This window comes from Falco cherrug, chromosome 6 (assembly GCF_023634085.1).
Source record: "Falco cherrug isolate bFalChe1 chromosome 6, bFalChe1.pri, whole genome shotgun sequence".
Lineage (NCBI taxonomy): Eukaryota > Metazoa > Chordata > Aves > Falconiformes > Falconidae > Falco > Falco cherrug.
This window is the reverse complement of record NC_073702.1, coordinates 80,571,273-80,859,630: the sequence shown is the minus strand read 5'-3', so window position 1 is coordinate 80,859,630 and position 288,358 is coordinate 80,571,273. Positions and strand designations below refer to the sequence as shown.

The following is a 288,358-nucleotide window of genomic DNA, read 5'->3' as shown; positions in this document are numbered from 1 at the left end:
GCAGATCTTGCTGATACAGAACAGCTCCCACTCAGTCCAGCCTTCTTTAATATTGTGAGACAATCATTCGGACACAGCAGAGGTGTCTGAGCCTGATACCCATAGCTAAACACAAGTATTGATCCGGAACAGCCTTACTGTGCCATCTGGGTTGCAACGAATTCTGGGGACTTGGCTGGGTCTCTTAGTCAGACCAACCGTAGTTGTCCTTCCCCCACCTGGGCTACTGTTCAGGCATCCCATGCAGACTTCTGGCATAGACACAGGCATGCTGAGCTGTCAACTTTCAACATAATCATGAATCATTACTGTAACTGAAGGCACCATTCCTACTGTGAGCTGCAGTAAAGGCCTTTGCTACCAGAAAGGAGATAGCTCATATTTACCCAGTTCACAGACAGCTACATCATTTGAATGATGCTCAGTATCTCCACTGAAGAAGGTTATGTGCAACTCAAAAGAGCCGTTCACATTTGCAAAACAGTTCCAAGAGATTGCTATAAATCTTATGTCTTTTGCCTAGACAGAACTGTGTTTGAGATGCTTCAGCCTGGTTTGATAGAAATGGCTGTCAAGATCACAGCCAAACTGGCTGTTAAAAACTGCTTTTGGCAAACTCCGTTCCCTGCCACTGAACTCCAGCCTCCCAGAGGCAGTGTTGCTACCCTTTGCTAGGAAAACTGCTTCTCCCTGGTCCATCACTAAATCTCTGGCCTGGGAGTCTCTAGGCTGACCACACCAAGAGAGTGGGAAATCATTTTCCCAGATCACTGCACTATGGCCCCTCTCCAGCTTCCACCCCAGCCCCTCCCCAGAAAGAGCTGTTCTTCTGGCGGTGCCCTTTGCGTCCAGGTGAGCAGTGGAAAAGTGGCTATGCCTGCACATTCTAAAAAAAATAAGGTATTTTCCAGTGTTAACAACGCTGACATCAAATGATGTATTGCCTTATAAAATGATCTTTTTGGTCTTTTTTTCACCTTTGTTCGATGGTGTATTTTATCCCTCAAACCCCATCTTACCTCAATAAATTGTTCCTCAGTAATTCTTCTAAGAGTCATCAATGTCCTTCGTAGATGACCTTCTAGAGGTCAGGAACAAGCCTCAAATTCAGTCAATGACTGTTTCTTCATAAGTCCAGTAATTCATGGCCTCGGTTCAGCCTTGGTTCCCTTCATTCCCTCCTCACCACTCCAGTGCAAGGTTGAGACCCAACTGCTTTGCACGTGCTCTGCACAGAGGTGCTGCTGATGGCTGTGAGTTGGACCTTGGGGAAGATGGAGATCACAGACCCGGAGGATGCACTGTCACCAGGGAGGCTCACATGTGGGCCAGGGAGCTCTGACAATGTAATAAAGGGCTGAGACAGCCGAACAATGCAATTGTCTGTGCTAGGGAACTGTGTAGATATTGATGATAAAAAAACCTTCAAAGTCTGTGTTCTGGATATCTCTAGGAGCACTCCTGTCTCTCTGCAGCATTGGATGCCAGCCCTCCATGTTCAGACAGAAGGGGAAGTAAGGGTAGGATGTTTCTGACAGTGCAGTCTCAGACCCAAGTCACCCACATTTGATATGTGTTGTGGCTGCTCTTAAAACGCATTTGTTTTTCAAGTACATTCCATTCAAACAGCTTTCTGAAATTAAAATATCTACCCAGAGGTTGCAGCTCAGCCTAGTGCACACCCCTTGCACAGAAAGGCTGCAGTTCTGTGTCTGTGCACGTCCATCCATGCCTCTCCCGTGTAAATGTGTCCTTCTTGCTCTGACCCCAGGGTTTAGCTGCAACAGCACCAGGCAATCTTTTCTGCTCAGGTTCACAAAGAAGCAGTGCTTAAGTATTCCTGTGAGCAGCTGATGAATTTGGGGGTGTCGCACGGTAAAACTGTTTGTGTTTTATAAAGAGCACAAAGAAGCCTTAAGGAATATCCTCGCAGGAATTTTTGCTGATGCAGTTTGTTTTGTTGCTTCCTAATTGGAAGGAGGCCTTGTTACCAGGATTTGTGCTCAATTGCACAGATTGTTTACCTGCTGTGAGGGAGCCGCAGCTCTCTTATTTTAAGTCAGAGCTGCTAATACCATTATTTTCTGAGGACACAGCCAACAAAAATATCAAAGTTGCCTGAGGTTAACATGATGGTACCTCGCCTCAGCTTTGGCCTCCAGCTATAAGAAGCTTTGTGGTTACTCAGGGAAAATCTCCCAGTTCTTGAGAGTTTAAATTTCAGCTTAAGTGGATATAAAGGAAAATATATTTATGCTACTTAAGGGTTGTTTCAAGAACTATGATGGTTTCAAGAGTAGAGTCCCATTCTTGCTTCCCAAGCCCTTCTGAGAACTTCTGCCTAAACCCCAGGTGACTTCATCTGAGAAGCAGTTGCAAAGAGCCTGGGAGACACCAGCCAGTACACAGCAGTATCGATAACTGGGACTGGCAAAAACGGGATTCTGTTTCTGGACGTTCCCCAATATCTTCAGCGGGGTACAGTGAGGCCAGGAGCCCTTCGACCCCAGGTTGGGTGGAACATGGTCAAAAAAAAGAAGTCCCTGACATGGAGGACGGGTGGATCTTGGACCACAAGGCAATGAGGAATGAGGATCAGTGATTCACTGCATTTCCTTGGAATCCCTCAGCTTTATTAGGAACGGTCCATTACAAGGAATGAAAGAAGAAGCTATGTTCCGATACATTAAAAAAAGGAAGAAGGCAGGCAATACTCTCAGCAAGTCAAACTAAGGGAAACTGGCAACTCTTTTGTTTAAAGGGTGTCTTCTCAGAAACCTTGGTTTAATTTAACATGAATGCAATCATCAGTCTCTTATTTTAATGGATTGTTCTCAATAAATTTATAATCTTTTCCCCAAAGCATGCCTGTATTTACATATTCAGTGCTTATACATAAAACAGGAAATATGTGTTTACTAACCCATTACATTACTCTTGCAGAGTGAGGGGTTGGTGGTTGGTAGGTTGGTTTGGTTTTTTTTTTCATTTATCAGGCTGATTGCAGTCTTTCTTTTTTAATTGAGTACATGTGCGTTGTCTACATCTGTGATGGCAGAGCCCCAAAATGGTGTGTGAAATCAGGAAGCGGCTGTTATTCACCAAAGACCACCACTTATTCACATGCTTCTGTCTGAAACAGGTGGATCTGGAGGGAGTTATTTTGAGCTTAAGTTAATGCTGACCTCAGCTGAAATAATTTGCCCTCTCACTCTTCCTCCGATACAGAGTCAAGAGGGAGTTGTCTGACTGCTGCGTGTGATTGTACACATCTGTCAACAGAATCAGAGATCCAAATGCAAAATGTAGCACTCAGGAACGCCGTGTGGGTTTCCGACACTCCCTGAAGGACGTGAGGACCATAACCCAGTGAATGGATTACAATAAGGCATAAATAGAGCATTTTTATCTGTGACAGATGTAATCCTGCTCCAGCGTTGCTTATGTTATTTAAAGGGAAATGGTCTCTGTTTCAGCTTTCTGAATTTCCAATGAGAAAGTAAGTCATAAGTGTTTTTCCATGCGAATAATTCTAAGCCTCCTTTGGAAGTGGTTTGGCAGCGTTGTTTTGAAGGGGGCTGGCCATTACCCCTCGCAGAGCACCCCTTCCCTATGAGCACAAGATGGGGAAGGGATGGCTGGCTTTCACATAGCTTGCCACCCCAAGCAGGGAAAGGCTTGCTTTGTTGCCCCGGCTTGCCATTCAAAGCCTGCAGCATCGCAAGCCAGCCAGGCTGTAAGAGAGTTATGAGGAATAATGTCCCAAAGCCAAGAAGCAGGTGTGAGACATGCTTCTCGCTTGCGCAGACATATGCTACAAAATGTTGCAACCTTTCCTGCATAATATCTTAATGTATAGTCATTAAGCAGGACAGAGTGGAGAGTACACATATGGAAAATGTCTCTTATTTGGAGACAGGGGCACGTACTTTCCTTTTGATGCTGGCACGTGCAAGGAAATACTGATACACTGACTCCAAACTGCCGATCACAACCTGATAAGGAGCCAATCTTGAAGAAGGCAGGAATTTTATCAGGTTTTAGGCCAGAAACACTTTTTTATGAATTATTCTCAGAAGTGACACAACTGGATTCTGGATGACTGCATCTGGATTTCAGTGCGCCGGTAAGTCCTACCAGGGAAATAAATTGAAAGGTGAAGACTGGGAGTTAAGGCTGTGCTAAGTTCTGGTAACGTGGGCATTGAGTTAGCTTACTCCTTTGGACAACCTCCAACGTACTCACAGCTTTTGAGTCAGGAAGGGAGATGTGCGTGTCAAATAGCTGGGTGTAACCGAGTAGAGCATTCACATCAATAAACGGCTGGATTCTAACACCTTTGAAATGCTGGATTATTTTAGTTTTCCCAAAAAGTAGATCCTGATGAACTCCAACAAAATCTAAGATATTCTAGACCCTTTAGCCAGCCAAGAGGCAATCACAGACACTGACTTGCCATAGGAAACAAACCCACAGAAGAGCTGATGGCTGGGATTTAAGGAACTGTTGTGTTGTATTACCAGGCAAAATCTGGTAGAATTCAGGCAGGACAAAGCAATTCTGTCACTGAAAAGACTAATTAAAAGAAGTAAAGTAAAAGGATGGTTATCTGCAGATTTTTGAAAGATTCAGGCATTACGTGAGATTAAGAATGATGTTTCTATTAGCACTGAGATGAAATCAGGAAGTTTAAAATTTTGACTGAACTTCCAAAAAAAAAACAACCAAAAACCAAAAAACCACAAGTCCGGACAATATGATCTGTGAAATAACTTTTCATGGGAAGGGATTAATTAGATGGACTGCATGGCACAACAGGCATTTTTTCAACTCTGTCTCTATTTGTCTTTAGCTACAGAGACACATCATACCGATATAACAATCCAGTGATTTTGTAGACTTGGTCTTTTGATGCAGACACATAAATATACCTCAACAAATTCCTCTCTCTCTCTCTCTCTCTCCCTCTCGGCCATTGTAGCTTAGATTCTTATACAGATCGCACCATGCACTGCTGGTCTGTTCCCAGCTGGGAAGATGATTGGTGACTTCCAGGTCAAATAAATTCAGCAGGGTCCCACAGCAAAAATAACACATTGACGCAAATCCATGCTCATTTATTCAGTTGCTATTGAGTCCGCGCTCAGGCTCAGTCCCGTTGCTTGTATTGCCCCTTCCAGATGTGTGCACACAGGGACAGAGACATGGGCACTGGAGCCACACAGCCTCCAGCTGTCACGTTTTTCCTCCTGTTTTGTTAGCCTTTCACTTCCACTGCTTCAATCCCAGACAGGTGAAATCTTGGGCTTTCCGTCAATGGTGCCCGGAGAAGCAGAGAAGATATTACCAAGGAAGCACATAGCTCTTCTACTCCCCAGGGGAGTCAGTGGAAACAGAGATTTATGGTTCCTTCCCTTTGCATGTTCCGGAGAACTAACAGGTTGCAAGAGGGGGGAGTTTGCCTCATGCCTGTGCATTAAAGATTAGGTTTGTGCAGCACGAGCTATAACATGCACTTTCATGGTGGTGTTACTTAGATGTTACTGACTGTGAAGTTTTGATACCTAGCACAATTACGAAATTTCCACGATGAAAGAGATAAACCTTGCATACCTGTCAGCTGTGCAAGCTACTTCCCAGAGCGTACCTTTAGCAAGTGACACCCCAGTGGCTTGTAGGACAAGGAATTTGCTTGAGAAGTTTGTGGGTGATTTTGAAAACTGAAGAAATATGAGGGCACCGTTGTTGCTTCAAGGGCAGCTCCCAAGCAGTCAGTAAAAAAAATGTGTGACACACAGTGGTCATGGAGAACAATCTCTCCCTGTCCCCTGCCACCCATCCAGAGTAAAGTACCCTGGAGCATCTGCCCTCAGAAAGCCAGCCCATACCTTGTTTTCTCCCGTATAAGTGTCAATGCACTGAACTCACCCTGTGACTCCCTGTTGTTTATAGCAGCAGCGCATCTTTCCACTCCCTGCCAGGGAGGAAAGACTCTCTGGCCTTGCCACAGTTTGTTAATGGCACGAAGCGTTTGATTTCTTCCAAGCATGAGGGCATATTTGGTACAGCCAAGACAAGCTGCAAAATTCTTCTGCTTCTTCCATGACCTGTCATCACTTGCCTTCTAGCCAAGACATGGTTTGGAAGATTCAGTGGGTAAACAGCATGTGGAACAAATTATATCTGGAAAGAGAAGAAATCTAAAAATCTAAGTAGTGCTGAACGTCTTGCTGGCTTTTGTGCGGGGATCTTCTTGCCGGTCTCTGCAGGCAGTTGGTGGACAAGGACTTTTCTTTTATTGATATTACACTGTGCTCTTCATTTTTATCTCCCAACTGTACCTGCTAGTAAGCACGTGATGATCTTAGCATGCATGGCATGAAATCAGGTTTTGCAGAAACCCACCTTTCAGAAGGAACACTCCAAGCCTGTGCCAGGTATCCTCTAGTTTGTCTTCTGTCTGTTACCATGTGTTTATATGTAACTTGAGGATGTTAACAGGGTTACATGTAACACAGTAGGGAACAAACTGTTTTCAGTTGCAGGTGTGGAAATAATATGACTGACACTCATATATTTAAGTCAATTATCTACCTGTATTACAAATGACATAGACAGGGTTTTAAAATCAAGTCTCTTTGCCTCTGACTGATGATGTTTCTTTCTTTTATGTTATGACTGTTGGGTGGGGTTTTCCTAGTTTGGATTGTTAATACAGAGTTGTTTTCTTTCCTGCTTTTCTAGTTCCTGTATGCCAGAGAGAAGACCTGGATTTGATGTCAAACAACGTAGAAGAACATTTCAGTATGGAATTATAGCAACGGAATTTTAACTGACATAGTTCTGTTAAATGTTGTGCATTAAGTTCATAGCCTGGCCTGTAAAATCCACTTTAAAAACCACTTAAACTATTTAAACTGCTCAGCGGTGGCAGTATAACACGAAAGAGGAAAAGAACAAAGCCAACGGTGCTGATTTCCCTTGCACCTCTGTGCAGGGAATCAGAGTCATGAAGTTTCCCATCACTGCCCCGCTATGGGCAGTGCTTCATTGCTCCCTGCGGGCACAGCACACCCAGGAAGGGGTCCCTGCCTCCCCCCGGCCCGCTCTGCTGCAGGGAGCTCTGCTGAGACGGGCATTTGTCAGGGACCGAGTGGATGCTGGAGTTGGTGGGAAGGCTGGTGGGATGGAGGACCTACGTTGGCCAGGATGGGGACGCTCAGAGGGAAGTGCTAAGCTCCATGCAGCATGTGTCACTCAGGGGGACAAGGCTGGTGGGCAGCCGGTGTAGCCGTAGCCCTGCAGCTAAAGGGCTGTGTGTGGGGCTCGAGGGAAGCACGCCTGGTGCAGAAAGAAGGGAGATGAGAGAGGGCTCCTCTCTCCACCACTGTGCAGGTGCTGTGCCTGCCACTTCTCATTTTCTGCGTGGCTATTTGGGACCAAATCCTGAATGGCAGTAGTGTTTTTCCACAGAGCTGGGATGGAGCTCAGTGTTCTGTGCTTAGCTGTCACGTCGCCCCTCCATGCATTTGCGCTGTCCTCACCACGCTCTCATTTACAGGAAAGACAATTAAGTTGCTCAGGAAAGGTGAAGATGCTCAGCTAAGATGAAGTGCTGGTTTTTCTCGAGATTCAGCTTCTTTCTTGCCCAGTTAGGATCGCAGCGGGGGAGTGACTTGCTCAGCCATGCTCAGTGGTATGTCTGCAATTGTTCCTTAACCTCCCTCTATCTCCAGGACCACACGACCAACTAATATTGGATCCCTGGGGAGAACTTGCTCTGTGCAGCTTTGTCCTTTTAACCTTTTAATGCTCTTCCATTTTAAGCTGTTTGTGGCAAGACCCAGACTTAAATTGCTGAACGCAGATGTCACAAATTGCTTTTCAATATGCTCTGGTGATGCCTGGAGCTGCTGACAAGACCTGAAAGGGTGAGTTTTAAAAGAAGGTTTTAGTTTGAACAAGCTATAAACTGCTCTCTCCTAGTTCAGCATCTGGTCCCACATGAGTGATGAACCGACTAGTACAAAGGCAAAACAAAAGTATTTTCCCAAAGAATGGGCTCATGACCTGTGAAATTCTTTGCCAAAAGATGAAAGCAAATGTTATAAAGAAACAGGGAATTTTGAAGAGGTGGGAAGCCTCCTTCCACAGCAATTTTCAAGGAAAGATGAAGAGGAAATGCAGAGCAGGGCAGTTTGTAATTGCCTTCCACAGGATTACTGCTGTGTCCCCCCCGAGCAGTCCACGGCGGGGACTGCCAGATACGGGGACCTGGGCAAGATGGATGCTCCCTCCAGTCGGTTATGACAATTGCTGTCTCCTGAGGGACCTTTGATGGTTCAGTCAGGAGAAACACAGCCTTCAGAACACCACCTGGAAAAGGTACTGTTCCTGCAGCGCTACCATCACCAAAACCAACAAAGCAAAAATATGTTTAGGAAAAGATGTGCCTCTTTGGTGCTTCCCAAGAGAGTGGCAGGGAACTGAATGGAAAAATCCTCCCCCTGGCACTGCGACACATTCCTCACAAGCACTACCACAAAAATTCTCCATCTACTCCTCTGGGCTTTAACGCAAAGAAGACATGCCAAAAATGGTTGGGGACAATTACATCTTTATTTGTTTATTATCTTCTTTATAAGTGTGTTCATCTGGGTGTTAATGTCCATGATTGGCTGTTCAGGTTGTGTTCCTCTTTCAATTATGGGAATGTCTGAATCTTATTTTACAAAGAATGTTTTTCTTTCTTCCTCCCCCCTATCCTCATCCTCTCACCCTAATTTCTGGAGATGCCTGGGGTCACTGGCCTGCAGTTAGTGACTGGAAGATTCTACTGTGTTAACTATATTTTATACTTAATATTTATATTAATATTGATATTTGATATAAAACTGCTAGGCATGATTCTAGTGCAGATGTCTAGTTATTTGCCTTTTTTTCAAAAAAAATACAACATTCTCATTAATTCCCTCACCACCAATGCAGACCAGACCAGACTGTGAACACCTTGGTGGCAGGGCTGGGTGGGAAGACATAAGATTTTCTTAAAAACTTTTTTAAAAAAACACCTTTCTTAAAATAAGCTGCTGCTGGTTCACTGAGGCTGTGTCTGTGCCACCAGACGTCAGCTTGTCCTAAACACGAGGGAGAAGCGGGGGTGGTGGACACATCCACCAGCCTGCCACCTCCCAGTGCTGGCATGGCCTCTGCCAACCTGGGAGAAACAGCATCACAACGCGTGTGACTCAAGAATTTGGGGCCAGCTTGGGGGGATCATGCTTCACAAATTTGGGTCACGCAGATCTGGGGCTGGGAGAGGGACATAAAGTTACATTTCTGCCCATGCCCAGCAGAAAGAGGTAAATCCCCTTCCCAGTCACAAATGCCCCTGGTCACTGGAGGGAAGATTTGGCTGCTCACCTGCTCAGTTTGGAAAGGACACCCAGCTCACCCTGTACCCTCCTCTGAGGCAGCAAGGCAGGAGCCCCCAGGGCAGGGAGAGGGAGAGCGCCCGCCACCCCAAAGCACTGCAAACTTCAAAGCAGATATCTCAGCTGTTGAGTTCAGAGGAGAGGGAAAGCTGGGGATAAAAGGAGCTGAACTGAGAATACCTCAACATTGGGGTAAGCTACCAAGCAGGGGAAGGGTGCTGCAGGCTAGCGAAAGGACCATGGCACCCAAGTGAGTAAATTCATGGACACAAGCAAGGTGGGTCTCCTTGTCCTTGATGGAACCAGACCTCCGTCCTGATCAGTCGCAGCTCTGTACCTGCTTCCTGACTGCTGCTAACACACTGCATGTTTATTTATCTTTTAAATTCAGAATGTCTATGATAAACACCGGGTAGCACACAACACCGTGTTTACCATCGCTTCTCCTGTGAGCAGATTTCTTAATTGTCTCGAGTGATGACTGTATATTGCACTAACGGTCCCAGTCCCCATGAGACCTCACGCTTGCCTGGCTTTCCTGCAGGGGTTTTCTCAGAGCAGATGGTTTTGCTCTCAGAAGCTGCGTTTTTTCTAGCAGGAGGAACTGTTACGGCCCAGCAGCTGAGTGGTCCCCAAGGCAGGTGTGGGACTGTCTCTAGAAAGAGCCTTCTGGCAGGAGCAGGGATGGATCATAGCTGGGGCTGCTGCCTACTGAGAGAGCAGAGGCTCACAGGACAGAAACAAAGCACAGCAGGCTGGCACAACCCATTCCTGCAGTAGCACATCTGAACCCTCAGCTTATTTTAAACAGTATTTTGCAATAAGAAAAAAGCTTGATGAGCTCTCTCTCCGTCTGAGCACTTTGCCATTTCACAACAGTGCTAGCTAATCAGGCAATTTTTAAGTATGACAATGAACAACCCTTTCCCGTAATGATTTTCTTGCCCTCCTGGTGCATTTCCCTTTGCTATATTGGACAGCAGTTAGAAAGATGACTATCCCCACTCTGAAAATGAAGAGGATGAGATACAGGAAAGTTACACAACTAGGTCAAGACCCAATTGCATTCACAGAAATAGGTAAGAAAGGCCAGAAAATCTTGACAGCTGTATAAGATTGCTTTTTTCTTTTTTCATGGCGCCAGCAGTAGTTCATTCTTTGACACACTGCACTGGATAGGGGCATTTATTACCGGTAAGGTTCATATTGTGTCTTTAATTGTTCCTCATAAACTAAGCACCAACAGAGATCCACTAGTCTTGAGAAGGCACTATGCAAATAATTATTTAACATATTACCAATGGTTACGGTCATTTGGGCACATACACGTTTGTAGATCTGACATGAACTCTGCATATGGAAACCACTTTGTGAACACACAATGCAGCTGCTTTTGAAGTGTCATATTTTAAGGCAATTTTTTTAAAAGCAAATGTCAAAGGAATGCCCCCTCAAGCCCCTAAAAAATCCAAGTGCACATATTTTGACTAATCTCTTGCCAAAGTTTGTTTTTAATTGGCATTTTTTTACATTTAATTACCATATATAAGTGCAGAAAAGCAAGTCAAACCACAAAAATCCCCCTATTCTATTTCACACTCATAATACGTTACAGTAGAATTGTCAAATGCATATATTTTTTAACAAACTTGGAAACCCTCTCTCTTGAGCAGGACGGTTACATTTTTGCATCAAGGCCACTCTGCAATAAAGCCATTTCCCTGAAAACCTCCTATTCTTAGACTAGGGGAAGAGCTTAGTGAGACGCTGTTTCTCAAATATAGTAACAATATGTGCTCAGTAAAGCAGCAAGGGTAACCACAAGGGCTTCCAACAAAGGGATCTGACTTGTATGTGGCAAAGCACTTCCACCAACATTTTGGAGACAAAGCTTTGGGAACGAGTTCAACCCCTGACTTTCATAAACTCCAAACTTGCAATGCCTTTGGGTGCTGACCATTATGATGCTCCTGAGACTTGTTTCAGGAGTGCCAAATGCACCTTGTCCTTGCTGACACACTGGGAATTAGGGATGCTATCTGAAGACTGGGCTGGCAGCATCTCAAAAATCAGTTGCCTGCTAATGAGTTGCCACCTCTGACGAATTGATTGTGAATATTTCAAGTCCTTTCAATTATGAAGCTGTTGCCCACCTGATCCTGTCACTTCCTACAACATGCCTTTCCACTAACTTTAATGGCCTTTGGAGTGGCCCGAGGGAGTGGCTTCTGGACCTCAATACAAACTGGCCCTAAGGGATGGAAAGGCACAGCCAGTCTGTGAGCGCATTAGAAGTTTAACACTTTGGTGGCCTGAAGGCAAAGCTTGCTATGGAAGACTCCATCCCATGGGTCTGTGGTAAAGTGTGTATGGAGTGGAGAGCAGTGGGATGCCAACGAGGGTTAAACCGATGCCCTGAGAAACAGAGAAATCGTGAGCTGGGGGCCTTAGAGGCAATGATAGATGGTAACCTAAACACATCCAAGTCAACAACCACCAAAGATGCTGTGAAGTGGCTTTTCTCTGACGCCTCCATAGCCCCCAACCCTTTCTGTTCAGTGGGCAGAGTGAAAGCCTCGCACAACTGTGGGCTTTATGTCTTCGGTTCTGATAGGCGATGCTGGGGAGCCACAGACAGTTACCCCACCACAAGGAGGAGAAACCCCATGTCAGAGACAGCAGCAGGCAGCACCTTGGCTGCACGTGGGGTGGGGTACGCTACTTGCAGATGGGAAGGTAGTGGTCTTGGTGCCGTGCTTGCCTCCGAGTGGTGGCTTGGCCTCCCGCCTGAGGCACAAATATAAAAATAGGCATGATTTTCTTAGGGCCTCACTAGCAGTGGACTAAAATGTGCTCCAAGCACTAGTGCATTTATTTTTTTCCTCAGACCTTTAAATGTTCGTTTATTGTCATGTTATGCTGCATAAGAAGAAGTGTAGTCCTCTGCCAACAGGACAAAAACATCGTGGGTGACAGATAAGTAAGCTTGCCTGCTCCATCCTCCCTATCCTTTCTGGACAGATGAGCATGTCTCTAAACTTGTTTCACTCTTACCATGCAGGCAGGAGACAAGGCCAGGGCAGCTTTGCTGAAAGGCACCGCACTGCACATAGTCTGCAAGAAGAGAGGATTTCTCCTTTTGCCCTGCAGTGTCCTTGCTGAGCTTGGTGAGAAATGGGTTTGGGTCACAGGGTCTGACAGGGGCTGCAGCACCTCCATCCCCTCACTTCTGAGGCAGGGGTCCCCAGCGTGTAACACGGCACCCTGAAGGACGAGCAGAGCCTCCCCACGGTGGGCACCCTTGAAGGACTCGCTCGCAGCCGCCCTGTCCAGCCTTCCCCTGCCGGCTGTGATTTAATGTGACATCTCGATGTTGCCAGCCCTTACCTTTCATCCGTAGTCTTGTGATAGCTGATAATTTAATGAGAGCATAGCTGTAGAAACAAATGGTTACCTGAAGAGTTTAGGACTATTTTTTCATTTCTTTTTTTTTTTTTTTTTTTTTCCCCGACAAACACATTTCTGATTGTCTCAGGGGAAGAAAGGAAAAAAACCAAAACAAACACCAAAACCAACCCAAAAACAACAACAACAAACTGAGTCTTAAAAGTATGCAACCTTTTGTTTCGTTTTGTGGGGTTTTTAAGCCAGTCTGATTGTTTGGGGGAGAGAAAAGGCTGGGTGCCAAGGCAGTTGTAGGGTCAGGAGGAATGCAGCTAGAGAGACAGACCCCTCAGGCTTCTGGGGAGAACTTAGGGATTTTGAGAAACGAGCCCGTTTCTCATTAACTGCCTTTGCACACTGGTTTTATTTATGCTACAGCTATGTCTGCTGAGTTATTGGCTATCTTGTCTGGCCATCTGCTTAATCTCAACCTATGAAATGTGGGTTCGTGGAGATATAGGAGCAGATGGATACCATTGTTCCAGTAAATCTTTTTACAGTGTTCGTCTTTGTTTATAGCGTGAAGGAAGGGACTCTGAAGAAGTCCAGAAAGCCAGAGATTTCAAAGATTTTTCAGATGACTCTTGGAATAGACTCACCACAAATCTGACTGAAGCTGGTGGATTACCCACCATAGCTCCCATGGTGGTTTATCTAGAGAGGTGCACTACAGGTGGGGATTTTTGCTGCTGAGCTACTGGACATCTGTTGCATCAGGAGGGATGAAGAACAAGAACAGTGCAGATGGGTTGTCCAGACAATCTGCTCTGTTTGATTGAGACCTTTGTCATTGGATCAAAACCAGTTTGCTTAGACATGATTTTTTTTAACTCTAAACCTTCGTAGTGTCTGGCTGGAGGTATTCACTCATTGCCCTGCATCCACCATCCATTTCTTTGAGATCTATGCAAAAAAGGCATCAGTGAATAGATAAAGATATATAGATAGACAAATGGGAGCTGATTGCAATTGCTTTAGAAGATTTTTTTCACTCTTCAGGCTTTTTTTTTAAAAAAGGGATTTTTAAAAAACAAGGAAAGTAAATCAAGCTCTGCAGGGGAACTGAAATCTCTCAGTGGAAGCTAGCGGCATTAGTCTTAGCTCAAACAAATTGTGCTGTAATAACTCCCAGAGCAGCCAAAGAAGACAAGAGCTGGAATATTCCCCTCTGTATCCAGGTTCATTCTAGACCCATAACTCCAACTTTTCAGTCACTGGTGTAGCATGTCCCCGAGACCATCAGTACGGGAGATGGCATCATTCCGTATCTGGTCCTGGTCATAACAGCCAAGAACCTGAAGTACAAGAATAAGAAATCTTGTGGCTTGCAAATCCCACTTCTAGAAAGATAAACACAATTTTTGGATGGGGTGCATATGATCCTAATTCCAGTTAGGATACGTACAGGGAGTGAACTTGTCTTTTTCAGTACAAAACCTGAAGCTGGTATGGCCAAAGCTAAAATCACTGGTCTTCTCACTTAGCAGCAGTAGCAGTCTACAGACACACTGGGATATCTCCAGCTACACCCTTGCAGACTGGCACATCCATGGTGCAGACAGATACAAGGCTGGGTCCCAAAAGCAGGGTAAAGCTGTTAGGAGCTCCCCTGACCAATAGAAACATAAGCACCTTTGCAGCATGCGGGTCCCCACGCCGCAGAGCATGCCCCGTGTCAGCACGACGCAGCCGCTCGTGGGAACCAACAAGCTCCCTGCGACCGCGCGGGCTGTGCCTGCCATGGGCAAGGGGCTGGGGGAAGGTGATTTCAACCTGGCAGAAGTTGTTCAGAAGCCAGACACTGCTTCTAAGTTGGTTTTCTGCTTATAAGCAGGTCACACAAATTCCACCTCCACATGCCCTCCCTTCCAAGAACCTGGGAGGCTCATTTTAGAGAGATTAATGAGTGCTTTTACAAGTGGCTAAATTTGTCTTAGTGTGTCCTCGAGCTGGCCATGTTCTTTTATTTTGTGGGAACCGAGGCAGGTTACTTCCTCCACCTGTGCTTACTGAGAGCAACCTCGAGGTGTCCAACAGCAGAGAGCAACCTCGAGGTGTCCGACAGCAGCTCCGTTGGGGCTGTGTTTGTCATTCCCTAATGCAGCTGACACCGTGATACATTTTCTGTCAGGTGAAATTTAGAGGCACATTAACCTGCTTGAAAGGAACAGTGAGTCACGAAGAACTCCTAAGGAGAAATGTCCACACTGTGGAAAATGTTTCATGGGTTTTTAGCTGCAGTTTGATACATCTACTAATTGTATTTGCAGTCTCACAGATGCCCCCCCAAAAAACCCCAAAGCATAAAAATACACAGCCTTCCTAGAAATACAGCTGGCTTTGCTGCCTGAATTTTCTAGGCATTTCTGTCTAAAAATGTATGGAAATAAATAACCAAAAGCAAAATCAGCTATGAAACTCTCTCTTCACGCCCACTATTCTATTAATTTCAGAGTTGTTTGGTCTGCACCATGAGGCCTGGTGGTGGCCAGCGCATCTGCTCCAGACTCAAATCAAGAGTTAAGAAGAAATGACCCTTCCCCTGGCTGTACTTGCACATGCCTGTTTGTCCCACAGTTTCCAGCGCTGCTGGCACTGGCAGTGGAGCTGTATGTGTTGCTGTCTGGGGCTGTGCAGGGGCATGGCTTGGCAGCTTTGCCCTTAGCAGCTCTGCAGAGCAGGAGGGGAAAGGATGCAGCACCCTGGGATCCTGGCTCTGGCACAGTGCAGAGACTCCTGTGTGATTTTTCTTGGGGGACCAGCTCCTTCCCACTTGGTGTGTGAGTGAGGCATCACCACTCGGCTGATTTCTGGCAGGCTGCAGACAGACCACTTCCAGCAAGACCTGAGAGGAGCCTGGGAACGATTTCAGTAAACCAGGCAGCTTGGGAAGAGCAATTGGTATTGGTTATATGTAGTCATTCTGCTTTAGGAAGAGTTGTCATTCCTAGCTGGTGGTGATGGCTATTTTCAGAGTTGTTTGAAACCAGGGTTAATAGCTCCTCTGGTATCTTTAACTTGAAAGTGACCATACTTGGAAAGAAATTTTTCTGTCAAAATGTCAGTTTTGCTGGTTCAGGTTCATCTTCTAGCTAGTAGTGTAGCTGAGCTGCATTAATCACTTCTTTCCTTCTCTTGCTCTCTCTCACTCTATGTACTTGTATGGCTCTTGTCACACTTGTATTGAGTGCCTTTCTCCCCCGAAGGAATTTAAGAGTAAAAATAACTCTCTATCTCCTTTCCCAAGCTGGAGAACTGCCTCCAGTTTACAGTTTCCTAAAAGAGCATTGTACATACTTTATCCCAGAAAAGCTCTTTTCCTCGTCAGGATGGGAAAGTTAAATCAAGCAACAGCTGAAGGCAAACAGAATAGGGAAAAATCCTAGAGCCTGAGTTTGGTCCTAGACATATAACAGGAATGTGATTTCCTTTATGTTTGTGTAATCTTAAATTATACCACAGAAGGCGCAACGGAAATAGATATTTACCTTCAGTAGCGTACCTATTTAGTTCAAGTACAGGATGTTTTGGGATGCATTAATTAATGCTGTAGGCCACTATGAAGATATAAAATGATATGTATGTGCTAAGTATTTTTATTATTACAGCTGAACTGGATAATGTAGTACAGATGCTGCAGAGTAATTAAAAAGAAACAATTTCTTCCAGTTGTTTGGGGGAAGAAGCACAAAAAGATTAATGCCTCTTATAAAGAATTAGCAAACTGTTAACTGCACTTGGTATAGGGAGATAAGTGTTTGTTTCCTGGCAAAAGACTTTTTTCTAGATAGTCCCATCCATTAGATACTTCTAATTAAATCAAACATGTTTCTTTTTACAGATGCTTTATTGCTGGGTACTGATACTAACAATTTGTATGAAAAATTTGTCAGTCCTGAGTACTTGAAAGTAGTGCAGCTGTAAAGGAAGGTGTTTGTCTATAAAATGACCTGGTGAGATCTTAAACAGGAGCAGCAGGAGGCGCTCCCAACTACATTCCCAATGTAAGGAAGTGCACTGATGAATTTATACCACTGCTTTTCTATGCTTACAGTCATTTCTGCCTTGTCACCCTGGCTTCCCAGGTAGTAATGCTGGCCTTAATGCTGATCCCATGTATCCCAAAATGACAAGCTTCCACTGGCACCAGCAGTATATACAGCAGGGTGGAAAATATGACAAAAACTTAATCTAAGTAGCCAGCATTCTGTACTAGCAATGACACATGCTTCAGAGGAAGCTGCAAAGAGCTGTACGTAGGGTGTTTGGAACAGTATCCTCAGAGAGGCTGAAGAGGCAGGTCTCTAGCCTGGGATTTCAGATGCTCCTCGGTGCCTGACTCCACTGACTGCAGCAAGCAGAGAAGCTAATGGAACAATTAACAAATGCTTTTGATCACCCATGGACAAAAAGAGCCAAAGAGCCTTAGAGTACCTGTTTAGGGCAAAACATAGCTGGGTTATTACATGCTATCTTATCTATAATAGAAATCCTATTTAGAAAAAATGTGTGCCCTTGTGTATACTCCTACCTGCTAAGAGAAAGCTTACAGCACATGGAAGAATTTTCCTTAGACTTCTCTGATATGTAAATGTCTGGTAAGTGGCAACATGCATTGTTTATAAGGCGGCCAAATCCCCAGGTGATTTGAATGTAAAGGATGCAGCTGAGCTGACTGATGTCTGTAAGAGTGCATCTGAAATTAAAAAGCTGATCCCAGAGAGCTCTGCCATGTATCCCTTTCAGGAAAGGCAGGGAGGCGCCCGTGTTGCTCCCTGGGAGTTCCCAGCAAGCTTGCTGAAATTGAATTAAGCCTTTGAAAGCAATCTTTAGCCTGTTATATCTGAGTGGCTGAACTCTGGGTGAGGAAGTTACTTTGCATTAGCAGAGCAGATTAGATTTTCATATTTTACTCTTTGTTCTGACCTTGGCTATGCATAAAACAACAGCCAGGTGAGACCTCATCGGGGCTTGCTCCTTAGAGAGAAATGGAAAGAACTGTGTGATAAAACTCTTGATAACCATCATTATCTGTGAGAAGACCCTCACAACCAGCACTCCCCCATTCCTGCATGTTGTGGCTGCAGGACAGAGCCTCTTAACCCCTTTCTTCACTTAGACCACTTATAAAATCAGCATAACACAACACATTTTCAGGGTGGGCTTGCTTAATTAATGTTGGTTCAGGGTCCTTGATAAAATGAGGTTTTGCTATTTGCTATTGAACTGGCTTGATGGAATAAATAACAGATATACACTCAAGAGTAAGGTATCATCTGGAAACTCACCTCAGGACTTGTCTACAATAAAGCATTAGCATTTTATTGCACCAGCAGACAAAGCAGAGCAGCCCCAGAGTACAAGGGTAGCTGGATGGGCATGGAATCCTTACTATACCTGTTCCACAACAGCAGCCGTTGCTGAGGCTTTTAGCACCATGCATCTCTCTTGGAGAATTTTGCCCCTCTGCCAGCTCCAGCCATGCTGTGGATAACCCAGGCCAGCGAAGGGGGCCCTGGCAGCTGGCTCAGGCACTAGCTGTCTCACAGCAGGACTTCAGTCTGTACCGAACCACAGGTAATTGCTTTTTTTTTTCCATATATTTTCATGTCGCAAGCATTCCATGCATCTGATCCTGTACCGATTAAGCCAAAATTCTCACTGAGATCAGAAAATGATTTTGCTTTAGGAAGAATGGATGTTTTTCTAGTGTTTCTGTGTATGAGCATTCCTTAAATGCACTACTACTTGGCTCTATACAATTAAGCATGCTTGCTACTTAATAAAAACTGACTCCCCCCAAACCATATACTTCCTTAGTGTAGGAATGCTCCAGTGTCATTAAGTGGTGGAGGACTTGGCTGACATCCAGCGTCTCTCATTTTGGGTGAACTCTAAAAAACCCCACAGTATTTAAAGTGACGTTTACCAAACTGCTTCAGCATAGTTCATTGAACAGTCAGGGTGGGGTTCATCTCACCCAGCATTAAATAATGAAGACACACAGGATCCACCAAGCTAAGTGCCTAAGGCAGGTCAGGAGCCTGTGAGGCTTGTGTCTCTCCATTGACAACAGAAAAAAAAAAAACCCAAACCTATAAGACTAAGTTAGACCAGGGTGTCTGGCTTTTAGACAGCTCAAGTTACCATACTCGGGATGTAAGAAAAATATTGTGTGGTTTTGCAGTCAAGTGACATCAGTCTAAACCCCTGCTAGGTGGAGGCAACCTGCCATATCTTGCTCCCTACCCTGACTGATCCTCCCCGAAAATGGAGAAGAGAAATCCTTCCTCTTTTGTCCCCCATTTCTTTTTTTTTTTTTTTTTTTTTGGGGGGGGGGGGTGTGTGTCTTGGGTTTTTTGTTTGGTTGGTTGGGTTTTTTTCATTGTTTACTTGTAACACTATTTTAAAAGTACCTGATCTGTCTGGATATACAGCCCCCGCAATGCTGCTGCCATCACGGAGGGCAGTGGCAGGATGAATCTAGGGCTGTTCGAGTCTATCATGGATCTGCACCATCTGTTTGAAGCAAAGTTTCATTTTGCCTAAAGCTTGCTTATGCAGGAAGATTTTATGAGTTACATCGCTAAAAATTGTAGAGTTAAATAATATAGCTTACACCAGACTGATTTTTTTTTGTGTGTGTGAATGTTCTTGTTCAGGAATAATAGTGGTAATTTTTGATTCATCATATATTAATTCTAAAACATTACTGACTAAACTGCAGGAGAAAAAAGAAGGGGGGGGGACCCCAAGCAACACAAACAAAACACCTTTTTCTCTCCAAAGAAATACATTCACACTAGGAATTATTCCAGTAAAACTAAATCTGTTTGAATTCATACCTTTGTTTATGCCACTATAAATTTTTGTGTAGACAATCTCATATAGGGAAGTTACATTTTACATTATAATGAGGTTACAATGTGCTAATCCCCTTGGACTGAAGCAATTATCACCTGCCTGCTAGGTGTTAAATGCTGCATTACAAGGGGATTATTTTCTCTTTTGTTCTGACTGAGGTCTGGTCTACCCCCAAATTCACACTGGTTAAAATAATTCAGGAGGGAGTTTGCATTTTGCCTCCTCTGGATCAGTTAAGCGTTGCATTAATAAAACTGGACTCAATGACAATTCCCTTGATATGTTGTAATTCAAAGTAGTAAAATCATTATTTCGGTGCTACCTGATCATTTACCGTTATTCTCTAGCCTCGGTTATGTAATCTTATTTGTAGCACATTGTATTTCACCGTTCTGCCTTTTCCACAGCCTACCTTTGAACCTTGTGTCAAAGCCCAGCTAAATGCCACAAATGAGATGAGTTTGGGAATTTTTCAGTCCCTGGGATGACACAGGGCAAATGTAGGTGCCAGGAGAAGTAGGTCAGCAGTTGGCCTTTTTATCTCCTTTTCACTCAGTGCAATAGCAGCACCAGGGGACAGGGGACTGTCAGAGGTGCAGTCTTTCGAACAAGCTATAAGCACCTAGCCATTTGTAGAGCTCTTCCAGCTCCCACATCAATCTTGCCAGCCGTAATGAAAGGTTGCTGCCTTGGGTATCCTGGGTGAGTTCCAGTTACATTATTACAGTTTACACGTCTCTGTTTCCTTATAACTTATTTGTGTGAAGTACTGATCACCAACCTTTTGTGTAGACATGCCTCCAGTTTAGAGGCATCTGTCTACCACTTCAGAGCCGATTGTGGTTTAGTGATGGCTGAGTGAGCTGTACCTGTGCACACATCGCACACAAACACACGTCGCTCCTCATCTACAGTCTAACTGAACACAGACAAGGAAAGAAATACCTACTTCAGTGTTTGCCTCAGATCTCATATCCTGAGCTGGCCCTTTGCTGCTTTACTTCAAAGCTGGAAGAAGTTTTTTGGCATGAGCCATTGCTTCCCGTTCTGCTGGGTGTTCATAACGCTGCCAGGCACAGCCCGGATCCACTGCTCTGGGACACATCTCCTCCTCCCTTTCTCTCCACACTTCCTCATGGGTTGCAGGACAGACATTTCTGTAGTCAGGCAATTCATGACTCTGTACAGTTGTATTGGATTTGCCCAGTGTTTAGGGAACATTGTCTTATTTGGATGAAAGACACCATATAGCACCAACGCCCCCATCACTTGTTAGCTGTAATGTATCCAGAGACTCCTTGAAGGCCAATTACATTGTGCCTATTGTTTCAGGAACTTGGAAAAAATTATGCAAATTATGTCAAATAAAAATAGAATTTATTGTGGCTGTGTAAATGCTTGTCAGGCATCTGAGTCCTGCAGATACTGTCAAGAAGAAAGTTGATGCCAGAAATTTTCGTAAAACCATCTTGAAACTTGCTTCATTTTCTTACTGGCAAGCTCAATCCCACACTTAGTCCAATTAGTGTAAGACCAGCACATTTAAAAACAATGTCTGACTTCAAATAAGTCAGTACTCGGCGTTTACCTCACAGATTCCTACTGACTTCATGGTGTATACAACCCAGGGATGCTACAGGTGCTGGTTTTCCCCGTTGGATAAACGATATGGCAAGGCTCACCGAGAGCTGCTGAATCTGCTGCTCTACATGGTGACACAAAGCAAAGGCCAACCCAATTTAGCAGATTAAGATGTGTTTGCAGTTTGTTTGTACCATAGGAGTGCCACAAGCTTCCCACACTGGCTTGTCTACCATCCTGAGCTGTGACACAATGAAATCTGGTACATATAAAACCCCAAACAAGCTCCAGTGTCTGTGAAGCCCTGAAAAGTGCAGGCCCATTCAGAGGGAACACAGACAATGTTTTGAATAGGTGATGCCACTTTTAGCAAAGGTCTAAAAGAAGAGGGAGAAGGGACTTTAGCTAAAGTCATCTCCTTCCAGCATAGCTGCACCATGAAATAAGGCAAAGAGAATGGCCAGGACTGGGTGTCATCACAGTGAGTGTTTATGCCAGGTGTCTATGAGCATGCAGCAAAAAGACTGGCCCCATGGCAGTGGCAGGGTCCTGAAGAATCACTGCTGCTGCTGCTTCTGTGGAGGAGAAGGTGGGAAATGGGGAGAGGAATTGCCACCGCTGAAAAGAGAAGGGTTACTCAGTTACCTTTGCAAGCCCCCAAAATTCTTGTGATGAAAGTCATTCAGCCTCTCCTTCCTAGAAGGGCACAAGGAGTCCATATTCTGCCTCTGGGAAGAAGTCTGAACCACCTCTGGCCCAGGGTGAAGACCAAATGGAAACCCTCCATCTAAACTAGCTGTTGACCGAGCTGAAGTCAGTGAAGGCATGTGGCAACATTCAACCTGCACACTTCACTATCACCATTATTTAATTAGGAGCTGAGCATCTGCAGGTTTCTCACTTATAAAGTAAGAAGGAATAGTTATTTTTTCCACAACTGTCTTGTTACTTGAGTCACATCTGGTCTAAATCTAGTAGGAAGGCAAAACTGGAACTGTCAGCACTGCTAAAGGATTTTTTCTTCTGATTAATGATGGCAAATGTAACCCTGATGAGATCCCTGCCTTTTGTCTCACAATAAAACCCAGAGTCCTATATATCGTGTGTGGCTTCCCTGAAGTGCTGCCCACTTGTGCCACTTTAATGAGGAATGCATTAGAGAAGTTCTTCTTCTTGCCAAAATCCTTAACTCAAATGGATGGGAGAGAAGGGACAAAGTGGAGTAGGAAAGTCATAGAGCCAGCTGTGATGGAGGTGGGAGGGAACAGCATCTCTAGGTGATTTGAACCCCTCTAGTTCAGGCTATTGTTGGTTTCCCTTCTGCCTGCTCTACCTGTGCCACCACTCCGGGAAGCCAAGCTGGCTTCTGGTGCTGCTGCCAAAAAGAGAAGTTATGAGTGTACTAGCCCGTGGCTATTGCTGGAGCAGCCCTATTAAGAGGGACAGTCATTGTCCTCATCCTGCCTATTTGCCCAGTGGCAGGAGGAGTAATAAAACTGTTTTGTAGATCCCTGTGTGCCTGGGGAGCCTTTGGCCAGTGCTGACTCTGCTCCCTCCCTGTGTTCCCTGTTTCTCCCATGCCTTGGAGCTGCTTCTAGACTCACTGGAGAACATTGCTGGAGCAAGTTCCGCTGACCATGGGCTATAGTTAAGCACTCTTCCCTCTGGCTAAAAGAGAGGCAGGTCATTAGCATACTCCTTCAGATGGCTGGAATTCCTGGCCTGCTTTCCAAAAGGTCCTTCTTCACTGGTGAACCCTGAGAAAGCAGATCCTGGATGGGCTACCACAGCTTCTGTGATCCTGAGCTGCCTTCCCTTCCTGAAAGGGCTGTGTTGGGAAGCAGGGCACCCGTACCACGATCCTTGCTCTATAGGTCACCAAACTTTGGCTGAGGAACATGCCATCATGTGCCACTTACCTCTGGGTAAGTTTAACTGTTAGACAAAACTTACGGGAAAAGTATTTGCAATAATGCAACAGAATACAAGCAGATAAAGTAATAAACCCCCCACTGTTAAGACTATACTCACTGGTAAAGATCCTTTGTGGATCTCAGCCATTTTATGTTTTAATTTCATCTTATCTGAGGCACCAGAACCTCCCTTTATTGACATAAAAGGGAGTTTATTTGCCAGAGAGGGCTGTCAGGGCTACTGTCTCCCTGACTCCCCATTCACCCAGGGGAGGGAAGGGTAGAGGACAAAAGCTAAGACTGTATTTCTATGCCATCCACTCAAACACCCCAGTTTTCACATAGCTTACTTGAGAAAACTTTGTTCTTGACACCTGTGATTAGTTTCTGGACTCCACATGGCATCACAGAAAGAGTTGCCTTATTTCTGTTTTCCCTCCTCCTCAAGACCCCTTGATCAACACTTTTAATCTACACCCTAGCTCTGGAATACTTGTCTTTGTCACTGTCTTCTGCAGACAAACAAAACACCACACCTGTATAATAATGCCCAGTCTTCCCGATAGATTTGTAACCCCTTGGTGACTACCTTGTAAAACTGAAATGCGATACTACAGGTGATGATGAGCAATACCAAACACTGCTCTTTACATTTTACAGAGACACTTGACAGACACTGTCACAGACACTATGTGAAAAGCCATCTCAACTTACGCCACATGTAGGAAGGTAGCAGCCATCTCATTGTCTGCAAACAAATTTTTAAACAAGATGTTACATCTGACATTGTATTTAGGCAAGAACTGATTTTTATGTAAATAAAAGCTACTAACAAGATGGCAGAAATTAAGATCTATTCATATTTTCTCAAAAGCAAGATGTGCAGTCACTGCAGTCCTCCATTCCATGGTCTGACACCTTCTCTCCTTCTCTTGAATAATCTAATAATAACTGAAGTTTTCACTCCAAAAAGCCCTCTGCATTAATCATTTGGTCTGTCGAGATCTCAGCTCAATTAAAGTCAGCCTGCATCTCTGCAACTAGGAAATTACATTAAAAGTTACTCCAAAGTGATGTCAGAAGGCAAGAGTTGAACGGAAAAGGGGTAGCTGGGCTTCGCCGTTCCTCTCCAGGACACTGCTGAGCTGGTATGCAGTACTGTTTCCAAGGGGGAAAAAAAATTTTAATGCAATCAATTTACTTCACGTTTTGCCTTGTCTCAAAAATTATTGAGTCATTAATCTTAGCAATGTCATGGTGTTGTCATTCACTGAATTCAATTAAATAGCAGCTCACCATTAGAAATCTGTGTATTCTTCACATGCAGTAATACCCTTCTTGACCATAATGAGTGGAGCCCCCCTTGTAGAATTAGGGGCAATTTAAAGGAAAGGAGCTAATGAAGATGAATAGGGTAAACTGCTTCCGTATGCTGCATCTTGTACACCCCTAACCCTGACAGTACTGGGACAAATTCTTCTTATATAGGCGTAGGCATTAAATGGAAATGCAAGTTCACAAGCTTCATTTCAGTGCTCCTGGCTCTTGTGCCCTTCCATTCTCTAATTTCTGTTTTCACTGAGCTAAGGAAGAGTTTCTGGACCAAGAGGCCAGGGGCTGTCATGCACCAGGGCACCCAGCTGCCTTCCTCAGAAAACTGCTGTAAAGTGGCTTTGCGTCCTTGTGCTGCAGCAGCCACTGCTGAAACAGCACAGTGTTGCAATGCAGAAAAGTGTTCACCAAAGGAGCCAAGTGCTGATGGTCTAAAGGAAAACTAGCAAATCTGAAGAGAAATTGGAAAAAACAACTTATGTCAAGAGGTTAATTGAGCTGAAGCTAATTTACACTGCATGAGCAAGCAAAAGTTTCTGTGACGCCAGATGAGAGTGGAATTAACATGAGAATTTCAATAAAACAGCAGTACATTAGATCAATAGATCATCGGGGGGGGGGGGGGGGGGGGGGAAGTCTGATCATGTCTAAGGGAATGCCAGAACAAAAAGGTCACATAGGAGACTTGGTTTTGTCCAGCAGGTTGAAATTATGTCACTGGGAATGCTACAAAAGATGGCACCCGGACTGATGAAGAAGGGAAACCATTGCTGCTGACCACTAGGGAATGCTCGGGGGCAATCTTGGGGTTGCCATGCTTTGCTTTGCACATGAGCACGGTGCCAGGAATCCCAGGTTACCATTGACTGGTCTTAGGTGACCTTGTGACACGGACTGCAGGTTATTGGCAATAACAAATGTTAGTTTGATTCCCTAAGGAGGTATAGCTGGAAGAAAACAGGGCTGCACCTAAGGTAATTAGTCTTGCCTGTCAGCAGAACTAATCAGCTATAGCAATAGTGATAGCATAATGATTTGATGATAGGGCTTCTGGTTTTGGAGCTAGCGTGGGCAGGTGTCTGTGCTCTACCTGCCATTATGTAGACTCGTGCCATCCCAGGCACCAAACTTGGCCTTAACTCCAGTCCGTATGCTTGGAAGTGCTACATACAAAATGTGTGCTGGATGCCATATGGTACCCACTTTCTGACTTGCTTCCCAAAATCACTGATATGAAATAGGGTCACCACATGTATTGGCTGTACCTCTGCAGTGTCGTGGGGCTATACGGAATCAGTGGTAGGCAGCGTAGAGGCACATGGATAAAGAGGGTTCTGGCATTGACTCTGAGGATCTTCCCTCAACAGACAGAAGTGGAGGAAGGGACAGAGCACACAGGTACGCACATGGAGCACACCATGACCGTATAAACATGGGACACAGTCAATTACTACAAGGTGATTCAACTCAATGTATGACGTTAATGCACTTAAATTACAGAGTGTAGAGTATATTAAATTCTCAGGTGAGTAGACTCATTCAGATGTGTATTATATTTTCACTGCAACATAATCCTCTTTAGAGGATGACTTTATTCCTAGAAGAAGGCATCTGCACAGGAGTTTCATACACATTAACTTGTGCTTATTGACTTTGTACCATTAAATGACTTGCTTTCACTGTCCTGAATGCACCTGTGACAGACGAAAGTTTGCAGCACTGCAGCTCTAATCTTCACAAATATTTAAAAAGCCACCTGCCTTTGGTGTTACCTACCAAAAAGATGAGGGCAAGTTAGTGCTCACCCTGTGCTCCTGTAAACAAAAGGCAAGACTTCAGAGTTGCAAAGGCAGTGATGGTGTTGCCACTGATACTGCCACAGTCCTGTGTTGGGAAAGGAGCACCAAGACCTGAGGAGCTTTGCTCTATCCTTATCAGGTGTAACCATCGGCGGGGTACCTGAGAAGCAATGTATGCATCTTCATCTCTAGTCATTTCCTGACCTCCTAGGCCAGACAGTTTCATTCAGAAGGCACATTAGGTTCTGGTCTAGTCCTGTATCGGTTAGTGCATTCTTTGCATATTCAAATTGTTTTAAAAGGCTTTGCAATGACTCAGTGCGCTGATTGTTGTTCATACATTAAACAGTTGTAGTGGCTTAACTCCTCACAGATCCCCATCATTTGATTAATGACCCTTTTCTTGGGCATAACTCCTTTATCAGAAGAGAATAGTTGCCTGCCTTTACAGTATTTCAGTTCACAGCATCTTTCTTAGCACAAGCCAGCCTTCAGTAGGAGCATCACCAAATTTTGAATTTCAGAAGGAAGGCAGGTGTCTTGGCAACAGTTTGCAGCGGAGCCCACTGAAGTCTCGACTCGCTCAGGACTATCCACCTGGACACCTTGGTCAGAGTCCTGAAGCCCTGGTGCAGCAAATGATCAGTGGCTGATCCTCACCAGGAAACCAGTCTTGCAAGAAGCTCTGTACTCTGAAGTCTTTGCTTTATTAAGAGGAGGAGTGCTTGCCTGGTGAGGCACAAATAAGTTTTAAGACCATGTGAAGCTAATGTTGCTTAACTTCTGCCTCACAAAATTGTTAAGGTGAAATTAGGAAAGTCGGTGAAAACGCTCACAGGCTGCTCCCTCAATATACAATGCTCTTGTATCACCTTCCTTCCTTTTTTCCACACAGTTGTGGTGATTTCATTACCTTGCTCCGTTCTTCTTGGTGGCTCTTTATGGGCAGTCTTTCAAAACTGGCAACTCTTGCAAAGCCTTCTGCTTATGGCTTGGGCTTTTTTTGCTATGGGGTGATTCGTGGTTTGACGGGGGGTTTTTTCTATTTTAATAAGAGGAAAAAGTATTTACAGAGAGAATAGCAGGGGGAAAATCATGCAAGCATCGGGAAACAATTCTGAGGCAAGAGCAGAATGAGAGAAAAAAGAAACACAACATAGGTAAGGGAAAGTGCCGTCAACTCGCAGTACAAACTGAGGGGAGATGAAAGGGGCAAGAGATCACAGTTTTCTGAGGGACAAATGTGGTCTTTATTCACATAGACAAGTTTATTTGTAGCTCATAATTTTAAGCAGATTTTTCAAGTAATTTGAAATACTAAGTCCTGTATATTATTGGTTTTATCACCTTACACACTTTTTCTGCTTTCTGCTTTATTTTTATCATTGATAAAATATCTCTGACTAGGAGAATAACTAGAAGGAAAAACGCAACAAATGGCCACATCTTAAAAAGAACATGTGTTTTACTCTAGGTACTTCCACCTTCCCTTGCACTTCTGATAGGTTCTCAGTTTGCAAAACTCTTTTACTGTTTTCTGAAAATTGGGACAACTTCTACTGTTCTTGCAGTAGCCTTTGAGTTCTCACAGTGCACAGCAGGAAACAGCTTGTACTTCTGTACATGTAACCACCTTAGCTTGCTACTTTTGTAAGGTGCTAACAGCAGCTGGGAGCTGCCTCTGTCCTGCCCTGGGCCCACTGCAATACCTCGGATGCTGAAGCCAGCGGTCTGTGCTAAGCCAAGGGTGTCATCCCACCCCCGTATGCCATGGACCAGCTCATCCCACATTGCCTTTATCATAAGAAGTGGCTGGTGTGATGGCTGCTGTCCCCGTTCCCGTTCCGGACCCCATCTGAGGCAAGGAGCTGGGGGATGGAGTGGGCAAGCTGGGCTGGAGGGGAGGAAGAAGGGAGAGCTGGCACCAAGCAAAGACGGGGCTGGCAAAGGGAACTGGAGCAGAGCTAGGGAGGGGAGCGATGGCCCTGCAGATGATGCAGGGACACTGGGGAAGGGCTGAGGCTTGCCAGGACCTGGGGAAAGGGGATGCTGGGACTGAAGAAAGAAGGCAGCTTGGGCAAAGGCACCGACACAAAGAGAAACCTGGGGAGCAGAAATTGAGATGAGATGGGATGGCATGGCATGGCATCGCATGGCATGGAACGGGATGGGATGGGATGGGATGGGATGGGATGGGATGGGATGGGATGGGATGGGATGGGATGGGATGGGATGGGATGGGATGGGATGGGATGGGATGGGGTGGAATGGGGTGGGATGGGGTGGAATGGGATGGGATGGAGTGGGATGGGATGGGATGGGATGGGATGGGATGGGATGGGATGGGATGGGATGGGATGGGATGGGATGGGATGGGATGGATGGGGTGGAATGGGATGGGATGGGATGGGGTGGGATGGGATGGGATGGGATGGGATGGGATGGGATGGGATGGGATGGGATGGGATGGGATGGGATGGGGTGGAATGGGATGGGATGGGATGGGATGGGGTGGGATGGGGTGGAATGGGATGGGATGGAGTGGGATGGGATGGGATGGGATGGGATGGGGTGGAATGGGATGGGATGGGATGGGATGGGATGGGATGGGGTGGAATGGGATGGGATGGTGTGGGATGGGATGGGATGGGATGGGATGGGATGGGATGGGATGGGATGGGATGGGGTGGAATGGGATGGGATGGGATGGGATGGGGTGGGATGGGGTGGAATGGGATGGGATGGAGTGGGATGGGATGGGATGGGATGGGATGGGATGGGATGGGATGGGATGGAGGGAAAGTGAATTTGATGAGGAGGAGAACACTGGGGACGAGAAAAAACTCACCTGTTGCAGAAATCAGCAGGTACAGGGTGAATTAGGCATTGAAGAACAGGAAATCAAGCTTAGCTCAATGTTGCAGCAACTGATCACTGCTCTGAAAAATCCAATTATGTCCTTAAAATCATCAGAGATCCTGTGTCATGCTTGACAGATGACTTAAACCAAATTTGACACCAGTGATCACTGATACTGTGTCTTTCTATTTTTCTGGTGCCTGACTTGAGATGCTGGAGCTCTCCCAGCTGCAAAGGCTGACAAGGGACAATGTTAGTGAGTGCGTTTCATGCTCTAAATTGCCAAATATGCCCAAATCATCACACCCTCATCACTTCGAATGAAGTGATGAAATCAATGTTACCTTTTGCCCTCATCCTTTCTATGCCTCAGCTGTGAAATGGGGATCAGGCAGCCTCCACCCCTCACAGTGCTGCTGTGGTGCAGTCACCCACAAATACAGCAGGTCCCGAGGTGTGAATCAGCCCACAGGAAGGTGGGTGGCCCGTGGGATGTACCACAAGGCCAGGAGCCCAGCTGCAGATCTGGAAGCGGTACAGCAGAGGATGCCTCACTGTCTCAGGCACAGCGCAAAGGAAGAGGGGTGGTACGGGGCTCGCCAGGAAGGCTGTACCGGGAAAAACAGCTTGGGAGTTTTGGACCAATATTTGAGATAGGTTCAAAGACTGTAGGGCTCAACTGGCAGACAGCCAGCTGAGGAAAAACCCAGCTTTCTCAGAAGGGACTGTATAGTGTGCAGAAATGTAGGTTTCATTTGCAGAAGGCTGCATTTGAAACAGAAAATATTGAATATCTGCCCATCAAGGGAACACAATCCACCGGGTGCAGGGACTGCAATAGGCTCCACAATAAGAAAAGAGATGTGGGCAAGGTGATTTCAGACATGATGCATTCCTAATTGCAGTATTTTTGAGCATGTAATTTGGCAACCTTAATAATGCTTTTCAGCAATGCTTTTCAGCACCTGACTAGGACAAAAGCAGAATATATTCAGCCTTACTCAGCAGAACTCTTGAAAACAGTGAGACTTTAAACAATGCCTGTGTTGAGCGCAATTAGGCTTCTATCACCTTTGGGATGGGATGAGGTTAAAAGCACCAGTATTGCTGAATTCTATGTTAAATGTTCTAGTTGCCTAAAGAAATTCTTCTTAATGATACTGTAACAGGCTTTAAGCTGTAAAGAGTCCTGATGGAAAATGGAGTCCAAAGCTGGCATCTTTGGGAACAAAGCAAAATACAGTCTGAAGCATCATCTTATGGGATAGCAAAAGTTTCTCTCCAGAACCTTTTCCCCTGTGACCTTTGGCATTTGGCATTAAACATGAATTTTCTTCAGATAGTTACTTCTGTCTCACAGTAGGCAGAAAGAAAGGGACTGTTAGGTAGGAAACCTCTGCTATGCAAGATAACAAATTCTAATTGGAACACTGTAAATCAGGATACTTTCAGAAAAAAAGTAATTGGATGAGAGAATTTGCAATCTTCTCCAGCCATTTTTTCTCTGTACAGCACAGGATGGCCAGCCAACTAATCTTTGAGGCGTCTGTATACACGGTTCCTATTAAGTGCAAAAAAAGGAAAAGCGAGGACCCAGCCAATGTGGCAGCAGTATGAATGTCTTTCAAAACACTCCTTATAGGCAAAGTCAACAAAACCTGAAAACCCATAATAAAAAATGTCAAGTCAGGGGGGAAAATTGCCCTGTGTGCTCACGCTGCACACTAAAGTGACAATCCTACAATTAGAAAGAAAACAAAATGAAGCCCAACAGTGAGGTGCAGAAGCTGGGCATCATGACCATGGTACGGTGCAGGCAGGGAGAGAAAACCAGCCTGTCACTGTACATCCCACAGCAGGAATCACGGTGCCACCTCTTTATTGAGTAGCTTCCCAAGAACCATGGGGCAGCACAGTGAGGCACATATGAGAAGCTTGCAGATTTGCAGGTGAGTAGGGTTATTTCTGAGCACCTCACTGGAGCACATAGCTGCTGCAGTTGGGCATTTGCCACTGTGTTCCTTCCCAAGCTCCCATTCCAAGAGCAAGGGTTTCCATTTCAGCCAGCCATCAAATGAGAACGATCCAGTGTAACTCTTTTTTTTTATTTTGAACCATTTATATTTATAGATTGTGAATAACAGGGAAAACCAGGGATGCTACCATGCCAAACAAAGCAGTCTAAACACTCTGCTCATCCTTTCAGCCTAGAGGAAAATAAATATCATGGCATTTAGCAAAGAAGCAATAATGAAGTACTTCTTTTTTAAGGCAGTGATTGAAAATAACAGGTTCACAAGCAAAATAGGTGGGACCAAACACATTAGACACACAAACCCAGCAGCAGCAATTAAGGTTATGTTCCTGGGAGGAAGAGTGTGACTAATACAGATGGCATGCAATTTTTTTCAAACAATAGCAAATTGTTAAAGGTCTTTAAGTGGAGTAATACAGCACACAAGCGATCCCATCTCCTACTTGTTGCCTAGCAAACTGGATTAAGTTTAATAGATATGAAAGGTTGCAAGCAACTACATGATCTTCCTCTACAGTTCTGTAAGCAGATTTTGACTTTGCAGTAACCTGTGTGCTTCAGCAGAGAATAAGCAAAACTCAGCTCCGATTCCAGTTAGACAGAAAGGGAAAAAACCCTGCAAAACCGATGAGGAATGTTTTCCATATTAGCCCCCTTTGTAATGCAGGAACCTAACTGTTACCAAGGGAGATGGCTCCGCTGGCTCCAGGTGACCTCTCACTTTTCCAAAGGTCGCAGACCTGGTGGGAGTTGCACAGCCCATGCCTTTCTTTTCAAACCACCTTCAAAGCTCTAAATACAAGCAAAAGCAGTAGCCATATAGCCCTTCTCCCTGCCTTTTTAGCTGGTCCATTTTTAGTAAGAGCAATGCAATGCACGAATAGTGAAGGTCAAAGAAATTAATGTCTTTTTTCAAAAGTCCATAGAAAGCTGCTGGTGGCCCATGTGAGGTCTCATGTCAGGAAGCTCCACTGTCTCAGGAGCTGGGGCACAGGGGAATATTTTATTTTTGAAAGGCATATTTTTAGTGAGGCTAAGTCAGAGTGTGACTTGCTCTTGAAAAAAACCTGAGATGGCGAAATGGAAAGATGTCCCTGTATTAGTTGCTGACACATTTGGTTCCCCTCCTACAGGTGTATGACCACCTAGACTGGCACCTGCATTGGAACAGTGCCCGCAAGTTGCATCCAGGAGCAGAAGCTGGCCTGCTGGAGACCAGGCCATCATCAGCGTCCCAGCATCCCACCGCCCCTCAATAAACTGCCAGGGAAGCTCTGTTTTTCCTGAGGTAAATTTTCCTCCTGCAGATTCTTCAGAAAAACTTTAAAGGCACCATGCTACGAAGACCTAGGCTTCCTCCATAAATTACCAGGACAATTTAAATGTCTTTCTTAGAGAAACAAAACCAAGAGTCTGTTTCAGTCTTAAATGCTTCTGACTTACATCATCTGTATTCAGTACACTGGCTCTCAATATATAAGCAGCTATTCCATGGAGTCGTATCAGAGCGAGATTTGACTGTTCCCATTTTTTTCTTACCTAATTTCTAATAAAATGTCCTAAAGTCATGGGCCATAGAACTTCTGATTAATGTATACAAAACAGCTTGCCTCAGTGTCATAAAGAAACCAAAATAAATTACTGAACAACTAAATGAACACTTTAGCTCTTAGCTAAATAAGTAAATGAAATTCTTGATTAATACGGGAACTTCAACATCTCATCCCAATGGCCATAACAACGACCAACACCTGCAATGTCATCGTGCCTGGTTTCTATAGTGGGCCCCCACTCCGTGACCTGGCTAGGGAAAGTCTCCTGGTAGGAAAAAAAATAAAATCACAACTGACAAATAAACAAAGGCTTTCTGCCTCCTTAACAGCCCTGGAAAGAGGAAGGGAAGCTGGCGACAGGCTCTCTGCTGTCATGAGTGAGCATAATGTAAATATCTCGACAGGCAGAATCTGAGATTTTGACAGATGAACATAGCTGCAAAGCAAGTAATAACCGAGTGTTAAACCCCCGTAGTGAGGGCGCAGCCCATCTCTGCTGGCATTCTCCTTATCCTCTCTCCCCCACCCCTCCTTTGTAAGATCTTCTTTGTATTTTTTAGCTCTTTCTTCCACCTCATTTCCCCTTTCTTCCTTCTGCATTCCCCCCGCCTCCTCCCGCCGCCTTCTCCCCTCTTGGGATGTGGCAGTTTGGGCCCTGCGATTCTTCATAGTTCATTGGGTTTGCTTCGCAGGGCTTCATTCCTCCACGTCAAACAAAGATTGCGAGGAGGGGAGCAGAGGCTATAGAAAGGAGGTTACATCAGGCATGTTGTAGACAGCGCTGAAATGTGTTTGTAACCTTGCCAGATGGATGGACAGCCTCCGCGCAGCAGGGGCTCTCCAAGGCAGATTCAAAGTCACACAGACCAGAGGGTGGGGAGGGGAGGGCAACGGAGAGGCGGGATGTCAAATTTCCATATATTTCCATGAGCTTACTGTCACTTCTGCCTAGCGTGTCACTAGCAGCATATTACAAGGCTTTCCCGCACTAGTCCTGCCTATTAAAAGCGTACCCTGACCTAGATGCTTCTTTTCTCCTCGCCGCTCCCCCCCCCCCCCAAAGAAAAAAAAAAAAAAAACCCAACCCAAAAAACGCATGCCATGGAAAGATGGTAGATGCTGCCTGGAGCTGGTAGGAAGCATCCCTTGTGATGGTTTGCTTGTTTGTGCTTGTTGCAGTTGCTGTTCTAAGCCATGCAAAGCAATTAAGCAACTATGACCAGGGATATCCCAGTCACCCTTTGAGTGCACCGAGGATTTGATTCAACGTCATCTAGGTACAAAGGCACGTTGTGTAAACGGGGAGGCACTCGTCACGCTGGCAAGTCTTACAGGTGTTACAGTCTGCGTCGCTCCAGTGCCTGCGGGTGCAGCCCTGCACGGAAAACCGCAGTGTCAAGCCCCATCCAGAAGGCAACAATCCCTGGACTGGGGAGCTCACATTGTAAACACATCGGAACAAGTGGCATCATTAAAAATAGCAAATAAGAGCATTCAACACTGTTTATAAAAAGGGCTAACAGCAATGGCCAGTCCTTGATACTCCCCTCCTGTGAAAGCCTCATGGAAGAAGAAGCCTCACAGGTAGATCATCCCAAACGTGGTCTATCTTGGGTACTGTGGGCAGTGCAAGCCCAGACCTCCAACCCGCTACAACCTTCAGCTCGGCTCCACTGAAAATCAAAGGGATACATCTCTCCAGGGAGCCTTGAGCATGGTTTTTCAAAGCAGGGCTTACTCTAAACATGCATTTTTCCATGTTTCAAAATGCGCTGCAGTGACCAAATCTGCAGCCTGCACTGAAGGCTGAGTGATGCCCTGCCTGCCGCAGCAGCAGAAATATCTGTTTCCTCCTGCAGAGTCCATGACACCGGTCCTCATGGAGAGGACAGGTCTCTGTCCCTAGAAGCCAATGGCAGCAACACTTCCTATCGCTGCACTGAGTCACAGCTCCCTCACTGGCCTTTCAGGCTGGAGATTAGGGAACCGGTTTTTCTAATTCTCATTCTCCAGAACAATATAAGGTGTGTCCTAAATCATGCTCCCCAACCTCGGAGCCTGCAGGCTTTAATGTTGACTGAGCCTTACGGAGTTGATGCCCAGAGGGAGATGCTTTAGCCGGTTAGCTGAAGTGTTCCCTGCACTTGGAAAGGCTCAGCCCTCAAATGGTGCTTTTAACTGGAGAGATGCATGGGGAGAAACCAGCTTCACAATGTTTCTTCCCAAGTAAGGCAAGACTTTTTTTTTGGGAATTCATGGCTTGGAAAGATTTTAGCAGTTTTTAGGTATTAAAAATACTATCATATCATGCCCACCCAGTATCCACTTTAAAATCAAGTCCTAATCCAGCTTCCTTAATTTAGCTGCTTACAAAAGCTAAACTACCTTTGAGATAATTTCTCCTATATTTTATCTTATGCAAATGACAAATATACGTGAGTGTATGTGTGTGTGTGTGTGTTTAGTTTATCTAGTCAGCCAATTCTTTATTTTATCATAGAATCATAGAATGCTTTGGGTTGGGAGGGATCTTAAAGATCACCCAGTTCCAACCCCCCTGACATGGGCAGGGACACCTTCCACTACACCAGGTTGCTCAAAGCCCCGTCCAGCCTGGCCTTGAGCACTTCCAGGGATGGAGCATCCACAGCTTCTCTGGGCAACCTGTTCCAGTGCCTCACCACCCTCACAGTGAAGAGTTTATCCCTAGTATCTAACATAAATCTACCCTCTTTCAGCTGAAAGCCGTTCTCCCTTGCCCTATCACTACAGGCCCTTGTGACAAGTCCCTCTCCAGCCTTCTGGCCGGGCCCGTTAGGTACCGACAGGCTGCTATAAGGTCTCCCCAGAGCCTTCTCTTCTCCAGGCTGAACAACCCCAAGTCTCTCAGCCTGTCTTCATCGGAGAGGCATTCCAGCCCTCTGATCATCTTCGTGGCCCTCCTCTGGACCTGCTCCAGGAGGTCCATGTCCTTCTCATGCTGGGGTCCCCAGAGCTGGATGCAGTGCTCCAGGTGGGGTCCCATGAGAGCGGAGCAGAGGGGGAGAATCACCTCCCTCGACCTGCCGGCCACGCATCTTTGGATGCAGCCCAGCACACGGTCAGCTTTCTGGGCTGCAGGCACACCTTGCTGGGCCGTGTTGAGCTTCGAATCAACCAGCACCCCCAAGCCTTTCTCCCCAGGGCTGCTCTCAATCCATTCTCTGCCCAGCCTGTATTTGTGCTCGGGATTGCCCCGACCCACATGCAGGACTTTGTACCTGGCCTTGTTGAAGTTCATTAGGTTCACATGGACCCACCTCTGAAGCCTGTCAAGGTCCCTCCATGTGGGATCCCTTCCCTCCAGCGTGCCAACCACCCCAACGGCTTGGTGTCATCGGCAAACTTGCTGAGTGGGGGTGCCCTCGATCCCAGTGCCCATGTTGCCGACAAAGATATTAAACAGCACTAGTGCCAGTACCAACCCCTGAGGAACACTGTCTCTACTTGGAAATCAAGCCGTTGACTGTAACTCTTTGAGTGTGACCATCCAGCCAACTCCTTATCCACCAAATAGTTCATGTTTCAAATCTGCGTCTTCAGTTTAGAGAAGAAGGTTATGTGGGACAGTGACAAATGCTTTGCACAAGTCCAGGTAGATGACATCAGTTGCTCCTCCCTCATCCACCAATGCTGTAACCACATCACAGAAGGCAACCAGATTTGTGAGGCACGATTTTCCCTTAGTGAAGCCACGTTGTCACCAGTCACCTCCTTATTTTCCCTGTGCCTTAGCATAGTTTCTAGGAGGATCTGCTCCATGATCTTGCTGGGCACAGAGATGAGACTCACCAGCCTGTAGTTTCCCAGGTCTTCCTTATTCCCTTTTTAAAAATGGGGGTTACATTTCCCCCCTTCCAGTCAGTGGGAACTTCATCGGACTGTCACAGCTTCTCAAGTATGATGGATAGTGGCTTAGCCACTTCATGCACCAGTTCCTTCAGGACCCACAGATGCATCTGATCACATCCCATGGACTTGTGCACCTTCAGGTTCCTCAGATGGTCAGACCTGATCTTCTCCTGCAGTGGGTGGTTCTTCATTCTCCCAGTCCCTGCCTTTGCCTTCTGCAACTTGGGCAATGTGGCTGGAGCACTTGCCGGTGAAGACCAAAGAAAATAAGTCATTGAGTACCTCAGCCTTCTCTGTGTCCCAGGTAACCAGGTCTGTTTCCTTCCAGAGAGGGCCCACATTTTCCCTAGTCTTCCTTTTGTCACCAATGTACCTATAGAATCTTTTCTTGTTTTCCTTGATGTCTCTGGCCAGATTTAATTCTGTCAGGGGTTTAGCTTTCCTGACCTGGTCCCTGGCTGCTCAGACAATTTCTCTGTATTCCACCCAGGCTATCTGTCCTTGTTTCCACTCTCTGTAGGCTTCCTTTTTGTGTTCGATTTTGTCCAGGAGCTCCCTGTTCAACCATGCAGGCCTCCTGACATTTTTGCCAGACTTCCTCTTTGTTTCGATGCATTGCTCTTGAGCTTAGAGGAGGTGATCCTTGAATATTAATGAGCTTTCATGGGCCCCTCTTCCCTCCAGGGCATGATACTACACTAAGCAGATCCATGAAGAGGCCAAAGTCAGCTCTCCTGAAGTGCAGGGTAGTGATCTTGCTGCATGCCCTCCTTGCTGCCCTAAGGATCTTGAACTCCACCATTTCATGGTCACTGCAGCCAAGGTTGTCCTTGAGCTCCGCATTCCTCACTAGCCCCTCCTTGTCGGTGAGAACAAGGTCCAGCATAGCACCTCTCCTTGTTGGCTCCTCTATCACTTGGAGAAGGAAGATATTGTCAATGCATTCCAGAAAACTCCTGGATTCCCTATGCCCTGCTGTGTTGTCTTTCCAACAGATAGCAGGGTGGTTGAAGTCCCCCATGTGGACCAGGGCTTGTGAACATGAGGCTGCTCCTATCTGTCCTTATCCACTCAGTCTTCCTGATTGGGCAGGGAAATAAAAGCTCTCTTTCCTCCTCATTCCATTATCTACCTTCCTGCTCCTACCATTGCTCCTTGCTCCAGCAGCTGAGGGCCAGAAAACTTTCACAGAACTCAGAGAATCCTCAAAAATTAACAAGACAAGCCTGAAGACAACAGGTGTGGTGGTTTGAGAGGGGTCAGCTGGGCCTCCAACCCACTTTACCTCCGTGTGTGGCACGACAGACTCCAGCATGCTCTGGCACGCAGCAAGCTGCTTAGCTGTTAGACCACTTCAAGGAGCTGAAAGTAGGACCTTGGAAGCTGAGAGTGGACAAGAACGAAAGGATTTGCCCTGAAGTGCCAGAACGAGCCCAGTTTTGCTCGTGCACACAGTGGATTTCCATTGCTGTCTAAAGGCATTCTCCTTGGCGCTCTGTAAAACAAGGAGTATCATGCCCCCCAAATGCCTTCAGATGCTGCTGAGACTTTTGTGACCAAACCTTGGAGCTGTTGTTTAATCACTTTGCTCACAGCCAGTTTCCTCCCTTTGCTTATAGAAATTTCTGTGGTCTGGTATGTGTTTTCAGGCAAGATCAAGCTGTTTTCCAGCAAAAAGTCTTTTCAAATCTTCAGTCATGTCTTATTTGAACTCCAGCTGGGCTTCTTTCAGAGTGCAACTTGTCATGGTTTACAACACAGCATCTCTTTCTGTAGCTGTTGTTTTACTATTCACATTTGAAGCTGACTCTGAGTTTCTGCCATCCTGTGCCCACATCGTCCCCTAGTAAGAAGCACTGGGAAATGAGGGCCACCACCACGCCATGCTCGATCTGGTGTAGTCCAGGAAATAAAGATGTTACGTTACTTTATGTTACATTATGTTATATCATAAGCAGAATGCTACAGACATCTGTGCAGAGCTACATCCAGCAATTGTATGATGCCATGCCTGACAGTTTCCCCAAATATCTGGTGAACACTTGACATTCTACTAAGGTAAGTTACTGTCTAACTACTTTTTCCTACCCCCATTCATTGGTTTCATGCCAGTAATGACTAAAGGTAACATTTCAGGCAATTACCAATTTTGAGATTTTTTTTAATTCACAGCTCAACGTTGTTTGATTTTGCAACTTAAATGATCAGCCCAAGATCTCTTTTAACCCACTGTCACAAATGTGCCATGCCTAATCTTTTTTTCTGGGTTGTTGTTTTCTTTTTTTTCCTCTTGGCCTTTAAGAAAATTCAACGAAAATAACTGCCTAGGAAAGGTTATGTTAATCCTTCAGGGGTGGTTTAAATGATCTTTTCTTCCTCTTCCTAATTTCTAAATAATAAAAAAACCTGTCATATTAATGCTTATAATAAATGCTGTCTAGGAAATGACAGCTCTTTCTAGGATGGTTCACGTGTGAACATTACAGTGTTCAGCATAAGCACGATAACCTAGGTACATCCCAAATACGAATATAGCCGTGTCAGCAATCTATCCAGTGTTCTGGGGCTGTGCACAGCCCATGTTCACAGGACACAGAAGTGGCTTACAGAAAACGATTTGGTCAATTATCTTTTATTGCTCTGTTTAGCTGCATGCACAAGAGTGAATAAGATAGAAAAAAAAAAATTCAGAATACAAACCTGTTAGATATCAATGCAGGAACAGGGTGTGTAGAATGATCGCTAACAGTAAGTAATTTCAGAGCACACAGAGAGCATAATCTGTTAATTTACTTATGACTGCTATCCAGCAATAGTGGAGTGTGGCTGGATGGAAAAGGATATGATAGAAAAAAAAAATCTACAAATTTACGCTGCATTTGGCAGTGTCAGCCGACAAAAGGGACCCAGTAGAGCAGGTCATAGCCTGGTTAGCTGCAGGGTGCCAGAGGAGGACTGCCCAGCACCCAGCCACTGCTGTCTCCCACCGCCTGGACCAGTCCTCTCAACCACGGGTGGCAATGCCAGGAGCAGCATCTCCTTCCATTCACTGGTGGATCCACACCTCGTAAGAGAGGATATTTTTATTCCCCCCAAATTTAAGGGCATCCTGCTTGAAAAAAATCATGGAGTCCACCAGTTTGTTCCTTAGGTAAAAATTTAAATCTCATGCTTAGTTACGTGTGCAGACAAATCAGTCACTAGAAATGGAAACTAAATGGATTACAAAGCCCCACAGTTGGAAAATCTCAGCTCCTGCTGAAATCACTGGGATTTAAGCACCTATTTTCCTTCGAGGTGATGAACCAAAGTACATCCCACATCTCCTGCGGTTAAAAGAATTCCAAAAGGAGAACAGGGCTGGAAAGCTCAATTTCTAAAACCAGCAGTGTACCCATTAAAAAACTCGTGTTACATTTCATTTGGTGGCTGCTCCACAAATACTCCCAGCAGCTGTTGCAGCGTCTTGGTTGAGATTCTTCCCACCTAACTTTAGCTTTCCCAAGTGAGGCGTCCAGTCTGAATTTGATCCCTTGGCCTCCCCCGCAGCCAGGCGGCTCCTCCAGATGGCAATTCAGAACTCCAAAAATGTGGTAAGGGAAATTTCTGTGGCTCCCTAGTTGAATTTACTTTCAACAATCAACAGGTTTATAGAGTCCTGCTCTGAGAAAACACCCTTTAACCCATTAAAAACCACTGAATTCTGTCACATGGAGCACGAGACACACAGAAACCTAGATGTAAAATAAAAAAATTGTGTTAACCCTTTGAGATTTCAACTGCTCCTGTAAATTAGATGTTGTAATCCAGCAGGGAGCTGGCTGGGGATGGCCCCTGAGAGAGGATGCTGAGCTCCCAAGAACTCCTGGGGACCCCAGAACAGAAACTAATTAGCAGCATTGGCCTTATTTCTGTCTCCAAGAGGCAGCAGGGCAGGATGCTTTAATTTCAACAGTGTTAGTTTTGAACTGAAGGTAACAAAACCTGAGGTATCACCCTAACTAGAGCTGCAGTCTTCAGTGTTACAGTAAAATGGCCTTTCCCAGGCACAGGGGAGAAAAGGAGGAGCAAGGGGATTGCTCTCTGTAGCCCACAGCAGCCTCCCAGCACTGCAGAAGCAGCTTTGGGGCAGCCATCAGAGCTAATGCAGTTTTCCAGAGAGGCTATAAAGAAGTACAGCCACTTCCTCAAGTAGCACTGGTGAATTCCATGGTGCTACAGATTTCTCACATTAGCAGGCTTTAAGTAAAAGCATCTCATCCTTCCAGATAAAATGCAGACCTTCCCAAAACAGTGAGCTCCTTCAACGCTGCATAAAAAGCAGTATCTAGAACAGGCAGAATTAAATCCTTGGTCACTCAGAGGCATTGAAAAAAAATGGGATTAAGACAAGTACCAAAACCTTTGGTAGAGTGGTAAACTGAGCTACTAATTAACCTGGGCTGCTACTGTTACCCTCTTTCTAGTTTTTGGAAGGTTTGGATTTGGGGGGTTTTAAGGGTTGTTTTTTTTAATTCCATGTGCTCCCTGTGCATAAGGGTTAGGGTATTTCTGCTCATTCAGCACACCTGAAGGAGGTAATTTAATTTTCCAGTGTGGTAGTCAAAGCTGTAATTAATCTCATGACATGCAAGCACTGGAGCTGCCATCAGTGGTGAGTGCTCATCAGCTGTGCCTAATGACGAGGTGCCTCTGCAAGGGTCCTTTGGCCACACAGCCCAGAGCAAGGAGGTCAGTCTGCTGAGCAGCGAGCTGGGTCCTGATCACCTTTGGGTGCCTGCTGTAGGTGCTGAGAGTAGCAGAAGCTGTTTTCTGGACTGAGCTTCAGAGTCCTCTGCTAAAAATTACTGGTAAGTGATGATTTCTACCTGTTAAGCCCTCATGTGATAGCATGGTTACAACTAGCAGAAAAGAACGCGGTAAAAGCTGACTGCTGAAAGTATCTGTGTCTTTTTTATTCATATCTGCACATCCCTTTGGCTGTCTGATTGGCAGGTCCTTTGAAAAGTGTTGCTTTTAGAGGAGGTAATTGTATCTTTGGTTGTTGAAGCTCTGATACTGTGATATTTGAATTTTGCAGTATAGTTAAATCTGAGAGTCATCTTTCCTGGTTAGGCTTTTCTTGACCCTTTGCTCGGAGGGGCTGGTCCCAGCCATGCTGAAATGGGTCTGTGGGAAGAGCTTTGGCCTGAGGTGACTCCTTTCTCCTCTGAAAAAAGAACTGCTGCTTTTGATCTGTTCTTTAATCTCTGCTTTTAAACCTGTTTCATGGGAAGAGCCTGCGTCCTCCTGGGACATGGTATTTCCCTTTCCTCAAACCTGGGCTCCTACAGCCCCTCCAGCTGGTGCTGCTGCCAGAAACCAGTCTTGTCCCTGTGGGTGAGGAGGGGGTCTTGATCTGTTTCTCAGAAAGTGAAACTGCCCTTTCATACCCGGGGGTCCACCTGCACAAATCATTTGAGCCCCCAAGGACTGGCCAAGGGGCATTTTCAGAAAGGCTTTAATTTGGGAAAACAGATGCATTGAGCTGCTGGTGCGTGGCTGCTGCCGCAGCTGTGCTGTGCATATCTCGGCTTTGTGCTGTGGCTCCTACTCTGCTGGTAACTGAATTGAAATCAAAACATAACCATATTGCTCTGATGCTCTGGCTGCTAAATAGCAGTATTGTGAATAAATCAGCGTTACTTCAGAGAATCGTTTTAATGTGGCAGAATTGCAGCAATCAGGGGATAAAGTTGGATTTAAGAGTATCTGGTAAAGGAGATGATTGGCATGCAAAGGAAAACGGCTTTTGTTCAGTTTTTCTGCAAGTGGGGGTAAGCATCATCCAGAGGGATTAGCAATACTTGAGGGCCAGGGTAACTCCTGGTTTCTGCTCTGCCCATGATTTCTACCCTGTGGCTTTATGTAGACAATTTTCCTGCCATTTTTTTCATAGTTTTAAGAGCACTTACTTCTTCTGTTCTTAGTGCTGTGTGAGACAGCTCTTTATACAGTGAAACAAGCAACACAGGCAATAAAGTGCCTCCCCCTCAACAAACCAGCTGGGTTGAAGGACAGGGAATAAAATGGCTCGATAGCCAAAACTGCAGGGTGATGGTTGTAAGGACCTAGTGGGATTTTAAAAAGTTAATCCCTTGAGATAACCTTATGTCTTGCCTTCTACAATGATAAATGATGCCACAATTTGGTATTGCTGCTATTCAGCGCTCTTTGGTGTTGATCTCATGTGTATCCCGCTGTCTTTGCTGTCATTCCCATAGTGCATCTTCACCATCTGCCACAGCCTTTAGCGGGACCATGCTCTACAAGCCTTGAACAAAAGAATTAGCCTACCCCCAAAAGGGGGGAGGAAAGATAGACCAATCTTAAAAATAAAAAAAAACACTCAAGGGACTATTGTTATTGGTTGGCTTGTGAAGGAAACGTGCTGCAGGTGTGGTAGGTCAAGGTGGGCAGGGAGGGGTGTTGGCTCTCCTGGCTTCCAGTGATGATGATGGGCAACAGCTGAGCATTTGATGATGAAGCCTGAGTCCCAAGGGACACACCTGCCAAACTTTCTGGCTTCAGACTGCCACAGCCATGTACATGGTGACCAGGAAGGCTGATTGGAGAGGTACCTGACCTGGGGTTTTAAAACCGGATTATCTTCTAGGTATTCTGTTTAAGGTGCTAGTTTTGCAAGAAGGTTGGGTGCCTGTGACTTTAACATAATTGAATCTGTCAGGTTTTTAGAATCTCTGGAAACTTGCACCCTAAGTCCATGAGTCAATGGTATTTTTTCTTTATTAAACCCAAGGATTCTTTTTTTACTCCCCAGTTTTAAATGGGCAGAAGGGCTTTCCACATAGCATGAATTGGCAAAGGGAAAGAAGTCGAGGCTCAGTCATGCTACTGTGGGTGCTCACATTTTAATGAGCTCTAGTAAATGGTCCTGTGAACAGATAATAAAAATACAATCTGTTTTTCTAACCTCTTTCATGATGGCTGAATAAACAACCTTCAACTTGCCCATTTGAAAATGTTTTTTTTTTTCTCAGCTGAGCATATGTAAATCAGGATTTTGCAGATTTTAATCAAGAATGATTCTAGTTTTACCCAGACACTGCCTTTAACTACTCTACGTTCCCATTAGTGCTGCAAGTCAAAAATAAGGTCTGTAGCTAGATACCCCCGATCAAAAATCATACGATGTGACTTTTTTCTTTTTATTTTTTTTTTAAGTAGAGATAATAGATATGAGACAACTTGATTTATACGTTCATTAACAAAGATATGGATGAACAAATATTTGGTTTACTTTCTGATTCAGTCTTAGCTGGATCTACACGAGTTGTATAAAAGAAACTTTTTGTGTGTGCATGTGCGAGTTTATTTCAGTTTTGTGATGGAAAGGATAGCCTGCAGTTTGAGTTCTTGCTGTGGTATGTTGTCCCTAATCTGATTCAGTGTAGATCAGGACAAATGAATCTATTGTTTCTGATCCGTAGGTCAAATCTATTGCCTCTTATAATTGCCTGTATGACAGTTTCTGTGTAAAAGGGCTTTATGCTTCACAGGCTGGTTAAAGACACTGACAATAGATTCCTCCCCCCTTAAACAAAGAATTTCAATCTGTTCTTGGGATCGGGCTATCCACAACACTAAGGTATTTCTTCCTCCGCCTGGAGATGTTAACTTGTCTGTACTGGAGCATCATATGCTTTGAAGTATCCGCTGCTGTCCTCAGTGCTATTCTTCAAAAGATAAGGCAAAAAATATAAGGCAGAGGTCTAAGGCAAAAGTGACAATTACTCGAGCACTATATGGGACCACCTACAGAAGTCCTTGCTCCAGGATATTCCTGGCTTTCCACTTGTGTGAGTAAATGAGGGGAAAAAAGCATACAGGGAAGTCCTGCCTTATCAGATTTCCTGTACACTACAAAGCAACATGACAAATGATTTCCAGCACTCCTCTTCTAGGTCAGCAGTTTCAGAAGCGTTTCCAAAACACCTTGGTTATAATGGTAGCTGTACACCTTGGGTGTCTGTCTCTGCTCTTTCAAAAGCTCCTGCCTATCAATGCAACTGTTTCTCTATGCAAAGCTGCCAAACTGGTTTCGTCCTGTCTGCCAAGTTCACTTATTTCAGCTTACGAAGCCAGGCGTGAGCTGGAAGAATATCTGAATTTGTGTGGTGTGAAACTCCCTCTCAAGTTTCATAAGCAAAATGAATACATTTGGACTGAAATACACTGGGAATAACAGGCTGGGGCACTTTTTTACCTGTCTCTGATAAGTTATTTCCTCATGAGATGCAAGGTATTTTGCATAAGTCTGACGATTTCTCACACTTCATTACCCAGGACATGGTTTACAAGCAATGTGGAATTGTCTTGTCAGCACTGCGGAAGGCTCTTTTGGTTTTTGTTTTGGCAGTTTCCATGGCTCTGAGTTACTCGCAAGAGGTGCTCTGTGAACTTCCACATCCCAACCCAACAGCGCGTGCCAGGCTCCAGACGGGTTGCTATCCTGGGGGTGTTTCAGGTTGTCCAACCCCCCTGAAAATATTGTCAGTGAAGTATCAACAGCCTAGAGACCCATGCAATTTATCAAGGATATAGAAAGAGCAGGACTAAAGTCTTTCTGATCTGGGGGCGTCAAGAATTTGAACCTGATTCCCCCGTACTCCAAGGAATTCCACAATTGCTTGCCTACCAGCTATGGGAGGAAGCACAGGTGGTGTCTTAATTGCTGGGGTTTTGTGTTGTTCTGTTTCACTTTCCTTTCCTTGAGTAAAAAGACTAACAGAGTATGATTTCTTTAGGAGAGATACAAAAGGAAGGCTCCTTTTCATAGTATAGGAAAAATATTTCCTGCCCAGCTTTCAATAGCCGTATTCCGATCGCTCAGACAGTGTTTCAGGTAGGCAGTGTCACTGGGTGGTTGGGAAACTTCTAGGAAAAAATATTTGCCATTAAGAGCATCTGCTTCCAGCGTTTTCTGGCTCCTCCTCAAGTCTAGAACTAGTCAAAGATGGTCTCTCATCTACGTTCACTCCCAGCTCTCACAGGACCTGGGGGGAGGCAGAAGGTGCACAGGAAGGCAAGGCTTTGTCGTTCATATTTGCGGTTAACCAGGCTTGAAAGGCAGCTCAGCCCCAGTCTGAGCTGAACTTTGTTTTGGCCAGTGGCTCTTATTCTGTCAGCACCAATTCCTTCATCCCGGTCCATCAAAGCAGTTTATAGGAGCCTGTACCTAGGTGCTCTTGTCAGTGGAGAAGAGAAAGCCATCAACTCCCTCAAAGATGATAGGTACTTGGCTCTTGCCTCTGGGTGAGAGCAGCAAGTACCAGCAAAGCAGAAAGCTCTCCTGAAGGGCAATGAGTAACCGGGAGGAGCAGGGATGATTTGGCACTTCGAGCATGTCACTACCTCTATCCCAGCCTCCTCTGTAGCTTCTCGACATGCTGGTTTGCTGCTTGATGCTCCTGCGCCACTGTGGGACAGCGTGCTGCAGCACAGGCAGGGCAGGGCATGCTCTGGCCCCTGCTGAACTGCTCTGGCCAGGTAGGGAGCAGTCTTTGGAGATGTTCACCTGTGCAGGTTGGTTTGAGCAAGTGTTGGCATCCTGTAAACCTGCAAACAAATCCTGCGCCTCAGTGCTTAGCTGCTGGGGATCCTCCTTAACAGAAAGCCCTGTTGCTCAGAGCATTACCCCAAGGAGATGTGTTTTTATTGCTGGATTTATCTTTTTATTTCTCCCCCCACTTGGAGCTTGGCCCTACTAGCTTTCCCCCAGATATCAATTCCTAGTGTGCAGCAAAAATGAATATGGAACACAATAAATGTCATTAAAAAGAGAAGTTGGAGCCTTCACTGATTTAAGCTGAAGCATTAGGTGACAGATGAAAGCCATTAAAGCTATGCCAATTTACATCTGTATTACCAGTGAAATTTAAAATACTATCTGCTGCCTCTCTCATTCTGCGTGAATTGTCACGTGTACGTACCTTGTAAATGGCAATACTGCTGGTAGTGTACCTTTAGGGTTTGGGTTTTGGTTGTCATTTTTTTGGTCTCAATTGTTCACCATGAGCTTCTCTGCAGTCGTAAGAGCACGAACATCAGCACAGGGTTACCTCTTGACCTGCTGGTCCTGGCAAAGGAGGATGAAGCACCTCTTCTCCTTATCTAGCAAAGTTTTCTATCAGTACTGCCTCATTTATGCCAGGTTGTGCTGGAGAAACAGTTGCGAAGGAACAGAAAGTGCATGGAGGAAGAATTTAGACAGTAGAGAGGTTTTTAACTGTGGGAGCTACAGTTCTGCGTGTGCTAAAGGAGCGCTGTGATTCTTGGGCTCGTTAGAGGAAAATCCATGATTGATATCCCAGACCCTTAGTTTAATGTTTGGGCTTTCCTGTCCAGGTTTCTTCATTTATTTTGGGCTAAAGTAAATGAAAAAGGTATAAGTCCTACTGGTGTTCTGTAACCACAGCCTGGAGCAAACTGTGAGCAGCAATTACCAATGGTGAAAGCTGAGCCTGTGGGCAGGACAGAAGCAGAGGGAAGGGCATGTCCCTTGGCCTGCCCCAGCAGCCTGGGGGTAGCATGCCAAGCCCTGGGCCCACACCCACCAGGGGACAGGGCCACAACAAGGGGGTCCTGACAGGTAGGTTATGGAGGCCAGCTGGTGTAATGCCCAAGAACATCAGTTGGCTTGGTGAGAGGCCGGGTATTAGAGGCAATTCTTCCTGCCCATGGGTTTGGGCTCACAGCCCTGGTCTCCAGAGGGCTGCTGCACACCACCATGCCCTTTCAGCAAGTGAGCACTCTGGTTTTAGTCTTTGGTCCTCTTCCCCTGTCCTTCACTAGCTGCTTTCCTGCCTTCAGGACTCTGCAGCCACCTCCCAGTGATGATGGCACGATGATGTGCAGAACAGTGTCCCTTCTCCTGGAAAAGGAAAACTCATCCATCTGGCACGTAGTGCTGGATGAGTTAATTCCCAGCTGGAGCATGTTTACAGGGTGTACTTGGGTGATCCTTTGAGCTGAGAACAGAGGAAACCAAACAGGAGGTGCTAACGAAGGAGGAAGGCGCTGTCTGCATCAGGAAAATTTGAGAAGTATAAATTTAAGGGGTGAAAAGCTATTTCTGGTTGTTCTTGCTGTAACTCACATCAGTCTCTGGTGGTTCTGTGTTTTATAGCTCTTGTGTCCCTTTCCTGTTTACACCTGGTTCACCTGAGCTTTGTACCTTGCATGCGAAAGGGTCTTCAAAGGTTGTCACTCCCTCTGAAATTCATGCTTTAAGCTACTCTTTGGTTTTTTTGGTTTTTGGTTGGGTTTTTTTTTCCTAAAGAGGAAAAAGAAAACTTTATGTAACAGTGCTTTTAGTGAGTTTCTAGTGCGCACTTTCAAAACTATTGCTCCTTTGTTACTCATAGCTGCTGTCTATGGTAGCAAAAATATGTACTATGTTGAAATCGGTTACATCCTACCTCAGGTTTGAGATGATAGAGAAGCATGTTCAGTAAAACAGTGTTCTACAGTAGGGATTTAACCATCCAGCCTCCTTAGGAAGACACCATGCTATGGGTTTTGAAGGGATGGGGGTCCTTTAAAGTTTTGTACCCATCTCCTCTTGTAAGAAGAGCCAGGTCCAATTCTTCATTTGGATGATGTACGAAAATTAACATATTGGTCTTGTCTTGACTTTGGGTTTGAAGATCCATCTTTTATCCAGTTGTAAAAGGCTTGGAAAGTCCGCAGCTGTAGGCGCTGTGATGACTGGCTGAAAGCATGCCATGAACTTGTGAGGAAAGGCAGCAGATGCTGAGTGCGCGGTCTGTGTGCAGCCAAGGGGGCTGCAGCGCACCAAGGGAAATTAATTTGTTGCAGATGCTCTATCTGTGATGGAGCCAGAAGAGGAAGGGGGAGAAGGCCATATTGCCTTGGCCCTACATGCCATAAATGCACTTTTTCCCCACCCCACCCCACCCCCCGCTCACCAGCTGCATTTTTTGTGTATGGCTGGGATGGGTGGGAGCTCTTGAAAGCTACTGCTATTCTGTAGGGTAGAGAATTGCTCATCCCCTGTATCCTTTCTGCTTTCCTCTATCTATCTGCCCTGATATCTATAGATGAGTAAGACTACTCTGTGTTTGAGAGCTGAATGTAACAGCTAAATAAGGGAGAAGCTTGCCAGAGTCCTTAAAGCTATATAGAAAGCACGTACTTTGCTAATCTTAGATGGGCTTTGATGTCAGTGTTTCAGAAAAACTCCAAAGGATCCCTTTTCACTGTAACTACAATAAAAGAGAAAATATAGGAGATTACTTTTGAGATGGAACAAAAGCCTATAATGGAAGTTCTTTTCCAGGTGCCACATGCGAGTGCAACAATACCTGGGAATTCAATCTGATGGGATTCAAAGTCAGATTAAAAGGTTGCAGGCACTTGCAGGATGTCACCATCGCTAATTCATTGAGTATTTTCTGTAAAATAGTTCTTAAAAATGCCAATGTTTTCAGTGTGGCACTGAATGGTCAAAAAATGGGAGCCTGAGCTCCACTCGCCTGTTCTTCCCAGCATTTCTGGGGGATGGCTCCTCCAGGGACTGCCAAGACTTTTTCTGCCCTGCAGTTGTTTTGTTCCTCCCTTCCTTGTTGACCACCTGAGCCCTGATCCAGGTTGTCACTGAACTGAACAAACTTGACTCAAAGCATGTATGTAAGCACCTGACCTGAAAGATCCTAGTCTTCACATGTCATAGCATCTGCAGCTTCCACAAAAACTGGTGGGAAGCCTGAGCACTCCTCTCCTTGAAAAGCTAGCACAGCTTTTTGGGCTCCTTGACGCCAAACAGGAGGAGACAGTATAGAAGAAACATAGCTATTGTCCATTTAAGCAACGGGATCTCAGATGCTAGTAAGATGTAGCTGAGAAAATCTAATCACAGATTTTTACTGCTGTTTGAAGGGGTGGGGGGAGCATTTTTCCTATTATCTTTTATTTTGCCTATGCAGCCCCAATTCCACAAATAAAATAGAAGCAGAGTCTTTACTCCAGCGCAGCGGTCATGCTGTTACTTTTGGCAGCCAGGGGTGTGGAGGGTGAGGAGCTGCCATGCAGGAAAAAGGAGGTCCTGCATTCTCACTTGAAATGCTACTGTCTGAGTGAGTTTCTGTCTGTGGGTTTCTGTTGTCCATGCAGAATTCGGAAGGTGGTAGCAGCCCAGAGCATCAGTGCACTCTCTGGTGCTCCCGGGTCTATAAATGCTACCTGCTTCACTGTGCTGTTGGGCAGAAGTGTTAAGCTCATCATCGTTGGACAAACTGCACTACTGTGCCTTAAACTGAGCTATGTGGTTGTCCTAGCCTAGCTACCTGGAAAATTGGCACCCAACACCTACTTTTCAAAACAGCAAAGCCCTGCTTCAAAGGGGAAAGCAAACATTCTTCAGGTGTTGGAAGAGTGAATGGAGGTAAGTCTTGAGCTGGAAAAGGAGCTGCTCTTCAGAGGCCAGGAGCGTTTTCAGTTCGGTTTGCCCTGAATGGCTCGGAGACCAGTAGCTGATGAGCCAGTACTCGAACGCTGTCCTTGCTGATAATGCAGCATCAGCTGTTTGGGACCTGGCTGCTCAGTGTAGTAAGGCAGGCTGGTTGGTTTCTGTCCTAAATGCATGTGTTCACATCAGGAAGCAAAATCAGAACTTGTGTGCGCTGGCACAGCAGCTGGCCATCTGTGTGCCAAGGGAGGGTAAGCACGTGGGCTGGGGGGACAAGCCCTGAGCTGGGGATGCTGCCTGTGGGGCTGAGCAGGCTGAAAGCAGTGCAGTCAGGCTGGCACTGAATTTGTTTTAATGACCATTGAGGTTGCTGGAGTAAGAAGCGAAGCCCTGACTCCAAACTGGGAAGGCCAGCAGAGACTGGGAAGGGGCAAACCCTCCTCAAACCAGAGAGTGTGCCATAGCTTGTTGAAACTAAAACCCCTCTCCTGGCAGAAAATGCTAGTGCTTCAGAAGCAGTTTTGTTCCTGTGCAGCATGCCTTGAAAGCCCTGTTCTGAGCTGCGGTTTTAGAGCTATTGGTATCCGTGTGACTGGGCCGCAGCTCTGGTTCTGCTAGGGCAGCTCTGCTGTCCCCATGTCCCAGCTGTGAGTCTGTGCTAAAGAAACACTCTGCATCGCACAAGCTGGTAGGGAATAAGACTAGATTTTGCTGGCTCCCTAGCTTTTATTTCAAGTGAAGCTCACTGCGAGTGAGGTGTTTATTAGCTGGAGGGGAAGGTGGGAATGCTATCTGCAATTACATCCCTTGGAGTATGGAGAAGAGATTTAGAGCAGAGCAAGTAACATTTGTGGCTTACTTATTCCCAGTGAATGCATGGCATTTCTTCTGTACGCGCAACTCTGCCTCTTCTCCTAAAATCCATCTGGGAAAATAAGTGAATCATTTCTCATCAGGCTACAGGAACTTCAAAACTCCTCTCCAGGGTTCCTTTGACACTCTTCTGCGTACGTCTTAATTTCCTGTAACAGTCCTAATCCCCTTCCCATAGGTACCCATGGGAGCCTTGTTATCGACCTCAACTGGAAAAGGAATTCTTTCTCTACCTCATTATAATTGCTATTAACTGGCATAGTTCTTGTCTGTCTCCATCACAGGGGCCATTAACATAATAGGTCAGAGAAAGCCAGCTCTGCCCGTGTCCCTCCAAGGTGTCCCCACAGCATGGGGATGGGGCTTGCTGGCGGCGCGAGGGGGAGCCACACCAGCTCCCCATCTGCTCTGGGAGCACCGAGACCTGGGGCTGTCAGCAAGGGCATCCTTCAGCAGCGTTCAAACCCCCACGTGCGCGTCTGGGAGAGTGATATGGGTGACAGGCTGGAAACTTCCCCCGACTGCTGTTCTTTAATTGCCTGTTCCTCAAGCAGCCTCTGGGGTGAACTGGTGCTCAGTAGCTTGTCATGGCCTCCACAGGCGTCCTGCAGAGCCGGTGGGTAAAAAAGATGCCGAATTGCCCCTGGAGCTTGCTTTTCTCCTCTGCTTTCCCAAAGTAACTAAGTACCAGAGTGACGGAGAGCTGCCAATTTAAACGGCGTTCTCCCTCCTGCAGCGGTGTGATGGAGCACACAAGTCTCAGCTTCCTCTTCAGCACTGGGAGCACCCAAACATCAGGCCAGGGCTTAAGTGGAGGGAGTGAAACGGATTTGGTGGAGGAAATACAAGGATAGTGGAGTCTGGTGTGCTTGTTCCAGGAGCAAGTGGCAGGTCCTACAAGGAAGACCCTGGGTTAGCTGTGGCACCTGAAAACCCCACAGGAGTTTTAGGTACAGAAACTAGGGCCAGAGGCAGGTGTAGTACAGGCTTGTCTGGGTCTTGCACTGGCCACTGGAAGGTTTCAGATGATAGTGTCCTCCAGAGAGACCCATTCCTTCTGGAAAAGCCGGCCCTTTCCTCCCTGATGGTAGAAGAGGAGTGGGGTGCTCGTTCTGCTGCGCCCGTGCTCTCGTGTTTGCAGTGCCATCAGCAAGCCATTGCACATGGCATTTGAGACAGGAGGGCAGAGCAAGGAGACAGTCCTGCCCGGTACAGCCGTGGCATGGGCCAGCTACACCCACCTCTGTTACAGCAGGAGTCCCAGTGTCCAGGTCTTGCCAGGTATATCCACACGTGGCCCTTAGCCTGAGAGGAGCACGGTGTCTGTGCTGAGTCTGGGACAGGCTTGTAGTTAAAACCTGACTGGGGCTACAGACCTCGGTGCCTGACGTCTGCCCTGAATGTTTTCTTGTGGCCGCACAGACTAAAAGCGATGTGGAGGAAAAGATAAGAAAAATAAGCTTCGGTGCTTATTCTTATTTATACAGTCTTCAATCCTGACAGATCAAAAGCACCAAACTTCAGGCTGGATAAAGGAGAGCTTGGTGATGTGCTTTTAGGAGGGGGAATCAGAAAATGAGATTAGAGAAGTACTTGTTGTTCTGCACATAGCCAGTATGCAGAGCTTGCTAAGAGCCGTAAAGATCTGTAATTACATTTGTATGGATTATACTAATTCATGAATTTGTAACCCATGGGACCTGGCCATGTTGGGCTAGAGGAACAGAGAAATATCAGGCACTACTTTGTGATGTGCTAGTACATGTCTGGTGGCTTTTCTTCCTTTAACTCCGGTAGGACCTTTCTAGTAAGGTGGTGCTGCCCTCCCACAGTTTGGTTCTGGTTGATAGTGACATTGTCTTTTGGGGACTGTAGCCTCAGTTGTGCATTTAGGAGGCAGGAAAACCTTACTACCCTTTAAACTTGCCTTAAGGTACAGCATAATCAGGGGTTTATTTAAATAAAAGCCAAGAATTTACTTACGTGTTCTTATTATCTTACTGTGATGTTGGTTATGCAAATGCCAGCAATCTTAAAATCACAGATCACGGTTTAAATTGCTCACCTTTGAGAATAAACTCACCCCAGCTTCATCTATTTGACTTCTAATGTTTCTCATTCTCTGGCTTAAGGCTGCAATTCCAGGGCCCCAGTGCCCACAGGAGACAGCTCGGCTCGGGCTGCTTGCTGGCATTTCACGATTTGAATCCTAGCTCTCCCTCTTAGCTTTGGTAATTGCTCAGATACTCCTGACAGTACCCTTTTAAAAATGTTTTATCTGACATAACTTGCTAATGCCTCTGCTGGGACAGAGCGAACGCTATTTCATATGCTCATCCAAGCCTTTAAAAACTACAGATGCTATTGAGGAATGTGACTACTTAAATATTCACCTGCAACCTGTCCTCAAAGGAGGTTGTGGCCAAGTTGGAACACCTTACACATTATTAAATGGGATGGAAAGATAAATTTAAAATAATCAGCCTCAAAGGATCAGGGCACAGCTGAAGTAACTGACACTTCCACTAAGCTGTTGAGCATGCTCCATGCCTCCTGAAACAGAGGATGCTGGAGGGGCTTGTGACGTCAACATTTAACACCTGTAGTATTGAACACTTCTTGCTTAACTGGGGAACAGCAGTGAGATGACATCAGCTGGTAACAGCAGCTCGGTATTAATCTGGACTGGTTTGTGTTACAGAGTTTACATTACGAATGTGGACTGAAGCCGACCTGTGGAGGTCAAATTACTGTGGCTTCTGCGACTATAACTTGTTGGACCCTGGATCTATTCAATATGTTTTCTTTTTTTTTAAAAAAAAAAAAACAAAACCAAAACAAAAAAAACCCAAAAAAAACCCCAAACAAACAACAAGAAGGCAAGGCAGATGAGTTGTGCTGTGGAGTAACCCAGCCTGCAGAATCTTTCTGATTGTTACATGTTTGTAGGAATCCATGGTGGAGGAGAAAACACATAAAATGAATCTTCCAGCCACTGGGGGCAGGGAAATAGCAATATAGTCATGGAGGGGCAGCAGGGCTCAAAAGTGCCATTTGGGAAGTGTTGGAACAGCAGTAAATGAATTTCTGAACTCCAGTGTGCTTGTGAACTGCTAACCTGATGTGACTGCTTCCTGGCACATAAAGCACTTTTAAAAATGCTTCAGCATGTGATGCTGCCATCTGCTATGAGATGGAGGCATCTTCATAGTGGCTAATAACAGGATTTCTCTCAGCAAGCTTTGTGTGTTCCTCTGCAAATGTGGATGGGTCCTTAGGACATTCCCCAGGCTTCCCAAAGGTCCTTTGTCAGGCTACAAGTCAGGAGCTGATCTGCAGCATGGCCAGCCTATCCCAGACACTAGCTGTTGTAAACTGCTATTAATTTCAGTGGCACTGGGATGCAGTACCTCTAGCAAGGGGTATGGCAGGAGGGCAGAGAGAGATGTACCCGCGCTGGCTCACACAGCAGATGCTGGTCCAGATTAACGGCTTCCCAATAGCCACACTCCCTAATTCAGGGTATGTGGACTGATGGGTGTTAAAGTGGATACTGGTCTTTTGGTCCTGGCTTGCCCCAAGACAGTCAATATTCTCCATCATGACAAAGTTTAGAAGAATCTTCCCAAAATAAAACATTCTCTGAGCTTTAGCCACGCAGTGCATTTGCACGGGGCAGAGGATGGATAATATTGAGGAACAGACACTATCCACTGCTCACCAGAGAATTAAGTACTGAAACTTCATTAAGAAGTCTTCAAGCTGGAGAGGAGGGCAATATGGCACTGAGGGTGGGGAATCGGGGGGTAGGCGAGGAGAATTATCATGTTCATGAAGAGCACTTGATATTTAAATACTCGGTAGCATTTGCAGAGTAAACTGCTATCTGTGGTTCAAAATGGCATGTGAAATGCTGCTTCGCCAGCACTCCTGGGGATGTGCATCCTGTTCCCTGGTTCAGTGGGGCTTGATAGAGCTGTTACACCTTGTCTGCAGACTATTTGGCACCACCACCCGTGACGTGGCTACTGAGTCAAAACAGGCTTATAGGCTCTGTGACTGTCAGAAAGCTACTCTGAAACTTGTTAATCATCATATGACACAGATAGGGATGGGCCAGAGCTCTCATACAAAACATGTCCCATGTGTTAAAATGTGATCTGGCTCAATGGGATGTCTGGGATACACCGGTGGAGTGATTTGAAGCAGATACAGACTTTTCCTTGGTCCTGCCATGTCCCTTTGCATCTGACACAGAACACTCTGTCACTGCATGTACAGCAGCTCTCCAGCATCGCGGAGCTGCGCAAACAGGGCACGCTGAGGTGCAGCACGGCCATCCAGCGTGTGCCTGGTCACTGCCTGAAGCTTCCCTGGCACAAAACCCACAGCATTTGTGTGTTAAAAAAGAAAGCGTGGACCTAATTTTACTGGGTGATTACTGTGTCAGAATCAGTTAATTAACCCATGTCATGACGAAAACAGGGTCTTGCATGTGCAGATAGGAATAAGCAGTACCAAAGGGCTGAGAGGTGGCAAAGGAGGAACGACCCTGAGGATTAACCGGGGATATTGTGCCTTCCAAAGACAGACTTGCAGGGGTCTGCCAGCCAGTCCTGATTATCTTGCCCTCCTCTAGATAATCTCTGCCCCGATTACTGCACGAAGCATGGTACATCTCTCCGTGAGCTGATGTTTGCCGAGATCCACGTTCAATGCTTCTTGGTTTGGTTTTGGTAGATCAGCAGTGGTGGATCCATCCCTTCCCCTCAGTGTGAAGCTGATTAAAGCCAGTGGTGGGAACAGTGAGCTCCTTACTCCTGTCCCCAAGTGGGTGGGCATGGGGGGTTTCTTTGCTGCCTTGGAGTGGGCTGCTGCTTGGCAAGTGCATGTTATTCAATTTATCAGCTGGGCTAGAGGATATGCAAGGAGTAAGAAAGGTGTCTTCCATGTGGGGTGCAGGATGGAAACGAGTGGTATGTGGAGGAAACACTTTCAGCATGAGCTCACTGTGCCAGGCAAACGGTGGGGGACTCTTGTCTGTCTGGATTAGCTTCACACTTGGGCACAGGTTTTTATGTCTTGGTCAGTGAACTTGGGTAAATGAAGCTGCTTGGCTATTTTATACTAGGTTTGCAATGCTGCAGATCCTGTGAATTTAAAGAAAGAAGTTACTGCCCTTGGTTTGGCGTAAAGCGTGACATTTGTTCCACACAGAATAGTCTGGAATGAATAATATTGCTGTTAATTCCAAGTGTGTGAGGAGATGGTGGTTGAACTCCTTACCTCACCTCCTCTTTTCACCAAGAAGGATGGGTTTTTTTTCTTCTTTTTAAAAAAATATTATTGTTGCTATTAATCTACATGGTGCATGTCCTATTCCTTGCATCATCTTCTGCACTGTCTTGCTGTTGATATAGTGATGCTAGTAACTCGTGTTGTGGACCAGTGTGGGCAGGCATTACATATTCATATGTAACCATCTCTGTCATGGTAAGGCTGCTGAGAGGATGAGTCTGTACCATTTTGTGGCTGTCAATGTTTTATGACAGATGGCTAAAGACAGAGCTTGTTTTGGAAAAGTAAATACCTTTTTTTCTTCCCAAATGATCTTTAGCGTTGCCGATTTACATTTTATTCCCTTATTGTGGCTAAAACCTAGGACTACATCTTTCCTTTTCTCTTTTAAAACAGTTGTGCAGCATCATTACATTAGAATGGCTCCCACGCCCTTTTGTAGACTTACAGCTGAAGGGAAAATGTTCACAACAGGTTTTGGATGAGAGGTGAAAAAAAAATAAAATCTAAGCAAGGTAGTATTTTCCTTCGCAAATCCAGTGATGGCAATGCTGCCACCTTGAAATGCATGATGGGCTCCAGGGTCTTAGAAGCCCTTATATAGAGGGACCCATGAAACAAACTATGCTAAACCGTGGCCTTTGAAAGGACCTACCTTGCATCTCCTGCCTCATGGGATGAAAAGTGTTAGACTTGTGGGTAACTGTAGCAATTCTGTAGTGTCTGGCCTGAGTCTGTTTCCTCTTTATTGCAAGAAGAGCAAGTTGCTATCACCCTCTGAAAGCTTCGCATCTGTCCCTGAGCTGGAGAAGCCAGGTTCGTACTGTACTTCTGCAATACCCACCTTCTGGTGCAGTTCCAGTGACACATGTCATCATTCCTGCTGTTTTATGAGCACAAAACAGACGAACTAAGAGAAGACTGCCTTATACCAGTTTCAAAGGGGGGAGAGAGACACAAAGAGGCCAAGCAGAGTTCGGATGCTGTAGGAATGCGGCTGCAGACGTCAGAGCTCTTTATCTTGTTGTTACCTTAGGTCAAGATTTCCTTAAGCAGCTCAGCTGTTACTCCAAAAGTGGACAGCAAATTGTTTGTTGTGCTTAAATCTTATGTTTGGGTTGGTTCTGGTTGTAAAGGTGCAATTCAGAAATGAAATGCACTTACTGGCTGCCATTACGAGAATTCTGTGTGAATATCTGTCTAATCTCAGGTTTCCTTAACACTTTGAGAGCAGAATTTGGGAATCATGTCGGTGATGTGCCTCTTGCCTCAGTTTTTTTTCCTGGTATTGCTTTGTGAGTCTCCTTGGAGAACTCTGCACGATCCTGCACACTTTAATGCTCCCTCCAGCAAAACCTCTTAGAGGATTACTTTGACTTGTGATTAAAAGTGGCAGGGAACACTTGGCAGATCTGAAACTCTCAACAAAGCCGTGCAGTTTGCTTTCTGGGCTTTTTTTGCCTCTTATGTTTGAAAGCTGTCAGATTGCCTACCATGCCTGGAAGGGCAGGTAGGGTTTGGTTCAAAACTCGATGTTTAGCCTAGGAGAGGGCAGGGTGGGGATGTGTGTATTGAGGTGAAGAAGAAGCCTTCCCTTTGACAGCTATAAACTCTTATACTCTTAGAGAGGCTGTATATCTGCAAGGGGAAACTGAAGGAGGAGGCAAGGTCTCCAGAGGGCATCAGCAGGTGGGAAGAGCAGCTGAAAATCAGCATCAGGCTCTTGGGGGAGCAGCTGATGCTGCAGGAAGTGGAGCTGCTCCCTGGACTCACCCATATGAACGCTGTCTGCTGAAAATCCATCCAGGTCTCTCCCAGATGCAGAGAAACATCATTCCACCATCTGAATGGTAGTAGTAAAGTCCTCCTTTTACCCAAAAATAGCATGTGGGAAGGTGTTCCACCTGGTGAGACTTCATGCTAGCACTGTAACCCCTTGGCCAGTGGCTGGGGGTTGCAGTACTGGTGTTTGTTGTACTTGGGGCTCCTGCTGGAGCAACTTGTTCACTCTGGGTGAGAATTAAGTTGCATTCAGTGACACACTGAGAGAGGTTAACAAAAGCATATGGTTGAAGTCTTGTCACCAAGACATAAGGAAAGACTAGACTTCTAATGGGTGCTGAATTTTGCAGTTTGTGTAATCACAGTCTTTCTTTTCCTATGCCACATGCTTTATAGAAGATGTGTTATGCATTTAATTTCCTCTTCATCGACCCAGGGTTATGCAAATCCCTGCCTAACGGCAGATGACCATGATGCTTTTTCAATTACCTCAAACCTCATTGAAGCACTTGTAGGCATTTTCAAAATCAAACTGGTGTCCAAAGTCAGAAGAGACATAGACCAAAAAAAGGGTCTGATGGGCATCCTGTGCCAGATGCACAGTGCATCCTTGCGTAGGGGGTTCCCAGGAGACCTGGCTGCCAACCAGTGAGTGTTGAGCTTGGCAAGAATAGAGAGGCATGTGGATTTTATCCTAGCATTAGTAAAGCAAGACTGACTAGAAAGCTCAGCTTGGACAGCCTTGACAGCATGCCATGTTTTTTATAGTAAAGGCACTGGTATAATTTCCTACGGACTCAGGTTTATAGCCTCAAAATCATTGATGTGCCTAAAAGCCCTGAGGGACAAGGACCTCTGCCCTTTCATCTCCCTTCAGTGAGGGCAGCGCTACTAGTTATTTGGGGATAGCTTGGAGCTGCCTATCAGGTATGAGAGGTTCACCTCTCCCATTTCTCAAAAGCCCTTTAAGACTAGTAACTGAGCTGCACAGTCACCGTGCAGGGCTGATATATTCATAGAGCTGAGCCTGGTACAGCGAGGTGCAGAAAGCCTGTGATCACACAGCTGAGCTTTGGTAGGGCCAGATGGAGAATCAGCCTGTTCTTGACTCTTGAATGTGTTTTTGTTGTATCTCCAGGCAGATGAGTTTGCTTGGCCCTTGCCAAGATGGGTAAGAAGGTGTGTGGATGTGTTACTGCAGCTGATAAGCCCCCATGAGAGCCTGAGCTGGGTACTCAGGCATGTGCGGTGCCGGCAGGGTCACGCAGCTCTTCCTCCCTCACGGGAAGGGCTGGGGCGAGCCCCTGTCTGCCCCAAATGCACCTTCCGTATCCCGCTTCGGTTGGTGGAACTAAACTTTCTTGCCTATCTGGTGGTGGTTTGTCAGTGCTTTGCAGTGATAGGGAGAAGACTTGCAGACACTTTGGGTGTGTGGTTAGAGAGAAGCATCTCTGCTCTGTGCCGGGCTGGTCTCAACCTCTGAGAGGGCAGACGTGTGCCAGACTCCGCTGCACACAGCTTTCTCTGAGCTGACCTCTGGGCATCCTTAATCCCTGGTGGGCATGTCTGCCTCCCCTGAGCATCAGGTTTTCGGCAGGCTTCAATGCAAAGGAGTCAGGGTGGAGCACCTGGGCTCTGTTTGTTCCCTCAGACTGAGCGTGCGTGCCCGTGCACACTTAGGGGAGCGCAGGGTTGAGGGCTGCCACAACCACCCTGTCTCACAGCTGAGGTGCCAGCCCCTGGCAGGGGCAGGATGCTGTGCAGGGAAATCTAAGAGGAGAGATGAAATGAAAAGATGACCAACAGTGTGGGGGAAAAAAATAATCCTTGAATTCCAGTATAATGTTTGCTCCTTTCTTTCAAATCTGTGCACTGTTTAGGACACACTTAAGCCACGTGTTAAAGGGCTGAATGTGGGGAACATGTGTCTGCCCCCCTATCCAGGGGCAGACTGACTGGAGGGGACAATAAGCACCCAGGGAGCTCCTGTCCATGAGACATCAGCCACGTCGCTGTAGAGGACTGTGTACACAGGAGTTTGGATTATTTTATCCTATTGATTCAACTCCTAGAGCTAAATACCACCTCCCATAATAAATGGTCCAGTAACTATTAGCAGTTTTAAAGGCAAAACTTGAAGCTTACCAACGTATGTTGTGAAAAATAAGCAGGCTCTGTTACCAATTTATAGGGAAAACGAATAAAGAAATTGCTGAATGATTGTCCCCCTGGCCCCAATGTATATTCTGGGAAGAACTTTCTAAAGCCTGAGAACTAAGGCTGTGGAAGAGGTGACGTTAACCAGGCCTGGTGATTTATTTATCTTTCAGGAGACAACATTGCTCTTCTTTTTTTTTTTTTTTTTTTTCCCCACTACAGAAGACCTTCTGTATTTTAATAGGATTGTTAAGCACTGACATTTAAGCAGACCCAATCAATACTACATTTCCAATTCAGGATAATAAAAAACATAAACAGTAGAAAGAAGGAAATAAAGCTGGTGATGCCTTACTGTTCCCATGTCATAACCAAGGAGTATTACTGGGCTGGAAGAGCTGCTCTGTGTTGCTGCCTTCTGTTCATGATGCTAGAGAGAAGTTTCAAGGACAGTTGGGGGTTTGGTACAGCTGTAGCACATATTCACTCAAAGAATTTGGGGTACTTGATGGGATGGCAAAGAAGAAATGTTTTCCATCAGGATTAATGGAGAGAGACTGGCCTCATTTGCTACAACTCATTATAGAAAATTAGCAGTGACTAATCACGTATGGCTGTGAGAGGCAGGGTGCTCTTCACCTTTTTCTTCTCATTTAATGACAAGTGGCAATAGGTAGATCAAATGCCAGAACCATCAGCCAAGACAAGCAGTGTCCGATGGCTGCGGTGCCGGTTGGGGTTTCCTTGGGTTTCCCCCTTTTGCAGAGGATGCTGTGCAGCGCTGCCTCTCGGGCTGGGCACAGTGAGTGCTGCAGCACTGCCTGGGTTCCCCAGCCACCGAGTCTGGTATCAGCATCTCCCCATCCTGCCTGGTGCTGCACTGTGAAACGTGTCCCCAGCCCTGTTTAACCTGCGTGCCTCTAGGAGGGAGGAAATTTGGCTCAAAACCTTAGGCTTCTGCCTAGTCGAGCTCCAAACCATTTTGTAATTGTTTCAGTCATGAAATCCAGGGACGATTTACAATAAGCCCTTCCTTAATGCTTGGTTCTCACTTGCCCTTTTGAGCTAAGGTCAAGATCATAGAGTAGGTAAATAGCCATTTCCAATTAACAGACACCCAGTTGCCCTGTCCTCCACCTCTGTGGCTAAACAAGTTTATCAAAGCATTTCTTCTTTCTGTGTTTCGTTTGTTGTTTTGGTTTTTTTTTTTTCTTTAAAGCCATTAATGAAAATGCCTGTATTTAAGGTAAAGCAATGTGACTATTCCTCAGTACCATATGGTATCATGCAGGCCATATGGACCTGCCTTGTGGCTTTTTCTGAATAGAGTCTACTACATCTGGGATGCAGGAGCGCTTTCTTTACAACTTCGGGGGGGGGGGAGGAGAAAAAAAGCACAAAAAATCCCAACCATGTTTTAACTTTGAGAGACTACGTTTCTTGCTCCAATAGTCAATTCCTGTCCCTGCTAGAAATGTCTTATTTTCTTGTTGTGGCTGATTCTGCTAGGTGAAGCAGCCAGCAGGCATCAGAAATCTTTCCCCATTTAAATACTAAAGGATGTGAGTGGGTCACCTTTCGGTCTTTAGTTGGCTAAGTTATTTGTACTGAACTTTGCTGGTCTTCTATGTAATGAAGTTAGTTTTTCTTAATCTCCATCTGTTCTTCTACCTCTTTTCCTGAAATCTTGTCTGCTTTTTCTTTGTGGGGACAGCGGAGTTGGCAGTGCTCGTGAAGCCTTGTCAGGTCCGTGTGTGGATGGCAGTGCCATCTTCAGCATTGCCCATCTAAGTGGGGGAAAGAGCATGGTCAACCAGCCAGCTGCTGCTCCAGGAGCTCACATTCTTGAAAGTAAAGGAGTGAACTGTGATCCAAACCCATCAGACGATAGCTAAGAACAAATATGTCTCATTGCTTGACCTCACGGTATTTGAGCCAGGTAAAATTAAACAGTCCTGGTCCTTTCAAATTCCAGGTCATGGAGGGATGCATAAGGAACTTTCTGAAAAGAAACTTTAAAGCAAAAAAAGGGTAAGAAAATGTTTAAGTTTCTAGAAGAGCACAGAAATAGTGAGATGAATGCAACCCTGTCACCTCTCCCACCTGCCAAGGAGTGAAACGGGTTGGCCCTGGCATGTCTAACCCAATCTGTGTGTCCACTGACTCCCAGTGCCCTGGAGGAGCTCCTGTGTGGAGCTGTGCCTGGCTCCAGGCTGCTGCTGCCGAGTCTTGCACTGGGGCTGCTTCTACGGGGAAGCCGGAGAGCAGGCACAAAGCTTTAGGTCTTGGGATTGAGCTGATAGACTTAAAATCTTGAGCCTACTTGGCAAGAAAATCTAGAGGTGCTTCATTTATTTCACAGTCTCATTGTCAGAAAAGTAATAGATTTGAAGGTTTTCTTGTAAATTGGATTGTCACTGTAGAAAGGTCTTTTAATTTTCCATTTATCCAGTGAGATCTATCATGTGTCTCCTAGCTGTGACTCTGATTATTTTAGTATTCTCTCTCTTTCTCCACACAGTATTCCTGTACAGCTGCTTATTATTATAAACTATTTGTTCAACTTTGCAGGCGATTATAAGAACAAATAGCCTGGTGATGTATTGACTTTGTGTGTGTCTTTGACAAAGCCTCAACACCCCCTTCCCTAGGACACTGCTCCTCCAGACAAGAAAACAAGGGGAGTGACTGAATGCCGTGCATGTGAAGAAGTCAGACGTTTCCTTACTCACTCAGCCCCAGATGTTCTTTTCCCAGGCCTCATACTCCAGCCTACATTAGAAATTTGAGAGAAATGCTTTACTGTGGCTTCTGGCTTGGCTGCTTTTCCAGTTCAGAATCTCCTATATTCACAGATCCCTTTTTCTTTTTTTTTTCTTTTTTTTTTTTCTTTAATATCTCTCCAGAAACTTGCATTATCTTCCTTAACCGTGCAGAGAAATATCCACATGTGCATAATATTTCAGAGCTTCTTCATAGCATGTTAATCTCAGAGACTAAAAAAAAAAAAATCTCTTGGTCCCAGTCTCATTTCTAATAGGATAGCAAACTAAGAGGATACACGAGGCTTATTCTAATCTCACCCTGGAGCTCTCTCCAGCGCTACTGCCTATCTGGGACCCATTACTGAACTGCCTTCTCCAGTGCTCTAGAAAAGATGTGCTTATCTTGATTTAACATGTAATGATAGCAAAAGCCTGAGCTGTCACACTTTAGAAAGAATGGATTAGCTAATTGGTTGTGAAAAGAAATATTAGGCTGGAGCTAAACACGCCGCCATTGGGGTGCTGTCCCCTCCTTGCTTTCTTCTTTAGTCCCTTGAGAATATGTTTGTACACAGGGTGCATGTGTGTATACTGAACACAAACAACTCCTCCTCCTCCAAAGCACATGTAATGGACTGACTGAGGTGAAATGCTTCCTCATGGTGCAGCTCTCCTCGAGCAGCCCGTTGCATGTGCTTTGGAAAAGCAATGGGGCTGGGGCAGGGGCTGGGGCACCAGCCTTGTGAGGGGCGGCTGAGGGACCTGGGGGGGTTGGCCTGGAGAGGAGGGGGCTCAGGGGGGACCTGATCGCTCTCCGCAGCCACCTGACAGGGGCCGTAGGCAGCGGGGGTCGGTCTCTTCTCCCGGATAACGAGCGACAGGACGAGAGGAAACGGCCTCACGTTGCACCAGGGGAGGTTTAGGTTGGGTATTGGAAAAATTTCTTCACGGGAAGGGTGGTGAAGCGTTGGGACAGGCTGCCCAGGGAGGTGGTGAAGTCCTCATCCTTGCAGGTATTTAACAGGATGTGTAGATGTGGTGCTGGGGAACATGGTTTAGTGGTGGACTTGGCAGTGCTGGGATTGTCGTTGTACACGATGACCTCAAACGTCTTTTCCAACCTGAACGGTTCTATGATCCCATTTCAGTGGCAAAGGTTTCTGCACACAAAGCCTCTATGCCTCTGTGTGTACTCTTCAAACCTTGGAGGGCTGGGGTTTTGGACAAGGACAGCACACATCCAAGGTGGGAAAGGGGCTTATTTCTGGTAAGATTAATTGTCTGTAGGTGGTGGGAAGCACCACCTCCACCTGGTGGCAAGCACCAGTCACCTGGAGGTGACAGTCCTAGCAAGTATGTGTGAAACTGGTCCTTGTGACACCACAGGTGCTCTCCTACCTCTCTTTATGGCAGTGAGGGTGTGCACGAGCATGACTCACCTCAGCTATGGCTGTAGCCAGCGCACAGTCACACCTCCCTTCCCTCAACCCTTCTCCATGGGTGAGGAACAGAGGGGGGGCAGGCAGGAAGGACTCGGTTGCGCAGCCAGACTGGTTCAGCCAAGTCAGGACTGAAGCGCGGGTTTTAGCTATCTGTATAGCTCACTGCGTGATCTTTCTCTCCCTTTCACACTGAAAATAGCTACGTTTTGCTGTGAGACTGTAGTCTTGAATGCATCTTTACACTGTTTCCGGAAGGCATTACAGAATTTCCCAAGCAGACGAACCAGTGCTGTCAACAGCACAATGTTAGTCACACACATGGTTTCTCCTTTCCTCTCCCCCCATCCTCATGTGCGCTGCCTCCCCAGGATGAAATTTCTAAAATCTTGTATGCTGCACGGAATGCAAACAGATATTGGATTAGTTAAAAACATACTTTATTTGAAAGTTTTCTATCTACAGATAAAAGGCAGCTGATATATTGCATAGTATACTTTTTTTTTTTTTTTTAGTATGCTTATTATTCAGCATGTCTGAGAAAAGGAATGACTACTGGCTCTAACTTCCCACAACAAACAGTGAAGTTAATGGAATAATAAATTAAAGTAGTAGTAGTCCCCATTATGTATAAAATAAATGTTAACAGATACAAATATGACAAGAATGATGACTGATTCAGTTTTCCTTCTCCTCAGGAGTTCAGTGTCTTATTAGAGTGCTTGCGTAAGCTGAGTTTTTATTAAAATGCAGTGGTGCTCTGAAGCTGTAGAACACAAAAGCCGTACAGTTTTTTTAAATTGAATAGGAATGTCAAGAAAGCTTGCTCATGAGAATGGGGGTTCTCCTGCCCCTGCGATGGTTGGTCACTACCCCTGTTGTGAGCCCTCGCAAGGAGGCAGAACTCGCACCTCAGCTGTGGCTGACCCTGGCTCTAAGGCACTTAGCCCACCAGCTATTCTCAGTGCAGCACTACTTACTCAAAGGACAAAACTCCACACGCCCCTCTGTGTGGGGAGAGGTGGGTCATACAGCCTTAGTGGACTGGCCTTCATCTCTGGGAGCGTCCTCATCGTCCTATACAACTGCTCTTCACTGCTGGAAAGTCAGTACCCGGGCCCTCTGTGGTGTTAACCAAGGAGCTTCTACAGGTCTTAAGGAAATGGCTGTAAGAGCTCTGTCTTGTCAATGTGCTTTCTCTTCTGTTTACCTGAACTCATGTGGGTTTCCATGAGCACTTTGTAGCAGCCACGCTACGTGTGTCCAGCCAGGCTTTCCCAGGGGGAAGCCGGTCCTGTGCAGGGGCTGAATGTCAGGGTGCCACAGGCTGCCGCCCAAGCTGCCTTCAGCTGGAGACAAACGCCTTGCCCATCAGCTTGGAAGAGTTTCAAAAAGTGCCAAAACTACTATGGGGAGGTAGGTATTGAACAGGGACTGTCCAGAAAAGCTTGGAGAATGGAACTTGCCAAACAGAGCAGCAAGAGATCTCCATCTGAGACTGGGGATGGGGAACAGAGTAGTGGAGTCCACACAAGGTGAAGATTCAAGAGCCTTTACCACAGCACAGGTACTGGCCCATCTATTACACAACGAGAAGAGTCAACCATGTTTTGAATTACAGGGCTGTAATTCCACCCTGAGGATCTGATGACTACAGAAACCACCTCTGCTCTGCTCCCCTGGATTGACAAGCGTACATTCCTGGATGCAGTTATAATCCTGTGGTATGTCTCAGCTGCCTGGTGCTTTCCCCCCCCTCCCTCCTGATGTACTTAACATTGAGGTAGAAGTTTCAACTAGAATCAAAACATACACAGAAAACGAACACGATCTTGGGGGGCTAGTAGTCCGATGACTTTCAACATTTGTAAAAACCTTCATAATGTGGTTACAAAGCGAATAATTGAAGCAGCAGAAAAATATCATTCTAAAAATGTCAGAAAAATAATATAAAAAAGTACAGTACTGAGTTGTAAGACATTGTAAGGCTACTGGCTCAAAAATATGTTTTTTTTAATTCTCTCTCTTTGCAACAAATGGCAGAAGCAGATTTTTTTGTGACAGAGACATACTAGTATCCAAGTAAAAGTACATGATGAATTCCTGAAGGCATTAACTGTTTTGAACAATGATCTAAATATAAGTCATTCATATTAGCTGGCTTCAGTTGAATATTGCTTTTGTTTCCTATAAAAATATGTTTTTAAGTATGTATATATACACATGTCTACTGCAAAAAAAAAAATCTGCGTTCTTTCTGAAGTTTATAAGGAAGATCAAAGCAATATAATAGTAGTAATAAACTTTACAAGGAGACTTAAATGACTTATTGTTCATACAATATTTAAATATAAGGAACACAAATCACCAACATAGTAATTTTTTTGTGCTTTACAACCCCTGTAATACTAAAGCAAGTTTATATTAATACCTAAATGAAGCGAGTTAACTACTGCTATAGGGGCTGCTGTTAGTTACCTCCACTGTACTCATATGCCACAGAGTAAATGAGGCCCAAATTTCAGTTGAAAGAACTTGGTTAGCTTGAATTTCATCCTTTCAGTGTAAGAAAGCTGTTAAAGCCAAAGGGAAAAAAACCCCAACAGTTCTTACTATTCTTACAGCTATTTTTCGAGAAATACTAGATGTTCCAGCTTTAATGCTACATTTTTAAATCAAGGAAAAAACTAAATCTGTAAGGAAGACAGATATTGCTTATGAGTCTTCAAGGAGAACATTTCACTGACATTAAAGGCAACTTTGCAGACTCACTTGAAATGAAATGTATCAATTTGTAATCTACACATTTACAGGGGCTGCTCTGCTCTGAAAGCTGTCGCCCGATCTGTGCCAAAACGTGTGAGGCTGTGTAGAATACTTCTGATGATAGACCTCCAGGCTCTGTTTCTCCATAATTGATTTAGTTATTAGTTATGCAGGGAGAGAAGAGATCCCTGAGGCTTGGTAAAACAGTATTCAGTTACTAAAAGCAGCCCTTTGTGAATTAATGTCATCCTACCAGCTCTTCCTGCTCATTATTCCTTCAAGTCTTGTTTTCCTGGACACCAGCTGTCACAGAGGAAGTCTCCAGCCTTTTCTTCTCCTGTCTCCCTGGCTGGCTGAAGTTGCACCAGCACGGTCTGGAGTGTCTCCTTCACCACCTGGATCTCCCTCTGCAAAGACTGTGCAAGCTTTATTAAGGAATAAATCTATAGGTGATTGGCAGTCCCTTTTTTCTTTCCAAGTTATTAAATAAACTCTTGTTCTGCTGCTCACAACAGATGGCCATGGCTATCTAACTGTAGCTTCAAGTTCTTGCAAATTGTTTGGATTAAATATTAATACATTTCTCACACTTGCTTTTTTTTTTTTTAAATCCAGGCAAACTGAAGTTCTCAAGTGGCATTATTTAGCACTTTAAAGAAGGGAGGGGATGGTGGTTACTGTTCTCGTGGGAAGGAAGGAGATGAAGGAATGGTACCATGGAAGCAGCAGCACTAGCTGTGAGTTCCCTGCTGGGCAGAAGGTGGATTTTTAAGCCATAGACACAGACCTGGGTGGATCAGAGCCCAGGTGAAGGCAACAGGAGCAGCCTGAGACAGAAACCAAGCGACCACAGCTTGCGTGGCGTTAGCAGGCTCAGCAACGTGCGCTATTCAAGGCGGGGTGGGAATCTAGGTAAGTAGTAAAATTACCTTCTAGCAGAGAAAGTGTTTCTGCTCTACTTACCTCCAGGAGGCTTTAATCTTAGCTGAATTATCAGTATAATTATAGTGCAGAAAACAAATATAAAGCTATACGAGGCTCCATAGTGAATGCTTTGAACAAGTTGAAAAGCAAAAAGATTAGCAGTAGCAAGGCTGCGCTGTCATGCATTAAAAGGAACAAGGCCACCCGAAAAGCATCTGATAATTCAGCAAGAATGCTTCATTTGGTTAAGAAAGGAGAGGTTTTTCACGTTTTATTTGCCATTTTCTAGTTCAGGTTTCCCGCAGGGCACTTGGGAAGAACTGAGATGGCTAACGGCTTGGCCTCTTATGAGTCCTTCCACTTCGTTCTTTGCCCAGGCTCCAGGATGACAGAGGGAAGGTGTCAGGTGCTGGCAACAACAGGAGGGGCACAGCAGTGAACGGACCGGCAGATGAAGGTAGGACATGCATGGAGACGGTGGCAACTGCTGAGACATGCACAAGTTTTTAAGTAGCCAGGCTTCCTAGGCAGTACAGCTTTTTGTTCCGATGGCCAGTCTCTCCTGGGAATAAGCATGGTTTGTACCATCAGTACACTGGCCTTTCTGCTGATAATCTTACATCAGTGAGACTATCTGTTGTTGAATCAAGCGTGAGGGACTGGGTGGAGCTCAGTGAGACAAACCACCTTATCTTCTCTTCCACAACTTACACTATATGGAGAGCAAAGCAAGGACGAGACAAGTCAGAGCCTGCTGAAGGTCCAACCCAATGACCAGATCTACATGAACAAGCCCTGGTGTCCCCCCCATCCACACTGAGGCCTCCTGTACAGGTATGGCTGAAGGGCAAGGACACCAAAAGACTAACCCAAGCAGGTCAAGGGAGGGAGAAGTTCATTTCTAGCAGTAAGTCATCAAATGATCTCTGAGAGAGCCAGAAACTCACTTCAAGGGATATGAAACAGGCTGGCACTGAAACAACTCCATTTCAAAAACACAACGCCCCGGAAGGATAATGCACAAGGATGGGTTTTATCCTTTACAGAGCTCAGCCATTAGGAAATGTTGTTTTACTCGACCCTGATGTCAATGCAATGACAAACAAACAAAACAAAACAAAAAGAAAAAGACACCCTCAGGTTATGTGAATGTAAAAAAGTGAGCTGCTGCTTTTGAAAAACTGAGGCTAGAGAGGACCATGGGAAAGCTATACAAATCACTGCTATTGCAGGCAGTTACAATTATGCCTTTGAAAAGCCTTTTGGATGCTTCTGATTCTGTTACCAGTTCCACAGCATTTCATCTTTGTGTATTTACATACATTTACTATGATGTTTTACTCTTAATATGTTCACCAGGAGTATTCATGCATACTTCTAATTTCTGGACAGCTCTATTAATCCAAAGGGATTCTGTTTCTGATTACAAGCAATAGCAGTAGACACAAGACTTCTCCTATCCTAGGGTCTCAAAGCACTGCACAAGAACAAATGAATTATGCTTTGCATCTTCTCTGAAGTAAGAAACATTACTATCCTCTTATAAGCCATCCTGGACTGTCCATCCCTCTGCAACTTAATCACGAGGCTCTGCTGAAAGCTTAACTGGTAAAACAGAAACTCTTCAGTTCATGAACACCATGAAGCCTCTGAAATGTAATTACTTCTGATGCGCAGTCTCTGACTGCATGCTGTTATTTGTAATATCCCAAGCAATTACCAAGTTCTTTTCAGGTAGAGAGAAAAAGCAAAATTAAACCATTTCACTGCCAGTGGATGAGAAATCTTGAAGGATGGAAGAAAGCGAAGACAGGGAAAGAAACTCTAAACCAACAGAAAGCAACAAGGAGGATGCCTGCATAGTCTAACTACAGTAAGTTTCAATAACCTCCTAAATAATACCATAACCAGCTATCAACCAGTAACTGTGAAACAAGCCTTTATGGCTAGGAAAAATTACATGTTACACTGCTGAGCATGGAATCTCTGTCCATATACAGAGGTTATGTCTGGATAAACGGCTTCACCCATTTTGAAAATGGAAAAAAAACCAAACCTAAGTTTTGCATGGGTCCACGTGCAAACATGTCCTTCATGCTTGAATTCTCTAACCAGTGCTGCAAATGTTGAGCCAGTATCAAAGGCAGGAGCCAAAACAAGTTTCGACTAGGAACATTTTCTGGTCCTGCTGTCTTCCTATGAAAAACTGGCAAAATCTCTCCAATGTCTCATAAGCAATAAATTAAAGCACTTGGGAACAGCTTCACAAAACACAATCTGTAGTATGCAACCACGCTGCACCTCTAACATTGTCCTGGTTGAAGCTTTTCACCTATTTGGCATCCTCTCTTTAAAAAACCAGAGCACCGTGACAGAATCTGTGATTTACAAGGAGACAAAAAGCAGATCTAATTACTGCAGACTTACCAAATTTTTGGGAAAAAATGGGCTCATCAATGTATCTTCTGTTCTCTCAGCATAGAGGTTTAGAGAAAAGAGACAAAAGGTAGATATTACAAACCAGTTGCCCTCTTGTAGGCAAGGTTAGTAACTGAGAATATATTGTAAGACAGAAGGGCTACTGCAGAGCTAAGGGACTATGGGATTTTGGACATCTGAAGAAGAAATTAAATCTTGAAGAACAGATATAATCAGAAGGGGGTGTATTTTGTTGTTGGTTTTTTTTTTTACCTGGGTAACTATTCTGCTTGTTTTTAACAGCTGAACATTACAGTGGCTGGAGACAGAAGCTCAGCTAGATGTCCCACTACATCTAGCTCTGCAGGAAAGGACCTTGAGGTCATGGTGGACAGCAACATGTCTTGTGGCAAAGCCAACAGCTTCCTGGGCTGCATTAAGAAAAGCATTGCCAGCAGGTGGAGGGAGCTGATCCTTCTTCCACTATGCCCAGCACTGGTGTGGTCCCACCTGCAGTACAGGGTCCAGTTCTGAGGTGCATAGTAAAGAAAGATAAGGACTTACTGGAGCAAGACAGCAAAGGGCTGGTTTAAGAGACTGGAGCATCCATTATAGGAGGAGATGCTGAGAGAGCTAGGACTTTGCAGCTTGGAGGAGGGAAGGCACAGAGGGATCTTAACAATGTATATAAATAGCTGAAGGGTGGGAATGAAGAAGAGGGAGCCAGACTCTTCTTACTAGTGTCCACTGAGAACAAGAAGCAACAGGCAGAGAAGTTCCAAAATAGGAAACTGAATCTGAATACAAGAAAACTTGTGTTTTCTTTTAAGTGAGGGTGGTCAAACGGGTGTTGCACAGAGAGGTTGTGCGTGATCCTGAGCAACCTGCTCTAGGTGACCCTATTTGAGCAGAGGGTTGGACTAGATGATCTCAAGAGGTCAGTTTCAACTAAATGATTCTGTGATCATACATGCCACGTGCCAAAGGACCAGAGAAAAGGTAAGACAATTCCAATTTATTTGGAATGACCTGGGTTTTGGCTTTCTAGAAGCGCACACTTGGGAGCGAAGGAGAGATGCTAAGCAAGTCCCTGCTGCTCCTGCATGAGGTCTATGTAGTCCACAGCAAGACAGACTTGGGAAGTCCATCACTTGTCCTTGCAAAATACACGGGTATTTGTGGTCCTGAAACCAGATCAGAAATTTCCCATTTCCCTCCTCCATTACTGTCTCCTTCCTTCACATCCACAAACACATTTCTGCAAACTAGCAATACCCCTCCCACGTAAAACCCAAAATACACCCCTCAAAAACTACTCAACCCAAAACCCCAACAGAATGACTGCAATGTTTTGGAAAATGGATCACTTCAGTGGTCTGGATATCAGCTGTCTCCAGATCACTTGTTCCAGCAGAAAATGGAAGGCATAGGAGCTGCAGCACATGAGTGGAAATGCACTGACCTACCTCCATCATGGCACTAACACCACCAGGGGAACCACGTTCTCTCCATGTGACGCACCCTAGGAAGGGCTCACCCTCCTGTCACCCAAAACAAATTCAAAGAGGGCACCACTGCCACCTCTCGCTCTTGTGGGATCCCAACATTTCTTACAGGTTCACCCAGGCTGAGATTCCTCAGTGAGGTACAGTCAGGGCTAAATCCGACACTCCTGCTTCTGTCGAAAACCCATGCCCGCGTAAAGCAAGACTTGTACGAGAGCCTGCCACATGATAAAGGTGAAGGATTAGCAAAGTGACCTGCAACGCCTAATGGATGTTTAGGCACAAAATTCTATTTTCAAAATAACTGTTTCAAATGCCCATTTTTAGGGAGAGGAATGGAGATTGCTTTTATAATAATAGTCCAGCCAGGTTTTCTTCCAACAAAAGCACTTTCACCAGGAGGAACCATTACATGCATTCAAATTGTCTATCAAAATGCAACTGCTAATTAAGAACAAAAATGACTGTGAAATTGCAATGTAGGCTCCATTTAATTTTAGTGGGGATTCCAGGCCTTTACTGTCAGGAAAGTAACACCTCTCATCAGCTCTGCAGACACTGGAATGAGGCACCTCTCATCTTTTGGGTTTTCCAATTAATGATGTGGACTGTTTTCATACACTTGCCAATGATTAACCATAATTGAATGTTTTGTGGGTTTATTTGGTTATACTACATAGATTTTAGCAAATATGTCATAACGCTGCAGAGGAGCTCTCCCCCCACCACCACTGTCTGATGCTTTTTATGCAAAAGTACAGTTTAATATTTGCTGTGAAACGCTTCAATAATAAATGAGAATTCTAAGTGGGTCTATGCCTAGGATCAAGAAATATCACTGGATTTCTCCTTTGTTCAGGTCGTGCTGGCAATTACAAGCAACAGCATGGTTGATTTAAGTGTGCTATGCCATCAAAACGTAGAATGAAAAACAATGACATCTGGGATTTTTCTTCTAATACAAACTTAATTATTAATCAAAGCTACGACACACACTAAACATTGGCAAATGGCTTGAGAGCATCACAAATTTATTTTTGTCGGTGGAGTCTTTAAAAGTCTTTTAATAATCAGAAGACAGGACTAATCTACGTCTGTGCAGCCCCCAGTAAGATTTTTGACCTAATACAGTTTGTAATATTCGCATGTAAGGCCATTTTTTAGGGGATGAGGGCAAGGGCAAAAACAACCAGCAAACAAGAGTTTGAAAAATTTACCCTGCTTTCAGTACAATTCCAGCTCTTTAAGCTCCTGCTTTTAGACTTCTACAGATTTTTAATGAAGACTGCATAACTGTCCAACATTTGGGATAAGAAATTGTTTTATTCAAAACCAAGTAAGCTACTGTGCAAACAATAGATCCATCTATTAATCATAAATTCTTCTACCACGGCTAATTATTGGCACCAATCTCAGTGCTAGCTCCTGCAATATAGGCACGTTACTAAGACTGAAAGTTTATTTTATAGGCACTGAGCAGTTTTTATTTAAAAAAAAACAATCTACAGGTCTGTAACTCTGTAGCAGCTATTTTTCTTATTCCTTTTTGAAGCATAGCACAGCGATTACATGTACCAGATGGTAACATTTTATGCACATTGATCTGGACTACCTCTGAAATAGCAACTGAATGTTAATGAGGGGTAGCTGAATTGCTGAACTGCTTCTCTGTGTGTCCCTATGTTTTAAACATGGCTTCTTATTTTGTGACTGATGGTCTGGCTAGGACCAGGGTATCACACAGTGTGCCTTTCTGTATATAGATAACGTGAGCTGAATTTCACTGATAAAGGAAATCAGGTCCATGTCAGACAACTGTGGCTCAGAACGAGACTAACCTACAACTCTTCTCAAACTTCCAGTGATTAAATTTTATTTTTTTCAATTCACTCTCGCAGTTTAACCAGCTTCAAAGAAATACGCACACTCCGTAATAAATACAAACACTACTATTTTACATACCTTAGTGTATTTTCTTCAGGAATCAAAAAAGCAGGTTTTCAGCTTATTTCACCTTACTGAGCAAACTGGAACTATGGTCAGACCTGACTGGTTTGAATATGAACTTACGCCCACTGCAAAGAACCGGTAACTCCAACCCTCAGTGTTCTTCTACTAGGGTCAGTGAGAAAAACTCACTTGAGAGCAAATATACATAAGGGAGGAAGGAATTAGATGCTCTGCACACACACAGGACACGCATCCATATAGCTCTGGAAAGAATGCTCACAAACAGCATTGGAGAAACACAATTGCAACCAAGCATGCATGCTGTAAATATAATTAAAAGAATATTGCAAAGTGACTTGAGGTAAATACAAGAAAATATTGGGGTTTTTTACATTGAAATGCTTAGAAAAGGAAGAAAGATTTGAAGTAGTAACAAATTAGTGACTGGATTTCTCCCCTCTGATACAACCCCCCAAGCACCTTCCTCCCACCCCCCTTTAAAGTTTATCATTCTGATACCTTTTAAAAAAACCAAGTTTCTACAATAGGAATTTTGCAACAACCTGGCGATAGATGTGTAATTACCTAAAACACAGTGGTATTTCCACACGGTGCATTTATTATCCTTTCTTTAAACTCCTGCAGGATGCCCGCCTCAGCTGAGGAGGAACCGAATCCTTCCCAGCACCATCATCAACTCAACTGACCTTTCAGGTATCTATCTCTCTGTAAAGGCTCCTCTGCTAATCTCTCCAACCTGAATTTATTAATCTTTATTACGCCATTGCCTGACACCTCTTCTCCAGTAAAACCTAACCACCTTAGTACTCTCATCTTCCTTAGACTCACTGGTTTTTCTATGAAAATTACAAGTGAAACAATACTCTGTGCTCTTAAACTCTAAAAAATGCCCACAGATGTAGGCCCAACAAATGCCTCATAAAGGTTAAGCAATCTTCAATCAGATACTGAATGACAGATGAAGCACAGAAAGAGATAAGGGTGCTTTATAAGACAACATCTCATCTGGTTACTTGCACTGAGTGTTAGAGGCAGATTAAATTGCATAGGATGACACATCTGCTGCCCACTTTTTTTAAAGGAAAAAAAACCCCAAACCACATCTGACAATATACACAGTCTGAGTCAATGATGTAGCACTTAATTTAGCTAAATCATGTTGGGAAATGCAGGTGCATGGATGCTTGTATACATGCAGCTTTGGGTATACTAGGTATTTCCTTACACGAGCACGACAAAGAAAAGGATTGTAACAGTAGAATAAAGGCTTTTCAGTGCCTAATCACAAGAAGAACTACTTCTGTTTAAATCAATTAAAGTTGCATCAGACCACAGTAAAAATGCACTGTAGCAAAACTTGCTACAACAAAAATGCCCACTTCAGCAAGACAATCAATTCTCCCCTTCTTAACGTACTTAATCTACATTAAGAACTAGCATTCCACGTGAATCTGAAAGGCAAGTATTTCACATACATACTTACAGAGATTGATACGTATCTATAGCTATATCAAAAAGGATATGAAGAACTCCTTCATCAACTTGGCAGGCTGAACTTTGCAGTTGATCTTCCAGATGCACCAATTTCTCACTTATTGCTTCACATTTTTCTCCCAACTCGGCAGAAAATATGAAGAACTCCTACAGGAAGTTGAAAAAGAAAAGAAAGCATGTTTGCTGCTCACTGCACTTTTCTACATCAAATTTGCATCAAATTAAGGGCAAAATAAAATATTAGTAAGAGGATATGGTACTTTGCAGTGCTAAGACATTGCCTGAAAGGAAATTCCCGTTACAGAAACAAAAAGTTGTTACTATATAATAAATTAGTGATTTATATGAAATGGAATGAGCTTGTGGTCTCAGTCTATTTCCCAGCAGAAAAAAGTCATGATCTCACTTTCAGCAGATGATTAAAGAGGTGTGAAGACTCAACTGCTCTCCCTCTTCCCTGTTGTCTCACCACAGCAGGGGAGGGAAATCACACACTGACTACACCATTTAGGTTCCTAAATTTCAAGTTTTTCATGTAAATATGATTTACACTTTTAGGCCATTTAAATATTTCAAGCAGCATCGCTTTCGGTATCTCTTATAAACACAAAATGTACTTACTTTTTTGAGGAAAAATCTGGCTAGAATACTTTGGGACTTTGCTCAACTGATCAGAGAAAATGCATCAAAGTGTTAGAGATTACATGATAAAACTACACTTTTTTACTGTGTTATCACGAAACAAGACTAAATTTTCAAAAATAATACTTCTCTACTTAGAACTTCTAGAGAAAAACACTTTTTTATTTTAAGCTGAGTATTTCAAACCAGTTGCAAAGTCCTTCCCATAAGTTAGTCTGCTTTCAGATATATGCAGAAGGGTAATTTGTATCTTTTATATTTTGTATTGAGTACTTCTTTGAGAAATTACACAAATAAGCAGCAAATACAAGAGGAGGGGAAAAAAAAATCAACTAATTTGTGCAGCACTGAGACAAGCCTCTCCTCTCCCTCCCAAGGCATCGTAGCGCTGTTTATAGTGAATGACATGGCTTATCTGTAAGGAAAAGAGTATGATGCCAAGAAGTTCTGCTGGAACCATGTTGAAAAAACTGGAGTAATTCACCAGCTGGTGTCCAGAAAAGTGGATTTTTCTTCAGTCTGTGCACCTGTCCCTAAAGCCAGCTGCACATGCACCCATATACAATCTTCAGAAAGTTTTTCTCCTTTAAAAAAAAAATAATACTTTGAGTCCTTTGTACTGATCTGTTGCTATAATAGCAGCCATCATTGGTTGTTTAAGAGAAATCAAGCCTTCAGTCAAAGGCCTTTCAAAGAAATCATGCTAATACTTGTCGAAACGCTGCCCATTGTGGACCAACCTGATTTTTGGTGAACACGTTTACCAGACCTCTGTTCTGTGCCATCCTTACGCTTCGTGACACACAGTGCATGCACAGAGTCAAACGTCAGAACAGCTCTGCTGGCTGGCACATCCCCTGTTACAGCACAGCGCTTTGGCCCTTCTGCTTTCCTAGGGCTCCTGCCAGACGTGGCTATCCAGCAGATCGCAGGGGTGCACAGCCAGCTGCAGCTCGAGCCCTGGATGAGCGAGCTGGCTGAGAGAGGTTGTATCGCAAAACACCGGCAGCTCAGACACAGGGAGGCACGTGAGAACCAGCTGGCTGAATCCCTGCCGCCGCGCACGAGACCGGAGCAGCCGCCTTCAGAGCCATTATCAAACACCAGAATTACAGCAGCACTCCACAGAATTTACAGACAGAAAAATGACCCGTTGTTTTTAAAATGTGAACAGGGGAGGAGAAGGTACACATTCTCTCTACAGCCGCTAGGAACGTCCTTTTCTCAAGACCAGGGACAGAAGATGAGGAACAAGTCTTCCATCCAGCTGCTAAATCATTTATTCAGTACACCAGCAGGACTCCATATGCTGTTAAGGAGTGGGATAACCCTGGCAATTTATATCAACAGAAAGCTTTTAGGGAATCATTCTGTGACACGCATGCGAGAACAGATGACAGTTGTCTAAAAGAACTTAGGTCTTGGGCTAGAAGACTGAGTAAATTGCAAAAACCTAGTATTCTGAAAGCACATCTAAAATTACGACTGTCTAGAGAAAGCTCCACCTCTGAACACTGATTTTTCTCTAACAGTTACATGTAAGAAAATCAGGTCTTCACAAAACCGTCATCCCCAATGCAAGAAAAACAAGGCAAAAACCACTCAGTGCTATACAACCATTGAACAGTTAACTGAAGAATGACTTTAATTAATGCACAAACTCCCAAGTATTGCTCTGACAGAAAAAAGCCAAAAGTGAAGTTTTCAAACCAGACTCTTTCTGCAGACTGTGTACTTTGACAAAATTAATTAGTCCTGTACAGATCCTGAAGAACTAGTATCTTATAGTGACACATAAAAAGCAGATTCTTGCTCTAATAACATCAAGTTATTGAATACTTTAATCTGATCCAGTCACTGCTTTTATCAAGAACTATTAATATATGAGATTATTGGATCATATTCATGCTGTCAAAAAAATGACACTTCTCATACTGATTTGAAATCATCAGTTACTACAGACAGCAAACAAAAGAAGTATGTGTTACAGCACACTCCTGAATACCTGTGCCATTAATTATATTTAAATATTAAAAGCATTATAAAGATATGCATTATAGTAGGGTATCCCTTTCTTTTTTAGGGTACTGTTAATAGCAGGAACGTTTATCCAGATAATGGGTTGCCCAACCAGCATTATCATCAGTTGCTGTAAGAGAAGATCCATTTCTCCCACTTTTAAAATTGCCCTCATGTTTCCAGTCTCATATATGCAAATACAAGGAGTTCAGTGAGCAGCTAATCTAAATGATCAGCACACCGGCTGGATTTGTCTGGCCTTGCCGTAAAGATCCACAGTCGAAAAATTTTCCCTAGTCACTGTGTCAGTGAACGTACAGGGCAAACCAGGCCTTTTAGACCTACCCCCTCACCGAACTTCAGGTGGGTTGAAAGATGCTGGAGACAGCACTTAGATACCTGGTTGGCAAAACAGACTCCAAGTTGCAGTGGCCTTGCTCTAATATGCACAGATGCTGAAACCCCCAGATAAAATCCAACTACAGCCTGCAATCCACAGTTGCAACGCAGCTGGATGACTACATTTAGTGGCATACGGCGACGTAATCTGATTTCACAATTGTCATTTTCTTTTCCCCTTTAAAAGAAAACTTGACAGCCAAGTAAAGAAAGGTCCCAGGAAGGATGGAAGGAAGGAACCCAGCGAAGAAGCCCCCAGGACCCTAGGACTTCAGGTGAACGCTCATTCTGTAGCAAAGGCACCTCATGGTGCTGTGCATCAGTGCTAACCTGTACTTTGGGGTTCTGAGCTTTGGCTGGTAGCTTCTACCGTCCTGCAGTTCCAGCCAAGGGCTCTACTTGTCTCACACTAAACAGGCTTAAAAATAAGAGACTACAGTTTTTAACTCACTGGCTTTAATTCCTTTGTCAACTGAATATTTAGATTCTCACTTCAAGTAAAATGTCCATTCTACCTCATGAGAAAAAATTTAAGTGTATTCTTCCTTCACACTTCCTTTAAGTGTATATTCTTCACGTTTTGGGTACATAATGAATCGTCTAAAAATGTAACAAACATCCTTTTTACTTTGGAAATTAAGATACATGAACAATGAGCACTAGGAAAACGTGCTTAATGTAGAATTGTTACAATATGGGAAGGCAGGGAAATTAAGTAAAAATTGGATCAAACTTGTTTAGGTCTTTAAATACTTGAAACCATTTAATCATAACTATATGGCTATGGTTGCATTGCAGTGTAACTAAAATTGCTCCACAAGGTATGAGTTATAGTCTGTTAATCTTAAACTCCTAGTAGGCATTTTGCAGCTTAATTCCTCTTTAATACAGCAATAATAGTGTACAGACAAATTGGTTTTGCACCTACATGACACAACTACCTTTTTAGTTGAAATGAGAAGTTCCTCCATAGTTTAGACAAGCATCATCTCCCAGGAGCTTACTTGCAGGCATCATTTGAAATATGCAGGAGGATCACCATATAAATTATGATCTTCCAGAACATATACATATATATATATATATATATATATGGCCTTTCTTATTTTTGATTGGAAAGATGTGGTCATGCAGAGAACTCTAGTTTAACATCAACAACAGCTATAAATTAAATGGGAAGGAAAATATACTGTTCTCAAAAATATACAAGAATAATTCTAAACATTCAACCAATTCCACAGCTTCTGCCCCCAGGCCCTCATTTGAAAAAACTTCGATAACCCAGAGAAGTAGATAGGAAAGATTTCTCTCAGTGCCTTTCATGCCTAGTAACATCACTGGTAACATTTTTATTTGACATTTGTCTATGCAGGCAGGGAAACCGCTGTCAGTGACACACGAACTCTTCAGAACAGCTCTCGGTTGGAAAGTGGCACTTTACACTGATCAACATCTCTGAGAAGAGACTGGACTCTGCCTCCAGCTCAACATATTAATCAAATACAACTCATCCAAGCTTGTCAATTATGTCAACGCTTTAGACTTCTTTGGTTATTTTTGCACTAACAGCACTTTCAGGAAGCAGCTAGGAGAGACTGTGGAAGTCAGGGAAGAGCTGAGATGCAATATTGCTTTACGGATTTTCCTGTGAACAGGGGATGTAACTAGTTGGGATTTCTGCTCACCCCCCAATCCGCATCCCTAAGCAGGTAAAAACAGCACAAATGTGGGTGTGATTTGTTATTTTTTAGGGTGAAATTCTGCTTCCTCATGCAAAGTAGAAATTCTCATTCTCTTCCAGAAATGAGTCTGATGCAAGAAGCAGGAAGAACACGGTTCCAGCTGATGCACAGCTGGAACATCAGCATACTGAATTAAGAGCCGAAGGAATAGCTTCCCTAGCACTTTACCCTTATGCATTTCATTTTATGCTTTTACAAGTCACTTTAGTCACCTATGAGCAACAGCTCCTTGACAGCATTACTCAAGGAAAATGTTTGACGAGCTTTTCCATTGCAAACACTTTCTGTGCTCTCTTGGATCTAGTTCAGCAATTTTATGGAGAAGAATCAGTACTGTAGTAGCTACATCTAACTCTATTAGAGATTAATGTCTCTATTAGAGTCTTTGCTGGTTGTGTTGAGAAGCAGGATTCCCAGATATATCCATAAAAGTCAACCTTCCTACAGAGGAACTTTCGTAAAAAGGTGTTGCCTTAATTCCAACTAGCAATATCATAACCCAAATAAGATAAAAGCCTTAGAAGACCTTCTGCAGAACATCAAAGCCAGATTTCTTTCAGCTGTACTAAATCTGTTCTCTCCTGTAATAGTTAAAGTAATTCAAAATAACATAACAACTAAAAAAGTTGCCCTTGCAGACAGATACTTCATATTACGGCACAAGGTTTAGAACAGTGAGTTACTGTTGGCAGACCCTCACCCCTTGCAGAAGTTAATGGAAATTGTGAGCACTGGAAACTCCTAATCATCAGGCCAGGGCATCTCTTAAATCAGTCTAGAAACAAAATGCAACCAACCATATGTTTGCCCTGCTTGAGCAGATGCTTCAGTTGCAAGCAGGCTAAGTGCACGTGCCCTCAGGTATGAGCTAGATGGCCACAAAGTGTCCAAAGTGCAGGTGGAGGAAGCATTTGCCCCTGCTCTGCATCCCAGATTTCCTGCCCTGTGTGCATTGTCCTGGGCAGGTATTGTAAATGAGGAAAGTAAAATGGCCACTGAGAACAGGTCTGGTCTCTTACTCTGAAAATAATGCGTGTTACTCCTGACCGACACCAGCTTAGCATCGTGGCAAGGCTGACCAGGAAGCAACCAGGGACCACCAAAGGCTGCTCGGTGACCTGCCGTGGCTGTCCTCAGCTGGTGTCAGCCTACACAGCCCCTGGCAGCTGGCCGGGATTTTGTGGTTCTGGTGGCAGGGTAGAGCCTGCTCCAGAGCCGAACTGCCCTTGCAGTGAGCAAGTTTTCCTACCGCAAACTTCCCTTGCTACAAACCAAGGTGGTTACGTTGCATTTTACCCTTATACAGCACACAACGATAACTAATGTCCTCCTTATCATTATTTTTTATGTGATTGAAGACCTTGACTTTCAACCAGACCAGGATTTCTAAACCTTTTATTTCTATTCCTTTCCTTCTTTTCTTCAGTGTGTTCCTGCCTTTTACAGAGTGAGGTGCCCAAACCAGCGCTGTAGTCCTCTGGAGGCTCTGACATTCTCAGCTAAGCACAGTAATTATTTCTGTCTTACAACTGACATTCCCATTAATGAGGCTGCAAATGACATTTGCCCTTTCTTGCAACAGGATGAAGGTAATGAATCCCACTCTATCTGCAGTCCACTATAACCCTAGATCCTGCTTCTGCAGTATTGTCATCTTAGCTGCTATTTACCATCTGTATACATAAATTTGACTTTTTTCTTCCTCAAGTGTAATTTGCACCTGTCTTTCAACGTATCCCATCTTATTGATTTCAGGCTATTCTTTCAATCTATCAAGAGCATTTGGAATTCTAATCCTAATTGAAATTATGTTGACTGGCACATAAACTCCTAGCCTACCTCCTTTTTAAAGACAAATACCAAGTCTGCCTTTTACCGATCCCCTAGGACTTCAGGAGTTTTCAAAGCAGCTTGTTAATGGTTTGGAGATTGTTTTTCTTGGCTCCTATGCACTCAGAAGAAATTTCATCAGTCTAGCCTGACTTGAGTACATCTCACTTGCCTTAGGATCCGTTACTACATTTGTCTCTTGCTACCTTGTACTGAATACTTAAGAGCACTACATACATGGACATAGTTTATCATTTTTAGAAAGACTAAAACCAAAGAGAGGAAGAAAAAAAAATATTTCTGCCCTCTGCTCTAGTTTCATTATTTTCTCCTTCACCTCTCTTGTTAGAAAACTCACGTTTTCTTCCACCTACCCCTTACACACAGCTTATCCCTGAACTCCCTAGCCATTTTGCATGTCTTTTGTTCTACAGTAGCTTAGTGTGTTCGATGGTCCTGCTGCTTCACTTTTACACTGTGCAGTACCCTTTTAGGGTCATCCTTAGGAACATTTTTGTCCTTTCCTTTTCAGAATTCTTTTGGTAAACTGAAGAGTTGCTGACAGATGCGTAGTCTGCCTTTTCTGCACCAAAAGAAGATGGCACTGTACTAGAAACATGAAGTCTTCTAGAGGGGACCAAAGATCATCTGCTGGTTCCTCCTCCTACAAAGTCTGTCCCACAGAACCTCACCTGCTGCTGCCCTGATTTTGTTTCGGTGAGGTTTCCCTTTCATGAAGGTGGTTATCTACCTTTTCTCGGAAGAGGGATCAAGGTTGTTTCCCAATTACTTTTGCCCTTACCACCTTCCACTTACAGACTGCTAGCTTGTTCCATCAGCCTGTTTATGCATATTTAGGAGACTGCAGCACTACAACACGCTCCTTGGTTTCTCATATGCAACGATTCAGGCATAAAGCTTTCCAGACAGCTGTTTCACAACTGTGACCTACCTCCTCCCTGCCACCACACGCTTATCCCACATTCCCTTTGCTTGCACTGATCCCCTTCCCTCCTCCACAGGGATACAACACCACATGGGACTGTTAAATTACTCATCAAAATTACAGCCTGTTGTTGGCAGTTCTTCCCCTCATGTATCTTCCAGCTATGGAGGAGTGTCCTTCGAAAAACATCTACACAGGAATAGAGCTTTCCACTGCCATCCAGCAGCCTGCTGTGGTCTGGGTGACAGCAGTCCTCCCGTTCTCATCTCCAGCAGACTGAAGATCTTTCCTGAGTGCAGACTTCCTAAAATGAGTGCACACTACTTCACTGGCTCATTTAATTAAACTGGGACAATTCCAGTTCCTGCTGTGGGAGGATGAGGACATTTACTGACTTAGCAATAAAATTCACAGTGGGCCAGGACCTGGAAAAGAAACAAAAGCCCCAGACTGGTTTTTGGTGTCCACACCCTGCTGTGCTAGGAGTCAGCATAGCCGGGTATCATTTATAGGTGGTTCCTAGCATTGTTCACTCCATCTCTGCTCCCGAGTCACTAAGATGCAACAATCTGGAATGACTAACAGGGTGCTCTCCTGCAGGCAGCAGGGAGACTGACAAGAGTGGATTAGGGGACCAGGGCTTCAAAGGAACATTTAGGCAAAGCTTTGCCATGGTACAGGGTGCTGACAGTTTCATGGAGTTTTTATAGAGCTGTCTACAAGTCAACATTAATCCAGCTGTGGCAGCGGTGTGGTAAGAGCCTGGCTTTCTAACAAATTTCCATTTCCTCTATTTCTGTCATTGCTCTCTATTCTCTTTATGCACATTTTTCCTCAAAAATTCAAAAGGGCAAAATTCCTCTGTTTGTGAGGACTCGTAACATATTAAGCTCTTAGTGGATACTTCCATAGCGGCAGCCCTCTACGCCCATGAGCTCTGGTGCATTTGTAAACTCAGCACACACATCGCGCTCACATGCTCTGGATACATCTCCTGTAAAGCAAAAGAACAACTTCAGTCAAGAGCTAGGCTGTGCTACAACTTTCAGTGGAGGTCACTGCTGGACATAAGCATGCAGCTGTACTCTATCTGCTTTGCTTCAGACCATACGCAATTTTTTTAGTTTCCAGCAAATATCCTGCTGTCTTGGCAGCTATCACTACCAACATGCCCTAAGCATTTTGCCCTGCTGGGAGCAGGGCTTTTTGCTACCTTTATCCTGGGAGACTACCTGACCCTATTTCATGCCATCTTGTGGACACAAGCACCTGCACAGTTTTCCTTTAATTCACAACAAAGTTTACTGCTAAGAAAGGCTATTTGCATTTTCTGCAAAGTTCACCTTCGCTCTCAAGGTTTTTATTTATGCTGAACTCACACAGAACTATGCAGTCTATCCTAGGCGTGCTCTCACGTCACAGTTCCCTTGCACACAAGGTCAACAATCTGAGCTTGGTCTTGCAGTTAAGATTATCTTTCCTGGAGCATTCCGGCTGCTCCACAGTCTTTGGATTCATTGGTGGGTATCTAAAGAAATGCCTCATCTGAATAATTATCCCAAACTGCAATTTTTATTTATATATTTATTTAGTATTTGCTTGGCTCAGCGCTTGTCACCTGTACTTGACAGGTGGCATTTCTGCTATTATGGAAGGTGAACTAGGGGTTACTTACCTTTGTAATTAATTTGCTGGCTGGACACAATGCTTGGATACTAAATTTCCTTAATATGTAAGTTGCAACCCAAGGCACACCATAAAAATGGACCAGACTGAATCCACACAGCTCTTAGAACCTGTATAACTCTCCTTACACATATATTACCTGAATTTTTAGTTTGTATGTAGACAGATTTTTGTATGTACACAGATTTTTCTAATCACTTACTCTCCTAGGAAATGCATCTCATGTTACTCAAGTATCCTAGACTTTCTTAAGTATATAGACTAGGATCTGACATCTTTTTTACTTATGAAAACAGTGTAAAATTACAAACATCCAGTATTTTTATTCAAATTGAATTCCTATTACCCTGTACTGTGCTACAATTCAAAAGTAAATTCAAAGGTATTTTTAGTGGTACAAGGAACCAAGTAAAGCATCATGATTTTGTTCTATTCCTAAGCATCATGACAGTGCTACAGTGAGGTTGGCTAAATATCGTCGGTCCTACTTTTCCCCAACATATTCATCCTGTTGTTGGTATGTATTAAAAGCACTAGTACAGGATTCAACTAGAAGCTCCCTGAAACACACGGCAATTTTGCCATTATCAATCAATGGGAAAAAAAGGAATGGGCCCACTCTAGTTGTGCCTATGCTGCTTTTCTAAGTGCTCGCACATTCTAGCAATTTATACTTGAAGGTAATAGTATAAAAACAAGTGTCATTAGTTCTAATTGAGATCCAGAAGCCTGCACAAGATCACTGCTTTATACTGCCTAGAAAACACTTACCTCAGATAAATGACCCTCTGCTCCAAATGAAATGTCTTCTATAACCTGTTAGAGATAAATTATTAAGTATATGGTAGATACATGCTATATAAACAATAAGATTTCAATGGAGCTTAAAAAAAACATATAGCACATTAAGAAGTTATATAAGCTGAACAGTTACATCATTTTGCTTCACATGCATGAAACACTTCAATTGCATTTATAATGGAGCAGTGGCAGCCACACAATATTTAAAGCTAAATTTGAATACATTTTATTAAAGCCTGCCTTTGACTTCCCAGTTAAAACCCACATGGAATATGCCTCAGACTAAAAGACTAACTATAGACTGAGACAAGTTTTTCTGTCTTATGGATCCATACACCATTCAAGAGTGCACAGAATTTTTTTCGGCACAAAACCCTGTAAGGGATTTTGGGCAGGAGAAACAAGAGACCCCACTGATGTTTTGTATTGGTAACACATGCTAACTACAGTCAGTTCCTCTTTCAAAACTTGCTTCATCTGTAAAGTCTATAAGAAATTAGGCAACATTTCGTTGATCGGCTGAAGAGCAAAGAAATTTGATGTTGACGTTATTGGAAAATCGTTAGTTCTTATCACACATAACAGTATTGAAAATCTTTAAATAAGCTGAGATATGGATATTGATTTGATAGGGCAATATTTAGTATCGTAGCTATGTACATACATATAAACAATGAAGTGCAAAATCATTATGCTGCCCTAAGATCGTTATTATTATTATTATTATTACTGGGTACTATTTTCAGTAATTTATCTGAAAAGTGGTTGCTTAGATTTCTTTTACCTGTAATATTAATTTTCTAATGATATTTTTACTGCTAAATACATGTAAGCATTAAGTGTACTGAGATGCTACGACCTCTGGCTAAAGAGATCACATTTTTACCAGCAGATACTACACAACAGTATCACGTACAGCCAAGCGGCACACTGCACTGCACAACAACGCATGTGAACATACAACAATGATGTGACCGTTGTGTACAAGCCCCGCTGCCTGTTGCTACAGAAATCCCTTCCAGCTTGGATCAATACAAAAAAACACTCAAATGCTGACTTTTACTGACGCTTAATGCTGACATTTAAAATGAAGATTAAATTTAAAGTTTCCAAATTATTTTTGAAGCTCTACAAATACAACGTTTAATTAAAACTCGAATGAATGTACAGTTGATTTAGCTTTCTAAAGGCTTTGTCCTTTACACATTGCACATTTGCCTCCTGGACCACTGGCTATCTCAATGCCCAGTAATAAGGTACAGCCTGCTGACACAGGCTTTCTTGGTGCTTGCTATTGCTAAATTCTGAAAAATGTTGTCTCATATCCTGTGATGACTTTGTTTTAATGACAGACACCACATTAAATATTCATTTATTTTTTTTTCTTCAGGATTGTCCACTTAGTATCACTCAGAACTGTTCTATAAGATTCAGTATCTTAAAAAAAGTGAATCACGTGAAGGCCTTGCAATTACAGAACATCTTCCCAGCACCACAGTGCTCTACAACAGACCCTGAAACATCATCCCAGATGGCAAAACTGAAGTAGCCAGAGGTGAGGAAAAAACAGCAGCCCTTACTCTCACCCCTGTTCTCTGCCGCTTTTATGGTGAAAAAGTGAAAAATGATCTACAAAGAATTCTGGTGGTATAACTATCACAAATACTGACTTACAAAAGGTAACACTACCAAATTTTGGGTTTTACCTTGTAACTTTAATCACCTCAATTTTCTTGAAATCTAGTAGGTGTTGCTTTCCTTCATAGTGATTAAGAGGGAGCACTGCACAGCATGCCAGATAGCAGAAGAAGAAGAAAAAAGGATAGGTCAGAAACTCAAGCCTGCAGCTGCACACATACTCATGTTCATTAAGATACTTGATGTTAAGGAGGTCCCAGCACACACACATCTCTCTGCTTATTAGTTATCATTCGTGTTCCTGGTGTTACAAAAAGGGTTTGCTTACACATAATCAACAGGCAAATAAAAATAAAAAGAGCAAGATATCACAAGAAATGGAACAAGCAGGCATTAATGTCTGAAGAGAAATGAAGTGTTACTGTGTATTTTAGAAATCACTCAGGTATGTATCTAACTATGTAATAATGATCATCACAGCAGCTTCCACCTCACTGCCATGTCACCTGGGCAAAATAATAAGCATGGAACATTTCTGGGATGAAAACTGGAACCCGTCTTTTAATTCCTCAGAGACTTGGGAGAAAATCATGCCCAATTAGCCACGGAAAGACTAACTGTAACTGCAGTGATGGGGCACCCTAATTTCATCAAGATAGCTACCAGCTGGAGCGTACACACTTATATGAAAATTCAAAAATCTGTATCAAATACATTAGACAACAAGCTGACGTTCACATGACTGAGGCCAGTAATATTGTCTGTAACTTTGCTTCCGCATTTTGTAAAAATACTATAATGAGTTATCTGTAATTAAAAGGAACACATCTTAATTTTTAAATAACTCAGAGTGTTCCACAGGATGATTTTTTTCTGGCCTCAACAGGCTGAGATGCCAAAGCATGTGATTGTCTTCCCTGGTTAACAGTCAGTGTTATAAACAAAATGTAATTTACTGGATTATTTTGGGATGCCCGAGTCTACCATGTAAATAAACTGGGGGGGTGGGAAATCTGTACTGTCTTAGAAAACACCATTACGAAGACTATAAAATAACTGTTGACAGTTAATAAACCTGTGGTCGCACATGACAGTAAAATATCTGAACTTTCAAAGAATTTATACCTTACATATTTTATACCAGAACATGCCATATTTTATGATCTAGTGAGGATATTTAATTAAAAATTAAAAATGTACCCTCTGCAAAGCGGTATCTGAGCATCTAAGTGAAGGGTTCTTTCCATTCATCTGGTTTGCTTTTCTTACTATTGTTATGTTTCTTATTTGTTCTTTGTTTTCTAATGAAAGCTATACAGCAAGACAGTGACATGTGAGAAAGCAGTATTTGTAGCATACATCAACAAAACCAATATCCAGATACTTAGCCAGACACAACATGATAAATAACTGGAGAGCTTCATTTATGGCATTTCACCATAAAGGAAATCAATCACCTGGGAACGAAACGTACCTTCCGAGGCATATATAATACACATGCTATTATTACCCTTTCCTATATTGTTTTGGAGCAAGTAATTCAGTAACCTCTAAATACAAAGAACACCACTCCTTCCTTCTGCTTCAGTGACCAACAGCACCCCAGGAGTTGCTCAATGGGGAACAGAGGGGACACAGCTGAAGAGAACAGTCATTCTGGAAATATGGGAACCGCATCGAGCTACTCCTCTCACAGGGACACCACAGCCTTGTGGAATAATATCAGACCAAGTATTCTGACAGACACATGCTTTTCTATTACATATCCCCACTCGCTGATACATGGCTACAGAAAGGTTCACTAGTAATGGACAACAATAAGTTTTTCCATGAAAGCCATGTGGATGGATAAATTTAGAGACTAAAAGCCACCACACCCCTTTTTTTTTTTTCCCCCACAAGCATGACATTAGTTTTAAATAAAAAAATACAATACCATATAACACTTGTAGCACTGAAATGCTACAGAAGTAGTTGTCTTTCAACTAAGCCCGTTTACAGGTCAAGACATATTGTCCCTTGCACTTCAACATGTTCAAAAGTGGAAGTCAGCATGATCTGTCATGTGTCAGGTTTTCCGATTGTTTTTATATTCTGCCTTGTGATGAACTACGAGATGTTAGGGAACGTTATGCTATAGCTCTTCTCTAAAAGTTGAGATACGGCCTGTCACTGAGATCCTCAGCCTTACTACCTAAAGTGTACTCGTTTGGGTAAAAATTCTATACCCTACAAGTTAAAAATCCCAGCTCCTGAAAGTATAAAAGCAAACCCTAATGCCAGAACCAGAATACAGTCTATATGTTGGGGTTTTTTATGGTTGCAATGGGTTCAGTCATCACTGAGGCATTACCTTGGCCTCACTGGCCAAAGCTGCAGGCAGCACCGAAGCAGAGAAAGGCTAGTTGAGTAAGCCACGATAAAACATCCGTGTTGCTCAACTCCTTCTAAAAGCTGGAAAATGAATGGTCTTACACTAAGAAAACTGCTTCTTCTTTGCTTTCAAGTTTGTCAGTCCTAGGAGCACTGTGGGCACAGAGTCAGGAATACCTCCACAGGTCCTTCACTGACAGGCATTTTCATGTTCCTATTTACAGATCAGCTACTGGATTTTGGTATATTCTCAGTGGAGTTGATGCAGGATAGCAGGACAGGCCAGATCCCAGGCAAAGACATTTACACCACGAAGTTTAAGCACCTAGATGAAGAGCTGAAGTTAGGGGGTAGGCTCCCTAAGTTCCCCCTATGGTCAACATAGACAGGAAATTATCAAAAAGCAAGTTCAAAAGGAGAAGCCTAATGAAAGCACTGCAGATATGCTTTCCTTTTCCATTAAACACAGGAGGAGCCTGTCCCTCTTGAGTCCTGCACCTCTCTCCAGAACCAAAAGTCACCTCACTTCAGCTGCTTAGATGTCATTCAGGGATAGCAATGCTGTTTTCCAGGGAAACGACCCGGACTTGCAGGGGTGACACAGATGATCACCTACAGCACAAATCTCAAGTGCTACAGAAACAGCCACAAACCCCCAAACCCTTCAGAGCTTCTAAGCTGCACTTTGGAAAGGGCAGCACAGCTTCCCATAACAGAACTCCTCGTATTACTTCAGTGGACTCATCAGGAATACAGTAAGAGAGGGAAGAAAAAAAAATGCAGGGGGTGGGAAATCAAAGCCACAGCTGACCATTTCCAATAAAAATGTTCTCTATGTGGATTCAGTCTGTAAAGCTTTTTCCATAGGAAAAGGCTGCAAGTTACTATTGAAGCTCAATTTAAAAACAGAATTTTACTAACAAGAGGAGATTTTAGAGTAAGTTAAGGGCCTGCTTTCCACCAAATCTCAGCCAGTATGAATGCAAAATCAAGCATCAGCTTTCAATGTAACACACAGTTCAATGGCTCTTAACATCAGGTACAATTAAGCACACTTTTAATTTTTGTCAACTCCTGCTGAAGGGTCTTTTTGTCACAGTGGTGCTGCGGGATGATGAAGCTTTTTAACAACTTGTTTACCTTGGCAGTGCAGTTAAAAGATTATTAGGTAGCTGTACATTTTTCAAATAAGTATGGCATTCCAGAGCAGAAAATTAAAAGAAATTTGACAAACCTTTTAAGTCTCATGATTTTTTTTCCTCCTTTTATTTGTTGGATGCTGGAAGCCTACCAGCATCTGAGCTAGGAAGCCTTTGACCATTTCACTGGGGGAAGAAAACTTACTCTCTCCCCAGTTCAGCTAACTCAGATCCAGGAACACAAGTCACCAAAACTAACTCAGAGTGTAACTTGTCAGTGAGATGAGGAACAGCTGACAGTTTCTGTTAAATACATAATCGTTTTTCCTTTTAATCCTGATGTACATTCTGTATTTATTGCCTGAATAATTTCCACATATTAAAAAGACTGATGGTGAAAGGAAAAAGGGTTGAAGGGCTTCTGAGAAGCTAATGAGCTATTTTATTCATGTTGCATATTGGAGGCCAGATGTTAAGTTCATACTTAACCTACCCTGCTGACCCATCACCCAGACTCAACTCCTCTCAAAAGGAAAACCAGCATTATTGCTTGAAATGCAGCTGTAGACTATTTCAGATACCTCTTTTAGCTCGCTGTGTTTGGGGCAGGGAACAGTGCCCCACTCTGCGCCCTTTGGAAAGCAACCTTCTTTTCTTTTCTCAGACTCAGACGGGCCATCAGCAGTCGTCTCAATCTCATCCATTTGGTTCTCCTCTTCCTCAAAAACACAACTGGTTTCTTTCAGTTGAAACCCTCGGATCAACAGCTGACAGGCCTCCAAGTCAGCTTCCCACACTTTTTGGAGTAGCTGGCTCCCACAGCTGAAATAAAAGCCAAAAGAAAATAAAACTGCAGTTCAGGGAGAATAGTTGCTATTTCAAGTAACTTTTGGGATGGCTGCTTGTTATTAGATAGGAAATACAAGGAAAATAAAAACAATGAAAAAGCAACAGCAGCTCAAATGCTTCCACAGAGATAACACAAGCTATTTCAAACTGAAGAGCAGCAAAATTACGGCCTTATTGCAAAGCTGATACCATAAAATACTTTTGTGGTAAGATGTTGCTTCCAACTGTACGGCATACACTGGCTACGTGTGACCTTCCCCTGATCAGACACAAGTCCAGAGCTCTTGTGATCACACCCAGGGCTTCCTTTGCGCTATCAGATACACAGGACTGTCAGCCTACGAGCAGTCACCTGTTTTTCCTGAATTTGATGTAGAAGATCATACATGAACAATCTCGCTGTTTACTGCATTAAATCACCTCTAACTTTTGGAAAATAGGTACACTAAGTTTCCTGTTAAGACTGAATTGTGCTTTTTCAGCTCTGGTCAATGAGTTGAAGTTAGCTTAAACTATAATACCCTTTCTTTCCTTCTGCCTTATACTTTTGAACATTGTCCTTCTCTCTCGCTAATTTGCTTTGGTTTTTTTCTACTTTGTTATGCCACCAAAGAAAAAACCAAAAGTATTTGGAAATTCAAAATACCAAACTTCTTCATATTTTTAATTCATTGATCATCTCTCAGAGATGTCCATGTCCATTACAGATACTGCTCCTGAGATCTGTCCAATGGGTATTTTCACCTAATGTAAATGGGCATTCTAGGCACAGATAGTTTTTCAAAACAAAGACACTGAATACTAACATCACACTGCTCATAAGAGATGTGGTCACAATTCCATTTAATACATGTTGTCTCCAAGGAACCAAAAAGATTAAGTTGCCTGCTAAAACACAGCAGATTGGTGGCAGAGCCTGGGATGGGACTTGGAAGCACCAATTCCCACGGCAATACACACTTCCAGACAGATTTCAATGCTAATATCTAAAAATGGCAATATTTTTTTTCACAGTGCTTTTCATATTATATAATTTACTCTGTAACTGTAAGCAGAGTGACTAAAAGAAGGAAAATAAGTTTGATTTCAACTTTTCTGACTAAATTAAAGACCAGCTTATCTTTTATTCTAAACAAAGGATAAAGGAGCTACACTGCTCACAATGAATTCATTAACCTAACAAAGGTACGTTTTTAACTCTACAAACTCTACAAAATGCCAAGCTGTAAAATTCACACTGCAATATTTTGAGACTGAGAGCAAAATAAAGCTCCAAAAGGTAAGCTAAGCTATTTCATCTGTGCTTAGAGTCAGTATATGTAAGTTTACTGAAGGCAGAATGCAGCATGAGGTCCACAAGTTGATCTCCCTCAAAGACTTCAGGGTATGACTGATTAGAAAGCAAAAAAATCTTCACTGGGTTACACTTCTGTGTTCTATCCAGGTAGCATTTCACTTACCATGCCAGAAAAATAAAATAACCCCAACTGTTTCTGTACTCATCAGTCACATCATCATGGTTACACAGTCAAAACATTTCCCTGCAGATATACATAAGCCCATTTACTCGCTTTTTGGAAAAGTCTGTTTGCAGCTATATATGGCTTATTATTAAAGGTTCAGAAAATACACCAGAGACCTAAATCATAATTTCCAGCGGCTAGCCTGTTTTGGCTATTCAATTTAATGAAGAGCTCTATTGACAAAACTAGGGCAGAGATAGTGATGTATGCAGTATTTACAGTGGAGAAGATGAATAGCATATATAAAATACAGCATAATGGTGCCTGGGATGCTGTTATGCGGCCACAACTCCAACTCATCGGTCAACATGCTTTTGGCAGCGTCTAAGTTTTACACCTGTTTTAGTAATCAGCAATTACGGAACATACCACTAATAGCTTGCTTTTATTTTAAGGGTATCTTTGTTTTACCGTTGTATCTGTAGAAGCCTGATACATCTTGAACTCAGATTCTAAGATGCTATGCTGACCTTTTCAAATGAAATCAGTGAACAGACACATACTTGGATATTTAGAACATACCTAAGTCCGAGGACTCTGCATCTTTTCGGCTGTATTTTGAAACTCAGTGCCTAGAAGCATTTTTTCAAACACATTTTTTGAATGAAAATTACTTGAAAGCTGCAAATAGCTGATAGCAAAACACATTCCAAATAATTATTAAAAATAATATTGTCCCCCAAATGCAAAAATCTTTAGCTTTTACAACAAGTGTAAATCAAGCTTAATTGAATTTCAGAGTTTGGTTTACTCATGTTCAATCCACACTAAGAGTGTATTTGCAGTCTCCATGAAGCCAAAAGTATCTGGATGCCTGTACTAAACACAGGGAATTTTTTCAAGGTATGCAACTTTTCAAACTGATGGATCAAGATTGGAGTAGATTTTACATTATTCCTATACTCATAAATATTTTATGATGTATCAAACTCTAGGTGTTATACACCTGTCTGTACATTATTATCAAAGTGGCATATGTGGGAAGCTCAATGGAGCCGACAGGAACAATTTGCTGGAACGCACAACAAATTACAACCCATCAAGTATTTATACATAGCCAGCAACAACAAAGCATAGCTAAATCTCCTACTGACTGTGAACTTCCAAGTGCCAGAGTGCTCACGAGTCCAAAGTGCCAGGCTTTGTACAAACCCCAAACAGATTACAATGATTATAAAAAAAGAATGGCTTTTAAGTTTAAAACAAGCAGCAAGAGCTAGGACACAGATGAGGATGTTCAAATAAACAGTGGACTGAATATGGCATGTCATACTGCAATAGTTTAATTAGTTACATCGGTAACTAATTAGTCTAATCACTGTCAAGCACACTGAGGTAGCACAGTGAATGAGCATTTTAAGGACTTCAAGGAGGCCAATGAAACAGGTCAGTGGATATCTAAGATCTCCATCCCTCCATGAAGGAATCACGTAAGAAGGGCAAAAGATGCTAATATAAAAACATAATGGGCAAGTGATTGATACCGATGTGGTTTAACATCTGCAGATGGAAGTCAGTCTTTCGATATAAATAAAAAAAAAAATAAAAGACTGAGCAGGTAGTAAAAGATTGTGAGCAGCCTTGACATTGAAGGCTAGTAGTTATGTTTGATGTGTCAGGATAGAGGGAACCAATGGAGAAAAGCAAAGAAAGTGAAATGATCAGAAACACAGAATGAGGGGGGGGGGTGGGAGGGGAGCGACAGTCACTGCCAGTCATTGCAGCGGCAACAGCACTTTAAATGGATGAGAATAGGGCAAGACTGCTTTTGTCAAGTCATGGCCAGGGAAATGGATGTTGAAGTAAGGGAGATGCAAGATTCGACCAGGGTAATTTTTTAACTCGATAGATAGCTAGGACGGGTCTTATCTCAAGGATACTATGCAGAAAGAATCTACAAAAGCAGGCCTAAGTTGACTTGAGGAATGACTGAGACATCCACAGCAACACGAAAGGACGCAGTAGGGAGAATTCCGGATTAGGTCAAGTTGATGATGATGAAAAAGCTGTCAGAGAAAGAGCTGTTTATGGTTAGGAGGAAATGAATGTGGAACAGAGAGGTTTATCCTTCAGTTCTCGTCATAAAGTGGCAACTCAAATTGTAACTGCAGATGCCTTTACCAAGTCTCAAGTTGTTTTCTAAGAAACACCACCAAAGACCAGAGGGTACAAGGAAACTAGAGGCTATCTTGAATCTACACCTAACACTGGGTGAAATTCACATCGGGAAACATATACAGCAAGGATTCTCTCTCTTTCCTTGAAGCCCAAAGAACACTGCTTCGCTGACTTTTCCCAAGATTCCCAGAGACATCAATGAGGGCTCTCTATGTGGCTCTCAGCACATTATTCTAAAGCTATTTATAGTGCTAACTGGAACTACGAGAACACAACTTTCCTATTGAGGACTCTGCATACATACAAAAAGGCACATTCAGTTCCTGAACATTACAGCCTAAATGAAAACATGCCCGTGTAAAAATAGCCAAAAGCTTTTATATTAAACCCCACTTTAAAAAACAAAACAAAAACAACCAAAACAAAACAAAGTCTCCAAAAATCTCCAAATCTCCTCAAAAGAAACTTGGAATCAACCTAGTGAGATGTCAATACTTGTAAATCTCATCATCTCTAGTTTTCAGGAATGCCCCTTGGTGAGCGAATTGTTAAAAGTGGTTTATAACACCCTGAGGTCAACACTGTGTGTTGATAGATGATGATGATGTTTATTTTAAGGGAAACCCCTGTAAGAAGCCACATCTTGAAAGCCAAGAGAGCAAGACCGAAGCTAAAAGGTTACATAGCAAGACACCCATTTAGAAAGTGCATAAACAAAAGCTAACTTATGAGGGGAGATTAACCATCACCGAGAAGAAATACTCTAGACAAACTTCCTTCTAAGAGGTGAGCCACACATTCAGGGAAGCACGTACTTACCTTTTCCCAGTACCTGGCAAACGTGTTAACACTGCTGCACTGACCCTAAAGGCAGTTTTCTCTGACAAGAAAGCAAATAAAATGCAGCAAAAATAGTCTGGCAGAAACAACAGGGGTTTTCGTTACAACAATTAAAATGACTGGAAAGTTTTGAGGCTTGCAGAAAACGGCAACGTGAATCAAAAGACTTTGCTCTCTACCCCCATTCTTTGTTGATCTATTGTACAAACTGGGGAAAGTTTCTCTATATTTTGGTCACTCACTTCTATTTATATTTTGCACCACAGGGAAGGAACTAGCTCTTCTTGCTCTACATCTAGTTATGTCTTTGTTGCTTTTTCTTAAGGCAACAGCCATGCAGTGAACAAAGGCAGCAAGGAAAAAAACCAGTATGGAGTAATAATAACACTTACAGGAAGGCAGGCAACCATATTCCTTTAGCAAAAATCCACCCCTCTGATTTGATTTATCATATTAACGTACAGTCATGCATTAATAACCCTTCTTACATTTAACAAGTATGTAGTACTTCAGGAATATGTTTGGCTTCTCTCCTTCATAAAAAAAGGGTTCCAGCCTTATCAGTGTTTGTTCTTCAACCTCAGCTGCCGTATTTTAAGATGCCTACAACCAAGCTGTTGAACCAACCAAGGACTACAGTGTTCCTACCAGTGGCTCACATGAGAGTCTAAGGAGAGGGAGGCACATAACGCGTTTTCCCCACCTGGCTGGTATGCATCAGCAGACTGATACGGGAGAAGGTACAGCTAGGGTTCATCAGACCACAGCTCTCAGCTGATGAGCATAAAAGAGAGAAGAGAGAAGGTACAGGAAAAGGGACAAAGAAAATGTGGACTTTATCCGAACAGCAAAACTTTTTTTTCCCCCTTTGCCTGCAAACTAGAAAGTCACCTTTTCTAAACATCTGAAATCAAAACCTTTTGGTTTTTTCTTCTTGCGGGTCTCCCTAATCCTATAAACCCTTTCATACAACCTCAGTTTCACAATTCAATTCCTTGCATTGGGCCTCTTCTCTCCAAACTCCTCGGGAGCTGAAAAATCTCATGAACTGACCTCATGCTGTTCTGACCATACAGTTGCTCCCCACTACAGGAGACATTCTTCATACTCCCTTATTTCAAAGCTCACTGACAACACTCGTTTGCTGTTCAGCCCTGTTCCTGCATTTCTCCATGTAAAAACAAGACTCACTCCTAGAAGGTCAGGAGACTCCACACTCCCCTCTCAGATGACAACGTGCTCTAACCTTGGAGACCAGCTACAACTCCTAGGCAAAGTGAGAAGCTTGCAGTACTTTTCTCTGGCACAAGCCATTTGCATCTCTGACCTTGCCTTCTCCCTTCAAAACATACAATAAAATCTAGAAAGCAGCAAGTAGATGATCCTCTTTAAATGTGATGTTTGAGCTACTGGAGAATACTCTGGACCAGAACCACAAGAAAGCCATCATCACAATCCCCATCAAACTTCTAGACACCTACATCTTCAACATCTAAAAATTTTGCTCGGGGCTGACTTTTCTAATATCTAAACCTTATTAAGCCACAGGTATGTCCTCTGCACAGCAGTCCTATCCAAAAGACATCCAGAACACCCAGACAAGGACACCATAGTGCAGCACAGAGACATGGATGCTACTTTCATGCAGCTGGAAGAACGGGTGGTAGCAGTGACTCTGCTTCCTACAGCAGCACAGGAGCAGAGGCAAATGCACATAAAGGGACAGATTTGAGGAAACATGTGAGCAGAGCCCCCATCCCAGCCCTCAGTGTGGTGGCTATGGCATCCTCCTCTACTCAGGGATGCAGCAGGGTAGAGTATACCTGGAGATGCAATAGGCAGAGTACCTGGAGCCAGGTATCCTGTGCCTCTGTTGAGTGATCTAACCTCTATAATATTGCTAGGGAACACCCACCACAGCCTTTTAGGTTATGTTGGGATTAGGAGCTATCACTTCTTGGCTTTGTGAGCAAAAGAAAGACCAACAGTTCAATTCCCTCCTTGCCCATACTCACCAAATTTCAGACAAGACCTAGAGGAGAACCCCAGATACGAGCAGACACCAGCTTGTCTGAACACTGTAGACACCCTAGGTACAGTATAAAACACACTTAAAGAATGGAACTGAAGTGTAACAAAACTACTTTGGAAGGGAAAATGCCACTGAAACACTGCACAATCTCCTTCAGGCTGCTGCTGCCTGCTGCATGGACCTTGCTTCTCTCACATCTCTCTCCTTACCCCTGTCTGAACTTTCACTCCAGGGACACTGTATTTCTGCAGGTCTGGCCAGAGGGACAACCTCCACAGGTCTTCAGACTCCTTTCATTTGAAAAACCTAACTCCTTTCTTCCCTGCCTCTATATTCTCCCTCCTCCTGTGCTGTTACCTAGCAGGTAACATTGCCATTTTATTACTTTTGGTAGCTCCAGGTAGTGTCTTCAGATAAAGAACCTCTGAAAGCCCATGCACAGAATAAGTGTATGCTGCACTATACAATTAACTAGCTGAGAACAGCTAAATTAAACATTGTTTATATGTACTGTGTTCTATTTATAAACAATTTTAATTGTATTGTTTTATCCTTGTGTGAAGGACTTCATAGTACATGAAGATGGATGGATGGATGGATGTGAAGATGTACATATATGAAGGAAATAAGCCTTTTTAGCCTGTACAAATACTTTCCTTTTAGCGTAATGGTAGTGACATTGAAACAAAGCCAATGTACCATGTAACCATTATGTATTTCACAGTACTACAAAATGAGGGACAGAGTTTTCAAATCTGCACACCAAATTGTCAAAGTGGGGTAAGCATAGGGGAACTGTGAGTGCAAGCAGTTTCCTCCTCTGGATTTGTAGCTGAATGATCTCCATCAGCAGCTGAGATACGTCATTGAGAATACAGCCTTAAATGCAGAAGGCAAGACAAACTGTGCGTTAAGTGGGAGGGCTGGAAGTAAATCACCCAAGACCAACTGGAAGTAGGACGATCATATCTGATCTCCTTCCAGAATTCCAGTTTTCTCTCTAGTTCCACAGATTTTGACTTAAGGAAGCAATAACATAATAATAAATGTTAATAAGGCGATGAACCAGATCTAAGTTGTACTCTCTCCCATAAATTCCACACTCCCCACCCCTACCCCCACCCCCCAAAGAAAATCTAATTTTTTATGTAACGCATCCAAATATTTCTCACATGAAGAGTCATTGCATTCTCACATTAATATTTTTAATCTGTTTGGGGCATGTTGTATATATGCATAATGAGGTTACACCACCAATTCTATAAATTGCATGATTAAGAAAAAATGGATAAACACATTCTATTATGATGGATGGATTCTAAGATTCCTAAGGAAGCTTCTCAGACCTTTCAACTTCATAAAACATTTCTTTAAAAACTCCTTCCCATTAAGACATTCAGAATTTTTCTTAGAAAGAGCCTAACAACAAAAAATAAGAAATAATATTACTGTAAAAATACATGGCCCCTCACAATGATCTCAGTAAACAGAAAAATGGATCTGACAGAATTTTCTGCCAAATGTTTTAAAAAAATTAAGCCTACCAGCTACGCTCATTATCCACAAGTTCTTCAATTCAGTAAAACGCTACCTACTGCATTCAGGATACTGAAGGATTAGACTCTAAACTGAAATCTAAAAACAATCTGCTAAGAATCATGACATCTTTCTCTTGTCCATAGAAAAAAACCCCTGATATCAGCATCCTAAGGACAAAACTACCACCTTGTATTTTATGTGAAATGTATATATTTTATGTCTGCTTTTTTCTTTCCTGAAAGGCCTGTCCAAAACAAGGAAGAACAACATTTTTTCTAGTGCTTAAAACTAATAATGGACATTTGATTAGTCTTATTAAAAAACAAGATACCACACAATACTGAACCATATTTTTGTTGTTTTCTCTTGAATCCTCCAGCCATTTGCTTTACCCAGCACAAAAATTTAATCACAGCCTGTCATCTTCTATCAATATTCAATGTCACTGTTTTATACTTAAATTATCTCCACTGGAAACACAAAATGATAGACTGCTGCAGCTGATGGTTTTCACTTTGATTCTTAATGCAAGGTGGATGTAGGAATGGGACCGACATGTTGAATGCAGAAAATTAAGTAATTTACAAGGGAAGAAGGCAGGCATCTTGCCATAAGAATTTACTGCACAATTTTGTCCCCACACTTATTGTAAAGTTTATTTTTACTATATGACCTAATGTACAATGTAAAAATTTACTACCTGCTTTCAAGGCTATTTATTCCTGTTTAAAAAAAAGGAATAGAGTAATGGCCCTCTGCCCCTACCTCCACTGAAACATCTATTATAAGTAATCTATTCTGAGAGTAAAAAACTTAACTTTGATAGATGAGGAAAAAGCTACCGGGGAATTCTTCTTATGAAGCAGTCCACATAAAGCCAGCTTTCCAACCCTAGTTTATCATTCACCTCATTCATAATTTGATAAAGCACCTTCAAGTTCGGTACTAACTCTGATAACTCAGTCTGCACCCTGCTTGCCTTTGGCTCCTACAATAACAACAAAGCCCCACAATGTCATTAAACTGTTGAGTTGGGGGGGGGGGGGGGGGTTGACTGGATGGGAATTCCCGGAATGAGATCTTTTTTCTGCGCTACTTAATATTTGATCCCAAATCAGATTTAAAGGAGAGGTGTGAATTAAGCCCTGATTTTGGAAAGCATGCATCTCAGGAACTATCTATTCATCTAAGCCCTGCTCAAACAGCTGAGCTGCTGCACAAGCCTAAATACTGTCACGAGCTTGAACCCCACAAAGGATTCAACTTCTAGTAACTTCCACTGAAACTGAAGCAATTCAGCAGCTTTTAAAGTCACAATCAATTCTAATCCAACAAAATACATTTGTTTCCAAAAGTATGCCACAGGAAGAAAGCACGGGATTTGCATTGAGGCCACATTCTCAGCTGCCACAAATTCACACTGCTGCAATAGCAGCAATGGCTATTTATACTGAGAGAAGAATGCTTTCTTGTTGCAAAGCAATTAGAATAATGAGGCTGATCTCTTATTGTTTATTGCAGTCTCTGACCACAAGTGTTAGGAAGCATATAGAAGGTATTTACAATTCTCCCATCATTTTCATTCACCTCTGTTCTCTGATATAAAATTCAATAGTTTATAATATATTCCCTGCTCTCAAAGAATAACAGTTTTAGACTTTCAGTGTCATGTGAATTTGGGAATGTGAACCATCCTGTGTACTACTGACTGAGCGGGAATTAGGCATACATAATGATAAAAACAACAGGGCAAAAAAAAATGCCCTTTTAGGAGAGATACAATTGGGAGAGATGACATATTGTCATCATGTGGGAATTTACCTTGAAATTCAACCTTTGTAACCAGGAAGACACACCTGGAAAAAGGAAAGCGCTGGCCAAGTACTGATGTCAATAGCCGTGTGCTTACGGAATTCCTCTGAAACATCCAAGGGCACGATATGACCCACTGTAGCCGCAGGGTCAAATGAGGTCAGGAGCCAAATCCCGCTTTAGCTCAAGAAGAGCAAGAGGGAAAGGGCAGGGTCTACAGATCCTTCCTGGTTGGACGCTGTCAGCTACCACGAACCCTGCGCTGCGAACTTTACCACAAACTTTAAATTGCCAGGACCTGTGTGCCTTCCCAGATGGGCAGAGTACATTCCCAGTAGTAAGTACACTAAGTAATAAATGCTTCCAAACGCTAGTGGGAAAGACTGTCCCAGTGGCATGCAAGATAGAGCTATCCAACATCTTCATACTCATGCTATACAGGTGGTGATATTTTATTTATTTTCTACTTGTTTAATTATCATGATGCTTTTATCTAATTGGCCAGTCAGGACTTTGTGGAAAGTATCATCCAGAGGACGGGAGTATTTAGCGGCACTGCCAGACAGCAGGCAGACGACATCAGACATCTATCCTCATCTTCTTTGACTGCTCTATACCCATTACTACTGTTGATAGCAATCCTGCTCAAGAGAGATGGCAAAACTTCTGAGAAATGCACAAATGGTTTCATGTCTTGTTTTCAGGGACGCACTCAGAAACAGCAGCAGTAGGAAAATACACATCTACCTCTGAACAGTTTTCTTGCCAAGTGCAGAAGGGATCAAGTCTTTCTCATTATGTAAATTCACCTACACACAGACAACAAGGGGACCTGGTAAGAGAGCAAAAGCTTAATGCTGTGGACACAGAGGTGACAGCTTTGCACATCCCTCCCCCTCCTCACATAGTCATATCTCCACAACTAAGGTAGGTGAAGGTTTGCATTACATCAGCTTACAGGGAAGGCAACAGCAGGGCAGAGCTGGGCAAGGCCCAGCGATGCTGGTGGCCAAAGAGAAGCACTTTGCATGATGCACTCACCTTATCCTCAGTGAAAATAAAAGGCTGGGAAAAGCCCCACAAAATTACTGGAAGCAGTCATCTGCTTAAGCTGATGTCATTTTACCAATTTTTCAAACTCAGTCCCTAGTTTCTAAAGTGCTTCTCACCTGACACTACACTCTTAGTAAACACCTACAAATAACTCTAGGACCTCCTGTTGCACCAATTTTGTCTTACCTGGATGAGACGATGAAACCACTGTCCTTTGGCTTGACAGAGTATCCAAAGGTAACTCCTCCCAGCTATAGCACACTGCAAATGCATTCTCACGTTGACAGTCTTGGAACTTATCTGCAAACATCCCCTGAAAATCCTAGGATGAGGCCAGTGGCTGAACACTCTTTCTGAAGCACCATGGAGCTGTGAGACAGAACTATCTCCCAGCAAAAGAATTTTTGCATAGGAAATGGAAAACTATTAGAAGCAATCACCAAAGCTCATAGTATCAACCTTCCCTTCATTAATGCAAATAGATGTTAGTGTAGCTATCTATGAGAAAAACTGTGTAGGTTTCCAAATCAAAACCGATGTAACCTACTCTCAAGGAAGAAGCAGCAGCATGACGGCTGTCAGTCATGTTAGACATTCACTGTTAACAAAATGGGATCCTCTCTGCATCGACAATAACAAACCAGAAAATTGAGGAATATGAATTTCAAACTCTTAATAAAATTCATGTAATTCAATCAAATCGAAAAAGATGAGAACACAAGGAAAAGCACAAGTGATTGAAAAAAACCATAAGGAAAACATTGTTTCTGCCCCAAAACAGGGAAATCTCAGCACACTAAAGCAGCAAAGTGATGTAGAATTACTTATTCTTGATGAGGCAAGAGTCTGCAGTGGAGAGGACTACTGTGACGTTAATGAGTTTCACTGAAGTGTTGAACTCTAGCTTTTCAGGCGTGACTGACCAGCACCAGAACAATGCAGCGTAAGAAAAAGGCATACAGAATAAGAAAAGTTCCTAACAAAATCAGAATTACTAAACAGCTAGAGAAGCTATGAACTTTCACCACATTTTCTTTTTAAGCAAGGGCAATACTTTCTGTTTATAGAAGGGGAGACTCAGCCTTGCCCTCTGATGATTTTTGCTATGCTGAGTATAAAGTGAATGGAAGACAAAGACCCTGGAGGCAAGCGGGGCAGGCAGGCAAGCTTGTCCGTGAATAAGCTGCAAAATCCCCTGTCACCTTGCCTTTGCCAATGCTGCACACTAACTACTGAACTTAATTCAGTAACTTCGAAAAAGCCCTAGCCTAGACAAAACCTGAATTAATGTGGACAGAGAGCTACTAAAGGCTGAGTGACCATGTACTTTGCTTTTTCTAAAGCTTTAAGAGATAGTGGAAATTGGCCCAAAATGTGACCTTTTTTTTTTTTCTAAGCAGATCTAGTTTCAATGCTGAGATTAAATCTAACATTTTTAAATCTAAAAAGAACAGAGCTTTCCCCTACTTCTCATAAAACAGTACAGTCATGTGCCACAGTTCCCCCACCTCCCAATTAAAAAGGAAAAAAAAAGAAATCAATATTTGTGATCCAGCATCCCTGAACAGGCAAAATGCCAAGAAAAGAAAAAAAGACAACAACAGCAACTGCTAAGCCTGTAATTCTTGTGCCCTTCTTCACTTTTTATCTTCTCACATAGAAGCCAAACAGTCATTAAAAAACGCTCAGGGCACAACGTATACCAAATATACATCGGTGCAACAGTAACTCTACTAGGACTTAAAGTGGAAAAGTAAATTTTGTGTTATGTCCCCTTCCCAGAGACACCTGCTGGACACAAAATCCTCCCCATCACATCCCTCCCTTTCTGCAAAAATCTCCCTCCACAGCTTCAGCCAACAGATGGTCCCTCAGGAATTAAGACACAGTCCTCCTCCCCTTGCAGCAAGCACTCGTTGTATCACTGCAGACCCAGAAGATCCTTGCTATGTCACATATGGGTTCCAACAATGCAATCGTCTCCTACCTTGTGGAGGCCACAGACAGAAGAAGAAATAAGGGAGTTTTTTGTTTGTTTTTATATTTCTTCTCTTGGTGGAAGAAACAGATTGCATTCTTTGCCCTCCATTTTTACTGCTCATTGAACATGCATTTCATCTATAGATGGGTATAAATATTAGTTCTGCCAGAGCTGACAGACACAGGTTGCAGGATGGGAAGCAGGAGCTGCACCCTGGCACAAGCCACGAGTTTGTCTGTCAGAGGATCTCCACTAGCACATGGCACCAGATCACCCTGAGGATGAAATGTGCATTACGCTGCAGAGGAACGATTACAAATTCTAATCTGCTGCACTTCCAGAGCTGATTTCAATTTCCATCCCCTGTGGGCATTAGCTACACTTCCCACATCCAGAAACATAAGGAACAGCAAAGATTCTCCTCTTTCCTCCAGACCCAGTTAATCTAGGCTAGTCCATTTCCATTAAACAATACCATCAAATTTCTTGTGAGATTATTTGAATTTAAATTTACTAAGAGCTTCCAAGATACAATACTCTTTCAGGACATTGCAAACATTTTCAAATACAACACAAATGACTGTGAAGACAATAAGAACATTTAATGAGAACCTGTATCGTGGTCATGCAAGTCTAAGTTACCTTGAAAAAAAACACCTGCTGTGTTTAAAAGCTGAGAACATATTCTTGCAAATCAAGTGCTTTCTCATATTCCTACTATCCAGCTTCCCCTGTGTTTTAAAGGTAAGAAGAGATTTTTGTGAATCAAGTGCTTTCTCATATTCCTACTATCCAGCTTCACCCCCCCCCCCCCCCCCCCGCCCCATGATATACAGAGGAGGCACATAAAAACAGGTGTGCTAAGGAATAAAGTTGGAAACAAAAGAAAGAAGATAAGAATAAAATTTACAAAGTGGAAATGAGACAAGTGGAATGAAAGGAGACAGAGAAGCCACAAAAAGGAAAGACCAAGAGGAGAATCAAAAAGCCCTCTCTCTTTCAAGACAGAGCAATTAAAGAACAGCAAACAAGAAAGCAGGCAAACATTTAAAGCAGAGGGGGAAAAAAAGAAATAGAGTAAGAAAGGATACTTAAGTTTTTCCTTTTTGTTAATTGGATGCACCGTTGTGAAAATTAAGTTTCCAAAACTATTGAAAAAAGAGGATGTATCTCTCAAATAAGGCTGGGCCAACACAGCAACCAAAACCCCAAATTCACCTGTAATTTATTAACTACCACACTTAGTATTTCACTTTTCATTACTCACAGTTCCCTTTATTCATGAATATTTTGGGCAAATAAACCTCCCTCACTACAATAATACTAAAACAAAAGATCAGTGGGATCTTGCCAATTTTTCCCTCCCCTACAAAAATCTATTTAAAATGCTGGGTTTGTTCACAAGTTCCTATGTTCTTGTTACCAGTTACACAGCTGAAGTGATAATCCTTGAATTCATGATATCATCACCTTTCCACAGCAAAGTAAGTGCTATGACATCAGTTGATGTTTTCAGGCTAGAAAAGAGTATCAGGAAAACGTGAGCCTTTAAGAAACAATAACGCTAGTTTTATGACATTGCCTCTCATGTAAACTGAAGAATAAGACAACTGAAACAAAGCGAATGTGTTGCTCACAACAAGGCGAACTGATTCTCCAAAGTGAAGTGTTTGATCATCTCCGTATGGGTTTGGTGACACTGCAATCCTTTTTCAAGACTACTGAAACCAGACAAGTTTTTGTTGGCGATGCTGGTTAAAGGTTTTATGGGAACCCACCAGCATGATAAAACCTCACAGTATGTTCAGAAGGGGCTGTTTTACTCTAAAGAGCAGCAAACCATGGTTAAGGCAGAACACCTTCAGATGTCCCAGAAGTGTGCAAAAATTTCTTCCAGTTTTGCAAATCTTGCAAGTTATTTACCATATCCACTTCCAGTAGCATCAACTTCTAATTGTGTTCTCCATTTTCAGTATTTAAGATAATCACACCAGACTTAGTCCTGTGGCCCTTCGTTGCAAGGGCAGGCAACACAAGTGATTTCACTGCCACCCAACAGCACTTTTCCAGAGAGGTAAGGGTCACCCATAAGGAACAGCTTGAAGTCACAGGCAAACAACACACTTTGGGAAACCACCCCTATATAACTGATGTTGTATCAAAAAAAAAGAAGTATCCCATACAGACAGGAACAGCTGAGAAGCCATAACGAGATGAGACAGCGAGCTATGCACCCGCAAGGACACTCAGCCTTTTTGCTTGTGCTCCAAGAGCATCTTAGACCAGCTTTGAGACCATCAGCAGTATGAAACACTGTCCCTTCAGCGTGCTCTGCTACTCAGAGCATTCATACCCAGCTCTGCTCCCAGAAACATTGCTGAAACTTAGTAAGTTATAAAGCAGACTTACTACATAAGCTAACAGGATGAATAATAAGGGAAGAGAGTAACTATTTTAACTGTTCATTGTCATGAGAACTGAAATGTGATGTGATGGCAATTAATCCTGACTTGTCCTCTTATGGCATGGGACCCTCAGGACATCAGACATCTTGTCTGAAGGGATGGAGCTCAGTGAAGATCACATCTTCAAACGCATTAAAAACACTGCCTGCCTGAGAGAACCACAAGTTTCTGATACAGAATGCATGCATGTCCTAGCAGACGGAGGAACTAGGTTGCAGCCACATTTGTTCTGAGCTAGCCGAGTGACATTTGATTGAAAAGCTTAAAAAAAAATAAATCAGAGGTGTATGAGATCACGTAAAGCACACCCTGAGCTCAACTTCTGCTTCTTCAGTAAATGCAAGTTGTCCTAATTACACACAATTCCCTTCACTTCAGTGAACGAGGAGCAGCGCAGATGAGCATACCTTACCTAGCAAGAGCAAGGCTCCACTACATTTCCTGTACTGCGTGTCCGTGAGTCATAAAAAGCCACCATTAAGATGAAAACAAACGCTGTTGAACAAAAAAGGAACAAAGACAAACAGCGAAAGAGAGTCGATTAAAAGAAGAAAGATTTTACGTACATTTGCCCAGTTACCAGGTGCTGAATCATGCAACAACAGTAAAGCACAGTCATTGCAATATCGCATCTTACTAGCAGGTGTATTTATTTGTTTTCCCATTCTTGCAGAAGAGCAGAGAAAATAGCTCAATAAAACACCTCTGTGTAATTGTCACCAGTTATTCTTTAACAATATTATTCCCCCAAAATAATTTCATGATTCTTATCTGGGAATTAGAAAAAGCCACTAAAAAGCCCCGTTTTTGTGATGAATGGAAGTCACAGCATAATCTTTCGAGGCCTGGAGAACAGTACAATCACATTAAATTCCCTCAGCTCAAGAAATGTCATCTTTACCTCGGCTGGTACAAAAAAATTGTTTCCATCCTGAGGCAGTTATGATAAGGGATTTAGAAGCCATCACCATGTGGGCCATGAGATACAAAGGAATGCACCGCCGCATATAAAGTGTCTGCGTTGCTCACAATTTCAGAGCTAATGTTCTCACAGCTGCGTATGACTTAGACCAGCTGGGAAGAAAAAAGGGACTAAATGAGTCACTAGAAAGATCTAATATTTTGTCTAACCTGCATTTAACACTCCTGCAGCAGAACTGTTGGTAAGCAAAATAAGATCAGATCATTATCCAGCAAGGGACAGGGGCTGTGTGCTCTCTTGGAAGCGCACTAGAACACACACAGTCTTGGGGGGAGGTAGGCAAAGATGGTATTTCAGTCCTATCTGTGCACTCCTAAGATACTACCAGCAGCTGAAATGACTCTCAGTGCAACCGAGGCAGGTCACAGGTCACACAAAATTACTGCAGGCCATCTGGTACTCCCAGGCATGTCTGCGCTGCTGCGTATACGAGAGGGAAAAGCTTTTTGGAAAGCCTTACTCAGCAGCCTTAGCACAGTCCGCCTCCAGGCTTTCAACACCATGACGTGCAGAACACCAGCAGCCCGAGGTGGAACCTTACCCTTACAGAAGGTAAGGGTCTGTAGATGGCCACAGAGGGGCTTTGTCATTAAAACGCTTGATATTTGCAAGCTTGTACTTGCAGGTTTGGACAACTTGCAGGTTTTGTTGCTCCTCAACAGCATGGCATCGGACTCCAGGCAGGACTTTGGGTGGATGCAGGAGGCTAAAAAGCTCCAGTTGGATACAGGGACCCAACCTCACTGCAGAAAATCATTTCAGTCTCAAGAAACACTTAAATGCCTCATTGTTTAATTAGCAATAAAGGCAGCTCCTTCTGCGGTTTCTGCTGCCTCAGGGTTCAATTCTCCATGACGGGTCTGGCCCTCACACACCCTGAGTACATGCAGAAGGATGAACAATGGTCCCAGGATCTTTGTTTTCTCCTGATGTTTCATTTGCTCTCTGCCTTCCTCCCCCTTAAGATGTATTTTTGCTTCTAAGATGCTCCTTCATTAAATATCATATCTATCATTAATTGGTCAAGCTATGGTTCAGGCATAACTTTCACATTAACATGTAACGCCACTCAGGAAATACGTGGTAAGCCAAAACCCCTAGTTCTTAGGGCAAATGTCAAATCATTCCCAGCACACAAAATGAAATCTGAAGATAACGCTCTCTTCTAACAATTCTGCCACATTTACTCCATCTGCTTAGGAGTGCAAACTTTCACAGATGATCAGTTTCTAATAAGTTTCACAAGGGCCATGTATCCCAAATATGCTTCTACGGATATCTAGCAGATGGATGCTTGAAAAATAAAAGCATTGTTATTTCATCCTAAATCTCATAAAGCTGATTTGCACCATTAATTTAACCTTAGTTTTCTTTGGTATAAAGGAGTATTTAAAAAAAAAAGTACAGAAAGGAAAGTATAAAAAAAATGTTGTTCTTATTTTAAAATAAAATGGCTTATTTCCTTCTACTACTACAAGAACAGCACAGCAGTGTCTCCAAAGGCAAGACTGAGCTAAAAAGCCTTTGGCTGCATGTTTCAGTGAGGTAATCAAATTCCTGATTTTGCAAAGCATTTTATAAGGTAATTGTATTTACTGTGGAACATTTACTAGCTTCTGCCAGGGCAGTGGTCTGAAAGATAATTATTTTTTTTAATTTTACCTTGTTCCACACTCTTGTTTTCATTTCTTCAGCTACCAAATACAGTGCTCAGACAGATCAATCTTTCCATGCACACGCATTCTCACAGCTCCCTCTGCAACAGAAGGGAAATAGACTGAAGCAAGGACAGAAATATAAGGAGATGCAGGGAACACATAAATTGTGACAGACACAATTGCGCAGGTCACATGACTTTCATTGAGATATGTAAGAACTAGCAAAAAACTCAGATTATGATGATTTTTCATGCAGAAATACGTATAAACGGTTTCCTGCTCATTTCAAAAGAGACTATTTCTTTGGTTTCTTCAAAAACAAGTGCATATTTACAAACCACAGTTTAGACTTAGATTCTCACCTCTAAGTACCTAAATAAAAGTAACATGGTACTCTCCATTGATTTTAAAGGTGTTTATTGATACTCCACATTTTGCAAAATCCAGCCGCTTTTAAGTATTGATTTAGGAGACAGCATTTAAGCACAAAATCCCAACCCAAATCTTCTGCTCTTATGGCTTTATAGCTCTCTTTTCCAGGCTAAATTCATGACCCTCAACCATTTACATGACTTAAGCTCATTTATGACAGAACTTGGTGGTTCTTAGAGTTAAATTGTCGAAGCCTGCTTTAGTCACAGTAATGATACAAAGCCCCAGCAGATCCCTCCCTTGGAATGGAAAGAAGTGGGATGAAGAAATACACTTTCTGTTAAAGAACAAGGGTGTCACCAGAAGATGCTCAGCTGACTCTCAATGAGCTAGATCAGACAACTATACTAAACTTCTCTTCTTGAATGGCTCAAGTGATGAGCTGAATTTATCCGAGCAAAATTTCTTGCACTACAGCTATTCATGCAGACGTCTTCACTGAACACAGTTTCATAATCCTAACTATAATCACTTTTGCACATCTCCTGTTTACTAACAAAATGTAAGTGATTTGCAAGGGCTACCATGGAAGACATGGCAATGGTGTTTACAGTCTCAAAAGAGCAGCTAGTAATTTAATATATAAACTCTAGGAGTGGCTTGATGTATATTGGTGACTGAAAAAGAGACAGGCTGAAGGGTTATTACATGTGCTATTTATTTATTCTTTTCTTGAAGGACACTGTCCTCAACAACTGTCAATCCCCTGCTCAGAAAACAAGCTATATTTTAAAAGGAAAAAACAATGTCACGTAATCTGTATACTTAATGGGTGGTTAGTCTTCTTTAGGGTGAAATTATCAGATACTGGACATATTTCCTGTTTTGTCAATGCATATTTTCCCTTTTTTTCTGTATGTACAAGGCTATTAAGAGTACTGTTCTTAATCAAACAGATTAACATTTTATTATGCTACTTGAAAACAGACGCATTTTGTAGGGTGCAGTCAAAAGTACTGCATTTGTTTAAACGGAAAAAAAAAAAGGCACTCCAGTGAATAAGCTAGGTTCCCTCCCCCACCTCCAAAAAAGGAACAAAAAAAATTTAGAAGAAGGATATGTTCCAAACTTGTCTTAAGAGACTAAACAAAAGAGGAAAAAAAAAAAGGGGGGGACACACGGACACACGACACGACACAACTTTTTAATTTATAAAATTGATACTTTAACCTGAATCTTTATTAAAGGTGTTTTGGTCTGAGTTTTCTTCATTAATTCTCTTCTACTATAAAAGTGATCAAAAATTACATTTCTGACAGTTCTACCATATGTGAAGCTATTTTTTTCATTGAAGGGTTTTGAATCTAGGTTATTTCTATTTGAAACATTACCTACCAAAATGATTTTAAATTTAGAAGCTTATTTGAATTAATGCTGCACAGACTTGATCCTCTATTGTTTTCCAAGGCATCCAAAAAAAGTGCATCAATGAGCCAGATGTAAATTCTACCTCTGTCTACAATGTAAATACAAAACTTATTTTTTAAACTTTCCTTAGAGAGTCTTTCTTTAAGTTAGGATATATATCTATATGAAGGAGTAATCTGAGCATATATATGAAGACCCAAAAAAAGCGAAAAAGTCTGTCAAGTTACTTCTCTAAGAGGGGAGAGGAGGGAAAAAAAAGCCTCTTGGGCTCTTACTTACTTTTTTTAATTACTGAAGCTGTAAAGCAGGTGTAGTTAATTACTTAAAGTCCAAAGAACCTTTAAAAAACAAGTATCTATAGCCACTTTATTAGCATAAATATAAAAAGATTTTAAAGCTGTAGTATCTTAGAGACTTCTTTCTGGTAAAATCACTAGAGATTTTCTCTACCCACCAACGTTAAAAGAAATTCTTAGTCCTTAATTACTTGGGATAAACTATTTTTAGAATAATACCATTTGCACATATTGAAAAACTGTCACTGGTTCAGGACTGAATCTTTCCTATCTGGTGTTCCTCAGGGGTTGGTACTGGCACTAGTGCTGTTTAATATCTTTGTCGGCAACATGGGCACTGGGATCGAGGGCACCCCCACTCAGCAAGTTTGCCGATGACACCAAGCCGTTGGGGTGGTTGGCACGCTGGAGGGAAGGGATCCCACATGGAGGGACCTTGACAGGCTTCAGAGGTGGGTCCATGTGAACCTAATGAACTTCAACAAGGCCAGGTACAAAGTCCTGCATGTGGGTCGGGGCAATCCCGAGCACAAATACAGGCTGGGCAGAGAATGGACTGAGAGCAGCCCTGGGGAGAAAGGCTTGGGGGTGCTGGTTGATCCGAAGCTCAACACGGCCCAGCAAGGTGTGCCTGCAGCCCAGAAAGCTGACCGTGTGCTGGGCTGCATCCAAAGATGCGTGGCCATCAGGTCGAGGGAGGTGATTCTCCCCCTCTGCTCCGCTCTCATGGGACCCCACCTGGAGCACTGCATCCAGCTCTGGGGACCCCAGCATGAGAAGGACATGGACCTGCTGGAGCGGGTCCAGAGGAGGGCCACGAAGATGATCAGAGGGCTGGAATGCCTCTCCGATGAAGACAGGCTGAGAGACTTGGGGTTGTTCAGCCTGGAGAAGAGAAGGCTCTGGGGAGACCTTATAGCAGCCTGTCGGTACCTAACGGGCCCGGCCAGAAGGCTGGAGAGGGACTTGTCACAAGGGCCTGTAGTGATAGGGCAAGGGAGAACGGCTTTCAGCTGAAAGAGGGTAGATTTATGTTAGATACTAGGGATAAACTCTTCACTGTGAGGGTGGTGAGGTGCTGGAACAGGTTGCCCAGGGATGGGGCATCCACAGCCCTGTTCAGCCTGGCCTTTGAGCAACCTGTTCTAGTGGAAGGTGCCCCTGCCCGTGGCAGAGGGGTTGAAACTGGATGATCTTTAAGATCCCTCCCAACCCAAAGCATTCTATGATTCTGTGATCCCCAGGCTTGGCCAGCACTGCAGTGGATTTTTTGGGGGAGTTTTTTTGTTGGGTTTATTTGGTGAGTTTTAGGGATTGTTGTTGTTGGGGGGTTGGTTTGGGGTTTTTTTATTAATTCTTAAGGGCAGGAAGGAAAATATTGCAAGTTTGGCAACACTGCAATAGTCTGTTAGAGAAGCTGATGGCAAGCTCTGAAGTGCGTGTTAAGTGCACCAGTACGGTTGCAGCAATATACTTGGACTTCATGTATCTGGGTCCTCAACATATGCTGGGAAGAACACTTACCTTAACAGCAAAAGTCTGAAGCCTGTAGCCTGGCTGCAGTGGAGAATCTAGACTGAAACAGGCCTATGTGGTACTGAGGAAAACCAACCCTTGCAGACAAAAGCAACAGATTATATTACAATATTCCACAACTCTTACATCTGCTATAGGAAGTTTGAAATGGTCGAAGACTGTTCATAATAAAATGCTTCTAAAATACAAAGCAGTGCCAAAAAGAGGGTTTAACTTGTAATCCTCCCCCTGAAATGATACTCCCCACAGAAGCAGGTTGAATACCAGCAATTCAGCATGGAACTTTCTCCCACAAACAGCAGGAAGAGGGGAAAAAAAAGCTGCAAGCTCATTAACAACACCTATCAAAACACATAAAAATGTGTTGCAACTTAAGGTACCAATGCAGAAAAGTCCACATAGACAACTCAAAAAGCACTAAAAAAGCATAAATAAAATGAACCAGAGCTGCAAATTCTGTGTGACAAATCCTCAGAAGGAGAAAAAAAACTATATAGATTCTCAAATTATATAATACTTAAAGAGAAATTTACTTCCTTCTGGAAGCCTGGTATGTCAGTTAAATCCATACAGCCTAGAAACATCAATACATCTTGTTATACCTTATATTTTATTTTTTAATAAAAAGCAGAGTTTTCAAAAAGACAACCCACAGAATATTCCTAAGACTTGTCTTACACTTATGGATTGGAGTATGTGGAATATAAATGTTATTAAGAGGAGGTCAGGCAGCACCCAAGACACACAGCTCGATCTTCAAGGTTTGTTTTCCTCATTTTTCAACCAGCTCTGAACTACTTTTAAATTTAAAGAGTTATGCAAAAGAAATACTTCTATATTTAACAGTATGAGTGTGCAAATCTAAAGATCTACAACCCTCTCTTTATCAATACAACAAAACAAGAGTGCAACAAGTTTATTGATTATACTTGATCACTTATAGAAATGGAAGTGGTGCTAATTTGGCAAGCTGTGTTTTATTAAGACACAAACTCCAATTACAGCCTACAAAAGCCTTTTCCAATGCAAATATTCTTGTGCAAGGCAAAGTCCACTAACATAGAAGATTCCATTACAACAGCACTGCAACATTTGCTAACTGTATTTCAAGGAGGAGCCTAAAATTTGAGAGTTGATCTAGAGCCCCCTTCACACAGCAAGAGAAGGAAATATAAATGCTAGCATTTGTTTACCAATTAAAAAAAAAAAAAAAAAAAGCATACAAATAAGTGAATTCTGCATTAGGATTCAGTTCTTAAAATATCTCCATTATTGTCTTGGTTTCTATTTGCTTTCCACAATCCCCCAACATGGCATTCTTTCAAAACTGTTATATAAGAGTCACTGGTTGTCGAAGATGCCCAGAATTTTGGTGAAGGATTCCTTGGCTCAGCTCAAAGCTGGGTTTTGCATAGGAACAGAGGGGTGATTTTTCAGCCAGCTCTCACATCCCCAGGGCTTCTGGGTGTTCAAAGAGCTCACACCGCTGATCACAGCACCCGCAGGCGGAGCTGGAGATATGCACACCAACTGCACCCATGGTCCCTTTTCTCTGGCTGTACCACCACTGCTCCAGAGCAGTCTAGACAGCGCAGCCATTCTTGCTTTTACCTGCATCCATTGGCAGGCTGGTGGCAAAGCTGCTGAACACAGCCACAGACAGAGGTCTTCATAACAACACTTGTGGGCTTTTCCAGCTTTGAATTAGTTTTTGGTATTATTCTAATGCAAGTTCCAAAACATTCCCTGACGCTTTTATGCCTATCAGTGCTGCGTTAAAAAGCATTTTTTAATTTTCAAAGGTTTCCATGTTATCATCCTTACCTATGTAGTTTATCCTCCAGCATCTCCATGTACTTTTCAGCATTTTCTTTTACACTGGTCACTGCAAAATCGAAGTCAAAGTTAGACAATGGTGTAACTGTACAGTTTTGTATTTTCTTTTTAAACCAACTCATCTCTTACCCACAAATTTTACACATATCAATTAGAAATGAGAATTCCATTAATCTTTTCCACATTCAAATTACAGCGTGGGTGTTTTATCCCTTTTTTTCCCTTAAAAGTCTATTGTATCTGTATTGCACTAATATAACCAGTAATTAATGCATTAACCTCTTGGTTGTGCCAGAAAAACTGTGAGACTAACAGAGGCACAGTTTATACCAGTTTCCTCCTGACAAAAAGGAGAAAAAAAAAAAAAGAAGAAAAAGAAAAAAAGAAAATCCACACAGCTAGGTCCTCACCTTTACCTCAGGAGAAACAAGCAATCTGTCAGTCCATACACAAAAGCCCTTTAAAATGTTATGCATCTTGTATCAAACTTCTGATAGAACCAAAACACTACAGAATGGAAAGAACTACCATTCAAGATTATTATGTGATTTTTTTTTTTTGTGGTTTGGGGGTTTTATTTGTTTGTTTTTAAACTTGGGACCTAGATATTGCCTGCATATGAGTCCCTTCTTCACTTGGAAGAACCCCCCATAAACTACCTACCGTAACACGCAATAATAAAGCCATTCTTTTGGATGACCCTTGGTACTCCATCATGGGTACAAATGGGGGAAAAGGTAAATCCCCTTCCAGGAAAACAGAGACTTCTAAAGGATAACAATTTTCACATTATGATAACATTTTTCCCCCTCCCTAACAGATGCTTGCCAACCCCAAGTCTAGTAGGAGTGTAAATCGGTTGGTTACTTTTAAATTCTTAATTTGTTGTAAAACAATTAAATATATTTTGTATGAACATGCATTCTACATAGCATCACTGTTTTTACAGGCAAAGCTTGCTGCATGGATCAGGTACCCTATTAATTTACTCATCTTTCTCCCCTATCTTCCCTACAATACAATGCCTCTAAGCACAGCTTACACATATCAAGTTCTTTGTGTATTTCTCACTTTCCCCTCTTATTTTTTGTAATTTTTTTCTTAATAAAGTAGAATGTCACACACTAAAGCCTAATCTGAAAACCTGGCATTAACAAAATCAGCTGTAGTAAAGCTGTGTTCATACACACATACACAGGAGTTCACTAACGGCAACCCCTTAGGTAATGCCATTAGCAGCAAACATCAGGGTCAACCTAACATTGACTGTCTGTAGAAGGGGGTGTTCACCTGGTCACACAGCAGTCACACATCACTGAGGCAGTCCGCATCCCAATAGCAAATACAGAACACATTTTGCAAAGCTGGTTTACTTTTGTTTTTTTCTTTATTTTATGAGAGTTTATCGAATTAGGAAAAAAACCAAAACAAAACCAAACCACAACATCCCAAAAAACCTACCAAAAAAAACCCAAACCCAAAACCAAAAAAAACCAAACAAACCAAACACACACCAAAACCCTAGTACTCTGGAAAGCACCACAATTTTGTCCATAACATCTTTAACCCAGGTTCAACATCAGACAGGTTCTGCAATACATCGCCTTGACCTACCAGGATTCTGGAAGATTATAGTGTACATAGAAAACTGCATTCATTTATACATTCACAGACCCATCTCACCATTAGAAGAGTGCTGGTGAATGTCACACAAAAGGTTATATATGGATTTTTGCAATGGTACTGGAGAGTAAATAAGTTTCCTTAGCTTGTAGCAGTTCTATAACAACTGCAGGGCTCAGTCGAAGTTCTGTTTCCTTACCATGCTTTTATTCCTACGCTTCCTGCAGAACTGCAGAGCGCCTGCAAGTCTGCAAGTCCTCCTTTAATGACACACTACAGCTTTATATAAACTACCATCACTCTTTCCAAACTCCCTGTCCGTCAATCCCCAATGAACTGACCTGAGGTCCAGCGCATGCTTTGATAGTAGATAGCTTAAAGGTGTATGGCTGCCGTACTTCCCCTTCTCTTGCCATTGCCATAATATCCTTCAACATGAGCTGTTACAACTCAGGAGCTTATTCTTCCAGATAATAAAGTCAGCAGATATTATTAATTTTTGTAGAGGGATGAGGAAAGGTGGAGAATCTGTTTCACACTCACTTTGTTTCTAACCGATATAGTGACTTCTTATGTTACATGAAAGATAAACCTTGCTTTCAATTTCTCCTGCTGTGCTTGTCACTTTTTAATTGGGTATGATCTGATAGAGTAATTCGCACTTTCACAGTTCAGTCCTGCCCCTACACGCAATTTTGCAATGCCCTTGAAGCACACAGCTTAATACATCAGCATTATTCAATGACAAAAAGTAATGGACAAGAATAAACCACTAGTCAAAAGTAGGTCAGCAAAAAGCTAACACTCATTTGGAAATCACCTCACATCACTAAACCCTACTCTCTCCTGTCAAATGTTTTAACTACATTAAAAGAAATGCAAACTTTGCTGCTGAAAGAGAAAGCTCCCCAGACTAGCTTTGTCTTCTTTTGCATGTAATTGGAAGAGCTGTGACCTGGAGATTTTGCTGGAAGGAAAACACTGCTTTAAAACCTGATGGAGGTTACTTCCCTTGCAACAAACTGCAAGCAGCACTGCAACAACTACAATACTTTCAGCCTTTTAGATCATCCATTTGAAAGAGAAGACAAGCAACAAATTAGCAGATTTTTTTTTTGTTCTAATTTAATGAATCCATTCACCGTCACTTCAAAGCAGAAAGATGCAAACAGGAAGCTCTGTGTGTCTTCAATCAAGCTAAGAAAGTACTAGATGACAGAGGGAGGAAAAAAAAGTAATGATAATTTATGAGATGCTTTTCTGCATAAACATGCCAAATGGTTTATTTTTACATTTAAGTGAATGCGATTGCTTTTTTCTTCAGTTCTCTGGGGATTTACATGCTTAGCTCATATTGGCCTTGAGGGGAGTTATTAAAATAAAGAAGTATAAATACTCACAGAAGATCAGACACCAGGGTATTTGCTAAGATTAAAAATAGACTTTTCTTGTGAAGCCTTAATTGAAGAAAAGTGATTCAGCATTTCTTTCTCTTATTTTATCATATATTTTTCTTCCTCCTTACAGCAGCAAACAAAGTCCAGATTAGAATCAGTCCTGGTCAGGCGGCACTAAAGGGCAGTCGTGAGCTCCTGTGCTGGCCTTTTAGATGTTACAGAGAATAAATCTGCCATTTTAGAAGCTGTATAAATACCTTCCAATAATTAAACGTATATAGCGGTCTTTTAAAATAATATCGTGTGTTCCTCTTCTGAAAGCAGCCCCACTGGTGTAATGCTTTCTATTACTTACAAATACTATGTGAGCCTGTACATGAAGATGTATCATCATTTTTATTCTCCGGTCTTAATCCACACAAACTGAGCTTACAAAGACCTACAGACCACGACACATGCCTTGGATTCTATGATCAATATTTTCAAAAGCTTTCTAAAACTGAGTATCCGACTGGAGACACCTTGAACCCAGTGCCCACATGAAAGCGCCAGATGCGGATGCTTGGCACTTCAGGAGGACAAGTCTTTAAAACTGAAGCAGGTGTCTCAAAAAATTGGTAGCCAATACCACAGTAATTTTTAAGCGCTAGCCCACAGGTTGTAGATCTCTACCAGACAAGTAAGCCACAAAATGAGTTCCAGAAATACAAAGTCAAAAGTTAATTTTTTGCCTTCTGGTCTAAAAAGCAATTTCTTTCTTTATTTATTTGTTTTGGGGTGGGGGTGAATACCGACACATCTTTTCACACAAAATTAAAGGTTGGAACAGCCACAATGACTGCTAGTAGATCTAGACCCAGCATGAAAAGAACTGCCAGACATTACCTGCCTGCACAACCAACCTGAAGCCTGTACAATTAGCCTCTCCGATCCATAAGCATTACACTCCTCCTCAAATACTTTATTAGTCAGACAAAGCAAAACTCCCACTGGTTTCAATGAGATTTTTGCCTGATTTAAGGATCTAGGATGAGGTTTGGCTCTTAAGAAGAATATGAAACCAGAAGTAACTGCACAGACGTGCATTGATCCACCCGGAGTAAACTCTGAGGACAGAATTAGGTGTGAACAAGGTTGACAGGTTGCTTGTCGTGTCACTATTCTATTTTTTAAATATAGAAATTATTATCAAGGCTAAGAGAAAAGTGAAAGCAGAACACGATCAGTTGAAAGTATCTGATCTTTTCTGTCATGTAAGATGTGCTGCATTAATGTGTGAAGTTGGGGTCTGAAAAACTGCAGAATGGCTTCGATATAATTAAAGGTTAACTTGAAAAGCCAGTCAAACTTCAGAGATGACACCTCAGCTGCCCAACTACATGTCAAGATGATTTATCAAGCCCAAGTAACAAGATTTTGGATTACAGAATGGCAAGGAATTCTGCATCTTGCAGACAGGCAGGGGAAAAACCCAAAGAACAAGCTCAGCTTCAAGAACAACAGCCTCTCTCTAGAGCATTATTGCCAGGGAACTCAAGCAGAAAGAAAAGGCCAGGATTAAAGAGAGGAAAACAGGTGCCTTGATAGAGATGTGTGAATACTCAAAAAAAGCTCACACTCTGGGTGAGATCAATCAACCAAATTCTATGCTGGTTCACTGACTGTCTTCTCGTAATGAAGTAAATCCTGACGTACATAGTTACTCCCTATCTCTTCCAGCAGTTGTGGTTTGTCCTAAGGGAACGTGCTAATCCTAAATATCACTGCAGAATAACACAAAATGAGCCTGAGTAAATTACTGCCACCAGAGATGAGGTCACCAAAATTTAGAAGTCTAAATAGATTGGCTATTCCTTGAATAGGAAGTTTACATGAAGGTGAACTGGAAAAAAAAATTGGTACTGAACATCTATGAAATTAAAGCCACACATTTAAAGACATAACCCAATCTTACTTGATGGAGTTGAAGACATTATTTGGCTAAGTGGGGATGATTCCATAACTCAACCACAAGATATTTTTTTTTTTCTTCCTTCTGAAAACAGCTGGCCTGGCAACCAGGGTAGTGTCCTGTCACACAAATGCAAAGCTGTGCTTTACAGTGACATGCCACCAGCACATTCAAACACAGCAGTTCTGCTGGCACTGAGCTGTGTGAATGAAGCGGGGCTGCTAGACAGCCTTAATCCCTCTGGATAGAAGAGAGTCTGCAGCAACTGTTGGGTGATTTGGGAATGTTGAGCTTATCATAATTCCATCCCACAAGAGGACAGGGGGCTTTCAGGGACCTATTGCCAAATGCCACTCCACTGCTTTCACAGCTCTCAGAGGGATGCAGTACGTTGCATCTTGTCCATACGAAGATTTCCGCCATCAGCTTCAGTTGCCTCTCCAGTGCTAGATGGTCAACTCCTCTGATATATATGAACAACCAATTAAAGGTTCTAGCTTGAGCATCACTGTCTCAAAATACTTTGCCCACTTGTACACTTAAAATATTATATTATACTGCTACTTCATACTCTCAGTCTCTGTAAAAATATATGAAGAGTAATGAAGAAATACAAAACTGGCAGAACACAGGACAGAAGAGCATTTTCCCACTCATGCTGCACTGAAACAGGAAAAGAGGAAAAGTACAGAGTGAACAATTCAGCTTCCTCAGGAAGTTCCCTTTGGGGTTGCTGATACAGAAGGACTACTGTTAACGTTCTTTCCAACACGCGGGTACACCCTGAACAGGAGGAAGGGTTTAGTCTAACCTCTAGACATGCTGGGAGTGGGTGGGCACTGCAATACCCAAGACAATCAGCTTCCTCTCTTTAGGAGACCCCAGAAAGGCCAAGTACCAGTTCATTTGGAGAGACAGCAGCGTTTTGCACATAGCAAAGCAGACAAAGAACATGCTCCATCTGCTTGTTTCTCTGCCTACAAGGTCTCAACATATTTACAGCTGGCTTAATTTGTAGGCCTTGGTACAACAATGAATTTGAGCCTGCAATGAGTCAAGTGATATCTTGCCTTTGACATAAAAAAATACAGCTAAAAATACATACTGTATAGAAATTACTGATTTTAACAGAAAAGCCACTTGCTGCCCTCAAGTTAGATGTCGGGGCAGATATAAGGTATAGAAAGTCTCAGCATGAACAGTTTGGCAAAGAAATAAAAACCAGAAAACTAGACTTATAAAGGGAAATGACAGGAGGTGCCAGCAGCTCTGCCTGTAACAACTTACAATTCTGCCTCTCTGGGCATGGCATAAAAGGTTTGCAGAGCATAAGGGGGAGGGATGGGGAGAAACGGCCCCACATAAAAAGGCCCATTTGAGAAACAGACATTCCCAGAATCTACCTCCTGAACCTTCTTCATTGTATGTGGTATATTTCATCCAAAGAGACAGGTGACCCTTCAAGCTCTGTGATGATTAAATTGCCAAAATTGAAGAGAATTACCGTACTTTCACAGGGTTGCTACGCTTCTTTCAGATTTCTGTAAAATCTGGCGAGCCTGACACACGGTAGTTCCTCCTGTGCTATATGTGGGACACAGCAGGGGGAAGGAGGCAAATTACTTGCTAAATACTTTCAGCAAATAATCTACCTTTAAAAAACAAACAAAACCCCCCCTCAGCTGAAACTATACACATTTTTTTATTATGCAGTATCAAAACAAGCAGGCTGTTTCTAAATTAAAGGGGCAGTAGGCAAAGTGTCGGCCCAGCAGTGACCAGGGCACTGAAGTTACATGGCAACAGATCTGCCCCGAACCTTTAAGAGGTTCTATAAAGTGTAGGGAGGAATATAAAGGGAGTAGTGCAAGACCACACATCTATCCAGCCCCAGGTCTGGGAGCAGCCTCCAAGCCTTCCAACTTAAACTTCTCTCCTGCACATGCCACCTCCACAGTAACCACAGGCCAGGTGCAGAACCCCCATCACAGGTTTGGTTACTTTTCCACAGATGATTCAAAAGCTACATATGTTTGGGGTGCACCAAACAGAGCTTTAAATTGGCTGCAGACCTGGAGAAAAACATTCCTGCTTCTTCAGACGCTTGGTACCTACCGGATGGCAATATTCTCACTGCAGGGAACTCTTAACTCCAACCCAAAGCATCTCTCTGCTTTACACTGCTGACACCAATAAGCCAGCTTCCCCCAGAAAGGTTTTCTTCATTACAGACAGGTTTTACTTTATTTAGAATGAGTTAAGATGTGGAACCATGCACAGCTGTTAGCTCCAGAGTGACTGTATAGCGTCACTTCTGGAAGGATGCTGGAGATACACACTGAGAACATCCTCGGGGGAGAGGCCCCTGAACTCTCCTACAGGCAAGGCGAGGCTTGTTTTACCCTCCCATCCCATCCCATGGACAGGACCCTCCTGTTTTGCAAGCTCCCCTGCAGCCACCCAAGTCACTGTTTACACAGAACAATACACAGTAATTTATAATTTATCAATGCACCTTAGCGTTGAAAACATCAGACCCATTCCAAAAACCACGTGGAAAGTTTCCTTCACTTTCATTCCCATTTCTCTTCCATTCTTCCTTGAGCAACTAGGGATAAATGAAGGGGAAGGCTTACATTTTTCTTTGTGTGTTCTCTTGCCTGGTTTTCCTCTCTGCCTGTTTGCAACCTATTACTTCAATCCTCTGCTAACCATCTGTTCAGATCCCGCTCCCCCCCCCAAAAAAAAAAAAAAAACCAAAACCAACCAACTTTTCTTTTTTCTCATTTCTTCTCTCAAAGCAACGCCTGAACATCAAGGAGAGCCATGCATCCAGCTTGCCCTCTGTGGATTGTCAGCAGTCACAAGAGATCATCTGGAAACCATTACACAAGCTAACAAGGCAACCAGACTCAACATATGCATGGGCACCAAAGAGTTCAAACTGGTTACTGAACTTGCCACAAGTTTTTCCTGAAAGTAAGATTTATTTTAACACTGTTAGATTAAACAAAAAGACCAGAACGAGCCATTTATATAGCTATCCAAGGCAAACAACAGAGAACAATCAGGCTTTATAGAGCGGGTAAGCTCCATGACAATCACTGACAACACCTAATACCTGTGTTATGAAAAGGAGGAACAGTTCAAACTTTTTTTTGTCTGAGGAGACAAACAGTAAGACAAGTAAAATTGCAATTCAATTTCTGGCTTAACAGGATACCTTGTGGCTAGCTAGTAGGGATGATGCATAGACCATCGGACATATGTCACAGCCATTCAGCAACATCAAGGCTCCTAAAACATCCAGTAGATGGTTCAAGTTCCCCAACTTAATTGTTCTGCTGAACTTTCAGGTATTAACTATTACTCCTAATGTTTTAGTCCCTGAATTGCAACCAAAAATTTATATTAAATTAGTAACCCACTATATTAAATTAGTAACCTACTTCGGCTTTTTAATTTAAGTTCACAAAACAAAGATGGTCAAAGATTTCTTTGAACCTCTCCAACCCCTCCAGAACTTTTCTTTCAAAAGAGCTCTGCAAAATTTCATGCTAGTCTTAATACTACTAGTTATCTTTTCTCCAGCTCAACATGTTGCTAGTCAGGTTATACAAATTAGGCAGAACCTAGGCACGTACAGAAAGATAGCCCTCAGCCAGAGGATATTTTGTACTTCAACTAATACAATTATCTAATGCAGAAGATGCTTGTGCTCAAAATTCCTTTATGGAACAAAAATACAGCACTGCAACACAGCTCCCCCCCCCCCCAAAAAAAAAAAAAATATTGGAATTTGCTGCCATATGCTGCCATAGAATCTGGCTACTAAAAGAGATGAAAAGGAGAGCTAAGGGCAAGCATAAGAGCTTTGAAAATCAACAAAAAAGGAAAAAAAGTGTTAAAAAAAGGCCAATGTTACCACTGACAAAGGAAAATGACACACGCTTATCTTCACGCCAGTAGAACAAGTGGCTGCTAAGACATCAGTCCTTCAGATTATTTTAAAGAAAGCAAAGAAGAGCTCAAAGGTATATGCCGAAGGTTAGAAGTAACACAAATTGCAATAGAGATGAGAAAGGAGAATATTCAGCATTGCAAGCTATTTTTTAACAACCTTGAAATGACATCAAATAAAGCAGTGACTTCCTGTACCAAGGCTTACAAACGGTAACTGCAAATAGCACTAACCTGCGTTTTTGCACTGCTGTTCTCTCCAAGGATCTAGAACAAGTCTTCAAACTACAGAGAAGCAGCAATTTCTTTTTTGAAAAATAGCTGACAATGAGCAGCAGTACAGATAAGCAAAGTGTCCCACATAGTCCCACACACTGCAGTTTTCAGAAACCCTTTGTAAACCACTTGGCCACTGTTAGCTATACCAGGCACCTTTTCTGTATATGCAATTACAGGGCTTCTAAACGAGTAAAAAATGTGAAGCTCCCCTGCAGAGAGGCCGAGCAGAGCCTGTTCTGTAGCCATTCCAGTCACATGGAGTAAAGCAGACAACCTTAATACACCGTTTTCCTTAATCCCTAATAATCTTCGCCCTAGCCATTTCCTCCTCCTCCTCCTGGCATTATGCCACCTGCGCACCACTGCTCATGAGTTTCATTAAACCCATCGGTAATATTTAGCTATACTTGATATATCAATGTAAACATGATGCTTTTGACCATGAACATGCAGTGATGCCTTAAAAGCCTCTCTGCTACTAACATACAAAGCTAGAGCAGAGATTTACAAAATGTAATTGGGAAAATTACAGCAGCTGAGCAAAACAGATGTAGCTACAAGACTGTGTGTGCACTAAGTGCTCATACAAATCCTGAGCACCCTAAAGGGCAGAGTCACAGACAAGTGCACACTGTTGAGTGGGCATACATTTTTTGAACTGCTTTCAAGATAGGATCATTAATTTAATTGGCTGACTTAAAAATATTGCTAACACTATAAAGTCTTTGTTAGCTTTCTTATTAACTTTCTAGTGCAAAACTCTACTACAATAGAGCTCTTGAAAGCAACAGCTTTAATATCTCCAAGTTAAGGTGGTCTCAACAAAGGCATAAGATTTCCCATAAGATGATAAAGTACATTTTATAAATGAGTTGCACACAGCACTTTCAACTGCACAATAAACAAGGGATGCCAATGGCATTCCAATGGAAGACAAAACCTGCTACACTGCAGATTACCATGTAATTTCCACCTATGTTACTCAATATTTCAAGTCTTTTTTCCCTTGATACCCTCTTCTGTCACCAGAGCCAAACATAAATCTGCATTTTTCGCTTATCAGGATAAACTATAAAATATTTCAGCACCCTGTATCCTTTTTTTTGGCAAAAAAGAGACTCAATTCGTACTTTGCTTAGAGAGATGATGATAAAAGCAGCCTTATTACTAGTCCAAAATCTCTTTCTAAATTGAAGCAGACAGTTTCAGTATCAATGGAAAAATCTTTTATTTGAATTAAGCCCCTAGACCTCTTTTTGAGTAATGTCCATAAAAGAAGAGAATTAAAGACCTTGCCCTTCGCATGGAGTCCCAGCATTGCTATACTGTAAGCAAGATGAGTGGATTCATTCTTCAAAGCAGCACATGCTTCAGTGCATTGTCTGGGGTTTTTCCCTCTGCTGAAAATAACCATATCTGGTGGAGCTGACACTTTTTCTTTACTTTTGATTATGATTTTAATTTTTTACATTTTGACTGCCATATTACCCTAGCTGCCTCCCTCCCCAACTCCTAAGTCTACATTGTTTGTGTCTTTTCTCCTCCATTCTTTTTCTTTTCACTCCTCTGCCTTTCAGATTCCTCTTTTTCAGTTCTTGTCACCTTTGCTCTTCCACTTAAGCTGTAAATCATTCACTACTACAGGGAATTTCAATTCTGGGTTTGCTCTCCATACCAAACTTGCAGTGCTTCAGTTACTGCCAGAAAAGAAAACGTTTAGCACAATTTAGTAAGGACTCCCAAGTCAGTAGTTTGTGGACAATTTACTGGTCATTCTGGTGATGTGGAAGAACTTCCCAATGGCTCATGCAGACTCTTTCTACAGTAGCTTAATTTAACATTTTCTAATACAAATGTTCTTTAGCTATGAATTCACATGCTTAGTTGATCTAATCTTCATGACCCAAATGATTTTTCAAGTGGCCCCTGGAAAGTTTCAATTTCTTAAGTTTTGAAGACATGAGCTAGAAGTCCAAGTCCAGTAAAAGTCAAAGTCCAAACCTTCAGGACATCTCAAAATCCATAGCAACAGCACTAGCAGTATTACAAGGCTGCTCCAAAACACACAAAATTAGGATTTTATGCCTCCTCTTTCAATCTTCTCTTCTCACTAAGGTGCAAGAGCAGCAATAACTCTTCTGGCCACTCTCAGGAGAAACTAATCAGCTCTTCAGACAACATCCACCCATTTCTCATCAATCGGTGGCCAGATAGAGGGAACTGTCTGCAAGCCACCAGTTGGACCACATAAAATTTGAGCTGTGATGCCTAGGGAGTAAAATTTTCCACCACTCCCACAGCCTGAACATAGAGAGTCTTGGGTCTCCTGCTCAGGTATCCAGTTTGATTACTGGGCAATTAGCAGTATGAGACACAGTCTGCCCTGGAACAGACTGGAGTAGCGCCAGAAAGAGAAGCGGATGGAGTCAAATAGGGAAGAAAAAAAAAAAAAAGTAGTCATAATGAAGAGCAGGTCGGAAAGTGCTGCTGGAAGAACTGAGCCCAAGGGAAACTCCATTGGCCTGAGCTGGTTTGCAGCTATCGAGCACATTACAGCCCACTTTCTAGGGCACTTTGTTCAAGTCTGAGTAGAGCCAAGTGCTGTAGAGCATCACATTGGACAATATTTTTTCAATTAAGCTGCTGCCTCTTTGCTTGGCTGACTGACTGATATGTCAGTTGAACAGAGTGGTTTGCCTGTCCTTTTTTGTTTGTTTGCTTTGTTTTCCCAATTGCATTTTAAAAATTAGGCCAAAATGCCCACAGTCTAACAGAAGTGGCCTTGCTTGCAACAAGCTTGCGTGTTTTTACAAACTTGAGGAACATTCAACAGTTTTCTGAACTTTAAGGTCTCCCATAGATTTTGTTGCTCACACCAGGCGAAGCTGTAGAAATGAGAAATGCTCACACAGCAATGCTTCCACACTGTTGGCAAGAAGCTTTTTCAAAGCGCTGTTTGTGCATTTCAGCCGTGAAACTTCCAGTGATATCAGTAGGAGTCACACAGCTAAATCCCCAGGCAACACTTTTGGAAGATGACTTATATTTAAAGGAGGATTAGAAGAAAATACTTCTTATACCATTTTCCATGTAACATTATCAGTCTTAAACTCAGAGAAATGTGGAATCATTTGGGCGAAATACATGATTCACTGGGTATCAATTTTTCCATCCAATTAGGTTGGGCAGCTATGCTAAGTGTTTAACACGTACCCGTGCTTCCCCCTCCCTTTCCACAGAGTGTATATATTAAACACAAGTTAAGACTTCTGGGTTTTCAACTTTGTTGATTTTACATTCCTTTTGGGATTTAAAGTACTATTTTGTTTAATTATTTTTCCTCTACTCATCCACAGTATTGAATGACAGTAATAATGAGCTCAGAATCATTGTACAAATCCCAGTAGGAACCATTCATAGTTTGCTAATAGGACATTATATTTGCATTACCAAGTTCAGTTCAAAGCACGTTGTGTAAATTAGCTCTGAGGGTTACTACCACAAATCTAAAACCAGAACATCAGGTCAATTAGCACAGCTCTAAAGCACATTAGTTTGGGTGAAAACATAAGGGGTATGATTAAAATTCTAGGAAATCCTCTGCCTTCTTGGGCTAAGTGCCTCTCAAAAGAAGTCTGGTTTCACTTCTGGGAGAAACCAGAATGCCTCAGCTCACAGCAGAGTGGTGTGATGACTTTGACCCTGATGCCTAATAAGCAATACTGGCTTGTTATAAAGAGGGGGAGAAATTAACTTGCAGGATGTGTGGAAATCCTCAGAATCCCATAGAGACACTTTCTTCACCATCCAAATTAAAAGAACAGGTGAGGATGAGGAAGACACGGAGGATCTGGGAATTTAACAGAATATATTCCTCACATGAAATGTAGCTCACACAGAAAAGCTATTTAGTTTCTACCAGAGATAAATCTAGCACCATCAAGCCTGCAGCCACAGACCAGAAAGTCACACTTTAACAATGACAGAAGGAGGCACACAACAAATTAAGTAACAAGTACTGTTGGACTACATACCTCTTGGACAAACAGCATACACATATATATACATATACACACACACCCCCTGTGGAAGTAGTTAGTGAACTTAATGAAATTCAGAGACCACATACAGCATCTTTGGATCAAACTGCTGGAACTGAAGCATACAGACACAACAGGAGAAGGGGTACCCTAATGAAGTTCTACCTCGGGATTACAACTCTGATGAAGCCAAAGGATGTCACATAAAAATAAAGGGCCAAAGGATATTATTTTGGTCGAGTCAGTTGCTGGTCTAAACCCGCTGGTCAATTGTCAATTCAAGTCGGTCTTATCAAGCTACCAAGTCAGCACAGCACATGGGCTGTACCTCTGCCCAGCCAATGATGATCTCAAGATTCATTCCTTGGATCATTTTACAGTTAGCTTCTGAAATTTTAGCTAAACAACTGCCTTATAAAGCTGCTTATTCAGTAAACGTTAACCCATAATACATCGTTATTTTCTGCAGAAATGTATTTGAAATAACAGCTAGGTGACTTCAAAAAATATGCAATCTTAAACCAAATTACGGGATTTCAGATTACACAAAATAAATCATTCAAGGGACAGGTTTCATAGCAAACTGCATAAAAATGGTCATTCTTTATATACTAAGATGGATGTAGCTGTAAGAGAGGAGAATTTCATCATTAGTATTTAGAATTCCTTTATTTGTACCACATATACACACCTGTTTGGCAACTGCCTAATGGGCCTATAGGGCTGAACTCACCAAAGCTTCTGACAAGCCCTGGAAGAAATGACTGCGATATATGCAGAAGCAGGTAGAAAGGTTAAAAAAAAAAACCAAAACAAGCGAACAACAACAAACAAAAAAAAAAAAAAAAGAAAATGACACTGGAAAATTAATCTGGATGTTTGAGTCAAGTACTTCTGCGAAATGCTTCCAGGTCCACGAGCATGACCATCTAAATACCTGTAACTTCCTGGTGGATGAAGTGGTGAGAATGAAGGGATTTGCCTGCATGAGACACTGGGCACGCTTTTTGGGAGAAAACAGCACACATACATAACAGATTCCACTCTACCTGCAATGCAAACTGAAGTGTGAAACAGAAAATAGGCTTTCAGCGAATTATAAATAGCTGGCAAGGACTTATGAATACTCAGCTGGGCAAAAAATGCTTTATATGGAAGACAGTAACACATGAAAGATCAGAAACCATACGTAAATTGAAAGAAAATTAATATATTGTCAGAATCCAAGCAAACAAAAGGCATATTTCAGAAAGTAAGCACTGTAAGATGCTTACTATTGCATGAAAACTCAGCAGCAAAAACAGATGAGCTAGAGTGCCCCGCAAAGTAAAAGCTATTTGATATAATAAGTGCTTCTGAAACTAGGTAGAGTAACACAACAAATCAATAGACTGCTTATTACATCCACCTATTTAGTAGCACAGGAAGGCTTAGATTAGCCTTAGAAGGATTAGACTACAAGCACAAATGAATCTGTAGAGGCAGGGAAGCAACATATTACTGCAAGATTCAGTAAGATCTACTGTGAAGAAAATTCTGTCTTTTGTCTTTAAAGGACTATTCAGCTGAATTTGAATTCTCCAAATCTTTTAAAACCAACTCATGATTTATTTTCTTTCCTTATTTCAATTACAGCTGTTCTTTTCAATTTGTTGTTCCTTTCCATCAGGGTCTTGATGGCTAATCTTTTTTCCATCACATTTTTTATCCATTAAAGAGGCAGAGAAACAGTCAAATACTTCGGGAAGGGGGAGAAAGTTTTTCTGTCATTCTGCATTTCTATGTTCCCAAAGAAACATCAATTAAAAGTTCCTCTTTAACATATACAGACACACAAATGTATGGGAATTTGTGTTGGGCTTTTCTTCCAAGATGCATCCACTCAGGGTCAGGGCAAGCACAGAATGGGGGGAAATAAAGCTTCTCTCTGCTTTCTCTGTGTTTCACGTGAGACCGTCAGTCTGCTATCACTTCCCCTAATGAGTGGTGTAACTATTATTCCTAATTGTGCACTATTCCAATTTTCAGCATTTTTAAAACTAAACTACCTAAAGAGAAAGGAGATGTCCAAAGGGGAAACACTCCCTAAGAAAATGCATTTGAGTAGCAGCAATTAAATACTCACTTTCTAAAAAGTTGTGAGGCAGAACTGCTTAATAATGACTCATTCCAAATGATCCCAGAGAACCTCAGACTATTTTTTTTTTTTTAATAGCTTCATTCTCCTTGGTCTTGCCCAGAAGATACTTAAACAGGGCAAAACAGTGCAATCAGCAGCAGGAAGCGAGCATTGCTTCACTAAAACAAAGCGGAGCATGTCAGTAAAGGAAAATACAGCTGCCAAACCTTGATTTCTGGCATTGCATCTTTGCTCAAAATACATTATTGTGGCAAGTTCTGTGGCATTTGGACAGCTATGATTCTCTGAAAAGCATTAACATACTAATGTTTTTGTATTTTTTTTAACTTTTTTTTTTTTTTTAAACACTTGCTCTCCCACCAAGGCGGATGATCTGTTATTGGCCAGCTGAACTGGTCAAACAGACAACAGGGGGACAGGTATGGCCATTTCAGAAAACCCCGGCACTTCAACTCCTACTGCCTGAAGTCAGCACCTCTTCCTCCTGGACTTCTTAATGATTTCTTAAAATCCATTCTCCGTGGCTTGAGAAGCTTTTCTCAAAAACTGTTTCCATTCTGCCTTGATGACTGTAGTCATCCATTTTCTACTTGGAAAACAGGAATTTCTCATTCATGAAGGTTCAGTACCAGGAGCATACTATGCAGCAGCCACCCCAGGGAATGGTCTCCAGCTCACAGCACCCTGGCAGGGCTCGAGCCCTACAGAGAGTGAACATTGCCACCTTCTGACCCACTGCCCTGAGCTCCTGGGGCGCGCCAGCCTTCTGCAGGCAGCCAGGCATGTAATGACTTACCCAGATTCGGATGGCAGGGCAGACCTGCTGAGCTTGCACGCTGCAAGGAGGAGCGGAGAGGCAGACCACATGAAGGAGAACAGAAAGAGGCCCTTCTGTAATGGCTTCTGTCACCCTGCCATAAAAATCACCTTGTAGTCTAGTAAGAATCATCTTTGATGAACCTTTTCTCTCCTGGCCTCCTTAGCTAAGAAATTAGCAATAAAGGCAGTAAATGACACTGGGTTTCTTGTACTTGATTTGCACTGATTTTGAGGCTTCATCAGTTCTGAAAGGTGTTAACGTAATCTGCTTTCTATCGGGGCAGGGGAAATAAAACGCAGATATAACTCATCTCATTTATAACAAAAATAAAAGTCATTATCCTACTTTGTCACTTATTTGAAGAATAGTTGTTGGTTTGACCTAAACGGTCCAAGAAACAGTCTCTGCAGTTGCAGTGTTTACTGATAGTGCATCTTTCATTTACAGTGATTTCTAAGAAAGGAACACTACTCTCAAGTACATTTTTATGATGGACTTCAGTTTTCCCCGAGGGCAATTTCATCCATAGAAATAACACAATGATGCAAAGGTTCTTTAGATGGAGGAAAAACATACAGGCACCCTAATAGGCTATAAATTCTTTCCACAAACTTCTGCTGGTTTTTTAAGACTCTTAAATTATCTCTGGTGCTGTGGATTGGATAATCATGGCATTCCAGATGTGGAGGAAGGGACCAGATGGACAACAGAGAGAAAAGTAAAAAAAAAAAATCCTTCACTGTTCAAAAAAGCCTATTTCAGGAAAAAAAATTTACAAAAAACACGGAGGCAGCAATGTACTTTGGCCACCATAATGGGAATTCTAGCTGACGGGAACCACAACTATTTCAGATCAAGAAGCTTCAGAGTGACAGCTTGTATGTCTGGACTGTATTTAAGGGCAAATCTCAGCCTCTTGTAAGTGCACTTTGTCCACTGCAACTGCTGAAACAAAGTGAGAATTCTCATTTTTGTCTAAAACAGTGCGTGGATGAAATGCCTTCTGGGCTGCTCAGGATAGTTAATAGAAGACCCCTTTGGGAATTACCTCCTGGCAAAAAAAGAGCAGTTCTCATGCTTCTGCCAGGATCAGACAATGCCCACCCAGCAGCCTCCAGATGACGGCTGCACATTACCCTCCTCCGCGTGGAAGCTTCTGTGCCAAGGAACTGCTCAGGGTCCTGCCTTTAAATAAGCACCACTCGCTGCCGGATCCAAAAAAACTAAGTGATGTTCACGGAGGGAGGAACTGTTTCACCATTTTACAGCTACATGAGCAGACCCAGAAAGACATGGGTACTGCATCAGCATCAGCCAAGAGAATATGAGACAGAGATGGGACCTGAATCCAAGCATCCAACTGCTCAGTTTGTTGCTCCAAACTACATGCTGCTTCAACAGGCCTCCGGCCTAAGTCTATTAAATACATAACCAAAATTACAGCTATTTCTGGTGTTCCATTTCTAAAAGCATCACTGAGGTAAAACCAAATCCCACCCCTCAGCTGTGACAGAGGATACGCTGCATCCTGCCAACACACATTTCACCACAGGCGATGGGCCAGATCATCATGTCAACCTGAAGGATCAGAATGATTCAGAAGCTCAGTGGGGATATCCTCAATACTAGAAAGAGTCAGCAGCCAGGGAGATTGCTTTCCAGCCTCCTGCATAAGGATACAGCACCCCTCAACAAAGGAGACCCGAGACATGCCAACAGTTCACGGAGGGCAGGGCCCCCTGGGCAGCAGCTCTGCCGACTGACTGTGACGTTGTCGCCTGCCAAGGGGGTCCTCAAACTCTCCTCCAAGGGAGGATATAACTTGCCGAGGTCAAAGCAAAAAGCTAATCTGCTGGTACGTAACACAGACACAAACTCACTGCTCTGATCCTCTCAGCAGGGCTCTGCTTTTGACCTGCTCTGTTCCTCTTCCATTCACCCTTCTTCAAATGACTGTTACCAAAGGTCTTTCACCTACCTGCAGCTACAGCTTTAAGTATCTGCATCAACTGTCCATGCTCCCATAGTGGCAGTGTCAGCATTCACCTTAACCCAGAATCCACATGCAGAACGTTTGCAGGTAAGGTGAGCTGGTAGGGAAGGAGGAATGTTGTAAATCATAAGCACAAGAACTGTTGCAGAGAGAGGAGTTAGGAGGTACCAGGGTGCTTTGTTTTGAATCCAAGAGATAGCTGTTGGAAGAGAAGGGGGAAGACAGCAAAACAGGAATGGGAAGATCCCCTGGCACAAAACAAACTTCCCTGTCTGTTCTGCACAGACATTAAGGTCTCTGTGCCTTTGAAAGAATAGCCGCTATAAATAATATCTGCAAAATTGTGTTTCAACTGGATTACTATGCTTCCACCTCAACACTGCTATGCTCTCACATACTGAAGTGGCCAACACATAAAGGCCGATCTCAGTGTGAACAGCTGTTTCTAGCGCTGCATCAACACAACTCATCTTCCACAGGGCATAATAGCAAGCACCCAGTCCAAGCACATATCAAATGATATTTCAATTCCATGCTTTTGTTTAGATTTCTTCCTATTGTTACCGGTTTTCACATTTCCCTTCATAATTTTAACAGAAATTCTTCCAACCAAGCACAATGTTTTCAGACTTTCTAGTAGAGTTAATCAAAAAATCACGAGATCCCTCAAAAAGCCCCTTAAAAAACTTACTTCTGTTCTGATCAGCTTTAGCTAAGTTGAAACATTTATTGACTTATCAGTGGAACAAAGAGACAAAAAGAAAACTAGAACATCTTCAAGAATCAATGCAACACAAAACACAAGGAGCAGGGGGGACCCACGCTGGCAGAAGCAAGTGTCTTCACAACTGACTTACCTTAAAAACACCAAAATCTTTCCAAAAACCCACAAATCAAGTCTAAGATACAAGTTTCAAGCACTTTTGCATTATCTAGGTGTGGTATTCCTCATAAGAGACAGAAAGCTCTCCTTCCAGAGCAGGCACATGCACACTTAAAGAAATAATTGGAAAAAAAAAAAAAAAATTACCTATCCAACCCCCACCCCACCCCCACGCCAAAAAACAAACAACAAAAAGAACCCACCCCCTGACATTCATTTTCAGTAAGCTCAGTTACTAATTCTCTCACTGATGGTGTTATTTTTTCAATCCTTTATCCTGGTCACCTGCCAAGATCATCAGTTCTCCACACTTCCAACTCTTGGGGAGCAAAACTACAACCCCAAAACCTCCTTTTAATTGCTCTTCCTGAGCAATTAAACCTTTTCTCCAATAATAACGGATTTTGAGTTCAGCAACTGCCCATAGCATTCAGTGATGTTACTAAAGCTGTGCTTGAAAATAGCCCCAAAACACCAGCATAGTGCATAAATATAATGACAATTAAAGACAGCATCCTTTTTAAATTGTTGTCAGGAGCAAAGAGAAAAACGCTAAATTTTTATAGAAACAAAATCTTTTCATTCCAGGATTTAAAAGGACTCTTTCATCTCTTCCATGAAGATCGTATCAGATTTGACATAGAGAACGCCGGAACAAATTACCCATGGGGTGAGGCACTGCAGATTGAATCAAGGAGTTCAAATAGATAGTGCTCACAGTACTGCCACCGGGAAAAAACAGCAAAAAATCTCTTTGCCTCAATCACAGCTCCTTTGTCCACCTGGATAAAACTCCCAGACAAAGTCTGGAAGCCTACTGCTTCAACTCCTGATGAGCATTCACGGGTCACAGTGGGTAACTGGCACAAGAAGATGTAACAAGGACAGAACAAGGGGTCGGAGGGCTGAACTCCTCCTAATGACAACCTGTTGGAAGGGGAACTCAAACACAAAATGTACTGGTTCTGCGGCTCAACTGGGACACACAGAATTGGCCCAAATGAACAGCAAAACTATGGCAATAGTTTTCTTGTGTAATATCCTTTGCGCCACTCTCATGCAAGTAATCATAGACAGATTTACGTTTATAATAATTTTAAGGAGTAGGAAGTCACCACTGTGTGACTGTTCTCTGAAACTTAAAAAATGTATGGGTCTCAGTAGCATTAATCTGTTTTTTTGGAAGAACAGCACTATGTTATTATCTTTACTTCTTACAGATTTGTTTTAAATTAAGCAATAAACCACAAAACAGGTAGATAAAATTATGCTAGTGCAGTTCAAATATCAATTATTTTTCCATTTAAATGTTTTAGAAGCATCCAGAAAAAGCACAAAGCAAAGAAAAAAATTCAGGTCAAGTGAGGATAACTTCATCCTTCTGGCTGATAAACAAGCCTTTGCGCATATTGCCTCAGAATGTTTTTTATCTAGTTAACACAAACAGCTTTGATATGGGAATTAGCAACAAAAATCATTGCTTGCTAATCTCTGGATTGTTTTCAATTGAGATAAACTAAAAACTGTGACGGGCAGTTTCAAAACACTACCATTTACTTGCAGAAAACATATCCATTTCAATCTCAAAACATTCCTAAAGCTGCACTTCAGCAAGGAGTATTTGATAAAGCTTGTTAGAGACCACATTTTAAAGGAAAACAATGTTTCGGAGTGCAGACACGCACACAAATAATGTCATGGTAATGATTCAAAAGCAAGGCTACTTCAAAGAAGGCAGATTATTCTTCAAGAAAATAAGTTTATCAATCAGACTTTCTTTTCTTAATAAGCCATGCACTGTTCTGGACACTATTAACAGATCAATTTAGCTCAGCAGTAGAGGCACATCATTTTGAATTTTTTTTTTTTTTTTGCGATTTCAAATCACCTTGCCTGGACACAGGCTACTCCAGGCTTGAAGCAGGGGAATGAGCTTCCAAAAAAGAAAAAAAGATCCATCCATCTGAAGACAGTGTGTGTCAGGAATTTCAGGTTTTAAGGAAATGACAGGTCCCTCTGAGTAGTCCTAGGATCATGAGATTGAGATAAGCACGGTGCCAGCCCATGTGCTTTCTGACACCGTATGCAATGTTGACCTTGTTCAACCTCAAGATTTCTGGCTGGAGCTATGGGAGGGACAGAAATGGAATTTGCAGCATCTTTGTAACAGGCTGACCATGATAACAAGACAGCATGAAGGACAACATACATCTCACACTGTGACAAGCTATTGCAGACTTCCGGAGGGAAACTTTGGCCTCTTTAGGAGACTAACTCACAGAGTCACTTGGGAGGCAGTCCTGAATGGTCCAGGGGTCCAGGAAGGCTGGACATTCTCCAAGAAGGAATTCTTACAGGCACAGGAGCAGGCTGTCCCCATGTGCTGAAAGACGAGCTGGTGTGGAAGACCACCAGCTGGGCTGAACAGAGAACTCTGGTTGAAACTCAGGGAAAAAAGAATTTACCACCTTTGGAAGAAGGGGCAGGCAATTCTGGAGGACTGTAACAATGTTGAGAGGTTATGCAGGGAGAAAACTAGAAAGGTGAAAGCCCAACTAGAACTCAGGCTGGCCACTGCTGTAAAAGAGAACAAAAAATGTTTTTACAAATATGTTAGAAATAAAAGGAGGGCTAAGGATAATCTGCATCCTTTAACGGGGAGGGGGGACAGGGAGGAACATTACCAGAAAGGATGAGGAAAAAGTTGAGGTACTTAATGCCTTCTTTGCCTCAGTCTTTAATAGCAAGACCGGGTACCCCTGAGCTGGAAGACAGGAATGAGGAGCAGAACGAAGTCCCCACAGTCCAGGAGGAAACTTTCAGTGACCTGCTGCTCCACTTAGACATGCACAAGTCTGTGGGGCCAGATGGGATCCACCCAAGGGTACTGAAGGAGCTGGTGGAAGTGCTCACCAAACCACTTTCAATCATTTATCAACAGTCCTGGCAGATCAAAGAGGTCCCAGCAGACTGGAGGTTAGCCAGTGTGATGCCCATCCATAAGAAGGGCTGGAAGGAGGCTCCAGAGAACTACAGGCCTGTCACCCTGACCTTGGTGCCAGGGAAAGTTATGGAGCAGATCATCTTGTGTGCCATCACAAGGCACATGCAGGACAGCTGGGGGACCAGGCCCAGCCAGCATGGCATTATGAAAGGCAAGTCCTGCCTGATGAACCTGATCTCCCACTATGACAAGATGATCCAGCTAGTGGATGAGGGAAAGGCTGTGGATGTCATCTACCTAAGACCTTAGTAAAGCCTTTGACACTGTCTCCCACACCATTCTCCTGAAGAAACTGGCTGCTCATGGCTTGGATAGGTGTGCTCCATGCTGGGTTAAAAGCTGGCTGGATGGCTGAGCCCAAAGAGTGGTGGTGAATGGAGTTAAAGCCAGTGAGTGGCCACTCACAAGTGGTGTTCCCCAGGGTCCAGCACTTGGGCCAGTTCTATTTAATATCTTTATCAAGGATCTGGACAAGGAGATAGAGTGCACCTTCAGTAAGTGCACACAACACCAAGCTGGGGAGGAATGTTGATCTGCTTGAAGGTGGGAAGGCCCTACAGAGGGATCTGGGCAGACTGAGCTGATACCAGTTGTATGAGGTTCAACAAGGAGAAGTCAGAACAGTCTGCCCAGGGAGGTGGTGGAATCACCATCCCTGGAGGTGTATAAAAAATATGTAGATGTGGTGCTGAGGGATGTGGTTTAGTGGTGGGCTTGGCAGGGCTGGGTTAGTGGTTGGACTTGATGATCTTAAGTGTCTTTTGTAACCTAAATGATTCTGTGATTCTATGATCAGCCTGCTGATCAGGTGGCTGAGGTGAGCTGGCTGGTTTTGCTGACCTCAGACACACAAACTGCTCCAAGCACTGTTGGTAGCTGCTGTCCTCAATCCTTCACCAGCCTAAGACTAATGAATCACCATGGTATGTTCACATCTAGGGTACAGGAAAAAAGAAAAGGCCTGACTTACGTACCTCTGGAAGGCAAAGAAAATGAATGAAATGTGAGAATACCTGATACACACCTAGTGAGGAACTACCTGACCACACAAACTTTTATAACATGTCAGTGATTGCTTCCACGCTGCTGGACAACATCCACTATCCCACAGCTAGATCTCTTTGGATTTTTTTTTTCCTTTCTCCCTGCCCCCACCTCACCCCCATTCCCCTTTATTTTTTAGGCCAATGCTGGTATTGGAACAAACCTAAGACACAAGAACACATTCTGGGAGGTGTGGGTAATGATAAACCTACTTCTACTATATGTCCAACTACCCCTTCACAAGGAGCTCACTCTGTAAGAGGCCTACAACTGAGTGTAGAGAGAGTCCTACACATCCTTACAGATTGGGGAGGATTTTGGGGTGGGAGTGAATCTCGGCAAGTTTCCCTCACTGTCTGCCAACTTTTCCCAGGAACCGACTGTACTATCAGAGCACCTCACATCCAACAATGTCACCTGGGGTCAGATCAGAAAAATGCAGACACACACGAGTCATACAACATCAGGAGGCAGAGAACACTCTAGGGAGCATTATCTGGTGAAGCCACAGAAAGTTCGTGCATTTACCAGTAGCAAGCGTTATGGCAAAACCAGAGCAGAAAGTATCGTGACAGAAAGGCAACCAGCCTGGCTATGAGATGAGGCCAAGCAGCAGAAATTTGATGGAGCAGAAGGAGAAAGGAAACCAAAGAGAAAAATAATAAAAGCTTTATTTTTGTAGTCACAGTTGTGATTGCAAGTGATCAGGTCAGCACAGTGCTTTGAATCACAAGCATAATATTGCATACCAAGTGTTCACCCATCACACCCTTTAGAGATGAAACAGGGTTTGTTTTAATGCTGCCCTTTAATAACAGCAAGAAAATGCTACACTTTTACTAAGTAAAAACAGGGTTCTGACAAAATACAAGACGGAATAAACCAAGACAGGCAGCATACAGATGAACTCATTTTGTTGTAAAACACTGGCTGCCTAAAAAACCCAAACCTGTGCAACTGTATTTTTGAAATATAAATTCAAAGTCAGTATTGAAAGAAAATCAGAATTTCCAGTTCACAGTTTCAGAGCCCTCAGAATCCTCTAGTCCTAGTCAAAATAGAAAATGTGACCTCTTTCTTGCCATGTTACAGAAAATCAAAGAATGCAGTTTTGGACCATTCACCGTACACTGTAAGAATCTAAGTAGAAAGCAAAACTGAACAAAAGAAACCCACCAACGTTAGCATGCAACTCCTCAGAGCTAAGCAAAGACCTCACTCCTGCAACTGAAATTTAAAAAAATCTCCTTTATTTGTGATCCTCATACTAAAAAATGAACCGTCTCCATTTACCAGTGTGTTAAGGCTTTTACCTACACTCTACACTTCTCAGTTACTCAATTCTTCTGAATCCTAATATTGGCCGAAGGAGATCCAATTAGTGTAAAATTCGAATTTCTTTCTTTGCAATTATACAGGCCATAAAATCTATTGCTTTCAGGCACACTTTCACACATGCACGAACGAAGTGCCATCACTTCACCACCCTTATAATTCTTTTTCCTTAGTTACAGTTGCAGTATTGCTGGCCAAGCTACAAAAGCCGAATTTTCACTAAATTTTAAGGCAATTTCTATTTCTTCTGGAGAAGAGCTCTACAGCTCTATAGTTTTAGTCCAGTCATAGTAATTATTATGCAAATCCCTCAACTCCACATGGTTACCCAGCCTTAGAACTCATTACAGATTCATTAGAAACACAGTTGCTCCATCTTCCCTTTCAGATACTTTGAAATTTAATAATTACCATGTACTAGGGGATAATGCTGCAGTACGAACATTATACTCATCACAAAGCTTTTGTGCTGGTGCACAGGATTCTTTCATGCTTAATTTGTTATTAATCATACTTCAGATTATAGTCACTGTTGTGGTTTTTTTAAAAAACACCAAAAAAATTCCTTATTTGAAAGAAACAGCCTGCATCATCTTCCAAGTAATTTTCACTCTGCTCGCACATTTTACCAAAAATATTAGAGAGACAAGCAGAAATTAATTACTCTTCATAGGGACTGAAGTGTCAGGCTACTGTTTTGTTTTGTTTGCTTTTTTTCTTTTTTTTAACAGGACATGGGAAGTTCAGAAGAGAGTAAGGCAATGGAGGGTTAGGGCAAGAGGGCAGACAGCTCGAAACGGGGCAACATCAGCAGCTGTTGGTAGTTACTTCTCTCAGGGGCACAGATGCTGATGTGAGGGAAGCAACCAGGATGCAGGACTGACAGGATAAAATGCAATACTAGAACATCGTGCCTTGGTTTACCAAGGTAAGGATTACATCTACTGGCCTAAACAAACAGAAAGTACCTCCAAGATATTTCAGCATAAAAGTAAACAGGAAAGACATCTCAAAAGTATAAAAAGTTATAATTCAGGTGCTTTAATGCTGTCTAAACCTGGAGAAGTTCCAAGTTTCTCTATTTTTTAGGTTATTACTATTAACGTTATTGCATGCACCAACAGATAAATCTCAAGAGTAAGAAGTGGGTGATTCAAACAAATGCTCCTAGTAAAATTGGTGACTTGAGACAGGTCTTTAAAAATTGAGGGGACTTTAATTAGGCAAAATTGACAGTGATGAACAACAAAGATGGAAAATGGATTCTTGCTGTGGACAAGAATTCTGCTTAACTAATCAATGTAATCAAATGCTTAAAAAGTCTTCACACTGGAGCTGCACACAGCAATTTCCCAGGAGAGAAGCAGGGAAATTTCCCCTGAACATAAGGGAAACACCAAAAGGTTAAAAAAAGAGAAGTGTTACTATTCTTTACTTTGCTGTCACCAGGGCATGCAAATAAGATGGGTTTCACCTACCACATAATCTGAATCACCACAACAGCTTCATCTGTTACTACCCCTTCTGTTGTTCCAGATAGACGAAGATGATACCACAAAAGGTACTGAAAACTATTATCACAGCAAACTGGAGGAAAAATAAAAGCAACCATGGCAAGTTCACTGCAGAATGCTGAGGCAACCCAGGCTTGGAGGTTATATAATGGACTTCTGCAAAACTTCACAGCAAGGCTGTTTTCCAGGCAATACAAATATGCTGGGGGAAAAAAGGAAGAGGGAGGAAAGCAGGATGATTCATTCAGCATTTTTTGTGTGAAAGAAGTGGCCTGTACTTGTTCACTGAAGGATAACTCAAAATGCATCTACGCCAAGCTGTGCCACAAGGGAGTGAAAGCAAAAAAATCCTACTGTTGCTGCTGCCTAAGAGTGACAGCATTAAGAATTAAGGATGAAAAAAAAGCATTCAAAAGGAAAACCAAAATGTACATAAGTACAAATAGATATCTTTTGTGGAAAAAAACAAGGAAAGTATGCAAAAAAATTCTTGGTACATAATCAATACATTCATATCCATACATGCTGCAGCAATAAGCATCCCAAAAATAGTTCTCTCAGTAACTTAGGAAAGCATGTTTTTGCACTAACAATTCAATTCTAATCTCCTCCTCCTCTGATTTCCCCAGAGATTCAATCAGGCAACTTCATCTGAAATATGCCACCCAGAACGACTAAAAAGGGTACAGTAAAAACAAACTAAAACAGCGGTGCAGAGGCTGATCTGACCATTAAATGTAAAGCATGAGATGATAATTGATACATCCGTTTTGAAGTGATAGCAAAGCAGTCACCAGTGTATTAGAAGTCACTTTATTGCCCGATTATTAGAACAGTAAAAGACCTATCAGATGTGAAACAAGTATTTCACTGAGATCTCCCTAACCTTGTTTCTCTTCAGGAGTGATTGATCTGAACATGCTTCCCTAAGCCACATATTAAGTAGCTAAAACGAGCAGCACAAGTTTTCAAGCTATAGTTTGGGGGCGGGGCAGGGGGGGATAAGCATAGGGGAAAAATCCAAGTATAGCTATTATGGAAGAGTGACTCAATGTTAGACTTCAGTGTCTAACAGGAAGCTTGACCTGTTTGGAAACACTCTCCTACCGATCATAACAGCTACTCTTTTAAGAGATCATTTTGCAAGTGCTGATTTTTAATTTCTTATGGAATTAACTGACTGCAATTGGTCACTTACCTTCTGAAGTCAGAATCCTTCACTTATAATGGTGTTAGTATTTCCACCACACCACTCTTATGTATCATGCACTGGAATTCAGCAAGAGAATAAGCAGCAGGGATCAGCAAACCTCAACAGAACCATATTGTTTAAGTTATCACGAATAAAAGAATTACACATTTTGCCTCTTCTGGAACACTATAAAATCGTTATGTGACAATTCAAATGGCACAATAATAAAGGGGAAGGAAAAAATAATTAGATGCTGATTTTTGATACAATGGTAACAACATTTTCAGACTTGGAAAGCTCCTGAAGTATCAGTTGGCATCATCCCAAAAAGTGATGTTGTAATTATCCCACATCCCAAAAGTCCCCATTTCTTAATTGTAAGAACTGCCTGCTTGCCCAGAGGAAAAAACGAGAAAGCAGGGGAAAATGGGACTGGTACTGGAAGGGAGCCTCAAAGTCATTCCAACCAACAGTGTTTTAAAAAAAGTTATTAAAAGGGACAGAAGTGAAATGTAGCAACTAAAGGAATGAAAACCAAGGTTAAGAATTTCCACAGGATGCCTCATTCTCATTTAAGTGACATAGGTACTAGGGAGTCTAACCTCTACTAACATCCAAAGAGATGCTCAGAAGAGCCAAAACTCTTCAGCATTTGTGACTTCAGCTTCCAAATCATACTGGACCTTTTAAAAGCCATGACTTCTTTGCTCAGTCACTAAGACATCCCCAACTGAAACAAAACTCTCCTCAGGACAGGAGATGTGGTTAAGACAAACCTCCCTCTCTCCTCCCTTCTCTCTCTCCACCTCCACCACTATAGCTAAGTTGTTTTGCCACGTAGTTTAACTGTTTTTCTTGAGAATACAGTAACTTCAACTCCCAAGAGAGGTGAAGACAAGTCTTGTGCAGTATATCCTGATAAAAGTCCTGTGTCTTACATTAAAAGTGTCCTCTTCACAGGGTGTATTTTTCTACATTATAATTCTAATTTATTTCATAATTTCTGCAGTAATTTGTAGATAGGATGTTAGAGCAGCCACATATGAAACACAATGCTATCTTAGCAAAAACAAGACAGCACTGACTTCCAGTTGGCAAGAAGGGAATAGATTCAAAAGTAATTTACCAGTCCTTTGTACTGTAAGACTTGATGATGTTTCAGTAGAGACTGATGGGCAAAGGTTTTGCTTTAGAAACAAATTTGAAAAATATTTTCAAGAACAAGTCTAGGGGAAACTAACTTTTTGCAACTGCATTCTTTATGTTACTCCTTTTTGTTTCTAGTATTTGCTCGATGTTTTAGAAGACGTAAGTGTTAAATTGGAAGTAATTAAGGACTTAGGAAACCTGTGGCATTGAAGACTTGTAGAAAGCCATCTGTGCAAGAGATTTGACACAACACATTGTTTGGTCTTCCTAACCAAGAGGAGTCAGTTCATTGCAAAATATAAAAGGACTCATTTCAAACATTTTCATCTCCGCTGAAATGCAGCCTATTCCACAAGCTCTCTGAGGACACAGAATATATCATCTTGGTAATTTGTTGGTCATCTAAACCACTCAACATGCCTCTGAGTTCACTAACCTTTGAGTTCCACCACCAGCTAAAGCCTCCCGGCATTAGTATCCCTGTTTTGGCAAGAGCATGATGCTCAATGTCTCTCTCAGGTATCAGTCTAGTCAAACAAAATGTACCATTGCTCATTAGAGGGGAAAAGGATCATCAGGAAATACTATCGCCTATCCTCTCAGTCAGAGACAAAGAGGACTGGCAGTAAATCCAGGCTCCCTTTCCCTCCCTGGCAGTCTGGATATTCTCCAATGAAGTGAAATCTACCAGTTTCTTTCCTTCCAGGTGATAAGAGAAATTAAATACTGCCTATACTTTAAAGGACAACCAGCTTCGCTTAGGGTTTTGGGGGAGAAAAAGAAAATATAAATCACTTTGTCCTGTCTTCAGGAGAAGGCTGCAGGCTATGAACTCAAATGGAAACAAACATTTCCCTGAAGGTCTGAGCTAAATACTGAAGCTCTAGAGAGACACGAAGCTGGGGACTGGTCTCTCTCCTTAACTTTTCTTAGTGGCTAGCTCTCAGCAGTTGCTGCAGATCCCCATTCGAGGCACTAATTCTCCCCAAGCACTGTCTAGGATGCCCATATACATGACAGTGTGCTGCACCACACAAGAGAGGGTCTAGCACCTAGAAGCCACCAATCTGCCTTGCAGCATCCAGTTCTTTCAGATCAAGTCCTCAATAACTTATTAAAGACCAGTAGGAAATGCCACATTAGGTTATCTGTGAGAGATATTAAGAGAGCGCTTGCCTGGCACACGCTAAGGGCAAAGTCAGACTAAACGATGTAACAGTCTCTCCTGGCTTCAGCCCTGCGTGGGAGGATCTTTACCTCAGAGGAGCTGAGAGACTAATTAATTTGTGCTTTAAAAAACCCTTAGAAACTTGGAAGAATGATGCCACACTGCTTGCAAAGCATTCATTCTTCTTCAGTTAATTTAATTCAGACTCCTTTTCCCTTAGCATGTACCAGCATATCCCCCAGTAAGATGCACTGAATAAAGCATGGAAGTAGAAGACACTTTGCAGTTGAAGGCTGATGATTGCCTACATTGCTTCAACATATTGTTTTTACATTCTGTATATGCAAGGCTGAAAAGCTAAGGAATAATCTAAAACTTTAGACTGTATTGACCCAAGTGGTTTTGTCCTTTGTTCCTCTCTGTTGTTCTTAACACGTCAGAGTGTTGGGAGCAATACAAGCCTACTCATATGTGGTGGATTACGATCACCTACAACAAAATAAACCTACTAGGTACAGCTGGGAGGCCTGATTTCCTTTTGTATTATCAGGAGATTCAGGCTTACTCCAAATGAAGAGTAAAATAAAACACTGGGAGCATCCTAGCATGTCTCCCGCTCAAAACCAGGACCTGTCTCCAGCAAGGTACTTGAAGGACAGCACTAAACACTGAAGAGCAACTGTCTCAGATACTGTGATCCTAACCCAGACACTGGGAACAAACTACCCCAAAGCAGAGCCACCAAGCACCATGGCTTGCCAGTCCAGGGACCAGTCAGGCAGTCTTCACCAATGCTTATGTGCTGAAGTGAACAGTACAAGAACAATTTATCCTGCCCGTCACCCAAGACCATGGGCCTTGCACAGGAATGCAGGGACCAAAAATACAACTAGAGCACAAACAAAACTACGACGGTGTTCTCTGGGACAGTTTTAATCTTGGATTAAAACCAGAACAAGGCCTGGCTTTAAATCAGTCTTAATCCGCACTTCTACTTTTTAGCTAATCTTCAAAAGATGGTGATTCTTTTTGGATAGCAATCATTAAAATAGGTTCATCCACAACCAAATTATGCTGTATGTCATTATAGCCTACCAGAGGTGTATCTTTATTATCTTCATATTTATTAGAAAATAGTAAACTAGGTTTCCATAATGATTTTAATATATTTATACCAAGCTCAGCTTGAATGAAAGCCAGTTCTTTCTATAAGGCACAAAAAGAACGCTGCAAAATGGTATTAATTCACTAAATCAATTACTTCCAACGACTTGTGTACATACGAAGGAAGTTAGGTTTACCCAAAATTTTATTTTAAGTTGATCAAAAGGAAACATCGCCTGAAGTTAGGGAGTGAACACAATCAGTTTGGGATCCCAAATTCTACCAAGATTACAGCCCCGGCAGACCTGTGTGTCCAAACACAGCTTTTATTTGCAGACCAGAAGAGGGGAAACAAGTTTTGTACTAGTTTAACTCAGTTTCTCAGTGTCCAATAAACCAGCCACTGAGCTGAATCAGTCAACTGAAACAGAAAATGACCTCATAGCTCCTGCAGGAGAAGCAGGAAAGATAAGGTGATGTCAAAGGTTCACTTTCAAACAAACTGGGATCCCAGGTGCTTGGAGTCCAATCCCCCCTTCAGACTAGCAGCTGCACTTTCCCGTTAAAATTTTAAGTGGACTCAGTTCCTTTCTGAGCACAAGCAGCTGAGGATGAAAAATGTATTTAACATGTCATAGCCAGCTTAGCTCTTCACAGCAGCCCGATGCAGTGCTGAGCTGTACGGGGCACCAGCCCGGAGCGCTCCGCCAGGGCAGGCTGCACCTCCCCAGCACCCTTCTACCCTCTCACATCTGCTACGCAGAGGATATGAACCACAGCGGCAATTCCCTCAACACACCTCAAAATAACGCAAGAGCACTCTTCCTTTATCCTTCCCAAGGCTGCGTATCCTGATTGCAACCCCCCACCCTTTCCAGTGTGAGGATTTATTTATTTTAATCACAAGCAAATCAGGCACACCTACCAAGCACAGGTTCTTCTAGCTGCCACTTCCCCAGGGACATCTCTAGTGGCAATATATTCAATTTGGTGTTAATAAACCATAATGAGTCAGCAGAAATCCCTCTTATCCCAACCATTCCCCCCACTGAGGGTGCCGGCAGATGTTCAAAGGAGAGAGCAGCGGCAGGGCACTGCCAATCACCTTGGTGTTATTTTAACCTCACTGGTCTGTTCAGCTTTTAACTGTCTACATTATAAAGAGGGGATAAAAGAAACAAATCTTTTTGGTGAACATAGTTCACTCCTGCAGAGAGAAAAATCTAGACGACCCCATTCACGCTTGCATGGAAAAACATATATAATATCACTTTATCACCTGAAACGATACAAAGCCATTGTCATCTGAATCAATCTGTCTCCTGTTCGCTACACAATATAGCACAATAAAGCTCAAGGGGTTTTGTCCACGTTTGCAGATGCATCAATTCCTGGAGCAGAGAGCTGAAAGTCCCCCTCCACGGAGCTCTGGTGCAGGCACGTGTGAAATATTGCATTCAGCTCTGGACACCTCATTACCAGAAAGATAACACATTAGAGAGAGTTATTAGAGAAGCAACAAAAATGATAAGTGGAGATTAAAGAGATTGATTACATCAAGACACGAAGTGTTAACTGCATAAAGGTTGAGCTAAGGAACAACTTTCCAGGGGACACAGTAACAGCCTGTAAATATTTGCAGGATACGTATGCCAATAACGAAAATTAATTATTTAGTATGGCAAAAGCTAGATACAATTAGGAATAACAAGATGAAATTAAGAAAGGTCTGACTCTCAAGAAGAAAAGAAGGGTAATAGAAGGCAGGCTTTCAGAAGTCTATCGCCTGGATGACTTAATAGGTCTTTTGTATCTCTGCCTCCTGTAACTCCATGATAATAATGATGGAGGGAAAGAAAGGACTCAAAGTATGAAATCCAATTAATTCCTTGCCAGTAGGCAAACCATTTTTATCAGATATTTTCGTTTAGCAATAAGCTTAAGCCTGGCATGATAGATCCTACCTGTCAGTTATTCAGATGTAGCTTTTTGTAAAATCTTTGGGGAAGACAAGTATTTTTATACTTTCATTAAAACACAGACTACATCCATCAAAGGAGGAAGTTATATTAAAAAGATCTGTGGCATTTTCAGACTAATCTGTGCATCTGACCGGTGCCATATTTAGCATTATCTAATCTGTTTTGTGCATCTAACAGACTGCAAACCCTTTGGGGCAGAAATCCCATCCTTCTTTTTCTTTATATTACACAGCGCCAAGTGTGTTGATAGCGCTCAACAAATAATAACCAGTTCCAAGGGAGGGAAGAAGTCTGTGCTCGCACACACCGTGCAGTGTTATTTTCAGGGGATGAACCTTTACATTAGCAATGGAGCTGGGAGTCTTCACATACATCCCAGCAGAAGAATAACTCCAATGTCTCTCAGGGAAAAAAACAACAAAGAAACAAGAAAACAAACACCACAACCAAAAAAACCACACACCAACAAACCCCAACTTTACAAACACAAAACACGCCTCAGAATACTCAAAAAAAAAAAAAAAAACCCACACAAAAAACCAAAAAACCCCTATCATTTGGATACATACGGATATTGGCAGGAAGCAGTGACAAGGAGGACACAAATTATTTAGAAAAGGAAGAAAAAATTTAGCACTCATGAGGAAGGACCCCCTTTAAAAGACATATACAGACAATTTGCATGCAGCATGATACCATCTTTAAAAACACAGTCAAGCACCACTTCTCAAACAACAATCCATCACTAGGGGTACATTTAAAACAACCTATATCAGTGTACTTCTCTATTTCTCAAGCAAATGTTTCATCCAGAGCTTGCTATTTATTGACATTACTTTGGCTCATGAGAAACTTTTGTAGAAGCAGGTCCCATCTGAGGAGCCAATGAGTCTGCTCTCCATTTTAGTATCTGCCAAAGTTAATTTTTGAAAGAGCATATAGGGATGTACATAGTTATATATTGATCTGATGCCCTTTAAGGTGTTCTGAATTAAAACATAACAAGCCACAGATTATTTATAAGATCAATGGGATCAAGTTATTGCTGGCAGCCTGGCACGGCATACCTGGATACTCTTCTGACAAACTTAATCATTTTCGTATTCACTATTTCATCCATATATATTAATATATTACAGACTCCTCATGGTTATAAACTCCAGCTTGGAATCACATACCACTAACTACCCTGCTCTCCATCATCTTGAACGTTTGGATTTGGATAGAGGCGCTGCCTGTGCTACTCTTAGACGAATCTTTTTGAGAAGCAATGCCAGCGCCAAATGAAATGCTGATGGCCAAGGAAGGGACAGGTTTTACAGAGGCGCTTTGTTTTTCAAATGATCCTAGCATAAGTGTATGAAGCATCTGTTGTGTACTGCTCCCTGTATGCAAAATGGATATTCAGGAAAGTAATTTACATTAAAGTAGTACAGCGAGGGAGATGAACACTCCCACCTCATTTGCCACAGCCTTCAAACACTGCGTGCGTTTACAGAGTTGTTAACTTCAAAAACATTTGCATTGTAGCTTCCCTTTCCAAGGGTAACATTAGCTAAAAGAATTTAAAATACATATTCAGAAAACTGCATTTCTCTGGCTCAGTTTCGTAATCTTTAACACTCGATCAAATGAATCCCAGGTTTTGATGGTAAACTTGGGACTTTTTCTGTTCAAAGAAATTTTTCCTGTCAAGTTTTCATTTAGTATGAGAACTACACTTTAAAAAAAAAAATAAATATTGCAAGACTTCACTGAGATGCAAAAATACATTTTTTTACTCATTTCATTAAACAGTTAATGATCCAAGATTAAAAAAAAAAACAACTGTCTAAAAAGATATTGGAAGCAAAATATAGAAAATAAGATGTAAATCTCATTTTTATAATCACTTATGTCATTAAACAGCCTAAATTCAAGTTTCAGTCAATGGGACTTCAGCACTGGGAATAATTTACTCCACTGGACGAGCCAAGCAAAGGGAGGCTCTCAAGACACACAACAGCATCCCACACTAGCTTGCTGCCAGCTTCACCACCTCAGCTGTCAAGTAGCACTTGCAGGCAGATAAGTTTTTTGGAACTCCTAAAAATCAGGGGCAAAAACAACCACAATGACAGATTTTGTAATAGTGGTGAGAAACAAGCTCTAAATAAAGGAGGACAGGAGAATTTTTGTCGTCTCAAGTGATTTTAAGTATTTTTAATAGTATTTCTGCAACATTAGCTAGAAATTCAATCTACAGTGGTTATGTGGCTGCCAGAAAAATTAGAAACTCGGCTGAACAACTTCTAACCTCACATTCAGTTTTGTCAAACCTAATTGAACCTTTCACATCACACTGCAACTGCCTCAGACGTTTGTGGTAACAACCACTCAGAAAGCTACAGAGTAGCTGATCTTCTAAATAATTTAGACTAAAAAGGAAATTTAAAGCCACCCTTCCAACATAATTTTGAATGGTTACCTATGCTACTGTTTGATTTAGACTAAAAAGGAAATTTAAAGCCACCCTTCCAACAATTTTAAATGTTTATCTATGCTACTGTTATCTTTTGGGACAATTTTGGAGGGGATTTCTTTCCCTAACTTATTAAAATACTTTTTTAGGGTGCCTTAAATATATGCTAATTGCACGGAAACAAAAAATATTTAGCATACTGATACCACAACAAGAAGTAAGGAATAACTGCAACAAATCCCATCAAACAAATCTGAGATTGGGATTGCAATGGAAAACCTAACCTTGTTGCAAGATTCCCAAAGCATTTTTTTGATTCTTTCTTTAGAAATTAGTTGAAAACCCAAAGACTGTCATCGGTGTCTGAGTGAGTTGATTATCAGGGGAAATAAGGGACACAAAAAAAAAATCACCGGGAGGGAAGATGGGTGAAGGAAAAGGGAAGTGGCAGCAACTGTGTAAGGTGTTAAGATACTACAGACAACATACAACTGAAAAGTTCTCCCTATGAATGCCATTGCTTTCAATTCACAAACTTTTAGAATTAAACAAGGAAACTGAACACTGTTCAGGGCTCTCTGGTCTGCAAAGCGACGTGCAACTGCTGCTTTTAACATGAACTCAATTTTTATCATGAGGGAAGCTAAACCGAAGCCTACTGGTGGTAGAAGGAGGTAGTAACCAGCAGCATGGAAAAAAAGAGATGCTATCTGTTCCGCTGTCAGTAAATGCATGTTCTTGCAAAAACCAGAAGACAATTCAGAGACAACGGGAAACCAATGAGCCCTATGCAGTGCCTAAAAAACCCTCACTACTAACACCGCTGTTTTGACAGCCTCAGAGACCCTCCACACACAATTTAGCCCTTTCAAGTTCTGAGCTATCACACCACCTTCATGATTAAAATGACAAAAAGTCAGAAATCAATGGTTCAATGGAGTCCTCTGGGCAAAACCAATGAATACTAACAAGCGTTTTCCACAAGATTTTGCAGCCCTTGAAACTTACCGTGAAGATCAAACCAACATTTTTAGCTGGACTCAAAACTTCACAATTTAATGTCTTGTATGCACATATTATATTACATGCTAAGACAGTTTGCAAGTCACATTAGTTATTGGGAATAAGCTCTGAACACTCCATAAACTCCTCCCCAAAAGCATTTTTGTCATAAAATTTTTCAAGAGGAGAAGTTTAATCATATTCTGAATTCCAGTGATCTCTTTCACAGCTTTAATCTCATTCATATCTGACAGCAAAAGCAGTAACACAACTCTTGGAATGACTTTCATAAATCTTTACACAAAAGAAACTACTTGGGCAAACTATGAAAAAGTGCTGTTGGCACAGCAGCTTCCACAGCAACTTTGCTTTGCATCACGGTTCTGGAGAATCAAACCCAGCTGAAACAGGGACTATCACACAGTAACCTGCTTCCTAAGACTTTTTGTAAGAGACTCCCAGCCTCTTTTTGCATCACTCTCTAAGGTTTCCATCCCATTCACGCCCAACTCCCTCATTTCATCCTCATGCCAGAAGTTCCCACCATCTCCATAAAAACCCATAGCCAAGTGTTTCAGGGGTCACACTGTAATTGAGGGTTGATTATTTTTTTTTTCCCTAAACTGATCTTCACAAATTGTTTTTAGTTGTGTTCACAGCACATTCAAAATTGAGATACAGAAGGACAAATCCTGGTTTCTACCATTCTGGTAGAAATCTTGTTGTTTGCCAAGGTCCATAAGCTCACCTACAGACATCCATGCTGAAGTACCCGCTGTTTCTCTTGGGAAAGGCAAGTTCGAAAATAGCCAACTCTGTAGAATTAGGTTCTGGGGCAGGGGGGACCCCACAAAACAAACCAGTTTTGCATGCTATTGCAACTTCAATAATTTGCATTCCAAACAGACAAAACTACTTGTACGTATACAGGCAGGGTTGTGGACATACACGTTCTAGTAATCACACGTAACAGACATTTGGCTTCTTATTCCTGCCCTTGCCCAGTCTCAGCACAAACTGGAGACACTAGGGCACAAGTGGGGTAGTCATTCAGGACACGCTAGATTAACTGTATGCATGCACAGACATCAAACTAGCACATTTAGAGTGGTCTTTTAAGGACAATTGCCTAAATTAACTTCTTTCCACCTAGATAACCTTTCTGGATGGAAGACGAAGATGTGTCCCAACATACACAGACCAAACAAAGCTGTGCTCAAAGCTCAACAGAAAAACAGCTTGGTGAGAAGGCCTTTTTATAAAGAAACATGAAGAAGTCACACAAACCCATGGGAAGAGAAACTGCTGACTGCAAGGGTCTGTGTTCAAAAAACAGAGGCTCTAGATCCCACACACCATTTTGAAATTCTCTTACATGGTATTTTGGGAATAGTTGGGTGATGATGACTTAGCTTTCAAAAGCTATTCTCATTCTTAGTTATCATTTTAAACGTGCATAAAGGGGTCCAGAAACCAGCATTCAATAAAACTGTCCACTTTTTATCTCATACCTGGTGTTCGTCTCCAAAGAAAACCAAGAGAGAAGTCCAGAGAGCAATGCAACCCAACTAGAAGTCCAACGGCAGGTTTTCCCATCTCCCACACAGTAGAATTAGTAAAGTGAACTCATAAAAAATTAAAATGAAAGGAAAAAACCCATCTCAGCATGGCTGACTATGAAATTCACATTTTCCTCTTACTGCTAAACAAATAGCTAAACACTAGCACTGAAAGGAAAATGGCTGCATACCTCAACATAACAAATCATATTCCGAAACAGTAATTCGCCTGCAAGATTTGTATTGATTCTCACAGATAATAATAACTCCCTCGAAACATATTTCATGTTGTCTTCACTCCATTGATCAGGAGTGTTTTATAAATGTTTCGATCAGTCTGATGAGGCTTTTAGCTACACATGCGCATCCTGCAATTTTGCGGAGCTCCAAAAACACACAGGTAGTGCATACTAAGTAAAAAAGAATCCATATTTTTGTTACAGGCTGTTTCCTTCTATATATCCACTACCTTGCTAAGAACACGCTACACTAGATTTACCAGCAACCATCAGCTGTTTGTGTCATCTACAAGAGAGTAACTATATTGAAAGGGAAGGTTTTTCCCAAACCATACACGTTTGGCAAATTACTGATATTTTTAGGTTACCTGTTGATACAGATCCACCTATTTTTTTAGTGTTAACACACTGTCACTGGGTTCTAGTTCAGACTGATGGATAATACTTTTAGCAACACAGTAAGCCTGACACAATATTAGCATGGTATGTTGCATGGTCATATCAAGATATAGGTGAGCAATAACACTCATGGAAACCAGAATTGCATTTATACCACAGATCCTAAAAATCAAAAATTTGTATTAAGTAGTCAAGAGACAGACACTTGAGGACTATTAAAATCATTAACAACATATGTCATCTTAATGGATTACAAAGACGTTAAATCTGACACCCTAAAGTCCGTGTGCACACAATGTGAGCATTAGTACTCGCAGTTACACCATCCCCCTGCCTGATTCCATTTCACTGTTCCAATGAACCCATATCCTGACTTTCGGGGAACAAGCCTAAGAGAATGTAAGTGCCATGCTGATAACGCAGCACTTGTTCTCACGTGCAATTCCCATCAAGGTATAAAATACTACGTAGAACAGGTTGTGCTGTAGCTGTAGGGAAGCGGACAGCAACCCACAACTCATTTTATCTAGACTACCAACAACTCCTGAATCTGCTGTGAGTGAAGACTTCATCCTGAAGATAGAAATCAAGACATGGAAGGGCCTGCCTTTCACTAGCAAATACATGAAGCATTTGGCTGTCCTGAAACTAAACACAGCTGTTAACGAACCAAATAAACTCTCTTAGCAAGCTCAGGTCCCACAAGCAACAAAGGAAAATGGTGCTTCCACCTCAGTCAGTAAAAATTATCATGGACAAAAGGCTAATTTTACCCACACTGTGGCTACACAGAAACAAATCTATAGCAGTGTCAATGGACCTGCTTGTTTCCCCCCTGTAGTGACATTTGAGGAGATTCGTCCTCTATGAAAAAGCACTTTGTGCAGCTCAGTCACTCATGACTACACACACATTTTACAGTTTGGCTTCATTACATGTTGTAGCATCACCAGCACTGACCAGGGGTAATAATTCAGTTTCAAAGCAGCATTCTGGTATGCTGAAGTCAGGTCAGACAATGCCCAGACTCGTCTGGTCACTGTCTCAAGAAACATTAATCCTCTCAAAGTATCTGTTTGCAAGTGGATCCATCCACCCTAGGAAATCTAGTGCAGAGACAAGGGTAGAAGCTCAGCGTGACCGCTCTACTCCTCCACACCTTATTCTGTGAAGAAATCAGCATCCAAGATAGCTCTGAACGAAGCCACACGTGGACCTGTACACGGATATCTCGTTTCCCAGACCACTGTATTGTCTGTCTCGCATCCTTTGCTTGAGTCAGAAGTCTCAGCAAAACATTCTGCAATGCCTCAACTAATCAAAAGACTTGGCAAAGTTTTTACAAAAAAATTTTCACGAAAAATTTTCTCACCACTTCTACTTATTCTGCAGCCTGTACACTGTGCCCCTTTCCATTCAGCATCTGCAAGAAAAAATGTCTTTTTTTGTGTGTGAAATAAAGTGAAAAACAGTGAAATAAAGAAACACTTTGTGGTGCTCTTGTTTTTGAACAGGCATCTAGGAAATGCAGAATATCATTATTCCATTAGGCAGCAGCAGAAGCAGCACGAAATACACGGTGCCATGCTCCCTCTCTGCTCCCATGGTAATTTTAAGAGTCTATCATTAGCATAATGAAGAAGGTTCCGCTCAGTGGCAGGGCTTCAGCAGGACACAGGAGGTCTGCGAGTACCTGTTTGTGATACTTTCTCACCCAGTTATGTAAAGTTGGTCTTTTCCTCTTTCAGGATTAACTCTTTGTCTGGAAGTGCAACTTGAACAAATTTTTTAAGTTAGTGAGGAGGCCTTCTCCCCCACGCGAAACAGCTCCAGCTCTTCCGTGCTGCACTACTGCTTTAAAAACTTACCATCAGGGCAGGTGCTGACAGAAGATCCAAATTTAAATGGTTATTTTTCCCCTTGTTAAGTCCTCAAGTGTTCTGAACCTAGCACCGGGGTATAATAGAATGTGAATAAGTAATGAAAGATAAAGAAGTGGATTTAAATAAAATATCCCCTATTACCATTCTTAATTCTCATCTATCGTTAAGACGACAGCCACCTGGAACGTTGCAGCCGGGTGTGCGCTCGGGCAGAACCAAACGCAATTCAAAACCCGCAACAACCATCCGAAACCAGGTGTTCAGCGGCCGCCCCGGCTGCCCGCTGCGGCTCAGCCCGGCCGGGCGCGGCAATGGCGCCCCCTGGCGGCACAGGCGGCTCGCCGCCGCCGCAAGGCTCGCGTTGCTTTAATTGCGGATTAATTACAGCCTTTCACCAAGGTCAAAAGGCACGTTTGGAGGCGAGGATAAATGGTATTATGTGGAAAACAGAGAATGTTAAAAAGCTTTCTCCTTTTTTTTTAAAAAAAATGTAAAATTTGACATTTGCTGCCTTAATGAACACGGTGCTTCCCCTCACTGGGCAAAACCCTGCAGCAAGTGCGGTAGGAAAATCATGACTCTTTAACCCACACCCCGAACAAAACTCTGCAAACATGAGGCTTTCCTCGGAATTAAAGCGTTCTTGAAAAAAACTTTAAAATTGAAATTAATTTTTTTCCCAAATGCGATTGGCCAATAACGTAACACTACCTGTAATTATATTTACACGATGTTAGTAAGAATATCAAACTTATAAATGGATCCAATTCAGAAGTAACAGAAACGACAATGCAGAGCGGCTGCCGAGTGCAAGCAATAAATCATATAATCGCATAATTACAACTTCCCATGGTTCCAGAGACAGTTGGCACTAGCAAAAGCAATGAATGATAAAACAGGATGAGTTTTACAACCCCTGAAAGGAGAAAGCTCTAGCATGGCAGTCGGGACACAGAGGTGATAGCACAATCCCTCCTCCAGAGCACATTCAACTACTTGGGACCCACCACCCCTCTCCAGCTTTGCCCCTGTCCTGCAGGTCAGGTGGATTCAAATCCCAGACACAGGAAAAACTAAATCCAGATACTGCACACCAAGACAGCGCCCTAACCACTGGGCCACTGATCTCCCACCTCTTAAGGGGGGGAAAAAAAAAAATAGAATTCACCTGATTCTGGAGGTTTGCAAGGGGAGGAGACTAAAGCTTTGCTTTTGGCTGAAAGAAATATTTCATGCATTACTAAATCACGAGCTTCTTCCAATCTACAATACCTTCTCTTCAAATGAATCCCCAGTTTTGATGCCTCCTCCCTGCACCTGCACGATTTCTCCCACTGAAGCTTTTTTTTCTCCTCCCTCAATTTTCCAGTTCATTAGACAAAATGAAAAATAAATTATTTGCAGTATCCAGATCACAGCTGCCCCCTCAGGACAGTGGAAGAACGGCCCCTTCCCTCTTCCATCACCGCAGCTGATTTCCCACCGTCTCAGGGAGCCCAGGCAGTCCCACACCCTGCTAGGCAGCCACGTCCCACCTTGGTGCTCTCCGATAAGGCAGGCACCAAGTAAGTGGCAAAACAACAACTGGCATAAAGCTTCTTGTAATATTTAGCTAAGCTGGCGTAGCTGATGATACAAGACTCCAGTGAATGCTACAATAGCTTAACTTAATGTTACTTTCTCTCCGCTAGCAAATTGCTCCCGTTTTCCAACCGACTTACGGCCCACATACCTACTCTGCAGTTATAACTGTTTACAGTAAATCAGATGGGCCTGTGATTGTTGAAGCAATAACTCGCAGCAAAGGGGGCAGCAAGAACATATTTCAATTTAATAAAATAAATGATGGCAGATTAAGCTCTCTTTTAAAGAACGCCTTATCAAAACCTACAGAGAGACTGTCATTTCACAGAGGCTGGTGGTTGCCAAAGCTGGGAAGAGTTAAAGAGGCTGCTGTCAGTCACACAGTGTGCCAAAACAACAAAAACGTTGTGTGAAGAAAGTAATCACCTACAGTAAGGATGGGGAACAAAAGCTAAATGAGTTCTGCCTGTGCTAGTGACCTTCGACTGCTAAACAGTCAGATAACATCTCCTACCTAACCTCTTATTACAGAGTTATTCTTGGACAGCAATTCTTCTATTACCATGCTTTTTACTCACTTCATAACATTAAAAGCTCGCAATAGTCAGACTCAGACTGTTCCCTGAAGAATACTCTATGTACTGAAGCAGAATTCTTCATTATATAATCATTTCAGGTAGGTTGTTTCAAGGAATGTATCTTTTTTTGCCTTTTTAAACTTTATGGCTAATGTAATTTCCAGAAATATCTTGGGTATAAAGTTTATCACCAGTTCTACTTGTTCGGCAGCAAAACTCCATCGAGGAAATAAGGACAGAAAGAAAGAAAGAATTGTTCCAATGCCAAAGTCATCTTGAGCACCCTGATGCTTAACATAAGAGAAAATACTCCTCTGTGGGATCATCACACTCTACCTTGAGAGCTTAGTACTTCATCACAGCTCAAGATGGTCCTTTTTCAAACGGGGAACTGAAAGAACAGATGGGAAACCTGGAAAACACTGCCGAAGGGAACACACGTTTGATGTGCAATGGCACAACTAAGCCAGGACCAGCCAGCCACAAACCCTTTTAAGCACCACATCAAACAGGGATAATGGGCAGGGAAACAAAAATAGCAGGTTTGCGATAAGGAAACTGTACCTGAGAGCTGCACCGAGTGCTGTCTCTAGCCCGGTTATCATTAACAAGGGCAGACCACCTTAGAGCAGGGGAAAGCAGAATTTTGCATGAAGGCACTTCATCGCGGCATCCACCTGACCTGGGACAGGAAAAGGATCTGGCAGTACAGAGCACTACGAGATGGGTTTCTTTCTGCTTTGAGAATTCCAGATACGTTGCTGCTGGGAGGAGGGAGTGAAATACAGTCGGTTAGTCCCTGCTGGTTTACACTGCACAAATAGTAAAATACAGCCTGAAGAAATATCTTGGAGTAGTGAGGAGAAGATCTCTGCACACAGAAGAAAGAAGCAGAAATAGCTTCCCATTTGGCTTATTCTCTTCTACTAAACTTGTAGGCTGTAAAAATACTTGTCAGCAAGTACTGGCAATTTTTAGAGCAACCATCTAACTATCCAAGTCCATAAATCATCCAAGTAGAATGAAGAATCTTTCTGTAACTCAGGTTTGTTACATGTGGATTGAAACAAGGAACCAGCCTGCCACGTTTTTTAAAAAGTAGTAATGTTAAGCATCAAATGTGGATAGCTCAGTTAAACTGGGGAAAAATAAAGGTAACAAATAATTTACAGAATAGTAAAACAGCAAAGTCTGTGCAGTTTATGTCAGGAACCATTTGCATCAGAAAAACTAACAAATGAGAGAATAGCATAATAAATTAAATGAAATTATTTTGCACACACACGGATGCAAATAAAAGGACTATAGAAAATGCAAAAGGTTTGAACATGGATAAGGAAAGATAAAAGTAAAATATAAATAAAGGGAAAATACACGTAACTGGAGTTAAGGCTTACAATCAAAGTAAACCTAAGCAGGAAGAACAACTAAGAAAAAAGGAAAAGTTGTAGACAACTTAATGCTCAGATTTTAGAGGTTAAAACTTTTTCTGCTGCAGAGATGTATGGCATTTATCAGAGATGGGTAAGTATTAAAAGCACATGGTTCACAGAAAGCTTAATGATAGAAAGAGAGTATAAAATAAACATAGGAATGCCAAAGACTGGGGGTTCAGAACTTTTAAAGCAACTCCCAAAACCCAAGAGAATTTTAAAAGATGGAGGTTTTCTTGCTTCTTTATATTTCTTTGAAAGGCATAAAATGCCTGGCATCCTACACAGGGGGATGCTACAGAAGCAAAATTAACTTAATAAACATATACCCTGATGGTTCTCAGCTGCAGTTCAGCATTTCAGTACTGTGACAAAGTATTCTAACACAGGAAAAGATCCTGGTACCCTGGTACTTTATCCTGCAAAACTGTGAATACCTCTTCCCATTTAGACCAGTGAATATTGGTTTTCAAGGTCAGGCAGTCAGCTTGTAAAATGCTCTATGCTTTTGGAGTGTTCCCGTGTTTTCCTGCGGTCTCCATTTCCCTAACCAATCCACTCATATGCTACATAAGTAACCTCAGCAGGGGTCACCACGAGAGGCAAAATGCAAGCAGCATAAGAATGAAGCAACACCTACATACTGTGCCTTTGAGGAATTAAACGAGTCAGAGAAGACTTGGGCATGGCAGCTTCTTTTAAGAATAAATAAATCAGGTAAAGAAAGTGGTCTTGGTGAATTGTGCACTGCCCTGGAAAAGGTGTGAAATTGTGCTCCACGTGATTAGGAGCGCAGCTGAATAAAACTTCAATGAATTATTGAATTGTAAGAAAACAATTTCATATAGCATAAACTGCACAAGGAAATAAAACACGTAAAGATTGAAAAAAGTATTGGGAGACAGTAAATTAAAAATGAAAGAAAAAAGGGGAAGGAAGAGAACCGGGAGTTACTGCAGAACCTAGTGAATTGTAACACCAATAGAAAATGTTAATAACATTCTGCATTGGGCTTCATTAATCTAAAAAAATGCCAATATAGGAATTGCTTCTCTAGTTATCATTATATTGATAAAACAATAGTTCCAGAATGCAAATCTAACAGAGGTTATTGCATTCCCTCATCCTGGTCATCTGCAAAATACAGGCAGTACAATTTCTCTGAATTCATTCCAGCTGGAACTAGGTGTAAAAAAACCCAAACAGTTGCTTGGAATTTGCAACAATCTTTGCTGAACTCTGGCAAAAGCTAACTGTCCTGCCAGTTAAAAGGTGAAGAACTCATCTTTTAATCTAGAGTTGTCAAGCTTCAATTGCTAGCCATTAGAAATGATCCCTTCTGCTTTTGTGCGCCACCAGAGAGATCTTTCCACTAGAGTTCTGGTCTCCAAGCAGGCAGCTGCAGACTGCCACCACATGATCTCACACTTCTGTTCATGAAGCACTAAGCACCTTGAGCCTTCCAACAACTAGGTCTGTCTCCCAACCCTTTAATCTCCCACTACTCTACAAATTCTCTCCCTTTAATCTCCCACAACTACTCTACAAATTCTCTCCAATTTTTGCAAGAACTGATTCCATTCCACTAGCTCACATGATGATCTAAAATTTCTTTTTTTCTTCTAACTGCTGTCCAAACCAATTCTGTGATCTGTGCAAATATGTTCACATTCCACTCAGGATGAACTCCAGGCAATGGAGAATGCTCTTACCTACCAGAACAGAAGTACAACACCGTCCCAGGCTGCCTGCAACGGCACAATAGGGCTCATACCTGCAACTGGTTTTAACCAGACTCATCGGCAAAAACTACCCAGATACACGGGCTTTATTTTTCAGTTTCCTCTGGTCTATAATCCATACTGCAGACAGGTTGTAGGCAAAATCTTTTTGAGTACTGGCCAACTTGCTCATGAAGTATCTTTAGGCTACGACACTGACACACCATCCAGGCTTTTTTGGCTACCAGAAGACTATGCCAAGTACTGGCAGAAACTGTTGAAAGCCCTGTTCAGCACCAGCAGGTTGTAGGAATAGCTGTGTCCCTCTTTAAAGTTGTTATTTAAGTTTTCCCAAGACTGTCATTACTTAGCACGTAAACAGAAAGTACATGGAGAAAAAAGGGCTAAGTTAACGAACATTCACATTGATGCCTTTGTAATGCCATCTAAGGCCCTGAAAAGGACACTACCATTTCAGATATTTCAGCCAGTGTCTAAGGCTCATTTAGAGGCCACCTCTCCCACTGGAATAACACCTTCCCATCTAAGAAAGTGGCTGACGATTTCATGAGCTAATGAATGATGGTATGTCACACCAGTACTTACACCCCTTTTTTTCACAGGTACTGAATAGAAGGAATGAACTTCGTACCAGAGTCTTAACATTTTCTGCTGGGGCATACACATTTTTATTTTGATCACTAGCTGAGAATTAACAAGAACATTTATATACCCACAAGATCATATACTGGAAACCTGAAAATACAACAGCAATACATTTCATTCAGGTCATTCTTTTACTGCAGTATAAAGAATAAGTGCTGCAAGTAATTCTTTTGAAAACATCACACTGCAAATGCTCTGTCTCGTAAAAAAAAATATATATATATATTGTTCTAACTACAGAGAAACGCTGCTCTAAAATAAAAAACTCATTGCAAAAGTCAAAGGGCTATAAATTCATTGAACTAAAATCAACATAATTAGCTTTTAGCCTAAAAGCTACAAAATGAAATACTTGTTTCTTCTTTAACAGGAGAGGCCTACCAACTGCACAATGTATCACTTTATAACAAAGCTGAAGGATTTCCTAGTTAAAAGAACTCCTAACCAAATTCTGCTCTTTCTTATGTGGACCACACTTCCATCAAAGAAAGAGGACCGGCATCCAAGCGCCTCAGATCAGAAACAGACGATGCTGCTTCAGTATAGCAGAATGCCACAGGTGAAACCCTGAACTCTGCTGAAACTGAAGACAAAACTCTTACTGATATCAAAGGATCAAAATTTTTGCCTCCATGTATTTTCAAAATTCTCAAACAAAACATTCAAAATCAAGAATACAAGAGATCTGCAATTCCTGCTGGTTTTTTGCAGGGTTTAACATTTTCCAAAGGTTCTTAGAGTCAAGCCCACAGGAGATACGGCTGGTGCCTGTTTGCTTTTCTCTGGCACAGAGCACAGGAAATTTTTCTCTGTACAATGTTTCAGAATACAAGAACTGGGGAAAAGAATTAGTAGAGAAAATGTTACTATGACGTCTAATCGAGATATAGGACTGTTTATCTGCACAAAAATCCACACAGTTTCAACCTGTCATTTCCAGCTCGCATTGTTAATTATATTTCAGTGCACCTCACTAGATAAGAGGTGTAATCCAGCCAAAAGTGTATAAAGGTTGCGGTCCAAATTATGCAGCGTGCCTTCCAGCTGATAATTCCAACAGGTAATGAACTGTTTAATCTTATGCAGTTTGGCAAACACTGCCTGTTTATCTTTAACCAAGCCTTCAACATGCACATCCAACTAAACATATCTTCTGCAAATATGATGATTGAATCTTTTTTTCAGTTAGCAACATTCAAAGTTTTAATTATATTCTGACTACTACGATATTTTTTTAATAAAGAAAAAAAAACAGGGTTCGAACACAACTACAACAAAAGAGTAGTCTTTCACATACCTAGTTTGATGTATTTCTTACATGACCTCAGCCTATCAGTTGAAATCTGGCAGGTAATCAGAGATACTAATCACTAGCACCTGCTGCACATGGACCACAGATTCTGTGCAATTATAGGCAGTAAGAACCCTGGTCTTACACTATTGTCTGCTGCTACCATCTCCTGCGCTTAAGTATCGAGTCTGTGGACCACAGACCTCACAAAATTGTAACAGAAGCAGCCATTACCTCCACTCATACAAGGAAACCGTGGCACAAATTAACTGAAACATGAGCAAACTCTCTCTGTTCCTGCTCCAGTGAGAAGAGAAATCAAACTGAAGGATACAGAATTCCAGCTCCTGACTTCAGGCATTAGTAATTCTTTGGTTTTCTGTCTTTTACTCCAGGTTATCTCTCCAAGGGCAGAGGGAAGAAGAAAATTCTTGGATGAAAACTTTCCATTCCTGAACAGGGGAGACAAGGTACTTAACTCTGCTCTAAATAATAAGATTTCTATTGCCTCAGAGTAATCAGTTCAGGCTTAATGGAAGTACAGAAAAAGACAAAAAGCTTAGAGAAAAAACCCCAAGAACTGTAAATACGTCTGCTCTGGGGAATCATAGCCAGAACAAATAATCTCTTTCCTTCATTTAAATTCACTGTATTTCCAGTTTTGTATCTTGGTAAAAGATGTGAATTGGAAGAGGTTTTCTATTGCAAAGCCTTCTTTAGGATAATGCATGCAGCATTAAAATAATTTTGGAGAAAAAAACAGCTGCTTTAGAGGGGACTACAAGTTCAGTGGGTTTATTCTGTTTTTATCATCAGATATTATACCTTCCCCATCTTTCGATAAATATTTTCCATTACTCCAGATTTGGTTACACATCCGTGTATCTGTGGGTATAAAGCCTGCAGCACGCTTGGAACCCTGTGGTGACTCAAGTAACAAGCTACACAGCAGTCATTTCAATCATTTTAAGTATATAATTATTAAGTGAAAAGTCACTTGAGGGTGATAATGTCCCTATTTTCCAGTATCTTAATTACAGAAACCTTCATTTAGCTTGTATCTTTACTGCTGCATTTGCGAATACCTCACAGAAAACCTTGAACCAATAAACACAAGAAAGAATGACTCTGTACCTGACAATCAACAGGAACAAAAACTGGAAAAACCCCTGCATTTCATGACAGGCACCTTGTATTCCAAATGGAATAGTGTCCCAGGGGTCTCTTTTGCTTAGCTGTTTGTACTCCCAGATGCTGTACCTGAATATTGCCAGTCAGTATCAAAGGAAAGATGAAAGGTAACGCCTAAGAAAATTACCTGACTTTTCATTCAGTCACTGAGGTTAATTTACCATCAACGTAAGGAGGTACAATTCTTTACGAACTGCATGCACTCAGTATGACTCGTATGCTGTAACTTGAGGACACTGCCAAAACACTTTAATGAAAACATTTGCATGGAAAAGTATTCATGTGCTAAGATTTTGAATCAAAATACATACACCTGAAAAAAACACCTGTAACTAAAAAGTTAAACATTATCTTCACCCTCCAGTTCTGCTGCAGTATAATCCTATTCTAGGACATCGATTTTACATCAGTGATCCCAAATGACGCAAAACAACATTTGATTGCTTACAGCTAAAAAAATTACATAAAAACCAAAACATCAACTGAATGTAAAATGCTGTATTATATTCATATTCAATCTGTAGAAAGCCTGACTCTTTGGAAGGATAACTGCCTGAGATTGGTTTCACTGAAGGGCTACTAGAAAACAAACAGAAGCTATTCCTTAAATATCCTGTCCCTCTCTACACTTATCCTCAAAAGAAAGTAAAAGAGGCAAGTCAACCTAAAGAGCCCTTTGCACATTTTTGGGACCTGAAAGTATCATGCCATGTTAACGTAACTTGAACAATGACACAAAAAAAAAAAAAATTCAAGAAGACAAAGCAAAACCCTGGTGTATGACTCTGCGAATAAAAACCAAAATGAATAGAACTTAAAATAAAGAAACTTGTGAATGCTAGGCCCACAGTTTACCGACTTTTTCAATAAAATTTCAAGTTTTTAAGAGGCCGAACACTGTTCTCATACTTCCATCCTGTTATTGTTTCAGGATCAAGTTGTCAAGCACATGCTGTAATGCCATCCAACAGGTCCTGACCAAATGCATACAGGCAGCATCTATATGAAATGGCAAAGCGAACAGAACCACAAAACCAGTTGAGTGTCTCCTCTACCTCATCTGTGAGACGAGGAAAGCAGTATTTACCTTTCTTTGAAAAGTAATTTGATCCTATCTGTCAAGTCTAACTACCTATGCCAGCAGTTCTATGTTCGACTTCTGAGCACCCCACCATCCTCAGACAGGCTCCACCTTTCTGCCTGCCTCTGAGCAGCTCCAGTCGAACACAACTTTATCTTTCTGCCAAAACTTGAATTCTCTTCATACAACATGTAGAAACCACCAGGAAAAAGCACACTTCACAATGCAGTAACATAGAAAGTTCGATAGCATGACAGTACTATCTGCTCCAACTCCAGAAGTGGCAAATCTTAAAGAAGATTTGTTGGTCATCACCAGGGCTACTGTCATGCTAAAGTAGTTTTAATTGCATACAGGAACCTGTCCCATCTGTCCAACGAGCCTACCAACACTATTTTTTAATCCTAGCCTTCTGGCATCTTAACATCTCATTCCTTCTGAAACTAGCTTTAGTCATTAAAAAAAAAAAAAAAGTGAAAGTTCAATCCGAGACCAGTATCACAGAAGATGCAGCTGCAGAATGAGAATCTAATGAGGAATGATTAAAATTGGTAGTATACACTTCCAAATTTATTCCAGATTCACTCATCTTTGTTGCTTCATATTTATCCTGTTGCCACTCAATCAGCTGGAGCAGCTGAACTAAAAACGCAGAGCAATGCAGAAACCTAGAGGCAGAGATGGAAAACCGGGAATAATTTGGTATTACACGTGCCCCAAAAGTTTAATGCACAGTATATAGCTGGCAATAGCATTTCAGATGTAAGGGAAGAAGTTGCCTGGCACACTATCAGAACTTTCTGCTTGCTTGCTTGCACGTCCACCAGCACATTAAAGTACATCTGCTGCATTATGGGGTTGAGGTTGCCCATCTCATTGCAGCAGAAGGCTGTTCAGTAACACTTTTCACCATCAAATTGCACTTCCATCATCCCAACAGAGCCACTCTGTATTTCTGTGGCACTACAACTTTGAAAACCTTGATGCCTCTACTGCTTATCCTAGTTAAGGATGGGATCATCATTTTTCCTGAAGAGACCGAGCTCCGTTTCTTGCACCTAGTACATAACCACCTCTACAACTGCAAAACCAGTACGTGGTCATTTCAGGAGTCATTCTGCACATTGTTAGGTCATACTGCTGTCTACAAAGAAAGAGTATTACACCGGTATGTAAAACATTTCAATAAAGTTAATACCATCAGATCTCAGAAGAAAGAGAGAGAAGCTCATCTTTGAGCATCAACAGAGAAGTGGCCTGATCAAGACCCCCATAGATATCTGTGGGCTTTGAACCAAGCTGCTGCGTCAGTTCAAGTTGCCTGAACACATACTTTGAATCTCCTGCATTACAGATATTTGCACCTAATTATACAGAATGGGCAGATTAAATTTAATACTTTCACTGCATTTGTATAAACTAAACCTCTGTCCTCCAAGTGAAAATAAAAGTATTTTACATATTTAAATGAACAACACCAGACAAGATGACCTTTATAATCACAATTACAAGTGATTTAAGACATATGGCAAACTTAATTATGCTAAAACAGACTGGTTTCCAATCTTTTCAATCCTGACAAAAACTGATGCCTAATGTAAAAATATATTACACATTTCAGTTATAGGAAATGCTTAGCAGAACTTACTCGTTATATGTTGTTAAATTGTACAGATAGTATTTATCAAAAAAGTCAATTCCATAATACAAAACCCTCAACTACTTACAATTAAATATTATTTAGCAGAGATGATGTTACTTAAAATGTTTTCACTTATTTTATATAGATTTTGTGGAAACATGACAGAATGAAAACCATTAGTCTGAATTTATCCTCAAATCTTGGTAGCAATTCAAAATGCAGTGACTACAGTTTACAGAACTGTAAGATCAAAAGATGTATATGGGTATGCTTAACCTAAAAGATCCCAAGTGCCTTAAAAACCCAAGAAAATGAGCATCATGCTTACAATGCAGACAAGCATGCAATATGCGTAACAGTACAAGTCCAAGCAAACGCAGAAATACCAGTTTTTCAAATGAAACGGCAGAGAGAATACTGATGAGCAGAGTGCAATTACTCATGCTGTATTTGGCCATGACAACACAAAAGGAGATCTGCAAGGTTGGGCTTCTTTGTTTGTTGCTTGTTTCTTTTTTTTTTTTTTTTTTTTTCCTTATGTGGACCTGGCTTTTACATGCTGCCCAACAGAAGGCTGCTGAGCACCACTTTGGAGCATGAGCTAAATGTCAGCTCAGAATAAAAGATGCTACCAGCTGCAGTGTCAGTCCCATTCCTGCATCACCACTGAGGGGTTTATACTTTTTGTGAAAGCTAAACAGAGTGAATGTTGGCTAAATTTGACAAGATCACTGTTTAAACAGAGATGGCCGTAGACATAAGCAATAATCTGTTCCATTTCACCACTCACTTGAATGACAACAAGCATTTCATATAGGTATGACATGCAGAACGTAATGACCTTGCACAAATTAGAAGTGGACACACAATGAGACTCAGAACAGCTTCTTCCTCATGGAAACCCATCTGTTACACACTATGTGGTTCTCCTTTAATGATTTATTTAAACAGAAGCAATCAAAAGGTTCAGCTTTTCAGTTTAGGATCAGATAATCACTCAGACACAGGATGAACCGTGGAAACAATATGGAAAGCCTATATGGGATAGAAAAACCATCACCGAGGAACAAAATTAAAATCACCACCCAAAAAAAAGAATCAGTAAAGCAAAACATGGAACCGCTTTTCTCAAGTCATGGGCAGACACTGAGTTGGTAGTTTCTGAAATAATTAAAATCGGTATAAAGTTTTCAATAATCTTTAGGCACTTTCAAAAAGCATTATAAAAATCAGTTACAAAGAGACATAGAGAAGCTTTTGTATAACAACTATTATTAAAAACAAATATTTAAACTACAAAAAAAAAAAAGGTTTCCCAGCGGGAAGCACATTGCATATGCTTCTATTATAAGGCTTTCAGTGTTGAAGCTGTCAATAAAAATGTGTCTTTGAAAGAGACTAAACATGCTTTGCAGTAAGTGGTCATTAACAGTTTGGTAAATCACATCCTATACAATTGCGTATGAGGTACAGAACCTGCTTTTCATAAATATTTCAGTATGCAAAGCCAGTATTACTTTAAGCAGCACCACTAGTGGTTTCTGCTGTCCACATGATGGTAAGCTTACACTAATTAATTGCATCCTCCATAACAGCCAAATATGCAGCTTTTTGAGTCGTGACTGTAAGAAGACCAGGTTCTTCGACATACATTCTGAACACATTTTGTTCTTAAATAGCTAAGCCAAATCACACATTTAAAAAAAAAAAACAAAAACAATGGACTTGGATAGGTTTCTCTTTTGTTAAAGAACAAAATGCTATGATATCCTGTGCAAGCGTTCACAGTATGCACATTGAACTAGAGAAAGAAAAACTGAGCGTGAAAGAAAATTCCAGCTTCCTAAGAAACCCTCCTGCTACATCTAATTTGTTATTTAATAAATATATCTGTTCAGTTCCAGAAAGCTTCACTCTACAAGCAGGCTGGTAAGAGTTGTAGGTCTTAGACAAGCCATGTGTAAGACAACAAAACTCAATAATGTCAATGCAAGTTGAGCAGTAGAAACTGAAATGACAGCCTCCAAACATTTTTTTTTAAAAAGGGTAAAAAAAGCTATTTTAATGTGCATGATAGCTTTTATTTTATATTTCCTCTAGAAATTAAGTCAGTATAGAGATTCTACTTAAGATGACTTGGCAAGCACAACCTAGCAATTTAGATCATGAAATACAGTCCCCCCCTAGTTTTGTGCATACATACATTATTTACCAGGAGACGCTTTCCCAAAAGTGTAATAGGGGCAGAAAATGGCTGAGTGCATCCAGAAAAGGAATTCAGCAAATGAGGCAGGAAAACTTGCCCGTCAGTACTGGTAATGAGGAAACTGAGACAAGAGGGTAGTTTTCATTTCCAGCCCTGGGTTACAAATGCCAATCAACCCAAGGCCAGGATTTATAAGCACAATCCAGCAGTCTGGCAGACAGGCAAGTAATTAAGCTTCACTTGTCTGGAAGATGGGTTTGGTTGTTTTGGGCTGCAAAGCAGTTCTCTTTCTCACCACAGCAGAAACTTCTGACTTTATAAGGCAGGTCTGCTCCACAGTAAAGCACAAAGACCTTCAGTGATTTTCCCAGAACATCTTGGGCTATAGAAATACCTGCAGTCTAGAAGAATGTAAAGGTTACAGAGAGTATCATTTGATTTCAAATCTGTTTACTGCAAGTGATTAATTCAATCATGATTGTTACTAGAGCATCAATCAGGAAACTGTTTCACCACCATTTCAGGTAAAATTACATGACCCCCGAGTCTCTGGCTTTCCTATCTGTAAAACGGCAATAACAATTGATCACATTTATAGAAGTGTTCTGATGAAGTGAAGCCCCCAGAAGAAAGTTACTGTCTAAAGGGCAAATCAGTACTATTCATCCTAAAATGCTAATATATAGTCTACTTGTCGATGCTTCTATTATCCAATGGGAAAACACATTTTTGAGCATCTCTAAAAATATGAAAGGATTTTTGTCAAATCTCCTTTATAGGGAGCACTGACAGCTCTCAGCACAGTAAGCCAAGCCTGATTTTTGCACTACATCTGCAATATCTTTTATACTTGGGCAGCTGGCACAGAGTGAGAAAATTCATTAACATGCTAATGATGTGTCCTATTTAAAATTCCAGCTCTGATTATTGTGTGATTAAGTCTCTTCCCTTGACGTCTGCTTCCTTATATCTGCATTACTGTGAGAAATCAACAATTATTAATGAAGTAAAAAATAGGTGACCAATTTATACACATGACAAAGACAAACATACACACATTTTAGCATTTCAATTTTTTTTTGTTTAATGTTTCCAGACAAAGCAGGATTATCTCCAGTTAAAAAAAAATAAATTCAAAATAAGTTTTAAAGAAGTTCACAGGCATGAATTATAACAGTTAAAGTGGCAGATGATTTAGAAACAGCCATGTGTACGAATACCTGTGCAGAAGGTTTTAAGGTGCTATATTAAAAAAAAAAAAAAAAAAAGAAAGAAAGAGGGAAGGGCTCCTGATGCAGAGAAAGTAGATCATGCCTTGGAAACAACAAAAAAGCAAGAATCGGAGGAGACAACATTGATCCACTACCTTTCCCAAAGAAAAACTAAGCATCTCCTTTCTACAGGGAAAGGCATTCAAACCCACTGACTTTAACGAGCATAAGGGACCGCTTTCTCTGCATTACTTTCAGCAACCTATGTTTAGTTTATGGACAGACATACATCTCTGTAAGTTGAGCCAAAGCATAGTATACCCATGCTGCAAAGAGGCATCATAGGCTCCTACATGCCAGGACACAGATCAGCCAGCCTAGCCCTCATCGTTTTTGCTCTAAGTTAGCATGGCCAGAAGGGTGCCCTAATGAACTCTGGGCAGACAGCTAGTAACAAAGGCCAGAGGACAGTAACATCCTCGGCTAGTAGAGTAAGATGGAGAAATGATTTCTCTCCCTGGCTTGTAGCTATAAGAGGGAGAAGTCAAACTGACCCAGAACGGGCTGCACCAGGCAATGGTATCACTCACACTAATTTTACCCACGGCACAGAGAAGCTGAGCCTATGTTTGCACTACTAGCTCAAGGAACAGAAGTATTTTAGCAGGCATTTTCCTGCCAGACAACACTCTACCAAAATCACACCACCACAAAAACTAATGGGTCAACACCCACACACACACAGACACACACCCACCCCCTGTATAACAAGCCACACACCCCTAGGGCATCCCTCATGCTGACGCTGGCGTTCCTACCACAGACTGGTGGGTCTCATGGGCGTGCTAATGCCCAGCTCACATCACGTTTCTGGTCAGCACCAAGCTGGCGTATGGGATGGGGCAGGAACACAAGGAAAAGGCAAAACCATCCTTTCTCAGCAGCAACATAGATTTTACTGGTGTAAATGAACACAAAGCCTGAAGCCACGCAGCAAGTCAGCTCAGCTACCCCAACCCAACAAAGCCAACAGATCTCCAGTTCTTTTAGACAACAGCAAAAAAAAAAAATGGTAACAAAATTGTATTCCAATGTTTATGCTTTGTTCTACAAACAGAAAAGTGCTGTACAAAATAAAAACTGGTTTGTAAAAGTGGATGCCATCTCCAAGACACAAGCTGTATAACTGTTTTCCAGAGTGTTATCAGAAGGCTTATATTCAGTTAAATATTTTGGTATCAAAACTCATGCAAGTGTTGTCAAACCAGAGTGAGTTGCCATTTGTTAAAGGAGAAAAAGATGTAGATCACATACAAAAGGGGGCAAGGATGAGGAAAAGGAAAGATCTCAGATTTCATTTTAGTATCTGTGACTAGTATCTGCTTGATAGAGTTTTATTTTACACAAGGACAAATTTCTCTTTATGCCTACAGAATCACAATAAAAGAACAATCTACATAGTAAACACCCAGTTTTTTGCAATTTATTGTCATAACTTGTGTGACAGTAGAGGTCAGAACAAGAAAACACCCCATCACAGCTACATAAGTGTGAAAGGGGAAAAAGGAGTCTATGAACTGCTACCAATTCTGTTGCTTCAGCAACAGCCTTGCACAGGTTTTGTTTAAAACCCTGCTTAAGAAAAACACAGAACGAGAAGTACATGTGTATTATAGGCAATTTAATTGTCCTAGAAACAAAGGAGCAACAAAATGGGCAGATTAGAAGGTCAGAACCCTCATTCAACTCACTTGCAAATCCAGGCAACAAGGAAGCATTGCCTGATGTGCATTTGTGGGTTTGGGTCACAATGCACTAATTGGAGGAATCATTTTTAGAATTTTAATATAGATTCCAAAAAAGCAAGTTCTTATCCCAACCTATTGCTCATAAGATCCTGAGAAGAAAAGGCATTTCAAACCCCTAGATTTAAAGTAGCTCTCAGATTTATACTCAGCTGTTTAGAGGTAACTATAGTAACTGTATACTTGTAGTCAACTAAATGTTACTCAGCCTTTTCATTTAATCAAGCAGCAAGGCCACTTTAACTGCTTAACTTCAGGACAGGGGATACAGGAAAGAATAAGCCAAGTCTAGGAACAACTTTGCAATTTATTAACTTGTCAGTAGCATTCCCAGTAATTGCAGAGAACTTCCCCAATTCCACCATGACACTACAATCCAAGCACAAGAGCTGCATTTGGCAAGCTGTTTAAGCCCCCCAGCAAACATAAATTCATTAAGATAACTCTTGCGTCAGAACCAGGCATGCCTTGCACCTCATACCTTCAAGATCCATCACCAAATATGTTACATATATACTAAATATTTAGTTATATATACTAAATATGTTGCTGTTGTCACAGGCAGCCACATCTACTGCTCCCACACAAAACCACTGTATGTTTCCCTGTATGTGAATACATAAGCAGCATCATCATCACTATTACAAAAGCGGGCTTAGAAAATAAAGTTTTGGAGAACCGGGCTTTCAAGAAGCTGCGTATTGCTGCGATACCCCTTCTCCCCTCAGCCTCCCCCACCTCCAGTGGAAAGAGCTGAAAGCACATTCAGCATATTGCTTATCTAGGTCCTGGTCAAACTTTCCTCAGAATAATCAGCATGTTTTGTGACACGCAGCGTGATTCATCAAACCCAGTAGGCTCCTAGGAGCTCATGACCAAGCAAAAGCTGTAACAGGCTATGAACTACTTACCAAAGGCAGTCTCTCCTTGTTCAAGTTCTTCTTTCAGTCTGGTGTAATCATCTTTAATTCTCTCTAGTTTTCGGACATTTCTGGCACTCAGAATCAACAGTTCATTGAGAAGTCCTTCCAGCCCCTCCTTCTCAGATGTTAATGATCTTATTTCTTCTGCAAGATCCTTCGCAGTACCAAAATTACTTCCTGCATGTTTTGTGGGAGCAGGGGGATGAGAAAGGAAAGAGACAATGAAGCGGACACTTGCAACATCAGTAGGTTACACAGCAAACAAGGGAAATTAAGCAACTATACTTCCCAAGAGGAACTGAAAGACTATTTTGGAATTTAAAAAAAAAAAAAGAAAAAAACTGCCAAGCATCCATTTCATTAATATACTACAAAAAGAATTGTAATTGTAGCAGATTCAACCTTTTACACCCAGAAATACTCCTTTTTTTTTTTTTTTAATTATTGATAACAGTTTAAATTTTTGGAGAAAATCTGTTCCTTAAGGGTCCACACTTCAGAAAATGTCATACTGTTCACTGCAGTGTGATCTGTCAGGCCATTTTCTTCTTTCAGAGGAGCACGTCAACTCACCACACTTTTGAAATAGATGCTATCAATCTGCTAGACCCTGAAGTGTTTCCTCCTTAAACAAAGAAGCACTACCCTGTTTTTCGTCATAAACAACCTTCTGGTGCTTGTAAGTAACCCACTGCATTCATTTCTTACATGACCTGCACCCCATGCAAACACCACCAGGAGATGTTTTTCTGAGAGAATGTATTTAAGAGTCACAGCTCCACTCCTGGCTCTCCCTGAGCCATGAAACCTCAGAGAGGGGCAGAATAACCTCAGTATCACCAGCTCACACTGCTCTGGACTTTTTAAAAATGTTTGGCTCCTTTGGACATGGATCCAGAGTCAAAAGTTCAGTTCCCAACCAGTTTACATTACAGTGTAGCCCAGTAACATTTGCCCACTTAACCTTTCTGAAAACTGTTCTTATAAGAAGCTGGAGAGGAATATTTCCTTAATTCACAGAAAAAATAAATTGCAATGACAGTGAGATGCTCAGCTATTGAATTATTTTTAAATAGCAGTGCAGTAACTATTATAGTGTTACATTTATATGGCTCTACCCGTGTCTTTTCAATGATTCAACTACTTGGCAGGTTATCAAAAAAAAAAAAAAAAACCCAAAACAAAAATCACCCAAACACAAAAACCTACAGAAAGTCCACTTTAAAGAATACTTGACAAAAATAATTTCCATGTAGACTTGCCCAATACAACACAAAAGATCCTTAGCACAAGATCTAAACTCTAGCATCAGCCTAACTTAGCAAAACTGTGGTGGTATGATCTAATAAGTAAAGGCATCTAGTAAGTAAAGGCGCTTAGCCTTGAAGCAAATGCTAACATAAAGCACATCCAGGTCACACATAAGTCTCATCAGCTTCTGAAGTATGTGCAATTACTTTAGATTCCTGAATTAAAATTATACCACCAGCATTATTCAGATATAAAGGTGTCCTTTGGCTTTTGTTTCAGGAATATAATAAACTGCTGCTTAGCCACAACTGATCAATTAAAAAGTTTATTTTAGAAAATTAAGACATAATCCAAAACATCCAGTCCACATAAGAGTATCCTGAAATTTGGCATTACATCCTTTTCACTTGGTGTCTCAAAAGTGTTGGTCACAAAGTCTTACATAGGAATGGTTTGGCTGCTGCTCATTTCCTGCAGGACAGGGAAGCAAGAACAGGACACCAAGAATTCACACCAGTTGGAAGATGGCAAACCACTGCCAGCTGCTGAGAAAGGCTGTTCCTCCAGAGTGCAAGAGCGAACAGAAGCACTTTCAGCAGATAACTACAACCATCCTCCTGAAGGAAAGATGCTGCTGCAAACTCAAGTGGCCATATGAGGACGGGTGTGCCAAAGGGATACTGCAGGTTCCAAAATTTTGGAAAAGACTCTGTTGAATAAGTCAGGTTTACAGATTGAACATTGCTAAGTACAACTGTCTTGCTTGGTTTTGTTTGATTGTTTGGGTTGTGCTGGTTTGGTTTTTTTTAATTTAGTCCTAACACTATATGGTAGCTTTAGTCAAGATCCTTTTCTCACTTAAAGCTAACCTATTATTGTTTCTTTTTAAGACTTCAAAACTCCCCTCATTTCTAATTCTCAGCTAAATCCTTGTTTGCCAGTTCCGTCTTACAAAGAATTATACGACTAAATAACTATAAATATACTTGACAAACAAGTAGGATCTCGTGGCTTACCAATGCATTTATTGGGAAGCAACAGCACAAACTTTATTACATTAATCTGTCACGTGTTTCCAAATGGGCAAAACACAGTGACAAGATGAGCAAGACAAAATCAGTGGGAAAATGGCAGATATTCAGATGTTTTGAAGGCAACAATGACCTACAAATTAAAGAGTCCACCTTCATTCACCTGAACTCATCCCAAGCATCATAGCACAAGAGCCTTAATAAAACATGAAGGCAAGAAATTCTTCATTAGAATCTGGAGCCTGCTCTTATATTTCGAAGACAGCAATGAAAAAAGTATGATATTACATATGAAAGTTTTATACATACTGAATGGATCTTAATTCCCAGAGGGGAAGTTTATATCAAAACTGAGGCTATAAGGAAATAGCATCACATATATGCCCAAAAGCCAAAACAAAACTGCCTGATGCAGTTCCCCATAACAGCAGAAATATCTCAAAGTCTGCAGTGAAAATTCAGAGGAGCACATACAAATTCATGCACAAGTGCCATCAGTAAGCTCCTGACCTCAATCACAGCAACCAAAATAATCAACCTTCTTATGGCATTTAGGAAGCAGTTTAAAAATTAATATATAATCCCTAGCTGCCAGCATTAAAGAACACATCCTCCTGGGGGAGCGAGTTTGTTAAGAGACTAAGTCACACTGGATGCTGTAGAAATATTCAGCAGACGTGTCAAAATGTTTTATTCTGCTAATATCCTGAAAATGTTAAAATTCCTCTTTTTGATGATTAAATAAGTATTTTGCCTAAAGTTAACATAGTAACTATTACTTCATCCACCACTCTGTGTTATGTTTTATATAGCCATACTGCTGAGAAAGTTCTAATTGGGGAATATGAGATAAATAAAGTCAGTCCTAACTCTTTCCAGAAAACTCAAAAATCACAGAAGCTAATAGGACTGCTCACTCAGAAAAACTGTTCAGAGACAGAAAAACTAAGGAATTAATGGTCTAAGACCAAAGCTGAGCATCTGATGTAAACCAAGACATGAGACAGAGATTCTACAAAGGGCACTGAAGGGTGAAATGCCACTTTTCCCATCCTTCCTCCTGTCTTGCAGTGACACTTACTAGTGATGTGCAATTTTAGCCACTCCAAACATGTTCACATAAACACAGTGGGCACAAATTGGTACACTAAATGGGGAAAACCACAAATTCAGAAAACTGTTAATAAATGCCCAGGATAGAAATTCTGTTGCTCTATCAGAATCTTAAATCTATTCCATTTCAACTTGAATAAATACATGGAATCCACAGTGCTTGGATATTGGGGGGGGGGGGGGGGGTGGGGGGTGGAATAACCATTTGAAGTACAATTGGGGTTATAATACAATCTGAAATCATTCACATTAACTCAGTCAAACTGATTATACTTCAAGTACAGCACTAGAGTCAGATTTTCTCTTTCCAGCTAATTCAAAGTACCCAGTGCTCTGAACAGCTGAATAACATGCTTGCAGTACACAGTCACAAGGACTTGAGCATGCACGCTTCACTTTGAGAGGTTGAACATTACCATTATCTCAAAAGACAGCAACAAAAACCCAGTTTAAACTTCTCCCTTAATCTTGCCCTCTAGGGCACTTCTTGCATGCATCCTTCATAACGTGCTCTCTACAGATAGTGACATCAGGTAAGCTCCAGCAGCCAGAAGTGAATACCCAAAAATACCAGCCAAACCCAGCAAAGCAACCCATATGAGCAGCAAAGTTTTTTAAAAAAATTATCCTCAGGCACAAAATAGCTATATAATTGCTTTTACTCACTGTAAACATAAGTAGTATATTTACTTTATTTTCCTCTCTTCCCAAAATTTTACTCGTATGGCTACAGCTAAATAGTACTCTGTATATCAAGTATATCTTCTCTATAGATAGTTACATGCCACAAACTCATTCCTATTATAACAGCTCATTGTCACATTTTACTCCATTGGGCAGACTGTTGCCCATTTAGTAGCCTCAAACTAACATATCATTATTTTGATACCATTTGCCAGCAATAAATTGACTAAAAAATATGGTTTAAAGTCTGACTCATTTTGTAAAAAAAAAAAACCACAATTATTATTTAAGCTTTACTAAATATTTCCCATTTAAAATATACGACAAAGTTAATCAACCACAAGTTTTTTACTCTCACTTTTTCTTCATATTTATGGCCAAAATTATATACACTCATAGTTTCCATTATTTGTACCTGAAGCAGAGCTAAGTCCCATCTCTACTATTGATAAACTACATTCATCGTAGTACAAGCGAAGGAGCAATTTTTGCATTAACAGTAAAACATACATACCGGATGCTGGCTTGAATATAAGAAAGAATAGGCTGGTCATTCTTTATCATTATCTCTAAGTTAATTCTTCACAGACTAACACTACCTTTAATAATACATAAGAAAGTGAAAATTTACATTTTAGCTTAGGGCATTTGCTACCATGGTATTTATCAATGGCACTGGAATTCAAAGCTGAAAATCCTCCATCCTGTGATTAATGACAATACAAACTGATTCCAACACCAGAGAAGAAATTGAAGAAAATAAATATCATTCAGCTGCTCACAAAGAGAAAAAGCTAAAAACATGACAGAAATGCAGGATTTTGGAATCAATGCCAGTGTGTTTGCACATCTGAAAAAAACAAATAGCAAATGAGGTACAGCCTACCATCTCCTGAAACACTGAACAGAATTCCAGCATTTTTGAATCACAATTATTGTTTTAAAGCAATAACACATGCCAACACTTTTATGAAGCATAATGCAACTGAATGATTGATGTGATCCCGAAAGGTAAAGTAAGAAAATCCATCTAGAAGCAGGCAAGAGACCTCACAGACAAATATGTGGAGGAGGTTCTCTGCCGTAGAAAGCCTCTTGTACCTGGACTGTGAGTCACCACAGAGCAATCCTAGGAGTCAAAATAAGAAAAAGAAAAAAAGAAGGGTGGGGGGTGGGAGATCCCAAAATAATAAAATTTTAAATCAGTAATAACAACTCAAAGGCTCAAGTGAAAATTATCAATGAAAAAAGGCACAACAAGGCTGAAGAAAAAGGCAGAGGTTTGGAAGATGGCAATTCAGCAATACGGAGACAAAACCTGTTCCAAGGAGCAATAGCTACTGGTGTCTGCTGGGCCACCAGATGCTCTCAAGTGCCTGCACTGGGAGTGACAAGTACAGCCCAGTAGCATGTTAGTCACAGCAATTTACTACATGCATTAGACAGTAAATAGTTGTTGTAAGTCATGTAACATTCTCTACCAACATGGTAAAGGATGCCCAAATTGAAGTGACTCCAAGGTCACCCAACGGTACAGACGTGTGCACACAGGCTTCCCTGCATCATCACCTCCCCCTTCCTCCCAGCTCCCATTCACCTTATGCCTTTCAGTCTCTGGTTCTTTCACCTCTGCCCTCTCTCCTGCCTTTCCCTCCACTCACTGCCACTGGGAAGGGACATGCTGAGAGTAAGGAAACAAGCCCAGACCCGACCTCCATGATCTTGAAGGCTGCATGAAATCATCAACCCCCTTTTTACCCACCAGATCAGGAAAGAAAACCAGAGAAGGATCAGGGAGAGAAATACCCATGCCACCTAGGTTTAGGCACCAAAAGTGCACGCACTGAGGTTCAGAAGTTTGTCACCTTGACTCTCTGGACATCACTGCTCCCGTCCACAGTCTGCACAGGGGTTTTCTTGCATCCCCTCCAGACCAGAAGCCCATCCTTTCCATGGGGTGAGCACCCTCCCTTCGCAGCTCTCCCCATCTAACGTTTCTCCTTTGAGCACAACACCCCAGAAAAGGAACTGCCCAAGAGATTGCCCAACCTCCCGCCCTACTCCAGGAACAGCAGCTCAGGTAACAGGACAGAGAAAGAGAAGTTGTTACATGGCCAGCTGCTTTCTGCAACAGAAGCAATGACTTTCTGCTGCCTGGTCACGTATCATGCTGGTACTTCAGCTACAACAAATTATCCTTGAAATTCACTGAAACCCAGTAACATCCAGCAGTCTCATTTGGAAATGAGATAAAAAGACAAACAGCATAGCTGTCTGAGTTCTGCGTGGCTGTTTGGGGGTTGGTTTGGGGGGACCACCAGCATTATTTTTTAAATGAGTTAACAGGCTTGCCAAAAAGTACATCACTTGCACCAATACACGGTGGCAAATTTTACTTCACGGAACATAAAGTGACCATTGTGGGAAGACATGGCAATACACAGCATTGTATGCTGGACCCAGACATTGCAATACAGGCATGAACAAGAATTAGTCTCACTACGCCTCAGCCATCAGCCCAGACCACTGCTGAAAGCAAGAATCAGAAAGCAGGGAACCAGCTGTATCATCTGACAAGACACAGACCTACATCAGGCATGAATTCATCAAAAAACTTTGACTAAAAGAAAAAAAAAATAAGTATTGGTATTTTTGCCTCTAAGATTAGCAGACTTCTCCAACTGTTACCAAACAACAGTTCTCAGAAACAGGAAAAAAACAGGAAAAAAAAAAATCCCTCCAAACAAACAGAAGCACCATTGCCTTCCAATGAAAGATAAATAAAGAGCTGTATATGGCGTGTCTCAACACGGGGGAAGATCTCAACACCACGTTGAGAACTTTACGCCCACATATATATTTCTGCATGGACTGACAGAATACAGCACAGGCATGGAAACTAGACATCCACATTACCAAAACACACAGATGTATGGCTGAAAATGTCCTGCAGCATGCACCGGCATCTTCCAGACCCTGTCCCCTCTCAAACATACTCATTCCCAACAGGAATGCTTGGCACCAAAGCTGGAAGGGTGGGGGCTTTTTTGTTACAATTGCTTCCTGTGCCCTGCAGAACTTGCCCTAAATGAGCATCAAAGAGCAGACAAAGAGGCAACAGTACTGGCATTACGTTTTGCGAAAATACAGTATGTAGTATTTGTGTCATGCTATTTACAAACCACACTTCTACACTAACAAGGGGAAAAAACCTTTTCACTGTACTGCTGGAAATCATCCCACAACACTATTTCCAAGCACCTCTCACTTGCAGGTATTTAATGAAATAAAGCTAGTGCTAATTATAGGGTGATGACACATGATCTCTTACTGGCATAAACAGTTTTAAGATCAGAATTATTTTTTTTTAACTACTTACAAGTCACCTCATTCTGACTTCTGTGTTTGGATCTAATTTGTATTTGCAAAGACATAAGGAAAGTTAATGACATGCATCTCTGATAACTACATAATGAATTCAATATTTCATTCACTTTCGCTTAGCTCCCTGCTAGCCATTTTCTGGCAATCTAGTCCCATGCTATTACACATTTTCAAGAGGGGGAAAAAAATGAAATCTCAGAGAGTCTAAGAAGACATTGTAAAGTATATAAAACAATCTCTTTATTCAAATATAGAAACAGGCAAAAGGATGACTAAAAATTCATTTTAGTTTAGATCCTCCTTCCTATTGCCAAATTATTTTCTTGCTAAGGAAAAATGAGAAACAGACCATTCCTGATACGATTTGCTCTCGTGCAAAACAGCCCAAAGTAGGAAAATAAATTTTAATACTATTTCTACAGTTACATTCACACTTACTTACATATCATCCTACTTAAATTTTCTGGCTTAGGATTACTTCAGCTGCAATTTATTCCCCCCAAAAATTTCATGCTATATATACACACAATGCTAACAGAAAAAACAGAGTATCTTCTATTGCCATGTTCTTCCCAAAACTGATAAAAAAAATTTTTATAAGCATGTCAAGAGCTACTGTAAGAAGCAACTGTTATAATACTCACATGCAGGTTTCTAAGCACTGACATTAAGGCGTTTTGGTTTAATAATTAAAAAAAATTACTAGATGCTAAACCATAAGATTTCATCAGTAAGTATTTACAAATGTGTATGTCAACAGTCACATCTCATGCAATCGGGTATACTTGTTAGCTATAATTAGCTAAAGCTACTGACTTAAAAACCATGAACAATATAATAAGATTCTACTAATTATGTTTGGAGAAAAAATCTGGACCAACATCTCAGGAGTATTAACTGCAAGCTATTTATCACAACAGACAAATGCCAATCAGAAGAGAGTTGTTGATATAAAGGATCTGAATTGTAACTGTTGATAGAAATATCTCTTGAACATTTAAATATGGGTTGTCGGTTTTGGTTTTCCATATGAAATCTCACCAGGATTTAATCAATCTACTGTATTCATTCTATAGCCCTCAATAATCCAGAGATTCACAAACCTCCTTTCTTTCTCCACCAAATTTAATTTTATATTTCTTCCAAGGATGAAATAATAGGGAGGAGAGACATTTACATACATAGCATCATCTCTTATGTCTTTACAGTATCATTTATTATACATTCTTAAAATCCAAGCTATTGCATTGACAAGACTAATAGAATTGCTATGCTTACATTGCATCTATTGTGGTATTTTCCTTTCAAAAAACAAGATTGGCTATATTCTTATGTCTTCTGGTGCAGATACATCAATACTGTAAGTTGGTATGTTTGGAACAGAAAGTACAGTTCATGTAGAAGGTGAATGTTATCTGAAGGTACCCATTAAAGGCTGAGGTATGCATCATGCTTTCCAAGTCATCACACATACGCTCTGAAAACTAATGTATCACTTAGTAATTATATTCTTAAGTTCATCTAAGTTAACTTTTGGGATACACGAATCCAGATGTGTGCAAATACATTCAGTTACCTTTTCGCTTTGGCACTGTTCCAAAATCACTTAACTCTAGGCTGCTTCCTCAAGGAAAATGCTAAGCTAAACAAAAATGATGCAACATCTGTTAGTTGTTCTCAGTATCCATTCGTATTGTTGTTCGAGGAAATTGTGTGAATAAGTGATCTAACTGCCAAGGTAAAAAAGCAGAAATAACAGACATTTATCCCTGCCTGATGCTTCCAGACTAAACGAAAACTTCTAACTATGACCACCAAACTTTCTTATTACTGCATATTTATATATACACTATAATTCCATCTGAATTTCATGCTATTCCAAGGCTGTCCTTAAATAATTGATATTACTCAACCAAAATTCCTCCCACCTTCTAACAATTTCATATATTCAAACTGTTCATTAACATTCTGTTAGCTGCCTGACAGTTCAGGGGATATGTACCTACAGTATCTTAAAGGTTAAGACCTACTTCCTAACTATGCTTTATTTAAGAGGTGTCATTCATTTATGTCTAACACAGGAATACACAGAAACCAAGTAATGCAGCCCTCACTGTATTATCCACTGCTCACTGTTTTCACCTTGTTAAAGCATAAAAAAATTTTAAAAATCTATTTTTATCTCTTCCTTCCTCTTTCTTTTTCTGCATTTACCAAATCTTCTCTTCCTGACTTGCTTCTCTGCTAGATGCAATTCATTCCGCATCCTGGCTTTTCTGATTTTATCACTTCATGCTCTAACACTAAAATATTTCTATTTTTTTCAGGGGTTTTGGGGTGGGTTTTTTTGGTTGGTTGGTTGGGTTTTTTACATTTAGGTCTTCTGAGAGCTGACTGGTTTTTAATTCCTGTATTTCCCCTGCATCGTCTGCATACTACTCTGCATTTAACATAAGTGCCATCACATCAACTAAATGTGTGTGGCTGAAGGGCAGAGCCCGGAGGGTGGTGACCAGCGGCGCAGGGTCCAGCTGGAGGCCTGTGGCCCACAGTGTTCCCCAGGGGTCAGTGCTGGGCCCGGTCCTGTTCAACTTGCCCATCGGTGACCGGGACGCGGGGACAGAGCGTGCCCTCAGCACGTGGGCAGGTGACACGAAGCCAGGGGGAGCGGCCGATACACCCGAAGGCTGCGCCGCCCTTCAGCGAGGCCTGGGCAGGCTGGAGAGCTGGCGGAGAGGAACCTCGTGGGGTTCAGCACAGGCAAGAGCAGGGTCCTGCCCCTGGGGAGGAGCAGCCCCACGCACCGGTACGGGCTGGGGCTGACCTGCTGGGGGGCAGCTCTGCGGAGGGGACCTGGGGGTTCTGGTGGGCAGCAAGTTGCCCGTGAGCCAGCAGTGAGCCCTGGTGGCCAAGGGGCCAGCGGGACCCCGGGGTGCGTGAGGGGGAGCGTGGCCAGCAGGGGCAGGGAGGTGACCCTGCCCCTCGGCTCTGCCCTGGGGAGGCCGCACCTGGGGCGCCGTGTCCAGGGCTGGGCTCCCCAGGTCAAGGGAGACTGGGAACCGCTGGGCAGGGTCCGGCGGAGGGCTACGGAGGTGATGAGGGGCCTGGAGCGTCTGCCTCATGAGGAGAGGCTGAGGGAGCTGGGCCTGTTCAGCCTGGAGAGGAGAAGGCTGAGGGGGATCTTAACAATGTCTACAAAGATCTCAGGGCCGGGTGTCAAGAGGATGGGCCCAGGCTCCTTGCAGTGGAGCCCAACGACAGGACAAAGGGCAATGGGCACAAGCCAAAACATGGGCAGTTCTATCTGAATATGAGGAAGAACTTCTTTTCCTTGAGGGTGCCAGAGTGCTGGCACAGGCTGCCCAGAGAGGCTGTGCAGTCTCCTCTGAAGACATACAAACCCACCTGGACGCAACTCTGTGCAACCTGCTCTAGCTGAAACCACTTTAGTGGAGGGTTGGACTGAGGTCCCTTCCAACCCTGACCATCCCGTAAGGCTGTGATATCTTACAATGAGGTAAAGACACTACAGTATCCACTGTCACCAAATTACTTTTTGCCCTCTACTTTCAACCCGTTCCTTCCAGAATTCTGCCTTAGTAATAACATAGGACTGTACCATTCACAGTCATTAAAATTCCCTGAAGTAAGAGTTTTTCAGAGTAAGAATAAAAAAGAAGCAGCGCTTAGCAGTACTAAGAAATGGCACCGCTACTTCTTAGAAAGCAGAGAAAAGCAATCATAGTTGCAGTACTGTGAAAACAGTTTATAGAAACATCAGAATTAAATTGTCTTCTGAATTCATTCCTGAAACAAGCAACCTCTTTCAAGAGCTAACAAGTACAAAATATTGTTATGAATGTTTTGGAAATCATCCTCGAATTGTCATTTACTCTCTCAAAGTGTCAGACTGAGGTATACCTTTTCTGGCTATCCAGTTTATGGCTATTTTGCTCTCAAGAAAGTTATAAAATGGCTGGGGAAAACTTTGTCCTCATTTCTGAAAGCAAGAAAATTACCTACTTTCAAACAGCCCACAGGCAGAGAACAGTGATTGCTGAGCTTACCTCTCACAGAGGGACACAGAGAAATAAAGAGGGCTTCCATTTCAAAAAGGTGTTATGAGAAGCAAGGAAAATGAGCATGCTCAGCACCAACACAAGATCCGGCCCTGAATTTCCTTTAGGATTTCGCTCAAGCCTGGCGTTACCAGCTTCTGGCAAACAAACCATGTGATACTCCACAAGGTTCCATTTAAAAAAAAAAAAAATCATGTGTGCTGGTACTAGATTCCTCTATCTAATTCAGAAGGTAAATCACCAACAGATAGTTGCAACACATCATCTTGACATGTATTAAAAAAACCCTAGCCTTTCTTTACTTGGTGTAACACTAGAAGATTCCTTGTATCCAAGTCTCCATTCTCTCCTGTTCAGCTTCCCCTCTGAGGCAGGTGCCTAGCCTTTTTTCCTTAGCGAACAGTGTAGTAATCCCAAGCAAGTGGCATGTAAAGCTGTTATGTATCAGACTCTGTAATCACATTTCAATGTTTTACTGGTTGTAAATAACATGCACGAGTGCTCCAAGGACCAAATCACTCTTTTGCTGCCAACATTAGTTGTTTAATGACCTGAACAGCAGAAGCTGCCAATTATTGTATTCCATTTTAAAGTGTCATTTAAAGCCACATTTGTAATTAGTATACTTTTGTTGTAAATTTATGCTTGTAGCTAGAGAGCTATAGGCATATAACTTGTTAGGTCCAGGAACAGCTATTGATAATTGTTTATCAATTGCATGTATGGAAAAGTACCACATTCTTTGCATGTTTACTACCTTTCACTTTGCCAGTAGTTCCTAACGACGGAGAGGGGCCTGAAGTACTTCACACAAGGCATGACACAGCCTGGTGTGAAGGATCTATACTTCCAAGAGATCTATACAAGTGCACATCAACAACTTTTCATAGCTGAGACTTCTTAGGGAAAGGTCAACAACCGCTAACACGCCACTCATCAGCGTTAGTCCTTCTCATCACTTAAAACTTACCTGAAACAGCCAGCATTTTGGCTTCAAGTAGAGCTGGTAGTTGAGCTTCAATATCACTCACTTTCCTCCTCAAAGTACTGCAGAGTTTCTGACTCGTGCAAACCTAGATTGAAGCAGACAGCAATGATATATAATTCATTCATGAAAAGTATAAGGCAACTTAAACGGGGCTTCAAATGTTCTTGGTTTACAGACACAACATAACATCTTACAGCAAGGTAAAGAAGCTTAATAAAAAGTGATGCCTTCAGAGAAATATGCAATACAAATCAAAATATTCAGGCATTGTCACACATCCTTTTATAAAAATAGGAAACGGTATTAGCATTAACTACCTGCATGAGGCAGGCCCTGTTTCACTACTGCACATAAAAGAAAGGCCATCTTACAAATTCTGTACAATTTCAGCATCAGCAGTGATGCCTGGAGTGGAATGTAAATAAGCCAACATTTGCAGTTTAAAATGCTGTAACACAGGATGTACAGTGATTTTTACACAAAATATACTGTGCTGCACATCTTAACTCAAAAAAGACAAAGCAGCCATCGTCAATTCTCTGCACAAGCAATAAATAAGGCTCAATACTGTACATTTCACAAATGGACACACTGCTGACTACAGTTCAGGTTTCTGACTTCCTCTCTTTTTTATCTTTTTAACTGGAAGTTCCTTCAGCAATGAATCAGGATTGGCATTAAAAACATGGAGAAAGACAGGAGAGAAAAAAAGAAAGGAAGTTCAACTGTTTCTGTACTTTACATTTAAGTATACTACCCCTCAGTAGGATCTTATACAGCATATGCAATTCATACAGTTCCCACATATTCAGAGATGTTGGTTCTTACTCCATGTTGCACCATTTGTGAAAGAAAGCAAAATGAACAAACAAAAAAAATCCATCATCAAACTAATGCAAATCCCTTGTTGTGAAGGCAGAAATCAAACACTTGCTTAAAATTGTAGCTGACACTTGAGAAAACATTGCATTCATTGGAATGAAGGGTAACGCAATAGTCAAGAGAGGTACAGGCCAGTTGGGAAGAGATGAGATGTGAAATGAAATCTCCAGAGGAAATTTTCCCTGCCCTCCTTGACTTTTTTTCTCCCCCTTAAAAACAAGTGTATCTACCATGCTTAATAGAAGCACAGCTATCACTTCACTTTTTAAGAGCAAAGGCCTTGCAGCTGTAATAGCTTGTCTGTTTGTACAATTAAAATATAGTAATGCAGACATTACACTAACTGTAAATTATTTTAAATGGATAGTAGCCTCTTGCTTTAACTAAGAGCATCTGTTATTCATGAACGGGTCATACTGTTTTCTTGAGCCAACAGAACTATCCTCCAAGCAGTAGCTGCTACTATCTAAAAATTTCAGTGTCTTCTTATTAATTTAAAAACATATATATCTCATCATTTCTGCACCTACTAGACTTTTTCAATTCCCAGAAATTTCGCTTTGTTTCAACACCTCCTTCTAAGTGACTTGCCTACAAATTCGCTTAAAATATTTTTAAAAGCCCAAACCTGTCAGAGTCAAATAAACGTGCTCAAAGAACCCAAAGGCCATTTCTGTCTCACCTCTCCAAAATAAATCTGGAAGTTTTTAATGACTTCTTTCTAAGCAGTGCTCTCTCTTCAGGGGTACTGAATGGCTCAGTGAATTGCAATTAGATGGGGAATTTTTCAGCTCCAGGAAAACTGCATGAATATATCCCATGCTGGTAGTAACTTAAAGTCATTACCACTAGACAGCTGTTTGGCAATTATGCAAAATAAGCTGGGAGGTTTAATCAGTTTCTAGTGAACACTGTCCACTTTGTAAGGACTACTGTCAGAAGGAAGCTCACTGGCACTCTCTATTAACAGACCAAACACAGGGACCACAGGCTTAAAGGCAGTTCCTCTTAACTCACAGAGGTGATTCTTCTGGAATATGAGATAAGTACGTTACCAAGCGCCTGCTTCTATCTATGTCACGTGTATTCTGTAGATAAATGAACAGCATTAATCTTCAGAGCTATCACATGGTGTAGTTCAACATAGCTTAATGAGCGACTGGGAGAGGCAAAAATAATATAACATCCTCTAAACTAACAGCACTGCTTCTGTGTTACATCACTTCTACTCTACAAGCTCCAATTCAAATAATTTTTTCTAATGATTTTATCTTAATAACAGCTACCATTATTCATTACAGTAGCTTATTCAGCCACTAAGGAAAGGTTATTTCTTAACTGACAATGACGAACATTCACAAAGCCAGCACCCTCCTTTGCTCCCAGTGAATGCACCATCCTCCTCCAACCAGCCTGACTGCAAGCGCCTGTGGCCCCAGCAATCCCCTTTCCCTGTTCTCAGTGACCAGCTCCGCTGCAGCCCATGGACCAACAAGCTCCATGTCTAAGAAACTCCCTTTCAATTTCAGGGAAGTTCTTTACATCCAAATATTACTGTATTTGTTTAAAAATTCTCTTCAGTGGTTTGCAGGGGGTTTTTTTAAAGCAGACTTTCAGGAAGAAAAAAAAAGAAAGGAAAAATAAAGGCTCTTGTTCAGGAATATACCTTACAAATCTGTGTTCAGACACATAAACACTACTCAAAGCAGCCTATCTGAAACCAGCAGGATTCTGTGGTTAGCCAAGATATGTGGAATCAAGATGAAAAGCAGCAAATATCAAAAGCATATTTGCCCATTGTCATCCTCTTCCATCTTTCCAGCATACAACGTTAATCTAAAGCAGCGCAAACAGGGCCAAGGACACTAAAGCACTGAAATTTACTTTTTCTCCAGCCATCTCAAGAAAAAATAAGCTGACTAACCTTCACCTTTCTTTACAACAGCGCCTTGGAAAAGATAAATTCTCTTTACACTGCCTGAAGAAAAGGACAGTCCACCTGGATCTCCCATGCAGCACAATCCTGCCAGTAGCAAAAGCAGATACTAATTTCTCAAGGAAGGTGGTGAATAAGGAAGATTGTTCCCTTCACTAGCAGGTGAATCTTAGCTTTTAAAACCTCTGCTGAAAACAAAACAGATGAGGCAGAAAAGGCCATATAAATACTAGTGACACAGGGGGAAAGAAGAGACCTTTGACCAAGTAGTGTTTTCCCCATACAGTATTTCAAAGACCAGCTCTATTCAGTTTGAAAAGAAAATAATAGCACGAGACAATCTGAATAAATAAAATAATAAATTATTTTGAGTCTCTCACTACGTGCTTTCTATTTACCTTCTCTAATAAATAAAAGCCATCACATAGGAATGGAATGAAATTAAAATAGTATTTTATCTATTGAATGTTTAAAGAAACAAACAGGCTGTGGAATTCTACCTCACAGACTTCTCAACTGTTACCTAATGCTTTAGCTCCTATTGAAAAAGTCTCTAGATACCACAGTTCTAAAATAAAACTTCAAGAGGCAAATATTTTCAGGGGAGAAGGCAAAACCTGTAACCTATGTTTTAGCTTGCAGATAGCTTGAAACAACACATCACTCTGAGGTACCAAATATCTCACTCATTTTAGCAGATAAGCTATAGGTCAGTTACAATCTTTTCCTTGATACTTTACTCACAGAGATTTAAAAAATATAGGCGGAAGCATCATGTTATAATAGTCTATACTAATTTTTGCCAAGATGTGTACATAAGCAAGGAATAGAGGAGAATGAGCTCAAAATAAAGTAGGAGAGAAGGAGGGAGGGGTATTAAGATGTAGTCTTTAAATCACCTATTTAACAGAGCATGCTAAAAGCATTGGTCAAGATTATTAGGAAGAACAGATTATAAAGATAAAATTTTCACTAATTTTTGTGAGTGGTATTAAAAAACATGAAAAATAAACTTATTTCACAGTATAAATTCATTAGTGACCAAAACCCAGAAATATTTTCCACTCTGTTCCATATGGACTTATATGAATTAGCTACCATTAATAGACCTTGTTTTCTAGAGCACTCATGGAGCAAAGATGCCTGTGGCTCACTGAGCCCTTCTGAAATAAAAAGAAAACTTTAGTATTCTCTTTCTTGGAAGAAAGCCATGAGAAATAAGAAAATTAAAGGAAAAGTATTGACATCTCTGGTTAGAAACAAAAGGTATGCTAAATAGGCCACATCACTTTTCTTTGTATTTTTAAAGGGAGATGAGAATGAGATTGCTAGTTTATTATTAGTGAAAGGGCAGGGAAAAGAGGCACTTCATTCATGCTCTTCCCTCACACCAACAAAACCAGTCAGCTCAGAAAGTAAGAGCCTCTGTATTAAGACTGAAAACGTTCAGCTGTGACTAGAGATCACTTTCATTTCACAAACCTGAGGAGTCTGTTCCTAAATGGAGACGAGCAAGAAGACTGATCACTAGTAAACATAAACCGAGAAACAATAGATTACTCCATCTGCTTCCTTAGGCATAATCTCTGTAGCTTGCCCATATATAAAAGCTGGGGGAAGGGGCTTAGACTGTATGTTTGAAAATATTTACATGCAAAATCTGTTTAGAAGAAACAACACAAAGCCAACTTTCTAAACACAGACAATTTGCTAAGATGCATACTATTATCTGCTAACCCAAATATTCTGAAGAACTGAAAACTCATGTGCACTTACCTTGGCAGTAGTTTCTTTAATGGACAGGCTGAACGATTGTTCTTTTTCCTGAAGGCTAGAAGGGATTAAAATAAAATAAAATAAAGTTGACCTTCTCTGCTCATCGCGGTCTGCTACACAAGACACATTTTTATATGAAAACACATAGGCTTTAAGATGATTCATACTAATGCAAAAGAGCCAATACCAAGAAAAAAAATCTGTATATTTTGTTTCAGTGATGCTAGTGACTAACCAACCTTTTTTCCACCCAATTTCTACCCACTTAATCCTGTTTGTTTGCAAAATGTTTTGTACACTAGCTTTACAGTTCTTAATTAATGAGTTTATACATATTTTACTTACCATCTGAAACACAACTATGATTACTTGTGTAACCATATCTTAGAAGTTCCCAGTAGTGTCCAGGACTGGTGCTTTGCTAGGCTACCATCCAAACATCCAACACAAAGGTGTTTCTGACACAAAGTGTTTGCAGTTAACTATCCTTTTACAACCCAGTTTCCAACTCTGCCAGGAAAAGTTCAACTGCAGTCACTTATCACCACAGTAATTTTATATGAAATATAACTGCTGTTTATTTTCATAAAAACCTACAAAATATTTGTACCAAACTGAATCAGTGAGCTGAAACTGAGGCATTGCCCATGCTTATATGAACAAATTCAAGGTTTTCTTCCACATATAAAAACAGGTGGATTTTCTACTTTGATATTACAAAACCTAATTTAAACCTGTGCCTTTGGTGCTTGTAAATAAATTCACAAGTTACATTTTTATCATAAAGTTCAAAAAGCCAAGTCAAATCAAACATTAGGAGTTAGTACATAGATTACTTTGGCAACTTCAGTACTTCCCTCCTCCTGCTTAGTAGACATACACTTTTATACAGTGTTCAATTACTTTATCACACACTATTTTATTTTCCATCAGACACCTCAATTCAGTGTACATGACAGTCAGCACTCCCCACCAATGGCATTTCAATTTTTCCTTTTAGCTGTGTTATAAAAATTGTACTTCTTTCACAACCTACCGCTAATATTCTCCCCAAATAAAGAACTATTAATTTATATCTCAGCTTTCCTTCAGTGTTTGGCCCTGAAGCATCCAAACATCTCAGAAACATCACCGGATTTATTTCAATGATACTCTCACAAGATAAGGCAGCATTGTATTCATTTTACAAATGGAAGAAATGCAAGTCACTGTTATTCAGAAAGCACGTTAAGACTGAGTGCCCGTTTTGACATGCACACAGTCCCTGCTGCCTACCTCTATTCATTTCAGTTTTCTGTTAAGAACTTGCTCCTTCATATTTTCCAAGTACTGCACTGCTTCAAGAGTCAGCACTTATTTAAGTCTGAACCCCAAAGCTCATGAAGCTGGACTTGCACTCAGTGACCACCTACAGAAGGGCTGGCTGGACCATCTCACCCAGCCACACGCAGCAGTGAGACAGCCTCAGAGGCAGAATTCAGCTGTCCAGTGCATCATTTAATGGTGCTAACGAAAGAACTATTTTCATTGCTTTCCCTCATACCCTGCTTCACAGAGCACACACCTTTTCAATCGACAGCCCAGCAAGGCCAGTCACCTCATTACCACCACAGCGCGGGGGTCCCTCCAGCTCCAGACAAGGCAGTCCACTCAGAAACAGATCAAGACAACATAAGGCAACACTTGTTGGGTTGTGTAAGGCAACAAACAAATGCAGCTGGCTATGGAAAAGAGGTTTAACACCATTTCCCACTTTTCTCTACTTTCTCCCTTTTCTACAGCAAGATATGGGCAAAACACAAAATATTACATGTATAACGATGACATACTCTGCTTCCTGCTTGCCTCTGGGCATGCCAGAGGGAATGAACTATTTAGCCATTTCTTTTCTCAGGCTCTGGAGCTCCCAGTGACTTTCAGCATCTCCCACAATCGGCGTCTGAGCTGGTCAGGTTATGTAAAAAAGAGCTGGGCTTTGTACAGATGTCAACAAGGAGCAGCGAGGCTGTGGTGTGTAATTGAATGAATAATGGGTGACTGACCCAATTGTTCTGAAACTGCCTCATCAAACTCCACTCTAAAGACTCAGGCCACAATAAAATGTAAAGTGCAGTTATAGCCAGAAGAACAACAGCATAAAGATGGCACCCCTATTTAACAAATCTCTTCTGTCTGCCTTTCTTCTTATCTGTTTACTTTCCTCTCAGAAGCCCCCCCCAGGTTCATACAACGTTTCGCTCCTCTGCAGAACTCACACAGCTAACAGGAAGAGAGATCTTTTTTTTAAAAAAAAATATCTTTTTAAACCATGTATCCAAAACAGCATTACAAACTAAGACCCAGTTGCAGAGTTCATATTGCTAACAAGGATGCACAAGCCCATGTGGACTTCCAGGTCCAGGTGCTGAGTGGGAAAAAACACTTTATACCCAGATTTCTTTTTATGAGCTTCTATCAAGTCACTGAAAAATAAATAAGGAATCGCACACTGCCATTTCACTGACAGCAGGACTACAGTTTAAAGAGAATTTTGCAGAAATACAGTTTTAAGAGAATTTTATATTAACGTGACACATATCAATAAAGAATCTCATTAGTAAATCATCATTTTGACTCAAGCTAGCGATAGCCGCATTAAGCACAGGCTTGAATCTAAAGAAACCTTTTGTTACAGTTACAGCGTTCATGCAGGCTCTCACATGTGTATTTGTATTATTTATGGTATAAATTTCACAGCAGCATCCTGTGTCAAAACCTTGTTAGCCTTCAGAGCAATACCTTTTTAAAGACTATCCCATCATACAATTCACACACAGCAATCAAAACTGTGTACAAACTAGACACAGTTACCAACTATGAACAGCTTTTAACTAAGTTTATTCCCAGGTTGGCGCCTTCTACCACAAAACACCGTCACAGAGATGCCCCTCACAAGCTTTCCAATTAACTGACAAGCTAATGACCCGCAAGAGAAACCAAACAGTCAACACCAATTCATTCTACCAACAAAGGCCTTTAACAGCCATGATCTGTTACATGTGACTTGAACCAGAAGTAGTACTTTATCACCACCCTGGAACATTATATTTCATTTTAAGAGGGCTATTCTGTCTCCTTAAAAGTTGCTTTACTTATTACTGCCAGGGAAAATGGCTTCAAAAAGAGCTCCTTGGAACAACACTAAATTCTTGCCTGGGAAGACATTCATAGTTTTGACTCATTGCTATTCTTCTCTGGAAGAACCGCTAATCAAGAATTTGACTGCTTGTCCTCAGTGTCTCTGCAATCTATTATAATGACCATTTAGAACTTACTTCTCAAATTCAATATAAGCTAACTCCATCACAGAGAAAGCAAAAGTTCTTGACCCAGCTGATGGAAGGACTAGAATAAGACAGGAATTCAATTAACGCAAATTTAACTGACTCAACACAGGAAAAGAAAGGTTTTTAAACACTGCCAGAACGGACAGCAATCTATATCTCATGTGTAATTTCTTCATGCACACAGATGGCTACGTAGGCCTATCATTTAAATGGCTTGCAATGGATTTACGCACATTAGGATCCATAACAAGGAGAGAAGAAAAGGAACGTAGACTTGCTACATGCTAGGGCCTCATTGTATACATGCTAGACCAGAACAGGAAAGCAGGAGCTGAGGAATTACCCTTTCTGCATGACGAATGAAGTAATACTTTGGCAAAACACAGACTTCAGCTGGAGAGCTGCAGAAGTATGTAGGAATGCTGCACATTCAGGAGCTGAGGCTGACTTGGCAGGTGACACCAGACTACGGAAAAATTTTAAGATCCAAATACTTCAAGCAAGTCAGTGCCTTTTAAATACCTCATTTTAGTGCCCTCAAAGAAAAACAGGTACTGAGTATGTTGAACTGTAATAACACAGTTGGAATCTGCTGAGACAATGATGTTCATAATCAGGAATGGTGTGCTGGAAAAATAAAGCAAGCCAGTTCAACGCAATAGGGGACAGAAGGAAGACTTGGAAGCGAGTGGTCTGGTTCACACATTCCTCACTCTGTCACAGGCTTCCCACATGACTACAGAGGACACTGAATGTATATAACAGATAATGGTTTAGAAACCTTTAATTTAGAAGAATTAGAAAATATTCTAAGTAGTTATGATTTACATGCAGGAATTACAGACACTGTGGAAGTGGCTTTGTTCAGAGGAAGGCTGACTAGCACAATACTGGGAAGAATGGCTTTCTGCTAAAGGAAGGCACGTTTCTGAATGTCTTTCCTTCCACTTTGCTAGCATACTTCCCTTTGCATACCAGGCTATTGTGTATTTATGTTTTGCTTCCTAAGAAAAAATTCAAAGAATGAAAATGGGCAAAAGGCAAGTCATGCTATTCTCTACATTCAGGATATATAAATGCATACTGCTTTAGCAGAAACAGTTCCTGTATTAATGGCAAAATACATATATACGGTGACAAAAAAATTTAGTCAGAATGGAGTTTCTATAACTGCACAATAGAACATACCACACACGTGGTACCAATGTAAAATAAATAAATAAATTCTGTACTGGAAATTTTTATTTTCATACAGAAAGTGAGCAGCCATCTCTGACCTCTGCCTGAACAGAATGAAAGACAAAAGGAAACCCTTTAACAGCAAATATTTTTCCTTACATTACTGTCACCTGAAAGATTCTGTTATTTCACTCCCTGACTCCACACTACAACACAGTGCTTCAGCAAAAAGCACTTTTGTTTCTTTAAAACTAAGCACGAGTCAGAACAAATTAAAATTATCTATACTTGAATTTCTAATTCAAGAGCAACAGCCTAGAAACCTACACTCAGATTGTATGCATGTGAGAAGGCACGATAGGCTGAAACCTCAATTCATATGAATATGTATTCCCTTCTAGAAAATACTACTAAATAATATTTTCTTGACTATCAGCAAATATAAACAGTTTTTAGTACATCTGAATTTGGCTCGGAGCAATGAGATTGCCTGTAAAGGATAACTTTCTCCTAATGGTCACAGCCTGCACAGAGCATGACTTCTCCAACTTTCAGCCTTCTAACATGACTCCTTCTCTGATTCTGAAGTCACAAGAAACTGTACTCTCTTAAAAGATGAAAATATATAAAGCAAGCCCTACACTTGTAATCTTACTGTTAACAGCAAACAGAAGCTGACCTTCCCAAAAAAGCCTTTGTCCATTCCTTTGCAAAAGAAATCAGAAGTACTACTTGGGGAACATTTGTTGTAAACATCTGCTACAGTCTACATCAAGGCAAAAATCCAACAAAAAGCCACCAAAAACCTTAAGTCTATGGACTTCGCTGGGCCTTTAAGGAAGAAATCAACAATACAAAAATCAAATCAAACAATCAATAACTTTCTTGTACTTTTATGGTTCCTTTAATGTGCATATCTCAGAAAGCTTTGAAGACAAATCAGAAAAAAAGCTTTTGAAGAAAACTATACTTAACAAGAGGCAGCTTTAAGCTACACATGTACAAGCAGGACTAAAAGAATAAATAAGAAAACATACTTATACCTAAAGTTTTTAGTAAAATCAACAGATTCATGATTATAGATACCATGTGAGATTTTTTACAAGGACAAGACCTACAAGGGTGTTGCTGGTCCTACACTTCTGCTCTATGAAGAACGTTCAGAGCTAGATTGCATTAAATGCACTAGGGTGAAACAGCACTTTTTGTTTTCTTTATAAACTTTCTACCACAAAGTTTGATTCTCCCTAAACAAGGAAGACATTAGATAACAAGATTTTCATTGTATGTGATATGTTCATAAGCCTGACTGGGTGACACATCTGCATATTACCATACCAGGAAAGCAATTTTTCAGTCAAGCACGTAAGTTCCTCTTCATCTTTGTGCAATGATCCACAGGACTTTAAACAATGAGATTTTCACAGTAGCGTCTCTCTGTGCTGCAAAGCAAAATCATCCTTTAAACATAAGTCAGGGATTTCCAAACACTGATTTTTCCTTAGACAATGCAACCCACAGAAAACTTCTGTAAGATGACGGAGCTGGTTAAACAATGCTAAAAACACATAACTGGTGCTAAACTGATGTGGTAAAAATCCAATTTCTCTATCTAAACCTGTCAGTGCTCTTGAGGCATGGACTTTGACACTAAATAAGAGGGAAAAGTTGTGTTTAATTCATACTGAAAATTAAATTTGTGGCAGTTGCAAGGACTAGTCACTTGAATTAGAAGAAAAATGCAAAGTGTCACCTTGGAAAGCTTCCAACCTCAAAAATTAATCTGAGGCAAAAATTATCAAGAGATGTACTTTACAGTACTGGAGCACTGGATCTTCTGCACATTTCAATCTACAAAGTTCTCCAAGGAATATGAATAAGAACCCAAAATTATGTACCTAGCTCTGAACCATCAGAGAGCTGATTTTGCTCCAACAATTTGCTCTTTTTCTAGCGATCTTTTTGCAGGGCAGTATATCTTCATTGTTATGCTGTGTCAAGGATTCCTTCAATACATGTGCTCCCCCACTCAGAATTTATCAAGAGGCAGAACCAGAAGTATACTTTCCCAATGTCTTCGTAAAACCTCAGCTTACCAATAAGGTTTCCCATTGACTCCTGTGTCGCTGGGTGACTGCACTTGCCTTTGTCAACTCTCAAAGAGCTATACTTACCTGAAGTGGACCATAACAACTCATCACCCTGCCCAGAAGCTCTTACATACACAAGAACTCGAAATTGAGACACCCCTTATTTGCTGCAGTGCTGTCAGACACTAGCCTGAATTACAGGAGGCTTGCAGAAAAATCAGGGCATTAGATGATGCTTCTCAATTTTTTCTAAGAATGATTAAGATCTGTTGTTTTTTTTTAATGCCCACAATAGGAGGTCTGAGGCAGCACCACAGTCTGTATAGTATGCTAGCTGGGGTTTTTGCCTAAAATCACTCCAACAGAAACAACCCCTTCACAGACGCTTGGAGATGCTACTGGCATCTTTAACGACAAACCCAAGCTGAATTTTCATTGCCACGGATTGAGGAATCTTCTGGTCCTATAACACACCATTCAGACAGCCGAACTGGCTGTTTCAACCAACCATGCACATGGTGCTGTATTTCCCACCACCTTTCTGTCATTTGTGGCAGTTGTTCCAGCTGCTACGTGAAACGGGAACATAGGACCAAAAACAAAGGCACAATCAAACAGTTATCTGCAGCAGCAGTTCATCACATCCAAACATTTTCCTGAGATTTTCTGATATGTTCAGGAGACCCCCATTCTTCTGCTACATCTGCCTGGAGTGCACAAAAACTAGATCTTGCCCACAGCAGCTGAAATCATTCTCCTAGGATTAACATCCATTGTATTTCACTGACTGAAAGAGTCTGTCCCTGGACATTGATATTATATGCTTCTCTTTACTATAAACAAAATAATTCGGTATCATAACTCGATTGGGACAACTGGCCATATTTCCCTAAAGAGAAATAAAACTCATCATATGCATACCCAGAGGAATCAGTACATAAGTGGCCCAGACTTTATAGGATGCTATATCCCACTGGATGCTGTTCAGGCAAGCAGGGGGAACCAGATGCTCAGCAGGGAAAATCAGATTCCTCATTACACCGCATACATGGGTGCTAAAGCAGTTTGTACTCATCTTTCTGCTGGGACTTTTTCTTTCTATAATAATGCTGCCTGGAAGGACAAAAACTGCCTCTAAGATTGTTCAAAAATACTTCAGGTTCCTAGGAGTGTCTCTGTCCTCCAAGTTACACTCTTCCTGCTGTTTCCAACCCCTCGTGTTCTTCCCAAGCAAGGCCAGTACCTACAGCGTGGGAGCAGAATTCACCAGAAGCCCTTCTTCCTCCCTACAGCAAGGATCCCGGTGGGATCAGAGTCACTATGAACTGCTGAGCCACAGAACAAAGCACTCTGCTCAGACATAGGCAACTCAAGAAGTCCTCTGCCACTATTTCAAACTCTGCCAGCTCTTGTCTGATGACTTTTGTTTGCACCCTTGTAGGAAGCAAATTCACTTCACATGCTAAAGCACATACATACACCGTGTGGCATGCCAGGCTTTCAGTACACAGTTTCTTCTGGAGTTGCTCCCACCAGTGAGGAAAAAAAAGAAGCAAAAGCCACTTGCCCAAGGAATCCACCCTTCAATCCTAGGCAGAGAACAAAGGAATGAAATTAATCCTAGGTAGACAAAAACAGAGAGGAAAACACCTATCTATCTACAAAAAGAAAGCTGAGCCTCCTAATCAGTCACATCACAAAGGAAGAGGCAGACCTCTTCCCTCACCTATGACTCGTCTTAGCATCTCACAAAAGCCTGCAGCCAACTTTGAGAAAGCCAAGATGATGGCCTTCTCAAACACAAACCCAGCCGTGGGACTAGCTGAAAACGAGACAATCCTATTATCAAAGCTCAGGTTGGGTTGTGACATTTGACACAATATTGGGAGTTTCTCCTCAAAAAGTCCCTTGTGGCAAAGGAAGCTGGCTGTGCAGCCAGTCACTCCAAAGGCAGAATGTCCAGGGAATTTCCAGGGCCGAGTCCTCCCCAAGTGATGGGGAACATCCTCTGGCTCTGCTCCTCTGCTGCAAGCTCACCGCCCCAGGGTTTGTGAAGCTGTAGCACACAGAATAGAATGGATCAATTGATCATTAAACAAGAGAACTACAATTAAGTAAACAGGGCACCATACCATCTTCACTACACCTAGCTATAGTAGCAGCAGTGGTATTGGCTATATTTTAAGAACCCAAATTGTATTTTCATTCAGCTCGTAGCACAGACAGAGACACATTTCCTACCATAGAGAACAGTTTTAAAACTCTGTGTTAAGCTTTAAAAAAAGTAGATCAGAGCAGCATGAAAGGGCCCTAAGTCCAGGCAGTAAGGCAAATACTCAAAGCGACCTGTGTATTGTGCTTGTGTCATGGAAGATGATTTATCACTGACTGAAATTAAGTCAACATGGACAGGCTTGGGGAGGAACTGAAACCTTAAAGACTCATGTCCAGACCTGATGACTGCGACAGAAGTAAACAACAGGGAGACCTGTTTCTGGGGCTGTGCAGCACTTCTTCACGTGGTGTATTTCACACGCAAACACCCTTTTTCAATTCCTGAAGACCTACAAAGCTAAAATAACTGAACTAGCGAGGTGACCGAGACCTCTCACTTCTTCACTCCTATTACCTGGTGACGAAGCCTTAGCTGCGGTGGCCACTACACAAGTTACCTGTTTTGCCTGTGCATCTGACAGCTCAAGACACGCATTTCATCATGCATATCTGTAAAAGTGAAACAAAGGTGGAAAAGCTCTCTTCTCTCACCTATTTTTCTTACTTGCACTCCCTTTTAATATTATCCTTTCCCTGGACTTTTGATATTTTACAGCAACACCATGTGGACAGATAGTGTGCTGTGTGTTTCAAAGACGTATTTTTAAGGAGAAAAAGACAACAGATCATGCACAAAATAGGGAAAAGTACAGAGGACAGAGCCCAGAAGCTTTATCCTCTCACACAGCACAGAAGCAAGAATCTTATAGAGACCAGACACACATGCACACAACACCCATGCTTACACCACCATCTGTGAAATACAACACTATCTGGGAAGGCAAGTGGCTGTCAGGTGCCGACAACTGATGGCAGGAGAGGGAAAGTCTCGTCAGAAGGGCAGAAAGCCTTTCTGCCAAGGGAGCAGCACAGGATTGCTGACATCCTCACAAGGCAGACACCTGATGATGCAGCATGTGAAAATCACCCACCAAGTGAAAGACCCATAAGTAAATTAAGTTGCCTGGGAAAATGAAAGCAACAGTGACTTGCTGAAAACAATTCTATGTACAGCCAGTCCCAGGAACAGCTAAAACCTCCCCAGCACCAAATGAGGCCAGAAGTTCCATAACAATGCAATGTGCTTAGATGTCTGCTAAACCACTGGGGTCTTCATGGTCTGACTCAAAACCAAGCAGAGCAGTCTCTCCTGAAAATATTCAGAAAGATCTTTCTAAAAAAAAAAAAAAAAAAAAGTTTAGATTATTTTTCCTCTAACCTACCTACCAACATCACTTTCTACTTGTAATTAAGCACCACTAAGGTGGTGAAATTGGGAAAAAGTGAAGACAACAAAAAAGCTCCAAACCACCCAAAAAAACAAGTAGTAAACCCAGAAGTAAAAACTCCGAGACCATCTGGCATTAAAAGTACAATTCAGTTCTCTGCTGTCCTACACACAAGCCCAGCAAACAGTAGGAACATTGGCAGCCCAGGCACTGCAGCAGAAACTTTTTGATGCTATAAAGCCATTTCATCCCTCTGCTCTTCATATTCGTGCTACCTTCTTATTCCCAGAGGATATTTTTTAATATGTATGCATTTTCACAGAAATAGCCAAAGAAAACTTCAAACCATGTATTTAAATGAAACTTTCCTGGGTAGACTGCATGTTATCTAGCAAACAACAGATATCTTTTTGAAAGGATAGGATACAATTTTGCTTCTTCTAAATACAGTTCTTTAAAGCTAAGATTTTTGTTGAAAGGCTGTTACGAATAAACATGGCTGCATTCAGACTACTTCAGTAATTTCACGCAGCTTGCTAACCACTAATTTCACCAGAAATTTAATGTGGACATACACTTTGAAGAACAACAAAACGTTTACAACATCTTCTCTCCTAATGACAGTACATGACAGCCCATTCTGGATGCCACTTCCTAAATTAATACGTGAAACTATGTATAAATGTTCTTTTCTAACTTTTCTCAAGTAAACCAACTTCTCTAAAGAAACCCACCTTTTTTGCTTTTATCAGGCTTTGGCCTCAACTGATGTTGTTGAATGCTCTGAGTATATTCCAACTAATAAAGTTTTCAAACCCTGGAGCATTTGTATTTCACTTTGAATTAAGCTTTGTCAGATGAGCTCCAGGCATCACTAAAGCAGAGTGAACTGGTTGCATAAAACTTCAAGTTCAGTTCCTTGTGACTCTGGCCGCAACAGTACTACAATAACTAATATATAGAAAAGAGAATTTCCGTATCTTCAGAAGATCCCACACACTCGCTGTGGAACAAATTCCTCCTAATTAAAAATTGTTCCACGGGAAAGAAGAGGTAGAGTATTCAAATATTTTGAAAGATATTTAATTGAATTTATTTCCTTCAACCAGCATCCAGTGCCCAGACAATAGTTCAGATGGAACTGTGCAATTTATTTTAAGGATGATATGCTGCACAGTCACATGCATCTCTAGATATGGATAAAACCAAAAGAGAAAATGCTAAATGAAGCTAAATATGAACAGAAGTATAACAGACTTCCCTGGTTTTCATTGTGAAATGAAAAGAAACCAAAAAAAAAAAAAGGAAACAATGGGTACTAAAGAGAGTAAGGCAAATAATTAACATGATCTTATTTTATGACTAGAAAATTCACGATACATTAATTTAAAAAGTATATGTCTGAAATGGTATCCCCTTCAGTAGAGGATATGGAAACAAAATATTTTATTACCTTTTGTAATCTCCAGGAGAAAGTTCTTCACACTGAAACACTCAGACCTATTTTCCTCTGACTTCAATATGCCATCCTCAGTTAAAACACTAACATGTGTCGTGGTGCGCACAACACCTGGTGCTCCCACCTTTTAAACACAACTCCACACAACCCCACGCAGGCAAACTAAGCTTTTGCACTGCCATTTCCTCACTTTATAGTAACGATTACATCCTTCAGTTTACCAAAAGCAAGTAGGCCTGCCTGGATGAGCAAAAGGACCACATTCTGTGGTCTCAACCTCGATGAGAATCCCTGTCAAAACACAAGTGAGTATATTTGTCTGCACATTAACCAGCCAAGTTTTAACCTCAGCTTCCACCAGCCCACAAGAAAGAGCCCAGGGTAACGTGTTTAACATTTCCCAATCGTTCACACTCAAAAGCATGCTATAGTTACTGACAAAGGCTTTTTGTTTTCAAGAAGTCCACCACATACCAAAGATAAACAAGACAAAACAAACGATTATTAATCTTCCTGAAAATAACAACGTTTGACAAGAAAAATAAGCTTAGAAACGAGCTCAACCCAACGTTACATTGACTTGCTCTCTTGCTTCCGCACGCTTCTCTCTGGGCAATTAGTCTTCATTTAAGATGTTTTCTCATGTTCCCTGAAGTTTGCTTTAGTAAGTTGCTACTTAATAACATTTAGACGAAGAAAAGCAAAATAATTTGTATTTTATAGTGAACTGCAAGTCACTCAATATGATTCATTGTAGCACAGATTGTCTTAAGAGATGCTTCACATCAGCCATGTGTTATTCCAGTGCTGAATGCAATTCATGTACCCTACAAATAATTACGCAAAAGCACATTATAGCAGTACTTTACTGACTAGTACAACGCCGTTAAAATAAATACTTAGTATCTTGCAACCCAATAGCCAGGAGCTTGTAATTTACAGCCCATCAATATTGAACGACTTTGACATAAACACTGATCGTTAGTATATGTGCATGAGCAATGGCTTTATTTCTCACACAGATAGCCTTAATTTTAGAAGACTTGAAATTTTTTTTTCTCTGCAGTGATTCATAAAATAAAATGTGCATTTCCAGAAAAACCTCTTTCACATTAAATATCCTAAGACTTTGGAATGTAAAACTAATATGCTGAACTGGCTTCATCAAGTATTTTAACCTGCTACCTAATATACAATTGCCTTTCACAAGTACTGATTTAGGATAATCCAATGCAGATTGCAATGATAGAAATTCTGGCTAGATATGAGATGGGGGGATTAAAAAAAAAAGAGTTCACAGTAAGGGTGGTGAAATTTAGGATGCCTAGCAAGGCTGCAAAATCTCCACCCTTAGAGACACGTAAAACTCCGACAGATGGGTCCTGAGTGACCTAATCTCACTTGGAAATTGCGGCCCTGCTTTGAGCAGGAGTTTGACAAGATGACCTCCTAAATTACTCTATAATTGTATGACAATGTAAGGGATGCCCGCAGGCACACAGGAAGTATATCCACACCAGACATCTTACTGCTTTTCCATCTTACGGAAAGAGAGAACAGAACATGACTGGATGCAGACATCAGATCACTAGGGGTATGACGGACTGCACAGCTTGAAGACTCCCATCACTGTTCAGTTTCACAGTAAGATAACTGCAACCATTGCAGGGGCATTTTCTTACCCTCAGCCCTACTGGATATATAGCCTGCCCTGAAAGCAAGAAGTGGCAGAGAACCCATGCTGGAAATTTCTCTGCTGACCATCACTCAAGCACAGCTCTCTGATCCTTTCTGCTACCTAAAGTAGCAAACAATTTGGGGGAAGAGATTAGAGAACCAAAGGCAAGGAAGAGGCCACATGATAATGTCAAGTGGTTGAGTCACACTGCTGGACTGAAGATTTCAGTCTGTGCTCCCAACAGCTTGTGCATTTTCCAGTAGAGCAGCAGGCACAGCATGTACAACGCTTGTGCAGATTTTGCATGGGACATATCAGACCAAGAAGCCACATCATGTAGAGAAAACACCTACAGAGCATTTTTTATCCAAAGAGCACCACCATCTCCTACAGAGAAGAAAAAAGCTGCTGAAAAGACAGTGAGTGGTGCCTTGCTTCTTGAAAAGGCTGCACACATTCCTGCCAGCTCACTTAGCTTTTAATTTGGGAAGAAGGAGAAAAAAGAAATCTAGCAATTCGTTGATGGACAGCTGCCAACTCCCTGAACAACTATGACCACCAGGTCTCTCTCTCATCTATAACCATTAATCCTCTCTGCTTTCACCTCCCAGAATCAGGTCTCCTCTTGCCTGTGCCTTTTACTAGATTTCTGGGCTTGCATTCCTGGACACATTAAGTCCCAGCTTAAAAACTGCAATGGAGCATTCTCCCTGCTAGGACGCTGAAGTCCCTGCCAGGTGAGGCTATAGGTTCAGATCCAGTCAGGCTGCAGAAGACCTAAATGCAGAGCTTCCATGTTCTGAACCAAGGACTCTGGCTTCCACGTGGCCATGCCACAGGCGGGCATCTGCATCTTTGCCATTAGTTCTGGTCAGAAAAAGCCTTGGGGTTTGACAAGAGCACCCAACTACAACCTGATACAGGAGAGATAAACTGCTCCCAAAGGCTGTCACAGATGCCTGCCTAAGCGTGCATGCTTGTGCAGCCCAAACCAGCATTTAGCTTTACGAATTTGCAACAGGGGAACTCCAGCTACAGTAAAGAGAGAAAAAGCATCTCATCATTGGCCCTGGTGACATGAAGCTGATCAACAAACAGAACAAAAACAGAAAGCTTCCATTCAAGGCATCTTTTAAAAATTAACAGAAAGGAAAGAAACTAATTCTAAATCTTCATTGAAGTTCTGAACCCACTCAGGAGGAACTCGCTCAAAGTTAATTTATCTTTAAATAATTTCCCAAAGACTTAAGTGCAACTCAAATGTTGCATCAGCAATGTGAGAGGAAAAAAAATAAATCTGAATATTCTTTCATAAGCAAATCCAATACTAAGAGAAAACTCAAATCAAAGCACGGGTTCTCAACAGACTGCTTGAGACCTTTCATTCCTCAATCTCAGAAACACAGGTATAAGACACTGTTAAAACAAATTAAACTTAATTCAAGAAACTACTTCCCATAACCTAATTTAAAATTTTAAACAAATCTCAGAAGAGAGCAGTACGTCCTCTATGAAATGTTCTGCTGAGTTTAAAAAAACCTGTATAAATTAGCACACATGAGCAGCAATTTCTCATGAATGTTAATATAACCAAACTAAATTCAATAAACATGAAGGGAGAAAAAAAAATTGCAAGCAACATAGTTATTGCTTATCTGGAAGAAATGCAAGTTCAGATAAATACAAATTTTATTTTGTCCTGGTGACACAGCAGCAGTAACACACTTTCAAAGTTCCATTACCAATGTCCCATTGACTGCCAGTATGGTTTAGGCCCCGAGCGCTTCTATTGCTTTTGTAAATAAAGATGAGGTTATTTCCAAAAGGTTACCAAAAGCAGCAACTTTTCCATTTAAAGGAACCATATGCTATGCATTTAACTGTAGATGTCCCAAAAGTCTTCATGCTGCATCCCCTCCCTCACTACTTCCAGTTCACGGTCTGAGCCTAACACTCATCACGTCGGTCTTCATCATGACTGGAAGTTCACTGAAGCAAGAAGCATCTCTAATATTTATTTGGATGGTGCCTAGAACACACTTCCAGGCTGTGAGACATATGTTTTAATTACTGCACTACGAAGCTGGGCAAAAAAATTCCACCGGTTAACAAGAAATAGTTTAAAGTGACAATAGGTATTAACAACTGATGGATACATATGCTTTCTGTAGGTGGCTCTACCATAAAAAAAATACTAAGTGCAAGACTTCCAAATAACTACAAAGCCTTCCTTCCTGAGGAAGCATATTAATATTAGAACTTCAACATCTGTTCTTTGAAAATTTTAAAGTGTCTGAATCCAGCTAATTAGCTGGCACAATTATGAAGAACACCGCTGACAGCCATTTCAACAGTACATTGGGGAAGATACAAGACTGCACCACTGGCAAGATATTGAAATTTAAATACCTCTTTATTGTCCCCGGAAGATCCAGACTGAATGGAATTTGATAGGAGGATGCCAAAGTGTCATCCACAGCCTTGCTTACTTCCTGTAGTTCTCTCAGAGAAACACAGCCAAGCAAAGCAGTCAGTTCACAGTCCTGTGACTGAATAAGCCGATCTTGCTCTTCAATTTCTCTTCTCAGCTGTTGATCTTTTGTTTCTAACATGGCCAGTCTTGCTCGGAGGTCTTCAATTTCTTTCTGCATAGAAAAGAAACATGAGTTTACTATGAACCCTGTAAAGAACTCCCTCCGCCCCTAGAAGAAGTCTCAGTACAAGTCTCAGAAGTAACATGAATTAAGGTGGTCCAATTTAGCACCAATATTAAACGAGAAGACATTCTTTTTGTTGACATACAAAAATTCTTATACCTTTTGTACTTAGAAAATGTAGTGCTTCCACAGTTGGAAACTCCCTACTTTACATTTCAACACTAAATTTCAGGTTCCTCTTCCAACAGCAACTGCCAGACACATTTTACCTTTAAAATACGTGGGTATTTCCAAGTTAAAAACTCCTCCAAAAAACCCAAAACCTCAGAGTTCAACCATGACAACAGAATCTTGCTACAGACTGGTAGCTATCTGAACAACCATCTCTCTGTCCTCCTGCAGAATATTCCTGCAATAATTCCTCTAGGCTTCCAATCAAACATTAGGCACGGGATGCAGGTGGTGAATCACTGTCTGGCTAGTCCTTTTGATTGTTAATATTTAATTTTGATTAACAGCACAAAATCCTACCCTGGCTTAAAATGACCAGAGCTTCAAGGTCAGTTGTACTCTTGCCAGAAGTTCAAACCCCATGCGTTACAATACTGATGTCTCTTGCAAGAGCACGGTCCAATTTTTCCTTGAAAACAGATCGCTTGCACCCAAGGAAAAAGCACTTTGTGAAGGAGTCTGGGTTGCTGAGTTAATAAAGTTATTTAATAAGTGGCCCTTGGCTCATTTGTCCCAGAATTTGAAAAGTAAGGGGAAAAAAACAAAACGAAAACCAAACAACAAACACACACACAGAGAGAACTACTTCCTATCAAAGTAGTTTAATACCATACTGGAGAATTTTATTGCATTTCTACATTTCTTACCATCTCTGTGAAACTTTGCAAGCAACGTAAACTATTATCTCCGCAGACTGAATGTTCACCATTTTCCATACAACCAACAAGAGGGGTTTCTGAAGTGCTATCTATAGATTCTCAAGAGAAAACAAAGCTCATAATTCCATCCTCTGACCACATTCAGTCCAGAAAAAAAAAAAATAATGGGGAAAAAACCTCCAAAAAACCAACAAAAAAACCCCACCCACAAACAAAAATTTTTCAGGGCTAACTAGGCATTATAACCAACATTAGAAACTACCATATAGCTTTTTATAGCAATTCACTCCTTCATTCTGTCTGTAAAATGGCAGTAAGAATATCTCTTCATCCAAAGCAACATTACGGAGATAAAATTAAGTGGGTTTGAATCACTTAGATGCCATGTTGTTTAATGCTGTAAAAGAAGCCCATTCACAAATTAATAAATCTGCATCCAAAAGGGAGTTTGAGTGGCATACAGTAAAAGGGTGCTGGGGCCAAATACTGAGTAATGAAGATAAAACGGTACTCTGAATACCTGAACAAGCACTTTCCATCTTCAGCAATGTATGAGGCAGGAATCCAAGGGAAAAAAAAAAAAAAAAAACAACAAAACAGGCATGCTCACACAATTAAAGATTCTCATAAAACATACATAATATGCACAGATAACTAACTTCGGCATTTCTTTGGTGTTGGAGTGCTTCAGTTCGAAACCTTAACATTCTTTTAAGATTTTCAATGTAATTTAAGTGAATTTTAGTTCACTAAATGCTCACTTTGTCACGCTTTCAGGCTTGCTGTACTGCAACAAGCTCCCTGAGTATCACCTAAAAAAAACAACCAGAAGAAACAGCTCTTGCATGTTAAAAGGTTGACTGGCTCAAAAATTTCAACTTATATTACTGCTGAACACTAGATTCATCAATTATTTTCCTCCTTTTTTGGTTTTAGATTTAGTGACAAGAGAACAGAGTGGCCCACGTTTCAACCCACAGGCATTTGTCAAGGACAGAAAGGTCAGCAGGCCAAAACCATCAGTTTTGTTTCTTTCAGTCTCAAATCAGTCTTTTAGCACGCACAAAGGACAATTCTGTCTCTGTGTTACTGGTTTGGGAATGCTGCCAAAATCTTAATAGGCTCTACTTAATACAAAGACCTTCATATTCTGTGAAAAACGTAGTAATTGCAATCACCGCAATAAGCAACCTACATGGGAACAGAGAGGGAGATGAACAGAATTTGGTTTTACAAACACACTTTTAGTACTGAAATGTTTTTACAACAGAAATAGATACCAGAAGCACACAATCTGCATTCGCAGAGAGAAAGCTGTTCTGCTCAGGAATAGTTCACAGGCATTCTTGGGAGAATGGAAATTTTAGTCAGTAAACTGGAATTCTCCCACATCCTTTTCCAGAAACTACAAGAAGCCTTTAATGTGCTCTTGGTCAGCCTCCAGGGACAGATAAAAAGGACTTACAGTCCCAGCACGGAGCAGCAGATGATACTCGGCTCACTAAACATAAGCTGGAGTTTTACTTTGTGGGTTTCAGTTTAAGCTGAGATTTCTAACACGACAGTTAATCAGTACTGGTTGTAAAGTCCAGCTTCACTTATGGACTGGTGTTCTCCATGAAGTACGGACTGCGGCAGAAACCTTAATATGAAATTTTACATACTGTCACAGGCTCTCAAATCCCTGAATACAAATGCAGAACCAAAAGGAGAGAGGGCAGAAGCAAAAGGAAAGGAAAGAAAAGTAGGGCTGAGGAAAAAGAAAAAATTAGTAACAATGACTTCAGATCATGTCAGATTTTGGGCAGAAGCAATCCTTAAGGGATGCTGGGAGCTATCAAACCGCATAGTCCAGCCTTCTCCAGAACCTCAAATTCACAATGATTTTGATCAAATGCTCGTAAATAGTATGCCAGTACAGCAACTTGGCTCATTTGTCCCTAGTATAACTACATAAAAATAAAGATTCACCTGGAGCCAGTATAAAGACTCCACATCCACTAATGTTTTAAGTGCAGCAGTTTTCAGTTGAATATCTTGAGATGGTTGGCTGGATATCTAGGTCACCAAAAATAGTTTTCTGGACACCGATAATGTTGAACTACACTGTCTCCTCTTATGTGTTGATGAAATAAATCTAAACAATACAAAGGTGATGACTAGGATAGAAAAGACACTTCATCTAAATAAGATTTTGCAATGGCCATCTAAGATGCTTTTCTCTATTTCCTTCTAGGTTTTATATATATTTATGTGTAGACAAACACGCAGATGGTTATACTATTGGATCCACCAAAGGAAGAAAAATATCGAAAATAATGAGATTTCAAGGCAAGACCACAGAAAAAAAGAAAACTAGACCTACTAGCTAGGATGTCACATTGCTGAGCGTGATCACCAAGGTTTAAAAGGAGGTGGAGGAAAGATTTGTACTAGACAGTAAACAGATTTTTGAAGGCTAGTGAAAAGAAAGAGCTGAATTTTGCTTAAAAGGCTTGCAGATTTAAAATTGGACAGAAGCCATCTTAAAAATATTCCATTTGCCAAATTACCACGTTGTGACATCACGTGTCAGTGTAAAGTTATTGTTGGCAAATGCCAACTGCTCTGTGACGATTCCTTCATCCTTATGAAATGTATCAATCATCTTTCAGGAACAAAAGCTGGTGAATTGTGTATTTCTAGTCAGTGCTAACCAGAAATGGATGAAAACCTTGTCTGCAAACAAAAATTTCTGAAAATCATTGAAATATTAAAATGGCCAGTTAGAACATAAAAGGAACACTTTAAAAGATAATGAGGAAAGTTAAAGCGTGCACACCAGCCACCAAGCCTTCCAGTTCTGCTTCTCCATAATGAGATTAACACAACTCCTGTGGCTGCCATCTCCAATCATCACTTAGATTATCAACTGGACCACAGCCAAGGCTCTAATTGCTGCACAGAAGCAAAGTCACTATTACAATAAATTTATTTAAATCTGTGTGACAGCTTACAAGCTTTTTCGCTACACAGCACTGGTTCTTATGGACAACTTTGCAGTCCTGTTACCTGTAACCATTTCTTTTCTTGAAAAAGTTGGTTTCGTTTTGTGGCCAAAAACTGCATCCTCTCCTGGTAAGTGGACCTCAAAAGTTTATGCTCGTTTTCATGCCAAAGCTGGGTTTCTTCATGTCTAACCCTTTGAAAAAAAAAAAAATTACAAAAGCTAAAAATCAGCACTAGCACCAGGTATCGACATCTCAAAGATTAAATAGAACAGAATACTACATGTTACCTTCAGAGTCATAACATACCATCACCAGAATGATTACATTTTAAGCAGATACAGTTAGAGAACAAGAGATTTTTCCTTGGCATATCTTCCTTTATTATCTCAAACATTTACACTGTTTTTACAACACGCTGAAGAAGGAAAAAGGAAAACTTGTATAGCTTCAGGCTTCCCCCAGCTTTTTCATATTTCAGAAATTTATCCATCACTGCCTTGAAAGAGACAAAACTAAGGCATGTAATTTCTATCAATATAGAGAAAAATCTCTCTTAGACAGAAGTTTAGAAACTTGCCAAAGCCATTTTTGCAGCTTCTGTCAGCTTTTGGAGACTACATTAGAGATCATCTGGAGTGTTTGCTCCATGATGCCAAATTTTACTTTTCTTTTGCACAGCGAGTTCTTTCAAAATCACAGTCAGCGGGAATCCTCACAGTGGTCAGTACAACCCTCAGCTGTAAAATCTTTGCATGATTGGACCCCAAGGCAACCAGTGCATTAAGTGTCAAGTCTATAATCAGCCTCTCAAAATGCACCTACAAGCAACGCAAACCTATTTTGTCTTGCACATTCCTGCATAGAGGCACGCATGCTTGCAAGGCCAATTGTATTTCTGTGTTCACCTCTAGAGACAAGCGCATGCATTTCCACATAAAGGGCAGAGATGCATTTCAATATCTTGTTTAAAACAAAGAATGTTTTTGAAGCATGACTTCTCATTGTAATCTTGCAAAGCAAATAATTCCATGCCACATACAAAACACGCATCGCAAGTCTGGTTTAAGCATGATTAATCACACAATTATGATCTCATGCACAGCTGTTTAACAAGCGTGTGGAACAAGAGGTTCCAGTCTCTTCTGCAGGACCGTCAGAAGACATGCATCCCTCTCTGTGGGCTGAAGAACGTACTGAAAAAGCAAAATAAAACCCTGGTACTAAAATAAATGGCATTAATATTTAAACAAAATAGACATAATGACAGTGCAACCATATTTTTGTAACAAAAAAACAGATCAAAGAGACATCCATATTATGAGGTGCTAGGCCATCACTGTGTATGTGCCTTACAATCATTATAGATTGCTGTGGCTCCAACAGACCACACTTCTCAGCAGCTCTGAAGCCACTTTTAGCCAGAGCTGCACCTCTCCAACAGCTGTAGGCAATAGAAATTTCTGAGTGGCCCATCAAGATTTCGGAAACATTCCACAACAGACATAGGTTATTCTCAGAAGCTCCTCTGAAATCCCCATGTACGTCTGCCTTCTTGGTACTGAGGAAACAGAAATAAGATCTCTGATCTCACCAAACCTAGGTGCTCGCACATACACGGCATTGTTCCTAAGCTAAACATAACCAACCCTGGGCTCCTACCACCTGCCCCCAATATCCTGTGTCAACACCGAATGCACTCACCTAAAATCTCATCTCAAATAAACAAATAAAACCAAACTGGGGCATGAATTTCACTATTATGTATTAAACTACCTGCCATACACACTTTTCATTTCAAAAGTTCTTTATTTGCAAAAAGATGAGACTGTCTTAACTACAGTAAAACTGCAATGATCTGGTCTTCTGGGGCTAGTCTGATCATCTTTTCAGTTTTCCAGGTGAAAAAAGAAATCTTGGGTATACTGGTTTTGTTCCAATTGAAATTGGAAACTAAAATAAAACTGAAGCCTACAAATTTTCCTTGAAGAAATGCTCATGTTTTCCACCCTGTACTATCTAAAAATACTGTTGGAAGCAGAAAAATTTTAAACACCAGTATTGAAGACAAAGGGTATGTTTGCTACGTCAACAAGAGAGTCAGACCACAGATAAAGCAGTGTAAAAGGCTACAAGAATCAAGCCAGGAAAAGAAAGGGCATCACAACAACAGTCAAACTCAAACACAAAGGCAGGCGTGTGCACAAGGCAGAAAAATGAAGAGTATATTCATGTGACACTGAAGAGTACACTGCTCTCAGACCTGTGCAGAGTTGCAGATACTATCATCCAAAGAACAGGAACACTTTCACAAAAGTATATATATTACATAAAAAATAGATTATCTACACATATAGGAAAAAAAATTAAGCAGACTATGTATTTCAAGGATGCTTTAGTGACTCAATTTCTATGACACCAAAGACAACACCACCTCTAAAGCAAAAGTTATCGTTACAAATTAAGGCATAAATCAAACACATCTTAATGACAAAATATAGAATGCTGTATCCTAATCTTCAAGGAATGGTAAAATGGCTTCTTAGGGCTTTAGAAGGTAGGAAGAGACAGCTCTGAGGGAGGGCAGTTTGTTTTAAACCTGCCTCATTACTAAATACTATAAATAGAGGCTAAAAGTACCCTTAAAAGTTTCAAACTCTGCAATAAAATCCTATTATCTGTACTGATTTTATCCAATTTTCATGTCTAAAAAATTACACCCAAACGTACTGACTAGCACACTGCAGCCTTTTTACGTACAAGCTGCCAGAAAACAGGTTTTCCTTCTTTCATTTGTGTTACTGCATTTGAGAATAGCTTCCAATATCTACAAAGAATCCTCTTTCTTCTAACAACAGTAACCACAGCATAGCTGAAGACAGACCTAGAAATTGAGACAACGTTTTCTTCCTAAACTAACTACCTCCCTTGGGTCATCCAACACATCTTGCATTCCCCCAGTCTTTGAAGTTGTTATCCCTTCAAGAGAAGGTTGAGAATTTATTTCTGTGACTTTGTACAATGCTGAGTACATTACTGCCACCTAACAAGTGATGCATAAAAGGAAGCTCCCGAAGATCTATTCATATCAAAAATAAATCTGTTTTTACTTTATATTTAAATATATCTTTTCATTGCCTGGAAAAGAGCATCAGAATTAACTCCACAGGGAACCATTGCTCAAGCTGCCTTGCTGTTGTATGCTCAAGCTGCTGTGTCAAGGATTCAATTCCATTCCCACTCAACATCAGTGAGATAAGTTCCATTTAATACACCAGTTTGTGATCACTGTTTTTCAGTGTTGTCCTGAAAGAATAGCAGAAAGAAAAAAGGTGGGGGGACAGGGGGGATTTTCACAAACAAATTCTATATTGATATGTTAAATGGTCTTTAAAACTTTTTATTAATATTATTCATAAATTGTAGTCTGCATTTTGAAAAAAACAGAAGTACCATTTTACATAATAAGAAATCAACAAACTTACTGATGATCGGCAGCCCAGCGCAATGCTGCTTGAACTTGGGTAACAAACCTATCCAAAAAACTCCTAACTGAAGGATGTCTTGAAGGAAGCTGAAACTTTAAAGAATTTTTCTCTTTCTCCAGTTCTTCCAGTTTCCGTCTAAATTTATCAGCTAGAAATCAAATTTGGGGGAAAAAAAAAGTTAATTAGCAGTAACAAAAAGGTTCCATTTTACCTGAAGAAGAAAAAAGGTCAATCAACAAAAAGTAAAGACCACCTCACAGACAGTTCTTCCCTCTTTGGTAAAATATATTGGTCTGTTTTGCTCAAGGATGAATTACTAAGACTACAATGGAAAACATCAGATAACCAGGATGCTAAGCTACTTTCTTCTATGACAAGGACAAAACTGCCAGCTTCCCAGAACTTTCACAGAGTTTTAATTTGGTAAGGCTCCAAAGAATTGGCTCAAAGTTATCATCTGTGCTTTTTTCCTAGAGTAACAGCTCTGAATTCAATTCTAAGAAAACTCCTACTCTTCACTGCTCCACTTTTAAAACAATCTTAGATGGCAATTACACATTTGAAGTCTAACCTGTTTAAAAAAATTGTATTGTTATTAGGTCAAGAAATGAACACATACACATGGTATCTCAACAATATATTTCATCAGAAGATGCACATGGAATTACAGCAATTTAACAATTAACTTATGCCAGGCTCTCCCAAGTTATGCTTACTTTATCATCCAACAAAAATATTTACTTTCAAATTTAAACAAAAACAACAATGGTTCTTAAGAGATTGCTTTGACTCTACCATAACATAATACCTACACATTTCTTGAATTCTTCTCTCTGTAAGTTAGTTATTTTATGTCCCTGTGTTGAAAACAAAGGAACACAGTTCCATTTTTAATTATTATTTCAGTACATGTATTCTCTATAGTGCCAGTATACTAGCAAAATCACATACGTGACAGGTAACAAGCTTGGCTGGCCCAAGCCAGAATGCCTTCGAGGATATATTGAGCTAGCCCACAAATGGAAAACCTTTACAGAACAGTGCTTTCCTCCTGACCTCGCTGCCTACAATTCTGCATGATTAGCATTCCTTCCCTTCCAACATTTTCAATACAACGTGTTACTATCAGAACATCCATCTGTGCATGCTTTTTACTGCTTATTGCTTTCTTTATCCTCTGAGGGGTTTTAAGAAGAGGGGTTGTTTACATTTTCTGGTTTAGTGAAGTGATCCAGTTTTACAATAATCTATCATTAGTACTGATTTCCCTTCTGCTTCTGTGCCGATGGGGTGGAATAAAGACACAGAATGAACTAATGAGACTAGATCTTCTCCCTAGGCCAACAGACTGTTCTAGGGCAGTTAAACTCATGGTTTTGCTATTATTAGGGTGCAAAATGCTGCCAGAAGGCTCTAGCTGAAATGATCATCATCCAAGTTACTGCAGGGTCCAGCCCTTCCGCCAACAACCATGCTCCTCCTGCAAAGGAGAAACACCTTTCCAGCAGCAGAGGTGAACTACATCTGTGGCATGTTTCCCAGGGAGCAGAGCTGAAGACATTTTCCCTATCCTGATCACCACAAGGAGACTGGAATTTGGGCCCAGGTGAGATTCCTGAGCCCATACTTTGACCAGAAAAACATATCAGCATTTGCATTTCGTGTGGAATTCCAAATGCAGTCAGAAATACCACTGTTACGACCAGAAGAGTAAGGGCTGGATTGCGACCAGTGACCACATAACACCTGAACGAGTGGAAACACCTCCTTTTTCTCAAGCCATTCACCATCAGGCTTCCTGCGTTACCCACGCGGGAGTCGCAGCAGCCCTCTACACCCATTTAACGACGCTGTCATTTTTCTTCAACGTAATTATGCTCACACGGTGTTTGTGCGTCCAATTGTTTCAGTGTTCTAGTCCTACCCATCCTGGCCCTAGAAACAGGCTATTTTGGGAAGGAAAACAGATGAGAGGATCCACATGCCTATTCATTCCCTCTCTCATTAATCCTTGGCTGCATCCCGCTACACAGTATTCAATTAGTTTCTACTAACAGACGTTTCTAAATAATTTGTTCCACTGGCATTTTATAAGTGCTATTGCTGCCCATATCCGCTTGTTATCTCTCAGCACCAAATGATTTTTTTAATCCTTTCAGCATTGCAGTTTAGGGTTACGTCTCAAGAGACTCCAGCAGCATGGAGCTGAACACTGCTGCACGCTGCTTTGGGGCTCTTCTGGAAAGGAAGAGATCCAGGCACCTCAGTGCCAGCTGCAGAGCGGGGAACCGTGCAAATAAGGCTCAATTCAGTCCAGCTTTCAGCCCTGCAGCTCACCAGAGATCTGGATTAAGCAGAAGTAATGGAAGTGATCAGAAGTCTAGCAAATAGGACGTGTGAAAAAGAGGGCAATGCACAGGGTTCTTCGATCTAGTGGAGGTAAGGAGTGAGGGGAGTAATTTTCTGTGCTATTATGTGCTGCAAAAAAAAAAAAAAAAAAAAAATGGTAAAACAGGGCTTTTCACTTCTTCTCACAATTTGAGTCCTCAGCAAAAAAACTGAGTTGAGCCAAAGGACACAAGAAAAAACATTAGATATAGTAAAGCACTAAACCGAACTGCTTGGGACAGAGGAAGTCACCAACGTTGGTTTTCAGGTCAGATGAACATCGCTCAGGAATAGCTCCAGCATAGTTTTTAAGACCGAGGCCAGCAAGATCAACTGTCTTCTCCTGAGATCCCTCCACACCAGATTTTCCAGGATTTTTCAGCCAAATAGCAGATGCAGGCGGCCTTTGCTATTTGTAAGCCATCAGACTCAGGAAGACCACCTTCTTTTGTCTTCATTTTAGTCTTTTAAGCATGTTACCGCAACAGAGAAAAGACCTTCACAGAATCCCACAGCTCACCAACAGACTGAAACACCAAAAGAAACCACAGGCACTCAGATACCTCCACCACACACAAAGGCTTAATATGTTGTTGCTCTGTCCCATACTTCACATCAACGCAAGTCATTTAAAACACAGCTTGCATGCAAAAAGTAACCCCTCCACTTTGATGAAGTTCTTAAATGAAGGAACTTTAATGTATTCAATATATACTGTTTTACAGACAAGCATTTGGAATAAGACTTAATTCTCTTTACCAGCTTTTTATTTCACTGTGTTCTGTTGCTAGCTTGCTGCCTTGCAGCAGTCCCACAGACACCCTAGAAAAAGCTTCTACTTCAGTGCAAACAGCAAAAATTAACCCTTAAATTGCTGTCCATCCCGATCCATTACTGCCTGGTACACTTCAGACATCCCACTCAATTTAAAGTCAACCCAGAGCACAGGCCTGGAAGATGCTGACCAACTACTGTTCTCAGTTAGCAGCCAGAGAACTGCATTGTCTCCAAAGACCGTGTTTTGTAACAGCTTTGAACAAAAGAAGCAATTTACGTAATTTTAATCAAGTATATGAGAACATCCACATATTCTGATATTTGGCTTTATCCCCTTGATGGCAAGGTTCAACTTTATCAGAACTATTCATCATCATTTTTAAAAAACTTAAGAAAATTGTCACAGTCTCATTAGCTACGTATTACATATATTTATGTTTATTTATGTCTGTTCTTTGCTGATAGGTGGGAAGATGATCAATCAAGATATTCTACAAATTGCTGGACATTAAGAAAGTGTTTCTTCAGCTAGTGAAAGTCATTTGGTCCTGCTCCAGAAACCTGTAAACAACTCCCCCTTTCCCTCACTTCCTCCTGTCATGGTCAGGTCACTGGTACAGAGCAAAACATTTCCTACCTTCCATTCAACCCTGCATATGGAAGCCAGCAGAATAAATCCAGTGCAGAGTCAAACTGCACATGCAGGCAAGGCTGGCTCCAAAAGGTGTGGGGCTGGGGGCAGACCCTGGGAGAGCCCACTGAAGTGACAGGAGCAGCAGCTGTACCCCAGAGCTGTGCCCACCCCACTACATGGACTAAAAGGTGCACATCTGTGGAGTAAAACAGTTCAGTACCGAGGCCCCAACATTTGCAGTTCAGAGGGTCTTACTTCTAGATTTAGTGCAGTCGAAGGCCAGTTGGTAGTTGGAGCCCCTCTGGCACACCTGTAGAGCACATCTTCAGACTTTACTCCACCTGAACAAAAACCAGCCCATGCACCCCCAAGACTGCTCTACACTGCAAAGCAAAGCACAGTAAACAGAACAACTGGGAGATTCCCTTCAAAGGCTTGCACACCTAATCCAAACTAAAATGCTCAATGGGCCAGGGTCCTTACAATACTCCCAGCAGCCAGTGGAAAAAGTAGCTCCTGGAAAAGCCAGTAAGCAGAAGCTAAAGCTTTCCAGGCAAGGCTATAAACCCCTGGGTACCACAACCAACCATTCACGTTCAGTTCATAAAAGGCTAGAACAAAATACAAGTGAAATTACTCCACTCACCTACCACTTATTTTTTTCCACTCCAACCAAAAGGACAATTTTGTGAAATTCAGCATTCCAGCTGTGCTCCTGAACTATCAAGACTACCTTGAAGAATAGCTGAGCAAACCAAACTCCTGGCTGCTGAACATCCTCTGGAGTCAGAAGCAACTGCTACAGAATTCACCCTAAATCGGGAGGGCCAAAAATCTGTAGAGTACGCTACAGCTCCATAATTCTTTGTTTTGTGTGTATTCCTCAGTTATTTGGCACTCTTACTACAGGCAACAAACCCTTCTATAATTCCTGCGTTACCCTACCTTGCTGAGATGCTAGATCCATGGTGTCCTCTGATTCCTGTGCAATTTAAAGTTAAAAGACTAGTAACCTGACAAGTACAAAAAAATAGGTCTCCTGCGTTCCCAGCCAGACACAAGGCATCAGAGTAGCCAACACAGCGATGACATGATGTCACATTTGATGCTACAAGCTTCCCCTGCTGCAGGCAACATCAGCTGTCTACCATCTCTCCACTCCTTTTTCTTTCCTAGCAAGACACCAGTACACAAATTGGGCAGGGGAGGAAAGGGAAGGAGACCTGGTACTCTGAATAGCTCCTGTGAGAGGAGCAATGGAGAACAATGTCTGAAGGATTTCTGACAAGGACTGCTCAAGCAGGCTGTCTGCCTCCCAGCAAGCTCTGCATTCCCACCACCACCACCAGTCCATACCAGGTACAAGCCAGGAAATTGCTGCTTCCTTAAAACATATATAACATTTCCGAATGTAATGTACTGAATGTCAGTGTTGCAGCACAGCTGGGAAGTCTGGAAGCTAAAACAACCCAACCAAACAACCAAGAACAGACATGTTTTAGCTGTTACACTTTTTTATTAAAAAAAGCTTGACACACTGGCAGATCTGATCTCCCACCCACCCACCCCCCCATATTGCATGTAAGAGCGCTCATTTAGGCTTTGAACAAAAAGCTACATTCTTCAGAGGTTTGACAAATGTTCCCCCAAAGCACGTCACCAAGTTTCCAACCTACAGTATACATCTTAAGGCGGAAACGTCCATGCTGTATATGAAACTTGCTCACCCAAAAGGCTCTAGTACAAGCCTAGCGTAGACTTTCAGCAGAAACTTTGAGCAGTGCCCCGATTTTGTAGAACATCAGTAGTAGCAACACTGCTGACAGATTGCCACGCAGATCTGCAACACGTTCTCTGTCTCAGCAGTAACAGTTAAACGGAGCAACAATTTATGGCCACAAGCAGTAGGACTCGGTGGGTTTTCTGAGGGTGCAGATACAGTTACTTTCAACATCAGCAGGAAGATGAGCAAGAAGCCACAAAAGCCAGAAAGGTTCTTGCAGCACATCTCTGGGAAAGGAGAGAGGTGAGAGCCTGGCAGGAAACATCAGTCCTGACTTTGGTGATTAATTACTTGGCCAACATTAGAAAAAAATTGCTTTCCTATGTTTCCTTCTCCTTATCACCTCGCAATGATGTAGGCTGAACTATCCTCACAGCTGTTCTTTCAGGGCTGAGTTTAAGTCACACCATGACTACGGGGATAAACCTACATTACAATTCCCTGTAACATGACCATCCTGCAAGCAAAGTAGTTATTTGCCACTGGAGGCTCCAACTGTATTAGGCTCAGACAAGAGCAAAAGAACAAAAAAAAAATAAAATCCTACTGCGAAAGATTTACAATCAACAAAACAAATGACAGCAAAAGAGACTGAGGACAAAGCATCAGATGTACAATACAGGTGAAAATTATGTATAATAATTTCAGTGTACTAGAGGCAGCTTAATCTCTATTTCTCTTAATATAAGACTTCTGAAAAACATTTAAGTTTTTACAGTATTTTTGATAGCGAAGTTTTTAATAGTAAGAGCCTCCTAAGTATTTTTCACTACAGCATAAACTAAACACTTTCATAATTTCTTTAAATGCAGAGTAATTACATTTTTTAAAGTGCCTGATGTGCATAACAGTTGCTAAAATAGTGGACAGTTTTCTGTATGTGGCAACCCCTTCTCTTTGTCAATGCACAAAAATAGAAGGTACAATCCATACAGTGTCTATCCCACATAGTCCTTATCTTCAGATTTGCTGCATCTGTAAATTCCTTCAACCACCACCAGACTTTTAATGTGTAGGTGTTTTTTTGGAGACATCATTTCTGTTTAATCAATTCACAATACAAAAGGAACAGTGCCCTGTTGACTCTTCGCTTTTCATAGTCATTCATAAACATCAAGTTTCTAACAAAACCACTGAAATGCCCACATTTCCAATATAGACTTTACAATAAAAATAATTTACAGTAACATCAAAAGATACATTAAAGGAAAAAACAAGCTGATTGCTGGTGCACTTTATTTGATATCAACATTACTCTGTAAGCAGTGCTGACAGTACTGTCACTACATATGAAATTGTACAGAAATAAAGAAAAACATGTACTGCTGATTCCAGGCTGAATCTGCATTTTTAAAAAAGCAAGGCTATGCAGCACAATGGCATAGATGCCTATTGTGAATTAAATTCTACTCTTAAAAAGATCCCACAAGACAAGGAAGCTAGCAGAAATCAATGCAATGCTCCTTGGCTTACAATACAGCTCTTTCTTTTACTGGAGATAGTAGAGGAAGAGCTTTGGTAAAGGTTTCCAATCAGCACAGCTCACATACATGAACAAATGTCAGCTGTATATTAATGTCCACTGCGGATGATTCAATCCCAGTTCACTACGCCCCTTTCCTTGCTCCAGGAATCTCTAAACCAACATCTGCCTTTCTTCACTGCCTCTGAATAAATGCCATGCGTTGATTAGAAGACAGGCCAGTACATTAACTGAAATAAGTTCACAAATAAATGAAACAATGCAATGCTCCACAACTAATTGCATTGTATTGTGATATACCAGTCATTTTTACAAAGCAAGTTCTAAATACTCTAACAAGAAATTTTAAAAATCTGATTATATCTGGGCTCTTATATCAAGAATTTTATGACTAGAGACAGTCCGATTATGTTGGAATTTTTTGGTACCAAGCTTCTATTTAAGCACATATTGTGAATCTAAAGTGCTTTGTTCCAGCTGTCAAACAAAGGCTCCTTTGTTACTGCCTAACCTAAATATATTGAGAATAACATCCTAGAGCACACTGTTTGAAAGATATTTTTTTTTTGTGATAGAAGTACAAAACTAGCATAGATAATATAAGTAGTGTTCCGCAAGGGTTTATCTTCATTTTTTTAAAAAGCAGTGCTGTAAAAATGCACAACAAAGCAGCACAAAGTCTAGGCTAAGAAACACCACTGAGTAGGTGCAGAGCTGCTTTAAGTTAAAGTCTGAAAGAAAACAGCACAGATTTTGAAGTGTGGTGTATATTAAATTGTGCAATGTTCCCCAAGGACTATAATATGTGAAGAAATTTGCTTGCTGTTCTGCTTAAGCCAACAGCTACAGATTTGCACCACCAAAACCAAAATGCAATTAGACAATATTATCTTCCTTCTGTGGCGAGACATGCTGATAGAAAGGCATCAAATATTCTTTGTTATAGAATAGATATTACACAAAACTATAAAGGGAATATAAGTGCACACAACTCCAAACCAATGGCTCTGAAAACTGCAATGAGGAATTCCACAAGGAAACCTGAAGTTTTGCTCTAGAAACAAGAGGGGAGGGATAAGATAAAGGAAGCCTTTGTGGTAACAGAGCTGAAAACAGTACATCCATTCATTATGGATGAATACCTGGACACAAGAATTTTGCTTTTGGTTAAAAAAAAAAACAAAAAAACAAAAAAAAACCCACCAGATTTTAAAATTTTTTTCTTCCTCTCTTGCTCCCCTTCACGAGTTCCTACAATAGTGTTCAATGTTTTATTGTATTCCAGGTCTCCACTCTCACATTTAGTAGCCTACCTGATCTCAACTATATACATCTAATTTCCTCTTCCACTGTTCCTCCCTTATCCCCAATGCCCTTCAAGAATTAAAACTTCACCCTTGAATTCAGCTGATACCCTTCCCAAGCACCCTGGATCAGTAGACGCAAAACCAAAAATTGTTTAAAAACTACTAAAGATGCTGGTATAGTTCAGTCTAGCCACTTTTCCAGATTCCACCATAATCACTGTTCCAGCACCCAGAAATTGCGCTGTTCTATTTCATCCAGGAAAAGTCATATTCTAAGAAAGCAAGCAATAAGGGAGAACAGTTTACAATATTTGCAATTTATTCTCGGACTATTTTGCCTGCTGTAAGTCAAAATCAATCCACAAATTTTAAAATTTCACAGACACGCAGAATGGTTTGGGTTGGGAGGGACTTGTAAAGATCATCTAGTCCAACCCTCCTGCATTGAGCAGAGACATCTTCACCTAGATCAGGTTGCTCAGAGCCTACTTCAACCTGACCTCAAATGTTTCCAGAGGTGGGGCATCTACAACCTCCCTGGGCAACCTGGTCCAGCACCAGTTTCACCACCCTCATTGTAAAAAAATTCCTATATCTAGTCAATCCAATAATTTCCACCAGCTCAAGGAATCCAAACTCAATAGCAAAGCAAATAAGTTAAACACAGCAGAGCTGCTGGCTGTTAATATCTGGTGAGTTATTTCCTGCCCTCCCCATCCAATTCCCTTCTCCTCAGCAACTCACAGGTGCCCTTACACCCCACCTTCCCCCTACCCTGCTGCTGCTCCTTCACCCTCTTCCCTTCCCACCAACTCTAGTTAGCATCTGCTTCTTCAGATGCTTCTTCTCTCCCAAAAGTGATTTGAGTTCCTCCTAGATTTCTGCTGGACTTTGAATTACACTGCCAGATATAGAGACTCCCATTTCCCCCACTACACTCCAGACTGCAACCAAAGGTTAGAATGAAGTTAACTTTTGGCGGGACACTGAGACACAAAGCAGACAACTAAAAAGCTTTATTTTATTTGACCTACACATTTATTTGGCTTACTTATACAAATACTAAGCTCCTGCATGTTCCTGTAACTACCATCTTCAACACTGCTTTCCCAAGACTGCTTTCGGTAGCGAAGCATACATAGGGTAAACACAAAACAATTTAAATAATTTTGGGCAGTGACAACTGTAGCTGGATCCTACAGCCCTGCAAGGGAGAAAAAAATAATATCAAATGTAAAAGCTGTAAACCTGTTCATTTAGGCCATTGAAAAACAAAAACAAAAAAGTCCAGCAGGTTATTACTCTAAAAATCCCTTTTGTTTGCTACTTTTCCTTTCATGGTCTGCAGGTCTCTGTTATGGAAGATGAGCAGATACACCACGCTTCCCATGGAACAGTAGCTGTGCGTTCTGCTCGTGGGGAACGCCTTGAAACACTTGAGACCACCACAACACAGTGGTGTTTTTTTATATCTTTTCATTTATTTTATATATGATATTTATATCATATCATTTCTAAATGATCCAGTCTGCACAGTAGGACAACAGTGTGCCAACAGACCGCACAACTCAGGAGTACCACTTCTCTGAAACAGATCCACACCAATGCATCATGGCAGTGGTAGAGTCCACCACGTTCAGCCCATTATGGAGGCTTCCAGAGATAACAAGGGTGGCAATTTTGACAAGCTTTGTCTTGGAGCTGCCCACATTCTACTGCCAGGGAAAAAGAATAAAATAACTAAATTCAAGGCAGGCAGCCACCCACATTATATAGGGTATGGTCAGAAACAGACAAGAAGCTTAAATGACTTGCTCAAAAGTCCAACATCCTACAAACAAAGCACCGTAAGACGATCTCAAAATGCTGTTTCCCCATCCCCATCCATCCACCAGTACTTTTACAGAATTTCTTGTGGAATTAACAGCTCAAGAGTATAGGAAGAAAAACAACGGCAAGAGTTGTTTGATTTCCCTGTAGGGAGCTCACAAAACAATGTCTGCTCTGCACTGGAAAGATTGACATGAACACATGAAAGAATTAACATACAAAACCTCACCAATGTAGATATATTTTCCTTATTGCTAATTCCCATAAGGTTCTCAAAACACTGAATGCTAGCCAGCATATCACAGGAACCTGCAAATCCTAAGCATAGCGTTAGAAAAAAATTAAACAGAAAAAATACCAGGAACAGTTACAGGCTTAACCAAGACAGTCCATCTAGAAAGAATGATTTTTCTTAATCTATGGTTTCTTTTTCTGCATCTGCATGTACCTACTTTTTTTTTTTTTTTTTGCGGGGGGGGGGGGGGGGGGGCGGGGAGTGAAGACAGTAGGGATATACAGCATGGTTTCATGGAAAAGGTTCTGCCCATAGCTGTGCCAGGTGACTTCAAGTCACACTCTGTGTATTCTCTCATGAGCACCAATTCTACAGTGCTGCTACATGATCTCGGACAAATAACCCCATTTCTTTCAGCTTCTAGGTCCTCCGTCTGTAAAAATGTAGACAGTAACAATTGTGCCACAGGGGCCTCATTAGGTTTAATTAACACCTGTGTGAGATCTTCAGATAAAAGGATTGCTGTAATTACACAATCTGAACTGCTTCTTGCATAAGAAACCTTGTATTATCCCTTTCATAATTTGACCTTTTCTTAAAAGTTGGTGCCCTTTTGTTCTTTTACAGGACTGTGTTCCCTATAAAAGACTACTAACTCCTGCAGCCACCTCTTAATTTTCGAATTTCAAAAGCAGATAAAGCCCAGCATCTCTTTCCTATTTGAACAGAAGGGATATCCTGGAGTCTTTTATTTAAAAAAAAAAAAAAAAAAATCATTGTTGCCCTACCTTCCTCCCTTTTACATACACTCTTTTTCACATTTATTATATTCTTTTAATCTGCCTCTGCAGCTATTCCCACTGTCCCAGCTCAGAGCTCCTGGCAGTTTCAGGTGTAAGAATTGCCCCTCAAGCACACAGGGCAGAGGATATCGGCAGAGGTCAGGGGGGAGAAGACCAAAAGGCTCCCTAAGCAGGTTCCACAGCCCTTGAATTCTGCTTCGGTCCCCTTTCAGCAAAGCAGTTATGAATAAGACAACATCCCATATACCGCCAAATGCAGTCAGAAGCTTGGCTGGACTGCGTTCGCACAGGAACTGCAGAGCCCACCCAACGACAGCCACTGTGAAGAAGCCCGACCTCCTCCCGCATGCTGATCCACAGAAGAGCCTCTCACACGTCCAACCTGAGTGGGGTGCAGCAATGCCAAGGCACCTTCACTGGTCTCCACGCATCAAGCTACAAGACTTTAAAATTTGATATACGGGCTCCCTGCCTTCTTCCAGCCTGAGCCCCTGAAGTTTCAGGGCCTCCAGCAGCCTCTCTACCTGCTCATCAGAGCCTCCGCAGGCTGGAAATTAAAGCTGCCAGACCAGTATCTGCACTGACTGAGAGCCTGGTGAGAATCTGAGCCAGAAGGGAAGAGGAAAGAGGAGCAAGAGTGGACTCTGGTGGGACTTGGCCTGTAGAGCTAAGGGCAGGAGCACCTGCTAGAAACCAAGCTCAGGGAGAGGGGTTTGCTATCGCCATGCTCTCCAGAAAGGGTTCAGAAAAGCAGGTGCTCCAGAAAGGACAAGGGATTTGCCATTTTATATGAACCCACCACATACAGAAGACAGGACCCCTTTCAAGTTTGATCCTAGTGTAGACCCCAGACTTGCAGCTCACCAGATGCAGGCTCTACTTCCAGCCCTGCAGCTGAGCTTCCTACACATCTGCAAGCACATAAAATAAATGCATTTAAGCCACTAAAGCCTATCTTCTGTAGCATGTTAACTGCACGTGAGAACACTGCAAGAAATAAGTTACTAGCGTACAGCTTCACAACTAATCTCTACTTTCTTCATGAGTCACAGTTAAACAGTATTGCTTCAGTACTGAATCTTGCTATGAATTTCACTCTATGCCAGTACACCCAACAAACCTGTTCTACCATAGCAAAATATGGTAGCCTCTCACCTTGATTCTGTTCAGCAGCATCCCCTTCTATTGGAATTGAGCAGATTATCTTTGAAATAACAAGGAAGGATTGCATTAATGTGCCTGAACAGCAATCTCTATGAGCATTTCCCACCCACCCCCAACCCCACCCCTTGCAAGTACCTCCTGCAAATGCAACAGAAGATAGCTGAGATAGCTGAGCTGTTTTCCCCTCCCACAGCCACTCAACTCCTTTTTACTTTACCTCAACTGGACAGCTTGAGAAGAAATGCAGTAAAATATGTAGATCAGACAGATGGTATTTGCTGCTCTTTTATCAGTCCTGCTGCTCGGTAGTTTTAAAAAGCCATGATAATTTATTACTTGAATAGCCTCAGATAGGTGCTGGGTTCCACTAGAACTCTGTCTTATCCATTTTGTAAGTGGAATTATTTTATTTACAGGAAGTATCAGAACCTTCAAGCAGGGCAGAAAGCAATACTGGATTATAACAAAACACTTGAAATAACCCACTTTTGTTGTTTGCTTTTAAATTTCTCCTCAAAAAGCATAATCCTCTCTCCTTGCTTTATTTGAACAGATCTGAAGAGAAGCTGACCTCTGCGCCTCCCGGCTCCAGCAGCGGGGCAGGGATGGCCTGGCCCTCCTTTCCCGTTCTCTATCTGCCCTCACCCTAGTGTGTGCTCATAGCTCCCCGTTCCTCCCCACAACCAGATCTTCCCTCTTCCCAGAATCATGTCTGACCGTTATTTCTTTAATACCTTAATAAGTAATCAAAGAAGCTACTCATACACACACACACATATGTATGTATGTACACTTTTGGGTGGAGCGTGTGCGCATACATACACACACACACCCCCTCCCATCCTCTTGGGAGATGAGTCCTCTTTGTCATACACTGAAAACTGTTTACCTGACTCCTATTCCTCTTCCTTTTACAGAGGTGCTAATACAAGAAGCAAGGTTAAAATACAGGAAACCATTGTTACTTGCTTACAGAACAACAAAAAGAAAAGAAAAGTTAAACCACTAGATTTTACTCTGAAATACCACTGATGACTTTTGCTAGAACCTCAGTTAACCAGTGTTCAAATTGTAGTTTGGGCAGCAGCTGTTTCTAAGCAAATTGTTCCTTAGTGATGGAAGATATTTAAACAACTTTTATCATGTTATTTACTAGAGGCTCCTCATTTCAACACATATCTTCTTCCAAACAATAAGCTCCTGTCAAGTTAGCATTCCATCAAACCTGTCAACTGCAACTCATTTGGTGCTACAGGACAAGCCGACACATTGCATAAAGGTCAAGTGGAAAAAAATGTCCCTTCCACTACATCAATGTCATAAATTGGTAAAGGTCACTCCATCCAGTAATTGCTACTACAGAAAATAACTTTGTTGTAATCTACATGACAGAGAAAAAAAAGCAATTCAGGTCCTTCATTTTTTTCCCCAAGACAAATATTACTGTCACTTTCTTGCAGCCTATACAGTCTAAAGAGAACAGCTTAACCTACAGGATCTGCAGCTTTCAGAAGTACAATAATTATAATACATAAAGTTACACGAGGAAAACTTTTCCATAAAAACAGAATTTATTAATAACAAATGTCAGCATTTATTGACAGTTAAACCTTACAACTCCGAAGCTCCAGTCATGATAGGAGGAGCTCAGTGGGCTTTACAGTCTTCAATTAAAACTCCGAAGACTTTAGCATGGCAAGTCACAACATACCCATTTCAGGGACAGCTCATCTGAAGCAGACCAAAGTAGCTTGCCTACAGTTAAAGTAGCAAAAAGCAAATATGATCACATAGTCTTAAAAAAAAAAAAAAACACACAACAAAAAACACACAAAAGGAAATATGTTTTTGTTGGGTTTTTTTTCCTTATCCTTTCAGCTCCCTATCCCAGTATAATAATTAATTCTCTTTCTCATCACAAAGTATCACTCTATTATTTGAAACATGACTGTGTTGTAAAATATAAAATTAGCATATACAAATACAGAAGTTAGCATTAAGCCACTTTAACGTTGGAGCTGAAATCCTAAGGTTAAGTCAACAACCACCTGACTTATGCAGATGTGTGACCCTCATCACCCAAGGAAGCCTGGGTTCTGTTGTGCAATGATGGACGAGCAGGGGAAGGAAGATGTTCAGGTTCACCTCGTCTCACTACGTCAATCCTAGCACAATTCAGGTACAACTCCGTATAGTTTCCATTATTAATGAAAGATTAAAATTTGAACACTACACGTGAGATTCAGAAGCCGTATCATCCAAGTAAATTTGAAAGAAATTTTGCAGTTACTGGGAAGAGCAATAGTAATACTTTATACTCTGGACTCTAAAAACAAAGAAACCCCAGGACCTTTCTCACCATAGCGTGCAATCAACACTGATTGTAAGCACCGGGCTTCTGGATTTGCTGCAAAGTTGCTTAGGTCTTACTAGATTTCCCACATGCCGGTTGTATACAACCAAAAACTGTATGCGTCCTAAGCAACCTTTAGACTAAACCAAGAAGAAACAATAAAAAGTTAACCAGAAACAGCTGCAACTCTGTCCCTAAGACACAAAATAAACATTGATCACCTGAATGCCTCCAGAATCAGATTAATGGAAACAACATCATCAACAACATAACCAGGCCACCCTGTCAGTAAGTATTGTAAGAGACACAGTATAGGTATCTGAAGCCACATACCTATCTTTCAAAGCATTATTGCCCCATTTTTTTTAAAAAAAAAAAAAGGGGGGGGGGGGCATAGCATAGTAACATATAGCTCCTTTCATATGTTTTCATTTCCACGGGGAAGGGGAACTGGAAGCTGGCCAAGGGACAGGTGACATTCTTCACAGACCTCTTCACTGCCACATGCAAGAATGGGAATGATGCTCGTTTCACCCTCTGGCACGTTTCCTGAGTGTGCCAAATTCAAGTAGTTATCCAAAGATACTCAGTAACACCACCATCAACCTTAGAAAGCCAAAACGGTTTCTTCAGTGATAAGCACCATGAATGATGGCAGGATCACACTGTTAGGCTGCAAGCAGCTGCAGTAAAGCACATGCAGAAGAAAACAAAATTAGTCCCAAAGATCTCTGTCTTCTAGTTGTTCAGTAACAGGACAGGAAATATCATTTTAGAGTCTTTTAGGTTAACGAAGCACTGTTTGAGGAATGCCTCTTAGATGTGGATGCTTTAACTCTAACTGCATTAACACAGTATATTCCCCCCCGACCCCGTTCTGGAGAATGCTATTTATGTTTACTTGGAAACCTCATCAAACAGATGCATTACTGTGTAAATAAAATTTGCCCATGGCCAGCTGTCTCCTACCTGAAGGCACGAAAGCTTAAAAAAACATAATCTAAATATAAAGAACCTTACATCCACTGGAGTCAGTGGGATTCTCAGGTGCACAGCCTATTTGCTGGCTGGAGTGGTTACACAAGCCTAAGTTGCAGGAGAAAAATGTTTGGAGTTTTTTTTGTTTTGTTGGGGTTTTTGTGGGGATTTTTGGGGGGTTTTTTGTTTGGGTTTTTGTTTGGTTGTTTTTTTTTGGGTTTTTTTTTGGTTTTTTTTTTTTTATAAAGGACTAGAAAGAAAAGTTTACGGACAATACCTTATACCTTTCCAAGCACAATCCAGCAGCACATAAGTACATACAACAAAACACGAGCATATTACACCAGCAGAAGAAACAAAAACAGTCTTGAAGCGACAAGAATTGCCAGACTAGATCAGACTCAGGTCCAGCCAGCACAGAATCCTGCCTGCAGCAGCGACAAGTGGATGTTTCAACATTTCAAAGGATGGAGAGAAAGGCCTACGGGGGCAGCCTGCCAGCCTCTGGAATGCTGCACATGGTTCTGGTGCCGGGAAATCCTATGGATCTCTTCAACAGGTTCCAGGAATTACCAGGCTGACATACCTTATACTTAACGCAATTACGCTTGAACATTAAGAAATAAACCCTCAAACAAAACTCCGTTGTGCTGTTTCCAAAACCTTTTCCAGAAATACTTTTTAAAACAGGTTTAAGCAGACAGTGCAATCAGGTACAACATTTTGTGTCAAATACATGAAAGAGTATAATCAAAAATGCAACAAAGTTTTTGCATAGTTTCAAAGAAAGTAAAGGTCTGAATGATGTTCTTTTAGAAAACTTGCATAGAATAACTCCCTCTGTACAAATTACATTGTCAGTAACATTATACCTGTTACTGAGCTTCACTGATGATCAAAAGCCTTTTTTATTTTTTCAAACAAACTCTACAGAAATTTTCCCTGATGCTGCAAAATTTGCGCTGTCATCATTCAAACTTATATTCAGCTTCTTCCTCCACTGTTATTAGTCAAGAGAATTAACATAAAACTCCTAAAAAGCTAGAAATAAAATCTTTTTTAAGTAGCAAGATTCTCTCTCATCCAATTCAGACATTCGGGGTCACTGCATCCAGTTTCACAAATCTTCCTTTGGGAACAAAACAATCATCTGTCCTTATATTTAACATTAAATTACTTATTTTCTAAAGAAAAGATTAAGATATTTAGATATTAAGACATCCTCTAGCACCACAGCTTCTTATGCTTTCCTAGCTTGGCTTTATTTTCTTCACATATAACCAAGACTTTAGCTTATTTACCTAAATCCATTAACAATGAACCCTAGCTGTGAAACGAGTACAGACTTCCTAAAATTCTGGCAAAAAGGACTGGAACGGGATCAAAACCTTGTTGGTGGCTGGCCACGAGGTTCTCACCAGGGCAGAGTGCGAAGCTCAGCCAGTGTGGTTAGAGCAAGGGGCCATTCCAGCTGAACCCCAGACCCACAGGCTGCCAGCACGCCTGCAGTCACATCAGGACTATGGAAGCAATCAGACCAGCAGCAGCTTTAGCTCCAGGCAATAACTTGGAAAGGAAGAAACGGAGATGTATGTGAGCTTCAGGAGCCACATCCATGGGCAATACCCCAGGATAGCTCAATACAGGTGCTCCACTCCTAATGCTAAAGGTAGCCTGGGAATTCCCTGGAGATATTGGGGGCAGGAAGAGTGACTGCACAGGACTAATAGAAACAGAGGAAGAAGGCAAGAAAAGAACAGTGATGGAAATTATTAAGAAGGTGCAAATGTTGCCAGCTACAGTAGAAAGTACGGCAGAAAATGCAACAGATGACAGCAGGCAGCGTGCAGCAAGGCAGAGAAAGAACAGGAAGAATCAAGAAAGCTAGAAGAAAAGCAGAGTACTTGAGGTCAGATATTTAATGCATCATTCAACATCTCTTGAGGGGGAAAAAAAAAAGCAAGACGTATATGATTCAATGTAAATATTTCCTTTTTAGGAAATAAAAAAAATACCAAAGCCAAAAAAACACCAATCCCACTGTTCTTCCAAAACAGGAAGCTTCGGCAAGACCAAGGACAAAAGGTACAGGCAAAGAGGGAGCCAGAAGTGCAATCCTGTTCTCTCACTCCCAACAGACCAAGACAGCAAAGGGCAAGTTTAACCCAGTAGGAGACACAGGAAAGCAAACTCCCTGCCTTGCAGTCACTGAAGTTCTTCATACCATCCCATGCCTGCAGGATGCACTCTCCTTCGCACACAGTTCCCATGCCTGAAAGACTGGAAATCTTCATTTTTTTTAAAACAGCATCTGCTGGAGCTGAATTTGCACGGTAGGAGCCCTGGCAACTCTTCATGGCCAAAGTTAAGGCAGTAAAGAAATAGCCATTTGTTAGCCCCGCTGCCAGGAAGCAACCCCAAGCAGTGTATTTCTGAATGAACAAGTGCAAAACTCCAGAGAACAAAATCCACCTGGGAATAGCAGTTCCGACAGATCCGTACTTCCCACTGGGATTATCCTGGTAATTAATACTCCCTTTCTCATTACGGTCATTTCCACAGATTTCAGTAGCAAGCAGCTGCCTATGCTTGGAAGCAGCTGAGCAATAAGGAAGAAAGAGGCTGCTTAAATAATGACTGAAAACCAAGCACGACAACAGCATCACCTGCACAGAGACCATGCACAGGCAGTACGGCACTGAACATATCACAATACTGCTAAACGTACCCCAAGATGTTTCTTAAACAGGTATTTGAGGCCCAAGAGGCCTCCTCACTGATAGAAGGAAGCAGGACAGTCACAAGTTTCGTGAGAGCTGGCAGTGATCAAACACTCAACTTTCTGACCTTACCCTGAGCTCCCAAGAAGAACATTTTCTGACTAGAAATAAGCATTGCCACAGCTTCATCCTAACCTTCAAAAGAAATCTGTGGCAGTTAATCTTAGCTGAGCAGAATATTAACATCAAAGATGATCCAGCTTCTCTGTATCTCTCCTCTGCAAGTTGGTTCAGGTTGTTGCTTTAAACATCTTTGCATAGAGGATGCGATTGGTATTTTTGTGACCTTTAGCTCGCCCCGGTATATTCTGTCTGCTTGCTTGGAAGCTGAGATGATAGGTTTGTGCACTATACATCACTTCAAAAAAGACCTCCAGCTGTCCAAGAGTCAATTGGCCTGCAGATGAGAATTGAAAAAAAGAGTCTAGTATTTCATACTGGTTTTTTGATTTTTCCAAAGGTTATCCAGTGTACTTTGGTATAGGTAGCCTTTCTGGTTGTCTACCAGGGCTGTATAAATGCTTTCTTTGCTTTCCCAAGGGTACTTCAAGAAATCCTGCATTGCAGGTCACATTTAGCAATAGCTCTTTTAGGTAGGCACTGGAGATACTAGGAAAAACGTGTACTGTTGCATTACACGACAGATAAATCTTGAATATTCAAAATGGACCTTGGTAATTTTAGGCAGACATACAGTGTATCTTTGTAATGGATGAAGGAAAAGAAATAAAGATCATACAAACAAGCGTGAAAAAGACGACAATCCTTAGAACTAAAAGGCATCAACTATACATACCTGAACACCCAACCATCCAAACAACAACTGCCTAGATCTTCCTACAAAGAAAAATGAACCCCACAGGCATCTCTCTTAGATGAAAGAAATGAAAAAAAAAAAAAAAATCAATCACTTCTATCTTGCCTAAGTACATCCCCAGCTTTTAGGATCCCAGCTCCAGCAGCGAGGAAGGGACACAAGCCACTGACCTGCCCACACCTGTTACAGAAAGAAATAACTTGGGTAAGTGCAGAGAAGGCCAGGCAGCATGTTGAACTCCAGAGCAGAGAACTGGGAGCACAAAAGTTCACTCTCCCAACAGAAACAGAGGAAAGGCTGCCCCTTAGGAAAGGGAGAGACAGGAACGCTTTCAGGAGCAAGGAGGGTAAGCTTCTCTGGAGCAATCATTTTCCATCCCTCCCAACTTCTGAAATAAAAATTGATTCTGTAGGCAACCATTCAGTTCGTTATTAGTTGCTTTTAACAGCATTCACTATGAATGACATTAGAGGCACTCTGCAAGGAAGTTTCTATTAAGCAATTATACCCTATAAAATTAAAGCAGTGAAAAGGGGCTTCTAGACAAATTAAAGCAGGCACAGCATGTGAGGCGCACTTGGCCTCTGACTCCAGAGACAGGAGACACAACACTGTTGCTTGCACACAAGGGAGACCAGGAAACGTGGCTGACACCACTAATAGCACGGTCCCCATAGAAGCATGCACGGAGGCACAAGAAACCTCTCGCCACAGGCTTGTTGAAGTCAAAGCCCAAGTTTGCTTCCTTAAAGCTACAACCCAGGGGATGCCTGTCCATAAGAACCAGGCCTGCTGTGCTATCCCCCAAATGACTCCAGCCCTTACATGACCTGTGCCTCCTATAGCCATCGCATAACTGAGCTCTGGTTTGGGTAGGAATTGAATTATTTTTTTCCCCTCATCTGAGAAAAAGCAGCATTTTTCAGGACATTCAACAAGCAAAAAAAAAAAAAACCCTTAATTTCACTTTTTTTTTTTTTTACATAAAGAACTATTTCTTTCCTGCATTTAACAAATAAGTGTGCCACAAGAGAAGAAAGTAAGTCAAATACAGCTCAGCTACTTTGCTGCCCACACTGTTTCTGAATAACTCCTGTTTGTTTACACCAGGAGGCATTAGTCATTCACACAGACATGCAGCCTTGCCTCCTCTTTGCTTGATTTAAAAGGAAAGGGCTTTTTCCCCCCTTTTTTTCTCCCTTCCAAGAGATGTAATAGCAATTAAATAAGTTTTGCTGAGCATGTAAGGCTACCTCTAAATACTCAGACTGAATGGGTCAGCCAGTACAACACCTACAGATAAGCAGAGCCTAAGTATTTTGAAAGCAAGAAGAGGGAAGAGACAAACACCTCTTGCATACCATAATGGGCAGGTTCAACCAACCAGCGAAGTAGCACATAAATGAAAAAAAATTAAGATATTTGATAATAGCACAAATACAGGTCATAGCGAGGAATGAAGATTCTTGTTCCTCTGCCAGATTTCTCTTCTCCTCCTTATTTGGATTTGAATGACTGTTTTTGAAGATGTCCAAAAGAAACATAAGAGTCTTTAAATGAAATAACAGCATCCTACTGGATCCTCTGTATGCATCATTACAAGTCCTGTAGTTACAGGTGGGAAAAAAGCACCAGAGACAGAAAATATAAAACTGCACAAGTCTCAGAAGACTTACTTACAGGCAGACATGAACAGACTTGTGATGGTAGAAAAATTATAGCAGAAAGCTATTCCAGTAGCAGTGCTTCCGCAGGCAGAGTGCTCAAACAGTATTAAACTTTAATTTTGGAATAATTCTACTTCAGATTTCCCCCTCCCCAAAAAAAATATTTCTCATTCTTTCTCCTCTTCAGCACATCTTTCCCTGGCAGATTTTGTTGATGTATTATGGAAAAAAAAATAATTTTTAAAACACACATACATCTTGACTCTTCCTGTCCTTAGTCCGGCAAGGCTGGTGATGTAGCACAACTGGAATCTCTTTGTTCAGACCTCCTCACTATTTTCATTCTTGTTACTGGTTAGATGGCACCAAAATAACCAGCTGTTTGAAGCCTGCCTGTTACTGGGGCGATTTCGGTTCTTGCTCACGAGTGTTTTCTCCAGCAAGGAAAAGTCATAATTAAAATATTTCAAATCAACACTCCTGCACTTCAACACAAATTTGGGGTTGATTTTAATTGCTGTGTGCTTAAAAGAGCTTTTTTGTTTTATTCCTTTTGTTTGTTCTTTGAAAGGACGGGACAGCAGATTCTCTGTGAACTTGGGCAACAAATCGTGACATTTGGCCTCTGAGTACAGAGTAGCAGATAGTACTTGTAGGTATTTGGAGAAGGTCAGAATCAGTGTAGCACCCTTAAGCCACCACAGCTACTTTCTCAAACCTGTAAACACAAGACTTCAGTAGAATTACTAATGCACTATTGAGCTTTCTGCTTCCAGTTCACCGGTTTGACTCTTGCTCAGATTAAGGATTGAGAAATGGTTTCCCTTGAATGGTATTTGATAGATGAGGATTTTTCAGCAGTAAACTCTACTGGTAGGCTTTGCACTACATTATAGCATATACCAGGAAGCTTCTCTCCTGGTATACCTATATGTTCATCATTAAGAGAGTTATTTAAATTCAGGTAACTCACACTGAGAAAGTTCTCGCTGTTGCACAGGGTTCATACTGAAAGGAGCACACCTTCAGCCCAGTGCAGAGCAGCAGCCAAAAGTCATTTCACTGCAACACCAGACTATTTGCCAGTACTAGAAGTCACCCATACCCTTCAGACTAAAGAGGTGAAGGTCAAAACATTAAAAAAAAAAAAAAAAAAAAAAAAAAGAGAAGACATCAACGGGTTTTTTTGGTAAAACATTTGAATAATTTTGTGGGCAGAACCACACCCTCAGCTATTTGAGCTGTCTTCATTGCAGTCTTAAAGCTTCTTGAACTTGTTTGCATCCACAAAATTCAACTGTACTGATGATTTCCTACAACTCAACTTCATCCTTTCCCTTCCTCAAGCCTAGCTGTGATCTCTACTCATAATTTAGGCTTCATTTACAGACAGAAATAAGCTGCCACCTCCATCCAGTGGTGAGCTATGCATAGGACTTCACTCAACCCACAGATCTAAACTTCAGTGTTAAGCCATACTTTCCTGGCTGAAGAATTTTCTCTCTTCCTATAACCATAAAAGATGCTCAAATCCTTCCATCTTCTCCAGCGCATACACGTCCACAGACCTATAGCTCTCACCTAGACCGGCCTCCTCTCTTTTCTAACAAGGGCCTGGGTGCTCAGGTCTACCCCAAGTTTGCTCATCACCGGGCCCAGGCAAAGCATAATCAAATCCCTCAATACAGTACCACAGCCAACTAATACAGAATGAGAAAACCGCGCAGCGATAAACCAACCGTTTGTAAAATTATTCAGAAGCAGCCAAGCATGGTTTATGTTGTACTGCAAGACCCTACTGCCTCTGCCATTTCTCTCCATTATATTGGGATTTCATCAGCAATCATTTAATATCCTGTTCCACAAGCTGCCGTCAGTCTCACAGATGAAACGGCTCTGGTGAGCAGACAACACCACAATTTTTGTCCCTGTAAGAACTGATGTAATGCAGGGGGGGATGCATGCAGGGACTTGAATACGTACAATTCAAGTTCACAGGGACTGTACATATGATGTGGAATATGAAGATGCACAAGGGGAACATCAGTATGGTCAGCTGAGAGAAATGATGGCTTTTAGGAAAGAAGTGCCATTCTTAAAGCTCTCAACTGCTTCACCTGGGACTGAACGCTTTATGCAAATCTTCAACTGGAAGCATTCTCGTAACCATTCAGAAGGAGGCAACATTTTCATAACCTTTCTGAAAGGATTCAGAATAAACCCAACTAAAAGACAGAAAAGCGCAATGCTGGGTATGCAGTCTCAGAGCTGAAACAGAAGAGAACCCTCAGAAAGGCAATTCATTCCAGAAACCAAGCATATCCTCCACCTGATGAGGCTGGTGGTCCTTTTTATGCAACTTCATCTGCCATGTTCTCTACACTGTCCCTATGAATTTATAACGTGTAAAAAGCCCCGCTTATATTCATTTTTATGGGGACAAAATGTTTTGCTATCCATCACATTGCTAAGTGACATACTGTTAGGGAATACACCCTCAGTGGATAACACGGTATGTCTGTACATATTTAGAGGGTCGCCTTGCATTTTTCCTGAAAAATTAATTCCATTAGTGTTTATGGCTAGAGATAAGAATTTCACAGGAGAACCAGACATGAAGAGAGGAAAGTTTAATTGGTGAAACATGAAAATAACAAACCACCTTTAACATTTCCTTTATAAAACAAAAAATACATTAAAGCATTTCATATGCATTTGACAACACAAGAAAAAAATACATTTACAGGTTGTATTGTTTGAGGTCTTTTTAATCATACACTTTACAACTATAAAACTCTTCGGACTAAAAATAATTTACTCCAACAGCAGGTAAACAATTAGGTTCAAGAATTCATTTCAAAATATGTACAATTCTGAAAGTGGCAGATCATTGGTGTGACTGCATGGCTGATCTTTGCCTCTGTAAGGAAAACTAAAAATGAAAAAGTCACACCATCAAGAGATATTCACCTTTTTCACCTGTGCCTTCAGAAGAAATTCAGCAGCCAAATTACGTACTCAATCTACAAATATTTTTGGTTTAGTTTTTCAAATTTAAGTGGTCTTACAACTAACTTTAAAGAGTGTTTTCCAAGACACCTGCTAGCTGAAAACAAAATAGTTTCCTTAGTACTTGCTACACCTGAGAACTTTGTTTGCTAATAATAATTCATCCAGAAGTCTAAGAATATTTTTAATTCCAGCAATATTTCTTTTACTGTTATTGGTATGCACAATGGGAAATTTCAAACTACTTGCTTTTGAATTTCCAGTTTTCTAATGTTATCGGTTTTTTTCCATAAAAAGAAACTCTTCCTAGTTAGTGATTTTAGTTATCTACAAGTTCTCTTGGTTATTCAGATCTAATGAAGCATAAAACTTGTCACTTACTTGAAGTTATACAAAGAACCAAGCTGACATTTTTAGAGAAGCAACTCTGATATTCTTACTGTGAAGTTTTCAATGGTAAGCACAGAGTCTACCAGTTTGTAAAGCAAAGCCAGAACTGGCTTTTCCCCTCACATACATCACAGTACCACACCCTTGCTTGTAATGCATTTTACTACACCACCATGAAATAGGTAGAATGAGCCTTGTCCCGCTAACAAGTCAGGCCAGGGCAACTACTCAAGTTGGAACAATGAGACAGACTTTCAGACATACAAGCCCTTCCTCAAGTTGGCGTGTCCAAAAGCTTGTCTGATTATGGTCACACTCCTAAAGATATTTCCCTGTGATAAACCTTGTCTGGAAGTCATGATGGCCCTGCAAAATACCACCCTCAGAAATCAGTGTATTTAACTCCTGAAAGTCAACATCTGTGCCTACAGTCCAAGACTAACCTTATTCTGACTGCCTCACAACACAACAGGGAGAAAAGGAAAATTTCCCACATCTTTTGCACAACTGAAAGCCTAGAGCTAGACAAAATTTTATAAAACACATTTATTCAAAAGTACTTAAATATTAATTTTATATTGTTATGCATGTGAAATTTAAGCCTGTCTTCTGTGTGCTTTCACTCAGTATGCCTCACGTACACTAGTTTTTCAAGATACATCATTTACCACCTCCTTGCAACATGCCTTTTGAAAGCTTCTTCAGGCAGAGGCAGAAACTAGAAACAAGACTGTTTGAAGTTTAGATACTGCAACAGCAGAAGTTTAAAACTCACATTACCTGGCATTGGTTTGGATGCTCCCGCAATCAACGTTTCCTACACTCAGTAACTTTTTATCCAAAGCATGTTACTGTATAAAAGTGCTAGGAATTTGAAATTTCCCCTCTTCAACTTTTTGATTAACGCTCATTGCCACAACCCTATCGCTGTCCTAAGAGAACTAAATATGTCCATAAAACAGCACATTTGCTACTTTTTATCTTCCACAGGCTAAAGATAAGAAGGGAACACACAAAAGCTTGCATACTCTGAAGGCAGGGCAGGGAAGCACTGGAGAGGGCAGCCGTGCCTGCAGAACTATAAGCACACCCCATGTGCTCACAGCATGGGCAGTTGGGTCTGGGCACACGGACAGGGAGGACAGAAGGGAAACCTCAGGAGAAAAGTTAATTGACTTGAGGCAATCCCCTTTTGCAGAGGCATCTGGCAAGCAACGGGAGGTGTCTCCAATAAAAGCATCCTATTAAGGAATCTGACCAGAAACCACCCAGCAATCAGCAAGGGGCGCTATCAGCTCCCCACAGAGGACCTGCGCTGGAAGACACTTGTGTTTGCTTTCAAATGGTAGTCACAGTCATTCAGCACCTTTTAAATCTCCAATTACACAGAAGTTGCATTACCATGCCATCTAGAAGTTTCTGTCCATACCCAGTCATTTATTAATCAGACAATAATTAAGAAGAGCAGGTGTCCCCCCGCTTCTCTAAAACATTTATGTCCTAAGTATAAGACAAAGGCAGCAAAATCAATTTCTAGTTGTTGGTTGAATTAATAGACACACCGTCTCCAGTGGTCACACTGCAAATGAGAGACAATTTTCTTATGTGGAATTAATACTTCTAAAGAGCAAGGGAAAGATAAGTCTGTCCTGAATATAAAATTCAGCCGCATGATTTTGCAAGTGCAAAGTAAGCAGATGGGCTGGGTAGCAGGAGAGCCATGTCACTCACTCAGTGGGTACTGTCCAGATAACACATCAACACTTCTCCCGAGTTACACCCATCAGAGCTCTATGCTTCAAACGGCAATTCAGCAAGTAAGATCTTAAATTATCCATAATGGCTTATTTTGTTCCGATTTTTTCATTGCATGTTTGTTTGTAAAAGACTAGCCAGGCTGTCTGGGAACAGCTTGGCTGCATCATGGACTGAGAAACAGAGCCTGACTATCATAGGAGGGGTAGCCCGCAGTGTCAGTTTTAGACAGCAGATGGCCAGGAGTAGAGAAAGCTTCCAAGCACATGGTATGCCAAAACTTCAGCAATTTTCTTTTTGTCAAGCAGCTTCCAGAAACACAAGATGTAGCTGAACCTCTTCACGCTGGCCAAGATTAAAATAAGAAAGCATAGTAGAATCCCACAAAATACTACCACTTCCTAAAAATATTTAGGCTGCACAGTCTAAGTGAGATGCTGCATGACTACAGTAGCTTCCTCTCCAATACTCAGATAAGGAATTAAAAGATGCAGAAAACACAACTGCATTTTTAATATGTGGGCATAAGCAGACCAATAGCAAGAACCTGTTCTACCTCAAAGACACACCTTGACATGACAAACTGAACTGGCTAAAATGAGGTTTCACATCAAAAGCGTTTCAAGAAATTGCTGAAGATGCATGTGCTACACGCATGTAACGAGTAAACACAACAAGCAAAATCACCCAGAAATGTATACCAGATCTCCCTCTCAAATATTGGCCATTACTGTATTATTTTAGTATTAAAGAAGCACCTGACAGTTTCCCAGCTATCTACCTGACAGCAAGATAAGGAGTTTCATACCTTTACATTGTGACTGACTCAACTGTCATCCCAATTTTGTGATTTAAAAAAAACCAAAAGCCAAAAAACAATAGCCCACATAACATCATGATTTCTTTTTATGCAGTTTGTTACTGCTGCTAGCAGACAAAAGCCAAGACCAAACATTTGAACAACAGCATCTTGTTGTTCAACTTTAAGTCCACGGCTTCAACTAGCACCAAGTAGAAAATGGATACAGACTAAAACAGTTCTATCTTTTCATTTGAGACTGGTATCTTAGAGAAAAACAGTCAAGGTAGAAGAGTTGCCGCTTGTGCTGCCTCCAAGTACAAGGAAAATTAAGTCTAATTTATTCTTTGCATAAGCACTAAACTTTCCTTAACCACCCAAACCCTTTTGTGGAAGCTATTTGAGTCTGTCAAAGATAGGATAAACAAAACCCATGCAAGGAAGATTTGGTTTTCAGAATTTGTACAAGCCCTTACCCCCATCCTCTTAATAGCTTTACTGGAAAGTTACAAAAATGAAAAGTTAAACCTAAAAACGCTTACCCACAGATTTCAGGAAGCTTCTACAAGCTTGTGATAGAACAAGGCTCTAACAGTACAGCACAACAGAAACTCCTATTTGTCCCCTCCACCCTGAACCCATTTCAAACTCAATAGCCTGCAACAAAGTTACAAGCTGACGGGAAGTCTCCCATGTCACAGAAGCTCTGCTGCTCCAGCATTCACCACCTTTTCTTTAATCGGTAGCCTCGGATATAGAGCTCCACTCAATAAACAGCTAGGTTTACGGATTTTATTTCCACAGGTACATGTCATCCTAAAACAAGTACAATCCAAAGTAACATGTTCTTTGAGTTATTTCCAGATGTAGCTTCTCTCAAATTCACTGTCCTCACCCAGAAAGAAGCTAACTTGCCTTCATTTCTGTGTCTTGTTATAACAACCATCTGCCAAGCAAGCATTTTAGTTCCAAATAATGGAAGTATAGTAAAGCAGGAATTCTATCCAACCCTCATCTGCAAATAGCTCTTCCAGAAACAATACAAAACACACCACCCATTCCCCTGAAGATCAAATTGGTTCAAGTGTTTAAAAGCTATGACTAGAAATAGCAGTTTAAACTGGAAAAATATTTTTGCAGTTTGAACTGCAAAAAAATTTTGAAAGACCAGGCAGCTATACATCTGGCCAGAACTTTGGGGTTATTGCATAATTCAGCAAGTTCCACCACAAGAAGTAGCCAAGACCCCCCTTTGAATACCACTTAACAAATAATATTCTCAACCCAGACATTACCTAACATTGCACACTATCATTTTACGTGTAAATGTATGGGAGGCTAATTGCTACGAAGTCTTTCCCTTCCTACACTCGTGATTAATGCAAAATGTGCAAAATGAGACCCCAGCTCCTACACAGCACACTGTTCTGTCCCTGCCCTGCGGATTCTGAAACATAGAAAGGACAATTGGTGTGAAGAGGTCACAGAGCATGAGGCAAAGAGAAAAAATTAAAAAAAAAAAACAAAAAAACACAACATTCAAACACTATTTTTCTGCAGAGCAGAGCACACAGCGCGCAAGTCCATGGCAGGTACCAATTCACATAGCTCAAGCTTTGAGACCTTAATATAAAATAACTGAAGGCTCACATGATAATAGATATATATACAGCATGAATTTTCATTGCCAAGACAGGATAGGTTTTACCATAACAAATGTAATTTTTTTTTTGTATTCTAGCTGCCATGTTGGACTGACAAGGAGTTGTTCTGATCTACTCAACAACCTTCACCGGAGAACCCCAACTCTGGATATAATCTGATTGCACAAAGAAGTTACCATTCCCTACCAGCTGCAAGCAACGAATTCATACGCTCATATTCCTGCATACAAGAATTTTACAAAAAAGATCTAAAAAAGTCAGTAGCTCTGCAGAAACTTACTTCTGAGTAACAAGATGGCATGTGAACCAGTAGTGGAGCTCAATAGCAAAATTCAGTCCAATGACACTTGGTTACCAATCCATTTGCCCCTTGCACCAGGAGAGGTTGAGAAGTTCAAGCAGCAAAGAACAGGAAAGGATTCTTTAAATGTTTGGGCAATGGATTTGTACTGAGCAAAATACACTGGCTTCCACTGGAAGTAGAACTCCCACAGACACAGAAATATGCTGCTTTTTGTGGCGGTTTTTTTTTTTTTTAACCTCCTGTATTCAGCAGTGTGTTTAACCTTGGAGCTGTCAAACTCCATCATGAATAATGAGCCATGACAACACTCCAAGTGATCCTTGGAGAACAGACCAATTTTTACTATATGCTATGCAAGGCAAAACACTGTTATGATATTCCCATGGTACTGAACCTGCTTTGAAAATATACAGTAATGTGGCCATCAAGAGGAGACTACAAGTAAATACAGAAAAAAATAAGCTACTTCCTGGTATTTCATCACCTACAAACACAGAACAAACAGTACAACATTTAACATACTAATGGTTCCTATTTAAAATTAAACTAGGACTGAGAAGATTCGTCTTATTGAATTAGGCATTTCACACAAACACTTCACAGCCAAGGAACAGCTGCATTTGATGCAACCCATGATGGTTACAGTATGAAGAGAGAGCAACCTGCAGGTCTTGCGGCACCGTGCTTGGTGACCTCTATCAGATGAGCCCAAACATGGGACAGGAGGGCAACCCCGTGCCCCAGGCTGCCCCCTGATGCTCTCAGAACAAACATACCCCCGCCATACACATGGCAATGCCAGAAAGTATAGGAAGAAACTGTAGTGGCTTGAATGACTGCTAGAAGCGCCTCTACACCAACAGCCTAACCACACCAAGGCAGGTCTTTAAGAAGGCACAGCACAGGTAAACCAGCAATGGCAAAAGCCATTTCTGCTGTATGTCTCCCAGGCTCAAGGGGGGGTGGAAGACAGAGCAAATGGATTCATCTAAAGAATGGAAAAACTAGGAAGAAACAAGCTGAAGATTTAAACAGGCATTAACTTCTTTCCTAAACAAGAACGGAGGGCTGTGCTTCCAAATATCCCTTAAAAAAAAAAAATCAACCACCTATTCTGGAAATAAATGCTAATTCATTAACATGAAACACACATGTTCTCTAACAGACCCAAGCAGCAAGCATCTGTTCTGTGTTTCTGCAAAGGGAAAAATAAATATATCCTTATTCCTGACCTGTTTGCAACAAGGTACTTGTTCATGGCTTTGTAGTGGGGAAAACTTACCTTTATTCCTGTGCCATTTCCTAGTCTCATCGGCACAACCAAAACCACAGTCCATTACCTTCCCCTCTCTGTAGGGCCACCACTTCACTTACACTTCAGTTTCCAAAGTTGCTACAAACTATGGAAGCTTTGAAAAATCTCTGGAGAGCAGGGAAGTAGCAATGTCAGACAGTAGATGCTTGCCTTTCCTTAAGGTGCTACGGTTGCAGTGTCAGACAGCAGAAACCAGTGCTGAGCACTTTGAGGAGCTTCAAGTACTAACACACCTCCCTCCCACTGAGCTGCTGTTAAAAACTGAGTCCTCTCCTGCAAGGCTGAATGGCCTATGGTTGAAGCTGGAGAAGAGCCTCTACTGCGCTGAAGTGACAACACAGTTACGCACAATAACATATTTATTGACAATTTAGTTTTCCATTTGGGAGTACAGCCATCCGTACCTCTCCTCTACCTGCTCTCCTTCCCCTCTACTACGTAACAGGGCATTTCACAGCTACTCACATTATACTACATCTCCCCTTCACCTGCAGTGCTCCCAAATCAGCAAGACCCATGGTATCACTGCACACAGCCCTACCACCATCTCTGGGTCACAACAGTTCTGCTCTTAACAGAGGACTCACTCTATACTCAAAATCATCCCACAAATTACAGGGACAGTGATTTTTTTTCTTAGCATTATACTTAAAATTTCCTCAACCCTCCACACACACCGTTGTCTGTTTCTCCCATTCCCTGATAATACAGCTCCATTTATGTCCCCCATCACAGCTCTGCATGTTTAGCAATTCCATTCCCTGCTAGCAATATTTGGCAATAAGATCCTTTTAAAAGAAGGCTAATTACAGATTTCACTTGAAGAGAAATTGGTGCTGGGCCAATCTGTAAGCTCTTTAATAAGCTTTTAAACTTCACTTCATGCCAGGCAAGACTTTGTTCTCCACCAGAAAGAGTGGCACAGCTCTAAAAGCAAAGGTGGAAAAGTTTGCTACTGCCAGAGGAGGAGGGGAGGTCACGGCTCTAATTCTTCTTGCAGCACTGTACCTTCTCGATGTGAGTCTTTCCCTGAAGCTACGCTGCCCGTGTTCCACAAAAGAAAAACTAAGGAAGCCAGTTCAGATACTACAAAAATAATGAAAAGTAGTCACACAAAGAAAAACCCCATGGCTGACAGTTGTACTGGAAGAGGAACAAAGACCAGTATGACAGAAACTGCGTCAAGGACTCAAAAATTAGGAAGTGATAAAATTAAGGATGCACGGAGCATGGCATTTTCTGAGAACGCTTGTGCGGAGTTCATTTTCAAAGGGATGGAGGAACCCAAGGCAAAGCTTCTCAAGCACTTAAGTATCTAGTCCCATACCAAGACAAATGTTTTCTTCCTACAGACTTAGCATGGAAAACAGCAATCCCACCTGCGGATGCTCCTCTGCACCTTTGTACTGTGCCACTTTCGCTCCCTGTAAGCTGTGCTCACAACACGGGGTGAAATCACATTTCAGCCAGACCATTTTCCTGAGGGGAACGAATGCAAGACTGCAATCCATCCTCCATGCTACCTGCCTGATAACTAGGGTGGAAGTCAAAAAGAGTAAGGGATAAAGTGGTGGTCAGCAGAAAGATAGTCCTGGTTTGACAGTACTAGCACCCCCAAAAACTACAACAGCTTTCTGTGTGAGGTTAGAAAAGTCTACCGTTTTCCACTGAGGTCAACAACTATGTGGCATCACATGCAGATGTCACACCTGATAGACTGAAATGCTGCTGCTGAAGTGGCTGACTGCCCAGAGAATCCCAGCTGGAATCTGTGGGAACCACACACACCGGGTGCACAGCTGGCAGGAAGTCTCCAGCCGGGAGCTCAACCCACAGACACTTAAAAAAAGAAGAGTTATGAGTGTTACACATGTAAAGCATAAACATCAATAATGTCTATTTGACAGAGATTAAACCCATGAATATCTACAACATCCTCAACTTCGAACATACCCAAAGATTTTCCCCACTGCGAGACGCCACACTAAAAGAATGACTTGTGACAGTATCCTCTTATATATAGGCAAACATTTAAGAGGCTAACAGAAGCACTCTTGCAAAAGGGCTGCACAGCTATTCCCTACACACTACCAAGACACATTTTAATCAGTTCAGGAGACACCTTCGGGAGCAAGGAAACAGAGCCATGGTACAACTGCAAAGCTTCACACATTCAGTTTGAAAGGCACACCACAAGTCTGACCATTTCCCAACCCCTAAAGGCTGAGAATAAAAAAATGGCAGGAAAGGAACTATCTTTTCCCAGCCTTGTTCTCTGAAGTACCCACGCAGATTTTACTGTAACAGTTGGGAAGCCCTGCAAACAAAGACAGATCTAGTGGGAAGAATTTAATCTAGAGCCTCAAGACTTGCAAAATATGAGTACCTAAACACAGACTACCATAACAGGAAAGAATAAGAAAACAGATATGTGTGTTAATATATGCTGCAATTATTAACGTGCAAACACACAGAGCTTATCAGAAGTGCCAAGGCATATGGAAGGAAAAGCACTATTCAAGTACAGAAAGTTGCCAGCAGCTGTATCATCACCATATTCTATAGCTGGTTTTAATTCAGCTCGGTGGACACCAAGTTAATCCCCCAGGACAGTATCATTCACATTTATAATAGCTACTGACCTCATTTCTGTGTTTGAGCCCTGCTGTAGTGTCATGACTAAATGTGGCAAGCAACAAATCAGACTGCCATCAGCCAGTGCCTGTCCTTTTTCCTTTCAAAGCTTTCATTCATTTCTGCATTTTCTAAAGTCATGCTGCTTCAAAACAGCTGATCCAGATGGTGGCTATTTGGATTTCAACCTTCCCACATGGTGATGTGGCTCAAGAAAATAGAAACTGTTGCTACCTGCTGCTGACCTAATTCTTTCTTTAAGTTGTTTCCTGCCATGTAACAGAATAAACAATACAGTTGATTGAACTAATCTTCCACACCTACATAGCAAATATAAAATTTATAGAAGAAGGAGGGCAAAGGGAAAAAAAGCAGCATGAACCAGTGGGGAGGTAGAAGGGAGCAACTCTCACCTCTATCATAGTCATCTTCCTCTATTGCTTTTTCTTGAAGTCTCTGAAGCCGTAAGATCAAGGATTTTATCTAGGCAAAGAAAAAAAAAATTAAGTTGCATTTAAAACTATTTAGACGATTAACCTCTACATAATACAAATTTAATTGATTACTACATCACTAGAACGGCCCAGTTTTTAAAGTTAAGCCCAACATTTGTTAGACAGACAGACCAATTTGAAGGCAGCTGAACTGCAGCTACTTGAGCCAAGCATGGCTTCAGTCCAAACACATACAGAGAATAACAAACAATATTTCTTGAAAAGCAGAAGAGATCATGTGATTGTAGGATAGTTTTCACCCTTTGAATAAATCAAAGTAATGATAATTAGAGGATTCTAACAGCATGACATCTACTTCTGATCACATTGTACTAAACTGTGTTCTCGAGCCCATTCTAACAACTTTTTGCCTATGAGAGTTTTGCACAGAAGAAAACCAGAATTTCCACATGCAAACCACATTTTCCTCTGTAATTAAAAAGAGAAATACAGTATGAGTATTCTGGAACAGGAATACTCATGTTATGGCACAGAAAATTGTGTTCATATGCAGCCAATGAAGTTTCACTAAAATATAATTTAGGCTTATCTACACAAGGTTGATGCTTACATTTTCAGAAGCGTTCACACTAGAAATGCTAGATGGGGAAAAAAGCAAAACACCACAAACACCTATACCACATACCGTGCCCTTTCACATGCAAAAAGAAACACTTACCATAATAAAATTTTATTTCGAAAGTTACTGCTTCTGTTTGTTAACATGAAGGGTCTGGACCACAGTTCTGAATTTACTAAACAATCGTAAGACTAGGTGTGCATTCAAAGGCCTTTACAAGTTTTTACTGTTAGAAGAATTTGGTTAGAAGGTAGGCAGCCCTCTCCTCATTGCCATGCTAGCCACAGCCTAACATGGCTACAGTTACAAGACTGAAGCATTCCATTAACAGCACTGAAAAAAGGTAAGCCTGGAAAAAGCAGCAGCGCATAGTCTCATAGCCCATAGTCTGAAAATGCCTGGGGAATAATTTCCTAAAAAAAAAAAAAAAAAAAAAAGGAATTGATACTTTCAATATTCTGCATTTACAAAAGATCTCACTCCTCCCTGGAACTCTTGAAATCCCTATATTTAAACTCAAAATTACATAGGGAAAAATAGGTACAGCCAGTCAACAACTTAATAGAAACACTCACTTATCGTGACTACGCAATCAACACAAAAATTAGGCAAGACATTTAAATTAACGGTATCCCTTCTAAATATGGTATGTGAAAGTGGACTAGTCAGAAAAGAACTATAAAAAATAAAGCCAGAAAAAAATCAAAAAATGCTTGATTAATAATAGGCTATAAAATGCCCCAGAGGAAAGAAAAACAAATAAAAACCAACATTGTATATACTCCATTTTCCTCAAGGCTTTATTTTATTTTGCTCTTCACTTGATACTACAATGTTTTCTTCTCTGAGGCTGGTGAGGAATGTGTAACGTATTGAAGGGAGGAGCTCTGAATCCTCACCATAAATTATTTTCTGTATTTTATGCCATATTTTTGATAGTTTTAAAGAAGCCTGCAGTAGAAATGATTCAAATGACACTTTTTTCATATATGTGATGTATAACAACCATCTATACTGAGACTACTGCTCTGCTGCTCTTTGCAGGGTTTATTCCATCATGTGCTCACAGTGGCAGGTCATTTAAAGTCTGCTTGGGTACCACAGCCCAGGCATGCCCACGGCAAACTGTCTGATGCTGTCACAGTAAAGTGCTTTCTATCTGCAGGCTGGTAGGATGTTTGGAGCTTAACTAATCAAAGAGCTGCTTCAGCATGGCATGTCCTATATCTGTACCATGTGATGACCAGTGTGGTTTTTTTTTTTAATAAGTACAGAAAAGGCATAATTTTTAACAACTTTGCTATCATCTCCTTTTCTTGACTACAGTTGCATTCGTTCCTTTCTGAAAAGTTTGAGACTTATTTAAGACTTACAGTAGGAAGGTGCTTCAAATTAGACATACACAACTGGCTTTACCAAGGGCAAAGACATCTGAGGGCACAAATTTCCAATTCTCAATTCAATGAATTAATGAATACATAAATTAAAGATAGCAATGTTTCTCTTGTGTCTATCAAATAAGATTACTGAAAAGACAGAAAAATAATTTCTTATTTTGATTGTGTTATATATTCCCAAATACGCAGCAAATTAATTTCCCTAACCATCCTAGACTATGAGTACGTTGTCATTTCAGGCATGAAGCCAAAGAAAGTGCTCCATGTCAATGTGTGTGAAGTCTGTGAATAGGAGAACCTAATCTGAGTCCTATATGCATCCTTTATGAAAAGTATTAGAGAGCACCATAAGCCTAGGTCAGGTATCATGGGAGTAAAGTAAGAATAAAAGTTTCTTGACCTTCTGTCTCACCCAGACAACAGGGCTGTGCAAAGTCTCCCCAGAGCAGGTTGTTTCATCAGGCCTAAAGAAAATACAGTGCATCTCAGCAGGTATGTCTGAGCTCAGAAGTCACAAGAACCTGGGTTTCTAAAAGACATCCCAGAAACTCGAGGCACTAGTGAGATACTAAAAAAAAAAAAAAAACCTCCCAAAAAACCAAAAAAACCCCAACAAAAACAAACAAAAACACACACACAAGGAAAAACCCTCACGCAATATAAAACCACACACCAGAAAAACCTCACCACTCATTTAGTGCAGGTTGAACAAATTTATGCAATCCATGTTAATCTTTGGAGTACTGCTTCCTGCATGTACAATAAAGCCACTACTTGGCTCAGAATGGTTTCCCTCTGATGCCCACCATGACATCCCAAAAACTGTATAACAAACTGTAATTGATCCTTCTTAAAGTTTCCCCACCTGTCTCCCACAGAGAGCAAAGTGAATGAGACTGCCTGTATATGTGGTAGGTATACACATGTACAAAAAGGAAGACTCCTGACTCACCAACTCAATACTCCTCTGGAGTGGCAGGCAAAAAAAATAAAAGGTTCAATCCCTAGCTGGAGTTAGAGCAAAGGCTTAACTCCTGTTTTCCTTTGAGCAGAGAGAGAGAGCCCATCTACTAGATAAAAGGCTACTCTCATACAGGCGCTTCACTCTCAAGAAACCTTTGGCTTAACATTTCCAATGACAAAGTTTGTTGTGTGTTTATTCATGGTGCCTCAAGAAAAGAGTTCTTACCACCCCCAAATTTTGTACTACATATAGTCCAAACTGCAGACGAAACAGCAACCTGTGAAAAAAAACCTGTAGTTGTCACACATCAGTTTCTGAATTCAACATATTAGAAGTGAGAAGATCACAGTTTCGGTAGAACATAGGAGTAGGGTACTGCAACATCACCTTTTTGTTTAAAGAACCAAAAAGAAAACTAAAGCAGTTCTTTTATCATGCAGAGTATTCCTCTAAACCTCTTATGAACAAATGCCGTTAAAACCATTAATATCCCAACTCCTACATCAACCTTGACTTCGGCACTATAAATACAAATGTTTTGAGGGCTGGAGGAGGAATCAAAGATGAAGTGAGATTACTAACCTTTAATGTACTGCGGTTGCCCAGCAGGCAGTCCTGTAGCACTGGTTCATATTTTTTCATCAAAGTATCCCAGTTATGGTCGCTAACAGTAAAGCTACTTTCATAGCCTGAGGTGACAGAAGAGCCAGCAGATGCTGCATCCGAGGAGTCTGTAGAACATGAAAATGTTGCATCTGTATCCGAGAGATAGACAGTCTCGCAGTCCTGTAGTTTATCATTTGCTGTGGTCTCATTTTCATACTCCAAATCCTCCCTAGGCCTGGAGAAGCAATGCAAAGCTCCCAAGTGCCCATGAGTTTGCACCATCTCTGCTGGCTTCTGCAAATTTCCTGCAGTGCTGGGATGCAGAACATACTCTGCTTCCTCAATGGCTGACTTGCCTTCAGCATCACTTACTCCAGAGGCCAAGTTCAGGGAGAGCTGTATGAAGCTGAAATTTGAACTAAAGCTATCACGTGCACCAACAGAACAAGAAACAACATCTCTGTTTTGATATTCAGAGTTGTTATTCATTTCTGTCTGATCCAAAGTATATACGTTTGGGAGCTTGCCCACTTCAGTGCCATGGCTTTTCTGCCATGCACAGCAAACAGCAGAAACATCTTTTTTGTTTGTTGCTGCAGCAGGGTAAACGACGCTCGCTGTGTTTTCTGACCGTGGACTCTTGCAACATGAAAGATTTTTGCAGCATCCTGGCATATTTTCAGTAGCGGCCAATGTTGTTACCCCATCAGCAGGAACTGTGGCACTACTTGCTGCGCTACAGTATAAGAATTCAAAGTTATTTTGGCATCGTCGGTATAGAGAGCAGTTCTCCAACTCTCCACAATTCTGCCTGCCATGTTTGAGCTCTTCTGGGCTCAACACTTTGCAGGCACCCAGGGACTGAAACTCTATCTGTCGCTGAGCTTCTGGCCTCATGTATCCAGGTCTTTTTGCCAGTTTCTTTTTACAAAGAGAGCCTGCAGGCATTAAGTGCTCCTGACCATCTGGGGGAAGGGGGGGGAAAAAAAAAAAAAAAATCATTAAAGTGCTTCTGCAGTTTTCTAGGCTTAGTGGATTTAGCATCTGAAAATAATTGTTTCATGAATTTCAAACAGTACATCACTTTCCATTTCAACAAAACAGAGATGCTGACCACACTGCAGATAGAGGAGAAAAGGTGTGGCTGAGAACACTGTCTACATTCATTCACTTTCTAAAGAGTTTGTACCTGCTTTTAAGGGAGCTCCTAACACAATTGCACCCATCAGGACACAAACCTGGGTACAATGAAACACATCATCTTCCCTATTCATAACACCACCCTGTGCTTTTTCATTCTCAATTTGCTTAGCAGCACACTAAAGCACAGACCTTGCTTATGTCTCTCTGAACCAGGATAATTCTGAGACTTACAAGCACATCTAAGATGAGACTGAATCTGCATTTTGAGAACCACACTCACAAAGAAACTTTGTGCGTAATCTGTCGCTGCTCGCGTCCGGTTTCCTATGTTCATCTCCACGTTTTATTAGTATGAGCAAGTGATGCAGGTTCTGCTTCCAGAACAGATGCCGCTCTGTAACACTCCATGGCTGCAGATGTCAGTCTAATGAGATATTTTATAAGTTGTCATTTAGATGTACTGTACTGCCTATTGTCCAAAATTTAAAGTTAACATTTTGCATGCAGGACCAGGAGTCCCAGAAAACTGATGTCACCATATGCTTGCTAGCATTATGACAATATTAATACCATTAAGAAAGGGCCTTTTCTCAATAGCTCTATTAACCCACATACACCTTCCTTACATAGATGACAAGATAAATTTGCTCTTTGCAGAGCAGAACAGAAAGAACCAAGATAAAAAAAACACAACAAACACTAAAAGTAGGATATTGGAATGTGTAATCTTGTCTTAGTTTTCTGTACACTTCTATTAAAAAAAATTATGGGTGAAAGATTACTTTCAGTTTCTAACAGATTTACTGCTTGTCAAAAGGTATTCCATTCATCTGTCCTGCACACAATCAATGAGAATACAAAATGGATGATGGTGCAGAGCTTGTAACACAAAACCACACTGACCAGACCCGTTTGCCAGAAAAACCCTTCAAAGGCATCTAGTGACTAGCTGAATTATGCCCTCGATTAGCTGCCCTACTCACTGAAACAGAATCAATTGCTAGAATCTCAGGTGTGCGAAATATTCTCGTCACCCATGCAGAGCTCTTCCAAAAACACATTTCTTTATTTTTCCGTTACATGCAATATACTTATCTCTATTATCACAAACCTTTACCAATTTTTACATTAATAGATGTAGGCATAATCTGAACTCCTCAAGCAACTTGTAACGCAAGTCTTGTACACACCTCACTACAGCGACGTCCTATACGAAAATTTAAGCATTAGACCTGAAACTTCCCAGGGGACTTTTCCCAACATTCACTACACTCTCTCCAAATAACCTTCACAAAAGCAATTTATACATTTTCCACATACTATAATAGTGGCACATCTCACCATGGGACTGCAGTTAAGCTTCTGTATTCTGCTTCCTATCACCATAAATTAGAATACCCCAGCTGTCTCTTACATACCCTTTTGTCAGAGAAAAAAGCATCACAGAAATCAGAAATAAAAAAGGTCAGAGTCCATCAGCCTGTCTACTATGAAAAGACAGTGAAATGCTGTACTGGGAGTAATTTAATAGAAGTCTTAACAAATAGGAACCTCTCTTGGAGTAAGGGAACAAAAACTGAATGAAATGTTCTTTCAAATTTAATTCTTTTAGTTTATATACAAAATAACAGCCTAAATTTGCCTTCAGCAGAAGAAACCATTTCATGCAGAAAAAAAAAGTCATTCTAAGACTGGATATACTTTACTGCCATTTGCAAAGGCTAGTCACTGGCCTTATCTGTAAAAATGGAAAAGGTTCTTTGGTTTAATTAAAATCAGTTTAAAATCGATCTCACTAAACCACTATGAATTTTTCAAGTCAACAGACAATTACAGTTCTTTAAACACCAAGTTTAAACTAAGCTAATTAAGTAAGGTTTAAATTGGACTATGTTGGATATTTACACCAAGTGAGAACTGGATGCAATTCTAAAAGTTATTGAAGCCAAAGTGGTACAATTCCAGGATCCTGAACGAGTCCAACACAAAACCCACACATCTCTTCGATCCTCCCAGCATTTACAGGTCTCCTCTAGATAGGTTTGCCATTCAGCTCTTCATGGACTCCAGATCTGCCTGGATACAAGTCCAGCAGCATGAGTCCCTCACTTGGCTACCAGAGGGGCACCACTGCCTGAATTATACTCAAGATGATAGTCCAAGCCACAAACCACTCAGAGGATGCTACAAGGAGGGGGTTACAGGTCCTTAGCCCCAGTGTAGCTGCACCTGAGCACAAGGCAGAGAAGGAGTGGACACAGAGCTGGGACCAGTATGCCAACTCAAACACCCACGCTTTCCCCAAAGGATACGGAAGGGAGGAGGCAACTGCAGCCTGGCTCCCAGGTCCAGCTAGAGAGCAGTCGCAGTGCCCTCAGCCTTCACAGAATCCAGCCAGGATATTACTAGGCTCTGGGTATACTGTTTGCATGCCATTTACCCTTCTGCCATGTCCCTTTCCCGCCGATTAGAATAATTTGGGTTGTTTATCATCACAGATCTGAAATTCAGTTACAGAGACTTTGTTTTCCCGCATAGCCTTCCAACTATAACTTGCTTTGTCTGCACATCAGACACAGAAACTACACCGAACCAAATGGGCTAGCTTGTTAAAAAAAGACAGGCCTCACATTTTTCTTATAATTCCCCCAGTTTCAGGCACATAAAGTAACTGATGGCAATTAACTACAAGACCATCAAACTGGTACCTTGGAACACTGTGAAACAACTGAAGGTAATTAAAAACACCCTATATTATAGTGTGTCATGCATCGTATGAGACACACGCTTAGAAAAAGAGAAGAGTCACAAATGGAAGAAGGGCCTCTCAATTGTAATATTACAAATCAACTCTTTTTAAAATGTTACAATCCTAGAAGATGATGCAACGCATATTCTAGTGTCAGATACTGTGCAAATTGCTTCAAACCCAAATTATGAAAACCCAGAAATAATTATAACAATTCTTTCACCATAACAATTCTTTCTGATGACCAACATTTCATAGAAAGTAACAGCTCAGAGCCAGAGCACAGGAGAGAGGAGGGGAGAGGGAAGAAAAAAAAAAGGGGGGGGCAGGGGGGAGAGAGTCTATTTCTGTAAAGCAATGACCAGCAATGCTGTTCACATCCTAGTTGCACCAGTAAAATAAAAGAGGGAAGATGAAGCCAAAGAGCACTTCCCACTGACGGAAAGAGCACATTCTCTAGTACCCAGCCTGATGCTGAAGGACAGCAGAACAGTCATCTTATTTTAAGTGATCAGACTTTGTTTTCAGCCACAGAAGCTGCAATTCAGGGTTGTTTTATCAGGTGCTCTAGTAGTATCTGTGGATGTACAGGTGTTAACTACCCTATATTTTTGTGAAGTGCACTAGGATTTTAGATTGGTACAGAAAGTCTGAAGCAATTACCTCCTCACCCCTGCTTTAAACACATAATGTAGAACACTTTGAGCTCATTAAGTTCTCCCTGAAAGTAACCGATAAGTTATACATGCAGTTTCAAAGAGAGCTCAACTATCTGAATACACCTGTATTACACACAGTTGATTTTTATTAGAATTACAAATTTACCTTCAAAGCATTTGTGAGCAGTGACTGTGGCGTGGAGGAAAAGATACTTGGTCATATCCAAAGCCAACTATCAAAGCACTGCTCTAAGCAATTTCTGTAGTGCTGCTCCTGTTAAGGAAGCCTTAAACACCTGCATTAAACCACACAAAGTAAGTGAGATGAAAATAAAAATATTTAGAGACACACACGCATAAATGTTTAACCTATCAGAACAAAAATTAAACCATTTCCAGGGATCGATCAATCTGTCATGACAATAACGACGACTGTTCAGTTTTCATGCCATAAAAATACATAAAATATTGCAGGTTCCTAATCAGTTATATCTTGACTTATTTGCTGAATTTCAAAGATACCACTAAATACTCAAAATAAGACTGTACTGATCTGAATGTACACCGTTTCTTTAGACAAGCAAGTTCTCAAAGAAAGCTGCTTTTGAATAAAAATTTTTATAACTCTTAAAATACAAATGTCTCATTTAGCTTTTTAATCTTACTTATTGAATGTTAACTATATGTTGATTTATCCAGCATTTTATAAAGTGTATCTATAGAGAGGACAAGCAATGGCTGAGCCTCATTATATTTGATACCATTTACAAATTAATTCCTCACCAAGGGTTCCTGTGATTTCTAAGGTCGCAGGCTGGGTTCAGTTATTCAACTGTTAAATTTCCAAGACATTATGTATAAAGTATTCTCTGAAGTCATTAAATGCGTGTTAGTTTCTATTCGCCATTAGAAAACACTTCAAAGAGTTGTGCATTTTAGAAGTCAGAGGGGTCTTCCTTAGACAGTGTTTAAGTAACTGTATTTTTATTGACTCATTACCATAATACCCATGTCATTGAGTTGTTAGATTTGAGCCACTTACCTCCTTAATGCAATAGTTCATTTTAGGCCACCTGATTAAGTTGCAGCACCTCTCTCTAGAGTAAGAATCACATTAGCTAATACTAGTTTCAATATGCCCATCAACTCCCCCCCCCGCCCCCAAGAAACAAAAAATTGTTTTAACCTGGTTTTGCCTTAACACTAAGAAAGAAAATAAAGAATCCATTAAGAAGTAAGCTGATAAATATCAAACTTTTCCCATGTCAGTAACAATCACCTATTTAGTCAGGGGGAATAAGGGAAGCACCCTTAATTACATAATTATAATTGTGTTCAATATCACAAAGAGTTTAAAACACATCTGCATCCATCAGTATTCAACAGCGCATTACTACACACAAAAATGGGCTTTTTTTTCAAGCAAGTGCCTTGCTGAATCAGGGCCTAAGTGCCTTGATGCAACAAAAAAAAATAAAAATGAATCTTTCTGATCTTTTCAAATGTAAAGATACAATAAGCATCCGGTTTGTGAAAGCATGCAGTTGCACTGTGAGGGCCTACTTGATCACTAACCAACACCCTATGGCTGGCAACTGGAGGCTCAAAGCTTAGCTATTACAGAAAATGCATTCCTCCAAGCTAAATGAAAATCACAACACCCAACTTCTTCACTGCAGCGTTACAAGAAAATCCATTTTGTTGGCCAGAAAAGCAAATGGTCAGATTCATTCTAGAACAGCCTGGTGACTGCGTGCTGTCTCAGTAAAGCAAAACCACTTCAATAGCACAATACTGTAAAAAAAAAAAAAAAAAAAAATTACATTTCTGCTTTTTTCAGTTTTGTTTTCATGCAGTCAGCTACCGTTATGAAGTCCCAAGAGGAAAAAAAAAAGAAACAGGGAAGCCCAAGACCTTTGCAATAAATTTCAGTGTAATCACGTTACAGACACTCAGCACACATCTCATTCTCTGGCTGTTACTACATCTCACATTCAAAATACATCTCGGGTCGACGAGCTTCAACCCCATCAGTCTCCAAACCTCCTCATACAGCACTCTCAGGTATTTCACCCAACCTACTGCTATCATCCTAGGCTAACTGGAACGGCCAGACTCACATACCCAACCGCCTAATGTAACAGTTGCCTCCTCAGGCATCATTTACCCTACATCCAGCTCTGCGACGCATCCCAAGGACCACCTGGTAGACAGCAAACATCCTGGGGAAGGACCCAAGCAGGTCTGGGAAAACAAGCCAGTACCAACACTGGATGCCTTCAGTGCAGTCAGTAACAGAAGACAGTTAGCTTCCCCACAAATATCCAGCCTGGTTTGTCTTAAACCTGTATAATTCTTTTAAATTTACAAATAATTGAGAATAATTCATCCACTTTCCAAAGAGGGAGGAGGACACACAAGTTCCAAGTCTACCAAGAACACTCACAATAGACAGGCAATGCTTATTTTGGGAGTTTTGTGGTTGGTTGTTTTTTTTTTTTTTTTTTTAAGGTTTGGTGTTATTCTTCCTGGGGAAAAAAACTTTTGTTCCCAGTTTCAGTGCAAAAGTCTGTAGCAGCAGTCTATGCAAATTTCTCAAATGGAGAGAACGCTCTGGTTCTTTCAGTCAAGATTTGAAAAAGCTTTAAATATTACACAGAAGTAGGTGAGCAATGATTCTGCATTGAAACTGGGAAGTTTGGTTAGGCCCTAAATTAATTTGCAAATGACACTTAATGGGTTTGCAGTCATATCACATAAAATTATTTCACCAAATATGCAAGAAACTATGAAATTAGTACACAGCAGTCCTTTTCAAGAATGCTCTATTTAACACACCACACTTCTCTTTTCATCACTCTGTCTATGGAGTGACAGTGTGGATTCCCACTACTTCTGCTCAGTCAGATCATCTACAGCAAGACTCTAATATAAAACTCATCGGGGGGGAGGGGAGGGAGGAAAGGGGGGGAAAAAAAAAAAAAAAAGAAAAGAAAAAGTGAAGTGTGAGAGCACATTGACAGCAGTCAATTTCCAATTCAAGCACAGTTTGAGTGCTCCAGCTTGGAGATTTGAATTTTTAATTTCACCAAGAGAGTGGGTTCCAAATTAAGCATCTGATGCACAGTCAGTCTGAAACCAGAATTGAGTTTACTGAAATAGAAAGTAATTTTCTCTCAACAGCTCAGTAGTGATCACATATAATGAAAATAAAACAACGTGGCAGTTCCTATATTGCCAAGGGTGAGAAGTCAGAATGCTTTTAGCTTTACAATTTAATATCAAAGTCCCAGGACAAATGCTCCTCCTTTGCCTGCTGAAGGAAGTTTACCTTAGAGCCCCAGTCAGGCTGTCAGGACGTGATGCCAGTGCTGTCTAGACAACAATGGAGATGGAACAGAGCTCCAGACCATCAGGAAAGCTGAGCAATAACTTCCCACAGAAAGCACAGCACTTCAGGATGCAGCTTAAATACAAGCTACTGCAAAAGCCGGACATGCACACAAACTTCAGTTAGGGCAATGCATGGGACACAGAACCCCTGTAGCAAGGAGGCAGGCAAACCAGCAGTGCTGGTCCCTCACCCTGCTCCTTCAAAAAGAAAACCTCAGGACTTTGTGTGAACCCCTGTAACTCTTTATGCTCCCACAAAATTTCTGTACTCAGGTACCCTCTGCTCTTTGCAGCAGTGATTGCGTGCATTGTGCTTTTGCTGAATGACAACAAACCACCACTCCGAGTGGCAATATGAAGACTCTCAGCTGAACGTACGAGGCACAGACTGCAGCACTGCTCTCCTACCCTCAACTGTTACACAGACAGCTTCAGCTAATGCAAGTCCAGCATCATCGGTCTGTAGGTGTTATAGCCTGTGAGGGGTCAACATTTGCTCTCCAGCAAGTAGAGTGCAGCTCCCTTGGAGACCTACTCTGGTAAGCAGGAAAGATGCACATGAAATCCCTTTTGAGATCTTTAGTGAGAATCTGGCTTGACCCTTACAACCCTTAGTCAAGGCCGTAGGCAGACAAACCAGAAGTTGGACATTTGTTTTAATGGGCCCGAGAACACAAAACCTATATCCTTCTCCTCCGGCATAGAAGAGAAAAGTAGATGGTTCAGGTGAATTTCTAAGATTATTTTATGAACAAGCTATGAAAGAAGTACCATAGCAGGTATTGCGGAAATTGCAGCAGAATACTAACCATGGGCAAAAACACCTCTCTTCCAACAGAAATCACAGCTCCTTCTAGATAAGGTGGGACAGAAGTCATTCTGCCTACAGCAAGTCAGATATCTTTAAAAATAAGAACACCCAACAATAAAACCAGAAAATTAACGTTGCAGGAAAGAATAGTTTCTCTCTAGAAGGTAACCATATTGAATTACAGAATTTCACAGATGTGCCAGCACAGTGATGATGTCATCTGATACAGAGGATGAGATGACCTTAAGGAAGGGCTGGGGAGCACTCAAAGACGACACCCACCACCTCTAGACAGCTATCGGTCCAGACCACCTCAGATAAGAGCCCTGGCATTAAAGACCAAACTTGGCATTTCCCACCCATGTCAACAGGTATTGCAGGAACACTGCCTCCGTAACCAGACTCCTGGAGTGACAACTCACATGAGATCTGAGCAACTGCCTACTCAGCTCCTGACAGGAGCAGAGTTACCGTACATGGCTTGTACCATTTTTGGAGACTGAAGATGCAACCAGACCAAAGCCCTATCTTCACACACATTTGAAAGCTGTGACCACTAAAGGTCAGACAAGGATCACGGGATACAGTCACGAAGCAGCAGGCAGTCAGAGCCCAGGCTGAGGGAGGACATCATCAACACTGACAAATCTACTTTGTCACTCATTTCTGTCTCCATCCCAACCCTGCACATGCTTTCCAACACTCCTATCAAACCCTGCCCTCTTATCCACCAGCTTCCACTGCATTTCTCTTCTTGGTCCCCAATTAGTTCTCACAAACCAACTGCTAATTTATCTTAAAAAAAAAGTTAAAAAAACAGTTGAACCAGGAATCCTTCCCATTGCTGCTCTGGACCTTTAACTGAACTCTGCATGGGTCACACTTTACATAGTCTAGAGTGATAACCATCCACAAAGCTCCCAAATAATGTTCAAAGCCACACAGAAATACTCTTTTTCCCCAATATTGCCCCTCAGTACCACCTCTTCGGTCCTTTTCAGTTTATCCTTTTTGTCACAACCCCAATGTGCACAAGCCTCCCCCCGCCCTGTAACAGCATCCCCTTTACAAGGGCAAACAAGTGCATCTCAACTTACTTCAACAATCCTCCTCACATGAGCTTCCAGGCTTTCCAGCTCCCCAGCCCCCTCAGATCACCCCGGCCTTTTCCAGGTGGGGAGCCTTCCCTGCTTCACACTCCCCATCAGCAGGGCTCCGAAGTTTCTAGGCTTCTCCAGGTGCATTTAAAAGGAGCCCAACCCCACTTCAGCTGTGCCTACTGATTTCATTGCTTGGCTCCAGGTGCTCAGCCTTTCAGCTATCAGGACTTCAGCCAGTTCTCTGGGCTCCTGTTACTCTTTCACAGCACACACACACAGTTTGTATGAGCATCTAAACCAAACTCCACTCTAAAGGCACACTAGCTCCATTCATCCCCTTTGAGATCATTTCAATGAAAACACTCTTGTAAGAGCTTCTTTCCCGTGACTGTAAATCACTGCTATTCACGTCTAAGAAATCAAGACAATTACCTGCCACAATTTACTCTGACAGTCTCCCTGGGCTGACATGTATTACCTAATAATACAGGTTACGCTTATTAACATATGCCTATGATGCTCAACAAAAGCACAGATTTTTGCCAGAGGTTTTTTAAAACTCATTTCTGCCACATGCTATTTGTATTCACTTCAGTACAAGGCCATAGGATCTGTCACCTTTCACTGAACCTTACCTGTCTGATTTTATTACCCAAGTAAATTAAAGCACCATATTAATCTTCAAAGAAATTGTACCCTTATGAGAGAGCTTGCAGATGTTTTTTGGGTGCCAAGGACTCTGTGTGATACTGTAATGAAACAAAGTCTTAAGCAAAATACTTCAAGTTAAAAAACAATAGAAGTAAACACAAAAATCAGAATGACCTTTCAAAAATATTCTCTTTAGTAAAAGAAGATTGTCTTGAATAAGCCAATTAAACCATTTTTCAGGTCAACATATTCTGGATTCAGCTTAGCATTTTAAATGTATAAAAAAGATACAGATTGTACCATATGGTGTCAAACGCACACCTGAGAAGATCCACTTCAGTAACAAAAAGCTTGGCAGAGGAAAACATTAGAGTGTCATTTAAATTGTTTTCCAGAATAAATATAGATCGTTAATTCATTATTTCCAATACTTTTTTAAAAAAAATATATTACTTGCTTTAGAAAAGCCGAATTTAGGATCCAGGACTAGCAAGGTCCTGTGCAAGGTAGCTCACATTTGCCTGTCCCTTTCAGTCATATGGGACAGGCCCCCAGGTAGTACTAGTGTAGTAGCAACAGATTCCTTCCCCTGCTTCTTTCAGGTTCACCCACAGTACTCCTAACAAGTATTATTATTTAAAAATAGCAGTACAAACTGCTGCAGCTTCCTTTCAGGGAAAGCAATGCTTTTTCAGAGACATTTGATCCACCAGTCCTGAGGTACTGCAGTAATCTGCTGCATTCGTTAGGGTTAAAGCAGACCATGTGAGAAGCTATACAACTTGCCCATAGTCACAATGCACACCCAAGGCAGAACTAAGGACTTACACAAGACTCCCGAAAGACATCTCGGGGGAAAAAAAAAAAATATTTTCACTATAAGAATACACCTAAGGCTTTGTACCTTTAGAACTCCTGCCTTCATGGAAAAGATTGGAGAATTTGAAAGCAGCATTTAGGTAGAATTTTAGGTAGATTAAGACAGAATCCTACTAGGCTCAAAACTACTAAACCTTAAAGTCATGGGTCCCCCATATGGCAGATAGTGCAATAATGTTATTCTGTGTGGGATTCTGTACAGTGAAATGTCATTGGAAACTTCAGGTTTAACTCACATTTTCACCAGAAATTTGAAGCAAATGCAAACATCACATTTAGATGGCTCCTTAACTTATCTATAATATGACTTGTGCCTGCCTAAGTTTTTGTACTCCAAATCTAAACAAGTCTATACAAATCCACAGATCTGTTACAGGAAAGTATGTTTGTTAAATATCTGTGTCAAGTAAGTCCATTAGGATAGTCCAGACATAGAAGTTCATTGACAGGCTCCTTTAATTCCCAAGTGAAACTGTGCTGCCTTTAAGTTGGAAGCCTTTTAAATCCTCTCCTGACTAGGGGGAAAGAAAAATTCACAGTATTTTGAAGGTACTTGCAGAAGTTTTACAACCTACAAAGCATCCCCCTCCACCTCTCAGTGAGCAGGAACATCTTGTATGAATAGCCTTACAAAAACAAAGAAGTGCCAATAAAACTGAGAGATACAGAGAAGACACATGGGTTTTCATTTCTGTACAATAAAAATGTCATAGTGCTTTACAGAACAAAAATATATGAAATGTTTTAAACTTAAATTACCTTGAAGTCTGAGTCATAAGCAAGGACTTCTGTACCAGAGAAAGCCATGAAGGCAGAACTAATAACATCTTTAAGGTTAGAATGCCCTCTTTGGGTATAAAAATATATTTGCAGCAACAGTAAATTCCAATGCATGCAATGCTATTTTACGCTATAGGAAGGAAAGTAAATCAAGAAATGCCAAGTATGCTACTCTAAAACATTTAAACATGTTATAAAAACCATCCGATTACACTCTGCTAGCAACAATGTTTCCTAAGATGCTACATGCCAATAGTGAGGATAACAGCAATCCATGCACAGGAGTAGGACAAGACATAGGCATAACTTGAAAAAAGAAAGGTTCAGACTGGATACAAATAAAAACTTTTTCACCCGGAGCGCAGCCAAGCAGCGGAGCAGGCTGCCTAGAGAGACTGTGCAGTCCTTGGATGTTTTCAAGACCCAACAGGATAAAGCACTTGGCAACCTCAGTGTCAGCCCTGCTTTTAGCAGGGAGTTGGACCAGAGACCTCCTGAGGTGCCGTCCAACCCGAACTATCGTGTTATACCTCTAAGCCTTAAATACATGTATAGGGATTTGCAGTATCCCACTACTTATCTACACACACAGAGCAAAAGTTCAAGACTTTCATCTGTGAAGATGCATCCAACTTTGCAAGAAAGCAATTTATCCATTTTAATTCCACAAAGGAGTCACAAGGGAGTTGGTAAACAATAGTTTCATCACATCCTGGAAGCTGGAAACAGCTGATTTCTATGAACAAAATTAAGAATAAAGTTCAGTACTTGAAATAAATGCGTTCTCAACCAGCATTTAAGCATACACACACAGAGAAATCACAACCTTTAATGATGGTCAGTGCTTTAAGCAAGACAGATGCAGTAAGGCACAACAACATAGGAACTCTATTGTTGCACAGCAGCAGACCTTTAGTAGTTAGCTGGTGATTAAATGGTGCTCATGAGCATTGCTTAAATGTCACTTTGATCTACTACAGTTATTTCACAAAATGTTTATTACTGAGGCTTTTTTATTGCCTGTACAAACATTGGAGAGCATTTCTCTCAAGGCATTATTCAGTTTGTTATATTAAAAGTTATTTTGATATCTTTTCCTAGGCTGCTTGCCAATTGGAGGACAAGATGGAGCCATCTGTGAGACTATAACTGTCTGTAGACACTTGCCTTTCAAAAACATAATCCCTTAAATGGTGTCAAGGGCATTACACACACACACACAAAAAAGAACCACCAACAACTGTAACATCACCTCTGAACAGCTACAACAAAACCGGCCTCTGTCACAAATTTCCTGGTAAAGAAAGGAGGAAGACCACCTCTGCCCAGGGAATACTGCCTCTACTCTACCCAGTCCATGAAGTCTGATTATAACATGGGTATGGAAAAAGGCAAACCTGAACACTCTGCCACACAGCAGTATCAGGCAGCCATAACTGTGCCACAGACATATATGTTCTATATAACTGAGTTTACAAACACAGTTATTTCTACAACTCCTATTTTCCTTCTTAATTTTATTTAGAATTTGAGGGATTTCTGGGCCTGGTCACTTTCTTCTCCCACTACTTTACAACATTGGTGCTTATGATATGTACACAGGCTGCTACACTGAATTCCTCAGAACAGCCTTAAGCTGTTCTCTGCACCGTCTTCTCCTGGTCTGTTTGGGTTTTTATTGTTATTACTACTATTATTATACCCTGCTTAGCTCCCTGCATTATAATCCTCCTTTAAAAACTTCTTTCATATTTTATATCACCATTTTCAACTCATTAGAGATCATTTTTAGACAGCTAACATGTGGAACAATTGCTCCTAAGAAGAGACCTGGAAGAAAGACAGCAAACCCCACGTACTTCTCATACAGCTTGCACTGACCAGTCATATTGGCCTTTCAATATTAAAGCCACAGCCAACCTAAACTTACTCGGGCCACACTTAATGCCTAAGCAAAGTACAGAGTTTCACCAACACCTGGCAGCACAGAAAGCAGAAACAGAAGCATGTGTGTCCAGATTGAGTAGAAAGGTCTGGACGCCCATCAAGAAATCCAGCGCCACACCAAGCTCACCAGAAACACAGCGTAAGTGTTGCTACACACAGTTAGCACTAGTTATAGCAAAGCTAAACTATTTTAAAATTAAATGAAATTAGTCTGGAACGTGAATGGCATGAACATACACAGCCTAGTCAAACCAAAGACTAAAAATCTTCCCAACTGTACTCTAGGGGATAAACAGAAAGCCCTGAAGAACAACAGGGCAAGCCAGCAGATTTCACAAAGGGCAATCAGAAGTCCTATGGATTGTTCTTCCAAAAACAGCAACACTGGTTATTAGATCCCAGTCCTACCTCATAGAGAAAAAGATAGTAACAGATGTACTTCCAGAAAACTAAGCATCATAACTATACTCAAGACAGGCAGAGAATACCTCCTTGGCTAACAGGAAATTGTTCCTAACTTGGCCCTGGAGCAGATGATCCCATGGAAAATTCTGTCATTGGCAAAAGCTGGCACCATCGCAGGAAAATTCTTAATCTGCTAAAAGAACAGGTAAAACATACCATGCTCTCTGCATAAAAAAGGAGGAGGAGCTGGTTTTTCTTACCTTACAGCAACCTGAGACCCCCCCCCCGACAAAGCAGGATTCTCCCCACCCCCATCTTCATTCTCACAGGAAGCAGACAGCCAACACTGATGCACCGCTCAGAAGGAACCATTAACTGGAGCAGCTCTTTTCATGGCCAAGTCTGTTCAAGACCCTGGCAGACCACAAGCATGAGAACACGACAGCAGCTGTTTCACCATGGCCACATTCAAGTTCCCCTGGGAAAGGGGAAACACGATGCCTGTTGATTATTAACCAGTCTGGGAGCAAAGCCATTGGACCATCAGCTGCACTGGTGCTGCACTCCAGGCAACAGTGACCAGGCCCTCCTCACACAATTTCAATGACAGTTCCCTCAAGATTTTCACTGCTCTAAGCAAATAAAAACATGCTGCTCTCCTAAACAAGGGCTCCAGACAGAACAGGAGCAGTTTCAGCACGGTGCCCTACCAAAACAGTGCTGTCCCACCACAGTGGCAGCATAGCCTGGAACAATCCAGGGCATCCAAGAACACCTCATGCCCCTGAGACTCCACACCGCTGCTGATGCACAGATGTCAGCACTCCTTCCGTGTCACTCCCACAGGGGACAGCAACCACAAAGATGTTAAAATTAAAGAAATCTTCCCAAAGCAACATAAGACACCACCAAACTCAGCAGCTGCCTGTCCTGCACTGCTGAGATTGCTGTGCCTATCACTCCTCAAGAGCGGAGCTGGGAACAACAACCCATTCACAGCTGAGCTCCTGAGCTGAGGCTCAAGCTCACAGCCTAAGCTATTAGTGCAAATACTGGCAAGTTAATAAATAAATTCCCAATAAATGGGAACAGCCAAGCCCCAACAAACAGCTGTGCTGCCCATTCCCCCATCACCTGGGTCTCCATGGGCCATCAGCAACAGGAAGCACCTGGATCTTAGCCCAGCACATGAAATTCAACCTCGTCCCTGCCTCAGTAACCACTCCCCACCAAAACCCTAACAAAGGGGGGAAAAGTCTTGTCCCCAAAGCCATGCCCTCCAACAAGTAAAAACAAACCCTTCCTGATAGGATCAGGTTAGCCCTCACAACAAAAAGATACTTCCCAGGGCTGAGGCTGCCTGGATTTAGCACGCTGAACAGGCTCAGTGACACTCCTTCCTTGGAACCCCAGCGTGTTTCCCTGAAGTAAAACATTTGTGTGGGGGCAAAGGGGAACAACCAAACCACAAGAATTAGGCAGCCATAACATAAGAAAAAAGCCTGCAGCTATAAGCATTTGACCTTGCAAATAGTCTTCAGCAGCACCACTCCAGATGCCTGTATATCTGCAGTAGTGATAATCCATAAAACTAAGCTGGTATGTTGGTGGAAATGATGCTTACCATCATATCATTAAAGATGGGAAAAAAAATACTTTTGGTATCCCACTGAAACAGCAAGAAAACACTTTACCAGCAGGAAAAAACTGTCCTTCCACTTCTCAAGCTCTCTGGAGACTTTACGGTTTTCCAAAAACAAAACAAGAAGACTCTAAGAATGGTTTCCTTCAATGCTCAAAACATACTTTTCAGACCCAAGGGCCTGACTGCCGATTTAAACTCAAAGTGCTGCCAGATAGACGAGCTGAGCTAGGGACTACTCTGTTCATCCCATCAATCAGCGCAGTTGTGAAGCCATTATCAAACTTCATTATCTACAGACACATTGAAAACATCATGCTATCATTTGATTCTAATTTTCCATTATTATTATCCAGAATTTAGCAAGTTCTTGAAGAGCTATGCCAATGCCACATGCATCGCCTCACACAGTTACAGATATCTGCCAAACAGTTCAGAAAATCTAATGATACCAGCTCCCATCCCAGTTCCTGCCTTTCCCACAGATACTAACCTTTCCATTGTTACTCAGTTTCACAATACTCACCGTCAACCTCTTGACTTTTCACTCCACAGGCTACCTCAAAGTCACTCTACTAAGAGATTTTCATCTGTAATGTTTTCCTGGCCCACTGACCTCTCAGTGCAGCAAAAGAAACCTTTCAACCAGAGCCCACTAAACCCCTCCAAACAACCAACGCTCCTGCCATTGCAGAGAACAGGGAAAGCTTACACACAGACATTCATTCTGTTCTCAGTTTCAAGGAGCCACTTCTCCCACATCGCTCTTTTCCAAAGAGATGATACCATCTCAACATGCATACACTGTTTAGCAAATTACTGTTACCATTGCAGATCTGACTCAGGTGCTGTTTGATCCGATCTATAAATACAGGTAATGCATAGAACTTGGGAGAAAAAAAAAAAAAGGAGCTAGCGAAGGGCTATTAAGGAAATGCATTTTCCATCCCTAATTCTGAGTACACAGCTGTTGATGTAGTAAATATTTACTACTTAATGTAAAAATCTAACTTTTTTTTTTTTTTACACTTGTTACAAACAAACATATTAACAGAAGGCAAAGAGAGCAAAGTAACTGGACCATTTACTCTGACATCAGGGTCAAACAACTAGCACACCTATTCGTAAGGCAACAACAGAGGAAGGAAAGGAAGGAGAGGAGTGAGAAAGAATAGAAAGTGCCACCAATCACACTCATTAGGCAGCAAGGTTGCAATTAGTAATTTATCACATAGAGATAATAAGAGGTGCTGGAAGGAAGTGTGGCTATAAGATGGAGGGTCTGAAACAGAGACAGCAGCATTGTACAGTATGTACAAAGGGGAGACAGACTCCAAGTTCTGCATGCCCCAAAGGAATCGCACTGAACAAAGAAACCCTACTTGAGGCAAGCACATGATCTCACCCCTCTGCCTGCAGACTTCAGATTAGTCATTAAGCCACTTCACATTGTCAGCATCAATAAATAGGGAAGTAACTCCATGTCAATAGCTAATTCAATTTCCATACAGAAAACTCATGTTTAACAAACAAAGTATGTCAATAGCAGATCTCAGCTTCCACAGCAGCAGTTAGGAGGCTCAATACAGAAATATTTCTCCCTGAAAGCATTTTTCAGGTGAGCAGTTAATGGAACCCATGCCTATATGCTAGAAGAGAAGAAAAAAGAAACTTAAATTGAGTGTTAAATAGTTAACATGGTGCAGAATTAAGCAAACACCTCCAAATAAGGATACTACCATGCTTAACATAGGCAGAATAGTCTTTGTTCAGTGTCAGAGGGCCAAGTTTTTCCTCTTGTGACTGCTGATTTACAAAGGGCACATTCATCCCAAATACATAAGGTTTTTGCAGCAGTTTTCCTTCAAGAATATTGAATAGTATTACAACATACCTTGGGCTCAATCCTAATCTAAGTGACACAGCATGAAAGGGCTGCACTCTGGAAAAAAAGACACAAGATGCTAAGGATGAACTTGGAAATCACTATGGCAACTCTGCAGGTTCCTTTCTGTTCACCTTTGAGGCTGGAGGTAAGAAAACCCCTTTCCACTGGAGTCGTTAATACGTGTTATGGCTGAAACCAGAAGAGGCCACAGCCTGTCTGCCACTCAATTAGAAATAATGTTTGCTCAAGTAAATCTAATGCTAAAATGAAAAAAAATCCTAACTCCTGAGGAGTGCTCGGGAGGTGTTACACACTCCAGTGAATCTCATTTGAAAGGTCAGGTGGTTCAGTAGCTGTTGGAGGCCCAAGTTACGGTGAGCAAAAAAAGCCTAACCAAGTGTGCCTAATTTGTGAACAAAGTCAGAATTAACCTTTAGGGTTTTTGCTTTTGCGAGTACAAAACATTGTTTGCAGTTCTTTCTGTCTTCCTGTTCATCACAATTAATTTATCCTGGTGCTAATAAATCCTTTTTTCTTGCACAGCCCCACTACAATTCCAGCAGCAGCAGCTTAGGCCCAAACTTTTGACTTCACTTTACTGAAGAGAACAAAGGCTGATTTATCTAAATTTGAAGAGGGAGGAAGCCAGCGGCAATACAATGCTTGCCCCTGACCGCTCTTCATAGTGCTGCTGCACTGTAATCATCATCAGTATCATGTATGAGAACACGTTATTTTCACTGTCCAATCTCAAAGCACTATACACAAAAAAACTTTGATAGTATAAGCACTGGAAAGCAAGAAAAAAATACATAGTTGGACATAGTCTTAATGCCAAGCGTACAAATCATTGCTCATAAGCATTTGGGAGTTCATTTACATTCCCTTCATCCACCATGACCACCTCATTTTAAATAACCACAAACCTCTAAACTCAGGATTTTTTTAATAAAATATTTAAACATCCCTACTTTTCAGTTTCACAAGTGCCTAAAAGCCCTCTCAACAGTAAAAAATCTACTGTAGCTTCAACTGGAAAACCACTGTCAATGCCTTCCTAGAAGGAACCACAACTTCAACAATGAGATGGGGGAATACCTGTACAACATTATTCAAGTTACATTAGTATTTAAACAACAAGAAAAGTTTAATAAAGTAGAACTTCTCCCATTTTCATGAGTTCTGTAAGGCCAATTGCAAATTAGCATGTAAATGAGCAAATACAAAAGGACAAAACCAGACATAATGCATCCCAGTGTACTTTGCTCATCTCTTTGAAAACTCTCATTTACTTTTAATTACCAGTAGTTGCTTGCTGGTGTATGATTCTGCAGCACATTTTGTAAAAGCCTTTATTACAAAAGCACTTCACTGCAGAGCTCTTAAATCACTATCCAGAAGCATAGAAGAAAGTTACTTCAAGCACTTGTACACAAAGATTTGCATGGATTACCAAAACATGAATGAGCTGTTTTCCATTAAACCTCTGGCAAGGACAACAGAGGTGTTTGCAGAAAGCCTTGCTGGACTAACGGAGCTTGGAGAACCACATATCCCGATCAACCCAAAAGGCAGAGGATGCGCTGGGCAAGCAACAAGCCTTTCTTCCCCAGGTCCCCCAGGAAAGGCGAAGGGTTCTGGGTTTTTTTCCAGGAGTTCTCCACAACTCCAGCCTTGCACCAGCACAGGCGCTGAAAGGTGGGCAGCCCCAGCTGGAGCTGGCTGGTGGCTGCTGCGCCAGGGGAGCAGGGCAGCACATCCACATTACAGAAATCAGTTATTCATGCAAGTATATACACAGCTTCTCTGTTAAGATGGCAGTTTCCTTTTCCTTCCTTTAAGTCAAGTTTGGAGATACTCTATGGGTGACTTCGTTCTAAGAGCACCATTACTTCCCTCTTTGCAATAGGTTATTTAAAAATAAATAAATAGATTGCACCTTTCTATCAACACAACTGCTTTCACACTGGCTGAAGTAAATTAAAGGATTTTTTGAGCTAACAAAAATAATAATGATGCCATTTCAGCATTGTAACACACTTTCTTAGCATTTATTTCACAGTAGAAGTACTCTAACATCACCGAGGACTTAAAAAAAAAAAACACCAAAACTTAGGAATCCTAAAACTTTCAGACTGAGAAATGAAAGGTGCGTATTTTTTCACCTAAAAACCCCTACATTCCCTCGTACTCAGTACGACTCCCATCACGCGGAGCTGCCGGCCCTCCCGGCCCAAGGCAGCGCCTAGCCGAGCTGCCCGGCCCCTCCAGTGGGGGGAAGCGCAGCCAGCTCCGGCCCCGGGCTCGGGCTCAGACCCAGCCCCGTCCGGGCGCTACCTCGCCCCACCACGCCCGCCGCACAGCACCCGTTCCGGCGCTCCGGCCGGGCACCTGCCCCCGGCGCGGGGATGGAGAAGGAAGCGGGTAACGGCGGGTGAAGCTTCCCGCTCCCTCTCCCCGCCTCACGCCCCCGGCCCGGCGCCCCCCTTCGCAGCCGCGGACCCTCCGGCCGCCCCCGCTCACCTGAACTCGCCGCCTCCCCCCCGCCGCCGCGGCGCCGCCTGCCGGTCCCGCCCGGCCGGGGCTGCGGCCGCCACATCCCGGCCCCCCCCTCCGCGGGGCGGAAAGCGACGGTGGCGCCGGCCCCTCCCAGCCGGGGGCGGGCCGCAGGCAGCCCCGCCGCCCTGGGGAAGCGGCGGGCCGCGGGTGGGCCTGGCGCGGGTGGCGGGGGGGGAGCGGGGCTGCCCTCGGCGCGGGGCCGCAGGCGTGGGGACCTGCACAGGCCCTCGGAGCAAGGGGCCTGCAGGGCGAGGCAGGCGGTGGGCTCAGGCTGTTCCGTCCCTGTGCCGCCAGGTCTGCAGGACACCGGCGCTACCTTAGGGAAGCGGAGGTGATCCCGGTCCGGCTCCCCGTCCTCATCAGCCCGAAGGGAGCAGCGCAGCCCAGAGCCGCCTCTGCCACAGGGACGGAGGCATATGGCCTCCCTGGCGTGTCCCAGCTGCAGGCCCAGCGTCACTGGCCAGTGGCTACACCAAATATATAGAGATATAGAGATAGATAGATACACACACACACACACACACGAAACACTATGGGAAACAGTTGGCTTGCAACTTTAGCTGTATGGTGCATTGCTGGGTTCTTTGAGCCATCATATGTCCTTTGGTGAGCCCAGCTCCAGCACCGTGTTCCATGTCTCCATGGTACGCACACGTGTGCAATTAGTACGGCATTCCTGGGCTTTAAGTAGCCAATGCCCTGTATGTGTTTTCCCTACTTTTGTGTGGTGTGACATCTCGATGTCAAACAGAACATTCTCATTTTGCGGCAAGGTGCTGTCGTTTATGTGTATGTACAGGTTTTGGCTGGGATAGAGGCAATTTCCTTCATAGCGGCTCAGACAGCTCAGCTCTGTTTTGGATTTGTGACCGGTGTTGATGACAGGGATGTTTTAGTTGCTGCTGAGCAATGCTTTACTCCAGCCTCAGCGCCTTCTTCTGTTTCTCACACTGCCCTGCCTTCGAATGGCCTGGGGCTACGCAAGCTGGGACCCCAACAACCAAAGGGATATCCCAGGGCACATGGCCATGTGGTATATCATGCTCATCAGTAAAGGCTGGGGGAAAGAGGGAGGGAGAATGTTCAGAATAAGGGCATTTGTTTTCCCAAGTAACCCTTAGCGTGACGCAGCCCTGCTTTCCAGGGAATGTCTAAACATCTGCCTGCCAATGGGAAACAGCAAATGAATCCCTTGTTTTGCTTTGCTTGTGCATGCAGCTTTTGCTTTACCTATTAAACGGTCTATACCTCAACCCACAAGTTTTCTCACTTTTACCTTTCTAGTTCTCTCCCCCATCCCGCTGGGGGTGGGGAGCGAGCAAGTGGTTTCATGGAGCTCAGCTGCTTACCAGAGTTAACCCACAATATAAAGCAAATAATTCCAAGTTCTTTTTCTAAGATCACTGTACCTTTCTTGAGGCTGTCCCGTTGAACTTCATGTCATTGCAACAACATGAATTTCCACTAAAATCCCCTCTCTATTTTGTGTTTTAAGTCATTTTAGTCCTCCATCACTTCCTGTGTATCCTCCTCCCTCGCCTTTTGCTATCCCTGGTATTTCTCTACTGACAGCTTTATTTCTATTGATACCCATAATTATGAGCCTTATATAAGCTTATGACTGCCCACTGACTACAGCTTTTTATTAACTTTACTAAAATAATACCTGCTTCAATCACGGATCATCATATCTACTGTATTAGCCATGTACATGAAATCAGCATTTTTCAGGATGACCTCTGTCATCAAAAATGTTTCTGCCTGCTCAGGTGCAGCAAATGCTATTGTAAGTTAAAAATACCATCTGTGCACAGGGAAGTTTTCCTAACATTCATAAAAGTTGCTAAAAGAAAGCCCAGCTTTATCTAACAACTGATAACTTCTCTAGTTTCAGTCCATTTACTAAGAAATACAGGACACGCTAAGGGAGTTTTGGCCTCATGTTCCAGCCTGTGCCCTTCCTGACTTGTGAGAGAAGAGAGTGAGCAGCTGTGCTGTGCCTACCGAAAACAGCCACGCAGCCTTCTCCTTCTTCCTTCAGCCTTGCTGTATTGCATCTGATTCAGATGATGTCAGTGCTAGCTCCTATCAGTCAGATGAAGAGAAATCTGTTGTAAAAGGGCTGCTGTGCTGGTGCAGACAAAAGACCCATCTAGTGCAACCTTCCCTCCAACGCAAACCCAGGGCAGCTGCCTCAGCAAGAGTAGGAACAAGGCAGCACACACACTTCCCCTTTGGATGCCCCCAGCCTCTGACCGATGCCTGCTCGGGGGCTTCCTCAGCTCGGTTCGGTTTGTCACCTCAGTACCCTGCAGTGGCTCTCACGCTCTCCAAGCGCTTGCCCAGCCCCCACTTGAGACCGCTTCAGCTTTCGGCTCGGGCAGCATCCAGGGGTGAGGGGTTCCCCAGCTCTCCATCCACGGTGCGAGGCAGCACTTGCTCTGAGCCTGCCTGTGACTCGCTGCCCGAGAGCTGCCGGATTTTTGTGCTTGAAGAAACAGAGATTTTTCCCAGCGTGTCTGTGCCTCTGATGATTTCCATATGTGTTATCACATCATGTGATCCCTTTTCCAAACTGCGTGGTGCTAAGCTACTCAGACTGCCCTTGTACAGAAGCTGCTCCAAACTTTTTATTATCTTTGTTGCCTCTCTCTAAAATTTTCTATTTCTGCTTTTTGGGATTGGGGGGCTATGTAAGGGTGAGGGTTAGCTATGGTGGCATGTTCATGTTTCCTGTTGTATTCTGTGTTCCTTTACCAAGAGTCTGTAACACTGGATTGTTTATTCTGACTGCCGCCACACACTTAGCTGGTATTTTCTGGTATGTAACTAATCCCACGGTTTCCTTCTCAGTGGCAGTGATCATCTCAGGGCTTTTCATTTTATATGAGAGGCTAGGATTGTTCTTACTGGTAGGTGCCAATTCAGTTTACACACAGTGAATTTCATCTGTTGTTTGATTGTTCAGTCATTCAGCCTCGGAAGGTCCTTCTGCAGCTCTTTGCAGCCAGCCTTTGTTCATGCTACCACAAATAACAGCATCAGCAGCAGACTTGTTTCAGCGGCTTATATGAAGAGCAGAGGTTCTAGAGATGCTAATCAGTCCAAAGCCGCCAAAAGGTAACTATTGTCTAAATCAGTATTGGAAAGAATCATGGCATGATCTGTACTCAGAAAGAAACCCTGTTAATCGGGGTGGGGGTTGCATTTGCTCCGAATCTACTCGAGAATTAACGTTTACCCTAAACTTCAGCACTTCTGCTTCAGGTGGCTTTGCCTTACCTCATGTGTACTCACGTCAATGTGTATATTTAACAAAAAAGTCCCACAACAACAGAATACTCAGTGGTCCGTAATTCATTTCCTCGGTAAATCATCAGCAGTACGTGTGAATATGTACATGTGTGTATGTGTGTATATATATATATGTTGAACATGGCAATCTGTTTTGGACAGTCACTCTCATTCAGTTGTCAGACCATTGGAAGGGAGTTGGAGGGAGATCGCAGATAGCTTGTACAGAGAAGTATACCTGGAGAAAATGGTGCAGGAAGAAGATAGGCTTCTGAAGCAAATACTAGTAGGTGAGAATAGTATTCTTGGGTTTTAATGCTGTTTGAATTGTGCCCTTCGTGGAAGGTCTGATCCAAATGACATGGTGAGACATCCAGAGCTTACAATCTACCCACCTACAGTTTGCCCCCGTGCACTTTTGGGCAGTACTTGGGTGTTTAGAGTGAGATGGATGGTGTAAGAATTTACACGGAAGAGCATACCTAACAGCAGACACTGTATGGCTGTCTTCTGGTTTAGATTAGATAGGAGGGAGCTGGAGTGTTTTGCTATTTCTTAATTTCCAATTTTCATTATGATAGCATAAACACGCACAGCTGCCAAAAGAAATGGTCCTGCCTGCTCCCTCCACTACTTCTTCTCCAGTTGTGTCTGCCTTCCCTTCCCCCATGCTACTGCCCGCTTTGTCCTGGCAAGAGCGTTTCTCTGTCTCTACAGTAAACTGGGAACAGATTGGATTTAAACCTTTTTTTATTTTCCTCACCCCACCACCAAAAACCTTTCTCCAGTTGAAAGCGACTGTGAAACTACAGCATTACAGGCTGCATCAGAAATCCCGCTAAATTTTAACAATCCCTCCTGTGTACTGAAGGCAGTGCTGCTGTCTCTTTCCTTCTGAAACAACTTCCTGAGCCCTCATGCAAGCTCAAAACTGCCCCCTCTGTTTTCCACTCCTTGCCCTCTCTGCTTCTCATTGTCTACACATAGCTGCTGCTTTGTGTGGTACCTTCGCTCCCAACTGACATCAGCGTATGAGCGCTCCCCCCTGCACCTGCTGCCATAGTGAACAGATTTCCTGTAGCTCTGTCCCTTACGACCTCTGGTTTGTCTCATAGCTCAGCTGCAAGCTCGGCTTTTCTTCTTCTTGCATTCATCTTTGTTTTTTGCCCTCTACCCCATCATTGCTACACCAGAGACCTTTTCTATTTCAGTTGTAAATAAAGTATTCACCAAAACGTGCCGCTGAAGGGAAGCCAACTCTACTTGCAAATTCAAGTCAAATTCAGAGGGGGAAAAAAAGGGTTGCCTAGCATAAAAAGAAGGAAATCCAAGACATGTTAAACCTATTTATTTTGATCTCTCCAGGATCAAGACATCTTGATCTTTTTAAGCTAGGCTTGCATGTGGCACTGCAGCATCTATCACAGAGCAGAAAAGTAAATAAGCGTCATGCTCATGTCCTCATGTTCTAATACAGATTTTCTCAAGCTGTTCTTCTTATCATCTCTCCTTCACTTTAAAAGCTATTTACATGGCATCTTTTGAAGCATGGCCTCAGCATGGGCTGGGGAAGTTGCCATAAGGTGGGAGGCCAGGAAGGGTGGTGAGGGCAGAACAGCAGCACCAGCTGGCACAGACCAGAGGTGGAGGCTTTGCCTGTGGGGAGACAGGGCAGCCGGCTGGGCTGCCTTAGCTCACCAGAAAGCTCAGGACGAGGGATGGCGATAACCATGGCTGGCCAGGAGGCTGGGAGATGGCAGATCAGCTCAGTGGTTTGCTGTGGCCATGAGCTCCAGCTCCCCACATTGCTGCCTTCTGCAGAAGCCAGAACCTGGCCGATACTTTTCCACTGCCTGGTCCTGCTGGAGCCACCTCTGAGCTGCCTCCTTTCCACCTGCACACCCTCAGGGCTCAGCTCACTGCCTTTTCTTTCCCCTCAGTAACATCTTTTGCAGGGATAACTAACACCTTCTTCCACTTCTCCTTTGTTTTCACGTTAAATATCCAAAACCAGAAGAACTCATTTCACTTTCAGTGGTGAAGTTCATCCCCCCAGGATTGTTTTCCATCAAAACACAGTAAAAGTAAGGGCATTTGGGGTTTATCTGCAAAGAACTTTGAAGTATATATATATATATAGCTCATCCACAGAACTGAAGCAAAAATTTTTTGCACAGCTTTAATCGGTGCTTATCTTAGATACACTATCACGCCCTATCCAGAATGAAATGTTCTGAATTTGATTGTGCTTTAGTTACTCTGTGGGTACTTACAATAACTCTGGAACATGCTTTGTGATGTGATTAGCATAAAGGTAATCTTCATAATAGATAAGTAAAACAAATCGGAGTGCTTACTGCAGAAATCCCACTCCTAGTTCTTAAATCACAGAACTCCTACAGGATTCACCTGAGCCAGGATTTTGTTGAAAAAGTTTAAACAACTTTTTAAAACAAACACATGCAAATCTGAAGAAACTGGTGAGACTTTAATGTGATTGTTGTTACAGGTAAACACATTTCACTTTCCAGAACCATCTTTTTTGCTGTTCATCTACAGCTGTAACGGAGCAGCTGGTTGACTTTACTGGCATCATTTTCTGATCCTGTTCCAAAGACAGTGACTCAACTGGTGTCACGGCAGACTTCAAAACAAGAGTAAAGCTGAGAGCTCATTACCACTCAGTTCAAAATATTTATGAGATTAAGAATCGTATAGATAACTCAAAAATGTTTGAAGTCCTAATCCAGTGGATATACAAATCAAAAGAGTTAAGCCTTTGGGTGTTTATTTTGACTGAGTGCCTTCCTATAAATTTAAATTAGTCTAAGAAAAGAATTAGTTTCTCTAGAGACATTTGATCGCTAGCAAACAAGCTGAGGATTCATGTTGCTGTTCTTCAGGCTTTAAAAATGGATTTTAGGGATGTTTACTCATAGTAATGTAGACCAGCCAAAATTCTAAAGTCAGTAAATCAACCAGGAACAATACTGGGAGAAATGAAAGCAGGAGCACTGGTGGTTTAAAAAGAAGAATTTTCCCCAGCAGCCATACTTTTTACCATATTACCCACCCCACATCCCAAATTGGCTCAAATTTATTTGTCTCACAGTCTTCCGTATCTACTGCTTCTCACAAATTGAGGTTAAAACATTACAGTACAGCCACTAAGTAAGCAGCCATTATTGCATTCATCTTTCTACATCTGGATACAGGATATTTTCTATTGAACCGTCATTATTGTGGGGATTTTTTTTTCACAAGATGCGTGTATTTGGATTTGAACTTGTCATTATTTGGCTATAGCGTTCATTTTAATAGACCTTTCCCCTTTAACACGTCATCTTAGCTGTAAGATGATCATTGTATATACATCCATCATATACATCCATTGTATACATCCATTTCCCTGTGTGGATTGAGTGGATCCCATAGAGGGGAAGGCCTGGGGTCTGGAAAGTCACAGTGACCTGGCACAGAGCCCCTCACAAACACCTCCCACCTTCAGGGAGCTGTGGCAATAGCTTGTCCCATCCTGCAGCACTGGGACTCGGCGGCTCTTGCTGGCTTCCCCGCACTCCTGTCAGTCCCCAGCTAACTGCATCAGGCTACCAGATGGCCTGCTGGGGCGAAAACGCCGGCTGAGGAATGATCCTGCGACTTAACCAAAGCTGTTCAACACGGCTGCTGTGCCTGAAGGAGGTGGGCGCTGAGGGGGAGGGGGTGCCCTGGGCTGTACGGGGCCCCACAGAGCTGCTCACACACCCAGCCCCGAAGAGCATTCGAACGTTAGCTTTGGCAATGAGTTCCTGCTGCCTTGCTCTGTCACGTTTTCATGCCAGTACACCTTATATGTGTAGGAGCATTTAAATGATGTATTAAACATCAATACAAGGTATTAAAAGTGCAAATATGTAAAGCATGTTCCCCGCATCCCAGAAATCCAGGGGGTGCTAGAGCAGGACCACAGTCCAGAGGCCGAACACCCAGTGCATTGGCTCTCCAGCTGGAGGATGGGGTCTGGCTTCAAATTCAACTTGATCCACACGTGTCTGTGCAGAGACTGTCCTTGGAGTTTACATCAGGAACTGCAGGTTATTCTCTGGTTGCACGTGATTATGTTAGCAGGAGTTGCAGGGGATTTTTGCTGCTCTGCTAAAACAATTCTTCTGTTACGTGCCGAGCTCGCAGAGCCGCCGGGGGAACTCGCTGGCATGGGACGACTGAAGGGCTCGGTGCAGGGGGTGCACACTGTGCCTGAGGCTGTGGCACATATGCAGCACTCTCAGAGGCAGGACTGAGCAGGGCCTTGAGAATTCATCTCATCCTTACCTCTGCCCAAAGGAGTCTAAACATGCTGTAAGTGACCATGTTTAGGTGACTGAATCCCACCCAGGGGTTTTACCCCAATGTAAGTGTTCATAGCCTAGGTGGCGAAGGCTGGTATCTTCTTCCTTCGAATAAACTAAATTGAACTCTACAGCAGCTGGTGAAAGGCCTTTTTCTTCCAGTTCTTGAATTATTTCTGTGACTCTCTGAAGTGCCAGCAGGAAAATCTTCAGTGCTTTTTTTCAGTGGGAATGCTTCAGTGGGATATCTATTCCAGCAATGGTTTCATGTGGGGCTTTTGATCACTACCCACTTCTCACCAATTGTGTATCCAAAGACAGTCAGCACCTTTTCTTCCATCACACTGGGAGCTCATACTGAGTTGCTTCTCTGTTCTGGCTTCTCCAAAGCGTTCCAGTCAGTGCTTACCCTCTGAAATTCACCTCCTGTAGGTACAGCCTGTATTCCTGCTTTTTAGATGTCTAATTTAACTAGATATTTTAGGACTGTACTAAGACATCACTTGCCTAGATGGGCTCTCTACTGAGCAATCCTGGCCACTCCAGGTGACTTTTCATCATTATTTGCCACCTGGCCAGTGTTTGCACTATCCAATTTCTTAGCAGAAATGTTATGTTTACTCCCAGATATTGATAAAAACATTAAACAGCAGTAAGTCTTATACTTCTTCATGCAGACTTCACTACAGTAACTCCCATTCCTTAACAGTTCTTCTTGGACAGCTGTGCCTTTTTGATCCACCAGATCTCATACCACTAAATACTTTGATCTTACATAATTGGACCTTTTTTTTTAAAAAAAAAAAAATCAGGCTGTTGTATGATACTGTTCAAATAACTGACAGAAAACTTACCTTCATGATGGCCCATACCCACCAAACTTGTGCTCTCATCAACGATGAATCCTGAGCCTCAGGCCTGGCGAGGCTCGTTTTCATTACTGCCCTCTGTACTTACTGCATCAGCGTCTTCAGTTCACAACTGACTGGGTTCTTTACCAGTAATTACATTATTTTCAGTGACTTTGCCCAGGGCACAGGTGAAGCCAACCTGCCTAGAATTCCCTGAGGCTAGCATTCCTTATGGGAAGGATCCTGTCATTAGCACAGCCTGACCTTCTGCCAGACCCGGCAGTCCCCTGACCGAGGCACTGGCAGAGACTCCCTTGGCCAAGACCTGTGCTGGGAAGGGAGCAGACAGCTCAGGCCAACCCATTTCTTAATATTCATGACATCCTCCCAATTTACCGAAGGACTGGAAAGCACCTGAGATATCTTCATAAATCGTGGGTACCATCCTCCTGCTTTCTCATTGTGCTGGTTTGGGCTGGGGTAGGGTTAATTTTCTTCATAGTAGCCAGTATGGGCTGTGTGTTTGGGTTTGTGTTGGAAACAGCGTTGATAGCACAGGGATGTTTCGGCTGCCGCTGAGCAGGGCTTACCCAGAGCCAAGGGCTCCTCTGCTCCTCACCCCACCCCACCAGCGAGTGGGCTGGGGGGCACAGGGAGCTGGGAGGGGACACAGCCGGGACAGCTGACCCCAGCTGACCCCAGGGGTATCCCCTACCAAATGATGTCACGCTCAGCATATAAAGCTGGGGGAAGAAGAAGGAAGGGGGGGGTGTTCAGAGCGATGGTGCTTGTCTTCCCAAGTCATCGTTACACATGAGAGAGCCCGGCTGTCCTGGAGGTGGCTGAACCTGCCTGCTGGTGGGAAGGGGGGAATGAATTCCTTGTTTTGCTTTGCTTGTGTGCACAGCTTTTGCTCTACTCATTCAACTGTCTTTATCTCAGCCCATGAATTTTCTCCCTTTTACTCTTCTGATTCTTCTCCCCATCCCACGGGGGGGACCGAGCAAGCAGCTTTGTGGGGCTTGGTGTGGGGTTAAACCATGACACTTGTTCTTCGTCATCACTGGCAGATGGAACAGCTACACTGAGTAGTGAGCCTGGCCCATCACTAAGATTTGTCTCTGCCTAAGATTTCTAAAACACACCCTTATTAGTCTTCCTAACCATTGGCTTCACATCCTCACTACTGTAGTGCTTGTCTGAGAATGTGCGGATGGGCAACATAGCAGGCGTTCAGGCATTTCTGAGGCGACAGGAAAAAACATACTCTTTTCTGTGACCTTCACACGCCTTGTTTGTTCACAGGTATTTTTCTGACTGTGCTAAGCCCAGAGCCAGTCCTGCTAGTGGTACTGTTTTTTCTGCCTGATTAGAATCATAAAGGAAATATTTCTCTGGTCAATGATACAAACCACATGTAACAATTCTGGGAAACCTTGTTGTCAAAAATAGATTTACTTTTTAAGAAATAAACTGCATGAATTAAAAATCCTCCTCGTTTTATTCTCCAATTCAGGAAATGCCATAAGATGACACAAAGATTTTCATTTGTTAATGCCTGGAAAGAGGAAAAGCTGGTTCCATTTCAGAGACCATCAGATAATACCTTTGCCAGAGGATGTTATTACAGTTTTAGGATAAATATATAATATAAATAACCTGTCTTCTACTGTACAAAAAATATCTACTGGCTGGAAGCAATTATTGTGAGATAATGCGTGGAAGTTTGCCAGCTGGCCTTGTTAGGTTTTCTAACTCTACATTTATAATTTACATTAGTGCATAGCCCTATCTCCTAGCACAGCCAAGGCTCTATTGCTCTATTTATGAACCTACTTTACATATCAGTGGTAAAATTATGGGTCTGAAGTAAACTATGCAGTGAACTAACCTAAACCAAATCCTCAGAAGAGATTCGTTTCCATCCAGGAAATAAGCACCACCTTCAAATGGACCACGTTCAGTATGAGTGAATTATTATTCCAATTATTTGGCCAGCTTTACAACTTGCCAGTGGCTCAATGCCAGCATTTTATTTAACAGGCTCATAAAAATTTGATTATCAAAGCCACCAAGTCAGCTGCACACAGAACGGCAGCCGGCGGGGCAGAGAGCAACTGCAGCAGCCACCGGCACAACAGCACCTTGGGCAGACACAAGGCCAAGGACTGACCCTTTTCTGTTATCTTGTGTCCTGCAGCCAGTAATAAAATTAATGAAGAATACTCCCAAGAGCTATCTGGACCAAAGAATGTGGACGTGGACACAGTTTTCCCTCTGCTAGTGACCTGTAGAGAAGGGTTAGGGTGGGAAAGAGCATCCCACCGAGCCTGTCCTGGGGACAAGGGACTTTCATGGGAGGGTGGTCGTACCCTCTTGTGCCCACCAGTGTGTAAAGGGAAGGGAGGGCAGAGACACACAGGGAAGGGGAGGGAGCATGCCACTTCGACAGATTTTTGCATTCCTGGATCAGCAAGCAATAAAAGCCATGATCCAGGCTGGAGGCAAAATCTTGGGAAAGCCACTGACTAAACCTCGCAGGCAGATTGTAGGACCAGATTTCTACATAGGCTTTACCGTGTAACAGCTTGTCAGCAATTTCAGTATACAACAGAGCGTGCCTAGGAGAAACTCTGGGAGGGTTGTTAGCGTGTTGCCTGTATTTGTTCGGTCTGATCACAGAAAACTGGGAAAATCTCCTTGGGAACAAATGTCTGGATGGAGATAAGGCTGCATTTGCAGTTCATGGTTCCTGTGTGATTTGCTATGGAAAAGGCTAAACACGGCTCCATTTAAAATGTTGAACCTAGCCCCTGGGAGACATTCTCCCAGCAAAACAAAAGCTGTGCCGACTCTGCTTATGAACGGTTGGGTGAGAATGAAAGTTTTGCTTCCCTTTTCACTTTTATTTCCTTATTCCTTACATGACACTTATTTTTAGAGCAAAAAAGGAACGGGAGCAAAAATGCTCACTTGGCTTGTTGAAGGCGGACCAAAAGCTTTGTCTGTGGCACAGAGATGGGACTTTGGGGTGGGGGAGAGCTGCTGGGAGGCTCTGTCAGTGGGTCTGCTGCTATGCTGCAGGCACAACTTGTGCTGACCGTCAGGGTGCGGGCAGAAGCTTGGCACGTGGGAGGTGTCGTGATTTAACCCTGGCCGGCAACCAGCACCATGCGTCAGAGGGATGGGGAGAAGAATTGGAAAGGAATGTGAAACTCAAGGGTTGAGATCAGAACAATTTAATAGGTAAAGCAAAACCCACACACGCAAGCAAAGCAAAGCAAGGGATTCATTCACCACTTCCCATGGGCAGGCAGGTGCTCGGCCATCCCCGGGGAAGCCGGGCTCCATCACGCATAACGCTTACTCATAAAGACGAACACCATAATGCCAAATGTCCCCCCTTCCTCCTTCTTCCCCCAGCTTATATACTCAGCATGACGTCCCATGGTATGGAATACCTCTTTGGCTAGCTTGGGTCACCTGTCCTGGCTGTGTCCCTTCCCCATTTCAAGTGCCCCTCCAGCCCTCTCCCTAGCAGGGCCCAGGAAACCCAGAAGTCCTTGACTGGGTATAAACATCACCCAGCAACAACTCAAAACATCAGCACTTGTCAACATTGTTCTCACATCAGAGCCAAAACACAGCACTGTACTAGCTACTAGGAAGAAAGTTAACTCCATCCCAGCTGAAACCAGGACAGAGGGCAATGCTGGATAGAGGGAAGATGCTCTGATTTGTGCTCCCATCCATCTGACATGTGCCAAAAGACTGTGCAAAAGCAGAATTTTAATCCTAAATAACTTTTGGCTCCCAATTCAAAGCTCTTAAGTTAGGCTATTTATCTGTCTTACTGGCAGACCACGGCAGAACATCAGTCTTCTTTGTAAGGTCTTTCGACAGCCTTAAAAACTGAGTCACCTTCTGGAGGCTCCCGTCTCTCCCCATTGACTACAGAGAGAGCCAAGGAAGGTCACCTTCCTCAGCTGAGCACCCCGAGCTGTGGGAGGTGGCTCTGGGCCATACAAATGCTGTGATTCAGCCCTTGAGAAAATGATGAGAAAGGGAGAAAGTGGTGCGTGTGGCTTGGCAGAAAGCAAGAGAGAAAACCAAGCGGAACAGGGAAGCTAAAAGACGAAAATGGGAAGAAATTGAAAGAAAAGAAGACGAGTGGTAAGAGGGAAAGCAACTGCCAAAGGGAAATAACAAAGAGATCGGGGGTGGAAAGGGTCTGAAAGAAGAGATCAAGCAGAGGGAAGTCAAAAGCAGACAAGCAAGAAGCCTGAGCGTCACGCGGAGAAACCCCCATCCCCGAGCCCTGACCAAGGAGCAGCTGCTGCCCGCGGCTGTGGGAGTCACTGACTCAGCCACCCCCGGGGCTGGGGGGACCCTGCATGAAGGGCACTGCGGGTGGCTCCGTCCGGGCCACTCCTGCGACAGACCCCTCTGCCATTCCCGGGAACAGCAGAAATTCAGCACTTGGCAGTCAGCAGCCAGAGAATGAAATAGTCTTTTCCTTTTGACAGACGTACAGCCCTGTTTAATGGACACAGGGCAGGGTTTCTGGTGTGTGGTACCAGCAGCAGGAATTTTTCAATTTTCTGTTTTCAGTCTCTTTTAGCTGTGAAAAAGTTGGCAAATTATTCAGGGTTTTTTCCATGCTCTGCCGTCAAAATTATCACAGCATGGCCAAGGCAAGGGAAGCACAGAGAAGCCTCCAAACATATTCTGTGGGCTCTAGGAATCTCTGGAAACACTTTTGGTTTAATTGTTAAATGTCTTTCCATGTTAAATGTCTACCGTGTACTTGGAAAGTTGCACAAACATGTATGTTATGCAGACCCAGCAATCAAAAATCACTTACTAGTTCGTAACAGTAAATATACTGCTGACTGGTAAGGTTAAATATGGTTAATAGGAAAGAATGTGGGAGACATTAGCCGGTGTAATTGCTTTAATAGAGTCTATTATCTTTAATGGAGTTTTTACAAATACGCACACACAGCGAAGATACCAAATTAGAAGTAAAACTCTAGTAGAGCCAAGCCACAGCTTAACTGTTAAGACCATTGATAAAAGGACTGCACTTGCAGCTGGATTACAAAGCACTGTAAAATGTACTAAGAGGCATTTTCTCTTTGAGAACCTTCTTGGTCACCCATTAAAACTGAGGAAGTGTTGCCTGAAGGGTGAGCCAGCACATCTGGAATGCGAGCATCCAGATTGCGGTGACACTAACGTGCTGCAGAGCTACAAGGGGAGGCTCAGGGAGGGAGAGAGGAAATTCTCACAATTGCCTGTTTCCCTGCGACATGTGAAGCGACTGAGCGATCACAGGCCACAACTGCATTACAGGAGTGAGTCACGGAGTTCAAAGCAAGAGCATCCACTAATTGTTTCATGGAAGAGGCTCGGGGAAGTCTGAAGAAGGATTTTGTAGGATATTCTTTTACTCATTGTGAGCTTTGTAGTCTTTTGTACCAAAGCCAGCCGTTCTGACCAGAGAGTTTATTTTACGACTCATAGTCCAGGGAGGGCTGTGTTCCAGGGCTGGGCATCCCTCACGGGCAGTGTTTTCTGCTGTGAGCCTGGAATAGTTTTGAAGCTGTCCAGAAGGAGCTCTCAGACACCACCTGATGGCAAACAGGAGGGGGTAAATGGCCTTATTCCCAGTCTAGCTGCCCATCAGCTCTGGGCAAACGTTTTGGTCAGTTTGGTTATTTGTTCACCTACGTTTCAGGTGTTCAAGGCAAAAAGATGATACTTAATTATTATTCGAAAAATACCTCTACCCCAAGCCTCCAGACCTGGGTAAGATGTCGCAATGATCAGCCCCTGAGCCTTGCTAAGTAGGGTTGTAGAGCCAGATGCAAGGTGGAGAAGACCTCCAGGCTTCTGGTGGAGGTTTAATTTATGGGGGCTGGATGTTGCGCCCTGAATGATGAATGGGAATGGTCTGGGAGGCGTGTGGGTCCAGGGCTCTGCTTTGCCGCAGTCTGTGTCCTTATTCTAACTGCACGGTGGTGTCAGCTCCCTTTCCCTGACATAAGGGCAGTTCATCAGTGCTCCCATGACGCTGATACACCCTGGTGATGGGCACTGAGGATGTACATGGGAGGGATGAGTGCAGTCACAGGCTCAGGGGTTGCACGAACAGATGGGGACACGCTGCAGGTCAGAAGGAGGGGCCAAAGGGCATTCATCCACTGGCTGATCACTCTGGAAAGGGGGTCAGTGAAGATGTGGATGGCTTCCACAGCGCTAATTGCCACAGGGTTACAAGCAGACTGGAGTTTAAAGCTGTGGGACTGCCTTGTGGCTGTACTTTTGCCCTTCCCTACCCCTTACTGACCACCACCCCCAGCAAGCTGCTTCGGTTGGGTCACCACAACCCACTTGCTTTTACGGTGCTGATTCCCTTGATCTCTTTGGCCTGTGTCTTGGACAAAGAACCAGTTTGTTACTCCTTCTGGGTAACCCAGCTCCTCTAGAAATGCTCTAACCCCTGATTTGCCTGATTTGTGTCTTGTCCCTCTCCCATGGCTTCACCTCTACACGTGCTCCAGTTATTGGGATCCAACTTCCAGGATCCAGGAATGCAGAAAGCAGTCCCGGATTCAACATGCACTAGTGGTATAGAAAACCCTTTGCCAAAAATCCATGTTAGTGCACGCTAAGTTACCATGTACTTGTTACCCTAGGCAATTAGGATTCTTGGTCTCCAGTCGCTGTCCTGTTGGTAGCCCTGAGCTTTTCCTTCCTCCTGTCCTCTCCTCCTCTGAGGCATGAAGTCTCCTCCTCATCCTTGCCACCAAGTTTCTGCTTCTGGTTCCATAAACCCGCCTAAGACAGAACGGGATCACAGCCTACCTGCTGGACTGTTGTTTTCTGAGCTAAGGCTTAGTCGGTATCTCAGAAGGCTTCCTTGCAAATCAGAGATAACCAAGGCTCAGTGACTCACTGGTCTGGAGTTGGGTTCTTTTCAAATTTCAGTCTCAACCGGGAGACAAAAGCATCAACAGAGAATGATGACTCAAAAAGGAATTTGCAGTTTCTCTTAGAGAAAAGACCTGTGAAGGCAGATTCACTTGGCAGAAGCTCAGTTGGCTGGTTCAGAGGCAGGCGGGAAAGGCTTTGTGCAGATGTGGTGCTTTCTTCCCATTGAGATGATATGGGCACAAAAGATTTTACGGCCAACAGCTAATCTCAGCCTTGCTCTTTTCTGGGTGAAGAAATTAAATAGCTGCTTCTGGACCTGTCCTCCTCTCAGGTCTCACTTGTGGGGAAAGGTCCCTGCTGTTGGCAGGAGCTGGGCTCATTTGCATTTTTCCTCTGAGTTTTTCTAAAAAGCGAAGACATACTTTTTTTTCCATTGCCAAGACTGTGGAAAATTAGCAGGCTAGGAAGGTGAACAAAAATCAGAAAATCTTACCAAAAAAATGGAAATTTCCCATGTTTTACATATACGTGGATTTATTCCGAAATCCATTTGGAGTAAAAGTACTTGCCAAATTATTACCAGAAAAGTGAGAGTTAGCAAAGAGATCCGCCAGGATTCAGGGGGAGCCCAAGTTAGTGGAAAATTGTCACATTTGGGGACCATTTACTAGAATAGTAACACTTATGGTCTTCTATTTAAAACAGCTTGGTCTCGGCTGTCTAAAAAAACTCATATCATTACTGCCAAGTCATTAGCTTACAAAGCTCCAGGCCCTGTCTACACACAAGCCTGCCATCAGTTTAACTAAAATCACTATTTAATCCATTTAGAGCAATCAGCACAACCCTTTTTTTTTTTTTTTTTTTTTTAGGTAACCAAATTAATCTAAATCAATACAAGCCTGTTACAAACAGAGACAAACAATTTAAGGACCTCGACATCACAACCTGCGTTAGCTCAAGTGGTGTGAGTTTTGTGGAGAGGCGAGAGCCCAGGTCCAGCCTGGGGGATGCTGTGATGGTCCCATTTGCACCGTAGAGCTGTGCCTGAAGCACGTCCAGCTGCATCTTTGCGTTGAGGTGCCCGAGTGGTCTCTCCTGTGTGTTGCTACATGACACAGGCTGGATCCCCACCGCTTCTCAGGGCTGTGCCCTGCTGTATTTAGGAGCTGCGGCTACCCTGTCCTCTTCCCAGGCCTGAGCCCTGCGGGAGAAACCCAACCGGTTTGCTGGGGGTGCTTGAGGTGAAAGGCGTAAGATGTAGCTGGCTCTGGTAGAGAGCGTTTGGCTTCAATGACCCAGGAAACCTTTTTTCAACTCTATTCTCCTGCGCTGAAACACATGCAAGCATAAGCATGGCCGCAGCAGTGTATGCCAGTGTCCTCCCTCTCCATGTTTGTGGCTGCCTCCGCACAGAGGCCTCTCAGGAGACCTCCTGCATCCCCCTCCTGGGAGAAGAACACCAGCAGCAGCCCAGAGCACAGGCAGTTTTCCCCTGGGCACGCACAGCCCTGGGTGCTGTGGCCGCGCTCAGCCCCTGAGGGGTGCCCAGCTGTGCCGCGCTCACACACGGTGGGGCAGGATCAAAGCTCCCTCCTGCCAAAAGCAGCGCTCACCCAAAACAAACCGGGGCCAAAAAGGGGCTCGGGGGCTTCCTCAGCTCGGTTCGGTTTGTCACCTCAGTACCCTGCAGTGGCTCTCACGCTCTCCAAGCGCTTGCCCAGCCCCCACTTGAGACCGCTTCAGCTTTCGGCTCGGGCAGCATCCAGGGGTGAGGGGTTCCCCAGCTCTCCATCCACGGTGCGAGGCAGCAGCTCCTGGTGCTTGCCCTGAGCCTGCCTGTGGCCGGCTGCACTCGATGGCATCCAGTTCTTCTCTTAGCAGAGACAGTGAATGGCTGCTCCATACCTTCTTTATGGCACACGTAACGCTGTAGACATCTATTATACCCTCCCTAATGTCATTTTTTCCAGGCTGAAGGATTCCAGCCCACTGGACTTCCATAGTTTCCTTTCACAGAGGAACTATTCTCTACTTTTGGTCATCCTTTTTGCCATTCTCTGGACCTTTTCCAGTTCCGCTATATCCTTTTTGAGATAAGGGATCAATCACACTCAAAAGAAGGTAAGGTGACATTTATACAGCATATCCTCATCTTTATTTCTAGTCCTTTCCTAATAATTCCTAACATTTGACTGGCATTTTCAACTGCTAACAAACAGGTGACATTTTCATGGAAAAAAAAAAACCACCAGTATTTTGATCTTGAAGGGGGTACACAGAGATTATTTTCCCCTATGCATATTGCTTCACTCTGCCTACACTCAATCTGTTTTCCCATCCTGTCACTTTGCAGTCTCGCAATGCTCTTCCACATTTTTTCAGTCAACTGTTGTCCTTACTACAGCGGCTATCTCATCGTGAGCAAACTCTCTCACCTCAGAGCTCACCCCC

The 288,358-nt window shown here is 42.0% G+C and overlaps 1 protein-coding gene across 4 annotated transcripts; it reads right to left on the bottom strand.

The window, feature by feature from the left end:
* Positions 1-64,926: 64,926 nt before the first annotated feature.
* Positions 64,927-272,587, bottom strand: DISC1 (DISC1 scaffold protein). 4 transcript variants are annotated; one of them, XM_055714246.1, is made up of 15 exons: positions 270,436-270,525; positions 267,919-267,966; positions 249,842-250,830; positions 246,238-246,307; positions 212,953-213,103; positions 209,532-209,661; positions 205,343-205,578; positions 189,699-189,753; positions 185,087-185,189; positions 172,563-172,751; positions 115,110-115,170; positions 91,383-91,623; positions 85,622-85,666; positions 75,623-75,733; positions 64,927-67,699 (listed from the first exon to the last, which is right to left on the bottom strand). In XM_055714246.1, the coding sequence occupies exons 3-15, from the start codon at positions 250,811-250,813 to the stop codon at positions 67,544-67,546; spliced, it is 2,520 nt and encodes an 839-aa protein (XP_055570221.1). In that variant the 5' UTR covers positions 250,814-250,830; positions 267,919-267,966; positions 270,436-270,525; the 3' UTR covers positions 64,927-67,543. The 4 variants fall into 4 exon arrangements, with proteins under 4 accessions (XP_055570221.1, XP_055570222.1, XP_055570220.1 ...); XM_055714247.1 differs by lacking the exons at positions 267,919-267,966; positions 270,436-270,525 and adding an exon at positions 272,476-272,587; XM_055714245.1 differs by lacking the exon at positions 267,919-267,966 and having other exon boundaries at positions 270,436-270,539.
* Positions 272,588-288,358: the final 15,771 nt, after the last annotated feature.

Coding starts and splice junctions, on each gene's coding strand:
- DISC1 (XM_055714245.1), bottom strand. CDS start 270,511: ATGTGGCGGCCGCAGCCCCGGCCGGGCGGGACCGGCAGGCGGCGCCGC. Junction 246,308..249,841: donor GCAACCGCAGTACATTAAAG/GTTAGTAATCTC, acceptor TTCTTTGCCTAG/ATAAAATCCTTGATCTTACG. Junction 75,734..85,621: donor CAGAGGGTCATTTATCTGAG/GTAAGTGTTTTC, acceptor AACTTCCTGTAG/GAGTTCTTCATATTTTCTGC.